Source organism: Poecilia reticulata, chromosome 16 (genome assembly GCF_904066995.2).
Source record: "Poecilia reticulata chromosome 16, P_reticulata-male-v2, whole genome shotgun sequence".
Classification (NCBI taxonomy): domain Eukaryota; kingdom Metazoa; phylum Chordata; class Actinopteri; order Cyprinodontiformes; family Poeciliidae; genus Poecilia; species Poecilia reticulata.
In genome coordinates this window covers 15,490,471-15,733,334 of record NC_088845.1, presented here as the reverse complement: position 1 = coordinate 15,733,334, position 242,864 = coordinate 15,490,471, and the positions used below count along the sequence as shown (strand labels likewise).

The 242,864-nt window shown below is 39.7% G+C and overlaps 10 protein-coding genes and 4 long non-coding RNA genes across 22 annotated transcripts; 4 read left to right on the top strand and 10 right to left on the bottom strand.

Annotated features, from left to right (window-relative positions):
* Positions 1-1,639: 1,639 nt before the first annotated feature.
* Positions 1,640-24,967, bottom strand: LOC103478185 (uncharacterized). Of its 4 annotated transcripts, XM_008431758.3 has the most exons (14): positions 24,406-24,952; positions 16,169-17,042; positions 10,410-14,430; positions 7,595-7,934; positions 7,257-7,430; positions 7,071-7,165; positions 6,914-6,987; positions 6,777-6,822; positions 5,697-5,737; positions 5,534-5,604; positions 5,278-5,450; positions 4,758-4,852; positions 4,481-4,639; positions 1,640-3,487 (listed from the first exon to the last, which is right to left on the bottom strand). In XM_008431758.3, the coding sequence occupies exons 2-13, from the start codon at positions 16,829-16,831 to the stop codon at positions 4,499-4,501; spliced, it is 5,934 nt and encodes a 1,977-aa protein (XP_008429980.1). In that variant the 5' UTR covers positions 16,832-17,042; positions 24,406-24,952; the 3' UTR covers positions 1,640-3,487; positions 4,481-4,498. The 4 variants fall into 4 exon arrangements, 3 of the variants coding, with proteins under 3 accessions (XP_008429980.1, XP_008429981.1, XP_008429983.1); XR_001777427.2 differs by lacking the exon at positions 1,640-3,487 and having other exon boundaries at positions 4,504-4,639; positions 5,283-5,450; positions 24,406-24,956; XM_008431759.3 differs by lacking the exons at positions 1,640-3,487; positions 4,481-4,639 and having other exon boundaries at positions 5,265-5,450; positions 24,406-24,956.
* Positions 24,968-27,049: 2,082 nt separating this feature from the next.
* dap3 (death associated protein 3) lies at positions 27,050-33,795 on the top strand. Of its 2 annotated transcripts, none has more exons than XM_008431763.3 (13): positions 27,050-27,257; positions 27,399-27,440; positions 27,563-27,676; positions 29,169-29,270; positions 29,347-29,455; positions 29,563-29,655; positions 29,739-29,869; positions 30,488-30,568; positions 31,223-31,387; positions 31,492-31,551; positions 31,630-31,719; positions 33,369-33,486; positions 33,577-33,795. In XM_008431763.3, exons 2-13 carry the CDS (start codon positions 27,402-27,404, stop codon positions 33,660-33,662), a joined length of 1,188 nt encoding a protein of 395 aa, XP_008429985.1. In that variant the 5' UTR covers positions 27,050-27,257; positions 27,399-27,401; the 3' UTR covers positions 33,663-33,795. The 2 variants fall into 2 exon arrangements, with proteins under 2 accessions (XP_008429985.1, XP_008429984.1); XM_008431762.3 differs by having other exon boundaries at positions 27,051-27,228.
* A 933-nt stretch (positions 33,796-34,728) lies between these two features.
* Positions 34,729-123,832, top strand: gba1 (glucosylceramidase beta 1). Its single transcript, XM_008431764.3, has 12 exons — positions 34,729-34,953; positions 35,080-35,157; positions 35,234-35,425; positions 35,494-35,640; positions 44,940-45,073; positions 45,154-45,326; positions 45,424-45,513; positions 45,603-45,750; positions 120,454-120,678; positions 121,909-122,072; positions 122,151-122,267; positions 122,359-123,832. Exons 2-12 carry the CDS (start codon positions 35,085-35,087, stop codon positions 122,462-122,464), a joined length of 1,569 nt encoding a protein of 522 aa, XP_008429986.2. The 5' UTR covers positions 34,729-34,953; positions 35,080-35,084; the 3' UTR covers positions 122,465-123,832.
* LOC145547596 (uncharacterized) lies at positions 41,865-43,786 on the bottom strand. The gene is made up of 2 exons (XR_014083887.1): positions 43,052-43,786; positions 41,865-42,072 (listed from the first exon to the last, which is right to left on the bottom strand). It is a non-coding gene; the product is annotated as an uncharacterized LOC145547596 (long non-coding RNA).
* Positions 56,571-57,347, bottom strand: LOC103461427 (uncharacterized). The gene is made up of 2 exons (XR_014084034.1): positions 57,165-57,347; positions 56,571-57,101 (listed from the first exon to the last, which is right to left on the bottom strand). It is a non-coding gene; the product is annotated as an uncharacterized LOC103461427 (long non-coding RNA).
* LOC145547710 (uncharacterized) lies at positions 73,792-76,173 on the bottom strand. Its single transcript, XR_014084010.1, has 3 exons — positions 75,852-76,173; positions 74,631-74,892; positions 73,792-74,485 (listed from the first exon to the last, which is right to left on the bottom strand). It is a non-coding gene; the product is annotated as an uncharacterized LOC145547710 (long non-coding RNA).
* On the bottom strand, positions 92,941-95,282 carry LOC145547734 (uncharacterized). Its single transcript, XR_014084038.1, has 3 exons — positions 94,955-95,282; positions 93,733-93,994; positions 92,941-93,587 (listed from the first exon to the last, which is right to left on the bottom strand). It is a non-coding gene; the product is annotated as an uncharacterized LOC145547734 (long non-coding RNA).
* Positions 123,831-133,258, bottom strand: rnf115a (ring finger protein 115a). The gene is made up of 9 exons (XM_008432752.3): positions 133,102-133,258; positions 129,414-129,472; positions 129,152-129,206; positions 128,711-128,994; positions 127,207-127,275; positions 127,047-127,119; positions 126,874-126,967; positions 125,824-125,939; positions 123,831-124,838 (listed from the first exon to the last, which is right to left on the bottom strand). The coding sequence occupies exons 1-9, from the start codon at positions 133,177-133,179 to the stop codon at positions 124,722-124,724; spliced, it is 945 nt and encodes a 314-aa protein (XP_008430974.1). The 5' UTR covers positions 133,180-133,258; the 3' UTR covers positions 123,831-124,721.
* Positions 133,259-134,077: 819 nt separating this feature from the next.
* polr3c (polymerase (RNA) III (DNA directed) polypeptide C) lies at positions 134,078-139,946 on the top strand. Its single transcript, XM_008432751.3, has 13 exons — positions 134,078-134,227; positions 135,019-135,165; positions 135,453-135,717; positions 136,579-136,865; positions 136,964-137,068; positions 137,869-138,042; positions 138,125-138,176; positions 138,277-138,337; positions 138,418-138,568; positions 139,162-139,263; positions 139,354-139,403; positions 139,485-139,634; positions 139,729-139,946. The coding sequence occupies exons 2-13, from the start codon at positions 135,019-135,021 to the stop codon at positions 139,805-139,807; spliced, it is 1,623 nt and encodes a 540-aa protein (XP_008430973.1). The 5' UTR covers positions 134,078-134,227; the 3' UTR covers positions 139,808-139,946.
* itga10 (integrin, alpha 10) lies at positions 139,944-174,129 on the bottom strand. 2 transcript variants are annotated; one of them, XM_008432750.3, is made up of 31 exons: positions 173,808-174,129; positions 173,344-173,698; positions 164,231-164,342; positions 164,036-164,145; positions 163,858-163,946; positions 161,997-162,111; positions 160,552-160,679; positions 159,814-159,962; positions 154,120-154,270; positions 150,857-151,022; positions 149,530-149,603; positions 149,299-149,443; positions 147,279-147,427; positions 147,025-147,168; positions 146,724-146,930; positions 146,026-146,156; positions 145,729-145,895; positions 145,056-145,198; positions 144,070-144,180; positions 143,914-143,999; positions 143,678-143,819; positions 143,497-143,589; positions 143,324-143,400; positions 143,147-143,236; positions 142,965-143,049; positions 142,210-142,323; positions 142,028-142,135; positions 141,844-141,951; positions 141,664-141,759; positions 140,444-140,557; positions 139,944-140,353 (listed from the first exon to the last, which is right to left on the bottom strand). In XM_008432750.3, exons 2-31 carry the CDS (start codon positions 173,393-173,395, stop codon positions 140,303-140,305), a joined length of 3,507 nt encoding a protein of 1,168 aa, XP_008430972.1. In that variant the 5' UTR covers positions 173,396-173,698; positions 173,808-174,129; the 3' UTR covers positions 139,944-140,302. The 2 variants fall into 2 exon arrangements, with proteins under 2 accessions (XP_008430972.1, XP_081453352.1); XM_081597226.1 differs by having other exon boundaries at positions 173,344-174,129.
* Positions 174,130-186,128: 11,999 nt separating this feature from the next.
* Positions 186,129-195,966, bottom strand: crabp2a (cellular retinoic acid binding protein 2, a). Its single transcript, XM_008432748.3, has 4 exons — positions 195,480-195,966; positions 190,857-191,035; positions 190,223-190,339; positions 186,129-187,139 (listed from the first exon to the last, which is right to left on the bottom strand). The coding sequence occupies exons 1-4, from the start codon at positions 195,559-195,561 to the stop codon at positions 187,089-187,091; spliced, it is 429 nt and encodes a 142-aa protein (XP_008430970.1). The 5' UTR covers positions 195,562-195,966; the 3' UTR covers positions 186,129-187,088.
* An 11,720-nt stretch (positions 195,967-207,686) lies between these two features.
* Positions 207,687-209,270, bottom strand: LOC103478735 (ribonuclease pancreatic-like). The gene is made up of 2 exons (XM_008432747.3): positions 209,118-209,270; positions 207,687-208,882 (listed from the first exon to the last, which is right to left on the bottom strand). The coding sequence occupies exon 2, from the start codon at positions 208,878-208,880 to the stop codon at positions 208,302-208,304; it is 579 nt and encodes a 192-aa protein (XP_008430969.1). The 5' UTR covers positions 208,881-208,882; positions 209,118-209,270; the 3' UTR covers positions 207,687-208,301.
* Positions 209,271-209,865: 595 nt separating this feature from the next.
* Positions 209,866-224,413, bottom strand: ca14 (carbonic anhydrase XIV). 4 transcript variants are annotated; one of them, XM_017309755.2, is made up of 14 exons: positions 224,308-224,412; positions 223,096-223,340; positions 222,815-222,838; positions 218,068-218,247; positions 217,702-217,847; positions 216,547-216,642; positions 216,372-216,438; positions 215,879-216,036; positions 214,863-214,989; positions 214,090-214,113; positions 213,900-213,984; positions 213,697-213,738; positions 211,648-211,701; positions 209,866-210,761 (listed from the first exon to the last, which is right to left on the bottom strand). In XM_017309755.2, the coding sequence occupies exons 2-14, from the start codon at positions 223,181-223,183 to the stop codon at positions 210,641-210,643; spliced, it is 1,212 nt and encodes a 403-aa protein (XP_017165244.1). In that variant the 5' UTR covers positions 223,184-223,340; positions 224,308-224,412; the 3' UTR covers positions 209,866-210,640. The 4 variants fall into 4 exon arrangements, with proteins under 4 accessions (XP_017165244.1, XP_017165245.1, XP_017165246.1 ...); XM_017309756.2 differs by lacking the exon at positions 213,697-213,738 and having other exon boundaries at positions 224,308-224,413; XM_017309758.2 differs by lacking the exon at positions 209,866-210,761 and having other exon boundaries at positions 213,705-213,738; positions 224,308-224,411.
* Positions 224,414-230,689: 6,276 nt separating this feature from the next.
* LOC103478733 (uncharacterized) lies at positions 230,690-240,638 on the top strand. The gene is made up of 6 exons (XM_008432742.3): positions 230,690-230,909; positions 232,851-233,185; positions 233,284-233,359; positions 233,638-233,716; positions 235,579-235,762; positions 235,875-240,638. Exons 1-6 carry the CDS (start codon positions 230,738-230,740, stop codon positions 236,478-236,480), a joined length of 1,452 nt encoding a protein of 483 aa, XP_008430964.2. The 5' UTR covers positions 230,690-230,737; the 3' UTR covers positions 236,481-240,638.
* Positions 240,639-242,864: the final 2,226 nt, after the last annotated feature.

Below are 242,864 nucleotides of genomic sequence, written 5' to 3'. Positions count from 1 at the left end.
GTCGTCTGGCCAGCAGAGATGTAAAGGCAACAATCTCCCTCTGGGTGGATCTGAGTGGAGTTGACTCAGCTGGGGTCCCAGAAGTAGCAGCCATGGAGCAGGACACTAAATATAATTCCATTGTGGGGAATTTTGCCTTAAAATAACCAGCCTAAAAATCATGAGGCTGTGGCTCAGGATTTTCTAAGATTTTTTTGCAAAAAGAAATGCATATTTTAAATTTCATTCTGCCACATTTTATTTATTTTATTCCTCATAGACTTATTTCTGAGTCTTTCTGAAATAAAAACATGAACGAATGTACCACTCCTCAGTCTGTGAGAGAACCTGTGCAACAAATGGTTCAAAAATATTGATGTAAAAATGCAAAGATTTCTGAAATTGTATCAGCCAAATTGTACTGATAACAGCCATGAATGAGGGACAGCTCAGGTTTATTTGAAGTGTGGTTCTGTTGGATTCATGAGCTGTCAATATCTTACCTGAAGTTGACAGTCTGGACTCAAAAGCTCTTAAAGTCAAACATTAGTTTTAATAAAAATATTTGAACTGCCCTGATGTTTGCATTGGACGCTTATTGACTCAGAAGTCTATGACCTCATACTAATCTCATCTTGCACAGGTGGCATCCAATCAAATTCACCCTGGAACTCACTAAGCTCCTGACAGAAAATTCTTTCACAAATGGCACTGGAGGCAGTCTGCATCCCTGGGTCCTGAATTTCATACGCCTGTACCCATTAACATTATTTGTACATATAAATTCAATGATTTGGGCCTTTAAGCAAATCCTTTTGGCAGTGTCGGGCATCTTTAAGCATATTTTAGTCGTTTGTGGCACTAAATGACTGATGGGCCTGGTGAGCGGTTATCAGGCGAGGGGCGATATACATCCTGATCAGGTCACCAGTCCATCACAAGACACACACACACACTCACTCACTCAGACCTAAAGGTAGTTTGTTTTTTTTTAGAGTATTCAATGAACTTAACAGTCATGTTTTTTGATTGTAGGAGGAAGCCAGAGTATCTGGAGGGAACCCATGCATGCACACGGGAAGAACATGCAAGAAAAACCTCAGCCCAGGTTTCGACCTTCTAGCTGCTAGGCAACAGTGCCACCAACTGCTTTACTGTGCAGCCAGTCTATTGAAATACAGTTAAAATTAATATCCTTTGAAAGAACAAAGAAAGTTTTCTTTGTTTCAACATGTAAATTAACAGGTTTGTTTAAAACAGGATTGTACCAGGCATTCTGCAAACATACACATTCTAGTCAGTAAAAATTCAAAATCCTATCCACTATTGTAATCCCCCTTTTTTTGGGGGGTTTCTGTTCTTCAGATTTAAATGACCTAAGTCTGCCCCAGCTAGCTTTAAAGGCTGGAAAGAGGAGAGCATAGGAGCACCTCCATGCGCTACACCCTCCCACCATCTTGTTATTGTGCTGCTTTGACAGCCCTGTTGTCCACTGTGGGTCATTACAGAGGACAACAGACTGTGAGACGTTCAATCTTACACCACTAGATAGCACTGTAAACTCACACTGATTAGCATCACTGCGGTACTTTCACTTAAAAACACAAACACAGCAGGAAGGAGGAGGGCCTTGAGGCTGAAGCATGACGAGTTCACAGGGTTTAGTACCAGGAGACATAAAATGCTTTTATTATTATGGATATAGAGGCAAAATGTTTGAGCTGACATTCTATGGCAATGAGTTATCACTTTTTTTTGTTGTTTTGTTTTGCTTATCAGATGCACACCGTCAGAGGCAACAGGCAAAGGTTACATGTCATGCAAACTATATAAATAACTCTTTATGTGTACCTTTGCTATAAAGTTAATCATCCACTGGCAATAATGTAGTGCCTTTAGGTAAAAAAAGTAAAGAGGGAGAAAAATATACATACAGTATGTAAACAGTCAAAGAAATTGCACTTTTTTGGCTCGCTATAAGAAGCCACACTACTGAAAGAGAGCACTGGAAAACAAACAAACAAAAAAGAAACTAGTTTACTGTCACAGATTGTCTGACCAAAGTACGCTCGGCTAAAAAAGGAGGCAAAATATGTAACTCTACAAAAAGAAGAGAGAGTAAAAATAATATACAACCATGTCAGTTCTAAGGATATACTGGTCAGCTGCTTATACTGTTAAAAATGCCTCGGCAAAATGAAAGATCTGACTGGTAGCGTTTATGCGTTATGCTAAATTTACACTCTACTGCGGCCAAAAGGAAAACCAAACTACGTACTGTACATTCACATAAAACTGAAAGGCTTGTTAATCCAATGATCCTAGGATGAGAACAATTTAATATGCTTTTTGTACAGAAAAAACAAATTATTCACAAATTAATTAAAAAACATAACTGGAGTACTTATATAGTCCTTATTAGAGGAGATATTGCTTTTTAAAGACCACATGAGCTCGCTTTTACACATAAGACGACATGGCACTTCTACAGAGCATTTTGGGGTAAATCACTTCTTGTATCCCTTTCCCCTCTGACACCCGCCTCCCCCCCACCATCGCCGAGGACATTCTGATTGTCAGTGCTCCGAAGAAAAGAGGGAAACCCTCTCAAAGGCAGTCGGGAGTAAACAAAACTATCTCCCCCTTTTCCTTGGAAGCAATACTGAAAATAGTTCAACAATAAACATTCCTGTCATGGATATATTCTGTCCATTTCTATAGCAGACAACACTTTTTGTTATTATTATTTTTTTTCTAAAAAATAAGCTCTTTCTCTAAACCTCATTAGAAATTCTCTTGCAGCAATGCCAAAATTCCTATTGCTAAGCTCTTCCCACCCTCCCTTTTCCCTATTCACTGGAACATGGCAGACACAGTCTTGTTAAAGCGAAGCAGAAAAAAAAACCTAACACTCTTTTTTTTCTCTCTAATTTTTTTTTTTTAGCTTTTAACTGGCTCGCTTCTCCTTGTGCCATTTCCCAAAGGTGCAATGTGACTTTGAAAGCTTAACAAGTAAATGAGGGTTCAATTTTGACCTACTTAAGGGGGGCCCGGGCTACATTTGCGTTTTCTCCTCCCCGGGCGGCTTATGAGCTCCTTGTCTCTTGGAAACTAGTGAGCCGAAAATGCCGAGTACCGCGCTGTACGTGTCCGCGTTCAACCTCCCGAGCAACACACGTCCTTTTTAGTTTTGTTTTTGCTTAAGGTGCCGCAGTGAGAGCATTCAAAGTGTATATATGTTTTTTTTTTTTTAAGTGTGTTCACTCAGAATACATACAGTCTTTAGTGTGCTTGTTCATCCAGCACTAGTGCAAATTCATTTCAGCTGGTCTTTCCTTTTCATTTTATTTTATTTTTTTTCCTTCATCCACGTCAGTTTGTCTCGTTCGTCTCATGGTCAAACGCTCCCCGTCTTCGTCTTTCTGTCGTTTTAGTAGGTGCAGTGACATCGGTTTCAGTCCACCTCTTCACTGCTGGGGCTGGTCCCTTTTTTTGGAGTAATTCCACTCTACATGAAGATAAAATAAAAATTACCAATGTGCTGCACGCAGTCCTGGATCAAACCAAACTGTTCAGTGGCAAACGCCGATAATTTATCTGGATTGTAAGAGAAGGTTTTGAAACACTATTACAAATAAAAATCTGAAAAGTGTGGCCGAAGTGTTTCCTTACTAATACTTTGCAGAATCGCATTTCACTGCAGATACGGCTGCAGGGCTTTTGGGATATGTACCGTATTTTCTAGTCGCATTTATTTGAAATTGTCAAGATAAACATCGTTAGCATGACCTCGTCCATGCTAATGATACGCTCTGGTGAAATGCTGTATTCAGAAAAATTGTCAACATTGGCTTGGAAGTCTGCTAAGATGCCAGGGACGGCTCCACTCCGCACGCGTACAGTAAATCCACAGTTTTAATCCGGGGCGATGGGGAAGTTGCGCTACATGAAGTGGGTGCCATGAAAACGGCACGACAACAAAGTTATTTATATCCATCTGGTTGGCAACAGCCAGGGAGTACCCATGTGACTGCACCGTTCACAAGCCTCTCCTGGCAGAACGTTCTTTATGGACCAAACCGTGGACTCCTTTCTCCTGCTCCCTTCATTTTACCGTCAATCCTATCAAACTTCCCCACATCATGATGCTGCCACCACTGTGTTTCAACTTTGGGAAATTTAGAACAGCTGGTTTTTGAAGCGAGATTAAAATGACATGTAATTGACTGACTTGTGAAGACAGCTGCTTGAACTTGACTAAAGGGGCAGAAACCCATTGCTCGCCACACACTTCCACTCCAGATTTTTATTTGAATAAGATCTGAAAAAAAAAAACACAATCTTCCTTCCACTATAAAGCGATATACTCTGCGTAGATCTATTTCATTGAATCCAAATTGATTTCAATGCAATCTGTGGTCGCTGTGTGGTCGAATTTGTAAAAAGTAACCGGGTGTGAGTACTTTTGCCAGCACTGTACACCAGCTGATGCTCCACTTACCTCTCTCTTTCTGTTCACTTATGAATGCTGCAGAGTCAAAAGTAAATCATTCAACCGTTTCCTCCTCTGTTCTCTGCTGCAGACCTTTCTTTCCCCTCGTTTTGTTTCCTCCTCTCCCTCCTCTTCCTCCTCCTCTTGTCTGCTCCGGCTATTGGTGGGCTGGAGAGACCAAAAACATACAACTGACTGCAAAAGCAGATTTGAAAAAAAAAAAAAATCTTCACTCTGTTAGAAGACTTTTTCCTCCATGTGGGTGGTGTGCGGTCGGCTAACTCACGCTGGGGCTGGCAGTGAGCGAGCTGGAGGTGTCCTGACTTTGGTGGTGGGGGTCATTGCTGCTGATAACCGTCACCTCCACCCCCACTGAGTGATCTGCAGGTCGAACGGCATTCGGCACGTTAGCGGAGGCTGGAACATCATCTTTTAAGGCTACATTTTAATTATATGTGTTCTTGTTTTCTCTTTGGTTTCTGTCTGCTGGATGAAAGTGTGTGGTTTCACTGCTAATGGAGAAAGTCGATGCCTGCTGAGTTCTTGGACACCAGCATTGGATGACAGAAACAAGGAAACATTTCTGCAGGCTGCATTCTGTGGTTGGAAAACCACTTAGTTTGGGCTGCTGAGTATGATACGGAAAGACAAGCCAAACATGAAGTCGGACGGAGCGCACACATACATGCACACATACGACACGGTCCACACAGATGTACGGCAACACAAAAAAAATGAAAGTGCGCAAGGTTCAACCACAAACACCTACAGAAACAAAAACTAACACACACACTTGCTTCATGGACCTGACTTGATGTGGCTGTCGTCCCCACTGGCGCCGTCGTAGGACGCGATCTGGGAGTCCTCTCCTTCCTCCTCGTCGCCGTCTCTCCCCCTTGCTATCCTCATTCGGATCTGTCGGTCTCTCACCAGCTCCCAGTTCCTGACGAGGAACACGTGGTGTTTCACCACAAAGCTCCTGGACCCGGCACATACGGTCACAGACGGTTACCCTACTGACGCTGAAATGAGTTTAACAGCAGTTTATTTTGAAATCCATACTTCTCGCTGCAGGTCAGAGGCTCCATGTCGAGGTGAGGGAACAGGCTGGTGATGTCTCCGGAGCTCTCCTCCTGTTCGGTAAAACGCAGACGTGAGGAAATGAATGGAGGGAAAACAGTGAGCTCTGTGCTGGAATAGAACAAACCAAAGCTACAAAACCCACCGCTATTTGCTGGGAAGACGGAGTCCTCTGCTTCAGGCGACCTGCGTAAATCAGACGCACAGTAAGAATCCGACGCATCAGATTTATTTGCTACCCTGGCACAGATGTGTAAAAAGTTGTGAAATCATTTCATTTTGCACGAAGCAGTGTAATCTAAAACCAGAAGATCTTCCAAAAATTCAACCTCTCATTCAAAAAAACTTGTCTTATTCTTTCGGGGGGTGGGGGGGATCTAAAGAATTAATAGTTATTTGTTTTCAAAGTTAGGAACTGCAAATAAATAACCTAGAATGTCCACTTTTTGTTAGGCATAAATGCATTAAACAGCAAAGATGGGTCAGAATGAGTATGCTGGAAAAGCGTTAAATTCCCATTAGGAGTAGTGATGCTGTGGGCCTGTTTTTGTCCAAAGGTCTGAGTGACCAGGTTTATATTGTCACTCTGCACAGGGAGGACGATGAGGCCTCACTATGATGTGATGCAGAAGGCCAGGTTTTTTTGTTTTTTTTTGCCAGTCATCAAAATGGGAAAGACAATGAAACATGGCATTTAGGTAAGACATATTTGTGGTGTTCTTTATGGTTGAAGTATTTACTCCAAATCGAAATAGCTACTTTTCTCAATTAAAAAATTCAAATTGTGACAATCAAGGCTGGACGAAGACCTACGTTTATTTTGGCACCAGCTACGGAAATACGGATTATGAAATATAAAAAAACCTCAAAAACACATTTAGAACTGCAGAAATAAGAGTAATCTTGGGTATTTGAGTATTATTATATTATTTGATTATATCTATATGCTAATTGGTTGTTTGGCAGTGAAGCCAGAAAATATAGTTTTTTGTCCTACCATCACAAACATAAACATGGAATTTGGAAGTGTGGGCTTTGATTAGGACAGATTGATCTCTTTGGCACTTTAAAAGAAAATCTTAAGATGTGAAAAAACACCACTTGTCCACTGATATGTAAAGCATGTATCCTACGATTACAACAGGGATGAGGATGGGGTTTGTACACATATTTACTTGAAGTCACAACAGTAGTAGTAGTAATATCAAATAAGAAATAAACTCACAGTAACGGCGTTTCCTTTTCAGGGGGACAGCAGGTTGACGCTGAAGCTGCACCCAAATTACATCAGAGTTACATCTGAGTTATAAAAAAAAAAAAGAATAAATCTGTTTGCTTGAATTCTTGTTTCTACCTAAATACCTGATTTTGCTGCCACTGCCACATCACATCATATGGCAGCTGGAAGTGAATTCGCTTCAGCCTCAAGTACTTTCCTAAAGAAGATTAAGATAGTTCGAAATGAGCGGCGACAGCCAGAACGAGCCAGAACAAAGTCGAGATGCTAATCTGCACTCACCAACATGTATGGGAGCAGGCAAAAGGCTGTACTCATGCTCCCCTGGTGTGTACTCTAAACTCTCACTGCAGTTCTTCTGGGCTTGGAAGGGAGGACTGAGATAAAGAGAAAGGAAAGATTCATGAAAAGGAAAAAGATAATTAGATATCCTATATATGAGGGAGTTTATGGGTTCACTTGGCTCACTCTGTAGTTTTATAATCGTCAGAGTAAAGGCCTGCTGTCAGGTAATTCTTCCTGGGGGAGCCATCACTGTTCTCTTCCCTGCGGGCAGCTACTGCTTGTGTCGGAGCCTCGTCGACATCTGATTGGCTGAGAAACTCAGAATGCGTGTCACATTCAGGGATGTCCTTGGCAAAACTAAAAGGAAAGTGCAAACAGAGAGGTAGAGTGATAGGGAGGGTAAAGGAGAAAGAGAGAGATAGAGGGCACTGGTTTAGCACACAGTGCTGAAAACGGTGGGTTAATATAACAGCAGCGAGTGGTTGTATTGAACAGTCAAGTCAACCAGCTCCGGTGTTCACCTCTGATGGCACGGAGAGTCACCGTGTTTTCTCTTCCGCCCCCTCTTCCTCCGGGCCTGCGACTCCAGATCCATGACCTGCTGCACCGTGTTGCCTCCACCTCCTCCTCCTCCTCCTCTTTTCTCTGGCACCGCTTCTTCTGCCCCTCCTCCGGCTTCTGGCACAAAGTCAGCCGGCGACATGGACGGCGTCGCATGAGATGAGCGCGTAGGGGAGGACACGACAGAGGGCAGCGGGTGCTTCCTGGGACGTCCTGGCCCCCTTTTGTTTTTCACCGCAGCACAGTCTGGAATTGGCACGCTCCTTCGCTGGCCACGGCTCCTCGAGTCACCTTGTAAACCTGCAGGAGAGGGAGAGGGGGAGAGGAGGCGAGGGGGACAGGGAGGAGGGGGAGCATGAGTGGCGGAGAGGAAATAAGACAGATGTGGATGAGAGATTGAGCCAGCAGAAGGTGTGAGGTGAGGCCAGTCTGGGCTGAGTCATGTGGACGAGCCGCAGATTAGGTGAGTCACAACATTTCCTCTGACCGGATCACTTCTGGGAAATGCATTAAAAGTGATTTACGAGCTGCACACACTCAGAAATAAATGATGCACACAAACACATGGAGGCACGCATACCTTTTATGCACATAACTTGTTTTTGCACACTAAGTTAAAGTGAAAAACAGTGCTGGAAAAGGAAACAGAGCAAAGTATGACCTAACGTTCTAATCCTGTTTTGTTTTGTTTCATCAGGGACAAAAAGAGATGTTTTTTCCTCACATACGCACTCTGTGTGCCCCCCTCCTGATCTCCCTCTGATCCCTTCATCAATCTCTCCTGAGGTCATCCATCTTTTTGTTCCATTTTCCTCAGCCACTGACAAGACTGACCACTCTTTCCTTATTGGATTTTTCCAAATCAAACAGGCTCGGCCGGCCCAGCGGGGAGGAATAGGACGAGCTTTAAATAGCTGATCTGGTGGTTAACTAATGACTGTGCTTCGCTGGACAGCCCTTGGCTGGTGCGGCGTGCGGTTCAGGAAGATTTTAAAGATGTTCCTGCAGATTCCCCACAAGATATGGAACCCAAAACTTGACAAGCACTCATCTTAGCCATGAATTTCACTTTTATTTAGCAACGCATTTGGACTTTTTGGTTTCAGGGTGGAAGGAGCATAAAACACATACATCTTTAATAGATTTTAAAAACGAGAATTTGGTGCAAAAGTTTGAATTTATTCAGGATTTTTTAACACAGGCTCAACTATAAACTTCAAATTGATCGTATTCCTGGGACTGACCTGACTTTAAGCATATTCCATACTCCAAGTTGAGGTTGAGTCTGTTCTGGAAGCTTAATGTCAGCCAAATTGATCAATTTTAAAGATGTCAGTTTGCCATCACTGTCCTGTTGAAGCGCCTAGTTGCTTGCTTTACCAATCTTCACATTGAAGACAAATGTCTAGGCCACTCAGTGGGACTTAACTGGCCTGTGGGATATTAAAATTGCTTTGCATTGCTTTTTTTACTGTTCAATGTATACAGTGCTGATTATGATTAACCCACATTTTCCTCACTATTCCCTTTCTTTTTCACCATGATAAAGGTGAAAAAGAGAGATTATGAAGCTCTCTTTGAGCTTCATAATCTTGGTTGTTCAAATATTTATCAGTTGTGGTCATCAAAGACATAGAAAGTCCATTCAAGATGCCAAATATGTTATTGGGAAGTGGAGTTTTAATCCAAAGCCAGACTTCACCAAAGCTCATATCTGTAAGGACAACAGCACCTTCTCTGTTCAGGTTACGTAAAAACATTGTCACCACAGACAGCATCGCTGGTGTTTCAAACAGCCTTTATTTCACAACGTGCTGGAGCTCTGGTGGCTCCTGGGTAATTCCTGAACATCCTAACCAACGTTCATCTGAGTGTGACATTTTGGGTCAGACTGTTAAAATCCAAACCAAACTAGTTGCTCCAACAGGGCATGATCCCAAAAGCATATCAAAACTAGTTTTGGTATGGATAACACTAAGTACTGAGTCTTGGGAGTAGCCTTGACCTTAGCTCTATTTAAAAGCTGCCCTAAAATCCAAGCAATTTCATGGAGCTATAACATTTTTGTAAGAGTGCTCAAATTTCCAGACGGAGGTGTGCCAGAAGCTTGTTCAAAGAGACAAGAAAATTGTATCCGGTCATTAACTAGTGATAAATGAACGTATATATAATAAATTCAAACTTCTTCACCAAATTCTTGTTTTGAAAATAAATGTTTCAGAGTTGGTTGGTGAATGAAGAGTTCTAATAAACCAAGTTAAAGTGAGAGTAATGCCTTTTTTGTGAGTGTTTGTAAGCTTCAGATCACTATTATAATTTCAAAACAAATTCTAAGAGGAGTGGCTGCAGAGTGGCTGTGTCAGTGCCCTTGCACAGGAAAGGGACTGAAGCTGGCTATAAAAAGAATGGAGTCTGATTTCTCCTCATGCACCCTCCGGGCTTTGATGTGTGGCTCAACAACACCTGAGAAAAAGCAGCTCTGTCACTATATTGGGCACACGGCTGCTGGTTGGTGGAGTTTCATCTCCGCACTGTGCAAATAGCAAAATCTGTCACACTGTGCGAGTGAAAAGAGGCTCTCTGCGTAAACCCATTTTCTCAGCTCGCTGTCATCATACGACTGCTATTGTTATATTTCAGTGGTGTTGGAGTCTCTGTTTTATCTGGATTGCTGTCAGCATTCAAAATAGATTCACATTTAGCGCCAGTGAAGCAACAACAGAAGACAGTTGTGGATTCAACAGTTGCCCATACAGATCATCAAAGCATTCTCACCTGCCTCCCTCCTCTCTGTCCACGCTGGCTCGTCCCTCCTCCATGACTTCTCTCCACTTCCAGGGATCCTGCTGCTCAATCCGCTCCTCAGGCCCCTCCCCGCTGCTGACATGGCTGCAGAAGTGAACAGGTTGGTGTGTTTTGGAGCGTACAGGCGTGAGTCGTCGACATCATCTTCGCCGTCCTCATCTTCTCCTTCCGAGGCAGCCAGTCTGCCCACGCGTTTGTCCCCGGAAAAGCCTCTCCAACTGGGGTTCAGGGTTCCAAATCCTGGGCTTCCTAGACTCCCAAATGTTGCCCAGTTGTGGCCCAAGCCGCCCCAGCCTCCTCCAAAGGAAGACAGGTGAGTGGAGCCAAGGCCCAAAGAAGTGAGAGATGTGTTTTTGTATCTCTCTGCTGAAGAACATGATGAAGAGGAAGTGGCAGCGGAGAAGGGAATGCTTCCATTTTGACGTAGCCAAGGCGAGTCTTTAGACAGCATGCTTCCCGGTCCTTTTCCCCCTTTCCTTCTTCCCTCTACTTGCCCAAAAGTGAACCCTGATTGTGTCTTTGAACCACTCAAGAGCTCCCTATCCATGCCGTCTTCCTCCTCCTCATCCTGTAACTCCTCTTCAGTTTCCATGTTTCGCTCACAGTGCCGGTGACGGTGCTTATGTTTATGTTCGCTCCTCCCCCAGCCACAAGAGAGGCCAGAAACGAACCCCGAGCTTGCTCCTCTGCTACTAGCCCCTAAATCTCCCTCCACCTCTCCTCCTAAAGCTCCCTCCCTGAGCAACCTGCTTCTGCGCCTGTGGAATCTGGCCGGGTTGAGGAGGAAGTGAGCGTGGTGGGACTGATGGGGGGCGTACTGGTGAGGGGGTGGAAGCGGGAAAGAACTGGGGAGGTGGTGGTAGAGCGACGGTGGTGCTGGTGGGTAGCTGCCGTAAAAGCCCATGTTTTCAATTGTTTCCTGGAACTTTGAGGGGCAGCCGCACTGCCGGCGGTCCAGTTTCCTGTTACAATGGCAAGGATAGAAGGGCTGAGGGGTGAAGGAAGGAGCCGCTGGGAAGGACGCAGGGTGTGGCGAGTAGAAGCCATTCAGATTGATCCGAAAGATGTTGGACCGGTGGGAATGAGAGGAGGAATGATGTCGCCTTCCTCCGTCAAAGCCCTGCCCAAATCCCGTCCTCGCCCAGCTCCGTCGTCCAATGTGAACCTCGTTGAACTGAGTGATCAGATCATCCAGTTCAGCTAGGAACTCTGGGTCTTGCATGTGCATCTGTTGGTGCTTCTTCTTATGCTTGTTCTTCTGTCTCTTCAGAGCACTATGTCCAAGGCAAGAGTAATAGTCGGAATGAGTGCACTTGTTGTGTCCAAGGCAGGTGCACACGCAGGCACAGGAAGCGGGACAGTCGTATTCCCTGCGCCTGTGTCGGTGCCGATCTCTGTGGCGCTCTGCGGCGTTTGAGCTGTTCATGGCGTTTGAGTGTCTGGCCACATGAGAGAGGGGCGATGAAACCGGAGAGGGGCGGTCCGCAAGAGATGGAGGGAGCCTTTGACCTCCCAGAATCACCCCTGACCCATGACCCATCCTCAGTATTCCTCGGGCTCCCCTCATCTCGCCTCGCTCAGAGACGCTGTTGTTATCTGTTCCTATCCCGCTGTCGCTGGGCAGCGTCTCGTCACTGTGTGATTCGCTCCTTGGTGAGGGGGTGGCCTCCTTCAGGTGACTCGGGGAACCCGGTACATGGTGCATTGAAGCAGTGGCAGCCGAGAGCTTACATGAAGACTGGTGAAAGGGAAACTGATGTCTCCCTTGACATGGACAGCTCTTTTTTACAAAGGGGGAGAGGGAAGAGGAGGAAGGAGGACGTGGGGACGTGCAAGAGGAGGATGGGGAAGGGAGGGAGAAGTGGTGGGAAAAGAGGAGGGAGGATGTTGGTTCTGTGAGGCTGCCTTCGCTGTAAGGACTCTGGGCTCCACTAGAGTGGGTAAGTGAAGGGGAAGGAAATGGGTGAGATGGGGGTGGCTGTGGCTGGCTAGATGAGAAAAGAGATGCTTCAGGGGGACTGGTAAACAAAGACGACTGCGTGGAGTTCTGAGAGCTAGAGTTTAGGTTTGCTGATTGGGACTTAGGCTTGCGTCCTCGCCTCTTGCCCATGTAAATGGTCCCTCTTTTGCTTACATTGATCTGAGGGCCCAGCTTGCTCCCAAATGAGGAGGACAGGGCCGTGAGGGTGTGAACTGTTGTGTCCTCAATCGATTTACACATTCTCAATGAGGTTTTACCATCCACTACCTCTCCTCCCTTGCCCTCCTTCCCCATATAACCAGACATAATTACTTTGTGAAGTCGCCTCTTCTTTCTTTTCTTCATTTCATTAATCAGTCTCCTGATCTTTAGCTGCCGGTTCCCCCGTTCAGGAGGATAAAAGTCTTCGCTCCTTTCCTTGCGATTGGGGGGATTCAGTGCACATTCGCCCTGGTCCTCTGGGAAGGGTCTTTTGGGGGGACGCCCTCGTTTCTTAGGGCTGGACTTAGACTGCAGTATCGGTACCAAGACCGGGGCTTTCTTAGATCTGTCACAGCCTACAATTGGTTCCTCAGAGGGAATATCATTTGGTGAAAGTCGAGGAGGAGGTTCATCCAAACTGGAGCTGTGGGATTTGGGACGGCCCCTCTTCCTGGCTGAATCTGACATGGGGTGAGTTTGTTTTGGGGCTGCTAAAGACACTGGGGGGGAGCAACTGGATAAGGAGCTCAAGGGCGCTGACTGTGACTCATCGCTCTGCTGAACAGCCGTTTTGGATGGAAACGATGTCTTAGTGATCTGGGGGAAACTTAGCGATGGATTATGCAGGGAATCCAAAGAAGCTTCCTGATTTTCCGCTCTGTGGGCGCGATGTACCAGCCTGGTCCAGCTGGGCCTTCTGGCTTTGCGCTTCTTGAGTGGTCGGCTGTCCTGCTCCCGGGGTGAAGAGGGGGGAGAAACAGGAATGTGAGAGGAAGACGGGGGCAAAGGGGGAGGAGCTGAGGACATGGAGAGAGGCGGAGGCACTACTGGGTATCTTGATACGTCTTGTTCTTTTGATTTATTGGAATCACCTGTTGAAGCGGGCTCACTTTGTTTAGCAAGCCTACAACTGTCTACTGTCTTTTCTTTCTCCTCTAGTCTGACTGGAGTCACTTTTTTAGAGCTCTTATCTAATTTAGTAGTACCAACTGTTTCACCGCATTTTGCATTATTATCTTGTGTCCTCAATCTTTCAGGGCTTAACCTATCTGCTTTTCCTGTCTCATTCTTTAGGTTATCCCTCCATAAATCGCCAGTTCTGTGTTTCTGATCCTTTTCTTTGTCATGTCTTGATCTCCCATCCTTGTCCTTCTTTTTCTTAACCTCATCCTTTTTTTTTTCACTTTTTTCTCTGTCTGCCTCTGGTCTATCTCTCCTTGATTTTTTATCTCTACGTCTCTCCTTCTTGGCTTTCTTCTCTTTCTCTCTCTTATTGGCTATCAGGAGTAGTGGAGAGGGATCACAACCCTCTGACTGGGTGGAGGAAGGATCCAAGGAGGGGGAAGACTGTGATTTGGGGGTAATTTGGTGACAGGGAGCAGAGTCTGGCTTAGTCTTACTGGAAAGCTCTTTATAGGAGCCAGAAGACACCAGAGGCCTCACTGTGGAATCTGTGGAAGAAGCAGAAGAGGAACCGCTGAGTTTTCCAGCTTTGTTTTTCGATGAGGACGAAGTGCCAAGGATATTTGAAGAACTCCTCCCATTCGATAGTTCCTTCTGTTTTGCTGTCTGAACCAAACCATTGTGTTTCTTGGAGCTGTTCCCTTCATTCCTGGTTTCTGAAGTGGAGACTGTCTGCTTGCTCGGTGTGGACGGAGTGGTAGAAGTTGTCTGATCTGTTGTGGGAGAGCAGGATTTAAGTCCTGCAGCGGCAGACTGTCCATTAACACTTGGAAGCTTGTCTTTCTTCACTTTCTCTGATGAGCCATTTGATTTATCGTCCGTCTTATCGGCCAGCTTGATGGGAACCTGGGGAATGCAAAAACACAATTTCTGTCACAGACTGCAATAACCTTGAGATTTATCAGTAACACGCACACACCCTTGTTTTAAAAAACGAGACACTGATTAATCATTCTTAAGTTGTGGCCATCTTTATTGTGGGTTCAATACATGCTATGAGGAAAAATAAGAGAAACAACCCAGCTTTACATCCTTTATCCCTAATCCTGCACTTGCTGAAACACAAATTGATTAAACTTCAGCATTCAGTCTTCTTCAGTTCACTCTTATCATAAATTAAGGTAAACCTGGCTAAGCTTAACCAGAAAGAAAAAGATAACCCCAAAGCATCATACTGCCATCACAATGTTTCACCATTGGCAGTGAAACAGACTTGTACCTGTAAACCTAAAAGAGGGTTGTGCATACACATTCTAGTAAATAAGCAATTTCTGAAACACTCACTTACCTTTTTGGTACCAACTACCAGACAATGTTCAAAGCCTTCTACAGGCACATCAAAGCTAAAATTTTCCAAAGCCTTGGGTGGAAATAGTCATAGTCTGTTGAACCAAAGTCTAAAATATATGTTTGGCCCAAAAATAATACCAGAAGACCGCCATACCAACAGTGAGACATGGTGATGGCAGTAAGATGTTTTGTGGTTATTTTTTTCTTTCCGGTCACTGAGTAAAATTATGAAGAGAACCAGTTCTTGCCAGTTTGGACCTTAAAACTCTGGATTTCTGCTAGAAAGTCAAAAATGAAAAACACCGAAACTGTGGAGCAAACAGAAGAGACGCGTAGACAAGACATGTTTTCACAATGTGAGAGTGTTGGAGAACGTTTGGAAGGTACTATCACTATCAGTGGCGAAGTATCAGTTCAAGGTTGTGTGCAATTATGCATCTGGGTTACTGCAACTACTTTGATGCATATTTCTACGTTGAACTTTTGAGGATATGTCAGATTAATGCTGTAACAGGGGTGGTTAACCAGAAAATATTTCTATTGCATAAAAAGAGAGTATAAGAATAAAATGGGTCAAACAGGTAGAGAAAATGAGGGCATACCAAGGAAAAGGAGAGAGCCAGGTGATGGAAACTGGAATGGGGGCAAAGAGAGGAGAAATGCAAAGGTGGAGAAAAAGAGAGGAGTCGAGTGGGACAGGGAAAGAGGGGGGAGTGAAAGATAAATGAGAGCGCATAGAGAAAAGAGGGGATGTAAAAATAGAAGAGAGCTACAGATATAGAGGGCCAGGCAGAGACTGAAAGAGAGAGAGAAAACATTGCTATTGGTAGCTATAAATTGCCACTAATACAGATGAGAAGGCTTGACATTTTATACTCGTTCTGTAATTTTGGTATGCTGCTGCTGCTGCTGCTGCTCGAGTGACGTTTCAGCAGCTATGGCTATAAGCTTCCCCTTGGGCGATCATCACAAGGACTGATGGACCGATGTCTGTAATAACTCCAACTGGCTACCGTCCTATCAGTCTAATTTTAGGTCTGTTAATTGTAATCTGCTGCTTAGGTTTCAGTTCTGAGACAATAGCTTATTTCACACTTATCTCTTTTCACCATTCCAGTGAATATGAGGATCTGCTTGTTAACTCTAAAAACTAACAGAGAAACTACAACATGTGGTTCTTTTTAATAATGGATGAAAACCCTCATTCACTGAAAGCCTTGGTTGTTGTCCTTCTATTTAAAGCTAACGTCAGCAGCAGATTTACTGCCAGCAGCTGGGAGGCTGAGTGTCCTACCTGTTTGCCAGTCTTGGTTCCTTGGCTTGATATGTTGGGGGCAGAAGCAGGAGCAGACTCTGAAGTTAATGTCGAGGATATCGACAAAGGCTGCGATGACGAGGACGATAATGGCTTTGCAAGCGGCGGTGAAGCAGCAGATGTAGTTTTTTTGGATGTGGCCTGGACGGTATCCAAGCCCGATCGCTGCTCCCTGTTTGCCTCGTCTGTGGCTGGGCTGTTTTTGATCTGCTGGACCGCTCTTCCCTCTCCATCTGCCCTCAGCAGAGCCCCCCTGCCTTGCCTCTGATACGTCCTGATGGTGGGCTTGCACACGTAGCTCTCCAAAATCTTGGGCGGCTTTTTGGTGCGCTTGGCCTGGAGTCCAATCCGGACCCTTACGTTCCCCTCGGGGCAGTTTGACTCCCTGCCAGAGAGCTGGAGCTCCTGCTGCCCTCCGCAGCGCCCCTCGATGAGCAGCTCCAGCACTGCTCCCTTGTCCCCTTCCCTTTTTCCTCCTGGTCCTCTCTTCTCCTCCTCTTTTTTCCCAACATTGCCACTCTCCCCCTCGGCTCTCCTCTTTTTCTCTGCCACTTGGTCCTGCTTACAGTCTTCAGGAGCAGAAGTGGAGTCCAGAGTGGAGGCGGTGGTTGGAGGGGTCCCCCCCTTCACTCTCTGGTCCATCAGAGAAGTCAGGGGGGAGAGGCAGTGTTCTGCGGAGTTCCCAGTATAACACCTTTAAATGAGCCCAGAGGGACTGTTGGGGTCAAAGACGAAGGGCAGACTGCAGGTGCAAACCAGAAAGGTTAGCAAAACAGATCCCTTAACTGTCCAAGTGCAGTTTATTGCCGTCAACCAGCGAGGGAAGGTCTCTCTCTTGTCCTTCAGACTTGAGCTGAGTAAATATGAATCCAAAAGAAAGAGGAGACGAAAAAACAGACACACACACACACAGAGAGAGAGAGAAAGAGAGAGAGAGATTAGTCATTTTAGTGAGCTCAGATGCTGAATCGCAGCGGCACAGGAATTGAGGGGGAAAGTCCCCTTCCTGCAGGCAGCTGCAGCGAGGTGCTAAAGTCTGTGTCCACAGAGATGATCTCATCATACAGAAAGCCCAGGAGGCCAATCAGATTCCCAGAATGTCAGCTCTAACTGGAAGACTTTACTCACAATCGCACCAAACAACTCTCACAGTGGTCTCTTCTGACGGTCTTCAGCTACGCTGCATAACAAAAGCGCTTCTGTAAGAACTCTTACATTTTCTGTTATGTTAGCTCGACACTAAAACATTTTGGGGGGATTTTATGCGACTGACCAACACAACGAAGTGCATAATTTTGAACTTGAAGAAAAATGTTACAAGGTTTTTAAAAGTTTTTTGTTTTGCAAATAAAATTCTCAAAAGCATGAAGTGAATTAGTAGTGTCCCTAAAACAAAATCTAGTGCCACTGCCGCTACCACATCTCACCGTATGGAAGTTGTTTTGCTGTGATGTAAAGTATTAGTTCTCTATCACAATTCGTCTTATCAGACCAAACATGGATGTCTGACACTCGTTTGGCTCTGTGGAAGCTGTTATCTGTAAGACTGGATACATCCAAAGGGGATTCTAAGAAATCCCTCTTCCTTCTCAGTAAGATCATATTTTAAAGCATTTCAAACGTGACGCTGCCATCACCTTGTTTCGCCGCTCGTTTTAGGGTGACAAATGTTTGGTAATGTTTTCTAGCAAACCTCAGAGGCCTTAACATAACATACATTTATACTGAGACTAAACTACACACACTAAAGGAAGTTGGTTGCACTGGATTTTAAAAGTTTCGGAGTTAGGAGGGATGAATATGAATGCACACTTTTCAAATTCTTACCTGTGAACATTAATATTTTCCTTCTAATTAACAACTAAGTGCAGCTTTGTTGATCTATCAAAAATTCAAATAAAATACACAAAATGTTTTGGCTGTGATCTAATGGAGAAGTTGTGCAGAGCACTGCCCCTATAGATCTGAACCACAGCCACCGTCCCCTGCACACTGTAGCTCAGTTACAACCCTTACTATTCCTCTCCCTAAATCAGCGAATCAATCAGTCGTCTCCTGACATATTCGAACACTTGATCCAGTCTCCTCCCCTCGTCTCCCCACTGTCTTTGCCTTCTGTTCTCAGCTACTCCCACAGCCACCTCCCCACCCACCCTTCCCTTCACTGTAGTCTCTTTTCTTTCAAAACCCCCCGCCCCCTTTCGTGTTTGGCTTTAACCTTTTTTTCATACATTTCCTATTAGTCCCATCCACTCTCATTCCCCCTCTGCAGACCACACAGTAAAACAGTCAACCCGAAAACTGTATCGTTGTTAATCAGAACCATATTTCTTCCCTCTGAGCAGTCCTTTCTGCTTTTCCCTCCTCTTCAGCCTAAATCCTTCCATTCACAGTGCAAACCATTCCCCTCCTCCCTCCCGCTTTTCAGTAGTGGTAACACAAATCCGTAGGAAAGGGTGAAACTTATTTTTGGAAAGGAGTGCAAATTCCTCCTCCTCCCATTGCTTCCTCTAAGTCAAGTAAAGCTTTTCATTGACCCCATTGTAAATGGACTTTTAATGTGACATTACACCAGAGAAACACGCCCTAAAAATAACAATCCGCTCACCAGAGAAAAACTTTCACTCTCACTCACCCTGCGTTCACAACTGTTTTTCTTCCAAACCGAAAAGCTTTGAAAAGGAAAGTGACATCCTTCGTCGAGCTCCTCTCATTAGTCTCCATCTCTCATCAAGGGACACGCTCGTCCATTTTCTAATAAAACACACCCTGCCAAAGCATTCTTGCGGCTCTTTCTTCTTGTCTCTCTGGAAGGCCACTTATGAAATAGCTCATCTGTCTCTCAACAACACGTTGAATTGCTGCCTTAAACCTACGAGAGCATCTCAGTTTAATGTTTTCATTAGGAGCTCAGTGGACCATCTTTCCTGCCTCTAGGTCCCTGAGTCCAAACACACACAGAAACTCTTTCCTTGAATCACACGAATCGACATCTGTTCCAGAAACTGCTCTTATGTAACAGTATTGGAAAGCATGTTTAAGGCCAGTACTGCTTACAATAAAATCAAACGAGTACAGCCGTGGACAGTAGCTTTCTTAAAGATGCAATCCAAGGATGCCAATTTATTCGGCTTGACAACCGTATACTGACAGTAAAACACAGCTGAGTGAAAAAGGACGTCACAAAATGCAAAGTTTAAACAATGCGCAGCAGAACAAAAAATTCTACTTACTGTTTCAAGCGTGAGATTGGGTTTATAACGTCACAAGAAGCGCAAGAATAAATCTGATCAGCCAGCATTGGAACATATTATGCCGGAAAAGCAACTCCTGACAAATTGAGACATAGACTCCAAAGCACTCATTTGAGTTGAAAAACGCTAACCATACACGTTTGAGCCAGAATTTGACTGATGTTCCCCAAGCCATGAAGGGCACTGAGAGGAGGCAAACGGTTATTCAGATCTCTAACTTGTACGAATGTGTTTATATTCCTGATTCAATTTTTCCGTCTGTTTGGTTTTTCGGCACATTTACATGCCAGACACCATTGGGAGCCCTACCCACGCAAGTTTTTTTTTTCTTTTGCACATACAAATGACAATAAATTTATAGCTTCATATTAATAAAGTATTTTTGGTTTTCTCCATATGAAAAAAAATCTTTGTCCTTGCCAAAAGAAGTTCTTTGTAAACACTCCAAATGTATTCACCCATAGAAAAAAAAATGCCCTAAGATATTGCATTTACTGTAGCATTATATTCTGTACTGTAACACAGTCACTAAAATACACTACAGAACAAAGAAGAAGGTATGAAGCATGTATTTAAAGACTGCTGCTGTTGATGTGCTTGGGGTCCTGCTGGAGCATTGATTATTTGTACCTCATTTCCACTGAGTGGTACGGCACGGGTCGGTGCGGTTTGGTTCGCTGAAAGTGCTTCCACCACCAGTTGGACTTTCACTGGGAAGCCAGGATGAAACCCAAAAGCCTATTGTGGTGTCAAACATGTTGCACTAGTCTGTCTTGTGATGGTCACAAGCAAAGACATTTTTCTGTCCCCCAGTCAACGGACTGTATAATGCCAGAAGCTCCACTCTAACTATGCTATACCAACTACAACTGCACACCACCTAGAGCCTATTTAGGATGGTGCAGTGTGGGTCTCTTATGTGGACCGCTTTTACAATGGGAGCTGACAAAACAGCATATCAAACCGCACCGACCCATGTCATGCCACTCATTTGAAACAAGGCATCGCATACTAATCCAACTAATTAAAGAACCTCGTGGATATTGCTTCCACTAATCTGTAAGCATAAGACATATTGCCCGAAAAACATCTATTTGTTAAAAATAACTCTTTTTATGTCTCCCCAAAAACTTGGAGCCCTGGGCTACTGCCCCAAGTGAATGTCTGTCATTTACTTGTACTGCCTCCAACATCTACTTAATTTTCCAGACTAGAGCCAGTCTGAACTCTCTTTAACTTCTCTCTTTCTGTCTACTGAACAATGGGAGTTTTTCTTACTTCCCCCCTGGAGTTGACTGGACTGTTGATGTTGCCAGCTGTATTACCTGTCCACACAGTGAGGCTAACCAACGAATCGGATCTTTGTACGAGTCAGAAGTAGCGAGGGATGCAGCAGTTCTGCAGGAAGTGTCGTTGGAACTTATCTTGACCTTTATTGTTACCAGATTTCTCAAATGTTTTGATGATGCTGCTCTGACTAGAGATAGACACATTGAAGTTAGGCAATGCTTGCTACTAGTATCAGGGTTTAACTACTAGTATCGCGCTTTAACATCTTTATAAAGAAATGTGCTTGGGGTCATGCCTGAGTATTGATTATCTATACCTCAGGTCTGGAGACCTGAGTAACTGTCCCTTCCCTCACCTATTGCTGTTTACTGCCGGTCTACTAGCTGAAAGAAATGGCTAAACAGTTTTTCCCTTGCTTACAGGCTGGACAAACTCAAATCTTATCAGTTATTAAGAAAGCACACAGTTATGACATGAAATAGGTATTAGGCAACACTATCAGTTAATATAGTCAGAGCCTCCCAAACAAGAATGCTGCTCTAAAAACAAAACTTATCCATTATTAATTGCAGTACCTCAGTACAATACCTACATAGTTCTATGAAAGAGTGAAACAGCTGGATTTATATTTCATATTTTCAAAAGTATTTCAAATTACTGATGGTCTCATGGATCCAACATTGGGACAACTATTTCATCTATGAAAAACTGTTGAAATGACTTCAAACAGTAAACATATGAAGCCTTTTTCTGTACGTTTTGAGTTATGCAGCCATCATTAACTAGAGTTTATCATTATCACAATAAATAACAGTATCACTTTTCCCCTGATAAGGACATCCAATGCTATAACTGCCCATACCTTGATGGGGAACGAAGGTTTCCCCGGGCTGCTATCATCATTCTGAATAACTGATTGCTGTTTAAAAACTGAAGTAGGTCAACTGTGAGCAGTATGTCTGTCAAGTAGCTAACTACACATTCTGCCAGAGCAGATAGCCCAACTTATTAACTCTCTAATATCAGCTAGTTATACTCTTGGTGTTATTCTGTAAATAACATAACTGCAGAAAGGTCTTATATTCTCTGCTAAAACAGTTACAAAATTTATTTTTTCTCTATTTTTTTAGATTTGTACCTAAATTTATGCAACATGTACATATAGTCATAGGAATCTCAGACTGATGGAGACGTTACAATAAAAACAAGATTGCAAATGTACACATTCAAAATAACTCTAATCAGTTACCTTTTGTGATGTCACTAAAGACATGTTGGTATGAAGAATGGATTTTATCTTGAGAAAATGACAAGTTATAATACAATACCAAAACAAATATTTTCTCCTCATTAAATGTTATTCAACAAATGACAAAGTAGAGCTAAAAACTTTACTCAAATGACTGGGTAACATCTTTAAATGCAGGCACTTTCTGAAACAGCTGTAGTGAAAAGCGACGGCAGACAGATAATGAGAGTGGCAGGTTTTCAAACCTAAAAGGGTAAGCCCATTCAAGATCAGTCAAAGAGCATACTAATAGCTCCTTATGCTCTCCAGAGCCATACCTCTCATACATAACTCTGAATTATTCTAAGATTAGAGCAGAAGCTATTCCCAGTGACAGAATGATGGGTGGACTTGACACCGTAAGTCACTGTGGTTCCTCTGGAGAGGGACGATTAAATCATGATAATGGTCCTCCGTCTTTCCAGCAGCATCATGATCACCATCCTGTGACAGTGTTATCATCGAGGACCACAACAGCTGCTAGCATCTGCCTGACAACAGCAGGAGCACAGCTGGAAACTGGGCTCCAGTGTTGGCATCTCAGGTTATTGAACCATGAAGCCTCGCAGTTAGTCACTCGGTTCTCACACCTCACCTTCACAGGGAAGGAGTAGCGCCCATAAGCGCCTTGCACAACTTGTGAGGTAGTGGCCAACCGTACGAATTTACTAGGCAATCGTAGATGAAAGTCTTTTTAAAATACATTTTTATTTTTTTGTTTTAGTCATTGGTTTGTCATGCCTGTGTCTTTCAGAGCGTACTTCTCATTCCTGTCCTTATACTCCTGATATTATGTTCTGGCTCCAGCTTTTACGGTGCTTGGAAAAGATGATCAGTGGCTCGCATCTGGTCACTCTTTTCTAGAGCTTTCGGAGGCGCCCCTATACGGAGAAGTAAAGTACCTTGCAATAGTATTCACCTTAAACAGTTATCCTTTTTGTCAGATTACAAGCGTTCACTTCAGTTTACTTTATTGGAATTTCATATGATCAACTAGCACAAAGTAATGGCTAATTATAAGCAGAAGAAAATGATTTTAATTGTGTTTCGCAAATAGAAATCTCTAAGGTGTGTTGTGTGTGGCAGAAACCAATTTTACTGCAACTACAGCTGCAAATCTTTTGGGGTTACGTCTCTGCCAGCTTTACAACTAGAGACTGAAATACTTTCTTGCAAAATAGCTCAGGCTCAGTCAGATTGATGGAGGTCTTCTGTGAAAATCAGTTTTCAAATGCTGGAACAAATAATTGCCATGTGGTTCATGGTTTTCTCCAACTTGAGCTCCAGATTTCTGCAGCTCCTCCAAAGCCACTGCTTGCCTGGTTAACGCCTTGCACAACTTGGCAGTTTAGGTGGATGACCATGGAAGCTTTGGATTTGAGTAATTCAGTTTCTCTCTAACACGTTAGTTGTTTCTTGGTCTTCGTGTTGCTTGTTCTCTAATTTCCAATAACAAACCTCAGATGCTTTCACAGACCAGCTGTACTGAGACTATGTTACACCTATTTGCTAATTATTTCAGAAGGCAATTGAATTGGTTGCACAGGTGTTGGCTTAGTGTAACCATGCCACACTTTTCTTATTTTTATTATTCATTTAAAACCATGCAGCCTTTCTTTCCACTACACATTTTTACTCTTCTTTTTTGCTTGTTTGTCACACAAAACTCCCGTAAAACACATTAAACTTCGCGGCTCCTGCGTGACAGAGCGTTGAAAAAGTTTGAGGGGTGTGAATACTTTGGCGATTGTTCTATTCCCCACCTCCTCACACGTACACACACTTCTCCCTCAGTTAGAAGTGTGTTGATTGAACATTATGTACTCGGGTCGCAGTTGTGTCGGCTGACTGATGTTGCCACTGTAGATATATTGAAGCTTTCTCTCCTCTAAAATGACTTTGCGCACCATCCTCTTGATGCTGGCGCACTTGCAAATGAAACACACGTGTTGTTGTTGCTCCTCTCTCCTCCGTTATTACATATGACGCGTGTTTGAGCGTCCTAATAAAACAAAAAAACAACAACAAACAAACACAGCCAACATGCACAGCAAGCGAGCTAAAAACTCAACATGGAAGTAAAAGAGGGAGCATGGCATCAAAACGCGCCTGCTGATGTGGATCAGTCCCGAGAGAGCCCCCCTCCCCTCCCCACCCCCTCTGTCCTCTGCCAGTCCCCCTGCTGGTGTCAGCAACATTGAAATAAGAAAAATATCACCGCGCAAGGAGAACAGAGGAAGGGGGGGGAAACACGCTCAGCAACAAGGGATAAAATTAGCGCAAAGCGGATGCACCGAATTTGAGCTCGGTCATGATGAAAAGGCCTGCGCACATTAATACGGACTGCCATGACAATCTGTAATAAGGCTACGTAGGCTACTTACCCAGAGAGCGCGTCCCAGAGCCAACTGCGTTCAAGGCAGAAGGAGCTGAAGGTGTTGCTGTACTGCTCTCCGCTCCTGTCGGTTCTAACTGCGAGCGATCCGCCGCTTCTGGTGCATTAGATTGTGGCTCCGGTTACATAACTAAGGCCGGCGGAGGTTAAAAACACCCCCGAAAAGGCGAGTTTGTTTCCCAGCAGAGCGCGGAGCCCTCCGTGCAACAACATCGGCGCGGGTGTTTTTCATAATCGGTACAGTCGACGGATCTCCGCCGTAGCGTCTCCGCAGCTAGGTGGCGTACTGGTTACACCCACTGGGTCTTATTTTGCCCACTTCTCTCTCAGGGAAAGTTGGATCGCTCCCGCCAGTTCTCATGGCTCACGGCGCTCTGATGTACGTGTGTGCGCACACAAGCAGGCAGGCAATGAGGAGGAGGAAGAGGAGGTGGAGGAGGGGGACGGGCTGAAGGCTGCAGCTCTCTAGTGCATATGTGCGTGTGCGGTTGGATGTGCGGGAATGCAACTGCGTGGCCATTTTCATGTGGCCAGAGGAGGAGATAAAACGGCGAAGTGAGCCCAGGATCTCGTTGCAGTTCATAACAGGTGATCAGAGGAAGGCTATTTAGTCTCTTAATAAAATGGCGACGACTTGGCAGAAGTGAGCTGCTGTCAGGGTGTTTTTCTCCTCTTCTGGTGGGGAGCAGCTCAGAAGTTGCAGAGTGCGTCATGTGAGATTGGGGGTTCAGCTCGTACACTGCTGGGAGAGGCAAACAGGATATGAGCATTTATTAAAAAGTTAAAGTGAGGACTGCTTATTATGCATTAGTTAAACAAAGAAACAAAAAGCAAGCGATCTCCCTCTATCACTCATCCATGGATAACATATTTTATTTCAAGCATAATGCATTTGACGATAATAGGAGTTATAATATACATTATATTGTTATCTTTGTTTTGTTGCCAATCAGAGGTTCAAAATCAGAACGGTTTAGGTCCACAGAGTGTGTGTCAAGTTCATTGATATGCCTCGTCAAATAAATGTGTCAAAATTGTCAAAATAATAAATTTTTATTGCAGTAGTGGAATATCAAGACTGCAATTTTCATTACATTTCTTGCTTTAATTTGAGATGATTTAATGAGAATAAAAACATAACACACACAGCAGCCAATTTCTCTCAGCCACCATATTCAAAATGGGAAAAACAAGATAGCATAATCTTGAGGCAGTGCATTTTGAACTTTGTAAGACAGAAAATAGTTAAATTCTGCCCTGAATTTACTCAGATCTGTAGTATAAAAGTTTAAAGCTACTGGGACTGAGACAAACAAGGCCTAATGGGGAGTAAGATTTTATCGTATTTGCACCCTTAAAGATTTCTTTTGTCTTAATCAGATAGAAAAAAATTTGAATGTTGGCTAAAGATATCTTTTTTTTAAAAATGCACAGCGTTTTCAAACTCTGATTTTATTGATTTAGAGAGTAAAATGACCAAAAACAACATGAGCCTATGAAGAAAATTAATAAGGACACCGTTGGTGGTAACATTCAACTTTGATGCCTGGCAATGTGTTTTTACGTCTCCATGGAGCAATTTTGTCCCACTCTTCTTTAAATGAAAATAAGCTGGCCATTTAAGATCATGTCACATCATCTCAATTGAATTTAAGTCCATAATTTGACCCGGCCACTTCAAATTTGATTATATAAAGTCTTCACAAAGTCTGTGTCATAAAATCCAAGTAAAACATCTTAGATTGTGGTTTCAAAACAAGAGAGACTGGGCAAAAATAGCATCCATAGGACACTTTCCAAGGAGGGAACCACTGGTGAGGGAAAAACTGGTCTCACTATTCCCAGCAGACATCTTGATGATCCCCAAAAGGTGAACTTTCAGTAATTACATTTAGTGTAAAACTAAAGCAGTATTTTATAATAAAGGACATCATATTCAGTCAAACATGGTAGCAGCAGTGTAATGGTCTGTTAAAAACCTGCTGCAAATGATTAACCAATTTATCCTTTAGTCAATGAATGGATTGTTCAAGACTTTATGCTCTTCAGAAGAAAATCTTGAACATAAACTATAAATCAGCTTGTGATCTTAGGTCAAGTACACATGTGCTATTCAAAAGCACAAAGATCTAAAGAACACTCAGGTGAAAGTGTTGGAATTAATGGCCTAGTCAAAGTCTGTATTAAAATCTGATAGAGATTTTGTGCATGACCTTAAACAGGTTAGTCGTGCTGGAACACCTTCCAATGTGAGTGCATTAAAGCAACTTTTTAAGTTGGGCCAAAATCCCCCCACAGAGTGGATAGAGAGGTTTGATAGTCATTTATCAGAAAGACTTAATTTCAATTGTTATCAAGTCATCAATGAACTTGGCAATGAACAAAACTACTGTCAACACATTCAATATAACCAAAGAAGATAAATAAGATGCACACAGAGAAGACACGCTGGTGCAAAGATATAAAATAAAGTAACTTGAAGTATATGAAAAACACGATATCTCAAAAAGGTTACTCTTTAAACTCGGTGCCAGACATGCGTAACAACGTTTAGAAACAAAATGTGCTAAAGTCCAAAAAACTACATTTCCCATCTTTGAGGAGAAAGCTTGTGTGATCTGATTGGCCAATGACTGTCCTACGTCACGTCCTGGAGTTCATGATGGCGTTGTCCGTGACAGATCTAGCACATTGACTTTTGCCGAGCTGTGTGGTGTTTTTCTTCCCTCGTCCTCGTCTCCGGCTCGTTTTGTTGGTAGATGAAGTCAGCAGATAAACTCCCAGCGTAAATATCTGTGGAAGTGAGCCGCCGGTGAGTAGCTTCAGAGGCCTCACAGCTCGGTTAGTGTTTGCCTTCACGGCGCTGCTGCTGCTAGCTGTTAGCTGTGTGTTTATGCAAAGGTTACATGACTCGACTGAAACCTTTAAATGTTTTAAAGCTTTAAAATACAAAAGTGGTAACTTTTCCTTGGCGTGTTTCAGATCATGTCCCTTCACAGACTGGCTTTCAGGCTGCGGCCAACGGTGAGAGTAATATTTATGGGTTAATAACTGATCTAACTCATTCTCCATGTTTTTAAAACCACATTTGAGGTGTTAAACTGAGAGGTAAAGATATTTTACTGTATTTCGCTGCTGTGTTGCAGGTGACGCATGTCAGGAGTCTTCATAGCAGTGGATATGTCCAGCAGCAGGAAGCTGTGGCTGTGGAGCCAGAACCAGAGTCTCTATCAGTCTTCAGAACACAGGAAAAAGACCCAGTAAGATTTTTTTATTTTTTTTTTTATGTAACGGGAATCAAGTGGTTCGGTTAAGAATCCAAATTTCCATTTATGTTTATTTTAAAAATAAGCATAAGGGCATATGTTCATGTTTCTTCTAAACAGATCCACTAGCTCCTTTATTTTTATATTTAAGGTTATTAGACTGTATATGTTTTTATGTTCTTCAGTGTTTGTAAACTGCTGCAAAGTGAAAGCATAAACTTCAATTTTTCAGTTTTCAAGTGTGCAAAAAGCACGCCACATGTTTAATTATCTGTACTTCTTAAGTAATTGGATGAAACCACCACTGAGTGTGCCTCTTAAAAAAAGCCGATGTATAAAATAGTTGAAACACTAGAATTTGAGATGATGTTTTTATTTCAGATAATCACTCATATTCACCAAAAAACTGTGATCTATTTATAGTCTGTTTTTAAGATTTCTCACAATCACTGTGCCTTTAAACATGAAGGCCTGTTGTTATGCAATACTTTGTGCATATATTCCTAAATATGTATATACAGTTAGATTTATGCGTAACTTTATTTACATTCAACCAAGAAGTTTGATTCTGACTGATAAGGAGGCAAGCATCTCTCAAAAGATAAAGCAATGTGAAAAAAGTGTCCGTTTTATTTACATTTGGCATGTCAGAAGGTTTTGCTATCCTTCTGAAGGATGATTGGAAACAAATTGTCATTAGACGTTACAGCAATCAAAAAGATTTTCTCCTTGCTGAGGAGCTTTTTGCATATTTCCTCTATTACTTTTATGCTTGGTGATAAGCCAAGTACTATTTATTTTATTTAATTTTTTTTAACAATTGGTGTATAAATAAATACATATAAAAAGTAGAAATTGTTAAAATGAGATGGTCTGAGGTTATTACAAACCCTGAAGTTGCTTTGAAGGTTTCCAATTGCATCTGTAATAAAATCATTTCAGAGAAAACATTTTAGTTACAACTAGTGTTCAAGCATAAAACATAAAACCAGTTTTTACTTTTTAATCGCCCTCTGTTACACTCGCCTCTATGAAAAGATAAATGCATATTATTTTTTCTGCCCTAATTTATTTTAGTTTCTTCTATAAGACTTGTGGCTTGAATTGACAAGTACATTTAGAAATTAGAAATCAAATTTAAAGTAAAGCTGTTTTGTGATCAGATTCATTTTGATTATAGGACTCTGTTCCTGTCCCAGTTTGTCAGTTTGTCCATCCGAAACCCCGTACCTTTACATGAGTGGCCTTGAGTTAATTTCCTTTTTTCAACTGTTCCTTGTATTGACAGATTCTACTTACTTACGTTGAAATACTTGTAATAAACTAATAACAGTTTGTCGTACCAGTGTAACAGAGTATTTTTTTTTCATCTGATATCGATGAGATTTTTAATGTGTACTTTTGAAGTTTTGCACTTTGTTGTGAAAGATGCCCAGATGCGATCAATCTGAGTGACCCATCTCCGTCCCTCTCTCTGACCCTCCAGGCTTGCCACTCAGACAAACATGTGGGACAGTTCTACACCCTGTCTTCTGCGCATGTCCGGCCTCTGTTTCCCGACAGCCTCCCTTGGCGCTATCAACAACAGGCAGGTTCTTCTCTGAAGCTTTAATCGACGTCCTGCACAGTCAACCTGGTTGTAAGCCGCGCTGTATCATTTCTAGATGAAGACGTTCAATGAGGCCTGCATCATGGTGCGGCAGCCGGCCCTGGAGGTCATCTCTTACCTTAAAAAAGCCGACTACAGCCAGCCTGCCCTGAGATATGTGCTCTGTATCCTTCAAAGCGCTAAGCCGCACCGACTGCAGAGGTAAACAAAAGTTCTTTTGCCTCTCGAGCCTGAATAAAACGTCTGTTGTCGTCCTTATCTGGGGGCTCAGACGGGCTGAAGGGGACTGGGAAAACAATGTCTCTTTGTCACACGCTCCACTTCTGCTACACACAGGGATGGCTGGTGCTTCACGTTCCTGATGGTAAGACGAACACAAATCCCACAAGTGTTTATCTGAATGCCAGAGAGAGTAAAACCCTCCTCCTCCTCCTCTTTCTCATACAGCCCACCTGTGGGTGAAGAACTGTAAGGAGCTGCTGCCGTCGTCCTATAAGTCGTCTCGCTTTGATCAGCCGCTACAAGCCACCACGTGGCTACGCAACTTCAAAATCACCAACGAACCTTTTCTTTCAAAGGTAACATTAAAACTTACTCATTCACCTCGATGGTAGAGTTATGAAAGGCTGGAATTAGATCCTATTTTTTCCCATTATTAGAATTTTTTTTGTGCTTGCAGCTGCTAAAGACACCCGCTGTGTAATATTTTAGTTTTAAAAAAGCCGTTCTACTTTTATTTATTCAGTGTTTTACTGAGATCTTGTACTGAAAACTGTGGTGGCGAACTGTATTCAGCTCCCTCTTTAATTCAGTGTTCCTAAATAAAGCCCATTACCATCAATTCCTCTCTGAGTGTATAATTTAACTTCAGTAAATGCAGATGTTCTGAGAAAGCCTCAGAGGTTTGTTAGAGGACATAAGTGACCAATGAGCATCATGGAACAAAGCAGTTATATTATTTGCTGCTGTGTGTTGGTCTATCAGTAAAATCCCCCCAAAAAATGTGTTAAGATTCCTGTTTGTGAAATGAAAATCTCATTAGTCCTAAGAGGTACCAATAGTTTTGAACTGGGCTTTTTTTTGAATGTGCTGCAGAGATTTCTGCAGAGGGTCTTTAGTCTTGATAAAGAGAGACACTTACATCTCAAAGTTGATGTACAAAAAAATTGTATGTTTGCAACTTTTTTTGTTCTCAGATAAAACTAAAGGAACGGTACGTGTGGACGAAGAGGGAGTCCACCGAGGCGGGAAGTTCACTCGGAGAGCTGGTGGATCAGGTCAGTCCTTTATCCTCCTCTAAGTCCAGTGTTTTTCATTAACAATGCGTCCTCTCTCTCTCTTTCTCTCTCTCTCTATTTCTATCTCTGTCTCTCTCTCTCTCATGATCTCTGCTTTATTTCCACTCGAGTTAACTCTCCTTCAGGAGTCTTTAAAGTTTCATCTCTCCACCTCCACCGGTGATCTCTAGCCAATGAGCCGAGCAGGGTGATAGATCAGCACAATGTTGTTGTACCTCCCGCATTGATGAGGACAGAAAGGAGCCGAGGATTTATGTGCAGCTGCAAAACCCTCACTTTTTGTCTGTCACATTTCAGCTTAGGGAGATTTATTGCATCCATCAGGGTCCGACTTGTCAGTGTTGGTGTTTTTGGAGGCTGCTGTGCAGGATGCTAACATGATTAGAGGAAATACTGATAAGCATCTCTCTGTTGCATTATTTGATTTGATTTTCTATTAATCTGTCAAATACTTCCTGTTTTTTTTTTCCCTTTATCTGATAAAAACTTGAGGCTTAAAATGGATTGCATTGTGTATAAACCCCCGCCGCCCCCTAAATCCATCTGCTCTTTACCATAATGTTTTGTTTTTAATATTTTTCTGCCTTTTCACAACATCGCATTTTTCATCTGAGCCTATTTGCTTTGCTGCAGGGCATATCGCGAATAAAGAGCAGCAGCGACGTGGTGGGAGCGGTGATGAAGGAGCTCAGGCTGCAAAGCGGCCAACCGAGAGCAGACTTCCGCCTGGCCGTGGCTGTGGACGGCGTGAACGCCCTGTGGGGAAGATCCACCATCAAGACGGGGGATAAGACCGCCGTAAGACAAAACTCATCCATCATGCTGTGTCCTCTGTTTTTTATTGTCTTTCTTTCTTTCTTTTTCCACAAACAGAAAATCTTATGTGTACTAATTTTCCTCAGGTGGATCCAGAGGAGCTCACTTTGGTTTATAACCTGAGAAAGCTGATGAAGAACGACTGGGTGAGGAGGGACACAACAGTTAAAGCCTCAAAATGCCGTTTCAGAAACCTGTTGTTGACATTTACCGTCTTGTCTCAGAGCGGCGGCGCCGTCATTACCACTCTGTCTCAGACGGGCTCTCTCTACAGTCCAAAATCCGCCCACTTGCCTCAAGATCTTCTCGGAGAGGTAAGAGAATATTCTGTTTCATCTTGATGTTTGATCAGCTGCTCCTCAGAGAGCCGGAGATGATTCAGCTCTGCTGCTCAGTTTAGGCTAATGTACATCAAAAAAAGACGTCTAAGTGGGTAAAGACGCAGCAACCGTAGCATCAAGGAAATCACTTCAATTAGTGACAAACCTCATCTATATGGGTTTTTTAAAAGATAAAAAGATTCTTAGGGTAGTCTCAGTTTTATATCTTGAGCCGTTTTAAAGACACCCAGAGTTGTTCAGTGCTTAGTTAAATTTACTGCCTTGCCGTAGTCACAACCCGTCACTCTTTCCATATTTTTAAAAAAAATGCTTTGAGTTTTCATGTGCTAGGCCAGCCAACGTAGAGCCTAACTGAAGTGTACCAAAAATGAGAAATTTTTTGCTTGCAGAAATTCGAAAAGTGTGCCATACATCCATTCCCTTTCAGCCAACGCCTTACACACAACCATCTTTTTCTACTGTTACAACTGCAAGTCGAGTGTACTGTGTTTATCTCAGCTTTCCACATCTAAACACTGACATCTTTGTCGATTCTTTGCAAAAAAAATAGTTTAAGTTCTGTTAGACTGGATGGAGAGCATCTTGGAGCTTCGGTTTTCAAGTCTTGACAGATTCTAGATCCGATTGAACTCTGAACGTTTTGAAACATGAATATGCTTTGAATCAAGGTTTGCCAGCGTAGCTCAGGCTGCATGTTTATGGTTGTTGCTCTCCTGAAATGGGAACATCTGCCTCAGTTTGCACTCTTCTGCAGCCTATAACTATAATTGCGTTGTGTGCATTTATCACATAAAACCTCCCAGGAGTACATTAAAGTTTGATGAGTTCCCCTGGTTGGGATGTAAAGATTTATGCTTATTAAAGATTGTCTCTAGACTGTTCTCAGTTTTAAACAACCCCTTATGCAGATATGTCTGCTACAATGTACTTCTCTTAATATTACATTTATCCTCAGAGGATCATATTCTGACTGTTTGGCAGGAAACTGCCCATTGAACTGTTTAAGTTGCTGTTTTTGCAAAGAAAATGGCTTTTTATTTTCTTGTAGTACAGCACAGAGGTGTTGTTTTTCCAGTGAAAAGGGAGAGTAAAGCAAATAATGACTCGCATTAGTCTTTTCGACACTGCAGCACTTTAGCATGTGACTTCATTAAGCCGTTTTGAACTAATTACTAGTATATTTGTTGCGCGACTGCACACCAGGAAATCAGTTCATCCGAGGACTGATAAATGCCTCTTCTTCCGCCGAGAGGCATAAATTACAAGATTTAAAGTGCGATCACGTAACCCACCTAATGAAAAACATTAGCATTATATGAATATAATATGTATTATTTACTTCACCCTTGACTGTGTGGGCTTGACTTTAGCTTTTTTATTTTTTGCCCCATCACATTAATGCATATTTGAATACATTTATCATTCACTTCGTTCCTCTTCTCTCCTGAAGTGCCTGAAGCAGTCGTCAGTTTCTGACTTTACTTTTTACATGTAAATTTATTGAAAAAATTGCACTGAATTGGTGCATACTTCAGGATATTAATTAAAACTACGGCTTTAAATGTGTAGACAACCGATTTCTCATTGGGTTCTTTAACAACCTGTCTGTGTTGTCCTCATAGAGAGGCTTTGACAGCATGGATCCGTTCATCCCCGTCTCGGTGCCCAACTACAGCGAGAAGGAGTTTGAGAGCTGTTACCTTTACTACATGGACCGGAACTGGCTGCAGCACCCACAGAGTGAGTTATGGTCCTGTCACTCTGCAGTTGTGTGATTTTTAAGAATGAAACGTAACCAAAGTTTTCTGACCATGTTTGCTTTCCCATCAGGCCGAACAGAAGAAGGGAAGAAAGAACTCATTTTTTTGTGTAACATGAATCCATCCATGTTCGAAAGACTCTGCGGCCACTTGTGAAGAAGTCACAGAAACATTTCGTGATAACAATGCCACTGCATCAGAAACATGCAAACGTATATCTCTGTGGTGTGTATCATGCTGTAAATTATACTACTTTGTTGCTTTCATAATAAAACATTAATAAGAAAAACTGTTTGTTTTTTTTATCTTTAAGAATATCATTATCCTAGCAAACACTTTTACAATTTGAAAATAGAGCAAGTGTGGAAGAACTTGGGTCATGGTCTTGTTTGACACAAAGTTATATCATCCATGTTTAACACTACTGGAAATTAAATACTCCTAAGCCTAATAGCTTGGCAGCAACAACTGTGGATAAACTTTGACCCACCCTTATTTTATGACTGTTTTATTCACATTGTAGGATTTTGAACATGAACCACCATCCTGAAACATTTAAGCAGGTTTAGGTCCAGCCTTTCACTGAAACCACTCTGAAAGCCTTCTTTTTATTGCGTAAGATGAAAGATGTGCTGTTGTGCTGCAAACCTAAGTCCTCCTGAACTCAAGCTGCAAACTGATGGCCAGATATTGTTTTTCAAGATGTTCGGCTAGAGAGCAGAGTTCATGATTCCATCAATGAAGTGAAGTCGTCCAGGTCCTGCAGCAGGAAAGCAGTCTCAGACAAACGTGTTTCCCAGACAGACCTTCTGCTCTGGGAACCCCTTGAAATCCCCCAGAATGAGCAGGACGGTGTCTCAGGCAAGAGGAATGTCTGGATTTCCCTCCCGCACATTTGCACTGCAACAATCTTCGATAAATATTCTTCAGTGGATGGATGAAATGTGGATATTCTATTTATTTGATTCTCATCTATTCACAAATATGCTCTTTTACCAGTTTTGTTCATTTTTATGAATTGTTGAATTGTGATTGCTTCTACCTCAGTCCATCTTACTCTGCCTAACCTGCTTTATTTGTTTTGTAGTGTTTTTGCCACTTTCAAAGTATTTTCTTCCCGATTCTACTTTTCTGAAATGGACTGCGTTCAATTTAAGGAATAATGGCAGATACATTTCATGCTATTCATCAGCTCTGAAAACAACACGTTCTCTGTTTTACTCCCTAAATCCCCGCTTTGACGGTAGAGCGCCCTCTGGCTGCAGGTACAAATTACTGCTACGCTGTTCACGTGATCGCTTTAAAATTCACGTGACCAGTGCCAAACGGTGATCACAAAACTGATCCGGAAGTTCCGTAATGAGACAACAACAGATTGACGGAGGAGTGTTGTCACCTGAGTTTCACCTACAGGACAGATCAGACTTTCTTCCAGCTTCTCCTTGAGGTGATTTGATCGTTTATAAATAGATCTGAACGACAGCACTGTGAGGTGTTTTTTTTTTTGTTGAGCTGAGTGAGCTCAAGTTATGTTGCTAAAGTTTCAGATCCTTATTATTTTATTCGCCTCCAGGTAAAATGGTGCTGCTGCTGCCATCAGTTCTTGTCGTAACTCTTGTTGTCTGCGCGGCAGATGTGACCCTTTGCGCAGGTAACACCCAAACCAAAAACACAAATATTCCCTCCTATTGTTTTTATGTGCAGCAGTGATGTTTGTCCTCTCGTAGGAATCAATAGATGTGTTGCCAGAAACTTCGGCCATGACTCTGTGGTGTGTGAGTGTAATTCCACCTACTGTGACGGTGTTGGCCCGGTCAGCCTGCCACCTCTGGGTCAGTACTCCACCTACCTGAGCAGCATGGCAGGCAGCAGGATGGAGCCAGGCCAGGGTCAAGTCCGGGTCAACAGCACTGGAGCAGGTAAAGAGGATGAGCTCTGGGATATTGGGACATCATTGCTTTTCCTTAATGAGCTTCCTTCTTCCCAGGTCTCAGGCTGACGATTGTTCCCTACCAGAAGTATCAGAGGATCAAGGGGTTCGGAGGAGCCATGACGGACGCAGCGGCTATTAACATACTTTCTCTCTCTGCTGGCGCACAGGAGCAGCTGCTGCGACAGTACTTCTCCAAAGAAGGTAAAGATTATAAACTTTGTAAAGATTATAAAGTGGCTGAGTTTATGTGGAACAGGCGACTTTAAGTCATAAAAGTGCATTAAAATGGTTGTTCTGGTTAGATGTTTCAAAACAACTTTTAATATCCTAGATGCAAACCAAGCTCGAGGAAAAAAACAATGCCTTGCCATGTTGTTTATCGTGGAAAAATTAATATTCTGTTTGTGTAAAAACAAAAGCACAGATTGCCCTGTGAAAGGGAGATGTTCCTTTCCGCTGTTGCCACTCACTTGTTTTGGAGGAGGGATTGGTCAGTGTGTGACTTGCATGGTTTTATTAGAGAATGCAATTTGCCTATAATCTGTTTAGATGGTGGACTGATTGTGTTATGTACAGATTTATGAGTATAAATTGGATCATCTGAAGCGTCTTGAGAAGACATTAGTTGGGAACTAGAGTATAAAATAAACCAAAATCAACTACATTGATGTTTTTTAACGTAACACACAGCAACCAAATCCAACACAGCAAGTGATTGTTTTAGATGAAGCACCTGTAAACTATTAAACATAAAAGTCAATGCACTTCATCCTGTAGTGCAAAACGAAAGACTTATTGTCTTGCTATATTTGACAGCAACAGGAACCAGACTTTCTTGTAATCTTGGTTTTCAAACAGTCTTCCAGTATTTTCCTTTTGATTTTTAGTGTTTTCATTCCAGTTTGTGACTGTTTTTTTTGTTTGTTTGTTTTTTTATATAAATCAGTACCTGTGTGTATTTGTGATCAATGTCCTGCTGGGACACCAAACTGGTCCAATCATCTATTTCAGTGGTGTAAAACGTTTTGCAACACGGTTTTGCAAATTGTTCACCTGAAAGAATTCGGTGCCGTAATTTGGATTTTTTTTTTTTAAGAACATAAATAATAATAATTCTAATAAATTCTTAAAGTTTGTAATTTTATAGTTATTATGAAATTACAATGAAAGCCAAACACGTTGTCAGTAATTACCAGAGTAGTCAAGTTGGACGTGCTAGTAGATTTTCTTTTCTTTTATCTGCAATGATTTATTTGCTGCAGATTTTTTTTAATTGCAGTCAGGGGCCGCAGAAAATCATCCCAAGAGCCACAAAATGGTCCCCATGCCACATTTTGAACATCCATGTGTTTTTTTTTTTTGTTTGTTTTGTTTTTTTTAGATTTGAAACAATAGTTGCAACTCTTCCAATGTGGTCAAACAGCTCCATCTTTGTGATGTTTGACTATTAAACATCTCCCCAGAAGACATTTGATCTGACGATACTCAAACTTCAGTCAAGATTTTAGGCATCAATACCGGAGCAGATCAATGAAACACATCAGTAAAAGTGATCCAAACCTCGCTTCAAAACTGGGCTTGGAATATAAAATAATAATGATGTCATGTGGCCACCCAGAAACATCTGGTCACTTTGAAGCTAAGTATATGGAGTGGTACTGAATGTGGACATAAAAGCCTAAAACTGTAACACACCACTGCATGACATAAACTTTCCTTCATCCAGGATTACATCTTTTCTGCCCCCCCGCCCCCCCTCAAAAAAAACATAAAATCTTTATAATGTAGATTTAGCAATTTTGGCATTTCATCGTGCTGCAAATCCTGTTGGGGTTTTTAGCAGATTCAGATCTGATGACCGTCCAGGTCACTTTAATTCTTTTACCACAGTAAGCTGGTCTAAAATGATTTAGAGTTTTGAGATGGTGGTTCAGATTGCTGAGTCTAGAAAAATAAATGAATAATGGGAAAATGCTATTTCTTTTTTTTTTATTCAGTTTAAATGCGGCCCCATTCCCTCCTCGGTTAGATTGTTCTCTGGTGTTCAAATGACGCCAACGAAAAACAGAAGCAGTGAAAGTGTTAAAGACACTGAGGCCCCGTTTACACGACAACGATTTCGGGGGAAAACAGAAGAGTTTTGTTGCGTTTGTAGTGCGCATTTACACGAAACCACCGAATGTTTTCTCTAACAACGGCACAGATTGAAAACGGGTTCCAGAGTGCAATGCTTCTGAAATGTACCGTTTTCCGTTGTCGTGTAAACCTGGAAAACGGATCTGTTCTTCAGTATGACGCAAAAACATAGCTGCTTCCTACAATCCACAGAAGAAGAAGGAACTATTCACGATGCCGGCGTTACTGTTTCCCCATCAGATACGGTTCCCTCAGCATCTCTTCACCGCCCAGGTGGCAAAATACACGGCTGCTTGTTCAGCGCTCTTATCTAGAGAACTACGGACCACCCCCGGCTCCAGACGAGCTTAACAGGGGGGGTATCAACTTATTTTGGGGGGACAAAATGAATCTACGTTGCTGAACATAGACAACATCAGTAGCCTACAGGCTACTTGTTAACAAGCTTAACGTGCTGTATTAGTACGGGTTCAATTTGTGTCATAAATAAGCAGTGGCGCAACTACACATTATTCAGGTGGATGCGAAAACATAGATCGGCGCCCCCCCACCCCTCCCCCCCGCCCCAGAAGGGGTTTTGGCGCCCCCTATGGTGCTGCGCCCCTATGCGTTGCATACCCTGCATACCCACTTTTTGCGCCACTGTAAATAAGTAGAAGCCATGTGTGTAGATGTCGTTGGTCCATGTTGCATGTAGATGATACATATGTAGATGTTCCATATGTCTATGTTGCATATGCGTTCGCTGTATGTGTTTGCTGCATTTGTGTTGCTGCATATGTCTATGTTGCATATGCGTTGGTTCGTGTTGCTATTGCCTGTTCTCTTCGCCATTAAAAATTCTTGAAGTAGGTCATTTCTGATTAATGTGTTTATTACAAAACTGTTGGTCTTTCAATATTAGTGCTTTCAATAAAAGTGGTTTCAAAATGCTTAGATTTTTACCTCGTATTTCCTTTAGGCATTAGTCAGGGCAGCAAGGTCGAGGGGTCCTAGCCCAGTGAAGGGGGCGCTATTTTCTATATTATCCCCTGCCTTCCGTTTTAAATTTATTTTTAAATCTGTGATATATCTTCATTTTTTTTAGAAGAATTTTCATTGATGGCATTTATTTGAACTTCTCTCTTTTATTTACTTCAGAGGAGCTCACATTTTTTAAATTCTGTAGTTTTCAGCGTACTTCTAAATCTGCTCCTTAGTCGCATCTTTATGGGCCTTCTACTGCCTCTATTGGCGTTTGGTGTTTATACAATTAATATAATTACGTTATTAAATCAGAATACCACAAAGTCTTTATTATCTATTTTTAATTCTGACATTACTGGGACAGTAAAAGATAAATTCCCCCACAAAAGAACATACCTTTTGATTTTCTTGAGGAAGTAGAGCTAATTAAATGACATAAGCAAGACCTGAAGTTAAAATGTTAAAAAGTAACATTCTAACTTTAATTTTAACTTTTTATCTCCTCAGCTTTTTTGGTCACATAAACTGCAAACAGAAAATCTTTTAAGAGTACTTTCAATGGCATGTATAACAGGAAGTAAATAGTGGTGAAACCAAAAACAACTCTGTTTCAACTGTTAGCTGAAAGTACATTAAAGACGGCAAGACATATTTTAGCAGGGAGCATCCATCCTCTGTTTATCAGTATGAACTTCAAGTAGTCATATATATAGGCATGGAGATGAATTGTTCGAGCATTTAAATATTTTTGTAAGTGACTTTTTAAAAACTCTTTAATGGTGTTCTGCTATCTTTTTTTCTTACTTAAGTAGGCTGTTAGACTCTTTAATATTTATTAATATTTATTTAATATTTCCTGCCCATTTAAATTTTGCTAGTATTTGCTTATGTCATACAATGTATAATTACAAAATAAAGTCTCCTTAATTTCAACGTTTTGTTTTTATTAACATACTGATCTAAGAATTTTCTATTTTAAAATTTATAATATGACATTTCATAACGGCTCTCTCAAGAGAAGAAGAAACTGCCGAAAATGCCAGATAACAGGGTATTACTTGTGCTTCTGACTCTTATAAATTTAACCGCAGCTCTTCAACATGGTAGTTATTTTATACCTCTGTACTTAAATCATCGAAGACGAATCTCATACAGCTCCTCTCCGTTAATTACCGGATGTTTGAGACAAAGAAACACGTCGAGGAGGCGCTACTGGACGCGTCCCAGAAGAACAAGTCAGTGGTGGGATAACTTTGTAAACAATGTAGTAGATGATTTAGAATGGAGGGAGAACTTTCGTCTCTCCAAGCAAAGCCTGGTCGCTTTGAGCGAGAAACTTCGCCCGTACATCCAAGGGGAACAGACAACCACGAGATCGCCGGTTGACGTCTTAAAAAAGGTGGCCTGTACACTTTATTACTTAAGTGACGAGGGAAGAATCCGAAAAACTGCCAACGCTTTCGGTTTGTCACGAGCCGCTGTGTCCGTTATAATAAGAGAAACCTGTTATGCCATCTCTATTAACCTTGGTCCAGAATACATCCTATTACCTTTCACCGAACCTGATGTCCAAGCACTGGTGACTGGATTTGAAAATGCCCACGGGATGCCTCAGTGTTTAGGAGCCATTGACGGGACACGCATAGAAATACAACAACCCTCAAGCAACTCCACTGACTTCCTAAATAGAAAAGGAAAATATTCCCTGAATGTACAAGCTGTGTGTGATTATAAGTACAGATTCATGGACGTTGTTGTGAAGTGGCCTGGAAGTGTTCATGATGCTCGCATCTTTGCTAATTCCACAATAAACACCTACCTCAAGAGTGGAAAAATCCCATCACTGCAGCGGCAAATTGTGGATGATGAGGATCCGATTCCAATTTTTCTTTTGGGGGACCCTGCCTATCCACTACTGCCTTATTTGATGAAGGAATATTCAAATGGTGGCGTAACTCCACAAGAACAATATTTCGGACTCTGTCTCTGCAAAGCGCGCATGGTAATTGAATGCGCATTTGGACGGCTAAAGGGTAGATTTGCCTGCCTGAGTCGACCCATGGACATAAACATTAAGGATCTGCCGTATGTCATATATGCTTGTTTTGTGCTTTACAATTACTGCGAATCTTGCAAAGAAGGTGTGGATGAGCACCATGTTAGTGGCGTCATACGGGATGACCGTCAAGACCAGCCTGCAACAGAGAGCAACAACTATCTAACAGACACTAATCAAAATGCTGGGAAACTAGTTCGAAGAGTTGTCACCAAATACCTGGATCCTTAAAGCTTACTTGATTAACATCTGTTTTAGATAACACTGTTGTACTCTAGGGTAAATATTACAGACTGCTAGTCACTGTCTGACATTTTCTTAAAACTTGTGTTTATTAGATTTGTGATATCAGTTTATTTTTGATTTAGATCATTTATAAATTTTCATGTATTTGTTACTGATTATTTCATAATTTCAATTTACATTTAATAGCTTGTTTTGACTTAACATTTTATAATATGTCACTAAAATTATTTATTTACAATTTCATTACTGTATAGGTTTAAGAAATATATCAGCTTATTTAATTATTGTTTAGATCATTTTAATTTTTTTTATAAATACATTAAATGCATCTTTGTAAATATTTGTTACTGATTATTTAATAATTTCAATTTACATTTAATAGCTTGTTTTGACTTAAAATTTTATAATATGTCTATTATTGTTTACTTGCAATTTCATTACTGTACAGGTTTAATATGCTTAAACATATGGAAGCCCGTTTCACTGCAGTGATGAAAAAACAAAATTGTATCTCATAATCATGTGATAATATCTCATTAGGAGGTACAATTAATTATAATCATAAGAGTGGGGGAAGTGTGGATCCACAGAATCATGACATATGCTGTTATAAAATTTAAAATGGAAATTTCTTACATCTTTGGACTTTGAGTGTGTCTGTTAATACAAACAAAATGATGGAATTAAGGAGACTTTATTTTGTAAATTACATATTGTATGAAATAAGCAAATAATTTAAATAGGCAGAAAATATTTATAAATATTAAAGAGTCCAACAGACTACTTAAGTAAGAAAAAAACATAGCAGAACACCAGTAAAGAGTTTTTAAAAAGTCACTTATAAAAATATTTCATAAATGCTCAAACAATTCATCTCCATGCACTGCATGTCTATATAAATGACTACTTGACGAAGCAGTGAAAGGGATCCTTTGGTTAGTATCAAAGTAGCCCGGCCCTTGAGGATCTCTGACAACTTGCCCAGGAGGTGCATATGATAGTTGCTGAGGCTGGGTCATCATTCTGGTAAGGAGACTGAAGCCATCTTTAATACAGTTTGTCATATTTTCCATAGTTTCTGTAAGCTTATCCAGTCTTTCTGTATTGCGCCGCTCTGACTCCTCCAGGAGGTCCACCATTCTTCTTTTTATTTGGAGGTCTTCTTGCAATACAGCTTCTGAGCTGAGCCTTTTCTTCAGCCTCTGTTGTCTGTGGGTTTGCAGCCTGGTCTGAAGAATTAAATAACGAGAAAATCTGTTAGAACAGAAAAGCATAGACAACAGTCCAACACCACCCAGGCCTAGCAAAAATGTATCAGTGGTTTGTGGCACATAATGAGAAAATTTATTTTTGCCCTGAAGTTAATAAATAATTTAAATGATGTTTTGTTGTTGTTTTAATGGAATTACAACAAAAATCACTGGTCCACTTGGATTTTGAAAAGCTTTATAGGGTTACTAATTACTTTATTCAGGTTTCTGGTTGTAAACTATAACCATTAATACTAGGTTTTTTTTTCCTGCTGATACCGATCACCCATGAGGGCCGATCACCGATACCGGTCACACAATTATTATTGTTATTATTGTAATGAATAATTATTATTATCCTGCACAGTAACAAATTCAGTAAGGAAGAAAACTGCCTTCCTGTGTCAGTGTCCACTGTTTGATGTTACTTTTCAGCAACGCAGAAAATTAACAAGTAAACAAAATAACTAGTTGAAAATGACAGATATGACAGTCAGTCATATCTGTCCACAATAAACACCTGTGACACATAATGAGAATATCTAAAAATCTTAAATGTTTAGATATTATGGTATTTAAACTAGAAAAAAAATAAAGACTATAGTGAAAATAAAGTGGAATCGCCCTTTTGCAGCGTCGCTGTTTCGGAAGATAAAATCAGAAGCTAACCTTAGCTTTGGCCAAAGTCCAGGAGTTACCCGGAAACTGATGTGGACAAGAAATACACAGTTCGCAAAAGAAAAATAAATAAATAAAAATAAAAAAGAGGTCTTCATATGTATTGCATCAGACGAAATTCATTATTGTTTTTAAGTGTCACATTGTTGCCCAGAAATGTTACATTGTAACACAAACAATTCCGTGTTAGTCTAGACTCTAGACAGTTGTCTGCATCAGTCCAGGCAATATAAGAAAATAATAAATGCCAAGTTAATATTAAACTATAATCTGTACTCACTTCAAGCATTTCCTTTCGGGACCTCGCCACTGTAGAGTCCTCATGCGACTCACACACTGAATGTGGTGTTGAACTGGATGTGTCAGAGAGGACGATTTCCTGGGTGCCCTGGTCAAAATCGGTTGTTTGAACGCCAAATTCCAGCGCGCTGGTAGCCGGTGATCCACCCCATATGTCTTCGCACAGTTCAAAGAAAATTAACACCACACTTCCTTGCCCGCTACGACGTCCAGAGTCCACAGCACGTCTGTATTTTCCCCGGACTGCTTTTAATTTGGACATCACCAGGGCTTTTGTTACGGCGTTGTTCTCGTGCGGGAAGTCTTTTCCATTTCCTTCTTTTCCATTAGCAGGATACTGCTCCAAGAAATCTTTAAATATGTCCGCGTACTTCGATTGGCATGACTCCCAGTCAATATTTTCTTGACATTTTATGGTCTTATAATTCAAAGTTACCTTAAGTAATAGCTCTACCTCGTCGTCAGTCCAAATAAATACTTTATTCGCTGCCATCTTAACGGTTTTAACAGCTTTCAGGTACAACTCCTTTTTTTACGCATGCGCACCTAAGTTTCAAAGAATCTAGCACCAACTAGTGGTGTGGCAGGACATTACACGTCTTCGATGTGTACCGTTACTGTGTAAACACAGATCGTAATTAGAACGTTATCGTGTAAACGATCCAACAAAAACGGAGCAAAAGTGCCGTTTTTGTTGGATCGTTGTCGTGTAAACGCCCCCTTAATTGTGTCTTTAGAAAAGTCTTAAGATTGCTGCAGACATGATCTGTTTTCTATTATTTAGAGACATTTTTTATTTTCAGCTGAAGGGAGAAAACAGTTTGACCTTCTCCATTAAATTTGTTAGTACTACAAGGCATGCTGTTTCGCTGAGAACTCCACAACTAAATGTGCGTCAATGTTTTTTTTCCTCTTTTTTTTGTTAGATTTTTTTTTTACAAACCATTCTTTGTGAATGTCAGTGAGGTTTTTATTTGCAAAACACCATGAGATCATCAGCTTTTACAGAAGTAGCTTATCGCAGCAGCAGCAGGCAGATCTTTATCGTTTCATCTTTGAAAATCGTATCTCATCATGTCACCAGCACACAGTACCAGAAAAGAGATAAAAGGACCACGAAGTACAATGCTCATAATCCTATTGAAGTTTTTATTCACAGTGCCGAGATGAAAGATTTCTAGTAAAGTGAGTCAGGCATGTCGATGGAACCTTAATTTATTCGGGGAGCAGCGGTGCCGTCACGGTTTGGAGGAGAGCATCATCAGATTCTTCACACCTGCAGATGTTTAAAGCTCTGTGACATCTGCACCAGCTGCGGGGCCCGCTCCAGCGCTCGAGGGCCACCTGGGCTGAATTAGAGCCCACTTTTCAGATAAGACCATGAGCCAGCAGCGTATGTTTTGTAATTTTTGTAGTACTCTAAATTGACTATTTTAAAGGCATCAGTTTTTGTGGTCCATTAAATAAAAAGTGCTGAAAATAAAGCAAAATAAAAAATAAATAAAAATTAAAAATTGTGCTAAAGCTCAGCCACAAAAAACTGAAATCATGTAGAACTTGATAACTGTGTAATGTATCAAAGAATATGTATTTTAGTTTTAATGTTATATTCTTTTAAATAAGATTTATTTTTTTATTTTACAACAAATTAAACAGTTGGGCAAATTTAAATTTAAACCTAGCATATTCTTGTCAAAATATGGTATGAACAACAAATGGCAAAGAAAGTTACTAAGTATTACGTGGCTCTTGAGGGCCCCCTGCTGGTCTGGAGTCCCTCGACGGTGGCTTGGTTAACTTGTGCTTTGGGCCGGCTCTGATCACTGAAGACTCTGGACCGTTTTCGTTTCTCTGTGTTGTTGTACCAGGTATCGGCTATAGCGTTGTGCGCGTCCCCATGGCCAGCTGTGACTTCTCCACTCGCCTGTACACCTACGCTGACGCACCCGGGGACTACAACCTGAAGAGCTTCACTTTGGCCCCCGAGGACGTGAAGATGAAGGTCTCCGTCTTTACACTGAAGCAGAAACGCGTCCATCTCCTGATGTGTCCTCATCAACCTCCTCTTGATCTTTGTTTCAGATCCCTCTGCTGCTGCGTGCCCAGGCCTTGTCCCCTCGCCCGCTTTCCCTGCTGGGCAGCGCCTGGAGCGCCCCCGCCTGGATGAAAACTAATGGTGCGCTCATAGGAAAGGGCTTCCTGAAGGGCAAGCCGGGGGGCAAGGAGCATAAAACATGGGCTCAGTACTACATCAGGTGACTTTTGGGTCTTTTACCTTGAATTATTATCGTACACCAGACAGGCCTGATACTGGAGAGATAAATTCTGATGTCTTTTAACTCTCCCTGGCAGGTTCCTTGAGGAATATGCTAAATATAACCTAACCTTCTGGGCGCTGACGACAGGAAACGAGCCCTCTGCAGGAGAAATGACAAACTACAGGTCCCTGATTTGATTTGGAACAATACGCAGCGTCCTTGTGGCTTAAAAAAATGCTAAAAGTCACATTTAGTGTCTTTGTGTGGTTGCAGTTTCCAGGCTCTGGGCTTCACTCCTGAGGAGCAGAGGGACTGGGTGGCTCTGGACTTGGGCCCGGCCCTGCAGTCCTCAGCACACCCACACACACACATCCTCATACTGGATGACAACCGCCTGCTGCTGCCCCACTGGGCCCGAGTGGTGAGTCCAAGGACAGACAGACAAATAGAGCAGTGGGGAAGGTCGCCTCTGACTTTGTTCAACCCACATGGTGGCAGATGAGATCAGAAACCACAGTTATATTTTAGGAAACCAGCAGTAGACCAAACATAAAAAAAAGAAAGTAAAGGCAGAAGGTAGTGCCATGTAAGGTGAATTCAAAATTAGCAATCTGCAGTAAAATGGCAGAAGTAATTAAATCATATTTCCACATGCAAGTCATCCTGAGTGCTGATGGAAATGTGTGACATTTATTCTACAATTCAGTTCATCTCAAAAGTCTACATATGGTGTGTCCCAGGTTTTGCTAAATATTTTTTTCCACAGGCAATCTGACATTCAGTACAATTAAGCCCCAAAATTTTTTTTTTAATTATGAAAGGAGTAGAGAAAGACTGTGAACAAAGTCTGGAAATACAATTTTTTTCATACTCTTATTTGCTTTCTCATACTTTTCCAGACTTTAATTCAAAATCCAGACTGTTTAGAAACTCTGAATGTGTTGCACTACTTTATTCTAGTTAATTTTTTTCTATGAATTTCTGATTCTTTAAACTGAAACTTTAGGATAGGGTCAATCAACTGGGGGCCCGCTTCTGGCGTCAGTCCAACCCACTTCATGAACAAAAGGAAAATATGGAAAAAAGATCAAGATTTCAAGCGACAAAAAAAAAATATGAATGGTGTAACTTTAAGTTGTACTTTGTTTTAAATTAGAAACCAACAAGAAAAATACTAACAGAATAAACTTCAAAATCTGAAAAAGTTTTCTTTCAGAGCCCAGTCTGTCATCTTCTAAAAGAAGATGAATGAAAAAAATATTTAAATGGTTTGGAAGGTCGGATGTCAGGAGAATACTTTGCTAAAATTGTAGGAATTACGAGTCTTTTATTTCATTTTTAACATTAGTAAATAATTTTAATGCAATTTTTAAAATGCAACTAGTTTGAATTTCACATTTGTGTTCTGCTTACTGCATTTATGTTTGACGCAGTAAAATAAGTGATAAATGAAAAACTGATCATTTAATTTAATTTCAAACTCGAATGGCAAACTCAAAACCCGAATCCCACGTCACAGATTGACGTCAATGAAAGCCTGAAACAGAGTCCTTGAATGTAGGTCTTCTGCCATCATTTGGTCACTAATCATTTTCTTTGTCTTGCAGGTAAATACTTTAAAAAACAAACAAACAATAAACAAAACAGAAGCCATTAAAGATAGGTTATCCTTTAATGGTCGAGCATCACAATGCAGGATGAAAAGAGAATTTTTAGTCCAGATCTTTATTTAAAGGCCTGCATAAAAAGGAGGATGTGTGCAGTATATATGATTATACTTATATAATGTATATTAATTTTAAACAATATATAAGTGTGCCGTTGCTGGTGCATGTCTGATGCAAAGGCTTTCTAACACCTTTCTCACGTCACGACTCTGAAGATCGAAGGATGTTCTCAGCAGGTTTAATGACAATTAAAAGGGTAAAACTGAAATCAAGACAAAAAATACAGTAAATATGTGATCATATGCAGCATAAAATACACTACATTCAATTTCATATAGATGTGATGTGATCATCACATCTATATGCGTACATCTAGGCTACCAATTGCGCACCTGATAACCTCGCTATAACCTCGCATCTAATTGACATAACAAACATACTCTACCTTAAAACAACACATTAGAGCGCTATCGCTAGACAGAATCAATGTTACAAAGTGACAAACTTAATACATACCGGCAATGCAACCATACATGAAAGATTTCAACAGTAATTTACACTAACGGACACCAACGGTGTCGATTTCTACCGTTTAATAAAGTTTTCTTTCGAATAACAAAAAACTTACTACGTTGTAGTACCTGAAAATAACATGAGAGGACAAGCTATCTGACTTTCTTCTTGTATACTTACAAAAAACAACATTTATAACTTCAAAACAGAACGATAAGTATTATTAACCACTTATATAGTGTATAATTTCATTGTATAATCTGTTAATGACTTATTTTAATTGAAATGCGTTATTCTGATCATAATTGTAAGAGCCATATGAATGAAATGAATGATTATTGAGGTGACGGGAGCGCAGGCTTTTGACACTTGGGTGGTGGGTGTGTCGAGGTGGGCGTGGCTGTCACTGAAGGTATGAATGGGAGCCATACTGGCGTGCTGGCTTTCTTATGTTTGAGGAAGTGGGTGCACCGGGTGGTCATAATTTCTGTTGACCGTGTTTAATGCCGTTTATTGTTGGCACTATTGGATGGTTTGGCCTGGTCAGTCAGTGTAAGATTTGAAATAAGACAAAGTGGAATAAATTGATGATTGTAACAACAAAGAAGCGGCCTGGACTTATTTGAAGCACGCGTCGGACAGTTTACAATTCCCCGAGTTATTCCAGTGCGGCCCTCATACATATTTAGCTTTGCCGCACAACTAATAATTAAACTTTAAGACTAAAAAATGAAATCCTACATTCAAATACTGTACGTAATAAGGTCTGTGCGTCACTTGGACCTGATTGGCTCAGCTGGTCTTTGGTGACGTGATCCTCGAATGGCAAACTCAAAACCCGAATCCCACGTCACAGACTGACGTCAATGACCGCCTGAAACAGAGTCCTTGAATGTAGGTCTTCTGCCATCATTTGGTCACTAATCATTTTCTTTGTCTTGCAGGTAAATACTTTAAAAAACAAACAAAAAAACAAAAAAAACCCAAAACAAAAGTCATTAAAGATAGGTTATCCTTTCTTAATGTTCAAGCATCACAATGCAGGATGAAAAGAGAATTTTACATTAACAAAATGAAATTGTACATTCAAATACTGTACGTAATAAGGTCTGTGCGTCACTTGGACCTGATTGGCTCAGCTGGTCTTTGGTGACGTGATCCTCGAATGGCAAACTCAAAACCCGAATCCCACGTCACAGATTGACGTCAATGACCGCCTGAAACAGAGTCCTTGAATGTAGGACTTCTGCCATCATTTGGTCACTAATCATTTTCTTTGTCTTGCAGGTAAATACTTTAAAAAACAAACAAACAAAAAACAAAACAGAAGCCATTAAAGATAGGTTATCCTTTAATGGTCGAGCATCACAATGCAGGATGAAAAGAGAATTTTTAGTCCAGATCTTTATTTAAAGGCCTGCATAAAAAGGAGGATGTGTGCAGTATATATGATTATACTTATATAATGTATATTAATTTTAAACAATATATAAGTGTGCCGTTGCTGGTGCATGTCTGATGCAAAGGCTTTCTAACACCTTTCTCACGTCACGACTCTGAAGATCGAAGGATGTTCTCAGCAAGTTTAATGACAATTAAAAGGGTAAAACTGAAATCAAGACAAAAAATACAGTAAATATGTGATCATATGCAGCATAAAATACACTACATTCAATTTCATATAGATGTGATGTGATCATCACATCTATATGCGTACATCTAGGCTACCAATTGCGCACCTGATAACCTCGCTATAACCTCGCATCTAATTAACATAACAAACATACTCTACCTTAAAACAACACATTAGAGCGCTATCGCTAGACAGAATCAATGTTACAAAGTTAATACATACCGGCAATGCAACCATACATGAAAGATTTCAACAGTAATTTACACTAACGGACACCAACGGTGTCTATTTCTACCGTTTAATAAAGTTTCGTTTCGAATAACAAAAAACTTACTACGTTGTAGTACCTGAAAATAACATGAGAGGACAAGCTATCTGACTTTCTTCTTGTATACTTACAAAAAACAACATTTATAACTTCAAAACAGAACGATAAGTATTATTAACCACTTATATAGTGTATAATTTCATTGTATAATCTGTTAATGACTTATTTTAATTGAAATGCGTTATTCTGATCATAATTGTAAGAGCCATATGAATGAAATGAATGATTATTGAGGTGACGGGAGCGCAGGCTTTTGACACTTGGGTGGTGGGTGTGTCGAGGTGGGCGTGGCTGTCACTGAAGGTATGAATGGGAGCCATACTGGCGTGCTGGCTTTCTTATGTTTGAGGAAGTGGGTGCACCGGGTGGTCATAATTTCTGTTGACCGTGTTTAATGCCGTTTATTGTTGGCACTATTGGATGGTTTGGCCTGGTCAGTCAGTGTAAGATTTGAAATAAGACAAAGTGGAATAAATTGATGATTGTAACAACAAAGAAGCGGCCTGGACTTATTTGAAGCACGCGTCGGACAGTTTACAATTCCCCGAGTTATTCCAGTGCGGCCCTCATACATATTTAGCTTTGCCGCACAACTAATTATTAAACTTTAAGACTAAAAAATGAAATCCTACATTCAAATACTGTACGTAATAAGGTCTGTGCGTCACTTGGACCTGATTGGCTCAGCTGGTCTTTGGTGACGTGATCCTCGAATGGCAAACTCAAAACCCGAATCCCACGTCACAGACTGACGTCAATGACCGCCTGAAACAGAGTCCTTGAATGTAGGTCTTCTGCCATCATTTGGTCACTAATCATTTTCTTTGTCTTGCAGGTAAATACTTTAAAAAACAAACAAAAAAACAAAAAAAAAAACAAAACAAAAGTCATTAAAGATAGGTTATCCTTTCTTAATGTTCAAGCATCACAATGCAGGATGTAAAGAGAATTTTACATTAAAAAAAATTAAATTGTACATTCAAATACTGTACGTAATAAGGCCTGTGCGTCACTTGGACCTGATTGGCTGAGCTAGTCATTGGTGACGTGATCCTCGAATGGCAAACTCAAAACCCGAATCCCACGTCACAGATTGACGTCAATGACCGCCTGAAACAGAGTCCTTGAATGTAGGACTTCTGCCATCATTTGGTCACTAATCATTTTCTTTGTCTTGCAGGTAAATGCTTTAAAAACAAACAAAAAACAAACAAAACCAAAACAAAAGCTATTAAAGATAGGTTATCCTTTCTTAATGGTCGAGCATCACAATGCAGGATGAAAAGAGAATTTTACATTAACAAAATGAAATTGTACATTCAAATACTGTACGTAATAAGGTCTGTGCGTCACTTGGACCTGATTGGCTCAGCTGGTCTTTGGTGACGTGATCCTCGAATGGCAAACTCAAAACCCGAATCCCACGTCACAGATTGACGTCAATGACCGCCTGAAACAGAGTCCTTGAATGTAGGACTTCTGCCATCATTTGGTCACTAATCATTTTCTTTGTCTTGCAGGTAAATACTTTAAAAAACAAACAAAAAAACAAAAAAAACCCAAAACAAAAGTCATTAAAGATAGGTTATCCTTTCTTAATGTTCAAGCATCACAATGCAGGATGTAAAGAGAATTTTACATTTAAAAAAAATTAAATTGTACATTCAAATACTGTACGTAATAAGGCCTGTGCGTCACTTGGACCTGATTGGCTCAGCTAGTCATTGGTGACGTGATCCTCGAATGGCAAACTCAAAACCCGAATCCCACGTCACAGATTGACGTCAATGACCGCCTGAAACAGAGTCCTTGAATGTAGGACTTCTGCCATCATTTGGTCACTAATCATTTTCTTTGTCTTGCAGGTAAATACTTTAAAAAACAAACAAACAATAAACAAAACAGAAGCCATTAAAGATAGGTTATCCTTTAATGGTCGAGCATCACAATGCAGGATGAAAAGAGAATTTTTAGTCCAGATCTTTATTTAAAGGCCTGCATAAAAAGGAGGATGTGTGCAGTATATATGATTATACTTATATAATGTATATTAATTTTAAACAATATATAAGTGTGCCGTTGCTGGTGCATGTCTGATGCAAAGGCTTTCTAACACCTTTCTCACGTCACGACTCTGAAGATCGAAGGATGTTCTCAGCAGGTTTAATGACAATTAAAAGGGTAAAACTGAAATCAAGACAAAAAATACAGTAAATATGTGATCATATGCAGCATAAAATACACTACATTCAATTTCATATAGATGTGATGTGATCATCACATCTATATGCGTACATCTAGGCTACCAATTGCACACCTGATAACCTCGCTATAACCTCGCATCTAATTAACATAACAAACATACTCTACCTTAAAACAACACATTAGAGCGCTATCGCTAGACAGAATCAATGTTACAAAGTTAATACATACCGGCAATGCAACCATACATGAAAGATTTCAACAGTAATTTACACTAACGGACACCAACGGTGTCTATTTCTACCGTTTAATAAAGTTTCGTTTCGAATAACAAAAAACTTACTACGTTGTAGTACCTGAAAATAACATGAGAGGACAAGCTATCTGACTTTCTTCTTGTATACTTACAAAAAACAACATTTATAACTTCAAAACAGAACGATAAGTATTATTAACCACTTATATAGTGTATAATTTCATTGTATAATCTGTTAATGACTTATTTTAATTGAAATGCGTTATTCTGATCATAATTGTAAGAGCCATATGAATGAAATGAATGATTATTGAGGTGACGGGAGCGCAGGCTTTTGACACTTGGGTGGTGGGTGTGTCGAGGTGGGCGTGGCTGTCACTGAAGGTATGAATGGGAGCCATACTGGCGTGCTGGCTTTCTTATGTTTGAGGAAGTGGGTGCACCGGGTGGTCATAATTTCTGTTGACCGTGTTTAATGCCGTTTATTGTTGGCACTATTGGATGGTTTGGCCTGGTCAGTCAGTGTAAGATTTGAAATAAGACAAAGTGGAATAAATTGATGATTGTAACAACAAAGAAGCGGCCTGGACTTATTTGAAGCACGCGTCGGACAGTTTACAATTCCCCGAGTTATTCCAGTGCGGCCCTCATACATATTTAGCTTTGCCGCACAACTAATAATTAAACTTTAAGACTAAAAAATGAAATCCTACATTCAAATACTGTACGTAATAAGGTCTGTGCGTCACTTGGACCTGATTGGCTCAGCTGGTCTTTGGTGACGTGATCCTCGAATGGCAAACTCAAAACCCGAATCCCACGTCACAGACTGACGTCAATGACCGCCTGAAACAGAGTCCTTGAATGTAGGTCTTCTGCCATCATTTGGTCACTAATCATTTTCTTTGTCTTGCAGGTAAATACTTTAAAAAACAAACAAAAAACAAAAAAAACCCAAAACAAAAGTCATTAAAGATAGGTTATCCTTTCTTAATGTTCAAGCATCACAATGCAGGATGAAAGAGAATTTTACATTAACAAAATGAAATTGTACATTCAAATACTGTACGTAATAAGGTCTGTGCGTCACTTGGACCTGATTGGCTCAGCTGGTCTTTGGTGACGTGATCCTCGAATGGCAAACTCAAAACCCGAATCCCACGTCACAGACTGACGTCAATGACCGCCTGAAACAGAGTCCTTGAATGTAGGACTTCTGCCATCATTTGGTCACTAATCATTTTCTTTGTCTTGCAGGTAACTACTTTAAAAAACAAACGAAAAACCAAAAAAAACAAAACAAAAGTCATTAAAGATAGGTTATCCTTTCTTAATGTTCAAGCATCACAATGCAGGATGTAAAGAGAATTTTACATTAACAAAATTAAATTGTACATTCAAATACTGTACGTAATAAGGTCTGTGCGTCACTTGGACCTGATTGGCTGAGCTAGTCATTGGTGACGTGATCCTCGAATGGCAAACTCAAAACCCGAATCCCACGTCACAGATTGACGTCAATGACCGCCTGAAACAGAGTCCTTGAATGTAGGTCTTCTGCCATCATTTGGTCACTAATCATTTTCTTTGTCTTGCAGGTAAATACTTTAAAAAACAAACAAAAAAACAAAAAAAACCCAAAACAAAAGTCATTAAAGATAGGTTATCCTTTCTTAATGGTCGAGCATCACAATGCAGGATGAAAAGAGAATTTTACATTAACAAAATGAAATTGTACATTCAAATACTGTACGTAAGAAGGTCTGTGCGTCACTTGGACCTGATTGGCTCAGCTGGTCTTTGGTGACGTGATCCTCGAATGGCAAACTCAAATCCCGAATCCCACGTCACAGATTGACGTCAATGACCGCCTGAAACAGAGTCCTTGAATGTAGGACTTCTGCCATCATTTGGTCACTAATCATTTTCTTTGTCTTGCAGGTAAATACTTTAAAAAACAAACAAAAAAACCAAAAAAAACCAAAACAAAAGTCATTAAAGATAGGTTATCCTTCCTTAATGTTCAAGCATCACAATGCAGGATGTAAAGAGAATTTTACATTTAAAAAAATTAAATTGTACATTCAAATACTGTACGTAATAAGGTCTGTGCGTCACTTGGACCTGATTGGCTCAGCTGTTCTTTGGTGACGTGATCCTCGGATTTCAACCTCAGACCTCGAATCACACGACACAGATTGACGTCAATGACCGCCTGATGCAGAGTCCTTGAATGTAGGACTTCTGTTATCATTTGGTCACTAATAATTTCTTGGATCGCAGGTAAATGCTCGTAAAACAAAAGCCATTAAGGATAGGTTATCCTTCCTTAATTTACGAGTATCACAATGCGGGATGAAAAGAGAATTTTTAGTCCGGGTCTTTGGACGTGTATGAAAAGGCGGATGTGTGGACTCTGAAAGGCTCAGAGTCCAATCAGAGGCTGGTTTTAAACGGGCTGGTCTCTATTTCGGCTCGTTCGCTGTTAACAAGCTCCTATCGTTTCTGCTCCCCTGGCGGGAAAAAGCAAGGAGGAGGCAGATGAATGCTTTAAGAACTTTATTCCTCTTTTGAACAAGTACAACGAACAGCTAACTTCCCTAAAACTAACACACTGCGCTCCCCACAACAACCGGACACTTTTCTCGCTCTTCTTCCTCCCAGCGCCTACATGTTGTTCTCTACTGCCCCCTAGGGAAGAGAGGGGGCAGCAGAGAAAGACTGGGCCTGTAAGAGCAGGCAAACTCAAAACCCGAAACCCACGTCACAGATTGACGTCAATGACCGCCTGAAACAGAGTCCTTGAATGTAGGACTTCTGCAATCATTTGGTCACTAATCATTTTCTTTGTCTTGCAGGTAAATACTTTAAAAAACAAACAAACAAAAAACAAAACAGAAGCCATTAAAGATAGGTTATCCTTTAATGGTCGAGCATCACAATGCAGGATGAAAAGAGATATTTTAATACAGATCTTTATTTAAAGGCCTGCATAAAAAGGAGGATGTGTGCAGTATATATGATTATACTTATATAATGTATATTAATTTTAAACAATATATAAGTGTGCCGTTGCTGGTGCATGTCTGATGCAAAGGCTTTCTAACACCTTTCTCACGTCACGACTCTGAAGATCGAAGGATGTTCTCAGCAGGTTTAATGACAATTAAAGGGTAAAACTGAAATCAAGACAAAAAATACAGTAAATATGTGATCATATGCAGCATAAAATACACTACATTCAATTTCATATAGATGTGATGTGATCATCACATCTATATGCGTACATCTAGGCTACCAATTGCGCACCTGATAACCTCGCTATAACCTCGCATCTAATTAACATAACAAACATACTCTACCTTAAAACAACACATTAGAGCGCTATCGCTAGACAGAATCAATGTTACAAAGTTAATACATACCGGCAATGCAACCATACATGAAAGATTTCTACAGTAATTTACACTAACGGACACCAACGGTGTCTATTTCTACCGTTTAATAAAGTTTCGTTTCGAATAACAAAAAACTTACTACGTTGTAGTACCTGAAAATAACATGAGAGGACAAGCTATCTGACTTTCTTCTTGTATACTTACAAAAAACAACATTTATAACTTCAAAACAGAACGATAAGTATTATTAACCACTTATATAGTGTATAATTTCATTGTATAATCTGTTAATGACTTATTTTAATTGAAATGCGTTATTCTGATCATAATTGTAAGAGCCATATGAATGAAATGAATGATTATTGAGGTGACGGGAGCGCAGGCTTTTGACACTTGGGTGGTGGGTGTGTCGAGGTGGGCGTGGCTGTCACTGAAGGTATGAATGGGAGCCATACTGGCGTGCTGGCTTTCTTATGTTTGAGGAAGTGGGTGCACCGGGTGGTCATAATTTCTGTTGACCGTGTTTAATGCCGTTTATTGTTGGCACTATTGGATGGTTTGGCCTGGTCAGTCAGTGTAAGATTTGAAATAAGACAAAGTGGAATAAATTGATGATTGTAACAACAAAGAAGCGGCCTGGACTTATTTGAAGCACGCGTCGGACAGTTTACAATTCCCCGAGTTATTCCAGTGCGGCCCTCATACATATTTAGCTTTGCCGCACAACTAATAATTAAACTTTAAGACTAAAAAATGAAATCCTACATTCAAATACTGTACGTAATAAGGTCTGTGCGTCACTTGGACCTGATTGGCTCAGCTGGTCTTTGGTGACGTGATCCTCGAATGGCAAACTCAAAACCCGAATCCCACGTCACAGATTGACGTCAATGACCGCCTGAAACAGAGTCCTTGAATGTAGGACTTCTGCCATCATTTGGTCACTAATCATTTTCTTTGTCTTGCAGGTAAATGCTTTAAAAACAAACAAAAAAACAAACAAAACCAAAACAAAAGCTATTAAAGATAGGTTATCCTTTCTTAATGGTCGAGCATCACAATGCAGGATGAAAAGAGAATTTTACATTAACAAAATGAAATTGTACATTCAAATACTGTACGTAATGTGGCATTCAGTGGTTTTGACCATATGATTAGTTTGTTGCCAACAACGCCACCTGGGGTTATCACCCAGGAATTAATAGAAGGACGCAGGTCCGGTTTTGCAATCAGCAGGAGACAGGTTTCAAGTCAATAATTTATTATCTCAAAGAATAAAAATACCTGTACAAAAAAAAAGAAAATGCGCAAAATAAATCCAACTAGGCTTACCGGTGGGTACAACCAGGTCCTGGATGGTAGGCTCCAAATCAAAGAAATCAAAACAAACACCGGTGAAGTCACTCACTCTTTGAAATGCCCTCCACCCATTTGTGTAAAGCACTGCACAATCACACCAAAAAGGGACGCCACCTCCAGGTCCGAGCGCACCACCGGCTATTCTCTAAGGAAAATAAAAATAAAACAAATTGTTAAAATACAGGCAGTAAAAGAAATATAAAAATATGTGCAAGTAAAAATAATAAAAGTCCTTGTGCTTGACAAGCACAGCAAAACAAGCGATCCAGCCTGAAACGGAGCGCGCAGCCGCTCCTTGTGCTGGCCTTCAGTGGGGGGGTGGGCGTGTCCCACACGCCGGTTTCTCTTGGCCGCTAAGTAAGCGGTTACTCAGTCCGGGCAAAGCAGCAGCGTTATGTGTGGCGATCAGTTGATTCCTAAATATAAAAACATTTTAAAACAACGAAATAAATATAAGATTTGTCACTGAATCCACCTACCGATCAGGCCAAGCTCTTCTCACTTGCACCCAAATGGGAACGCTCACAAATGTCGGCACTTGTTGCAGGAACCACTCCACTCACGATCAAACGTGGGGGTAAATACGCTCGTATGTTTCTGCTGGTAAAAGGCTCTATATAACTACAATGTACAAGCAGCTATAAATACGCAGGCAGCCAACCTCACCTGTACTCTGCATACAGACAGTTCAACACGGAAGCGCAGCGCGCGACGTGTCAACAGCAAACAACAAGTGTCAGTCCGCAGCTCACCTCAGCTTTTATACTGAACGCCCTCTGGCGCAATTGGCTCACTTGTAATCACCCTGCCAGCAGGTGCAGCCTCCACCTTCCTCCTGCCACATTCATAAGGCCTGTGCGTCACTTGGACCTGATTGGCTCAGCTAGTCATTGGTGACGTGATCCTCGAATGGCAAACTCAAAACCCGAATCCCACGTCACAGATTGACGTCAATGACCGCCTGAAACAGAGTCCTTGAATGTAGGACTTCTGCCATCATTTGGTCACTAATCATTTTCTTTGTCTTGCAGGTAAATACTTTAAAAAACAAACAAACAAAAAACAAAACAGAAGCCATTAAAGATAGGTTATCCTTTAATGGTCGAGCATCACAATGCAGGATGAAAAGAGAATTTTTAGTCCAGATCTTTATTTAAAGGCCTGCATAAAAAGGAGGATGTGTGCAGTATATATGATTATACTTATATAATGTATATTAATTTTAAACATTATATAAGTGTGCCGTTGCTGGTGCATGTCTGATGCAAAGGCTTTCTAACACCTTTCTCACGTCACGACTCTGAAGATCGAAGGATGTTCTCAGCAGGTTTAATGACAATTAAAAGGGTAAAACTGAAATCAAGACAAAAAATACAGTAAATATGTGATCATATGCAGCATAAAATACACTACATTCAATTTCATATAGATGTGATGTGATCATCACATCTATATGCGTACATCTAGGCTACCAATTGCGCACCTGATAACCTCGCTATAACCTCGCATCTAATTAACATAACAAACATACTCTACCTTAAAACAACACATTAGAGCGCTATCGCTAGACAGAATCAATGTTACAAAGTTAATACATACCGGCAATGCAACCATACATGAAAGATTTCAACAGTAATTTACACTAACGGACACCAACGGTGTCTATTTCTACCGTTTAATAAAGTTTCGTTTCGAATAACAAAAACTTACTACGTTGTAGTACCTGAAATAACATGAGAGGACAAGCTATCTGACTTTCTTCTTGTATACTTACAAAAAACAACATTTATAACTTCAAAACAGAACGATAAGTATTATTAACCACTTATATAGTGTATAATTTCATTGTATAATCTGTTAATGACTTATTTTAATTGAAATGCGTTATTCTGATCATAATTGTAAGAGCCATATGAATGAAATGAATGATTATTGAGGTGACGGGAGCGCAGGCTTTTGACACTTGGGTGGTGGGTGTGTCGAGGTGGGCGTGGCTGTCACTGAAGGTATGAATGGGAGCCATACTGGCGTGCTGGCTTTCTTATGTTTGAGGAAGTGGGTGCACCGGGTGGTCATAATTTCTGTTGACCGTGTTTAATGCCGTTTATTGTTGGCACTATTGGATGGTTTGGCCTGGTCAGTCAGTGTAAGATTTGAAATAAGACAAAGTGGAATAAATTGATGATTGTAACAACAAAGAAGCGGCCTGGACTTATTTGAAGCACGCGTCGGACAGTTTACAATTCCCCGAGTTATTCCAGTGCGGCCCTCATACATATTTAGCTTTGCCGCACAACTAATAATTAAACTTTAAGACTAAAAAATGAAATCCTACATTCAAATACTGTACGTAATAAGGTCTGTGCGTCACTTGGACCTGATTGGCTCAGCTGGTCTTTGGTGACGTGATCCTCGAATGGCAAAATCAAAACCCGAATCCCACGTCACAGACTGACGTCAATGACCGCCTGAAACAGAGTCCTTGAATGTAGGTCTTCTGCCATCATTTGGTCACTAATCATTTTCTTTGTCTTGCAGGTAAATACTTTAAAAAACAAAAAAAAAAATAAAAAGAACCCAAACAAAAGTCATTAAAGATAGGTTATCCTTTCTTAATGTTCAAGCATCACAATGCAGGATGTAAAGAGAATTTTACATTTAAAAAAAATGAAATTGTACATTCAAATACTGTACGTAATAAGGCCTGTGCGTCACTTGGACCTGATTGGCTGAGCTAGTCATTGGTGACGTGATCCTCGAATGGCAAACTCAAAACCTGAATCCCACGTCACAGATTGACGTCAATGACCGCCTGAAACAGAGTCCTTGAATGTAGGACTTCTGCCATCATTTGGTCACTAATCATTTTCTTTGTCTTGCAGGTAAATGCTTTAAAAACAAACAAAAACAAACAAAACCAAAACAAAAGCTATTAAAGATAGGTTATCCTTTCTTAATGTTCAAGCATCACAATGCAGGATGTAAAGAGAATTTTACATTTAAAAAAATTAAATTGTACATTAAAATACTGTACGTAATAAGGCCTGTGCGTCACTTGGACCTGATTGGCTCAGCTAGTCATTGGTGACGTGATCCTCGAATGGCAAACTCAAAACCCGAATCCCACGTCACAGATTGACGTCAATGACCGCCTGAAACAGAGTCCTTGAATGTAGGACTTCTGCCATCATTTGGTCACTAATCATTTTCTTTGTCTTGCAGGTAAATACTTTAAAAAACAAACAACAATAAACAAAACAGAAGCCATTAAAGATAGGTTATCCTTTAATGGTCGAGCATCACAATGCAGGATGAAAGAGAATTTTAGTCCAGATCTTTATTTAAAGGCCTGCATAAAAAGGAGGATGTGTGCAGTATATATGATTATACTTATATAATGTATATTAATTTTAAACAATATATAAGTGTGCCGTTGCTGGTGCATGTCTGATGCAAAGGCTTTCTAACACCTTTCTCACGTCACGACTCTGAAGATCGAAGGATGTTCTCAGCAGGTTTAATGACAATTAAAAGGGTAAAACTGAAATCAAGACAAAAAATACAGTAAATATGTGATCATATGCAGCATAAATACACTACATTCAATTTCATATAGATGTGATGTGATCATCACATCTATATGCGTACATCTAGGCTACCAATTGCGCACCTGATAACCTCGCTATAACCTCGCATCTAATTAACATAACAAACATACTCTACCTTAAAACAACACATTAGAGCGCTATCGCTAGACAGAATCAATGTTACAAAGTTAATACATACCGGCAATGCAACCATACATGAAAGATTTCAACAGTAATTTACACTAACGGACACCAACGGTGTCTATTTCTACCGTTTAATAAAGTTTCGTTTCGAATAACAAAAAACTTACTACGTTGTAGTACCTGAAAATAACATGAGAGGACAAGCTATCTGACTTTCTTCTTGTATACTTACAAAAACAACATTTATAACTTCAAAACAGAACGATAAGTATTATTAACCACTTATATAGTGTATAATTTCATTGTATAATCTGTTAATGACTTATTTTAATTGAAATGCGTTATTCTGATCATAATTGTAAGAGCCATATGAATGAAATGAATGATTATTGAGGTGACGGGAGCGCAGGCTTTTGACACTTGGGTGGTGGGTGTGTCGAGGTGGGCGTGGCTGTCACTGAAGGTATGAATGGGAGCCATACTGGCGTGCTGGCTTTATTATGTTTGAGGAAGTGGGTGCACCGGGTGGTCATAATTTCTGTTGACCGTGTTTAATGCCGTTTATTGTTGGCACTATTGGATGGTTTGGCCTGGTCAGTCAGTGTAAGATTTGAAATAAGACAAAGTGGAATAAATTGATGATTGTGACTAAACAAAGAAGCGGCCTGGAGTATATTGAAGCACGCGTCGAACAGTTGAGATTTCCGAGTTATCCCAGTGGGGCCCTCATACATATTTAGCTTTGCCGCACAACTAATAATTAAACTTTAAGACTAAAAATGAAATCCTACATTCAAATACTGTACGTAATAAGGTCTGTGCGTCACTTGGACCTGATTGGCTCAGCTGGTCTTTGGTGACGTGATCCTCGAATGGCAAACTCAAAACCCGAATCCCACGTCACAGACTGACGTCAATGACCGCCTGAAACAGAGTCCTTGAATGTAGGTCTTCTGCCATCATTTGGTCACTAATCATTTTCTTTGTCTTGCAGGTAAATACTTTAAAAAACAAACAAAAAAACAAAAAAAACCCAAACAAAAGTCATTAAAGATAGGTTATCCTTTCTTAATGTTCAAGCATCACAATGCAGGATGAAAAGAGAATTTTACATTAACAAAATGAAATTGTACATTCAAATACTGTACGTAATAAGGTCTGTGCGTCACTTGGACCTGATTGGCTCAGCTGGTCTTTGGTGACGTGATCCTCGAATGGCAAACTCAAAACCCGAATCCCACGTCACAGACTGACGTCAATGACCGCCTGAAACAGAGTCCTTGAATGTAGGACTTCTGCCATCATTTGGTCACTAATCATTTTCTTTGTCTTGCAGGTAAATACTTTAAAAAACAAACAAAAAAACAAAAAAAACCAAAACAAAAGTCATTAAAGATAGGTTATCCTTTCTTAATGTTCAAGCATCACAATGCAGGATGTAAAGAGAATTTTACATTAACAAAATTAAATTGTACATTCAAATACTGTACGTAATAAGGTCTGTGCGTCACTTGGACCTGATTGGCTGAGCTAGTCATTGGTGACGTGATCCTCGAATGGCAAACTCAAAACCCGAATCCCACGTCACAGATTGACGTCAATGACCGCCTGAAACAGAGTCCTTGAATGTAGGTCTTCTGCCATCATTTGGTCACTAATCATTTCTTTGTCTTGCAGGTAAATACTTTAAAAAACAAACAAAAAACAAAAAAAACCCAAACAAAAGTCATTAAAGATAGGTTATCCTTTCTTAATGTTCAAGCATCACAATGCAGGATGTAAAGAGAATTTTACATTAAAAAAAATTAAATTGTACATTCAAATACTGTACGTAATAAGGCCTGTGCGTCACTTGGACCTGATTGGCTGAGCTAGTCATTGGTGACGTGATCCTCGAATGGCAAACTCAAAACCCGAATCCCACGTCACAGATTGACGTCAATGACCGCCTGAAACAGAGTCCTTGAATGTAGGACTTCTGCCATCATTTGGTCACTAATCATTTTCTTTGTCTTGCAGGTAAATACTTTAAAAAACAAACAAAAAACAAAAAAAACCAAACAAAAGTCATTAAAGATAGGTTATCCTTTCTTAATGGTCGAGCATCACAATGCAGGATGAAAAGAGAATTTTACATTAACAAAATGAAATTGTACATTCAAATACTGTACGTAAGAAGGTCTGCGCGTCACTTGGACCTGATTGGCTCAGCTGGTCTTTGGTGACGTGATCCTCGAATGGCAACTCAAATCCCGAATCCCACGTCACAGATTGACGTCAATGACCGCCTGAAACAGAGTCCTTGAATGTAGGACTTCTGCCATCATTTGGTCACTAATCATTTTCTTTGTCTTGCAGGTAAATACTTTAAAAAACAAACAAAAAACAAAAAAAAACCAAAACAAAAGTCATTAAAGATAGGTTATCCTTCCTTAATGTTCAAGCATCACAATGCAGGATGTAAAGAGAATTTACATTTAAAAAATTAAATTGTACATTCAAATACTGTACGTAATAAGGTCTGTGCGTCACTTGGACCTGATTGGCTCAGCTGTTCTTTGGTGACGTGATCCTCGGATTTCAACCTCAGACCTCGAATCACACGACACAGATTGACGTCAATGACCGCCTGATGCAGAGTCCTTGAATGTAGGACTTCTGTTATCATTTGGTCACTAATAATTTTCTTGGATCGCAGGTAAATGCTCGTAAAAACAAAGCCATTAAGGATAGGTTATCCTTCCTTAATTTACGAGCATCACAATGCGGGATGAAAAGAGAATTTTAGTCCGGGTCTTTGGACGTGTATGAAAAGGCGGATGTGTGGACTCTGAAAGGCTCAGAGTCCAATCAGAGGCTGGTTTTAAACGGGCTGGTCTCCATTTCGGCTCGTTCGCTGTTAACAAGCTCCTATCGTTTCTGCTCCCCTGGCGGGAAAAGCAAGGAGGAGGCAGATGAATGCTTTAAGAACTTTATTCCTCTTTTGAACAAGTACAACGAACAGCTAACTTCCCTAAAACTAACACACTGCGCTCCCCACAACAACCGGACACTTTTCTCGCTCTTCTTCCTCCCAGCGCCTACATGTTGTTCTCTACTGCCCCCTAGGGAAGAGAGGGGGCAGCAGAGAAAGACTGGGCCTGTAAGAGCAGGCAAACTCAAAACCCGAATCCCACGTCACAGATTGACGTCAATGACCGCCTGAAACAGAGTCCTTGAATGTAGGACTTCTGCCATCATTGGTCACTAATCATTTTCTAGGTCTTGTAAGAAAATACTTTAAAATACAAACGAACAAAAAACTAATCAGACTCCATAAAAGATAGGTTATCCGTTAATGGACGAGTATCACAATGCAGGATGAAAAGAGAATTTTTAGTCCAGATCTTTATTTAAAGGCCTGCATAAAAGGAGGATGTGTGCAGTATATATGATTATACTTATATAATGTATATTAATTTTAACAATATATAAGTGTGCCGTTGCTGGTGCATGTCTGATGCAAAGGCTTTCTAACACCTTTCTCACGTCACGACTCTGAAGATCGAAGGATGTTCTCAGCAGGTTTAATGACAATTAAAAGGGTAAAACTGAAATCAAGACAAAATACAGTAAATATGTGATCATATGCAGCATAAATACACTACATTCAATTTCATATAGATGTGATGTGATATCACATCTATATGCGTACATCTAGGCTACCAATTGCGCACCTGATAACCTCGCTATAACCTCGCATCTAATTAACATAACAAACATACTCTACCTTAAAACAACACATTAGAGCGCTATCGCTAGACAGAATCAATGTTACAAGTTAATACATACCGGCAATGCAACCATACATGAAAGATTTCAACAGTAATTTACACTAACGGACACCAACGGTGTCTATTTCTACGTTTAATAAAAGTTTCGTTTCGAATAACAAAAAACTTACTACGTTGTAGTACCTGAAAATAACATGAGAGGACAAGCTATCTGACTTTCTTCTTGTATACTTACAAAAAAAACAACATTTATACTTCAAAACAGAACGATAAGTATTATTAACCACTTATATAGTGTATAATTTCATTGTATAATCTGTTAATGACTTATTTTAATTGAAATGCGTTATTCTGATCATAATTGTAAGAGCCATAAATGAAATGAATGATTATTGAGGTGACGGAGCGCAGGCTTTTGACACTTGGGTGGTGGGTGTGTCGAGGTGGGCGGCTGTCACTGAAGGTATGAATGGAGCCATACTGGCGTGCTGGCTTTCTTATGTTTGAGGAAGTGGGTGCACCGGGTGGTCATAATTCTGTTGACCGTGTTTAATGCCGTTTATTGTTGGCACTATTGGATGGTTGGCCTGGTCAGTCAGTGTAAGATTTGAAATAAGACAAAGTGGAATAAATTGATGATTGTAACAACAAAGAAGCGGCCTGGACTTATTTGAAGCACGCGTCGGACAGTTTACAATTCCCCGAGTTATTCCAGTGCGGCCCTCATACATATTTAGCTTTGCCGCACAACTAATAATTAAACTTTAAGACTAAAAAATGAAATCCTACATTCAAATACTGTACGTAATAAGGTCTGTGCGTCACTTGGACCTGATTGGCTCAGCTGGTCTTTGGTGACGTGATCCTCGAATGGCAACTCAAAACCCGAATCCCACGTCACAGACTGACGTCAATGACCGCCTGAACAGAGTCCTTGAATGTAGGTCTTCTGCCATCATTTGGTCACTAATCATTTTCTTTGTCTTGCAGGTAAATACTTTAAAAACAAACAAAAAACAAAAACAAACAAACAAAGTCATTAAGATAGTTATCCTTCTTAATGTTCAAGCATCACAATGCAGGATGTAAAGAGAATTTTACATTTAAAAAAATTAAATTGTACATTCAAATACTGTACGTAATAAGGCCTGTGCGTCACTTGGACCTGATTGGCTGAGCTAGTCATTGGTGACGTGATCCTCGAATGGCAAACTCAAAACCCGATCCCACGTCACAGATTGACGTCAATGACCGCCTGAAACAGAGTCCTTGAATGTAGGACTTCTGCCATCATTTGGTCACTAATCATTTTCTTTGTCTTGCAGGTAAATACTTTAAAAAACAAACAAAAAAACAAACAAAACCAAACAAAAGTCATTAAAGATAGGTTATCCTTTCTTAATGTTCAAGCATCACAATGCAGGATGTAAGAGAATTTTACATTTAAAAAAAATTAAATTGTACATTCAATACTGTACGTAATAAGGCCTGTGCGTCACTTGGACCTGATTGGCTCAGCTAGTCATTGGTGACGTGATCCTCGAATGGCAAACTCAAACCCGAATCCCACGTCACAGATTGACGTCAATGACCGCCTGAAACAGAGTCCTTGAATGTAGGACTTCTGCCATCATTTGGTCACTAATCATTTTCTTTGTCTTGCAGGTAATACTTTAAAAACAAACAAACAAAACAAACAGAAGCCATTAAAGATAGGTTATCCTTTAATGGTCGAGCATCACAATGCAGGATGAAAGAGAATTTTAGTCCAGATCTTTATTAAAGGCCTGCATAAAAGAGGATGTGTGCAGTATATATGATTATACTTATATAATGTATATTAATTTTAAACAATATATAAGTGTGCCGTTGCTGGTGCATGTCTGATGCAAAGGCTTTCTAACACCTTTCTCACGTCACGACTCTGAAGATCGAAGGATGTTCTCAGCAGGTTTAATGACAATTAAAAGGGTAAAACTGAAATCAAGACAAAAAATACAGTAAATATGTGATCATATGCAGCATAAAATACACTACATTCAATTTCATATAGATGTGATGTGATCATCACATCTATATGCGTACATCTAGGCTACCATTGCGCACCTGATAACCTCGCTATAACCTCGCATCTAATTAACATAACAAACATACTCTACCTTAAATCAACACATTAGAGCGCTATCGCTAGACAGAATCAATGTACAAAGTTAATACATACCGGCAATGCAACCATACATGAAAGATTTCAACAGTAATTTACACTAACGGACACCAACGGTGTCTATTTCTACCGTTTAATAAAGTTCGTTTCGAATAACAAAAAACTTACTACGTTGTAGTACCTGAAAATAACATGAGAGGACAAGCTATCTGACTTCTTCTTGTATACTTACAAAAACAACATTTATAACTTCAAACAGAACGATAAGTATTATTAACCACTTATATAGTGTATAATTTCATTGTATAATCTGTTAATGACTTATTTAATTGAAATGCGTTATTCTGATCATAATTGTAAGAGCCATATGAATGAAATGAATGATTATTGAGGTGACGGGAGCGCAGGCTTTGACACTTGGGTGGTGGGTGTGTCGAGGTGGGCGTGGCTGTCACTGAAGGTATGAATGGGAGCCATACTGGCGTGCTGGCTTTATTATGTTTGAGGAAGTGGGTGCACCGGTGGTCATAATTTCTGTTGACCGTGTTTAATGCCGTTATTGTTGGCACTATTGGATGGTTTGGCCTGGTCAGTCAGTGTAGATTTGAAATAAGACAAAGTGGAATAAATTGATGATTGTAACAACAAAGAAGCGGCCTGGACTTATTTGAAGCACGCGTCGGACAGTTTACAATTCCCCGAGTTATTCCAGTGCGGCCCTCATACATATTTAGCTTTGCCGCACAACTAATAATTAAACTTTAAGACTAAAAAATGAAATCCTACATTCAAATACTGTACGTAATAAGGTCTGTGCGTCACTTGGACCTGATTGGCTCAGCTGGTCTTGGTGACGTGATCCTCGAATGGCAAACTCAAACCCGAATCCCACGTCACAGACTGACGTCAATGACCGCCTGAAACAGAGTCCTTGAATGTAGGTCTTCTGCCATCATTGGTCACTAATCATTTTCTTTGTCTTGCAGGTAAATACTTTAAAAACAAACAAAAAACAAAAAACAAACAAAACAAAAGTCATTAAAGATAGGTTATCCTTTCTTAATGTTCAAGCATCACAATGCAGGATGTAAAGAGAATTTTACATTTAAAAAAAATTAAATTGTACATTCAAATACTGTACGTAATAAGGCCTGTGCGTCACTTGGACCTGATTGGCTGAGCTAGTCATTGGTGACGTGATCCTCGAATGGCAAACTCAAAACCCGAATCCCACGTCACAGATTGACGTCAATGACCGCCTGAAACAGAGTCCTTGAATTAGGTCTTCTGCCATCATTTGGTCACTAATCATTTCTTTGTCTGCAGGTAAATACTTTAAAAAACAAACAAAAAACAAACAAAACCAAAACAAAAGTCATTAAAGATAGGTTATCCTTTCTTAATGTTCAAGCATCACAATGCAGGATGTAAAGAGAATTTTACATTTAAAAAAATTAAATTGTACATTCAAATACTGTACGTAATAAGGCCTGTGCGTCACTTGGACCTGATTGGCTCAGCTAGTCATTGGTGACGTGATCCTCGAATGGCAAACTCAAAACCCGAATCCCACGTCACAGATTGACGTCAATGACCGCCTGAAACAGAGTCCTTGAATGTAGGACTTCTGCCATCATTTGGTCACTAATCATTTTCTTTGTCTGCAGGTAAATACTTTAAAAACAAACAAACAATAAACAAAACAGAAGCCATTAAAGATAGGTTATCCTTTAATGGTCGAGCATCACAATGCAGGATGAAAAGAGAATTTTAGTCCAGATCTTTATTTAAAGGCCTGCATAAAAAGGAGGATGTGTGCAGTATATATGATTATATTATATAAGTATATTAATTTTAAACAATATATAAGTGTGCCGTTGCTGGTGCATGTCTGATGCAAAGGCTTTCTAACACCTTTCTCACGTCACGACTCTGAAGATCGAAGGATGTTCTCAGCAGGTTAATGACAATTAAAAGGGTAAACTGAATCAAGACAAAAAATACAGTAAATATGTGATCATATGCAGCATAAAATACACTACATTCAATTTCATATAGATGTGATGTGATCATCACATCTATATGCGTACATCTAGGCTACCAATTGCGCACCTGATAACCTCGCTATAACCTCGCATCTAATTAACATAACAAACATACTCTACCTTAAAACAACACATTAGAGCGCTATCGCTAGACAGAATCAATGTTACAAGTTAATACATACCGGCAATGCAACCATACATGAAAGATTTCAACAGTAATTTACACTAACGGACACCAACGGTGTCTATTTCTACCGTTTAATAAAGTTTCGTTTCGAATAACAAAAAACTTACTACGTTGTAGTACCTGAAAATAACATGAGAGGACAAGCTATCTGACTTTCTTCTTGTATACTTACAAAAAACAACATTTATACTTCAAAACAGAACGATAAGTATTATTAACCACTTATATAGTGTATAATTCATTGTATAATCTGTTAATGACTTATTTTAATTGAAATGCGTTATTCTGATCATAATTGTAAGAGCCATATGAATGAAATGAATGATTATTGAGGTGACGGGAGCGCAGGCTTTTGACACTTGGGTGGTGGGTGTGTCGAGGTGGGCGTGGCTGTCACTGAAGGTATGAATGGGAGCCATACTGGCGTGCTGGCTTTATTATGTTTGAGGAAGTGGGTGCACCGGGTGGTCATAATTCTGTTGACCGTGTTTAATGCCGTTTATTGTTGGCACTATTGGATGGTTTGGCCTGGTCAGTCAGTGTAAGATTTGAAATAAGACAAAGTGGAATAATTGATGATTGTAACAACAAAGAAGCGGCCTGGACTTATTTGAAGCACGCGTCGGACAGTTTACAATTCCCCGAGTTATTCCAGTGCGGCCCTCATACATATTTAGCTTTGCCGCACAACTAATAATTAAACTTTAAGACTAAAAAATGAAATCCTACATTCAAATACTGTACGTAATAAGGTCTGTGCGTCACTTGGACCTGATTGGCTCAGCTGGTCTTTGGTGACGTGATCCTCGAATGGCAAACTCAAACCCGAATCCCACGTCACAGACTGACGTCAATGACCGCCTGAAACAGAGTCCTTGAATGTAGGTCTTCTGCCATCATTTGGTCACTAATCATTTCTTTGTCTTGCAGGTAAATACTTTAAAAAACAACAAAAAACAAAAAAAACCCAAAACAAAAGTCATTAAAGATAGGTTATCCTTTCTTAATGTTCAAGCATCACAATGCAGGATGAAAGAGAATTTTACATTAACAAAATGAAATTGTACATTCAAATACTGTACGTAATAAGGTCTGTGCGTCACTTGGACCTGATTGGCTCAGCTGGTCTTTGGTGACGTGATCCTCGAATGGCAAACTCAAAACCCGAATCCCACGTCACAGACTGACGTCAATGACCGCCTGAAACAGAGTCCTTGAATGTAGGACTTCTGCCATCATTTGGTCACTAATCATTTCTTTGTCTTGCAGGTAAATACTTTAAAAAACAAACAAAAAAACAAAAAAAAACCAAAACAAAAGTCATTAAGATAGGTTATCCTTTCTTAATGTTCAAGCATCACAATGCAGGATGTAAAGAGAATTTTACATTAACAAAATTAATTGTACATTCAAATACTGTACGTAATAAGGTCTGTGCGTCACTTGGACCTGATTGGCTGAGCTAGTCATTGGTGACGTGATCCTCGAATGGCAAACTCAAAACCCGAATCCCACGTCACAGATTGACGTCAATGACCGCCTGAAACAGAGTCCTTGAATGTAGGTCTTCTGCCATCATTTGGTCACTAATCATTTTCTTTGTCTTGCAGGTAAATACTTTAAAAACAAACAAAAAAACAAAAAAAACCCAAAACAAAAGTCATTAAAGATAGGTTATCCTTTCTTAATGTTCAAGCATCACAATGCAGGATGTAAAGAGAATTTTACATTTAAAAAAATTAAATTGTACATTCAAATACTGTACGTAATAAGGCCTGTGCGTCACTTGGACTGATTGGCTGAGCTAGTCATTGGTGACGTGATCCTCGAATGGCAAACTCAAAACCCGAATCCCACGTCACAGATTGACGTCAATGACCGCCTGAAACAGAGTCCTTGAATGTAGGACTTCTGCCATCATTTGGTCACTAATCATTTCTTTGTCTTGCAGGTAAATACTTTAAAAAACAAACAAAAAACAAAAAAAAACCAAAACAAAAGTCATTAAAGATAGGTATCCTTTCTTAATGGTCGAGCATCACAATGCAGGATGAAAAGAGAATTTTACATTAACAAAATGAAATTGTACATTCAAATACTGTACGTAAGAAGGTCTGCGCGTCACTTGGACCTGATTGGCTCAGCTGGTCTTTGGTGACGTGATCCTCGAATGGCAAACTCAAATCCCGAATCCCACGTCACAGATTGACGTCAATGACCGCCTGAAACAGAGTCCTTGAATGTAGGACTTCTGCCATCATTTGGTCACTAATCATTTTCTTTGTCTTGCAGGTAAATACTTTAAAAAACAAACAAAAAAACAAAAAAAAACCAAAACAAAAGTCATTAAAGATAGGTTATCCTTCCTTAATGTTCAAGCATCACAATGCAGGATGTAAAGAGAATTTTACATTTAAAAAATTAAATGTACATTCAAATACTGTACGTAATAAGGTCTGTGCGTCACTTGGACCTGATTGGCTCAGCTGTTCTTTGGTGACGTGATCCTCGGATTTCAACCTCAGACCTCGAATCACACGACACAGATTGACGTCAATGACCGCCTGATGCAGAGTCCTTGAATGTAGGACTTCTGTTATCATTTGGTCACTAATAATTTCTTGGATCGCAGGTAAATGCTCGTAAAAACAAAAGCCATTAAGGATAGGTTATCCTTCCTTAATTTACGAGCATCACAATGCGGGATGAAAAGAGAATTTTTAGTCCGGGTCTTTGGACGTGTATGAAAGGCGGATGTGTGGACTCTGAAAGGCTCAGAGTCCAATCAGAGGCTGGTTTAAACGGGCTGGTCTCCATTTCGGCTCGTTCGCTGTTAACAAGCTCCTATCGTTTCTGCTCCCCTGGCGGGAAAAAGCAAGGAGGAGGCAGATGAATGCTTTAAGAACTTTATTCCTCTTTTGAACAAGTACAACGAACAGCTAACTTCCCTAAAACTAACACACTGCGCTCCCCACAACAACCGGACACTTTTCTCGCTCTTCTTCCTCCCAGCGCCTACATGTTGTTCTCTACTGCCCCCTAGGAAGAGAGGGGGCAGCAGAGAAAGACTGGGCCTGTAAGAGCAGGCAAACTCAAAACCCGAATCCCACGTCACAGATTGACGTCAATGACCGCCTGAAACAGAGTCCTTGAATGTAGGACTTCTGCCATCATTTGGTCACTAATCATTTTCTTTGTCTTGCAGGTAAATACTTAAAAAACAAACAAACAAAAACAAAACAGAAGCCATTAAAGATAGGTTATCCTTTAATGGTCGAGCATCACAATGCAGGATGAAAGAGAATTTTTAGTCCAGATCTTTATTTAAAGGCCTGCATAAAAAGGAGGATGTGTGCAGTATATATGATTATACTTATATAATGTATATTAATTTTAAACAATATATAAGTGTGCCGTTGCTGGTGCATGTCTGATGCAAAGGCTTTCTAACACCTTTCTCACGTCACGACTCTGAAGATCGAAGGATGTTCTCAGCAGGTTTAATGACAATTAAAAGGGTAAAACTGAAATCAAGACAAAAAATACAGTAAATATGTGATCATATGCAGCATAAAATACACTACATTCAATTTCATATAGATGTGATGTGATTATCACATCTATATGCGTACATCTAGGCTACCAATTGCGCACCTGATAACCTCGCTATAACCTCGCATCTAATTAACATAACAAACATACTCTACCTTAAAACAACACATTAGAGCGCTATCGCTAGACAGAATCAATGTTACAAAGTTAATACATACCGGCAATGCAACCATACATGAAAGATTTCAACAGTAATTTACACTAACGGACACCAACGGTGTCTATTTCTACCGTTTAATAAAGTTTCGTTTCGAATAACAAAAAACTTACTACGTTGTAGTACCTGAAAATAACATGAGAGGACAAGCTATCTGACTTTCTTCTTGTATACTTACAAAAAACAACATTTATAACTTCAAAACAGAACGATAAGTATTATTAACCACTTATATAGTGTATAATTTCATTGTATAATCTGTTAATGACTTATTTTAATTGAAATGCGTTATTCTGATCATAATTGTAAGAGCCATATGAATGAAATGAATGATTATTGAGGTGACGGGAGCGCAGGCTTTTGACACTTGGGTGGTGGGTGTGTCGAGGTGGGCGTGGCTGTCACTGAAGGTATGAATGGGAGCCATACTGGCGTGCTGGCTTTCTTATGTTTGAGGAAGTGGGTGCACCGGGTGGTCATAATTTCTGTTGACCGTGTTTAATGCCGTTTATTGTTGGCACTATTGGATGGTTTGGCCTGGTCAGTCAGTGTAAGATTTGAAATAAGACAAAGTGGAATAAATTGATGATTGTAACAACAAAGAAGCGGCCTGGACTTATTTGAAGCACGCGTCGGACAGTTTACAATTCCCCGAGTTATTCCAGTGCGGCCCTCATACATATTTAGCTTTGCCGCACAACTAATAATTAAACTTTAAGACTAAAAAATGAAATCCTACATTCAAATACTGTACGTAATAAGGTCTGTGCGTCACTTGGACCTGATTGGCTCAGCTGGTCTTTGGTGACGTGATCCTCGAATGGCAAACTCAAAACCCGAATCCCACGTCACAGACTGACGTCAATGACCGCCTGAAACAGAGTCCTTGAATGTAGGTCTTCTGCCATCATTTGGTCACTAATCATTTTCTTTGTCTTGCAGGTAATACTTTAAAAAACAAACAAAAAACAAAAACAAACAAAACAAAGTCATTAAAGATAGGTTATCCTTTCTTAATGTTCAAGCATCACAATGCAGGATGTAAAGAGAATTTTACATTTAAAAAAAATTAAATTGTACATTCAAATACTGTACGTACACTGGAAAAAGTGTGGCCCAGCTTAAATTAAAAAAATTGATGTCCATTTGTTGCATCTAATATATTTGACTTCACAGAATCTAAATAAAGTGGTTTGGTACAACATGACTATTTAATATTGACTCAAATCATATTAATTTACTTGACCCAATATTAATTCTTCACCTTTATCCAAGTTAAATTATTTAAATTTTAGTTTTGGAACCAAACTAATATATTTAAATTGAACCCATCAAATATATATAGTGCATTAATTAATTCATTGGCACCATGAAATTCTTTTTTTAAATATTTCATAAACTTGGTTTCATAAACAATTTGCATCCCTCACATCACACTTAACACACTCCAGCAACAGTTTTTTTCTAAGCCATTTATTCCTCAAGTAAAAAAGGACAAAAAAAGTTGCATTTTCAGACAAACAAATATAAACATGTCATTGTTGCTCTACATCAGAGAAATGAAATAAAGACAATATGGCCTATCAAGCTAAATTAAATGGACAGAAAGCATTCACTGTTGTTGTACTGTTCAAACACATCTGAACTTGAAGGAATGTTGCATCTGTAAACATCATCAAAGAACTAAAATTCCAACAAAAGCACTCCATGAAAGTGACCCCGTGAGCCTGTATAACAAAGTGCTGTGAGGTGGTCTACCTCTTAAATAGATGCCAGTGGCAACTACATGCACACATTAAGCACACACAAATATACACTACTGTGCAGTTTTGAGTTCACCACTGAGTTTGCGAATCTTGGAAGTCATCTTGTTGGAACCAAGCTCCATCAGGATCTTCTGAAGGGCCTCAAAGGTGAACCTGAAACCCTGTGGATACTCCATGCTAAGAGCATAGCAAAGTCCAAAGAGCATTGCCACTCCAGCTGCAAGAGAAGGCAACTCATTGAGGACTTCCACACCATCAATGACAATCCCAACGTCTTGGGGCTGCTGTAGAAGGCTTGAATTCTCTCTGAAGACAAAGACTGCCATGATGGTCCTCTCCAGCTCGGCTTGATCTTTCTGGGAGACCTGAGGCAAAATATACGAAATATGCAACTGAACAACTGCAGTCTGGCACACCTCATTAATCACTATATACTGTATAATGGCATAGGTGGTCTCCCGTGATGAATAAAGTTGAATCATCATTGTGACAGAAAATATCTGGACATACCATGTATTCCTTTAGAAGGTCCTCAACACGTTCTCCCAGGTAGATGATGAGAGCTTTGAGGATTCACTCCCTTCGGAAATCTGCATCAGCACCCTTTAGGGACAATCAAAACGGCACCCTTGATAATTTCATCCTCTCAGCGCTTTCGTCACCCAACAAGATGAGGAGTCGGACGGGAGTCGCCATATTGCAAAGTTGGACCTCGAGTTGTTGATGTAGATGCCCTGACAGTCAGTGACGTTCAGGAAGCTGGAGTCAAAACCTGGGTGGCAGGAGAATAAAACGAAAGACAGAAGGAAAGAGAAATTATTAATTCACATTCACAACCACCTTGTGTCAACATACAGATGAGATGAAAGCTTTGAGTTGTAATAAGTAAGGTGCGTCAGTGCCCCTTTAAGTTAATCTAATATAAAACAATGCGTATGCACCCCTTTTCTATCAGTACAAGTGCCCCTGTCTGTTAGTCCATTGTCACAGTATGTCAGCCCCTCAAGGTTAGTCTATGTATTTGTTTGAAATCACACTTCATAAGATACCTGCCAGCATGCCATGACATATCTCTGAAAACACAATGCATTCGGAAAATGAAGTTCTTAACCTACAGTAAATGGGGCAGTGTCGTGAACAAAATGCATGAAAACCAGTTGTAGAGCCGAACAAAAGTTTAAGGCTTAACAAGGAGATTCGCTTACCGAGAGCATTTCCTGTGAAACCGTTTTAACAGTTGGACAAACCAGCATGGCGAACACTGGGAAACATCACCGACCATACCATACAAGTATAATGCATGCACAAAACACCATTCATTTTCAACGGGCCTCGCTACCATTAACAAACTGGGACTTTACAATCATAGTGGTATAAACACACTAGACTAACTAATTGCTAACATGGCTTTACATGGGTTAAGCTAGTCAAGTTCACCGTGTAGCCGAGCTAACCGTGGTGGAAGCTATTGATTGGTAACGAATTATGCCTACCTTGATTAATTCCAGCTACAACCGAACAATGTACACATAGTTATATTTCTCGTGAAATACGTGTAAGTTCAGAAATTACACCACATTTAACCCAGCGAAAAAGAAAGCGTTTACTGGGATACCCACATTTAGGCGGGACTTTCAGCTTGCTAACCAGGTGACATTAACTCAGTCTTTTGCATTAATACAATTGTAGGCTTGTTAAGACACGTTTACATCAGCTTAGTTTAGTACTTACCGCAGGTTTATTCTTTGACGACGTGCTCGGACGTTAATCATTCCTTCTTCCCCATGCCGAAACCGACGAAGCTCTCCAAGCACTTCTCCCCAACTTCTTCTCACGTGACTCAAAATATGACATCATTTCCTTTCAGCATGTTTTGAGAGGAACCAAAATATTTGCTTTCTTCCCTTGAGAAGTGTTATTAATTCAGTCTGAATCAAAATTGACACCTCAGAATGCAAAAAAATAGACTTTCACAACCAAGTCCATTATTTTACATTGTATTCAATGGTAGTTATTAGCTTGAATGAACAACTCTGTGCTACACTTTTTCCAGTGTAATAAGGCCTGTGCGTCACTTGGACCTGATTGGCTGAGCTAGTCATTGGTGACGTGATCCTCGAATGGCAAACTCAAAACCCGAATCCCACGTCACAGATTGACGTCAATGACCGCCTGAAACAGAGTCCTTGAATGTAGGACTTCTGCCATCATTTGGTCACTAATCATTTTCTTTGTCTTGCAGGTAAATACTTTAAAAAACAAACAAAAAAACAAACAAAACCAAAACAAAAGTCATTAAAGATAGGTTATCCTTTCTTAATGTTCAAGCATCACAATGCAGGATGTAAAGAGAATTTTACATTTAAAAAAAATTAAATTGTACATTCAAATACTGTACGTAATAAGGCCTGTGCGTCACTTGGACCTGATTGGCTCAGCTAGTCATTGGTGACGTGATCCTCGAATGGCAAACTCAAAACCCGAATCCCACGTCACAGATTGACGTCAATGACCGCCTGAAACAGAGTCCTTGAATGTAGGACTTCTGCCATCATTTGGTCACTAATCATTTTCTTTGTCTTGCAGGTAAATACTTTAAAAAACAAACAAACAATAAACAAAACAGAAGCCATTAAAGATAGGTTATCCTTTAATGGTCGAGCATCACAATGCAGGATGAAAAGAGAATTTTTAGTCCAGATCTTTATTTAAAGGCCTGCATAAAAAGGAGGATGTGTGCAGTATATATGATTATACTTATATAATGTATATTAATTTTAAACAATATATAAGTGTGCCGTTGCTGGTGCATGTCTGATGCAAAGGCTTTCTAACACCTTTCTCACGTCACGACTCTGAAGATCGAAGGATGTTCTCAGCAGGTTTAATGACAATTAAAAGGGTAAAACTGAAATCAAGACAAAAATACAGTAAATATGTGATCATATGCAGCATAAAATACACTACATTCAATTTCATATAGATGTGATGTGATCATCACATCTATATGCGTACATCTAGGCTACCAATTGCGCACCTGATAACCTCGCTATAACCTCGCATCTAATTAACATAACAAACATACTCTACCTTAAATCAACACATTAGAGCGCTATCGCTAGACAGAATCAATGTTACAAAGTTAATACATACCGGCAATGCAACCATACATGAAAGATTTCAACAGTAATTTACACTAACGGACACCAACGGTGTCTATTTCTACCGTTTAATAAAGTTTCGTTTCGAATAACAAAAAACTTACTACGTTGTAGTACCTGAAAATAACATGAGAGGACAAGCTATCTGACTTTCTTCTTGTATACTTACAAAAAACAACATTTATAACTTCAAAACAGAACGATAAGTATTATTAACCACTTATATAGTGTATAATTTCATTGTATAATCTGTTAATGACTTATTTTAATTGAAATGCGTTATTCTGATCATAATTGTAAGAGCCATATGAATGAAATGAATGATTATTGAGGTGACGGGAGCGCAGGCTTTTGACACTTGGGTGGTGGGTGTGTCGAGGTGGGCGTGGCTGTCACTGAAGGTATGAATGGGAGCCATACTGGCGTGCTGGCTTTCTTATGTTTGAGGAAGTGGGTGCACCGGGTGGTCATAATTTCTGTTGACCGTGTTTAATGCCGTTTATTGTTGGCACTATTGGATGGTTTGGCCTGGTCAGTCAGTGTAAGATTTGAAATAAGACAAAGTGGAATAAATTGATGATTGTAACAACAAAGAAGCGGCCTGGACTTATTTGAAGCACGCGTCGGACAGTTTACAATTCCCCGAGTTATTCCAGTGCGGCCCTCATACATATTTAGCTTTGCCGCACAACTAATAATTAAACTTTAAGACTAAAAAATGAAATCCTACATTCAAATACTGTACGTAATAAGGTCTGTGCGTCACTTGGACCTGATTGGCTCAGCTGGTCTTTGGTGACGTGATCCTCGAATGGCAAAATCAAAACCCGAATCCCACGTCACAGACTGACGTCAATGACCGCCTGAAACAGAGTCCTTGAATGTAGGTCTTCTGCCATCATTTGGTCACTAATCATTTTCTTTGTCTTGCAGGTAAATACTTTAAAAAACAAACAAAAAAACAAAAAAAAACCCAAAACAAAAGTCATTAAAGATAGGTTATCCTTTCTTAATGTTCAAGCATCACAATGCAGGATGTAAAGAGAATTTTACATTTAAAAAAAATTAAATTGTACATTCAAATACTGTACGTAATAAGGCCTGTGCGTCACTTGGACCTGATTGGCTGAGCTAGTCATTGGTGACGTGATCCTCGAATGGCAAACTCAAAACCTGAATCCCACGTCACAGATTGACGTCAATGACCGCCTGAAACAGAGTCCTTGAATGTAGGACTTCTGCCATCATTTGGTCACTAATCATTTTCTTTGTCTTGCAGGTAAATGCTTTAAAAACAAACAAAAAACAAACAAAACCAAAACAAAAGCTATTAAAGATAGGTTATCCTTTCTTAATGTTCAAGCATCACAATGCAGGATGTAAAGAGAATTTTACATTTAAAAAAAATTAAATTGTACATTCAAATACTGTACGTAATAAGGCCTGTGCGTCACTTGGACCTGATTGGCTCAGCTAGTCATTGGTGACGTGATCCTCGAATGGCAAACTCAAAACCCGAATCCCACGTCACAGATTGACGTCAATGACCGCCTGAAACAGAGTCCTTGAATGTAGGACTTCTGCCATCATTTGGTCACTAATCATTTTCTTTGTCTTGCAGGTAAATACTTTAAAAAACAAACAAACAATAAACAAAACAGAAGCCATTAAAGATAGGTTATCCTTTAATGGTCGAGCATCACAATGCAGGATGAAAAGAGAATTTTTAGTCCAGATCTTTATTTAAAGGCCTGCATAAAAAGGAGGATGTGTGCAGTATATATGATTATACTTATATAATGTATATTAATTTTAAACAATATATAAGTGTGCCGTTGCTGGTGCATGTCTGATGCAAAGGCTTTCTAACACCTTTCTCACGTCACGACTCTGAAGATCGAAGGATGTTCTCAGCAGGTTTAATGACAATTAAAAGGGTAAAACTGAAATCAAGACAAAAAATACAGTAAATATGTGATCATATGCAGCATAAAATACACTACATTCAATTTCATATAGATGTGATGTGATCATCACATCTATATGCGTACATCTAGGCTACCAATTGCGCACCTGATAACCTCGCTATAACCTCGCATCTAATTAACATAACAAACATACTCTACCTTAAAACAACACATTAGAGCGCTATCGCTAGACAGAATCAATGTTACAAAGTTAATACATACCGGCAATGCAACCATACATGAAAGATTTCAACAGTAATTTACACTAACGGACACCAACGGTGTCTATTTCTACCGTTTAATAAAGTTTCGTTTCGAATAACAAAAAACTTACTACGTTGTAGTACCTGAAAATAACATGAGAGGACAAGCTATCTGACTTTCTTCTTGTATACTTACAAAAAACAACATTTATAACTTCAAAACAGAACGATAAGTATTATTAACCACTTATATAGTGTATAATTTCATTGTATAATCTGTTAATGACTTATTTTAATTGAAATGCGTTATTCTGATCATAATTGTAAGAGCCATATGAATGAAATGAATGATTATTGAGGTGACGGGAGCGCAGGCTTTTGACACTTGGGTGGTGGGTGTGTCGAGGTGGGCGTGGCTGTCACTGAAGGTATGAATGGGAGCCATACTGGCGTGCTGGCTTTATTATGTTTGAGGAAGTGGGTGCACCGGGTGGTCATAATTTCTGTTGACCGTGTTTAATGCCGTTTATTGTTGGCACTATTGGATGGTTTGGCCTGGTCAGTCAGTGTAAGATTTGAAATAAGACAAAGTGGAATAAATTGATGATTGTAACAACAAAGAAGCGGCCTGGACTTATTTGAAGCACGCGTCGGACAGTTTACAATTCCCCGAGTTATTCCAGTGCGGCCCTCATACATATTTAGCTTTGCCGCACAACTAATAATTAAACTTTAAGACTAAAAAATGAAATCCTACATTCAAATACTGTACGTAATAAGGTCTGTGCGTCACTTGGACCTGATTGGCTCAGCTGGTCTTTGGTGACGTGATCCTCGAATGGCAAACTCAAAACCCGAATCCCACGTCACAGACTGACGTCAATGACCGCCTGAAACAGAGTCCTTGAATGTAGGTCTTCTGCCATCATTTGGTCACTAATCATTTTCTTTGTCTTGCAGGTAAATACTTTAAAAAACAAACAAAAAAACAAAAAAAACCCAAAACAAAAGTCATTAAAGATAGGTTATCCTTTCTTAATGTTCAAGCATCACAATGCAGGATGAAAAGAGAATTTTACATTAACAAAATGAAATTGTACATTCAAATACTGTACGTAATAAGGTCTGTGCGTCACTTGGACCTGATTGGCTCAGCTGGTCTTTGGTGACGTGATCCTCGAATGGCAAACTCAAAACCCGAATCCCACGTCACAGACTGACGTCAATGACCGCCTGAAACAGAGTCCTTGAATGTAGGACTTCTGCCATCATTTGGTCACTAATCATTTTCTTTGTCTTGCAGGTAAATACTTTAAAAAACAAACAAAAAAACAAAAAAAAACCAAAACAAAAGTCATTAAAGATAGGTTATCCTTTCTTAATGTTCAAGCATCACAATGCAGGATGTAAAGAGAATTTTACATTAACAAAATTAAATTGTACATTCAAATACTGTACGTAATAAGGTCTGTGCGTCACTTGGACCTGATTGGCTGAGCTAGTCATTGGTGACGTGATCCTCGAATGGCAAACTCAAAACCCGAATCCCACGTCACAGATTGACGTCAATGACCGCCTGAAACAGAGTCCTTGAATGTAGGTCTTCTGCCATCATTTGGTCACTAATCATTTTCTTTGTCTTGCAGGTAAATACTTTAAAAAACAAACAAAAAAACAAAAAAAACCCAAAACAAAAGTCATTAAAGATAGGTTATCCTTTCTTAATGTTCAAGCATCACAATGCAGGATGTAAAGAGAATTTTACATTTAAAAAAAATTAAATTGTACATTCAAATACTGTACGTAATAAGGCCTGTGCGTCACTTGGACCTGATTGGCTGAGCTAGTCATTGGTGACGTGATCCTCGAATGGCAAACTCAAAACCCGAATCCCACGTCACAGATTGACGTCAATGACCGCCTGAAACAGAGTCCTTGAATGTAGGACTTCTGCCATCATTTGGTCACTAATCATTTTCTTTGTCTTGCAGGTAAATACTTTAAAAAACAAACAAAAAAACAAAAAAAAACCAAAACAAAAGTCATTAAAGATAGGTTATCCTTTCTTAATGGTCGAGCATCACAATGCAGGATGAAAAGAGAATTTTACATTAACAAAATGAAATTGTACATTCAAATACTGTACGTAAGAAGGTCTGCGCGTCACTTGGACCTGATTGGCTCAGCTGGTCTTTGGTGACGTGATCCTCGAATGGCAAACTCAAATCCCGAATCCCACGTCACAGATTGACGTCAATGACCGCCTGAAACAGAGTCCTTGAATGTAGGACTTCTGCCATCATTTGGTCACTAATCATTTTCTTTGTCTTGCAGGTAAATACTTTAAAAAACAAACAAAAAAACAAAAAAAAACCAAAACAAAAGTCATTAAAGATAGGTTATCCTTCCTTAATGTTCAAGCATCACAATGCAGGATGTAAAGAGAATTTTACATTTAAAAAAATTAAATTGTACATTCAAATACTGTACGTAATAAGGTCTGTGCGTCACTTGGACCTGATTGGCTCAGCTGTTCTTTGGTGACGTGATCCTCGGATTTCAACCTCAGACCTCGAATCACACGACACAGATTGACGTCAATGACCGCCTGATGCAGAGTCCTTGAATGTAGGACTTCTGTTATCATTTGGTCACTAATAATTTTCTTGGATCGCAGGTAAATGCTCGTAAAAACAAAAGCCATTAAGGATAGGTTATCCTTCCTTAATTTACGAGCATCACAATGCGGGATGAAAAGAGAATTTTTAGTCCGGGTCTTTGGACGTGTATGAAAAGGCGGATGTGTGGACTCTGAAAGGCTCAGAGTCCAATCAGAGGCTGGTTTTAAACGGGCTGGTCTCCATTTCGGCTCGTTCGCTGTTAACAAGCTCCTATCGTTTCTGCTCCCCTGGCGGGAAAAAGCAAGGAGGAGGCAGATGAATGCTTTAAGAACTTTATTCCTCTTTTGAACAAGTACAACGAACAGCTAACTTCCCTAAAACTAACACACTGCGCTCCCCACAACAACCGGACACTTTTCTCGCTCTTCTTCCTCCCAGCGCCTACATGTTGTTCTCTACTGCCCCCTAGGGAAGAGAGGGGGCAGCAGAGAAAGACTGGGCCTGTAAGAGCAGGCAAACTCAAAACCCGAATCCCACGTCACAGATTGACGTCAATGACCGCCTGAAACAGAGTCCTTGAATGTAGGACTTCTGCCATCATTTGGTCACTAATCATTTTCTTTGTCTTGCAGGTAAATACTTTAAAAAACAAACAAACAAAAAACAAAACAGAAGCCATTAAAGATAGGTTATCCTTTAATGGTCGAGCATCACAATGCAGGATGAAAAGAGAATTTTTAGTCCAGATCTTTATTTAAAGGCCTGCATAAAAAGGAGGATGTGTGCAGTATATATGATTATACTTATATAATGTATATTAATTTTAAACAATATATAAGTGTGCCGTTGCTGGTGCATGTCTGATGCAAAGGCTTTCTAACACCTTTCTCACGTCACGACTCTGAAGATCGAAGGATGTTCTCAGCAGGTTTAATGACAATTAAAAGGGTAAAACTGAAATCAAGACAAAAAATACAGTAAATATGTGATCATATGCAGCATAAAATACACTACATTCAATTTCATATAGATGTGATGTGATCATCACATCTATATGCGTACATCTAGGCTACCAATTGCGCACCTGATAACCTCGCATCTAATTAACATAACAAACATACTCTACCTTAAAACAACACATTAGAGCGCTATCGCTAGACAGAATCAATGTTACAAAGTTAATACATACCGGCAATGCAACCATACATGAAAGATTTCAACAGTAATTTACACTAACGGACACCAACGGTGTCTATTTCTACCGTTTAATAAAGTTTCGTTTCGAATAACAAAAAACTTACTACGTTGTAGTACCTGAAAATAACATGAGAGGACAAGCTATCTGACTTTCTTCTTGTATACTTACAAAAAACAACATTTATAACTTCAAAACAGAACGATAAGTATTATTAACCACTTATATAGTGTATAATTTCATTGTATAATCTGTTAATGACTTATTTTAATTGAAATGCGTTATTCTGATCATAATTGTAAGAGCCATATGAATGAAATGAATGATTATTGAGGTGACGGGAGCGCAGGCTTTTGACACTTGGGTGGTGGGTGTGTCGAGGTGGGCGTGGCTGTCACTGAAGGTATGAATGGGAGCCATACTGGCGTGCTGGCTTTCTTATGTTTGAGGAAGTGGGTGCACCGGGTGGTCATAATTTCTGTTGACCGTGTTTAATGCCGTTTATTGTTGGCACTATTGGATGGTTTGGCCTGGTCAGTCAGTGTAAGATTTGAAATAAGACAAAGTGGAATAAATTGATGATTGTAACAACAAAGAAGCGGCCTGGACTTATTTGAAGCACGCGTCGGACAGTTTACAATTCCCCGAGTTATTCCAGTGCGGCCCTCATACATATTTAGCTTTGCCGCACAACTAATAATTAAACTTTAAGACTAAAAAATGAAATCCTACATTCAAATACTGTACGTAATAAGGTCTGTGCGTCACTTGGACCTGATTGGCTCAGCTGGTCTTTGGTGACGTGATCCTCGAATGGCAAACTCAAAACCCGAATCCCACGTCACAGACTGACGTCAATGACCGCCTGAAACAGAGTCCTTGAATGTAGGTCTTCTGCCATCATTTGGTCACTAATCATTTTCTTTGTCTTGCAGGTAAATACTTTAAAAAACAAACAAAAAAACAAAAAACAAACAAAACAAAAGTCATTAAAGATAGGTTATCCTTTCTTAATGTTCAAGCATCACAATGCAGGATGTAAAGAGAATTTTACATTTAAAAAAAATTAAATTGTACATTCAAATACTGTACGTAATAAGGCCTGTGCGTCACTTGGACCTGATTGGCTGAGCTAGTCATTGGTGACGTGATCCTCGAATGGCAAACTCAAAACCCGAATCCCACGTCACAGATTGACGTCAATGACCGCCTGAAACAGAGTCCTTGAATGTAGGACTTCTGCCATCATTTGGTCACTAATCATTTTCTTTGTCTTGCAGGTAAATACTTTAAAAAACAAACAAAAAAACAAACAAAACCAAAACAAAAGTCATTAAAGATAGGTTATCCTTTCTTAATGTTCAAGCATCACAATGCAGGATGTAAAGAGAATTTTACATTTAAAAAAAATTAAATTGTACATTCAAATACTGTACGTAATAAGGCCTGTGCGTCACTTGGACCTGATTGGCTCAGCTAGTCATTGGTGACGTGATCCTCGAATGGCAAACTCAAAACCCGAATCCCACGTCACAGATTGACGTCAATGACCGCCTGAAACAGAGTCCTTGAATGTAGGACTTCTGCCATCATTTGGTCACTAATCATTTTCTTTGTCTTGCAGGTAAATACTTTAAAAAACAAACAAACAATAAACAAAACAGAAGCCATTAAAGATAGGTTATCCTTTAATGGTCGAGCATCACAATGCAGGATGAAAAGAGAATTTTTAGTCCAGATCTTTATTTAAAGGCCTGCATAAAAAGGAGGATGTGTGCAGTATATATGATTATACTTATATAATGTATATTAATTTTAAACAATATATAAGTGTGCCGTTGCTGGTGCATGTCTGATGCAAAGGCTTTCTAACACCTTTCTCACGTCACGACTCTGAAGATCGAAGGATGTTCTCAGCAGGTTTAATGACAATTAAAAGGGTAAAACTGAAATCAAGACAAAAAATACAGTAAATATGTGATCATATGCAGCATAAAATACACTACATTCAATTTCATATAGATGTGATGTGATCATCACATCTATATGCGTACATCTAGGCTACCAATTGCGCACCTGATAACCTCGCTATAACCTCGCATCTAATTAACATAACAAACATACTCTACCTTAAATCAACACATTAGAGCGCTATCGCTAGACAGAATCAATGTTACAAAGTTAATACATACCGGCAATGCAACCATACATGAAAGATTTCAACAGTAATTTACACTAACGGACACCAACGGTGTCTATTTCTACCGTTTAATAAAGTTTCGTTTCGAATAACAAAAAACTTACTACGTTGTAGTACCTGAAAATAACATGAGAGGACAAGCTATCTGACTTTCTTCTTGTATACTTACAAAAAACAACATTTATAACTTCAAAACAGAACGATAAGTATTATTAACCACTTATATAGTGTATAATTTCATTGTATAATCTGTTAATGACTTATTTTAATTGAAATGCGTTATTCTGATCATAATTGTAAGAGCCATATGAATGAAATGAATGATTATTGAGGTGACGGGAGCGCAGGCTTTTGACACTTGGGTGGTGGGTGTGTCGAGGTGGGCGTGGCTGTCACTGAAGGTATGAATGGGAGCCATACTGGCGTGCTGGCTTTATTATGTTTGAGGAAGTGGGTGCACCGGGTGGTCATAATTTCTGTTGACCGTGTTTAATGCCGTTTATTGTTGGCACTATTGGATGGTTTGGCCTGGTCAGTCAGTGTAAGATTTGAAATAAGACAAAGTGGAATAAATTGATGATTGTAACAACAAAGAAGCGGCCTGGACTTATTTGAAGCACGCGTCGGACAGTTTACAATTCCCCGAGTTATTCCAGTGCGGCCCTCATACATATTTAGCTTTGCCGCACAACTAATAATTAAACTTTAAGACTAAAAAATGAAATCCTACATTCAAATACTGTACGTAATAAGGTCTGTGCGTCACTTGGACCTGATTGGCTCAGCTGGTCTTTGGTGACGTGATCCTCGAATGGCAAACTCAAAACCCGAATCCCACGTCACAGACTGACGTCAATGACCGCCTGAAACAGAGTCCTTGAATGTAGGTCTTCTGCCATCATTTGGTCACTAATCATTTTCTTTGTCTTGCAGGTAAATACTTTAAAAAACAAACAAAAAAACAAAAAACAAACAAAACAAAAGTCATTAAAGATAGGTTATCCTTTCTTAATGTTCAAGCATCACAATGCAGGATGTAAAGAGAATTTTACATTTAAAAAAAATTAAATTGTACATTCAAATACTGTACGTAATAAGGCCTGTGCGTCACTTGGACCTGATTGGCTGAGCTAGTCATTGGTGACGTGATCCTCGAATGGCAAACTCAAAACCCGAATCCCACGTCACAGATTGACGTCAATGACCGCCTGAAACAGAGTCCTTGAATGTAGGTCTTCTGCCATCATTTGGTCACTAATCATTTTCTTTGTCTTGCAGGTAAATACTTTAAAAAACAAACAAAAAAACAAACAAAACCAAAACAAAAGTCATTAAAGATAGGTTATCCTTTCTTAATGTTCAAGCATCACAATGCAGGATGTAAAGAGAATTTTACATTTAAAAAAAATTAAATTGTACATTCAAATACTGTACGTAATAAGGCCTGTGCGTCACTTGGACCTGATTGGCTCAGCTAGTCATTGGTGACGTGATCCTCGAATGGCAAACTCAAAACCCGAATCCCACGTCACAGATTGACGTCAATGACCGCCTGAAACAGAGTCCTTGAATGTAGGACTTCTGCCATCATTTGGTCACTAATCATTTTCTTTGTCTTGCAGGTAAATACTTTAAAAAACAAACAAACAATAAACAAAACAGAAGCCATTAAAGATAGGTTATCCTTTAATGGTCGAGCATCACAATGCAGGATGAAAAGAGAATTTTTAGTCCAGATCTTTATTTAAAGGCCTGCATAAAAAGGAGGATGTGTGCAGTATATATGATTATACTTATATAATGTATATTAATTTTAAACAATATATAAGTGTGCCGTTGCTGGTGCATGTCTGATGCAAAGGCTTTCTAACACCTTTCTCACGTCACGACTCTGAAGATCGAAGGATGTTCTCAGCAGGTTTAATGACAATTAAAAGGGTAAAACTGAAATCAAGACAAAAATACAGTAAATATGTGATCATATGCAGCATAAAATACACTACATTCAATTTCATATAGATGTGATGTGATCATCACATCTATATGCGTACATCTAGGCTACCAATTGCGCACCTGATAACCTCGCTATAACCTCGCATCTAATTAACATAACAAACATACTCTACCTTAAAACAACACATTAGAGCGCTATCGCTAGACAGAATCAATGTTACAAAGTTAATACATACCGGCAATGCAACCATACATGAAAGATTTCAACAGTAATTTACACTAACGGACACCAACGGTGTCTATTTCTACCGTTTAATAAAGTTTCGTTTCGAATAACAAAAAACTTACTACGTTGTAGTACCTGAAAATAACATGAGAGGACAAGCTATCTGACTTTCTTCTTGTATACTTACAAAAAACAACATTTATAACTTCAAAACAGAACGATAAGTATTATTAACCACTTATATAGTGTATAATTTCATTGTATAATCTGTTAATGACTTATTTTAATTGAAATGCGTTATTCTGATCATAATTGTAAGAGCCATATGAATGAAATGAATGATTATTGAGGTGACGGGAGCGCAGGCTTTTGACACTTGGGTGGTGGGTGTGTCGAGGTGGGCGTGGCTGTCACTGAAGGTATGAATGGGAGCCATACTGGCGTGCTGGCTTTATTATGTTTGAGGAAGTGGGTGCACCGGGTGGTCATAATTTCTGTTGACCGTGTTTAATGCCGTTTATTGTTGGCACTATTGGATGGTTTGGCCTGGTCAGTCAGTGTAAGATTTGAAATAAGACAAAGTGGAATAAATTGATGATTGTAACAACAAAGAAGCGGCCTGGACTTATTTGAAGCACGCGTCGGACAGTTTACAATTCCCCGAGTTATTCCAGTGCGGCCCTCATACATATTTAGCTTTGCCGCACAACTAATAATTAAACTTTAAGACTAAAAAATGAAATCCTACATTCAAATACTGTACGTAATAAGGTCTGTGCGTCACTTGGACCTGATTGGCTCAGCTGGTCTTTGGTGACGTGATCCTCGAATGGCAAACTCAAAACCCGAATCCCACGTCACAGACTGACGTCAATGACCGCCTGAAACAGAGTCCTTGAATGTAGGTCTTCTGCCATCATTTGGTCACTAATCATTTTCTTTGTCTTGCAGGTAAATACTTTAAAAAACAAACAAAAAAACAAAAAAAACCCAAAACAAAAGTCATTAAAGATAGGTTATCCTTTCTTAATGTTCAAGCATCACAATGCAGGATGAAAAGAGAATTTTACATTAACAAAATGAAATTGTACATTCAAATACTGTACGTAATAAGGTCTGTGCGTCACTTGGACCTGATTGGCTCAGCTGGTCTTTGGTGACGTGATCCTCGAATGGCAAACTCAAAACCCGAATCCCACGTCACAGACTGACGTCAATGACCGCCTGAAACAGAGTCCTTGAATGTAGGACTTCTGCCATCATTTGGTCACTAATCATTTTCTTTGTCTTGCAGGTAAATACTTTAAAAAACAAACAAAAAAACAAAAAAAAACCAAAACAAAAGTCATTAAAGATAGGTTATCCTTTCTTAATGTTCAAGCATCACAATGCAGGATGTAAAGAGAATTTTACATTAACAAAATTAAATTGTACATTCAAATACTGTACGTAATAAGGTCTGTGCGTCACTTGGACCTGATTGGCTGAGCTAGTCATTGGTGACGTGATCCTCGAATGGCAAACTCAAAACCCGAATCCCACGTCACAGATTGACGTCAATGACCGCCTGAAACAGAGTCCTTGAATGTAGGTCTTCTGCCATCATTTGGTCACTAATCATTTTCTTTGTCTTGCAGGTAAATACTTTAAAAAACAAACAAAAAAACAAAAAAAACCCAAAACAAAAGTCATTAAAGATAGGTTATCCTTTCTTAATGTTCAAGCATCACAATGCAGGATGTAAAGAGAATTTTACATTTAAAAAAAATTAAATTGTACATTCAAATACTGTACGTAATAAGGCCTGTGCGTCACTTGGACCTGATTGGCTGAGCTAGTCATTGGTGACGTGATCCTCGAATGGCAAACTCAAAACCCGAATCCCACGTCACAGATTGACGTCAATGACCGCCTGAAACAGAGTCCTTGAATGTAGGACTTCTGCCATCATTTGGTCACTAATCATTTTCTTTGTCTTGCAGGTAAATACTTTAAAAAACAAACAAAAAAACAAAAAAAAACCAAAACAAAAGTCATTAAAGATAGGTTATCCTTTCTTAATGGTCGAGCATCACAATGCAGGATGAAAAGAGAATTTTACATTAACAAAATGAAATTGTACATTCAAATACTGTACGTAAGAAGGTCTGCGCGTCACTTGGACCTGATTGGCTCAGCTGGTCTTTGGTGACGTGATCCTCGAATGGCAAACTCAAATCCCGAATCCCACGTCACAGATTGACGTCAATGACCGCCTGAAACAGAGTCCTTGAATGTAGGACTTCTGCCATCATTTGGTCACTAATCATTTTCTTTGTCTTGCAGGTAAATACTTTAAAAAACAAACAAAAAAACCAAAAAAAACCAAAACAAAAGTCATTAAAGATAGGTTATCCTTCCTTAATGTTCAAGCATCACAATGCAGGATGTAAAGAGAATTTTACATTTAAAAAAATTAAATTGTACATTCAAATACTGTACGTAATAAGGTCTGTGCGTCACTTGGACCTGATTGGCTCAGCTGTTCTTTGGTGACGTGATCCTCGGATTTCAACCTCAGACCTCGAATCACACGACACAGATTGACGTCAATGACCGCCTGATGCAGAGTCCTTGAATGTAGGACTTCTGTTATCATTTGGTCACTAATAATTTCTTGGATCGCAGGTAAATGCTCGTAAAAACAAAAGCCATTAAGGATAGGTTATCCTTCCTTAATTTACGAGCATCACAATGCGGGATGAAAGAGAATTTTTAGTCCGGGTCTTTGGACGTGTATGAAAAGGCGGATGTGTGGACTCTGAAAGGCTCAGAGTCCAATCAGAGGCTGGTTTTAAACGGGCTGGTCTCCATTTCGGCTCGTTCGCTGTTAACAAGCTCCTATCGTTTCTGCTCCCCTGGCGGGAAAAAGCAAGGAGGAGGCAGATGAATGCTTTAAGAACTTTATTCCTCTTTTGAACAAGTACAACGAACAGCTAACTTCCCTAAAACTAACACACTGCGCTCCCCACAACAACCGGACACTTTTCTCGCTCTTCTTCCTCCCAGCGCCTACATGTTGTTCTCTACTGCCCCTAGGAAGAGAGGGGGCAGCAGAGAAAGACTGGGCCTGTAAGAGCAGGCAAACTCAAAACCCGAATCCCACGTCACAGATTGACGTCAATGACCGCCTGAAACAGAGTCCTTGAATGTAGGACTTCTGCCATCATTTGGTCACTAATCATTTTCTTTGTCTTGCAGGTAAATACTTTAAAAAACAAACAAACAAAAAACAAAACAGAAGCCATTAAAGATAGGTTATCCTTTAATGGTCGAGCATCACAATGCAGGATGAAAAGAGAATTTTTAGTCCAGATCTTTATTTAAAGGCCTGCATAAAAAGGAGGATGTGTGCAGTATATATGATTATACTTATATAATGTATATTAATTTTAAACAATATATAAGTGTGCCGTTGCTGGTGCATGTCTGATGCAAAGGCTTTCTAACACCTTTCTCACGTCACGACTCTGAAGATCGAAGGATGTTCTCAGCAGGTTTAATGACAATTAAAAGGGTAAAACTGAAATCAAGACAAAAAATACAGTAAATATGTGATCATATGCAGCATAAAATACACTACATTCAATTTCATATAGATGTGATGTGATTATCACATCTATATGCGTACATCTAGGCTACCAATTGCGCACCTGATAACCTCGCTATAACCTCGCATCTAATTAACATAACAAACATACTCTACCTTAAAACAACACATTAGAGCGCTATCGCTAGACAGAATCAATGTTACAAAGTTAATACATACCGGCAATGCAACCATACATGAAAGATTTCAACAGTAATTTACACTAACGGACACCAACGGTGTCTATTTCTACCGTTTAATAAAGTTTCGTTTCGAATAACAAAAAACTTACTACGTTGTAGTACCTGAAAATAACATGAGAGGACAAGCTATCTGACTTTCTTCTTGTATACTTACAAAAAACAACATTTATAACTTCAAAACAGAACGATAAGTATTATTAACCACTTATATAGTGTATAATTTCATTGTATAATCTGTTAATGACTTATTTTAATTGAAATGCGTTATTCTGATCATAATTGTAAGAGCCATATGAATGAAATGAATGATTATTGAGGTGACGGGAGCGCAGGCTTTTGACACTTGGGTGGTGGGTGTGTCGAGGTGGGCGTGGCTGTCACTGAAGGTATGAATGGGAGCCATACTGGCGTGCTGGCTTTCTTATGTTTGAGGAAGTGGGTGCACCGGGTGGTCATAATTTCTGTTGACCGTGTTTAATGCCGTTTATTGTTGGCACTATTGGATGGTTTGGCCTGGTCAGTCAGTGTAAGATTTGAAATAAGACAAAGTGGAATAAATTGATGATTGTAACAACAAAGAAGCGGCCTGGACTTATTTGAAGCACGCGTCGGACAGTTTACAATTCCCCGAGTTATTCCAGTGCGGCCCTCATACATATTTAGCTTTGCCGCACAACTAATAATTAAACTTTAAGACTAAAAAATGAAATCCTACATTCAAATACTGTACGTAATAAGGTCTGTGCGTCACTTGGACCTGATTGGCTCAGCTGGTCTTTGGTGACGTGATCCTCGAATGGCAAACTCAAAACCCGAATCCCACGTCACAGACTGACGTCAATGACCGCCTGAAACAGAGTCCTTGAATGTAGGTCTTCTGCCATCATTTGGTCACTAATCATTTTCTTTGTCTTGCAGGTAAATACTTTAAAAAACAAACAAAAAAACAAAAAACAAACAAAACAAAAGTCATTAAAGATAGGTTATCCTTTCTTAATGTTCAAGCATCACAATGCAGGATGTAAAGAGAATTTTACATTTAAAAAAAATTAAATTGTACATTCAAATACTGTACGTACACTGGAAAAAGTGTGGCCCAGCTTAAATTAAAAAAATTGATGTCCATTTGTTGCATCTAATATATTTGACTTCACAGAATCTAAATAAAGTGGTTTGGTACAACATGACTATTTAATATTGACTCAAATCATATTAATTTACTTGACCCAATATTAATTCTTCACCTTTATCCAAGTTAAATTATTTAAATTTTAGTTTTGGAACCAAACTAATATATTTAAATTGAACCCATCAAATATATATAGTGCATTAATTAATTCATTGGCACCATGAAATTCTTTTTTTAAATATTTCATAAACTTGGTTTCATAAACAATTTGCATCCCTCACATCACACTTAACACACTCCAGCAACAGTTTTTTTCTAAGCCATTTATTCCTCAAGTAAAAAAGGACAAAAAAGTTGCATTTTCAGACAAACAAATATAAACATGTCATTGTTGCTCTACATCAGAGAAATGAAATAAAGACAATATGGCCTATCAAGCTAAATTAAATGGACAGAAAGCATTCACTGTTGTTGTACTGTTCAAACACATCTGAACTTGAAGGAATGTTGCATCTGTAAACATCATCAAAGAACTAAAATTCCAACAAAAGCACTCCATGAAAGTGACCCCGTGAGCCTGTATAACAAAGTGCTGTGAGGTGGTCTACCTCTTAAATAGATGCCAGTGGCAACTACATGCACACATTAAGCACACACAAATATACACTACTGTGCAGTTTTGAGTTCACCACTGAGTTTGCGAATCTTGGAAGTCATCTTGTTGGAACCAAGCTCCATCAGGATCTTCTGAAGGGCCTCAAAGGTGAACCTGAAACCCTGTGGATACTCCATGCTAAGAGCATAGCAAAGTCCAAAGAGCATTGCCACTCCAGCTGCAAGAGAAGGCAACTCATTGAGGACTTCCACACCATCAATGACAATCCCAACGTCTTGGGGCTGCTGTAGAAGGCTTGAATTCTCTCTGAAGACAAAGACTGCCATGATGGTCCTCTCCAGCTCGGCTTGATCTTTCTGGGAGACCTGAGGCAAAATATACGAAATATGCAACTGAACAACTGCAGTCTGGCACACCTCATTAATCACTATATACTGTATAATGGCATAGGTGGTCTCCCGTGATGAATAAAGTTGAATCATCATTGTGACAGAAAATATCTGGACATACCATGTATTCCTTTAGAAGGTCCTCAACACGTTCTCCCAGGTAGATGATGAGAGCTTTGAGGATTCACTCCCTTCGGAAATCTGCATCAGCACCCTTTAGGGACAATCAAAACGGCACCCTTGATAATTTCATCCTCTCAGCGCTTTCGTCACCCAACAAGATGAGGAGTCGGACGGGAGTCGCCATATTGCAAAGTTGGACCTCGAGTTGTTGATGTAGATGCCCTGACAGTCAGTGACGTTCAGGAAGCTGGAGTCAAAACCTGGGTGGCAGGAGAATAAAACGAAAGACAGAAGGAAAGAGAAATTATTAATTCACATTCACAACCACCTTGTGTCAACATACAGATGAGATGAAAGCTTTGAGTTGTAATAAGTAAGGTGCGTCAGTGCCCCTTTAAGTTAATCTAATATAAAACAATGCGTATGCACCCCTTTTCTATCAGTACAAGTGCCCCTGTCTGTTAGTCCATTGTCACAGTATGTCAGCCCCTCAAGGTTAGTCTATGTATTTGTTTGAAATCACACTTCATAAGATACCTGCCAGCATGCCATGACATATCTCTGAAAACACAATGCATTCGGAAAATGAAGTTCTTAACCTACAGTAAATGGGGCAGTGTCGTGAACAAAATGCATGAAAACCAGTTGTAGAGCCGAACAAAAAGTTTAAGGCTTAACAAGGAGATTCGCTTACCGAGAGCATTTCCTGTGAAACCGTTTTAACAGTTGGACAAACCAGCATGGCGAACACTGGGAAACATCACCGACCATACCATACAAGTATAATGCATGCACAAAACACCATTCATTTTCAACGGGCCTCGCTACCATTAACAAACTGGGACTTTACAATCATAGTGGTATAAACACACTAGACTAACTAATTGCTAACATGGCTTTACATGGGTTAAGCTAGTCAAGTTCACCGTGTAGCCGAGCTAACCGTGGTGGAAGCTATTGATTGGTAACGAATTATGCCTACCTTGATTAATTCCAGCTACAACCGAACAATGTACACATAGTTATATTTCTCGTGAAATACGTGTAAGTTCAGAAATTACACCACATTTAACCCAGCGAAAAAGAAAGCGTTTACTGGGATACCCACATTTAGGCGGGACTTTCAGCTTGCTAACCAGGTGACATTAACTCAGTCTTTTGCATTAATACAATTGTAGGCTTGTTAAGACACGTTTACATCAGCTTAGTTTAGTACTTACCGCAGGTTTATTCTTTGACGACGTGCTCGGACGTTAATCATTCCTTCTTCCCCATGCCGAAACCGACGAAGCTCTCCAAGCACTTCTCCCCAACTTCTTCTCACGTGACTCAGATTGAAAATATGACATCATTTCCTTTCAGCATGTTTTGAGAGGAACCAAAATATTTGCTTTCTTCCCTTCAGAAGTGTTATTAATTCAGTCTGAATCAAAATTGACACCTCAGAATGCAAAAAAATAGACTTTCACAACCAAGTCCATTATTTTACATTGTATTCAATGGTAGTTATTAGCTTGAATGAACAACTCTGTGCTACACTTTTTCCAGTGTAATAAGGCCTGTGCGTCACTTGGACCTGATTGGCTGAGCTAGTCATTGGTGACGTGATCCTCGAATGGCAAACTCAAAACCCGAATCCCACGTCACAGATTGACGTCAATGACCGCCTGAAACAGAGTCCTTGAATGTAGGACTTCTGCCATCATTTGGTCACTAATCATTTTCTTTGTCTTGCAGGTAAATACTTTAAAAAACAAACAAAAAACAAACAAAACCAAAACAAAAGTCATTAAAGATAGGTTATCCTTTCTTAATGTTCAAGCATCACAATGCAGGATGTAAAGAGAATTTTACATTTAAAAAAAATTAAATTGTACATTCAAATACTGTACGTAATAAGGCCTGTGCGTCACTTGGACCTGATTGGCTCAGCTAGTCATTGGTGACGTGATCCTCGAATGGCAAACTCAAAACCCGAATCCCACGTCACAGATTGACGTCAATGACCGCCTGAAACAGAGTCCTTGAATGTAGGACTTCTGCCATCATTTGGTCACTAATCATTTTCTTTGTCTTGCAGGTAAATACTTTAAAAAACAAACAAACAATAAACAAAACAGAAGCCATTAAAGATAGGTTATCCTTTAATGGTCGAGCATCACAATGCAGGATGAAAAGAGAATTTTTAGTCCAGATCTTTATTTAAAGGCCTGCATAAAAAGGAGGATGTGTGCAGTATATATGATTATACTTATATAATGTATATTAATTTTAAACAATATATAAGTGTGCCGTTGCTGGTGCATGTCTGATGCAAAGGCTTTCTAACACCTTTCTCACGTCACGACTCTGAAGATCGAAGGATGTTCTCAGCAGGTTTAATGACAATTAAAAGGGTAAAACTGAAATCAAGACAAAAAATACAGTAAATATGTGATCATATGCAGCATAAAATACACTACATTCAATTTCATATAGATGTGATGTGATCATCACATCTATATGCGTACATCTAGGCTACCAATTGCGCACCTGATAACCTCGCTATAACCTCGCATCTAATTAACATAACAAACATACTCTACCTTAAATCAACACATTAGAGCGCTATCGCTAGACAGAATCAATGTTACAAAGTTAATACATACCGGCAATGCAACCATACATGAAAGATTTCAACAGTAATTTACACTAACGGACACCAACGGTGTCTATTTCTACCGTTTAATAAAGTTTCGTTTCGAATAACAAAAAACTTACTACGTTGTAGTACCTGAAAATAACATGAGAGGACAAGCTATCTGACTTTCTTCTTGTATACTTACAAAAAACAACATTTATAACTTCAAAACAGAACGATAAGTATTATTAACCACTTATATAGTGTATAATTTCATTGTATAATCTGTTAATGACTTATTTTAATTGAAATGCGTTATTCTGATCATAATTGTAAGAGCCATATGAATGAAATGAATGATTATTGAGGTGACGGGAGCGCAGGCTTTTGACACTTGGGTGGTGGGTGTGTCGAGGTGGGCGTGGCTGTCACTGAAGGTATGAATGGGAGCCATACTGGCGTGCTGGCTTTCTTATGTTTGAGGAAGTGGGTGCACCGGGTGGTCATAATTTCTGTTGACCGTGTTTAATGCCGTTTATTGTTGGCACTATTGGATGGTTTGGCCTGGTCAGTCAGTGTAAGATTTGAAATAAGACAAAGTGGAATAAATTGATGATTGTAACAACAAAGAAGCGGCCTGGACTTATTTGAAGCACGCGTCGGACAGTTTACAATTCCCCGAGTTATTCCAGTGCGGCCCTCATACATATTTAGCTTTGCCGCACAACTAATAATTAAACTTTAAGACTAAAAAATGAAATCCTACATTCAAATACTGTACGTAATAAGGTCTGTGCGTCACTTGGACCTGATTGGCTCAGCTGGTCTTTGGTGACGTGATCCTCGAATGGCAAAATCAAAACCCGAATCCCACGTCACAGACTGACGTCAATGACCGCCTGAAACAGAGTCCTTGAATGTAGGTCTTCTGCCATCATTTGGTCACTAATCATTTTCTTTGTCTTGCAGGTAAATACTTTAAAAAACAAACAAAAAAACAAAAAAAAACCCAAAACAAAAGTCATTAAAGATAGGTTATCCTTTCTTAATGTTCAAGCATCACAATGCAGGATGTAAAGAGAATTTTACATTTAAAAAAAATTAAATTGTACATTCAAATACTGTACGTAATAAGGCCTGTGCGTCACTTGGACCTGATTGGCTGAGCTAGTCATTGGTGACGTGATCCTCGAATGGCAAACTCAAAACCTGAATCCCACGTCACAGATTGACGTCAATGACCGCCTGAAACAGAGTCCTTGAATGTAGGACTTCTGCCATCATTTGGTCACTAATCATTTCTTTGTCTTGCAGGTAAATGCTTTAAAAACAAACAAAAAACAAACAAACCAAAACAAAAGCTATTAAAGATAGGTTATCCTTTCTTAATGTTCAAGCATCACAATGCAGGATGTAAAGAGAATTTTACATTTAAAAAAAATTAAATTGTACATTCAAATACTGTACGTAATAAGGCCTGTGCGTCACTTGGACCTGATTGGCTCAGCTAGTCATTGGTGACGTGATCCTCGAATGGCAAACTCAAAACCCGAATCCCACGTCACAGATTGACGTCAATGACCGCCTGAAACAGAGTCCTTGAATGTAGGACTTCTGCCATCATTTGGTCACTAATCATTTTCTTTGTCTTGCAGGTAAATACTTTAAAAAACAAACAAACAATAAACAAAACAGAAGCCATTAAAGATAGGTTATCCTTTAATGGTCGAGCATCACAATGCAGGATGAAAAGAGAATTTTTAGTCCAGATCTTTATTTAAAGGCCTGCATAAAAGGAGGATGTGTGCAGTATATATGATTATACTTATATAATGTATATTAATTTTAACAATATATAAGTGTGCCGTTGCTGGTGCATGTCTGATGCAAAGGCTTTCTAACACCTTTCTCACGTCACGACTCTGAAGATCGAAGGATGTTCTCAGCAGGTTTAATGACAATTAAAAGGGTAAAACTGAAATCAAGACAAAAAATACAGTAAATATGTGATCATATGCAGCATAAAATACACTACATTCAATTTCATATAGATGTGATGTGATCATCACATCTATATGCGTACATCTAGGCTACCAATTGCGCACCTGATAACCTCGCTATAACCTCGCATCTAATTAACATAACAAACATACTCTACCTTAAAACAACACATTAGAGCGCTATCGCTAGACAGAATCAATGTTACAAAGTTAATACATACCGGCAATGCAACCATACATGAAAGATTTCAACAGTAATTTACACTAACGGACACCAACGGTGTCTATTTCTACCGTTTAATAAAGTTTCGTTTCGAATAACAAAAAAACTTACTACGTTGTAGTACCTGAAAATAACATGAGAGGACAAGCTATCTGACTTTCTTCTTGTATACTTACAAAAAACAACATTTATAACTTCAAACAGAACGATAAGTATTATTAACCACTTATATAGTGTATAATTTCATTGTATAATCTGTTAATGACTTATTTTAATTGAAATGCGTTATTCTGATCATAATTGTAAGAGCATATGAATGAATGAATGATTATTGAGGTGACGGGAGCGCAGGCTTTTGACACTTGGGTGGTGGGTGTGTCGAGGTGGGCGTGGCTGTCACTGAAGGTATGAATGGGAGCCATACTGGCGTGCTGGCTTTATTATGTTGAGGAAGTGGGTGCACCGGGTGGTCATAATTTCTGTTGACCGTGTTTAATGCCGTTTATTGTTGGCCACTATTGGATGGTTTGGCCTGGTCAGTCAGTGTAAGATTTGAATAAGACAAAGTGGAATAAATTGATGATTGTAACAACAAAGAAGCGGCCTGGACTTATTTGAAGCACGCGTCGGACAGTTTACAATTCCCGAGTTATTCCAGTGCGGCCCTCATACATATTTAGCTTTGCCGCACAACTAATAATTAAACTTTAAGACTAAAAATGAAATCCTACATTCAAATACTGTACGTAATAAGGTCTGTGCGTCACTTGGACCTGATTGGCTCAGCTGGTCTTTGGTGACGTGATCCTCGAATGCAAACTCAAAACCCGAATCCCACGTCACAGACTGACGTCAATGACCGCCTGAAACAGAGTCCTTGAATGTAGGTCTTCTGCCATCATTTGGTCACTAATCATTTTCTTTGTCTTGCAGGTAAATACTTTAAAAAACAAACAAAAAAACAAAAAAACCCAAAACAAAAGTCATTAAAGATAGGTTATCCTTTCTTAATGTTCAAGCATCACAATGCAGGATGAAAGAGAATTTTACATTAACAAATGAAATTGTACATTCAAATACTGTACGTAATAAGGTCTGTGCGTCACTTGGACCTGATTGGCTCAGCTGGTCTTTGGTGACGTGATCCTCGAATGGCAAACTCAAAACCCGAATCCCACGTCACAGACTGACGTCAATGACCGCCTGAAACAGAGTCCTTGAATGTAGGACTTCTGCCATCATTTGGTCACTAATCATTTTCTTTGTCTTGCAGGTAAATACTTTAAAAAAAACAAAAAAAAACAAAAAAACCAAAACAAAAGTCATTAAGATAGGTTATCCTTTCTTAATGTTCAAGCATCACAATGCAGGATGTAAAGGAATTTTACATTAACAAATTAAATTGTACATTCAATACTGTACGTAATAAGGTCTTGTGCGTCACTTGGACCTGATTGGCTGAGCTAGTCATTGGTGACGTGATCCTCGAATGGCAAACTCAAAACCCGAATCCACGTCACAGATTGACGTCAATGACCGCCTGAAACAGAGTCCTTGAATGTAGGTCTTCTGCCATCATTTGGTCACTAATCATTTTCTTGTCTTGCAGGTAAAATACTTTAAAACAAACAAAAAAACAAAAAACCCAAAACAAAAGTCATTAAAGATAGGTTATCCTTTCTTAATGTTCAAGCATCACAATGCAGGATGTAAAGAGAATTTTACATTTAAAAAAAAATTAAATTGTACATTCAAATACTGTACGTAATAAGGCCTGTGCGTCACTTGGACCTGATTGGCTGAGCTAGTCATTGGTGACGTGATCCTCGAATGGCAAACTCAAACCCGAATCCCACGTCACAGATGACGTCAATGACCGCCTGAAACGAGTCCTGATGTAGGACTTCTGCCATCATTTGGTCACTAATCATTTTCTTTGTCTTGCAGGTAATACTTTAAAAAACAAACAAAAAAAAAAAACAAAAAAAACCAAAACAAAGTCATTAAAGATAGGTTATCCTTTCTTAATGGTCGGCATCACAATGCAGGATGAAAAGAGAATTTACATTAACAAAATGAAATTGTACATTCAAATACTGTACGTAGAAGGTCTGCGCGTCACTTGGACCTGATTGGCCCAGCTGGTCTTTGGTGACGTGATCTCGAATGGCAAACTCAAATCCCGAATCCCACGTCACAGATTGACGTCAATGACCGCCTGAAACAGAGTCCTTGAATGTAGGACTTCTGCCATCATTTGGTCACTAATCATTTTCTTTGTCTTGCAGGTAAATACTTTAAAAAACAAACAAAAAAAAAAAACCAAAACAAAAGTCATTAAAGATAGGTTATCCTCCTTAATGTTCAAGCATTCACATGCAGGATGTAAGAAATTTTACATTTAAAAAAATTAAATTGTACATTCAAATACTGTACGTAATAAGGTCTGTGCGTCACTTGGACTGATTGGCTCAGCTGTTCTTTGGTGACGTGATCCTCGGATTTCAACCTCAGACCTCGAATCACACGACACAGATTGACGTCAATGACCGCCTGATGCAGAGTCCTTGAATGTAGGACTTCTGTTATCATTTGGTCACTAATAATTTCTTGGATCGCAGTAAATGCTCGTAAAAACAAAAGCCATTAAGGATAGGTTATCCTTCCTTAATTTACGAGCATCACAATGCGGGATGAAAAGAGAATTTTTAGTCCGGGTCTTTGGACGTGTATGAAAAGGCGGATGTGTGGACTCTGAAAGGCTCAGAGTCCAATCAGAGGCTGGTTTTAAACGGGCTGGTCTCCATTTCGGCTCTTCGCTGTTAACAAGCTCCTATCGTTTCTGCTCCCCTGGCGGGAAAAAGCAAGGAGGAGGCAGATGAATGCTTTAAGAACTTTATTCCTCTTTTGAACAAGTACAACGAACAGCTAACTTCCCTAAAACTAACACACTGCGCTCCCCACAACAACCGGACACTTTTTCTCGCTCTTCTTCCTCCCAGCGCCTACATGTTGTTCTCTACTGCCCCCTAGGAGAGAGGGGGCAGCAGAGAAAGACTGGGCCTGTAAGAGCAGGCAAACTCAAAACCCGAATCCCACGTCACAGATTGACGTCAATGACCGCCTGAAACAGAGTCCTTGAATGTAGACTTCTGCCATCATTTGGTCATAATCATTTTCTTTGTCTTGCAGGTAATACTTTAAAAAACAAACAAACAAAAAACAAACAGAAGCCATTAAAGATAGGTTATCCTTTAATGGTCGAGCATCACAATGCAGGATGAAAAGAGAATTTTTAGTCCAGATCTTTATTTAAAGGCCTGCATAAAAGGAGGATGTGTGCAGTATATATGATTATACTTATATAATGTATATTAATTTTAAACAATATATAAGTGTGCCGTTGCTGGTGCATGTCTGATGCAAAGGCTTTCTAACACCTTTCTCACGTCACGACTCTGAAGATCGAAGGATGTTCTCAGCAGGTTTAATGACAATTAAAGGGTAAAACTGAAATCAAGACAAAAATACAGTAAATATGTGATCATATGCAGCATAAAATACACTACATTCAATTTCATATAGATGTGATGTGATCATCACATCTATATGCGTACATCTAGGCTACCAATTGCGCACCTGATAACCTCGCATCTAATTAACATAACAAACATACTCTACCTTAAACAACACATTAGAGCGCTATCGCTAGACAGAATCAATGTTACAAGTTAATACATACCGGCAATGCACCATACATGAAAGATTTCAACAGTAATTTACACTAACGGACACCAACGGTGTCTATTTCTACCGTTTAATAAAGTTTCGTTTCGAATAACAAAAAACTTACTACGTTGTAGTACCTGAAAATAACATGAGAGGACAAGCTATCTGACTTTCTTCTTGTATACTTACAAAAAACAACATTTATAACTTCAAACAGAACGATAAGTATTATTAACCACTTATATAGTGTATAATTTCATTGTATAATCTGTTAATGACTTATTTTAATTGAAATGCGTTATTCTGATCATAATTGTAAGAGCCATATGAATGAAATGAATGATTATTGAGGTGACGGAGCGCAGGCTTTTGACACTTGGGTGGTGGGTGTGTCGAGGTGGGCGTGGCTGTCACTGAAGGTATGAATGGGAGCCATACTGGCGTGCTGGCTTTCTTATGTTTGAGGAAGTGGGTGCACCGGGTGGTCATAATTTCTGTTGACCGTGTTTAATGCCGTTTATTGTTGGCACTATTGGATGGTTTGGCCTGGTCAGTCAGTGTAAGATTTGAAATAAGACAAAGTGGAATAAATTGATGATTGTAACAACAAAGAAGCGGCCTGGACTTATTTGAAGTCCAGGCCGCGTCGGACAGTTTACAATTCCCCGAGTTATCCTAGTGTGGCCCTCAAACATCGTTAGCTTTGCCGCACAACTAATAATTAAACTTTAGACTAAAAAATGAAATCCTACATTCAAATACTGTACGTAATAAGGTCTGTGCGTCACTTGGACCTGATTGGCTCAGCTGGTCTTTGGTGACGTGATCCTCGATGGCAAACTCAAACCCGAATCCCACGTCACAGACTGACGTCAATGACCGCCTGAACAGAGTCCTTGAATGTAGGTCTTCTGCCATCATTTGGTCACTAATCATTTTCTTTGTCTTGCAGGTAAATACTTTAAAAAACAACAAAAAAACAAAAACAAACAAACAAAAGTCATTAAGATAGGTTATCCTTTCTTAATGTTCAAGCATCACAATGCAGGATGTAAAGAGAATTTTACATTTAAAAAAAATTAATTGTACATTCAAATACTGTACGTAATAAGGCCTGTGCGTCACTTGGACCTGATTGGCTGAGCTAGTCATTGGTGACGTGATCCTCGAATGGCAAACTCAAAACCCGAATCCCACGTCACAGATTGACGTCAATGACCGCCTGAAACAGAGTCCTTGAATGTAGGACTTCTGCCATCATTTGGTCACTAATCATTTTCTTTGTCTTGCAGGTAAATACTTTAAAAAACAAACAAAAAACAAACAAAACCAAAACAAAAGTCATTAAAGATAGGTTATCCTTCTTAATGTTCAAGCATCACAATGCAGGATGTAAAGAGAATTTTACATTTAAAAAAATTAAATTGTACATTCAAATACTGTACGTAATAAGGCCTGTGCGTCACTTGGACCTGATTGGCTCAGCTAGTCATTGGTGACGTGATCCTCGAATGGCAACTCAAAACCCGAATCCCACGTCACAGATTGACGTCAATGACCGCCTGAAACAGAGTCCTTGAATGTAGGACTTCTGCCATCATTTGGTCACTAATCATTTTCTTTGTCTTGCAGGTAAATACTTTAAAAACAAACAACAATAAACAAACAGAAGCCATTAAAGATAGGTTATCCTTAATGGTCGAGCATCACAATGCAGGATGAAAAGAGAATTTTTAGTCCAGATCTTTATTTAAAGGCCTGCATAAAAAGGAGGATGTGTGCAGTATATATGATTATACTTATATAATGTATATTAATTTTAAACAATATATAAGTGTGCCGTTGCTGGTGCATGTCTGATGCAAAGGCTTTCTAACACCTTTCTCACGTCACGACTCTGAAGATCGAAGGATGTTCTCAGCAGGTTTAATGACAATTAAAAGGGTAAAACTGAAATCAAGACAAAAATACAGTAAATATGTGATCATATGCAGCATAAATACACTACATTCAATTTCATATAGATGTGATGTGATCATCACATCTATATGCGTACATCTAGGCTACCAATTGCGCACCTGATAACCTCGCTATAACCTCGCATCTAATTAACATAACAAACATACTCTACCTTAATCAACACATTAGAGCGCTATCGCTAGACAGAATCAATGTTACAAAGTTAATACATACCGGCAATGCAACCATACATGAAAGATTTCAACAGTAATTTACACTAACGGACACCAACGGTGTCTATTTCTACCGTTTAATAAAGTTTCGTTTCGAATAACAAAAACTTACTACGTTGTAGTACCTGAAAATAACATGAGAGGACAGCTATCTGACTTTCTTCTTGTATACTTACAAAAACAACATTTATAACTTCAAAACAGAACGATAAGTATTATTAACCACTTATATAGTGTATAATTTCATTGTATAATCTGTTAATGACTTATTTTAATTGAAATGCGTTATTCTGATCATAATTGTAAGAGCCATATGAATGAAATGAATGATTATTGAGGTGACGGGAGCGCAGGCTTTTGACACTTGGGTGGTGGGTGTGTCGAGGTGGGCGTGGCTGTCACTGAAGGTATGAATGGGAGCCATACTGGCGTGCTGGCTTTATTATGTTTGAGGAAGTGGGTGCACCGGGTGGTCATAATTTCTGTTGACCGTGTTTAATGCCGTTTATTGTTGGCACTATTGGATGGTTTGGCCTGGTCAGTCAGTGTAAGATTTGAAATAAGACAAAGTGGAATAATTGATGATTGTACAACAAAGAAGCGGCCTGGACTTATTTGAAGCACGCGTCGGACAGTTTACAATTCCCGAGTTATTCCAGTGCGGCCCTCATACATATTTAGCTTTGCCGCACAACTAATAATTAAACTTTAAGACTAAAAAATGAATCCTACATTCAAATACTGTACGTAATAAGGTCTGTGCGTCACTTGGACCTGATTGGCTCAGCTGGTCTTTGGTGACGTGATCCTCGAATGGCAAACTCAAACCCGAATCCCACGTCACAGACTGACGTCAATGACCGCCTGAAACAGAGTCCTTGAATGTAGGTCTTCTGCCATCATTTGGTCACTAATCATTTTCTTTGTCTTGCAGGTAAATACTTTAAAAAACAAACAAAAAACAAAAAACAAACAAAACAAAAGTCATTAAAGATAGGTTATCCTTTCTTAATGTTCAAGCATCACAATGCAGGATGTAAAGAGAATTTTACATTTAAAAAAATTAATTGTACATTCAAATACTGTACGTAATAAGGCCTGTGCGTCACTTGGACCTGATTGGCTGAGCTAGTCATTGGTGACGTGATCCTCGAATGGCAAACTCAAAACCCGAATCCCACGTCACAGATTGACGTCAATGACCGCCTGAAACAGAGTCCTTGAATGTAGGTCTTCTGCCATCATTTGGTCACTAATCATTTCTTTGTCTTGCAGGTAAATACTTTAAAAACAAACAAAAAACAAACAAACCAAAACAAAGTCATTAAAGATAGGTTATCCTTTCTTAATGTTCAAGCATCACAATGCAGGATGTAAAGAGAATTTTACATTTAAAAAAATTAAATTGTACATTCAAATACTGTACGTAATAAGGCCTGTGCGTCACTTGGACCTGATTGGCTCAGCTAGTCATTGGTGACGTGATCCTCGAATGGCAAACTCAAAACCCGAATCCCACGTCACAGATGACGTCAATGACCGCCTGAAACAGAGTCCTTGAATGTAGGACTTCTGCCATCATTTGGTCACTAATCATTTTCTTTGTCTTGCAGGTAAATACTTTAAAAAACAAACAAACAATAAACAAAACAGAAGCCATTAAGATAGGTTATCCTTTAATGGTCGAGCATCACAATGCAGGATGAAAAGAGAATTTTTAGTCCAGATCTTTATTTAAAGGCCTGCATAAAAAGGAGGATGTGTGCAGTATATATGATTATACTTATATAATGTATATTAATTTTAAACAATATATAAGTGTGCCGTTGCTGGTGCATGTCTGATGCAAAGGCTTTCTAACACCTTTCTCACGTCACGACTCTGAAGATCGAAGGATGTTCTCAGCAGGTTTAATGACAATTAAAAGGGTAAAACTGAAATCAAGACAAAAAATACAGTAAATATGTGATCATATGCAGCATAAAATACACTACATTCAATTTCATATAGATGTGATGTGATCATCACATCTATATGCGTACATCTAGGCTACCAATTGCGCACCTGATAACCTCGCTATAACCTCGCATCTAATTAACATAACAAACATACTCTACCTTAAAACAACACATTAGAGCGCTATCGCTAGACAGAATCAATGTTACAAAGTTAATACATACCGGCAATGCAACCATACATGAAAGATTTCAACAGTAATTTACACTAACGGACACCAACGGTGTCTATTTCTACCGTTTAATAAAGTTTCGTTTCGAATAACAAAAAACTTACTACGTTGTAGTACCTGAAAATAACATGAGAGGACAAGCTATCTGACTTTCTTCTTGTATACTTACAAAAAACAACATTTATAACTTCAAAACAGAACGATAAGTATTATTAACCACTTATATAGTGTATAATTTCATTGTATAATCTGTTAATGACTTATTTTAATTGAAATGCGTTATTCTGATCATAATTGTAAGAGCCATATGAATGAAATGAATGATTATTGAGGTGACGGGAGCGCAGGCTTTTGACACTTGGGTGGTGGGTGTGTCGAGGTGGGCGTGGCTGTCACTGAAGGTATGAATGGGAGCCATACTGGCGTGCTGGCTTTATTATGTTTGAGGAAGTGGGTGCACCGGGTGGTCATAATTTCTGTTGACCGTGTTTAATGCCGTTTATTGTTGGCACTATTGGATGGTTTGGCCTGGTCAGTCAGTGTAAGATTTGAAATAAGACAAAGTGGAATAAATTGATGATTGTAACAACAAAGAAGCGGCCTGGACTTATTTGAAGCACGCGTCGGACAGTTTACAATTCCCCGAGTTATTCCAGTGCGGCCCTCATACATATTTAGCTTTGCCGCACAACTAATAATTAAACTTTAAGACTAAAAAATGAAATCCTACATTCAAATACTGTACGTAATAAGGTCTGTGCGTCACTTGGACCTGATTGGCTCAGCTGGTCTTTGGTGACGTGATCCTCGAATGGCAAACTCAAAACCCGAATCCCACGTCACAGACTGACGTCAATGACCGCCTGAAACAGAGTCCTTGAATGTAGGTCTTCTGCCATCATTTGGTCACTAATCATTTTCTTTGTCTTGCAGGTAAATACTTTAAAAAACAAACAAAAAACAAAAAAACCCAAAACAAAGTCATTAAAGATAGGTTATCCTTTCTTAATGTTCAAGCATCACAATGCAGGATGAAAGAGAATTTTACATTAACAAAATGAAATTGTACATTCAAATACTGTACGTAATAAGTGCTGTGCGTCACTTGGACCTGATTGGCTCAGCTGGTCTTTGGTGACGTGATCCTCGAATGGCAAACTCAAAACCCGAATCCCACGTCACAGACTGACGTCAATGACCGCCTGAAACAGAGTCCTTGAATGTAGGACTTCTGCCATCATTTGGTCACTAATCATTTTCTTTGTCTTGCAGGTAAATACTTTAAAAAACAAACAAAAAACAAAAAAAACCAAAACAAAAGTCATTAAAGATAGGTTATCCTTTCTTAATGTTCAAGCATCACAATGCAGGATGTAAAGAGAATTTTACATTAACAAAATTAAATTGTACATTCAAATACTGTACGTAATAAGGTCTGTGCGTCACTTGGACCTGATTGGCTGAGCTAGTCATTGGTGACGTGATCCTCGAATGGCAAACTCAAACCCGAATCCCACGTCACAGATTGACGTCAATGACCGCCTGAAACAGAGTCCTTGAATGTAGGTCTTCTGCCATCATTTGGTCACTAATCATTTTCTTTGTCTTGCAGGTAAATACTTTAAAAACAAACAAAAAACAAAAAAACCCAAAACAAAAGTCATTAAAGATAGGTTATCCTTTCTTAATGTTCAAGCATCACAATGCAGGATGTAAAGAGAATTTTACATTTAAAAAAAATTAAATTGTACATTCAAATACTGTACGTAATAAGGCCTGTGCGTCACTTGGACCTGATTGGCTGAGCTAGTCATTGGTGACGTGATCCTCGAATGGCAAACTCAAACCCGAATCCCACGTCACAGATTGACGTCAATGACCGCCTGAAACAGAGTCCTTGAATGTAGGACTTCTGCCATCATTTGGTCACTAATCATTTTCTTTGTCTTGCAGGTAAATACTTTAAAAAACAAACAAAAAACAAAAAAAACCAAAACAAAAGTCATTAAAGATAGGTTATCCTTTCTTAATGGTCGAGCATCACAATGCAGGATGAAAAGAGAATTTTACATTAACAAATGAAATTGTACATTCAAATACTGTACGTAAGAAGGTCTGCGCGTCACTTGGACCTGATTGGCTCAGCTGGTCTTTGGTGACGTGATCCTCGAATGGCAAACTCAAATCCCGAATCCCACGTCACAGATTGACGTCAATGACCGCCTGAAACAGAGTCCTTGAATGTAGGACTTCTGCCATCATTTGGTCACTAATCATTTTCTTTGTCTTGCAGTTAAATACTTTAAAAACAAAAGCAAAAAACAAAAAAAACCAAACAAAAGTCATTAAAGATAGGTTATCCTTCCTTAATGTTCAAGCATCACAATGCAGGATGTAAAGAGAATTTTACATTTAAAAAATTAAATTGTACATTCAAATACTGTACGTAATAGGGTCTGTGCGTCACTTGGACCTGATTGGCTCAGCTGTTCTTTGGTGACGTGATCCTCGGATTTCAACCTCAGACCTCGAATCACACGACACAGATTGACGTCAATGACCGCCTGATGCAGAGTCCTTGAATGTAGGACTTCTGTTATCATTTGGTCACTAATAATTTTCTTGGATCGCAGGTAAATGCTCGTAAAAACAAAAGCCATTAAGGATAGGTTATCCTTCCTTAATTTACGAGCATCACAATGCGGGATGAAAGAGAATTTTTAGTCCGGGTCTTTGGACGTGTATGAAAAGGCGGATGTGTGGACTCTGAAAGGCTCAGAGTCCAATCAGAGGCTGGTTTTAAACGGGCTGGTCTCCATTTCGGCTCGTTCGCTGTTAACAAGCTCCTATCGTTTCTGCTCCCCTGGCGGGAAAAGCAAGGAGGAGGCAGATGAATGCTTTAAGAACTTTATTCCTCTTTTGAACAAGTACAACGAACAGCTAACTTCCCTAAAACTAACACACTGCGCTCCCCACAACAACCGGACACTTTTCTCGCTCTTCTTCCTCCCAGCGCCTACATGTTGTTCTCTACTGCCCCTAGGGAAGAGAGGGGGCAGCAGAGAAAGACTGGGCCTGTAAGAGCAGGCAAACTCAAAACCCGAATCCCACGTCACAGATTGACGTCAATGACCGCCTGAAACAGAGTCCTTGAATGTAGGACTTCTGCCATCATTTGGTCACTAATCATTTTCTTTGTCTTGCAGGTAAATACTTTAAAAACAAACAAACAAAAACAAACAGAAGCCATTAAAGATAGGTTATCCTTTAATGGTCGAGCATCACAATGCAGGATGAAAAGAGAATTTTTAGTCCAGATCTTTATTTAAAGGCCTGCATAAAAAGGAGGATGTGTGCAGTATATATGATTATACTTATATAATGTATATTAATTTTAAACAATATATAAGTGTGCCGTTGCTGGTGCATGTCTGATGCAAAGGCTTTCTAACACCTTTCTCACGTCACGACTCTGAAGATCGAAGGATGTTCTCAGCAGGTTTAATGACAATTAAAAGGGTAAAACTGAAATCAAGACAAAAATACAGTAAATATGTGATCATATGCAGCATAAAATACACTACATTCAATTTCATATAGATGTGATGTGATCATCACATCTATATGCGTACATCTAGGCTACCAATTGCGCACCTGATAACCTCGCATCTAATTAACATAACAAACATACTCTACCTTAAAACAACACATTAGAGCGCTATCGCTAGACAGAATCAATGTTACAAAGTTAATACATACCGGCAATGCAACCATACATGAAAGATTTCAACAGTAATTTACACTAACGGACACCAACGGTGTCTATTTCTACCGTTTAATAAAGTTTCGTTTCGAATAACAAAAACTTACTACGTTGTAGTACCTGAAAATAACATGAGAGGACAAGCTATCTGACTTTCTTCTTGTATACTTACAAAAAACAACATTTATAACTTCAAAACAGAACGATAAGTATTATTAACCACTTATATAGTGTATAATTTCATTGTATAATCTGTTAATGACTTATTTTAATTGAAATGCGTTATTCTGATCATAATTGTAAGAGCCATATGAATGAAATGAATGATTATTGAGGTGACGGGAGCGCAGGCTTTTGACACTTGGGTGGTGGGTGTGTCGAGGTGGGCGTGGCTGTCACTGAAGGTATGAATGGGAGCCATACTGGCGTGCTGGCTTTCTTATGTTTGAGGAAGTGGGTGCACCGGGTGGTCATAATTTCTGTTGACCGTGTTTAATGCCGTTTATTGTTGGCACTATTGGATGGTTTGGCCTGGTCAGTCAGTGTAAGATTTGAAATAAGACAAAGTGGAATAAATTGATGATTGTAACAACAAAGAAGCGGCCTGGACTTATTTGAAGCACGCGTCGGACAGTTTACAATTCCCGAGTTATTCCAGTGCGGCCCTCATACATATTTAGCTTTGCCGCACAACTAATAATTAAACTTTAAGACTAAAAATGAAATCCTACATTCAAATACTGTACGTAATAAGGTCTGTGCGTCACTTGGACCTGATTGGCTCAGCTGGTCTTTGGTGACGTGATCCTCGAATGGCAAACTCAAAACCCGAATCCCACGTCACAGACTGACGTCAATGACCGCCTGAAACAGAGTCCTTGAATGTAGGTCTTCTGCCATCATTTGGTCACTAATCATTTTCTTTGTCTTGCAGGTAAATACTTTAAAAAACAAACAAAAAAACAAAAAACAAACAAAACAAAAGTCATTAAAGATAGGTTATCCTTTCTTAATGTTCAAGCATCACAATGCAGGATGTAAAGAGAATTTTACATTAAAAAAAATTAAATTGTACATTCAAATACTGTACATAATAAGGCCTGTGCGTCACTTGGACCTGATTGGCTGAGCTAGTCATTGGTGACGTGATCCTCGAATGGCAAACTCAAAACCCGAATCCCACGTCACAGATTGACGTCAATGACCGCCTGAAACAGAGTCCTTGAATGTAGGACTTCTGCCATCATTTGGTCACTAATCATTTTCTTTGTCTTGCAGGTAAATACTTTAAAAAACAAACAAAAACACAAAAAACAAACAAAACATTTTTTTTTCAATCTTTATTCCAGACCAAAAAGGTCCATAAAAAAAGGAAATAAGAGAAAAATAATAAAATAAAAATAAAATAAAATAAAAAATAAATAAAAAAACATGACATTCACTGAGTCACAAATAAATGATGACACCAATGTTTCCACAATCTTGAGAAAAATCTCACTGTACTAAAAACAGGATTTACTAAAATTTCAATTATATTATTGCATGACACAGAAAATCTACACATACATCTATACATGAGATTCCTGAGCACAGCTGCACATGTGGGAACATCATTATGTACAAACATATGGCTAGCACTGCTCCATCTAGGCACTCTGAGTAGGAGCCTCATGCCGTCATTGTAGGCCACATAAAGTTTCTGCAGGCTACTTTTGTCGTATCTTCGCCACAGATGGGCCGTGTAAAGTGAAGTGCAAAAAGCTTTAAAAAGAGCTATCTTCACAGCGGATGAACACATACTAAACTTTCTGACCAAAGTATTAGCTTGTGCATACATCATACAATACTGCCTACGAATGTCACGATCATCAGACAGGTCATCAGTTATGTAATGTCCCAAATATTTAATTTCATTGCATCTGTTGAGGACAATGCCAGATAAAGAGAAGTCAGGGGTTATCAGATGCTTATCTGCCCTACTTCTAACAATCATAACATTGCTTTTCTTAGCATTATACTTGATGTCAAAGTCACAACCGGGAACAGACCCTTAATAGTTGTTGAAGGCCAGCACTATATGGACTTAAGATTACCAAATCATCTGCATACATTATGTGATTGATTATGCGGTCACCAACTATACAGCCTGTTTTACAACAATTCAGGCGCGTTGATAGTTCATCCATGTAGATGTTAAAAAGGTAAGGGGACAGTAAGCTTCCCTGCCTTACTCCATTACCAACTTTAAACGAATCAGATATTGTGTTGGCCCATTTTACAAACATTGATTGATGACCATACCAGTAAACCAGAATTCTAATTAGATATTTGGGTACACCTCTGCTTTCTAACTTGCCGAACAGTTTTTGGTGATTCACACGATCAAATGCTTTAGAGGCATCAATAAAACACATAAATACTGTAGTGTTGTGCAAATTATACAAGTCTAAAATCTCCTGTAGTGCAAAAATACACGTCTGTGCCATGTTTGGGTTTAAACCGAATTGATTATCGGAGGTCAAGAGAAACTCTTCCAGCCTATTTAAAAGGACTCTTTCTAAAACTTTCGACAAACTACTAGCTAAAGCTATGGGTCGGTAATTCTCCAAAGAGCTAATCTTACCTGCTTTATCTTTAATAATTGGTACCAGAATGACAGATAACATTGAATTAGGTAACAGACCATGTACTAGACAGCCAGTGAAACACATAGAAAGTAATGCACAGAGTTTCTTACTTGCATTTTTCAAATGCTCAGAGGAAATGTTATCCATCCCACAGGCCTTGGTGTCTTTCAGTGTCACAATTGCATGATCTATTTCTTGTGGGGATACATTCACATTCTCATTACTGTGAATATTTGTCATTTCAAAAGTGTCACTTTTGACACAATTAAACAGTGCACTGTAGTGCTCCTTCCATAACTGAGTGATTTCTTTTACACCACTAACACCATCAATAGTAGCTGGAAGTGATGTTTTGCAGTTATTTACTTTCTTTATTTCTTTCCAGAAGTCCTTAACATTATTATTTCCTAACTTTTTAGCAAGAGAGTCAGACCTCATAGTATTTTCATTTCTCCTTATAAATCTTAAAACATATTTAAAATTTGCATTTGCTTATTTTTTGTATTCAAACAAGGGGCCATGTCTCTGTTTACCTGAATCAACCCATGCTTTAAGGGCCCTTCTGGCCTCTGCATGATGTTCTCTTACATAGTCGTTCCAGCCTGGCTTGGTGCTATATGAGCTGGTTTTATGCAGTGGCTTGCTTGAGGTAAGGAGGGACTTCACAACATTCTCATACAAGGTACATAACTCAATACCATGTTGGGGGTCTTTACAATTCATATCACGGCACGAGATTGCTCCCTTTGGTAAGTAAATATTGCTAAACATGTTGTTCGTTCGATAACAATAATCTGATAGATCTTTGTCAGTCAAGTTATCCCATGCTATTTTTCCTATGCTTGTATTATAGTCTGCAAGCAAAACAGAAGGTATGGAATTCATGGTTACACATAAGGAAAATGGTATATGATCACTGGTGGCAAATTCATAGTTGACACGAATGCCCTGAATGGAGTCATGAGCATCAGCTGTACAGATACAATGATCTAACCATGAGGTTGTATGCCATGCATCACTAATATAGGTATAACTGTCGTTAGGCAAGAGCACCTTACTAGAAAGGATTAAGCCATTGTTGAGACAGAATTGCATTAAATGCTTAGCAAATATAGAATGATTATCTGTGACATCTGCATTTAAATCCCCCACAATAAAAAAGCAAGTAGATGGATTATCTTGCATAAAAGACATAATAAAAGACAGTCTATTAAGAAATTCATCTTCGTTTTGAGGACATTCATAAGGTGTGTATATGTTCAGAACAATAAAGTTTTTATCTCCACAGGTGAGCTTAAGTCCAATGGCCCAATCCACATCCAATCTAATCACACTAACCAGCTGATCATATTTTTTGTGCCACAATATTGCAACACCACCGGCTATCCTTCCCCGAATTATTCTGGTGCTAAGGTCGGTAGTGGATTCACCAGCGCCATAAAAGTCTTTATGTATGCAGTTCAGCTTCTCCAGGTCCTGTTTAGCTAAGAATGTCTCCTGCACACACAGTACATCACAAGTCTCCAGTAATTTGTCCACCACAAAGCGACGCGCTCTGTCTGTTTCACTGTGTCCAAACAAAAGTCATTAAAGATAGGTTATCCTTTCTTAATGTTCAAGCATCACAATGCAGGATGAAAAGAGAATTTTACATTAACAAAATGAAATTGTACATTCAAATACTGTACGTAAGAAGGTCTGTGCGTCACTTGGACCTGATTGGCTCAGCTGGTCTTTGGTGACGTGATCCTCGAATGGCAAACTCAAAACCCGAATCCCACGTCACAGACTGACGTCAATGACCGCCTGAAACAGAGTCCTTGAATGTAGGTCTTCTGCCATCATTTGGTCACTAATCATTTTCTTTGTCTTGCAGGTAAATACTTTAAAAAACAAACAAAAAAACAAAAAACAAACAAAACAAAAGTCATTAAAGATAGGTTATCCTTTCTTAATGTTCAAGCATCACAATGCAGGATGTAAAGAGAATTTTACATTTAAAAAAAATTAAATTGTACATTCAAATACTGTACGTAATAAGGCCTGTGCGTCACTTGGACCTGATTGGCTGAGCTAGTCATTGGTGACGTGATCCTCGAATGGCAAACTCAAAACCCGAATCCCACGTCACAGATTGACGTCAATGACCGCCTGAAACAGAGTCCTTGAATGTAGGACTTCTGCCATCATTTGGTCACTAATCATTTTCTTTGTCTTGCAGGTAAATACTTTAAAAAACAAACAAAAAAACAAACAAAACCAAAACAAAAGCTATTAAAGATAGGTTATCCTTTCTTAATGGTCGAGCATCACAATGCAGGATGAAAAGAGAATTTTACATTAACAAAATGAAATTGTACATTCAAATACTGTACGTAAGAAGGTCTGTGCGTCACTTGGACCTGATTGGCTCAGCTGGTCTTTGGTGACGTGATCCTCGAATGGCAAACTCAAATCCCGAATCCCACGTCACAGATTGACGTCAATGACCGCCTGAAACAGAGTCCTTGAATGTAGGACTTCTGCCATCATTTGGTCACTAATCATTTTCTTTGTCTTGCAGGTAAATACTTTAAAAAACAAACAAAAAAACAAAAAAAAACAAAAACAAAAGTCATTAAAGATAGGTTATCCTTCCTTAATGTTCAAGCATCACAATGCAGGATGTAAAGAGAATTTTACATTTAAAAAAATTAAATTGTACATTCAAATACTGTACGTAATAAGGTCTGTGCGTCACTTGGACCTGATTGGCTCAGCTGTTCTTTGGTGACGTGATCCTCGGATTTCAACCTCAGACCTCGAATCACACGACACAGATTGACGTCAATGACCGCCTGATGCAGAGTCCTTGAATGTAGGACTTCTGTTATCATTTGGTCACTAATAATTTTCTTGGATCGCAGGTAAATGCTCGTAAAAACAAAAGCCATTAAGGATAGGTTATCCTTCCTTAATTTACGAGCATCACAATGCGGGATGAAAAGAGAATTTTTAGTCCGGGTCTTTGGACGTGTATTAAAAGGCGGATGTGTGGACTCTGAAAGGCTCAGAGTCCAATCAGAGGCTGGTTTTAAACGGGCTGGTCTCCATTTCGGCTCGTTCGCTGTTAACAAGCTCCTATCGTTTCTGCTCCCCTGGCGGGAAAAAGCAAGGAGGAGGCAGATGAATGCTTTAAGAACTTTATTCCTCTTTTGAACAAGTACAACGAACAGCTAACTTCCCTAAAACTAACACACTGCGCTCCCCACAACAACCGGACACTTTTCTCGCTCTTCTTCCTCCCAGCGCCTACATGTTGTTCTCTACTGCCCCCTAGGGAAGAGAGGGGGCAGCAGAGAAAGACTGGGCCTGTAAGAGCAGGCAAACTCAAAACCCGAATCCCACGTCACAGATTGACGTCAATGACCGCCTGAAACAGAGTCCTTGAATGTAGGACTTCTGCAATCATTTGGTCACTAATCATTTTCTTTGTCTTGCAGGTAAATACTTTAAAAAACAAACAAACAAAAAACAAAACAGAAGCCATTAAAGATAGGTTATCCTTTAATGGTCGAGCATCACAATGCAGGATGAAAAGAGAATTTTTAGTCCAGATCTTTATTTAAAGGCCTGCATAAAAAGGAGGATGTGTGCAGTATATATGATTATACTTATATAATGTATATTAATTTTAAACAATATATAAGTGTGCCGTTGCTGGTGCATGTCTGATGCAAAGGCTTTCTAACACCTTTCTCACGTCACGACTCTGAAGATCGAAGGATGTTCTCAGCAGGTTTAATGACAATTAAAAGGGTAAAACTGAAATCAAGACAAAAAATACAGTAAATATGTGATCATATGCAGCATAAAATACACTACATTCAATTTCATATAGATGTGATGTGATCATCACATCTATATGCGTACATCTAGGCTACCAATTGCGCACCTGATAACCTCGCTATAACCTCGCATCTAATTAACATAACAAACATACTCTACCTTAAAACAACACATTAGAGCGCTATCGCTAGACAGAATCAATGTTACAAAGTTAATACATACCGGCAATGCAACCATACATGAAAGATTTCAACAGTAATTTACACTAACGGACACCAACGGTGTCTATTTCTACCGTTTAATAAAGTTTCGTTTCGAATAACAAAAAACTTACTACGTTGTAGTACCTGAAAATAACATGAGAGGACAAGCTATCTGACTTTCTTCTTGTATACTTACAAAAAACAACATTTATAACTTCAAAACAGAACGATAAGTATTATTAACCACTTATATAGTGTATAATTTCATTGTATAATCTGTTAATGACTTATTTTAATTGAAATGCGTTATTCTGATCATAATTGTAAGAGCCATATGAATGAAATGAATGATTATTGAGGTGACGGGAGCGCAGGCTTTTGACACTTGGGTGGTGGGTGTGTCGAGGTGGGCGTGGCTGTCACTGAAGGTATGAATGGGAGCCATACTGGCGTGCTGGCTTTATTATGTTTGAGGAAGTGGGTGCACCGGGTGGTCATAATTTCTGTTGACCGTGTTTAATGCCGTTTATTGTTGGCACTATTGGATGGTTTGGCCTGGTCAGTCAGTGTAAGATTTGAAATAAGACAAAGTGGAATAAATTGATGATTGTAACAACAAAGAAGCGGCCTGGACTTATTTGAAGCACGCGTCGGACAGTTTACAATTCCCCGAGTTATTCCAGTGCGGCCCTCATACATATTTAGCTTTGCCGCACAACTAATAATTAAACTTTAAGACTAAAAAATGAAATCCTACATTCAAATACTGTACGTAATAAGGTCTGTGCGTCACTTGGACCTGATTGGCTCAGCTGGTCTTTGGTGACGTGATCCTCGAATGGCAAACTCAAAACCCGAATCCCACGTCACAGACTGACGTCAATGACCGCCTGAAACAGAGTCCTTGAATGTAGGTCTTCTGCCATCATTTGGTCACTAATCATTTTCTTTGTCTTGCAGGTAAATACTTTAAAAAACAAACAAAAAAACAAAAAACAAACAAAACAAAAGTCATTAAAGATAGGTTATCCTTCCTTAATGTTCAAGCATCACAATGCAGGATGTAAAGAGAATTTTACATTAAAAAAAATTAAATTGTACATTCAAATACTGTACGTAATAAGGCCTGTGCGTCACTTGGACCTGATTGGCTCAGCTGGTCTTTGGTGACGTGATCCTCGAATGGCAAACTCAAATCCCGAATCCCACGTCACAGATTGACGTCAATGACCGCCTGAAACAGAGTCCTTGAATGTAGGACTTCTGCCATCATTTGGTCACTAATCATTTTCTTTGTCTTGCAGGTAAATACTTTAAAAAACAAACAAAAAAACAAAAAAAAAACAAAACAAAAGTCATTAAAGATAGGTTATCCTTCCTTAATGTTCAAGCATCACAATGCAGGATGTAAAGAGAATTTTACATTTAAAAAAATTAAATTGTACATTCAAATACTGTACGTAATAAGGTCTGTGCGTCACTTGGACCTGATTGGCTGAGCTAGTCATTGGTGACGTGATCCTCGAATGGCAAACTCAAAACCCGAATCCCACGTCACAGATTGACGTCAATGACCGCCTGAAACAGAGTCCTTGAATGTAGGACTTCTGCCATCATTTGGTCACTAATCATTTTCTTTGTCTTGCAGGTAAATGCTTTAAAAACAAACAAAAAAACAAAAAAACCCAAAACAAAAGCTATTAAAGATAGGTTATCCTTTCTTAATGGTCGAGCATCACAATGCAGGACGAAAAGAGAATTTTACATTAACAAAATGAAATTGTACATTCAAATACTGTACGTAAGAAGGTCTGTGCGTCACTTGGACCTGATTGGCTCAGCTGGTCTTTGGTGACGTGATCCTCGAATGGCAAACTCAAATCCCGAATCCCACGTCACAGACTGACGTCAATGACCGCCTGAAACAGAGTCCTTGAATGTAGGACTTCTGCCATCATTTGGTCACTAATCATTTTCTTTGTCTTGCAGGTAAATACTTTAAAAAACAAACAAAAAAACAAAAAAAAACCAAAACAAAAGTCATTAAAGATAGGTTATCCTTCCTTAATGTTCAAGCATCACAATGCAGGATGTAAAGAGAATTTTACATTTTAAAAAATTAAATTGTACATTCAAATACTGTACGTAATAAGGTCTGTGCGTCACTTGGACCTGATTGGCTCAGCTGTTCTTTGGTGACGTGATCCTCGGATTTCAACCTCAGACCTCGAATCACACGACACAGATTGACGTCAATGACCGCCTGATGCAGAGTCCTTGAATGTAGGACTTCTGTTATCATTTGGTCACTAATAATTTTCTTGGATCGCAGGTAAATGCTCGTAAAAACAAAAGCCATTAAGGATAGGTTATCCTTCCTTAATTTACGAGCATCACAATGCGGGATGAAAAGAGAATTTTTAGTCCGGGTCTTTGGACGTGTATGAAAAGGCGGATGTGTGGACTCTGAAAGGCTCAGAGTCCAATCAGAGGCTGGTTTTAAACGGGCTGGTCTCCATTTCGGCTCGTTCGCTGTTAACAAGCTCCTATCGTTTCTGCTCCCCTGGCGGGAAAAAGCAAGGAGGAGGCAGATGAATGCTTTAAGAACTTTATTCCTCTTTTGAACAAGTACAACGAACAGCTAACTTCCCTAAAACTAACACACTGCGCTCCCCACAACAACCGGACACTTTTCTCGCTCTTCTTCCTCCCAGCGCCTACATGTTGTTCTCTACTGCCCCCTAGGGAAGAGAGGGGGCAGCAGAGAAAGACTGGGCCTGTAAGAGCAGGTCATTGTTTTTACTGACAGCAATCTGTCATGTGACTAAACCTTTAATAGTCATATGACATGTGAAATAGAAATATGATGTAGATATATAGCAATAGATATTTAAATCTTCATCACAGTATTTATATACCGTCTTTGAATGCAGGTCATCTGTGATAATTTAGCCACTTTGTCTTTTCGTTGCCTTGTCAATATTTGTAAAAACAAAAAAGAAAATATCCTACTAGTTTATAAAATGTATGACCATATACTCATATAATGCCTAAGTATATATGTTGCCTTTCAGTAAATGTGAGCAATTTAGTTGAATAGCAGTGCTGCAGGGAAAGAAACGTGCGTGAGAACATTAATTCACTCGTTTCGGTAACTAACAGTAACTAAAAGTCAGTTCAATATATGGAAACTGTCGAATGAACAGATTTCACTGAATCTCTCGAATTTATGCCACAATTGTCATCTCAATTGTGGCATAAATTAGACGGATTCATTACAGATTATTTGATCAGACTAATAAACTTCTAGTTGCAGTAATTATCTTCTTTTTTTTTTGCCCTCCAGGTTCTCAGTGATGTTCATGCAGCACGATACATCCACGGCGTGGCGGTGCACTGGTACCTGGACAGTCTCGTCCCTGCAGAGGCGAGCCTGGGAGCCACCCACCAGCTGTTCCCGGAGTACTATCTGTTTGGCACGGAGGCCTGTGCGGGCTGGAGCTCAGTGGACCGCGGGGTGAAGCTGGGCAGCTGGGACCACGCGGAGCAGTACGCACATGACATCCTAGAGGTGAGCTCATCTCAGGGTCGGTGCTTGTTCAGTCAGATCCGCTTGTTGCAGACGTCAGATTTGACATGCAGCGAGTCGTCCCGGAGAGGCGCGTCTCCCTTCCCTTCCACACTGCAGTGCAGGTTAAATGTTACACTCTGCTGCACACACGCACACACACGCACACGCACACACACACACACACACACACACACACGCACCCCCCCACACACACACACACACACACACACTACAGCAACTGCCTGCAGGGCTGCAGAGCAAGCTGGAACTGGTGTTCTGTGTCATCTTACTTCACTTTCGCAGGGGGAAACTGGAGTCCTTCCATTCATTTTGTGCTCATTCAGGTATTAGACGTAGCCTGAGTCAAGAAGAACTTGATCCTGGTCACACCTCTCTGTCGGTGTTACATGCTAAAACTTTAATGCGCTTTACTGGGGTTGTATGGGACGGATGAAAGGTAAAGCGTAAATGTGTAGTGGACGGCAAGTGATGCTTGGGTTTTCAAATAATTTTAGAAAGACAAATCTGAAAAGCATTGCACGTCTACGTACTCGATATCTGCAGCATCAGTTTTTACTGGAGGAACAGTCGGAAGTCCTTTGGGCATTTTTTTCACACAGCTAGAAATGGAAATGTTTGCCTGCTCTTCCTTCTATTCAGTCAGACTAGAAGGAGTAAATGTGTAAACGTCAGTTTTCAAGACTTGCCAAATATTCTCAGTTGAATTTTGGTCTGGACTTTGACTGAACCACTCATCTAGCTTTGGCTCCAACTTATCGTCTTCTGGATGCTGTTACATTAGATTTTATTTAGAAATGTCAGCGGGAAGAGGGGTACATACAAAATGCACATCGCACTATTGTAAAAACGTTTTAAAAACATGTTCATTCTTAATTTCAGTTAACCCTGCCAGCATGCCTAGGTGGGCTCCATGTGGGGGAAAGGAGGCCAGACCATATGGGTCCCATATGGGTTTGTCCGCGGGTTCCACGGTGGCCCCATATATCAGCCCTCCTTTCCCCCACATGGGGCCCACCTAGGCATGCTGGCAGGGTAAGGCGCATCCCGTACTTTGCGGTGGTCCATCATATTATATTCCAATCTCCGGTGTGTGTTTGTAGTAACAAGACACTGTAAATGCCTAGTTAGCAGATTCATTTCAGGAAGATACACTTCTCACTACTACAGTTTCAGAGGACATATGATACGAGTGTGTTTTCTCTGTTTCAGGACTTAAATCATTACGTTGTGGGTTGGACTGACTGGAACCTGGCACTGGATCAGACTGGTGGGCCAAACTGGGTGAAGAACTTTGTGGACAGCCCCGTCATAGTAGACGCCAAGCGGGACGTCTTTTACAAACAGCCAACTTTCTACAGCATGGCCCACTTTAGGTGACGTTTTTTTTTTCTTCCGCATTTTCCCTATAGATTTTTTACAGCGAGATCCTTATGTGTAGTCTTTGTAAACAGTGCATTCCTGTGGGAGGGGTCGCAGAGGGTGGGCGTGTCCGCTAGTGCAAAGACACAGCTAGAGTTCTCCGCCTTCGTCAGACCAGACGGCTCTGTGGTTCTCATCGTTCTCAACAGGTACTAATGAAGAAATAAGTTCTAATTAGTGCCGTTTAGTGGTAAATACTAACCTGCTTTGTGTGTGTGTGTGTGTGTTTGTGTGCTTCAGGTCATCATCAGCCATTCAGTTTGAGGTGTGGGATCCGGCTGTGGGTTACATTCCCTGCACCGCGCCGGCCCATTCGCTGCTCACGGCGGCTTGGAACGCACACTGAGATTTAACACTGACGCACTTTAAAGCTTCTCTGAGCACTGCGGACACAACAACCATTTATTAACCGCATCAAACTGTTGCGTCTTCATTAGGGTCTGCACCATTTACATGCCGGCACACTCAGAGGGGGTCCGCTCTTTACGTCAGCTAATATAATTTAAGACTATGCTGAATCTGTTTGTGACAAAATCTTCAGACATCGTGCACATTATGTGTACGCAAATGATTTGGTCTAGTTTTCATTTTTGAGTTATTTCCTAAAGAAATAGGAAAACTGCACTGGAAAAGATCGAACTTCATCACAACTTCATGTCGTCATATTTTCATTTGTTTATTCTCACAATCCTGCTTACTTGAGATGTCGCAACGTTATGAGTAGAGGCCGCTACTTACCCGCCCAGCCAGTGTTTACATGTGGAGATTAATTGCTTTTGAAGATTTGATACGGGGCCACTCAGGGTTTAAAACGGGAGCAGTTTGAGTTCTAGATGTATTGTACTGGATTTCTTTTTCCAGTCAAGACCTATATTTGAATCCTTTCGTCAGTTTTGCTGTGTTTTGTCAAGTGGATCTCATTCAGCAAGACTGTTTATCTTTCACCTTGGCTATTTGGTGAAGCAACCCAGGCAGTGAGGTGATTGGGGACGAGCCACGTGAAAGGTGTTGGTTTTAAACCCCGGCTAATAGGATATAAGCTTATCTTTAAATTTGACATCAGACTTATAAGCCCTAATAACTATTAATCTACAGATAACTGCAGTCTAGCAAAGACAGTTGAGGTTTGTTAAAAACTCCAATATGGGTTCACAAATCAAATGGCAAAGTTTGAACATCAAACAACTTGATTTCGACTTTTCTTGTCATAAATCGTTGCTAAGCTAATTGTCCACTTGAACAGTTCGTAGCCCAAATTCTGAGATGAATATCGATCTGCTACAAGCTGATTCATTGCCATCAGCAAATATGCTCATTTGTTTTGCACTACGAATGTGAATGTATTCAGCATCAACAGGTTCACGCAGGCATAATGTCCCTACTGGCTTTCCCTACATTTCACCAGTCGGCTGAAGGAGCAGACCCAGTGTCGGTTTTATTATGAACATATTTCTGTTTCGCACAATTACTGTCACTAGTTATTTAAATAACTCCAAAGAACCTCAGCACGTTTTAATTGAGTTTGTGAAGCAATTTTTTTAATAAGCAACAGCAATAAATGAAAGTGATTTATTCACAAGCACTGCTGGTGCCTTGTCCTGCTACTAATGATCTTTCTGATCAACAAAGCTGATAAATGCCTTCTTTTATTGTGTGTAAAGCACACTGTTCAAAATGTTTATCAATCAATATTAAACGCATTGTAAGCAAGCAACATTTTTTGTCAATTTATTGATACATCATAAACATTTTATATTTATAATATACAGTTTTCATAAACCATGTATTTCACATTTGTGTTGCCATTCTCAATGTCTTTTTCTTTGCAAACCTTAAGTCGAAGGACTAAAATTATTTACATCAAAATAAGTGATAAAAATGTGAATCAAAAGAAGACTGCCATAAACAGAGGACTAAAATGAGAGAGGGATGTCATTTGTATTTAATATATACACCAGGAGGAGTTTATGACATCTTAAGCATGAGATACGGGGGCGAAACACTGAAAAATGTCATTTCATGTACGGTTTCAGACAGAGAGGAGTTAGGAGGGCTTAAAAAAATGCTTCCTCTGATCTGACGTTACAGCTTCTATTTGTGGCTCTTTTACCCGGATTCCTATTAAATTTAAAAGATCAACATTTTCCTGGTAATCACTGTAAAATAACTGAGCAGAATTGCTGTTACGAATATTCCTCGTGCCTTCACAGGGGCTCAGCTACAGGATTCTGTGTCTTTGAAACGGCAAAGAAATAAAGTCTTTTTCCCTCCGTCAAGAGAATTTCAGCGACACGCCGAGAGAAACGAGTGGCAAAGTTTTGCTCGAGAAGTGGAAGCGGAAAAAGAACGGGGGCGAGATGAGGGTCAATCTAGGCTGCTCTATCCCGACAAAAATAGATTAAGCAAACGACAACAAATTAAGACGTCTTTAAGAGGATACATGATTGAAGAAGAAGGCATTAAAAATAGAAAATAAATATACAAAGTGACTGAAAATATGATGACAGGAACAGAGAGAAAACGGGGAAAATGAGAAGCGTTTTCTTTCTTTTTTTTCCTGGATGTATGTGACGGAAAGCTGAGGATGAGACAGCTGCGGTGTCTCAAAAAGACCATCTCTCCTGTGTGCGGGGGTCCGTGGAGAGCGAGGGGGACTCTGAGGGCTGGCTGCTGCTGTCTTCTCCGTTCAAACTCATCCGACACACTGGACACGTGTCGTGCTGCAGAACCACGGGAAAAGCAGGCAGACATCAGATCGCAGCAGTTCGGCCAAAATATGGTGTTACTACTGTCAAACTAAACAGTGCAGCATGTTCTCACCTACACATTAATTCAACTTACAAACTGAGCTTTAATCAAATCAAACTAATTTCAGTGGGCGTCAATGGAGATTAGTACACGACTATTTTTCAATTAGAAAAATCGAGTTAATATGAACACCAACTTTCAGCAAGTTAGCCTGCCGTTTTAACTTTTTCTGATTTATCATGTTAAACCTCCAACTTTAATGGATTTTAACACACATATGTAAAGCAGGAGGACAATGCTAAACATCCCATACGTATGTATTCATTCGTTCTGTCTCTGGAGTGAACACTTTATAGGAACCACTTTCTGTCTCACATTGCATATCTAGAGGGATGTTTTAATCTTTTTGCAAATTAGCTCTAGCTCAGCGAGACTGGATAGAGAACGTCTCTGAACAGCATTTTATCTGCTGAAAATCTGCTGAAACCCGGATTCTCAGCAGTATTCAGATCTGGACTTTGACTGGGCCATTCCACGACTATATTTCCTCATGGGGGTGATGTGTTCAGCTTTAGTTTTCTCTCTCATTTGACCAGAACGCCTTCCTTCACAGTTTTCCTCCACTGTAAATCAGTTTCCCACAAACTTAAACTTAGAAATGCACTAATATATGATTACGTGCTCATCTGTGTCTTTCCATCCAGTACATAAAATCCCAATGAAATTGGTAAAATATGAAAAGCTTTAAGGGTTAAGAATGGTCTTTAAAAGTACTGTACGATTGCAAACCTAATCATTCCTTTCTGATACTGATCTTGCACATGGAAATTTGTTATGATTATAAATTATTTTTGCTCTATCCTGGTTTGAATACGGTTTTACATCTGGATTCCCCTGGATCCCCCCGCCCAAGAACAGCAAATGAATCATATGCTTGCTGTCTGTATGGTGACTCACCATTTCCAGCCATGGTACTATACAGTCTGAGTGAAAGAAGTGGTTACAGGGTAGCTGTCTGACTGGTTCTCCCACTGCAAAGTCCTCTTTGCACACTGGGCATTCCATACAGCAATCTGCAGGAGAGAAGAGGAAAACATGCTTCAGTTTTCACTGATAGAACAAAAAAAAAACACTTCGCTTTTGTGATTTTTGTGTTGTTGTTTACTTATGAGCTTCTTATTCTTTATTTACAATTCAAAGATAAGGAGTTTAGTGCAAGTTAAACTCTAAAAAGACAAAGTTACAAAGGGTACCCTGCAATTAGTTAATGGGATAAACTGTTAATCTCTTTTAGGTTAATGAATATTTGACCCTAAACAGAGTTTAGGAGGTTTTTATTAGCCACAGTCTTTCCGTTTAAAAATCCCACAATTAACTGGATTTCTCAATCAATTGTTGACCCATTTTGAAATTTAAATACAATAATATACACTGATTTTTAGCCATGGAATATATTTGTACTGTTGTGAGACTTTAAATACAATAAATATTAAATTTGCTCGTGTTAAATGTAAAAAATCAGCTGAAGTCCTCATTTTGTTTCCTATTTCTATAATTAAGCAATGATGGCAATAGGAAACATTTTACTTCACTTTCATTTGAAATATCTGTCCAAACTTAAAATACTCCTAAGAATAAATAAAAAATGTTTCCCCAAAAATATGACTGTAGAAAGCTGACCAGAGTCATTTCATTCTGATTCTAAAAGATACATATAAACAAATACTAATTAAATATAGATTTTCTCAATAAAAGGAAAAAAGACCTCATAGTAATGCATTAAAGTGGTTCTGTGTATGTGAACAGCACTAAAACATATAGAGTAAAGCCTCTAGATTTAATAACTAGTTTAAAAACTTAGCAGCCATGTCCAAAAAATATTTAAAAAAAACAGCCCTAATAAAGTAACCGCTGTCCATGGAAAGGGATAAAACTGACAACTCAAGCACAGCTATGGTCAACTTTAAGGACAAAGTCAGAAACTAAAAGGCAGGAAATATGACAGACCTGCTTGTTCCTGAGTTATACTGACAGTCGGGAGGGAAGAAATCTTCTCTTTCTCCGCTGGAGGAGGGCCTGTGTTCTCCAGTTGACCTAGTAACTAACCACACACACACACACACACACAGGTAAACTCGAGGGTAAAAACAAGTGAAAGTGTGGTAAGAAAAGGAGTTCACCTGCGTTATGACAGCGTCTAACCCTCCCTGCCCCCAGGCATAATCGCCTGGGTTAGAGTGCAGCATCCCCGTCCTGTAAGAGACAGAGGAGCAGCCAAGCTGGAGATGAACAGTGTTAGAAAAGCAACGCTGAGGCTCCGGCGAAGCCGCTTAGGTTTACCATGACAGAGGAGGTGAGCCGGGAACTCCAGAGTTGGCAAAGAGTCCAGCTAGAAACTGCTGTACAATCCTGTAAGGAAAAAAACAAAAAAACACAACAACAAAAGTTAGAACCAAATGCAAGACTCATTATAGCTGGAAGACAACTGATTGATTTTCCTTTTAAATTAAACTACATGTCAGAAATTCCATTAATATTTCTGGAAACGAATCAAAGATTTTCTTTGGACTTTGGCTGCTTTTTCACTTTAATGCTCAAGCAGACATGGGATGCGCAATATAGTGCAAATTTATCCATCATTGCAATATCACTGTATATAATATGCATATTGTGAAGAACTGCCTAAACTGTAATAAGCAGTTCAATAAGCCGGTTTAAGAAGATAAAATCATTATGAAACTAAAACTAACTTGTTTGAGTAACAAAAACGGCGGATGTTGTCTGAAAGTAGCTTTTACAATTAAAACCTAAACAATGTTTAGTTGCTTATTTATTGCAAGTCATATTGTTACTGCAACATTTGTTAACGTTGTTGGAGGTTTGCCCAACACCACAGCCCAACATCCCTGACAGGCATGACTGTCTGGAGTCTGAATCATGTAAAAGACAATAAGATATCAGATAAGAGGAGGGGTCTGCAGTTCAAGAAGCATTTAAACATTCTCACTGAAACTGCTGAGCAAAGCAGACACTCCAAAAAGATTGTTTTGTTTGCTTTCACAAATATATCTTCTTTGTACGTTCTCTTCATTTACTCCAATCTTCTCAATATATTTTGTGTCTTGTTATTTTACTACATGTGTAAAGAAATCACCCTCCATGATCAATGAAGCATATATTTTGAGTACTGCCAACAGATATTGAGTAAAAGGGAAATTTTCTGCAACTCTTGATAAGAAGCATCGTCTCCATGACTATCTCCTAAAAGGATGAACTCGTCTTCGGAAAACACAACGTAGCAAAGAATCCATTTTAAATCGTATATTCAAGAACTTTGCTATGAGAAGACAAAGACACAATTGGCTCCAGTTATAATGCTAAATTCAGATTTTTTTTTGTTTCTTTAGTTGAGCAAAATAAGCAGCCAAAATCAATTAAAAAAATATAAATGATTGTATGAGGATCAAGATCAGTGTCTTTGGAGACAAACCAACCAAAAACATGTTTCATTTTTATTTCTGGTTAATTTCATTTGATCAGTTGATTTCTAGCCTTATGCAGCAAGTTATGTGTGATCTGGGACTCTGCATGTGGCTTTTTGCTGTGAAAGTCATCTCGTATTTAGCTACTGCACACACAGCACAGAGAACTGCAGGGCTGCCCTGAAACATCCGACAAGTTGCAGCAAATCATTCTGTACGTCAGCCGTGAGCGACTCCAGCGACCGCTCTGGAGCTGCAACATGTCTCGACCGCCGCCGTTTGTTGGAAACTAGGCTTATAGGAGCAAAACTAACGGGAGGCACGGAGGGAGAGGACCGAGCCGGGCGGTAGAAACTACTTACCCCTCAACCGCTGGTGAGCGATCTGGCCTGCTGCTGCCTCTGGATCTGTATCTCCTCTGGCTGCTTAAACGAGGCGGACGCCCTTGCCCCCAGGTGTCCCCGGATCCCAGCAGACCCCCCATGGATCCTCCCAGTCCTGTGGGGACAGATCCCCCAATCGATCCGCCTCCCAGCCCTCCCAGATCACCGAAGCCCGTCAGGCGGCCTCCAGGGAGCCGGTGCTCGGAGTCAGGACTGTCTCTGTCTGTTGTAAATGGCCGCTCCAGTAACAAAAGGTGCCATAGCTACAAAGATGTCAGCAACAGAGAAGGGTTAGTATGAGAAATTACACGTAGAAAACAATAAGGAGTAAGGGTCAAAAGAAGAGAAGACGACAAACTGAAACATCATGGATGTTAGTTTGTTTGTGTTCCTTCTACGACCCTCCCAAAAAACCTGTACCTCTGCAAATTGTGTGGCTGTGTCATCTAGCCCATTAGCGCCGCCCTCTAGGAGACTGAGGGAAGCAGCGCACAAAGGGACAAAAGACACATTATTATGAACGTACACCGAACCCCTCATTTATTTACAACTTTAAAGTCATCCTGGAACGAGACTACACGATGAGCAGTTTAAACGGAACTTCAGCCTAAAGTCCGATCACTTCGACATCAACACGATTACTTATATGGACAATTAAAGCAGCGGCAGAAAAGCCTCATACCTGGAGTCCTCTGTTACTTCCTCTATGAAACCCGAATCACATCTTGGACAGATGTATTCCTGGAAGGAGGCAAAACAAAGGCTGAGTCAGACATTTTCATACAGATCACCAGGAGCTGAAGATGTTTGTTTAGGCCACGGACGGCCAAGTCCAGTCCAGATACACTTCTTCTCCAATGCAGCTTAATCACATTAATGGGTCGTTATTACGGCTCTGCGGAGCTGATGAGGGAATTCAGTCAATTTAACTCAGGTGTGTTGGGGAGAAGATGCATCTAAAAGTCGCGAGATTGTAAATCTCATAAACTGGGCTTGAGTAATCCAGGTTTAGGTGTTATGATTGGGCTAAACGAGGGAAATAGGTCCTACAAAATAGGACAAAAAAAAGAGGAACAAATAAGGAGGCATTGTTTTAGGTGGAAGAAGATGGAACCAATAAATATTTGTTATTCTTACACTAGTGACATTCACGAGGTTCAGGAAAAAGTATGTGGCTGCGTATTTCCAAGTGAATTCATATTTATTTCAAAAAGATTCAAACTAAAATTGAGAGGGAAAAATGATTATGGGATACAGGAAAAAAAATATACACTTGTCTTTTTTATTTTGCAAAGTTGTGTCTTGGACAGCTGACATTTAATACCTAAAACTTCCAGAGCACTCAGTACCAGACTACTTAGCTAGCCTCCAAAATTGTACTTTAATTTGAAAGCAAATCGACACCACTCAGGTAACATGCATGCTATTTATATAAAATTAATTTAATAGAGCCGAAGGCAAAGCATGAAAATAAAAGACGTGTGAGAACGCAGATCAACACTGAGCAAAATGATCCTCATAAAAAAAAAAGCCTTTAAAATTTGTTGTTTCCAAATTCAGATATTATATTTTAAATTACATATTTTTCTAAATAAACATATTCTTTCAACTGGACAGTCAACGTGGAACAGCTCAAAACTTAAAAATAAAATAAAATGTACTGACATTTAATGAGACTAATTTATAAACGTGTAAATCCCAATCAGCCAATAATTTTTGGAAGAAAATAAACAGTAAAAGACTCGTATTACATACGTAGCAATTTGAAAACTTCACTACCTGGATCCACACATATGACTACAAAGTCTTAGATAATTTGGATTGTAAATGTTTTCTTTCTGGCTCCACTTAAGTTTGCTGACAAAACATACAGAAGCATATAAATAAACTTTGCTTTAAATGTAAGTTATTCTCAACGTTCCATGTCGTAATCCAATATCTTTGTATCATATACCTTTATAAACACAGCAAGAAAAACAAAAGTAAAAAGACACCAGTTCCACTTTTTGAGATGTTATCTGAAAACACTTTTACAGATTCCAGTGTAAAAACATCTCAACGTATTTTTACTTGATTAAATTAACAACAGGACATTGGCAGATGATATCAGACCCTTTTTTTTTTTTTTTTTTTTTGAATGACAGCCAGTGTTTTCTGAATGCAACCCAGGAGGTAGAGCTGGTCTGGCCGACCACGCCTTGAGTGTTAGTGAGACAGAACGAGGAAAACACCACCGTCGCTCAGATGTCCCTTTCCTAATGAAAGCCACGGCCTTCCAGCCATGAAAACTGGGCCGAGCCGAGATTCAGAACATGCAGACAACGAGGAGATGATCGGATCAATGCCGCCCGCATAAGAAACTGCATTTAAAGGTGTTCAGCTCATAACGGACTTTTATTTGGAAAAATGATATAAATTTCTCCATACATGCGTGACATTATTCCAGGAGTTACATCTCATTAGTCTGATTTGACAAACATTAGGATCTGAAAGTGCACAATTAGCAAAACCAGACTGTGCCAGTCGTGTGTCACTTGCCCAGTTTATCCTTTCTGTTTTATACATGCGCACATGATCCTAGATGAATGAAAAATGATACTTGGGAAGTACCGAGGTAGTGTGCCGCGATACTTGGGTGTTGTAGTCATCCGGCTGACTGACATGTTAGAAGCACTTAGTAACCTTTAAAGTAGCAAACCTATTTTGAGTGAGTGACGGGGTAGAAAGATGAATAACATGCAATAGATAAAAATAAAGATTCAAATGAAGCTCAGGATGTAAAACTCTAATAATAAGTGTTGTTAATAAACACAATACAAATGTGATTTTATGAAACAGTGATTAGCTTATCTGACTGATTATAGTCAAGTATTAGCTTATCCACATTTTTTATAAGCTTCACTTTGTTATAACTTATTGAAAAAATTAGTAAAATAAATAAATAAACAAACAGGGTAAGAAAAACAATTTCAACTACAGTTGGTCAGACAATCAGGGGAGTGTCGCCCTGAGATGAAATGTGTAACAACAAGAGAAAGGGCGATATGTGTATTTTAAAAATAAATATATCTGATTTCACCCCGCAGTTTTCATTCATGTCAGTGGGAACTGAATTTAAATTTAAAAAAAATGTTGACAACTGAAAATGATCTAGAGATGCACCAAAAAACAGGGACTTAAAAATATGACTGAAAAGCCGAGGTGCAACATCCAGTCATTTCATAGTGGGAGTGATTACTGATGCAGGAAGACTCAAAGTTGGCTGTTTTAATCAAGTCTGATGAAAATCAAAAGCGCAAGTAGGTACTTAAAAAGGAAACTACTTTGTACAGAGGTGTGTGAGCTACTCGTTCAGGCTGCTTCAACAGGAAGCGTCAACATCAGCTAACAGGAAGGCTCAACATTACAGCAAAGCTGCTCTGGTGGATGTTTTTGCACTTTAAACCTCTGGCTATCATGGAATATGTGAGATCTGGAAATGTTGGCAGCATTTTGAAATTCTCTGAGATAAGGCAGGAGTTTAAATATCTCAAGAAGATACTGGGGGAAACTTGGTATTTACAGAGATGCTGCTTAAAATAAAACATATGAAAACTATTAGTATTGATAATATAACTAATAACTCTGGGCGGCGAGGATAGAGAAAAATATTGAACGGTCTTATTCTACCATATTATTTTATAGTTCTCAAAGACTATATGGCAATATGGAACAGAGACTAGTGTGACCACGTTTCTTAGATTAAGCTTGGATTTACTCCAAGTCTTTCAAAAATACATGAGCCGAAATAAAACATATATTCTACGTATCGTAATGTTGACCGTAAATAGCTCACTTATTGTCAGTTCACTCCTACTTTTGATAACAAAACTGAAACTAAACACTTTTAAGTGTACACTCTGGAAAATTCCCCAACTCGTCCTGTCAATAATACATTTTTTAAATCAGAAACAGTAACTGTCGACTTTCTGTTAGCTAATTTTAAAAAAGTTATCTTTGATCAATTAGTTAACAGCTTTTCTCTCGGTTGTTGCTGTTGACTGGTAGAAATATCGCGAACAACATATCTAAAGCATCTTAAGCAAATCTTTAAGCAGAGTTTTGGCATAACCATGTTAGACGTTTAAACCTTTCAAAAGTAGACAGTGTTTGCTTTTAAAGTCTGTTTTTTTTACTAAAATAAAACCTTTACAGGAGTTTATTTTGCGAGTTTACAACAACAACAAACGGGGCTAACAAGCGCTACCAGGCTAGCAGGGTTTAGCTTTAGCAAGCAGGAGAAAGAATCAGACATTCTCCGGCAGGCAGCGCTGTCAGCCCAAGTACGCCACAAAATAACACGGCACATAAACTAAAGTCATCTGACCTACCGGGAGTTTGGGGTTTACCTCTCCCTTACAACAGTGACAGAAAAACCGATGCGGGGGAACAGCCGCAGCCTCCGCCATCTTCCCCAAAGAAGCACAAACACTGACGTCGGTCCTCCGCCAACCGAAGACAGCTGTCGGCCGTGTATGGCAGGTAGTTGTAGCATATAATCAAATCACATTCTCCTACTCCACTCTGTAGACTACAATAGCGTTGCTTATAAGATTTGAAATTAAAAATATCTAGAAATGTGTCCTGGACTATCCACACATTTAGTAGGTAAACAAATTTTATTGTTATTACTTTTTAAATTTTCATTCATGTGGAGGGTTTTTTTGTGTGGGTTTTATTGCACTTAAAAGTCAAGAATTTTGACTTTTAAGTGCAAAATTCCTGGTCAGAAAAATCAAACAGGACGTCTCCTGATGAAATCACATCACTGCTTTACAGAAAAGAGCTCAACCAACGAAAAGGGTGGGATGATACCCTTAGCTCTGGAACAAACTTCCAAAAATCTGAGTTGTACAGAAACTATTAGGACTTTATATTAGGACTACTCAAATAGCAAATGCTCAGAAAACTGCATGTTGGGTTATTTTTTAGGAAAATGCGATCCAACAATTTAGGTCAAGCGTTTTAGGAAGTGTGACACACCTACAACTGTAATTCTCAGATAACTTAATACATCTACCAACATTGAAACATTTTTGCTCTAATGGAAACGTTACTCGTGAAAACAACATTTAAAGTAAGAACATCAAGTACACCAAACGAATCCCAGCTAATTGGTAAAGGCGTGGAAAAGAACTGGGACATTGGATTATAAAAAAAAAAAATCCCAATACCGTTTGAGAAGCATTGCTCCAAAAATCTAAAGCCTGCAACTCAACTAACTTTAACACAGATGAACTTGGCTGCCTAATAATTGTATTATGTGATAATTTGGTCTACCATACTTCTCCAGGCCGACAAGCGGCGCTCCACCACAGCGAGACACCGACGAGCAAACCTGGGTAGCGGAAGTGCTCCTGTGTTGTCATCGACGAGTCGCATGTGTGCGAAGTCTACAGTGTTTGGGATGCATAGAGGCGAAGGTTTATCCTGTCCTGACAGATATCCGTGTGCAAGGTTAGTGCTAATAACACGCTCAAGTTGTTGTTGCTTGTAGCCTTACAGGCCACGTGCGACAATGTTCGTACATTCACTGACATCATAAGGAGCAAGTTTTAAGGCGGTGGTCTTTAGCCGTAGTTGACTAACAGACTTACGTTACAAGAGGCGTCAGTGTAACTTTGCAGTCTAGAGAGTTTGGACTTACTTGGATGTATTTATTTTATGCCTTAAATAACAATAATCTGTTGGCAATTCATCTTATTGTAACAGCTGCAGTTCTATACTCGTTCTACCTCGTTTTGCCGCATGCAAATCCAATGAATTGACATAAGAAATTGTTTACATTGCAGTTCCTTGCAAAAATGTTGATTTTTTTTTTCAATTTCTTTCACAAACCGTGTATTGTGCAACATCTTCTTTTGCCACAATTGCAGCTACAAATCTTTCGAGTTATGTTGCTAAACTTTTTTTTTTTTTGCTGCTGCTGCTGCTGCTGCTTTAAATTAGGGTCCCCCAAATATGCCACATATTCTCAATTGATTTTAGGTCTGGGGCTTTGACTGGATCATAATTTGGCTTTGATTAAAACCCTGTGCTTGTAGCTCTGGCTGTATGTTTACAGTCCTTGTCCTCCTGGAAGGTGAACCTCCTCCCCAGTCTCAAGACTTTTGCAGCTCTTCAAGAGTGGTGTATATATGTATTTAGCACTGCACATGGCACTCTGAATATTGGACTGAAAGTTCAATTTTTGTCTCTTCTCACTAAAGCACCTTCTTCTGTGTGTATTTATTCTTGCCTTTATGCAGATGACGGCCCAGGAGATCCGTCTGTGTGGCCTCCTGCTGCAGGAGCATTTCGGAGAGATGGTGGAGAAAGTGGGAACTCACCTGCTCCGAAGTGGAGCACAGAACTTGAGGACCATCGTCCAAGAAACCAACCTCTCGGTGGATTTGGTGCGGCTATCCAACATTTTCTGCCTATAATTATGATTATCATTTAAATTTTGCCACCAACGACTTGTGGTGATGTATTCAAGCTGTTTATTTTTTTTCTCAACTTATTAGCTACTATTATTACTTTTTAGTTTGTAAATTATGGCGGATAATATTCGACTTGAACAAAATAAACTCAAAACACTTAGATGTTACTGCGTTATTACATCATTATCAATGTTGTCTCTCAAAGTGTAGAAGAAACTCAGGGATGATGGGTGAGTTTTAATGTTTCTTTTTCATTAAAGGTAAAGAAGTGTCTGTGCGTGCTTGTGCAACATGGGGCTTGTTGTTTCACCTCTGGCCGTAAAGGACCGGGCAGCCCCACAGAGTACCAGGCCTGCTGCGATCGGATCCTGAGAGTTCTGCGCTACCCGCGTTACATCTACACGGCCAAAACGCTGTACGGCGACACGGGCGAGCTGATCATTGAGGAGCTGCTGCAGCGTGGCCACATGACGATGAGCAGCACGGTGAAGACAGTCGCAGACCGACTCACGCAGAACATGGAGGGTCGGTTTTTGTGTCCACCAGAATTCTTTAGCTGCAGTATTCTTGGTTCAAAAGCTTTTTGAATTTAATGTTAGGGCTATCGCAGTAGCACCTTTTACTTGATGACGAATTGTCCCTGAAATTATTGCGATAAATGTAGATCTTTAGACCATTTAATAATATTCTCAAAGATTAATAAAAGTGTAATTTCTAAAGAACTTACACTTCACACAACTGAAACAATATGGATTTGTAATGTGGATTGTCTATAAACAAATCCGCCCTTAAAAATTATGAATCATTGGTCTCAAACAGGAAAAACAAGCAAAACTGTCAGTGCAAATTAACAGCAAGAATACTCTGCATGAATAATCCAACTAGTAATTATCTGGCATGCTCCTCTTTTCAGTACTATTGTGATAACAATAAAAATGACAATTGGAGCAGTTTATTACTTCTTTTTTTTAAGTAAATGTACAGCTGTGACTGCATGGCCTCACAAACAGAAACACTGCTCTTCAGTGTTTGTGCTCTTCAGAAACATACCCATTTGTAATACTTTTCCTTAGGTCATGAGTCACTTAAAGAAATGCGATTTGTATCACCAAACTCCACACATTAACTGCATTTAATCACATGTTCAAATTCATTGGTATTTATTGATATTCTCTTTGAACAAACAGTTTAGAAAATAGTGAAAATAACAATATGGACATAAAACAGTACTGACAGTTTTAGGGGTTTTTAAGCATTGCAATCTGGAATTTATTGTGAAAACGACATTTCAAATTCTTATCATGATAAAAGTGTATTACAATAAATGATGAACAACAGGACAAATTCCCACTCCTAGTTGAAAGTGTGTGTGTATTTCCATTATAGAAGGCCACAGCATGGATTACAGCGAAGTGTCTTCCTCCTTCTCCAAACTGGTGGAGACCCATTTTCTCCAGCGCTGCCCTCCAGTGGGAGGAGCAGGAACTTCAGGAAGCACCGCTCCTGCTGCGGCTCCTGCAGCCACTGTCAGCGTTGCCCCGCCAACCCCAGAGAGCTTTCCTGAGTGCTACAGTGTACCACATGTTTCGCTCATTGGACGAGGCAAACGGCAGCTTGTCCCCGAGAACGGAGAGGACCAGAGGAATGCAAAAAGGGCTAAGATGGACACAGAGGTCAGTGACTACTTGGTTCTATCAATAAGCTCGAAAAGCACTTGCATACCTGTGTTTTTATAATGCTATGGATGTTTTTTTTTTGTTTGTTTTCTCAGACACACGGTGATGAGGGAATTTACTGGCAGGTGAATTTTGAGCGTTTCCATCAACACTTCAGAGACCAGGCGATCATCAGTGCTGTGGCCAATAAGCTGGATCAGGTCAGGTTTCCACCGAATTGCTCAAAATACAACTAAACTATTAAAGGGTGAACTTAAAATGAATAATTTCAGTAATTTAATTCACTTTTCCAACTCCAAAAGTATTGATACCCATGGAGTTTTTCCCCACACTTAGTCGTATTAAAAACTTTCAGCGGGATTTTATGTGATAGACCAACAATGCATTGTGCGTATTTGTGAACCGGACAGAAAACAATACTTTTGAAGTTTTGATTACTTTTCTTCAACAAGGTCAGAGTTGATGGGAAGATAGATGGAGCTGCATGCTGGGAAAAGATGCAGAGTCCTTGAGGCTGGTGTTGAGGTTTATCTTTAGACAAACACCCAGAGCTAAGAAGGCATGATTTGGATGAAGTCATGTTAATGTGTTAGTGCACCAGTCAAAATCCAGATTTTTCATTCTGTGGATGTGCGAAACTGAGAGAAAAGACTCAGACTTAAACACCATGTATCATTTTTTTTTCTTCCACGTATTTCCACAAATACATGAAAGATTGTGGCTCTACCTGAACAAAAAGTGAAAAAGTGCTAGTTGAGAATAGTACAGTGTTTATAAATTATAACCGACTTACTCTGCATTTAACAGCATAGTTATAGTTTTCTGACAGTTAAAATGCTTACTTTGGATTTTCGTGTGTATTCATTCCTTTAAACACCAATTAATCATTTATTATTAGATTTAGTAAAGAACACATTATTATATTATGAAATTAGATTTCAAAGGGAAAATGCATCATCCATCAAGTTATTTCAAGATTGTTCATATTCTAACGTTTCAGACCAGCAGTGAAATAGTGAGGACCATCCTGAGGATGAGTGAGGTGACCACTTCGGCCACCGCTGCCTGCACTAAGCCGCTCTCTGCCAATGAGATCTTCAGGTCCCTCCCAGCCAGCTACAACATCCCCAGGCACATTTTGGATCAGTATCTGACTCTGCTGGTGGACGACCCGGTACGCACTGTGCCTGCTGGGGCGATTCCACTTCCTATCCACATGAATCTCTTTCACCATCGACTGCTTCTTTATTTCCCAGATGGAGTTTGTTGGGAAGACTGGAGAAAGCGGAGGAGGAATGTTTGTTGTCAGTATCTTTTTGTGCAGTTAGAGCCAAAGCTGAAATACTGAATTATCCAGTCTGGTTTGTGAATCTGATAAATCGGCCGTATTCCTGAACTTGTCTCTCAGATCTGCACAGAGCTCTTGCAAACCTGGCTCGAAACACGGTCGAGTCCATCGTGCAGGAGAGGTGAGTCCGTTCGGGTTTTTACGTGTGACTTTCTTGGGAGCTGACTTATCAACCGGTTCTCATTTTCGTCTGCCGATCAGATTTGGGTCCCGGTCGGCTCGTATCTTCCGCCTGTTGCTGCGGAAGAGACACCTGGAGCAGAAGCAGGTGGAGGACTTTGCCATGATTCCAGCAAAGGAGGCGAAAGACATGCTGTACACGCTGCTGTCCCACAACCTGGTGCAGCTCCAGGTGAACCACAGCAGTTTAACTAATAAGATACTTTTAAAATTACCCTTTTGGGTTGTTTTATTTTGGATTTGTCCTTTGAACACAGTTATAAAAGTTAACAATTGTAATTTGATGTATTATGCAAAAGATGCCAAATCTTTGCTTTACAGAAACTTTACTTTTTGTACCTGTGCTGTGTTATTCCTACAAGAACTACTTTTAAGTTCATTTCACACTGGTTAAAATTGAATTAAATCATGTTTTTGGGTTCAACACCTAAAAAAAAAAGAAGCTAAATTCACAGTAGAGTGAGGCCATTGTCACATCGTTTATTTCTGAAAATAACACTAAGAAAAGAAATCACTATTTAATATCAACATGCCTAAAAGCTGAAGTGAAGATTTCGTTTAAAAAAATGCCAAAAAATTTAGAAAATTCAGGAAAACTGCATAAAAAACTTATAGGAACCTTTTGTGTCACTTTTACATAAACCTTGAATTAAGCAGATTTAATGATCCAGTATTATCACTTTTCATTCTGGTAAATTAAAAGACCACAATTTTATCTTGTTTGACAAAAATGTTTTCCAGTCTGACAAACTTCCTCTGCTTCAGGAAATCCCCAAAACCCCAGATTTTGCTCCGTCTCGCACTTTTTATCTTTACACTGTCAACCAGCTCCCAACCGCCAGGATGCTGCTGCAGAACTGCTACAAGGTAGGAGCTTAAGATCTGACTGGAAGTATCCTGGCGCATATTTTCCTTTTTTTTGCCTCTTCTGCCTTGTCTAACACATTTCTCCTGCAGACTGTGGCCAACCTCATAGAGCGACGCCTGTTTGAGACCAAAGAAAACAAGTGGGTCCTAGTCTAAAGATTTGGTTTGATGGTTTAAGTTCCCATCTCATCGTGGCCGATTGCTTTCACGTCGGTTTTCAGGCGCCTCTTGGAGAAATCTCAGCGAATCGAAGCCATCCTGGCGTCTCTGCAGGCCAGCGGGGCCGAGCCCGAGCAGCTGAGCGAAGTCGAGGAGATGATCTCTGCTCCCGAGAAGCAGCAGCTGGACGTCTTGAAGCTTCATGTCAACAAGTAAGAAGACAAAACTGAAACTGGGCTTTTTCAGTTTCCTTAACAGTCTCTTTATGTTTCTGTTTTTCTTGTTTTTTTTCTTGTCCTTTTCCAGGTTAGATTCAGCAGAGAACCAAGTAGATGAAACCGTCTTCATCTTAGAATCCTACGTCAGCTCCACGTCTACATCTTGAGTCATAAATTGTTAGAATTTATTCAGAATTTCATTTTTAAAAACGATTTCTTTAGTGTTTCTGTTAACTTTGGCTGAATATGTTGTTTTTCTTGTTTTTATTGTGTGGATCACAACTGAATAAATATCAAAACACCTTTTTTTTTCTCCCCACCTGTTTTTATTCCATTAGAAAACAAACAAAACACACACAACAAAAAAAACAACGAAACAAAACCTGTTCTGACCGTTTAAAATATGAAATTGTGGAAAAAGTCTGCAAGTTAAATAAAATAACTGTAGTTTGATACATTTTGCTTAAAAAAAAAAAAGATAATTTACATAATTGCCCCTACTGACCCTGAAAATCTCGGGCAGTGCATTTCTGTCGGACCCTTTTGACGCTGACTTTGGTCCTGGAGATTCACGTCGAACTCTTCAAGTTGAACTTCATCACGTTGCCCGTTCGAAGGCAGGTTCTGCTCATCTGGTGGTCGTCGTCTTTGTAAACTCTGTCTCAGTCCTCCTGGTTTTCATCCTCTCTGTGTTTCCGCGTGAAGAATCCAAGCTTTGAGAGCAACAGGACAGCTGAGATTAATACCTGGTCGGTAACAAACATGCATTTTCTGAACTTCCAGCAAGAGATTCATTAGGTTACCTTCCACAGTATGAATATAATGAGCGCTAGTAGCAGCAAGCCGCCTATGATGCTGCCGATCAAAATCCAGAGCGAGATGGGAATAGCTCGGCCCTTCAGCACCTCCAGGACAGTCTGGAAAGAGAAAACGGTCAGGAAATCACAGCGTTTTGCGGAAGTGTTCACAGCCAGCTTTTATCTTCTTACAACTGCAAGCCTCATTAGTGTTTTGTTCTACACGCAAACAGGAAGTGGTGCATTATTGTCACATTTTATTTTTCTAATAAAATCAGAAAAATGTGGTTTGTATATCGTCACCTTCCTAAAATAATGACTGAGGTCTTTTTTTTTCAAAAATTCTTTTGTTTTGGCCAAAATCACTTTTGCAAAAATGCCATAGGCGGTTATTTTAGGAAGGTGCTGATACAAGTTCCATCCCCCTTTACCATGGTACTCTTAAATAAATTTTAGTGCAACAAGTTTCCCTTATGTGTCAACCAGCTGTTGCTGCTTTTTTGACACATTTCTATATTTTATATCATAAAACAACGTTTCATTTCTGACAAAGATGACGTGAATAAATGCAAAAAAGTTTGTACAGCTTGCTTTTGCAGCCGCTGGCAAACATTTAAATTTCTGACCGACTTTTTTTTTTTGCAAGGTTTTCAAGCATAAATGGCCTGTTTAATGTTATCACGTCTCACAAATTTAATTTCAGACTTTACCTGGGCACAAATGTAATTTCAGACTTTACCTTTAACATGTTTGAAAGAAAACATGTTAAAGCCGACAAAAGACTTAAGACCAGGAAAAAAAGCTTCACCTTCCTGAAGGACAATGAATTTAAAGATACAACCTGACTAATAAAGGAACAGTTTAGATGAAAGCATGTTCATGCAAGAATGAACAAGTGAAAACTCTGAATTAAAGATAGCTGTTATCTATTAAAATACCTAAAAGTAACTGAGATTGAGTTATTTTTTTGCAAAGACCAACAATCTCTGGGTGCGCAAAGCTGGTAGGAACATACCACAAAAGACCTGCAGCTGTAACTATTTCCTGTCTATGTCACAGTTACCCACTACTTTGTGCTGTACTATCCCATAAAAATACAGTAAAATACTGTGAGTTTTGCAGCTGGAGCACAATGAAACGCTTAAAGCTTCAAATAGCCTGAATACTTATTAAAAGCACGTAAATATCTCCTCCCTTTGCTGGGTGGAAGCATTCTGCAGTCTTACCTCCCCCTGGACTGTTCCTGCTCCCAGAGTGATGAGGTTAGTCTCCTGAGCTGAGAGACTGTAGGCGCTAATTATCCTCACTGACTTATATTTGACCTACAAAGACGCACACAAAGGATGAGCAAACTTTACATCATTTGGAAAGACTCCAGCCTTCCACGTGACGCTCTGTTAACTCACTTTTCTGAAAAAGTCGTCATGAACTCTGCGGCTGATTCGTATCACCGCCTGCTGACCGAGCTGCTGCACCTCACAGACGACCTCCGTGCACCACGACCGGCTGCAGTTCTGGACATAAAAAGATGCCACGTTACAGCCTGTGAAATGACTTCTCGGTGTTTATTCGCGAATCAAAAAGCCTCACCAGTATTTCATCATGCATCATGTTCTCGGGATGAAGGGGACGAACGTCTTTCTGTCTGGGCTTCAGCTGGGTTACGTCACTCAGCACTCCGCACTTTATTCCTGTGGCCTGAGGGGAAGCTTAAAAATGTCACGTCGTTCAAATTTGATGCACGCAACAACAAATCGCGAAGGCCCGCTCACGTTGTACGTGAAGACATCCGTCACAGTCATGAAGGCTGCGTCTTCTGCTGCCACGGAGGGCAAAAGCACACGCAGCTCCAGATTACTCACAGAGTAACAGCCGACGTTCAGCAGCTACAAAAGCAGACAAAAAAGAAAAACAAATTTTACTTCAACTTAACAGCACGGTTCAAATTCACCCTAAATGCTTGTAGTTAAGATCAATGGGTCTCCAGTCTTTCTAAGGGCGAGTTTTAGTTCATTTCCATTTCAGTACCTGATCATTTTGAAACAAATGTCTCTTTAATCTGCCAAATCTGCTAATCTGAGCAGTGAAGTCACAGAGGTGCACAATTATTTTGTTTTCGGTGGTGTTGTTTGAAAGGATTGGTCTGCGCCGCTCTTGGAAAAGTATTCAAGCCCAGTGTTTTCCACTTTTTGTCACCTTACAGTCAAAACATTTGATGTATGTCATCAGGATTTATGTGACAGACCAACACAAAACTGTGGATAATTACAAAATGCAAGAATTATACATGGCTTTCAAAAAAGTCTTTTGCAGAAATCTAAAAAAATAAAAGTGTGCTTTTCACGTCTGCAGGTGAAAGCAATGTTCTCAGCTCAAGCTTCCTATTATTAAATGAGGTTATAAATGTTGCTACAGCTGACTTTAACACTGAAGCTTTGTCACTTTCAGTTCCTCTGCTGAACGTAACAGTTTCTTTACTAACCTTTCAGACAGATGGTTGAAGGAGAAAAAAAAAAGAGAAACTTACCCTGATGTATGTGTAGAACTCTGGACCCATTGCTTCTGATGCTGTCCGTGTGGGATGGACCTCGTAGCGGTTCAGGTTAGACTCACTAAACAAAAAGCAGCCAAACAAAAGAGCTCCACATCAATAATGACGACAAAAAAAGTAAATAAAGCTTGTAAATTAAGTTAATTCTATGCTCAAACCTGCTAATAAACAGATCTGGCTCATATTGCACGAAAGTCTGCAGCTGAACGCTGTTGTCCCCCAGAGTTTCCTCTCTCTCACTGCTGTCACTGTAAGACAGAAAAAGATGGATGTCACTAAAAATGTCGTCCTTTTCCGTTTGTTCTTTGGGATTTGAAACGTTTGCACAAGCTTACCTGGTAGCACTGAGCTTCATTTGTACCCGATTATGCAAAGAGGTACAGCTGAATTCAAACTCCAACATAAAATTCACCTGGAAACAAAGAGCAAACAGTGGCTGCTGGAGTGACGCATCCCACTTGAAGGACAGAGAGGCGTGAAGAGATCAGCTTCCTCAGCAGGAGGTTACCTTCGAATGAGAGCGAAACACTGGGTAGCTGACGTTACACGAGTGGCTGTTTGAGCCAAGAGCGGTACACTCGATCTTGAAGTTGGCATTCTCCTATGTCAAAATTAAAGGGAAAACAACGGCAGTTAAATATCGCGCTCAGACCACGCTGCATGTGTAGGAGCACAGAGGCAGAGTTTACTTTGATGCTGATGCTGGAGAAGTGGAGGTTGCGTGAGTAGTGCAGCTTCAGGCTAGTGTTGTAGGCATTTTCCAGCCTGTTCTCGAGCTGCACCTCCACCGCCAGACGCCTACGAGGGCTGCGAATCACATAAGGCTTCTGCCTGCGTGAGAAAACATGACTCACTCAGATCTAGCAGCCGGAAGACGGTTTTTCTTTGACTGGCTTCGGGAGAGGAAGCTAAAGCAGATCTGTACCTTGTGCCAGAGATGTCCAGGTGCGCCTGCAAGACCAGATCTGTTGTGCAAACGTCGTCTTCGCCGCAGTCTTTGAAAAACGGTATCTGGACAGAAGGGCGAGAAAGGTTATTCGTGAAAGTAAAAATGGAGCGGAGTTAGCTTTGTGCTGCTTACAGATTTCTTGACGCTTGTTGGCCAGCCTTCATCCAACACGGGACCCGTCTCTGTGTCGTTGATCTTAAACCGCAGTGAGAAGCTGATGGGGCGAATATAATCTGCTGTATCCTGTGTAGCAGATAGAGAGGCTTCAGCCACATTTGTTTATCAATTACTTTAAAAACAGCCAATTAGACTGGACAAACCAAATGCAATAGAAGTAAAAAAAAATTACTGAAATAAGCAACATAAACACTATATAAAGAATAAAGTCTAAATAAGACAAACACGAATATACAAAGGAATATATCTAAAATTAAGTGCAGCGAGGATAAAAAGAGAGTGATATGCAGCATTTTGCACAAGCTGAAAACCACAGCTGGTCAACACCAACATCCAACCAAGATACCAGTTGCAATGAAGGAATGAATTTATGTTTCTAAGTGGTGTAGTGACAAATTTGTCTAATAAGCTCATCTTAAAAAAATAAAAGTTTGACTGTCGGCTTTCTGTTTGAGAGAAAGGCAATTGTCTGGTATCTCAAAAGAAAGCTCAGGAACAGAAAATACCAGAAACTCAAGCATCACACCCTGTGGGACGCCATTTATAAATGAAGTACATTAAAACCTGGAATTATTTAGACCAGTGCAAACTTCGACCAGACGGGGCTTATCTGTGCCACACATGTCCCCACGATGCTACAGATGAAAATTTATGATCAACCGTGAGAGCTGTTGAATCTGAGAGAACAAGGACTGCATGACCTCATGAATGTGTAGCCAGGACAATGCTGAACCCCGCAACACCACAAATCCTGTAATATTCAGAGACCTCAAACCAGACTCATCAGCTTTAAGAACACTATTTCATCGGAAAAAAATTCAATTTGGCCCTACGCAGAAGGGAAACGTTGGGAACAATGCAAAACGTCGGAGACCACTTTGTGGTCCAGGCTAGATTTTTTTCATCAGTGGTGTCGACTACGTGGTTGCACAGATACTCACATATACATGGAAAGGCAGCTTGTAGCAGAGAGTTTTTCTTGTTTGCGCTCGCACTGGAAGCTGCATCTGTCTGTGGGAGCTTTCATCGAACAGAGCTCGCGCTGAAAACTTCCTGTCATCCAACATGGCTGACACCCAAAGATCTGAGGAAGAAGCATGAATCTGTGTTTCTGTTTTTAATTATGTAAAGCACTTTGAAATGCCTTGCTGCTGAAATGTGCCATACAAATAAAATTTGATCGATTGATTGATCAAAAAGATGTGAGCTGGAAAATAAACTTTATTTTTTTAGATTAATCTGGTTTGATTTAAAGTTGGTCACATTTGGTTTGTTTATGGACAAAACTATTCCCAGAAAGCATGCAGGCAGCAGAAAAATGTTCAGCTTTGAAATGATTGTTTTTATATTTAAACTTTAATTGCTTTTTTAAAACTTTTTCACATGAGTCACATTTTCCCTGACAGAGCAATTTCACTTTCAAGAACTGGCTCTTTAGCTCTTTTCACTATAATCTCATTTTCTCCGTACATGTGAGCAAATTAATTATTTTATGACCATTTCATGTTGTTGTGCTGCTTCATCTGACAAAAAAAACCCCAGATTTGTTCAGCATATTTTTAAGGTCTTTAAGTAAGATAAACAAATAAATAAATGAAAATAAAAAATAAATACCAAAAGCATTGCTGTGTGATCCAGGTGAGCGTGAAACGGCCGTGAAGCAGGCTGTGGCGTTGAGGCACGCCGACTCTCTGCCGCCCCTCTGACACGTCTTCTGAATGACGTTAATGGAGTGCGGCTGGAAGGAAAAACTCACATTGATCTGGACGATGCTTCTGGAACTGCAAGAGCAGGAATGAGAAACAATTATCTTATAAAAAGGCCCCAGCTGCTTGTAAAGTGTCTTTCTGTGTCACATTACAGGTACACCATGCAGTAAAATCTGCTGTGGCTGCGATTACGCCTGCTTACCTGAGCAGCACGGCTCTGCCCTGAGCTCCCACTGCCAAATCTATCAGCTCGTCACCGTCCAAGTCCAACCGTGCACTGACACTGCGGCCAAAATACTGCAGAGACGGGGAGATGGACGACCCTAATATATGCTGGGAGGAGGAAAGAAGCAGATATTAGTGACTTAATTCTGAGACACACTGGCGAAGTTGTAAAAAAAAGAAGAAAAAAAAACTTGTTTTCATAAAACAGAAATTCTGACCTTTTTTATATACAGATATTTTTTAATGGTTGTTAAGCAACTTAAATCTGTACTGTTAATCAGATATGAGACAACATTCTTTATTTCAGGTGATTTTTGTGTCCACAAATGCCACAAAAACGAAGGAAAGATCTTGTTTTATTTTATCACTAGCAGGCAGTCAAAAGGATATTATTTGTTCCTGTATCTGTGGTGGAATCTATGAAAAATACCAACGATAACACGGTTTAACACACAAAGTAGTTTCTTAGTATCTGCAAGTTAATTACCAAAGAGCTATTAACTCAATTCAGCTTATATGTGCTGCAGATGTACACATTTCTTCCTCATTCATCCACTCACAAAATATTTTCAAGTGCAAGGACTGAACATGAAGTGAAATAACAGCTAAAGACTTTTATAAATCCTGGGAAACTGCTGATCTGGTTTACTTTTGCAGCGTAGCTAACATAACTACCTGTTTGCAGTCGTGGATGATGTAAATATCATGTCCATGGTAGACATAGATGGCCCCTCTGTGCTCATCCTCCAGCGGAGCTCCAACCACCAGGTCAGTGAAGCCGTCATGGTTCAGATCTGGAGCAGCCGCCAGTGAATAGCCAAACCTGGCATCCTGAGACTTGTTGTCTGATTTCAGAGTCCCATTAGATATAAATTTTCCCTCCTGTAAAAAACAAAGAGACAAGGGAAAGAAGAATGATCACAAAGTTGTTCAAAATAGTTGTTGTTGCATGTTTAAGGAGCCCCTGCTTTGTTACCCCATTGAGAGTGTAGATGTAGACTTTTCCGGCTTCCTTGTTTCCTGAGCCGAGATACATGGGAGCGGCGACCAAAAGGACGTCAGTGATGCCGTCTTTGTCGATATCCAGCCCGCACAGTTCGCTGCCGTAGTAAGATCCAATCTGAACATAAAAGCATGTAAATTCATCTTAATCCCAGTAGATGGAGCCCTTGCCATGTCGTTTGCAGTAAATTGTTGACGTCGGGGGAACGTTCGGCAGCGGAAGTTCACCTGTTCTCCGTTCAAAGCCTGCACGATGTCAACATAGCCGTTTTCATGGAGTTCAAACAAAACCACTTTGCCTTTGTGTTTAAATCGAGGAGCCCCAGCCACGTACAGCCTCCTCCAGTCGCCAATGACCACAGATGACACGGTGTACCCTGCAAACACACACAAATGCAAATCAAACAGGGCAGCGGCTGCCTACAAATGACCTTCAACGGCGAAATAAAACTGAATGTTTTTCACTGAACACCAACAAAAGTGTTGATTTAAACCAATTGTGCCCTAATTTTGTGTTCTTGTTCAGTTTTGCTTTGTTTTTATGCAATAAAAAATGAGGTTTTACACAAAAAAGATATCCTGAGTGTTGTAAAGTGAAGTGCTTCTGCATCAGTACTTAGAACTGACCTTTAACCAGGGTACATGTTGCTACCATTTGTACGGAGGGTTTTAGTCACTTTAAGTGTGATAAAAGCTTTCAATAAATGTTCGGCTTCACCTTTCCCCTCTTAGTAAGCCTCAGACATCCTTATTCTGATTCTCACGAAACACAGCTGTCTAAATAAACAAAGATGACACAACTACAGATTTTTAAAGGCAGGGTGAAGACGGCATCGGCGATACCCCCAACAATTCTAAAACAGGAGCATTGGGATATTTTTGTGTTTATGAGGAGCAAAATTTAGATAATATAAAGGCCAGCTGCTGTTTCATAAAAAGTTAGTGGTGGATTAAATGGTTTTCATTCTCACTGCATCTCTTTGTCAAGTTCTCTTTCATCATTTAATTTAATGTCACTGCTTTCAGCTAAGTTTACTGTCTAGAACGAAGGACTTTTTAAAAAATTTGATTAATTTATAAAGCAGAGCTAAAACAACCCAGTGTATCTAATAAACCAGAGAATAAAGTTTGTCAAAAGACAAATGTTTGAGAAGCGTTAATAGCCCTGGGCAGATCAAACTTGAAATAAGAGACGGCTCCAGAGCGCTGTGGTTATGACTGAAAAGAGTCTGACTTTTTTGATTTCGCAAAAGGATTTGGTTTTGACAATCTTAAAACTCTGGGAAAATGTACAAATGCTCAAAATATCTCTAAAATATAGAGGAAACTATTGTAGCCCAAAACTCAATACAGAATTATAAAAGCAAATTTATAAAAATGGAAACTAGTACTAGGAAGCTAAACCTGGTAATACCATTTAGCTCCAATAAGGAGATTTGCTTGCAAAGAAGATTACTGTACAAAAACGTACAATAACCCAAGCATGCCACTTAAAAAAGTAGTGAAATACTTTCGTACTGTTGTTTCTTTTAATGACCCTTGCTGAAATAAACCAGTCCAAACAGCAGCAAATCTGAATTTTAAAGTGATTAATAAAAATAAAACTCAAGTTCCTGGCAAAAAAAAAAATTGAGAACTAACGATACTATCAAAGTCATACCAGAGCGGGACTGAGATTGCAACAACTTCTTTTTTTCTTATTTTTGTTTAACCTGAAAAAAAAATACTTCCATTCAAGATTGTATGTTTTTAAAACATTTCTCTAGTGAAATGAAGTCCAATTATTGGCTTAAATCCAGAAAATTTTTATTTTATTAGCAAAGCAGAGGAAGGAAATGCTGTATTTTCTGAACAGCGATTTAAGAGGAAGAGAACAAAATGAAAACGATGGGGCCTAAAATGAAATCTTGAGGTACACCACACCCAGGAATGTTTGCTTCTTTGTTGTCCAGGTGACAGTCATGGGGTTGTAATTGCTTTATAATTTTTGTTATGGAGGAAAGGCCTGCTATCTCAGATTGCGCAACAATCACAGGGCATTTAAAACATTCAGCAGGATCAGAAGTATTTATACAGAGAGAGAAGACCCTAAATCAAAGATCTGATTATTTAAAAATAAATAAAAAATAGAGATTTTTTTCACACGATGAAGAACAATGCTACACTCCAAAACATTTTAATCGCCTTTCATATGGAAGCAAATAAACCCAAAAAGGTTCAACAATGCTTGCTTGTGAAATCTTTGTACCTAAATAAGCAGCGTGATTTTTGAGCTCCAATGGAAATTCACTTTCGAAGGCTTCTCTGGGGGGGATAATTACTCCATTTGTCCCTTCCTTCAGCACCCCTCCGTCCCAGTCGTAGGCGCCCACGATCCCAAACAGAATGCCATCCTGGAGAAATTAGTTTGGATTAAATAACAGACAAGTCGGTTCGTATTTACCACATGGTTAAAAATGAAAAGACAAGTAGGACTCACATCCAGTGTGTGCGTTGAGAAACCGATCTGAGACATCTCCATGTGGAACGTGCTTTGGTTGTAGCCCAGGGTACCTAGAGGAGGACAGCATGTCAGCATCTCTTGTTTCTCTCCTTTCTTTGTTTGTACTCTCCTCCCTTCCCTTTCCTCGTTATGTCTCATAGGATCTGATCTTTAACGCCCTCAAATGCCGACGGTGACAGACATTTCCTTTCCTCCTGTCCCTTCCTCTTTGATTTTCCTGAACATTTAAAGGTGGCATCAATTTCAAAAGCTTTCCTCCCACTTTTCTGCAACTACTGTGATATCTGGCACCAGCTGAAGCTTTTTCTGTTTTTGTTTCTAGTTTTTTTTTTTTTTCTCAGTCACTTTGCAAATATTATGACTTATACATATAAACCAGTGGATAAATTCCCATGGTAAAAACTTGACATATGTTGTTATCTATAAAATAAAACTAAGACAGCTGAAGCTGAATCTGGAGTTATTTTTTGTCTTATTTTAGAGCCACTGTACATAGCAACCAGCTACAGGGAGTTAGAAAAGTTGTATTTTCAAAGGTTACAACAATACAATATAACAACTTTATGCAGTTATTGGACAGTTACTGTGTTGAGATGTTAATCACTACTTTATAATCAGTTTGAACATTACTGATGACGTTGTGTCCAGAGGCCATTGTCCTCCATGTTTTAGATGTTTTCCTTCTCCAGCAGAGCATGACTGAAACAATTAAGTCCAGTTCTGGAGGAGCCAACTAATGAGTAACTCACCTGAATTTAATTCAATAAATATGATTCAGGGAAACATGCAGGAAACCGGCCCATGAGGACTGGCTTTGGACATCTGCTGTCAACCAGGATAAAAAAAATCCCTCTGGCCATTAAGGAGGTGTTGCTAGTGTTACGATGTGGTGGAGTATGAAAATTAAAGCCATGTTTATTTGCTGATGATGAGCGTAAAACAAATTGATCAAGCTTAGTGTTATTTCCTGACTTAATCATAACAAAATCCTGTCACGGTCGCTTCTGTCCGGCGTGTCTCCTGCGATACAGCTGACAGGCAGTTGCCCAGGGTGGCATTAGAAAGGCGGGGCACAAGCACAAGATACATTTTTTTAAAACTTATCTCTCAGTTGTGCTCTGAACAATTGTTTTTATTGCTCTTATATAAGCAATTGTAGTCAGAAGGGAAGCGTAGAACAAGAAGGCTGGGCTACATATCCGATGATTTCCTGCACCCCACCCAAGGTGCCCAAGGTGCAGTTAGTGTAGTTCACATGTAGTTCACATGAACTACACTACCTCTTGATTGGTAACACCCTCACCTTCAAGAGTGAAAATCCGATCTCCGAGAGCGTCCACAATGTCATTCAGCGCAGCTTCATCGGTCACGTTGAAAAAGTACTTGTCGTCCGGGTCACTGGCGATGTATTTGATCTCATTAATGAAGGTCTCTGGATCCTGCTGTTTGCGGATGTAATACCCCAGAACCTGAATGGCAGTAAAGAAGATACATAAAGATGAGAATCCATGACAAACAAAATGGTAAATAACACAAAACCAACAACGGGATCGTAAAAAACAGACAAAATTGACTTCTCAAGGCAAATCATTCCTTGCATTTCAACGATTCTCCATGTTGAAGTAAAACAAAAAAACACAATTTGTGGATGTAATTAGGAGTTTTATCAATCCTCAAGTTTTCTCTCATGGAAACACATTAACTGTCAAACACAAAGCTGGAGGAAACTGAAAATAAAATCCCTTTCAAGAACATATAAAAAAATCCATAAGAGAAACCAATCCATGAATATTTCCTTGAAGCTTGGCTGCCAAGCAAAGGAAATCCTCTGTTTTTAAAGGGCAGAGGAGGGCGTAGTAGGGTATACTGTGTCATATAATACTAATAAATATGTACATTAAGATCCTATGGAAGAAAGAAAGAAAAAATCCTCAAGCTTCCATGTGGATTTTGAAAGTTTATAAGTGATATTAAAGAGAAAAATAGAAAAGAGGGAGCAGTATTTCCCAAATATGTATCATTTGGCAAGTATTTAAATAGAAAAGCATCCATGCAATGCGCTCCATAAACTGCTCAAGCAACATATGTCTTTGTAATATCTGCATGACACTGATGTAGAAAACAATCTGCTGCTCCTGCGTTGTACTTTGAAGAAGTCTGACCTCTACCACGAGATACTTTCCTGTGTGCTGTCAAAATGTGCATGCAGTGCAGAAAATACTAAATCATAACATACCTGCTGTTATAGGAAACAGTTAACTGTCATCGCTTGACTTTTTACCATCTGAGTCCAAAGCCCCTTTTTACATCAGCATAAGATGGACACACTATGCTTGGTGTTTATTTTTTGATGCTTTAGCATTGAGACCACCAATCTGCACGACCTCCCTGACCATCTGAATGTGGTTAAGGAGCAACAAATGTGGAAAATGAAACTCTACATAGAGGCAAGTCTGATCCTGCAGCCTGGTCCGACTCCCCAACTAGGTTTTCATTGGTTTTCCAGCACCAAACCATATGGGTTAAGATACTTAATTATATTTTGTGGAATTTCACTTCGTACAGAAAGTTTCTGCATGTCCAACACCAGTTTTGGCCTTGCTGTGGAGAGGCAAGCACCAGTAGTATTTTAGTCAGGACAAAAGTGAAGGGTTTTCTTATTACAAAGCAGCTAACACTCCAGACAGAGCATTTCTGATTACTAAGCTATACTCTGTGCAAATACATGAAGAGGGAATCAGTCACACAAAATACAAAATCTGTTTTATTATTGATTACCGTGAGAAAATAATAGCAAGACTCTAAACCCTGAAGTTGTATCAAATGTTTTGTAGTGATTGCAATACTTTATGCTAAAAGCTAATAGTTACTTGCTCAATTTCCTCCTTGACCTCACTGCCAACAGGTACTACAGAGTTAAATCAACACTGTGCCGAGTGCTTTTGGTCCTTATCAGAATTTGACTCTTTCAGAGTTATTTCACCAAGAGATTGAGTAATTTTAACATTTGAAATAGTTATAGCTACTCAAGCTCTTGAAGAAATTACTCTGTAAGAGTTAAACAGAAATCCATTTTGAAAAGGACTAAGTAGACTTGGCAGATCCAGTGGTGAGTAAACTGTGAAGAAGAAACCCGAAAAATTTTAAACTTTCGTCTGTTGGAGGTATGCCCAAACTCTGAATAAAGTGGTATAATCTTAAATAAAATCTTAAGCCTGTGGAAGAATTTACATTTCCATTTTGTGCTTTTTGATGGTAAGCATATTTTGTTGGAATCTTTCCTGCAAAAAGAAAAAAAAAACCTGAGGCAAGAAACTGAAAATAAATTACCATAGGCAAACTATTAAACCTATAGTCAAATACAAACAAAACTTTTAATAACTGATCAAAAGTATCAATAAACTACAAGCCTTAACTGGCTTTTATGTGATTTTCTGTAAGCTCTTCATTCAGCCATGATGACAACAGTCTTGCTGTCTTTGAAAGTAGCAGGACTGTTGAGCTATTTCCTTCAATCAAATAATGAAACTCCAGGTTCTACAGAAACTGCTCCTTGTTTTGTGATCCAGTTGCAGACGATGCCCTTCGTAAAGCCACCTCTACGTTTTTGTGAAGCAGATTTCACAAACACTCATGTCATGTGTGTCTGAGCAACTTTTTCAAGTGATCAACGGAAGAGATGAGGTCACTCAACACACTGCGCAGGTTACCTTCTTTGAGGTCAAACACCATTTTGAAGTAAATTGGACAATTTACTAAAACATTTTTACTTCTATTTTTATTGTCGCATTTTGAATGCAGCGTTTACTTTTGTTTTAATCTCCTCTGCTCCCCATCGCCTGAGCCTCGGCACAGCAGCTCCTGGACGTCTGGGAAGGTACCTGGTGTACCGGATCCTCATCAGCCGTGAATCAGGCCTAATTTTTTCCTGGTTGACTCAGTTTTCTTCTTTGTCTTCCAGCCAGCACACATGTCGGTCTGGCAAACTGATGAACACGAAACGGCATCGACTCAAATCCCTGCTCGACTCTTTATGATGATCCAGATTCTTTCCAGGATCTTGGGAAAAAATCCAAAGAAATGGCAAAACACTGAACTGGCTGTGCTATAAATAAGCTCTTTAACCTAAAATTGTTTGTTTAATTTGCTTTTCCTTGTCATGCGAGCTCATTTGTTCTTGTGCTTCTCCTGCTTGATGAGGACAGCCACTGGTCCCTGCCCGACCTGCGGACACTTTCGTCGGACCTTTGTGTGCAGAATGGAGGGGTCGGGTGGAGCCGGACAAGGAAGAGTGTTTTTGTTCCCAGCTGGATATTTCAGTGGGCCCAAAGGGTTCATTTGGTAATTAGGCAGTTATTTTGGGAGAGCTGTGGTGATGTTGTGCGGTTGCTTCTGGGTGTTTACAGAGGCTGTGCCACATTTGCACAATATGGGAGGAATGTCAGAGTTGCTCTGCACCCTCCGAAGGAGACTGCATATTAGTTGTTTGCTGTGCTTTTCACAATTACAGAGCTATAAAAGGTAAAAAAAAGTATCTGAAACCACTGAGCGTCAGATAGCACTCACAGCGATGGCGTATCTGGTGATGTTTCTGCTTTCGCATTCCTCCAGAGCGTCTGGCAGCTCGTCCCCGTCGTGCGACTCCCCGTCTGTGACCACAATCATCACCTTGGTGGCGCCCTCCCTGGCTCCGCGCTCAGCGCTGAACGCCTCTGTGCTAAAAAAAAAAAAAAAAGAGAGAGAGAGATAGAAAACAGCGCTGGTAAAGCTGCTGATCATGCCAAACTGAGCTGAATTTGAAACAGACTCAAAGAGGGAGAGAGAAAAAAATGCGGCTGTGAAACGTGCGAAAGGGAGGAAACCCAAAAGGTATCCAGTCACTTGGGTTCTTATAACGTCAAAATAAACTTCCTCCGTGTGATAATATACAGTATCAAGCGTTTCTCTGAGGAGAATATCCAGCTAATAAAACACTGAAACTCTGAATCTGAGTTCCCTCCCTGAATTAAGCGGCACAGGATTCATCTGGAGCCTTTCAGATGTTTCTTAACAACACTTGACACACATACCCCAGCTGCCAGTTAAATTGATCACTGCGTGCAGCTCGCATGTGTCACTACACACAGCGACCGCGTTTGTGAATTCCCTTGTAGCTTAGCCGTACGCCAGAAGGAGAAACCCAAATGACAAATGCACTGATGGTCTCATGCCGCACCCTGTTTGTCTGCAGGAAACCTGTTTTCTCTGGGACCTGGTTCAACGGTTGAATAGGGTTGGTAAGCCTCAGACCAGAACACACAAACATATGCACACACAAGTGCCTAGTCACCCCTGGTGATCTCCGTCATTTCCAAGTCTAACTGTAGCCCTCGCCTAAATATAACGTTGTGGTCAGCCACAAGAAACTTGGAGTTAAAAACAACCATTTCCCCTCAGCAGCCTGCAAATAACAGAGGATGAAAAGAAAGAGGAAAAACAGAAAAGAGAAGTGAAGCAAATACCTACGTAAAAGGTGCACAAAGTGACCGGAAAGCAACCTGATTTATGAGAAGAAAAACTCTAAGAATTAAAAAAAAAAAAAAAAAAAGATCACATATTAATCATGCTTACTAAGCAAATAAGTCAGAGTATAAAGACGCAACTTAATGTGAATGGAAATAAAAGGAAGGAATAAAAAAAAAGCAGATGAAAGCGTGGAGAAAGTAAGTAGAGCTAATTGGGAGCCTTGGCTGGATTTACAAGTCAGTTTATTGAGTCTGAGCAGAGTGGTAATGACACAGCAGAGCGGCACGCTTTTGTTTGTGGGTGACTGAGAGACGGGTGGAGCAACAGAGACGTCAAGCGGTTTATCCACTTGTAAGATGTTATTTCGTCTTTATGAAGCAATCAGCATTGATTTTATGCTCGGCACTAGACAGAATATGTGTAATAAACATGTAATAGAGAAAAAACAAGCTCAGCAATGAGTGAAGCAGAATCTGGATGCAGATATTTGAGATTTGGAAATATTTTTTTGCTGTTATCAACACGTACTTTGCTCTGTTATTTTTTTTTAAATATTTCAGTGTTGGGTTTTAAGGACATGGCACTTATAGCAAACCAGGAATGAAGGGATGTTGGTGTTACACACAACAGCTTCATTTGGAAGCGGCACATGTAAACTAACAAATTTAAGAACAAATAAATTATTACTTTATCTGAATAAAATCCCCCATATAGAGCTATTAATCATAATCAGGAACTTTCAGAAGAGACAACGGACAAGAAAGCAATTAAGGCATTTAATTGCTTTAATTTTTTTAATCTTTCTTGGCTTTTAGGTATTTTTCAGCCAACTATGCAAGTTAAATTCTGCCAGGAAATATGGCAGACATCTGTCAGAAGATCAAATAAAAAATTACATGTTTGACAGTGTATGGTGTTGCCTCTCTAAAAGTCTGTCAGAAGACAAAATGTCGGCTCTGTTAAAGTTTCCTACCAATAATAATAATGGTGGTCAAAATAAGGTTAAAGTTCAATAATTTAGTTACTTTGATTTCATGTTGCGTTTGTCTGAAGTAACATCCACCCCCACCACACACACACGCACACGCATACACACACACACACACACACACTTTTGTTCCAGGGCTTTATGTTAATCGTGTTTGTTATGTTCAGTTGTCCTCTGTATAAACTTATCTTTCTCTCACATCATTCTGGGGGAGTTTTGACCCACTACTTTTTACAATGTCCCTTCAGTTCATTGTTGTCTGTGTGCATTCTCCTCTGAACAGTTCTTTTAATGTTCCACCAGAATATTCAAGTCCAAAAGAAATCTGGATTTTGACTGAAATACAAAAATGTTAGTTTTTCATGCAGCACAGCACAATTTGACTTCAGATTTGATTCAACGGTGCAATACTTTAGAGTTCAGACAAGGTTGTGTTTGGCTTCCTTGCTATAATATCCTCTGTAGATGCAAAACAAGCCCAGATCATCACCCTTCCAACACCGTGCTCTCTAGCTGGTGATGGATGCTGCTATACTGCGTTTGGTTTATGACAAAACATCTCTGAGTCTGTATCTGTTCAAATGAGTTGTGGCACTTTGACACAACTTTAACTTCAACATTCAACAAAAGTCTGAAATGATACATTAAATAGTAGATTTGTTATTATTATTATGTGATATCCCCCAACACTACATAGTCTAACTATATAAAGGTAATGTCATTTTCACTTCAGATAAGTTTATTAAAGGTTTTAAGCATGAAAAGAATCTATTTTGATGCAGAATTATGCATTTTAATTGCTGCTCAACTTTCACTGCTTATTAGGATGCAGAAATTTTACAGAAATATTGACTTCCTTTATATACGTTCCCCTGATAACAACTCATTTCTGTAAGTCTAACAAGAATCTGATTATCAAAAGCCAAACACTTTTCCTGCCTGTCAGAATCTATTTTTGTTGTTTGGGTCATTGGTTAAGGTTGCAATAAGCACAAAGTCAGAGAAAAAGGTTAAAAGCCAAGCATGCAGCTTAAGAGGTTAAAGCTGAGGTTAGGAGGTCAGCGTATGAATCCTACAAATGCTTCTCGTTAAGAGAAGGTTTAATTGGTGACATTCTAAATTTGATTAAATTAGTTTTGCAACCCCAAAGTGAGAATGTGGCTGTCTGTAAATATTACTGAGTGTATTTTCGCAGCTGCAGGAGTGCTACTTGGCTGACCAGGCCGGGCCACACCCTCGGTGGTGCTGACCCAGCTGCCGGTCGGTTCGCCCAGCCCAGCTGCTTTTCGACCCCGTCATGCTTCTCCTCTGTGCCAACTATGCTATCTGTCCATCTGTGAGAAAGTATGTGTGATCAGGTGAGGAGGTTTTAATGTAAATCCAACCAAAGTGTGAGTTCTCTTACCTATTTAAACTCATATATTACCTTTTTACTGTTCATTGTTTTAATGGTTTAGTCTCACTGCTTTTCCAAAACGTTTCCCCCCTTTAAATTTAGCAGAAAACAGGAAGCCTCCAATTACCTGAGTGGTTGTGTGGCTGCGTATTTGGTGGCTCTGTGTGTGTGTGTGTGTGTGTGTGTGTGTGTGTGTGTGTGTGTGTGTGTGTGTGTGTGTGTGTGTGTGTGTGTGTGTGTGTGTGTGTGTACGTGCGGAAAGTGAACGTCGCTCCAAGACTCACATCCCAAAATGGTAGCTATGGCCACAGATCACGTCTGGGTGTGGTGCGCCGTGTGGGTTAAGCTAGTTGAAAGAAGCAGGAATTTTATTTTTGAAAGGAATTAGATACTTTAAGACTATTCACCAGCCTCTGAACTTCTAACGTGTAAAGAAACAGTCTGGTGACTGTGGAGGCCACTGCAATACAGTGAACTCATTGTCTGATTCAGAAAACCTGCTTGAGATTATTTGAACGTGGAGACATGGTGCATTATCCTGCTGGCAGATGGGTTCGCTGTGGTCATGAAGGATTGATGTGGTCAGCAACAATACTCAGGAGGGCTGTTGTCTTTAAATAATGGCTAGTTTGTACAATCAGTGTGCTATGACAATCACAACAACCAGTCTAAGCTAACACAAGGAAGACACACCGATGCTTTTAAACTGTTTACATCAAATTCTGGTCCCATCGTCCGAATATCACAGCCGACATCAAGACTCATCAATATTTTTTCAATCTGTCATTTTCCTTCTTGATCCTGTTCTTGTTTCTTTTATCCTTTTCTTATAATTGTGGCACTTCATGTGGTTATCATTAGGAGATGGCATTATGCAGACCTTGGACATAGTGAGAGGCTATTTGAGCCGCCTTTTCCTTTCTGTCATATTGAGTCATTCCACCCATTCTCCTCTGACCTTTGACATCAACAATACATTTTTGTCCACAACTTCTGCTCATTAGATATTTTCTGTAATCCAATCATCTCTCTGTAGATTGGATTACGTTTAAATTTGGAATCATGTTTAATTACAACTCTGGCAAAAAAGAGGAGACCACGTTAGTTTCTTTGATTTTCCTTTTTACATTTATATGTTTGAGTAAAATTAACTTTGTTATTTTATTCTATGAACTACTGACAACATGTCTCTGAAAATACAAGCAAGCATTTTGTTTTTATTTGCAGAAAATGAGAAATGGTGAAAATAACGAAAAAGATGCAGCGCTTTCAGACTTCAAATAATTTCAAGAAAACAAGTTCATGTTCATTTAGGAACAACAACACTAATGTTTTAACTCAGGAAGAGTTCAGATATCAATATTTGGTTGAATAACCACAAGGCTTTCAATGGGGTTCAGTGCAGTTGGCTCTTCAATTTTTTTTCCAGAGCTGTATCTTTAAAAACATAAAAATAAATCTATTTACAGTTAAAAATACTTTATCACCACAAAAATATGTATCATTTTTCACTTTAATTACATTTACTGCTGCATTGAGGACTATTAACTTGGATGCATTGCATTTAGCTCATATGATATATAAAGTAAGATTTGAATGACATGTCTCATGTTTTACAACTTTGTTACGGTAAAAATGACTGGCTTGAAATCTTATAGGAGATTTACAGTAAGTTACATCTCTTGTAGTGTAAAAACCATCACTGCAATTCTGAGTGTGTTCTGTAAGTGTTCTGTAAGAAACCAAATGACTGGCATTTTAATAGAGACAACATCACATCTGTGCCATGTTGGCTGATAACAGCTCTATAAAATTTACTCATAAATTTGGATCCTTGAGTCGTGCCTGCTTGCCCAGAGTTATTTTTCCACTTTGTTTCTTCTGTGCTCCAAATCAAACTAAATACAAAACCCCCATCAAAAAATCTGAGTTTTCCTTTCTCACACTCAACTTTTTTCTTTTCTTTTTTTTTTTTTAAACATTCAAAGTGTCTATTTGAATTTCAACAGAATTTGACCCTAGAGCCTAGACAGACTAATTTTACCTTTTAAAGGGTCACACTTTATGCTTACGTCTGATAACAGTCACTGTCTACATTCACTTTACAGATTCTAACAGGATGCAGTAAAGCAGGGCAAAACATTTCATGGTTTGATTATCGTTTAATCAGTAGCACCTTGGAGAACAAAGAGAGTAGGCAAACAGTTCTAGCAACTTAAATATTATTACAAGAACAAACTCCACGGCGTGTTATTTTTATAGAGAAACCTCAGAGAATGTTGCATCAAAATCCAAACAAGCCGACAGTTTCCTGCCAAATCTTTCCCCTGTTGTAGGAGAATCATCTATGGTCAGTAACTAACAGGCCTACCAGGCCATTTGGATGGCGTATGCAGTGCGTGTCTCTCGTCCCTCCTGTCGGCTGATGTTCTTGGCGGCCTCCACCACCTCCTGTGTGGTCTGGTAGTCCTTCAGAGACCACTCATGGACTGCTACTTCTGCGTACTGCAGTATACCAACCTGAATAAAATATGCAAACACACAAGCATTTCAGCAATGCCACATATCCGTAGCTGGGCTTGCACACAGTTGGTCGAAACATCGTGTAAAGCTCTTGTTTTCCGGAGTGAACTATCTCTTTAAGTACGAACCCTGTTCTTAAAGCAAACAGCACACTTGGGGAATTTTTGAATTCATTCAAAAACCAGAGGTATTTCCTCTTCACCTCATGCTGCCTGCTATCCAATACCCCCCCACCCTCCCTTTTCATAACTCAAGCCCCCTCTCGCTCTTCTTGTTATTCGTTTCAGAGTAACGTCCCCACACCCTCCACTCTGATTCCTGTTCTTCTAAAGAAACCTCCAAGGTTCTTTGTCTTGTGACGTTACTGCAGCAGTTCATTCTGGTCATATTTGCCAACCCTGCCCGTAATTCCACTTGGTGCATGTTTTCACTCAAGAGACGAGAATGTTCCCTCTCCTGGCAACAGCAAAGGGGTCCATGAGATGTGTTATTTGACGTAAACTCAAACCCACAAGTTTCCATTACAAGTGTGTGTGTAATAATTGCAGGCGGTTGCTGCTGGAACGTTGTGGAGAGCAGTTTGTACCTGCATCTGGTCCGAGCTGATGTGGAACTTGCTGAGAATGTTGCTGAGGAAGTTCTGGACTTCATACCAGGGATAGATGCTGTTCGAGCCGTCCACAACGATCACGATGTCCATGAAGGTCTGACACTCTGCCACACAAGAGAGTCTGCTGATTCACTTTGAACTTTTTCCCCTGTTCTGTCACATTGCAAAATTGTCCTCCCTCCACTGGGTGCCCATTTGTTTTAGAATAGGTTTTAAACTAAATCTTATTGCTTGGTTTTTAAGGCTCTTAGTGGTTTGGCCTCACCCCATGTTTCTGATTTATTGAGTTTCTGACTTTGTGGTAGATAATTTAGATCGTTGTCCAGTCCAAGCTCTTCTGGAGTCTATTTCATAAAGGTTTCTAACATAAGCCTGCCTCTGAGCTCCCTCTGCTCATTCGTGAATCACAACTGGAGATGGCCATGTCCCATGCAGCTGCTGACCTACAAATTTGTGTGTTCTTGTGTTTTCCTGGCAGAAATCTCAACTGCCTCCTGACTAAGGGAGTACTAGGCATAAAGCGTGGGACAATAAGAGTCGTTACGACTTTTTAACTATGCATAAAATTTATTTAAAGTCTCTCCATAAAACTCTAAACAAAGAAAATGTTGATGAGCTCAATGTAGAAAACCTGCTGTTGGCTGAACGAATGCTTCACATCTCACCTTCTTAATGGTCTTATTAATCCTGAAAGCTGTTGGCTGCATTTGCTTTCTCTTTCACTTTGAAATAATCTACTGCTTTCTGTCAATCGTTCACATATCATCATAGAAAAATACATTGAAGTTTGTTGTTGAAACATGACGAAATTAGATTAAGTTATAAAGTTGAAGATATCATTGCAAGGCACCATTTTAGGCCTTAATATCAGTGATGGGTCATAACCAAAAGCCTCGGCCCTGAGAGATAATTTTTTTTAGTGAATCAAAGAATCGCTGCTCAGCTCTCACTCTCAGTGGCTCTTGATTGGTAGCATGGAAGCCTTGCGGCCAATCATGTGTGAAGATATGGCACAGTAGCATCATTTAAAATCAGAAGAGCTTGTCACAAAAGACCAAAAATATCACTGACCTCCCTAAATGAAGCTGCATCTGGCTGCAGATTAGAGATAAATATAATATAATAAATTACTATTATAGTTCTGTTCGGTAGATTTGTTTGCAGTGTTTTGTTCATTTGATTTTTGTGTTAGATAAATATTAAGTTTGATTAAAATATTACCCAAAAGTATAAGAATGCCAGCTTTCATAACGTCAAAGTTTAAAATTAGAAAAGTATGATACCTTCATAAAAACACAGAGTGCAAAAAGATTTATTAACATACAAAACATTCATATTTAATTTACCAAGCTGAAAAACTTCCCAACCCTACTCAAGCATGAGTCCTTTCTGTTCCTGCGTTTCTACAGATGTGTGATTACTTTGCTCGGTTGGAGCGATGGTGCCTCTCGGTTCCAAGTCATTGCCAACAGAGGCGCAGATGCCGGTGCTGAACATCGACGTCCCACACTCCTGCGACCACAGAGGGGCACACGCCTGCCGAACAGAGGCACACACTTGGTCAGGGTCGTAAACAAACACATGAATCAACATGTGTAACACAGGGGAGGGGAATTCAGAGCCGCTGGCGGACAGTGCGAGGACCTCATGTCTTTATCTGCGTTCTGCTCAGAAGGAGATGCGGTCATTTCGTTGCCTTCAAAGAATTCAGACAAATAGGTCTGTGTCACACATTTAAAAATAACCAAGAAGAAAACAGTAGGAATAAAAGAAAACAAGCCATAAAGGGGAATAAGTCATGGAAAAAAAGTACAATGGTGTGGTTTTGAGGACAGAAAATGAGGCGGAGACAGAGGGAGGGAGACCATTGTTGACATGCTGGCAGTCACTGTTGTCATGAGCGGTTTAACAGAGCTGGAAACCAAGAGAAACACAGCAATTTGAAACTGATTGTGTTAAATGTGGGGCGGCTGAGAGGGGCGGGGGGCGTCCTATAAAAATATTTCTGTCTTCAAACGCCGTTTCGTTGGTTTTCATACTTGGAGGAAAGAATGAAGGAAGAACTTAAAAGGGAAAATCAGCTACAAAGAGACAAAAGGAGGGAGGGGTGAAAATGGGATAAAAAGGGGGTAGAACGAGAGAAAGAGAAACATCCTGGTTTTTCTTCCCCTGTCATTAAGAATGGGCTTCTCCTCAGGCGCACAGACAGGCAGCAGGGATGAGATGGAGAGAATCATGGGAGGAAACCACGGAGGGAGAGGATGGAGCGAAGCGAAAGAGGTGCTATGGCTTTTGGTAGGTCTGTCATTACAGAAGGGCCGGAGACGCATTCCAGTCCTGTTATAGACCTGACCACTGGGGTTAACATAAAAACTCTCACACACACACTCACACACACACTCACAGTTAAACATATGCTCGCATTAAAGCTGCCTGAGCTGGCAGTCGTTTGTGAACTGTACACGACTCCACACCCGGAGTAGAACAAGAATCCTGGCAGAAAACACGAGCACACACACGACTGCCTCCTGGTTAAGGGTGAAGTGTGTTTGACTGGAGAAATTAGGCCAAGAGAGCAACAATAAAATGTTATTATCGGAGCTGCAGAGCCAGGCCTAGAACGGAGAGAGACTTGTTTTTCAGAATAAACCCTGACTATCAGTGAATGTGATGGAAACTAAACAGTTGGTGATAATCTGCTCTTCAATCTGAGTGTTTATAACTAAAACTCAAACTATCTACTATCTAAACTATACTTTCTTGAACTTTTTCACGTTTGATGCCATTAAAATCACTTCTTCGATGTATTTTACTGGGATTTTATGTGTTAGATCAGACCAAAGTGGCACATACTTGGGAGTAAAAGTCTAATGATTGTTTACATTCATTTGCTGAAATTTCTGAAAAAATCATTCTCCTGCTGTAGACACTTTTAATGTACTTTTAATGCAACTTTCAGGGCACCTTTGCATTTAAAATGTCATTATTTACCAAAAGACACTTTGTCGTAAACACTTATGAAGAGTCATACATGTTCATGATGTGTGCTACGTCATGTTTATGACAGTCTCTTATGCACACCCCTTCAAATAAAGTGTCACCCTGCTGTTTCATACAGCAAATATGCCTAATAATGTCAAAAAATCCATCTATCCATACAAATATGTTGATATATTACTTACCTCAGCATTTGGATCTCTAATTTTGACCAATTCGTTTGATCTGAAGTGTCGTCAGTTTTCCATGAGTATACAAATTTTAAAAATTAGAGAACCAACGTACCAAAAATCCATCAGGTGAGTCCGGTGTGAGGGTCATTCCCAGGTGAGAGTTCCTCAGGTTTTTAGAAACATTACGAAGAGCAGTTTCACCTGAAGTACACAAATAAAAAGATCTACTTAATATCTGGACATACAGCTTTAGTACCGACATTCAACTTTAAATTTTTTTTGTCTCTCACCAAGGTTTACTTTGCTACAGTTTGAGTTTTTCTCCTCCCCCACCACACATTTATACACGTCTCCTTTCCTGTTGTTGGGCGGCCCATCCCACGGGGCTCCAACCAGCATCCTTCGGCAGAGCCACCCAAATGTTATCACACCATCACGTAAATAGTTCTTACTTCACATTCACCTCCGCCAACGCAGATACTTACGATTTCTCTCCTTCTGCTTCATGCTGTAGGACAGAGAAGCCAAACTGGGCGTCCTCCGGACCGGTGAAGACGCGAGGATGTTTCACATCTATGTTGAAACACTGACACAACCCTGGAAGAAACAACAGAGATGTTGAAGAATTAAAAGTTGCAGAAGTAAAGAGAAGGAAACGTGAAATGCTGTCACGGTGGAGAAGAGGCAGCATCCATTCATCCATCTATTTCAGTAGATTATTCATTAACTTTGCATGCTCTATAAATCTATGCAGTGATGTGCTTTTCTCTCTATTTCCAAATGCAGAAGAACTAATCGGGAACAAGAAGATGTTGACAAGATAATGATCTGCGGATCGCCGCACTCCTGAGTGTGTTTGCCAACATGTTCTTTGCTTTAAAATAAACCATAGAAATCAGTGGAGAATATGCAAAACCTGGTTGGGGATGTTGTGTAGCATGGAGTTATTTTTTTATTATTATTATTTTACAGTGGTTTCTCTGAAAAGAAGGAAAAGATCAAGGAAACAGGAGATCTTGCGATGAAAAGTGACAGAGGAAAGGGGGATAGGAGAGAGGAGGAGTGAGGCAAAGCAGGGAAGGGTGTGGGTTAGAAAAACCTTGAAGCATAGTAAGCTCCCTGTTTTGATACACAGGCCTGCCCTTCATAGTTGGTAGGAGAGCGGAGAAAGACACATGGAGGACAGAAAGCAGCAGGATGGGAGGCAGGTCACCGAGCTGCTGAGACGAAATTGAGGCGCACTCATTTAAGTTACACAAGTTCTTGGTTTTCACACGTTCAGAAGTTAATCAGGTGAATAGTAAAGGAAGGACTGATACCGAAAGCTTGAGACATTCTTTTTTCTTTTTTTCAAATTCCAATAACTCACCCTACCATGTGCTTCTACTAGTCAATTATGTATTTACCTTTTAAAGTAAGTACAACTGTGTGATCGCAGCAGCGGTTCTATCTTCAAGTTGTTAGCAGAAATTCCTCTGTAGACATTTATAACAGACTGATTAATATCATCAGTCGTTCTAATATTTGTCAGCCAGAGTTTTTCTGCAGTTTGCACCTGAATACATCAAGTAATGATTATATTTGGCTCCACCTATCTACTGTCTAACCCTGATCACAACTGAATACAATCAAGGAATGACTGGCCCAGTCAAAGTACAGGCATAAATCCATCTGAGAATTTGTGGCAAGTATCTCATAGTTAATGTTCACAGCTGCTCTGCAAATGAACTTCCTTGGTTTGAACAGTTTTCCAGAAGAATGAGCGGACGAAGGGAAGGAGAATGGGATTCCGAATACAACAAAATAGAACGCATTTTTCAGATTTCTTTTTGTAAAACACTTAAAAAGCATTCGAAATTTTCTTTCCACTTTACAATTGTGCATCACTTAGAAATTAATGCAAATAAATAAGATAATTACACAATACCTTAATGCAAAACAAGTACATTTTATTCAAAGAGTTACTCAAATAAATGTATCAGAGTCAACATAAATAGTTACTACCCACCTCTTCAAAAACCCCAGCAAATATTTCTGGCAGTAATGTGTAATGTGATAAAATAAGGAATGTGAATATTTTTAGCATGGTCCTATTAATATTTGAGCCATTTTTAACACAAAGCTGAGTGAAGCCGCTAACATTGATCAACCTGCTTAACTTTGTGTTTCCTCAACATCACTAAATCATTTAGATCAGTGGTTCTTAACCCCAAGGGTTCGATGAGTCGGTCTCAGGGGTTCGGCGGAGCCTCTGCCACCATCACTTGCTGCAGAGGATCAAGTTACATTGCTTAGCCAATCAGAGCTGCGGAGGAGCCCTGATTGAAGGAGCTCTTCTCAGCATGGATTTGAACTTTTGTCTTTAATTACTGTTTTCGGGGTTGCTACTGCCTCTAGTGGCGTGGGGGTGGTAACACAACTAATATAATTACATTCCTAAATCAGAATACCGCAAAGTCTTTATTTATTATTAATTTTTCATTCTCTTAACAATGTAGAGCTAATTAAAATAACCTAAACAAGACCTTAAAGAGGTTCCAGTTTCTCTCGATGGCCAACCTGTTGAAACTGTGGCAAATTTTAAATACCTTGGGTCATTCCAGGACAGTCAGCTCAACTTTGCTGAAAACACTGACTATATTTTGAAGAACTGTTCTCAGAGACTCTACCTTTTAAGAAGATTTAGTGATCACCCAACTAGAGTCTAGTTGGGTCACCCGTATGTCTTGAATTTGGGGGGGGGAAAAAATATTTTATTTATCACTACAGGAGGGTTCAGTGAATGCGCATATGAAACCTGTTGGGTTCGGTACCTCAAAAAAGGTTAAGAACCACTGATTTAGATATTAAGATATTTTCATGTGGTTTTATAATGAACATCATTTTCTGTCAAAAGTAGTGTCATATATAATTAGAAGGAGGCTGTGCAGGGAGTGCGTTTGAAACATCCTGTTCCAGGAAGCACACGTGCTCATCTTACTTGCATTTCATTGGACATTGCTGCATTTCTTCCTACACATTTTCTCCTAAATTAAAGTGTTTTGGAGAACATTATCTTTAGCTCAACCTGAAAATAAAACTCTCCTCCGGTCTTGACAGTTGACAATTAGCCAGTTAAAGCTGCGTTAATTGTAGCCCTGCGCGGTAGGACGTTAAATGTGTCGGAAAATAAAGAGGCTTTCTAAATACATTTGACCTTGTGTGCAATTTTGCAGCCTCCTGGTTCATCTGCAGAGGCTTCCTCAGTCTCACTCTGTTATTTGAACAGGACTGGATCATTGGATTATTGGACTGTGCCCCAGGTCCTCCTGCACTTTCCCACTAAAACACACATTTACCTCGTTCAGACCAATCAGAGGGGGATTCCACTTGGTTTAGGGGGGAAACTGGATACGTTCAGCGTTTCTCATCCATCTCTGTTCCTGCTTTTCTCACAGAATTCAGTTTCTTCCACCTACTTTGTACTTGCAGATTTACTTTCTGGTATCCTCATTGAGCGTGAAATTTTCTTCTCTGTCTTGTGTCCAGATTTGCTCACCAGGGGACTCATAGCTAGAAACATATGTATGTTCAGCTAAACAAAAAAAAAAAAAAACCACAGTTCAAGATGTGACAAAGTCTGTCTGTTGTTCAGCTCTAAACTTTAAGAAAAACAAAATCTGTGGGGATTTTGTTGCTTTAATGAAGGTAATTTGGATTTATGTTTTGAGTTTTTTGGGTAATTTGAGTGCAAAATGTGATCAGAGAAAAAAAAAGCACAAGTAAGCTTCAGCTTAGGGTAAGATTCTTGGAAATACTCAAGTTTTTAATAACTTTTTAGAATATTTTTGTTAATTTATATTAGTTTTTTGGTTGTCCTGGGGTTGCTTTTTGTGTCTTCTTGTTGCACTGCTGATGTAAAATTAAGATAAAGTCAGTATGAGATTCCTGTGTAGTCACAACACTACCTCAATAACTAAACAATAATTTAAAAAAAATAAGGATAGGATGATGAAATCGGTAAAGTAACTGCATTATTCTTACTGCAGCAAAAGAAATCTGAAATATTAATTAATAAAGTTATAATAATTTAGTATTATAACGTATTTAGTTAAGTGCTACTCGCTTTAAAATCCCCTCACATTAATTGGTCTTCATGCCCAGAGACTCCATCACTGTTTTTACTTTCTGTATAATCATATATTTTTAGGCTATGATGTTTATTGTACAAGGTCATATCACTACATGTATCCTACTCTTCATCAGCCTGAACATGCAATTGGAAAAACTTATCCATTCCTCTTCAACTTTACTGCCTGTTATTAACTCCAGCAGATTATTGCAGATTTCTGTAAACACAGTGTGGCCGGCTGTTTAACACACACGACACCTGATACCTGGAGCTCTGTCGGTTTTCACACTGATACCAAAAGTATTATGTCCTTGCAGAGCCGCTGTCAATCTCCAGCAAACTGTGAAACCATAAGCGTGTTCTTAGTGTGTTTTCTCTATCTAAAGGTTGCATTAAGTCATTTCTGAACATGTGTGTTTAACATTTGGCAGCATCTGTGACCAGTTCCCTTACTAGAGATGAATCCCCTTTAGCCTTTCCTCTGCTCCCTTTGCAGTCACGTGTCAACTGCAAGACATTCCGCATCAGATAAGATTTATGAATTGTCTGATTGCTCACACATGTCTTATTTATTGTATGTCCTTCCTTCCATGTGTTCTTTCTGAAAATCCAAGCTTCTTTGAAATTATTTGCTCGGCCGCCATGTGTACTTAACGCCAACATTGCTGTGAAACGCTTCTGGGTTTTATTACGTCGCACAAACCGCTGTTTTAAATTTGGTCTCCACTAACCGTTTTTGACGATTTCATCTTTTGCCTTTCGATTCATTCATTCGCCCATATAAGCTATAAAAAGCTGCTCTCAGTTTTCCACACACTTTTACAACAGGCGCATAAGGACATGCAAGCTTCCTGTGACGTTCTACCCTTGTTCTCGCAGAGCAGCACTGTCGTTTGTCTTGCTCTGTCCTTTCTTCTCTGCATCCATTTACACTGGCTTTATACATGACATCGTGCCAGAGGCAGCTTTTTGGCCACTAATTGTCATGACAACTGGTGGCAAACATACATCAACCAAAACCAAGTCCAGATTTCCTGAACCACAAACTCAGCTTTGGGTGCTACTGCTGCTGGATGTGAACAGTTGTCGCTGGAAAGAACGGGAACGAACTGAACCCGATGCCACAGTCTTCTTTATTCTACGGTACCGACACAAAGATGCCATTTAAACCACGCCAAACGTTGGTTCCCAAACGTTTTCAGACATCCTGAAGGACTTTCAAAGTTTTTCTTTAGCCTAAAGGATTGTTTGAACTCATTTTCAGTCCAGAATTAAGATGATTTTTTGTGTTTGTCTGTGTGTGCACACAAAACACAACCATTAATGTGTCTTTAGGGAGTTTGTTACAGGTTTCTTTTATTCTGCTAAATATTTGGGAGATATGAAAGATAGTGTAGGTAAAGCAGATGTAAAACTGTATTTAGTACCAACATGGGGATTTTCAAAGAAAGCAAAGCAGATGACCAACTGAAGGATGATGAATCTCTCTGGCCTTTTGCTAGATTTGATCCTATTTCACAAAGAAATGACTTCCAGATTCTTGGAGGAATACCTGGACCCAGATCAAGGTGTTGCTGGAGTTCCTGACTAAACTTGACTTCTCATACCTGTTTGTTTACTGTCTGCATCTTAATGTCAGTTGTAAATCCCTAGTGAGCTGTATGGACGTTTTTTTTTTGTTTTGTTTTTTAAACTAATATTTATGTGTATAAGCTTGCAAATCTGCATTATCTACTGGGTGCAGAATTCTACTAGTCAAAAAAAATCTTTGTTTGTTTAACAATCCCAGTGTTTTTAACCTTTTTATTGGGACATTCGCACAGAAAGACAAACTACTCAGCATGTAGCAGGTTTATGTCTGTCACAGAGCCTCCTCTGCACTTAGAAAGATAGTTATACAGAAAGCAGCTAGAACAGCAGTCATTCAATTGTACGATGCTCAAAGCAGAGAGGAAATTTATGCAACAGGACAACAATGTTTTGGCTGCTAACAAGTAACTGCAATATGTCATGCACCCAATTAGCGACGCATGACATAAAATCAGAGAATAAACATGCTAATGCGAGCTTAACTACGCAGCAAACTGCTCCAAACAAACAAAATCTCTAATCAGAGGAAGAAATTAGCTTAAATAAGACGGGAAAGTACGTCTTACAAAGCCTTCTCACAAAGTATTCTTAGGACAAAATATTTGTCGCTGCTGGGAAAGACTGAGGTTACAGCGCTGTGAAAGTCTTTGGGTGGGCTGAGATATCCAGATCAGGACAACCATACCAAAGCTGTTCTTGTGATGTCTGTCTCACACATTTGACATTTTCCTGTGTCTGCTTTTCATCTTGTGAATCATACTGTCATGATCAAGAACAAGAACTGGGCCAAAATTAGGTCAAAACAGTCAAAGTCCAAACAACAACTGTGAAAAACCTTCATAAATCCTGGAGAACAAAATGACCAAACCACTAAATAAGATTACAAGAAAACCTGGCCTGGCTCATTGCAGGAGGCACAGCTGGTTAAAACATTTGCATAATTCTGTACAAGACTCCCAGTCCCCGTTTTCCACTTCATTATCCTGCAACCCTAGTTTAGAAAACATCCCGCAGTGACGTGTCTTCGTGAACATCTCAGCTCTCTTCACCTGACTCATTATGTTTTCCCGTCCTCCACCTCTCTTCACCAGATTTTCTCTCCATTATGTCGATTATGTTTTATTCCCATCTCTGTCACATTCTCCTGGGGAGCCGTGGGTGGATGATGAGTGGGGAGCGGGAATGAAAGTCAGCAAAATAACAAGCAGATAGCAAGAGAAGCACACACACACACACACACACACACCTGTGTTTGACATCTCAGTAAAGCATAACAGACATGGGAGTCCTGCTGTCCACATCAGGGGCAACTCTGCTAAAACCATTAACATTACACACATACTCAGTCACCTACATGCTCCAGAATGACACAAAGAGGCAGGAACACCATCATTGCAGCTACACAAGCTACTGTAGAGGGCGATGCAAATGTTCAAAGCGAAGAAAGCACTTTGGCTTGTTCATGCTGGATTGAAACGGCTAATGTGGCTAAATGAGATAAGCTAAATTTGACTACTGGTGTTTTTCTTAAAATATGTACTTGTTTCTGCAATGTCTTTTGGGTATTTCTAGGCCCACAGCACGTAGCTATAATTACTCAACGGCTTCCTGCGAATGCCAACGTTTTAATCTTACAGGTTAACGTCACAAAACCCTCAGCACTTGCCGCATCGAGAGGATTAGCTCTTTGTAAAGTTAGCAAAAACAAAAGAAAAATCAGCCTGTTGATCTTACTCTGCTTCATGGAAGCGTGGCGCAATACAGCAGCTCACCCACCACTTATCAGAATCACAATCGCACACTTCTCGAGGCAGACAACAATGGGCTTTTTCTTCACGTTCTTTCTGCTGAGCAGGAACACTTCAATGAGGTGTGCTAGACTGCCCCGCTACAGCAGTCGCGAGCAGCGGAGGGCGGCTGACGTTCACGCTTCACGGTGAAAACGAACACGCCACAAGACCCTCATTACAGGAACTTCAGACTTCACGTCTCAGAGATGGGAGCTGCTGATATGACTGGAGAGGTCGTGTCTCGCGGCGGCTCGGGTCAGTCAGTTGTAAGAGGGGATGAAACTGCAACATTTTTGGACAAATGTAAATCCTTGCAGCTATAATGTCTTGAATATAGTCCTCCGGGGCCGGTGTCCTGCAACTTTTAGACGTTTCAACACACCTGAATCAAATAATCAGGTAATTAGCAGGACTGTGGAGAACCTGACTGCATCCTGAGAAGGTGATTCAGCTATTTGATTCAGTGTTGGACCAAGGACACGTCTCAAAGTTGCAGGGCGAAATAAATTATGTCCCAAAGATTAAACTCTGAACCAGAAACAATTCGATGGCTGGCGTTCACTTCCTTGCATGTTTGATCTATCGGACACATGGAGAGTGTCCAGGTGTTTTTCTGCACATGCCTGCTCTCCTCCATGAACAACCATGTGAGGAATGTCTGCTTGGTGGTTCACTGGCACAGAAAAGAAAGATCAGAGGATCTCTGGGAGGGATGTGTGACACTGATATTGGCACGGGTTGTCTATTAATGAGGTTAATGGCCATCAGTACGGTCAGCCTCTTATCTTCTCTTTACAAACTTCAGTTCCAGATGTTATGAAGCACTGAGCAGAAATTGATTTGGTGACCCAATTCAGCCATCGTAGCGCCACCAACAACTCTTTAAACGATTCACGATTGTTGCATTTTTCATTAAACATGAAGAATTTCGTTGCCATCAAGTAATTTGTGACTTTTGTTAACTAGCTGTTCTTCAAAAAGCAGCAATGTGTCTTAGAAAGTAACTGTTATTTCCCTGACTTGCTGGAGGCTGATGTTTAGGCTTTCAACACAGACACAGCAGAGTCACAAAAGAGGCTCCAAATTTTATTGTCTGTGACTGCAGACAACAATAGAGATTCCTAATGGAATCCACCAGAGATCAGAGGAAGTTCAGTTATAGCTGCTGCTGGGTGTTGATGTGTCAGACACTGAGTGGCACCGAGTGTCTGACACATCAACACCCAGCAGCAGCTATAGCTGAGCTTCCTCTGATCACATCAGCAGTCCAGGAGTTGTTTTCTTTCCACCAGCAACCAAGTACTTTTCAGTGACTTGGTTTTAAGTCAGTTTTCCATCATTATTTTTAACACACAATCCTTTGGTAAGCTAGTTGTAGCGTCGCACACTGAGCTCACGTCACGGCAGCTAAATGTTCATTTACATGCAGTACCCCGTGGACCACCAGTGGCCTGGGTACCACGGTTTGAGAAAGACTGAGCTAAAGGTTATGAAGCTGCTCTGACTTTGGACTTGAGTGGAAACTTCCTGCTGGACGTCCAGCAGCTCTGATTTTGTGCCTCTCCTCTCTTCCTCTAGAACTTGTTATATCCAGAATAGATCCAAATGTATTTACAGCTGAAAAGAGGTTATTTGGACCCCAGAGCAAACAACTGCTCTTTTTCCTCCTCAGTAAAACTCTTCTTGCATCAGCTCGGATTCAGGAGCGAAATTTAATTTATACCCCAAAAATATGTGCGGTAGTTTATAGAGTCTGACTCCCACTGCAGTCATAACATCCGTCCTAAAATTCTCAAAACGACTTTTTCCTTCCACTCAACTTTCAATTTATATTATTCTCTAATAGCACCTTCATCATTTACATTTTGTGGTTTACTCACCTGGAGGTTAATAAATATATCAGTCACAACACACGAATCTTTTTCGAATAATCACGTGTCATGATTTCTTGAATAAATTACTGAAATATTTAAATGATGATACCCTAGTTTACTAAAAGGCGCTGGCAGCTTCAATAAATCATCATTTAGTGGAACATCCTCAAGTAAATTCTTTAGAAATATTAAAATCGTAATTATGTCACAAAACCCCAGAGAGAAACTCTTACCTTTCAGAAGGAGAATAAACTCCAGGCACAACAGGTATTTGCGCAGCTCCATTTATAAGCCCGAATGAAAGCAGTCCCTTTAGTCCGGTTTTTTTTCTACTTCTTCCTCCTCTTTTTCCTCTTCTGTTTACAAAGCGGTCTCCCCGGAGCTGCTGCAGCGCTTCTGTATCCACCACATACTCAGCTTTCTCTTTCCACTGGAGATGCGTTAAATCCACTCACAATGCTCCGCATGTTAGCGCCAAATTTCGACTCAGGTTCATTTGCAGACTAATTATCGGGTTGTTAAAGGTAGATATATGAAGATATTCTTGTTTGTGATTTTTGCTTTTGTCTTAGTTGTAATATTTCAAGTCTGGAGGGAAAAAAAGGAAGAAGAAAAAAAAGAAAGAAAGATTGAGCGAGTGCACCTGTCCCGTCCGACTAAACTTCAGAGTCGCTGAGCCTTAACAAATGTGCAACACCTTCATCGATCAATCAGCGGCGGTGAGCGTCATCCCTCCGGACCCCGCAGCGCGTCTTTGAAGACCGAATAGTTCCAGCTCAAACTTGGAGCAGAACCGATGCGTCTGCTTCTCCCGATGGCTTCCTACCCATGATCCACTCTCGCTGTTCAGTCCCGCGGGGCCGGAGTCCGCATGAATGTGTGTCTTTCGGGTTTCCCTGCTGGAAATGAAAGAGCGCATTTATTCTCACGCCTCCCGTCGCTCCATCCGTCCACATACATCCACTCCTCTCTGAGCGCCTGGTTCTGGTTCTGGTTTCTACTGACAAACTTTCAGCCTACACACACACACACACAGACATCTCTCTCTCTCTCTCTCTCTCTCTCTCTCTCTCTCTCTCTCTCTTCCTCTCTCCTTCTTTCCCACTCGCTGTTTTCGAGAGCTCATCTTATTCCTCTGACTAATTGGTTCCGTTTGTTTTGGTTTTATTATTAAAGGCATGACATTTGTCCAAAATCAAGTTCCTGCCCATATAAAGTTTATAGAGGCTTGATAGTGAAAAACACATGATATTTTACCAACTCAAAGAAAGTTCTATTCCGTTCCGTGTTGTCTTAAAGAAATAAAAAGCGACAGAGTGGGAATGAATGCGGGAACTGTTTTTTTTTTTTATTATTCTGACTTGAAAGCAACATTTTATGATCAGCAGAAATATATGAATGTTGTTACCTCTAGCAGTCCGTTTCCTGCTGAAAAATGACAACAAACTAGATTCATGGACTTCTTGTCGCTTTTATAAAAAATAAATACAAACTGGACATGTGGCTTTGTGGCATATATAAAGGCTGTGAGCGATGACCACCACAGGAGCATGAGGCATACATTTAGGACATCCACTCCAATAGCCCGATATACATATTGTATGTTAGTGTATTTGCTTGGACTATAGAGTCAAATAAACGATTTCCTGAAAGATTTCAGTGTTAATGGTTTTATATGCAGTCATAATGAAATGAGCTATTTTGATTTCCGTCTGCCTTTAATACATGGTCTTATCTTATAGTTTAAGTCAGGAAAGGACGCTGGTCCTTCAGGTCTGAACTGTGACAACCATAGTCACCATAACATCTGGCCATTTGCTTTCTAAAACTCAAATTTTCTGCTTGCATAAGTTTGGCCATTTTCTTTTGCTTCTATCACTCCCTTGGTGGCAGCCTTTAACAGATAAGTCTGTTTTTATTGCATTTGTATTTTGGTTCCAGATTGATTCAAAGGATGAATCTGAGTGTTTCCTTGATCCTCGTGGCACTCTGTCCCGCATGTTCAGATGTTTTTTTTTCTTCTTTAACACACCTGATTCACATGATTGCATTTCAGCAGAAGCCTGTTAATTAGCTATGAATTAAAATCAGGTGTGCTGAAGGAGGGAAACACCTAAAACTTGCAGGCCAGCAGTGTGCCTCTGGGGACCAGGGTTGGGAAATGCTGCAGCCACAGTGCCAGAAGAGACATCTGGCCAAAGTTGACCTTTAGACAGCTTGGTAAAGTTTTCCCTCATCAGCTGAGCTGAGAGAGAAGAGTGAGAAAGAAGCTGAATGGTTCTGAGAAAGTGGTGAGACAACAGCGAGTTTCAGGCCACATAAGTCATCTTATGTTTCTGTGGCATTTTCCAAGATGACAGATCAAAGGTGGCTCACTTTGAGTTCATTCCTCCTTTTTCTTGGCAAACATTTCCCCTCAGAGCCACAGCTTAACTCGAGGTTCCATTTAAATCCAGATGTGTTTAAAAACTTCTAACACATGATGGGTATTTAATTATCAAGGAAATGATAAACATTTATTATAGGCTATTCATGTGACAAAGTGTCCTGACATTTCTGACGGCTCCCGTGAGTATTGTATCCAGTTGTTTTGCTGCTCCTGTAGAGCGTATCTCATCCTGTGTTACAGCGCCATCTGCAGGGTAAGAAAATGCATTGAATAGTAAAAAAAAAAAATACGTGAAAAGTTAAGATGTGCACACAACTTTAACACTTAATGGAATTGGGAAAACTATAAATGTATTTTCCCCTGAATATAAATTTTTTTACAGTATTGATTATTAAACTTGACGTTTAATGTTGATTAAAAAAAAATCAATGCATTATAAACTTTTCATGAAATTTAACTGTTATGGATTCATATACGAATGTAACTTCTTCAGTTTTCTCTTCAGAAATAAAAGAGAGCCTCCTTTAAATAAAATTACGGATTTTATGAAGCGTCTGCATCAGATATTTTAATCGCCTGACCATCCTGCCTAACATGGTTGAGTCTGCAAAAATAATTTTCCTTAAGAAGTCATGAATGATGGAACTGTAAGAGTCTTAAAAGTCTTTTCTAATGTAGTCCATGCAACTTGAAGTTTTGTCAGCGTGCACAAGACGTTTGAACAGCAGGGGGCAGTGTTGCGTCGTTTACAATCTGCTATTGAAAAGGTTTGAAGCAGTTTCTGTCCTTTATTACAGTGATATTGGTTTCCTTTGAATTTTCAAGTCTTTAGTATATATAAAGTATAAGTTCTGATTAGGTTTGTACAAACCACTGTCATGGTTTGTCAATAGGATGTGTTGCTGTGATGGAAACGTATATTGACACACTAAATCATCTAAAAACAAAATACAGTTGTGTTTTATTCATATTTCTTCAGATGTTCTTTGGTAATCAATTTGTTTTACATGTTGCCATCAGCTGAACGTGCTTACTACTTATTTTCTGCTGTGACACACACTTCTTTTGAATATTGATGACATAGTTAATTCATTTTAATTAAATACATTCAACTTTTACCTTGTAATTTCTCACAATATTGTTTTGTGTATATAATATTGTATATAATTGTTCTTTTAAAGGTGTTTTATAGTTGGATTCAAAATCCGAACAAAAACTCTGTGGTTGGGTGAGACATTTTTGGAAAAGTCCATTCAGTGCTTAAGGTTAAAAAAAAAAGGACTTTCTCAAAACGAAAAGATAAAAAGCGAATCTCCTCTACAAAACATTTCAGCTCATAACCACTTGATGGTGCTGTGTTGTAACTGATGTATCTAATAATCCAGGAGTAAGAAGCATGACTTCTTTACTAACCTGCTGGGATTGTTCACTTGTTGAAGATTTCACAGATCATCCAAAGCTAATTAATCTTCTGCATGTCGATGCAGCACTCATGATGATCAGCTGATCTTGGATTCATGAAATGTTGAATTTGTTCTTTCACATTCAGACAATTATTAATAAATGGGCTCTTTTCTTCTCTCCCCATCTTGCCGTTGAACCTCTCTTGGACTCGTGTGGATGGATGTCCGCCAGCAGCCAGGCGGAGAGTGCGACGGGGTCAGCAGAGCAGACTAGTGAAGTGACGGCAACATTTAATTTACGAGTCCAGTAGGAGAAAAGATGACGATTATTGGGAAACTGACCTCCGTCTCACCACCATCCCTCCAACGTTAAGTGTTTAATCCACATTGATCTCCATCAGCATCCCTGTCGGTTTTGCCTTTGTCTTCTTCTTGTGTCTACATCCTTGCTCTGCTCCTGCTCCTTTTCATAGTATTTAGTTTTTATTCCCCAAATAAAGACTTAAATCATCAGGTGGCACAAAAAGGGTTTTATTTTTTCAGGGACACACCTTTGCATTTTTGGCACAAGACGACTGTTGCTCTGCATGTTGAGGTGTTCACACGCAACCAAAGACACTCACTGTAAACACACATTCGTAGATCTCTGCAGCGAGATGCAACCCTGGTAAGAGTGCACACACACACACACACACACACACACACACACACACACACACACACACACACACACACTCTCTCTCTCTCTGTGTAACAGCACAACAAGGACCCCTTTGAGGTCCGGTATGAAATGAGCTTTTGCAGAGTTGCACTGATGTAATAAAACGGCTTGCATCAGTTCAGACTTGATAACCTTAACAGCATTTACAAACCATAACGAGGTTAAATATTAAGATGAAATTGGGTATTATGATTCTAGTCTGAAATGTCTGCTGAATGTACTTGTATTAGTTTGCATATGTGTAGTATATTTTACTGGTAAGATAATAAATCAACAGGAAGCATAAATTATATATTTGTAAATTTGTGGTGGGGATGTAGTAGAGGAGTGTGTCTTATTGTATCTGTTCGGTAGAGCAGCTGTGATGTGTGGGTATGTAAGAAGAAAAGCCTGTTTTCCTTTTTTCCATGAAGTGATCCTGAGCTGTCAGTCACACAGGAAAGTTTTTACAGGAACTATGCCAGCATTTTACACCTCTCGGTCTTATAATGAATATTTGTTTTTTCAACAGTGCGTTTAACCTGTTTTTCTTTTCCCATGAGGGTTTATGAACTTTCTTGAGAAAATACAAGCTCTTGTTTTTGCCAGTCTCTGTGCAGCAGCTTTGGTGGAAATTTGCATGTACTCGCATGCTTTACAGTCAGTTATGTGTGCAGTCATTTAGGTGTTGGCTCTGTGGGATTCTTCCTCCTCCTCTCATTCCCAAACCTCAGACCTCTGCAACCAGTCAAGTGACACCAAGACGCAGCATGGCTTGGTCTGTCAAAGGCAAAGTTCAGATTGTGTAAAGTGAGGATTTTCAGACTAAGTATGAGTTTTAATCGTCTTACCTGCATCAGACAGAATCGGGGATAAAGTTTCTTGGAGAAGTCAAGCAGATGGCGCATCTCTTATTTAAATACCATTTAATAAATAAAGACTCTATTTTGTAACTTTAATTTCCCTTTGGGATCCACTATTTGGATTTGAATTCCCCCAACGCTATATAATCAGTTTTTTCTTCCCAAACAAAGTGTTCCCGGACCTGTGGTTGGATCTGAGGGTTTTCTGCGTATGCGTTCTGTCACAGCAACTCGTACTGATTCTGCTGGAGGTTTCTTCCAGTTAAGAGGGAGTATTTCCTCTCCACTGTCACATGCTTAGTCAGGATGAGGGATTTCTATACGGCTCAGAGCAATCAGCTGTGCTTCCTTGGTTGGAAAATCTTTACTCTTTGGGGTTACATGGTTATTTAAATGTAATTGCATTGTTATTGGGAGTAAATGTGCAAGTAACTTAGTCTTCAAGATTTGGTTGAATGTGTATAAATCTGATTAATTTGATGCTATATTCCATAAAACAGGATACGAGTTGGACATGGCTTTTTTAACCTAAGCCACATTTGCCTCAGTTTAGCACACAGAAGACAGTTTATGGTGGAACAAGCTCCACTGACGTTTATGAAGTATTCCCAGTCTGCATAGCTTAAACCTTAAACTGAACAGACAAAACTGTTAAAACTGTTTTGTTCTTTTTCTTTTATTATATTAACATACAGAACAGGAATGCTAAGCTACATTTAAAAGTGGTGGCAGCTTGATGGGATTTTTTTTTTTGTTCATAAACTTTGTGCAGCCAGGTCTTTTAAGACTTTTTTAGTTTTTCAGTATTTCCTGTGGCAGTGTTTTCAGTGTTTTAAAAGCTGAATCTGAATCTTACTTTTAAGGGAAGATGGCGTAGACCAAAACCTCTGTGCATGCTTAACCAGCAATGAAATGCTTTATGTTTGAGTTGTCTTGCACACGGAAATTAGCTCTTAAATTGAGCCTCTTTGGAGTAACTGGGGCATTTCTTCTTTTTATTTTTCTAAATCACTCAAACTGATTTGCATGATACTGATCATCACACCCAAAGATGTACTTGGTGTACTAATTTAGAAATGTATTGAGCTGAATGAAAATATTAGGAATGTCATAATTAATTCATTTTTCCAAAACTGTGGTGGTGCAGGATTTATTTATTGCCTAAAAATGATGCAATGCAAGAAACAAGCGCATAAAATGTGGGTCTTCATCAAGATATCTAATCTGAATGACACTGAGGCTCAGTTTGTTTGCTATGGCTCTTTATTTTTAGTATAAAGGCTTCATGATGCAAACTGAATACTTTTAAAATTCCTGTGGCTCCATGAACCGTGTCCTAACAATCAGTTCCTTTGTTAGCAGCTAACTAGTCTTTATAAGAACCAATAATACTCTTAAAGTAAATGACTTTTTGGCAGAGTTCAGGTTTTGTGTTTAGGTTGCTCAAAGCACATTGTGTAATTCCTAAAAAGCCATTTATCAGCAATAGCTGGTATGGAGTTGAGATGTAGGGCATGTCAAAACTGATGCTCATTGAATTGATAATGAGTTAAAACAAAGCCTCTGTTTAAATGTAGAAAACCTTCAGGAAGACTCTTTACTCGCTGGAGTGGTCCTTCATGTCCTCAAATGAACAGGGAGCGCTTAAGAAAAAAGATTTTCAAGTTAAATTTCTGCTGTGAAGCACCACAGTGGATTCATCAAACATTGGGCTTTCATTTCATTGCACATGACATGAAGAGCATAATTATTAGCCCTCATTTGAAGCAACATTCCACGAATTTCACCTTAGCTGGCAGACAAATGGGCATAAAGACTCTTGGCTGCAATGAAAAGCTTCTATAATTTGCGATCCTTGCCACAGGGGAGCTAAAAGTGCTCACAAGCTGTTGCATGTCTTGCTTCAAATGCCGAATGATGGAAATTGAAGCAAGTGTCATTACCTAATAATCTTAAATAATACATTTATTTATTCACAGGTTGTTTTTTCTTCTTGACAACCGTTTTATCTCATTCAGCATCATAAAATTCCCAAATAAAACTGTGTCTTTTTTGGTTGCTTGTCAGTTTTGCCCTCTTTAGACTTTCAAACTTTTTAATTATTTACTGACTTCCTTTATCCAAAGTGTGGTTTTGTGGTTCATGACAGAGATTTTTTTGCACAAAGTCGTTTCCAAGACCAAGAAAATGAGACAGGTTTTACACATCTAACAAACAACAGAACCTCCTGAAACTCCACATCCAATCGATGGTACCCAATTTATAGACTGTGTAAATATATTTCACACCATTTTGCTCACTGTGAAGAAATTGTTGGTTAACCTTACTTTATGAATAGGCTAAATGTCAGATTTCTGTCAACGTCCCAGATTCTAGCGAGTAAATAATAAACAAGTTTGACCTTTTGACCTCATGGTCAGGCTGAAGGTGAGCTTGAAATCAACTAACAAACCAGTTTTTAGGAGACACTTTCCTCGGACAGTGGTGCAGGAAGAATCTGCATCAGTCAAAAAGACAACGATTTTCATCTGGGACAATCCTTCATCACGTGCATCCGAGTTTTGTCCTGCTGGACAAAAAGTTGATCAACAACAGATCAAGAAACCGTCCATGAATGGACAGCTGATCACTGTTATTGAAAAGAAGCCAGGCTAAGTTATTGACAAATTTTATTTTTTTTTTATGTCAGAAACTTTTATTAGAAACTTTGGAGTTGTTTACAATTCTTATTTGAAGAAATGAATATAAGAAAGTCGGATCAGAAAATGTGTTTCTCATTTAGTTGCATAGTAATTCTGCACAATGAATGGTGCCAAATAATTGTCCACATATATTCTGTTTAGAAAGCAAAAACCTCACTTTTACTTGCTCAATCAATCTAATTTGAGGTTAATTAAAATTTTGTATAAGTTGAGAGCATCGTATTTTGTGAGCAATAAAAATAATCCTTGTTCAATAGTTGTGCACAAATGTCGTTCTCGTGTTTCTTCTGACTGGAAGTAACATGAAAGTTTGGCTGCGGTCCAGCTGGAGTCCTGACCCGAGTCTGGCGGAGCGTCTGTGGAGGGAGCTAAAGTAACCAGCTCTTACCTTGGAGGGAAAGTGCTGAATCTAATCAAACGCCCAAGAAACAGTAATGTGCCAGATGCTCTTTGAAAGCAAAATATAAAGTTAATGGTAGTTTGACTATCTAAGCCTGATGAATTGCCCGTTCACTCTCCCTTTTCAGCTTCGCCCACGCTTTCTCTCTGTCTTTCCTTCAAACTCCATCCTCCAGCTCTGCTGCTATCCCCAGAGTTAAATGTTCAGAGTCTGTAATCAGATTTGTCATTACCTCTTCACTATTACAAAGAGCTCATTCAATCGGCTCGGCCTGTAAACTGAGGGTTGGCTATCTGCACAGCAGAAGAGGGAGATGTGTGCTTCTGCTGAACTGCTGATATCAGTTTGGAGATTCCCCTCAGAAGAGCTCACAAAGACGACATGTTTGAATGAAACTTAGCCTCCTCTGTGCCTGATTGAGAGATTTATCTTTCATTACAGACAGTAGACTTTAAAGGAAGCAATAACTCACCCCTCTTTTTGGGCTACAAATTAATCTCTCTTTTGCTCTCATCTCTGTTCCACTTTTATTTTACTTTCCACTTGTGAAACGTTACTTTGCGCAGATGTCAAAGCGATGGAACGGACTCGGGGAAACACGGTGCTCATTTCCAGATATCTTTTCAAGACCTTTTCTGCATGCCTTCCACACTCTCTCATGTCTTTCCTGTGGCCCATTAGACAGTAAAAAAATGGAAACTCTGAGAATACTGTGGCTCAAATAAAATATTAATTGTTGCATCTAAATGCAAGCTTGCAAGTTTCCGATGGACCAGAACAACATTAGTAATGGCTTTCCTGTCTTTGAAGTGTGAGTAACAGCACAGATTATTTAAATGTGTTGAACTTGTTGAACTTCTTCCCATTCTGTCACACTACAACCACAGCAGAAATGCATTTTACTGGGATTTTAAGAGACATTTTTAAAAACTCTGAATCAACAGACCCATGCAATGGATTCACTCAAATAAAAAAACACCAGAAAGGAAAAAAAAAAAAAGTTTATTTAGTTTTTTCCCCCATTGGTTTTAATGGAAGGCAGCCATGTTGGTTTAGAAGTTAGGGTTGGTTTTTAACAACCAATAGGTTGTGTGTATGTCGTGTGTATGTCCAACCTGTTACCTAAACTGGACCTAATTTATGAATAATTGAATGTATAGCCACAATAATAAAAGTTCAAAGTGTGTTTTACAAACAAAGATGGTATTACTTGAATTACTTGGGTGTTGCTTGTATTTAAAAAGAGTCATTTTTAGGTTTAGATTGACAAATATTGTTGTGTTAGTCAAAGCCCAGACTTTAATCTAATCACAAATATGTAAAAATAAACTTGAAACTGTTATTTTGTAAATAAAAAAGATGAGCAAAAACTCTACAGACACATACCCAAAAGAGCTTGTAACTACAGTGAAACATGATTCTTAAATCGGGGGGGTGTGAATACATATGCACTTCACTTTTTTAATTTTTTTATTTGTGGAAATAATTAGCTTTAATTTGTGTTTGTGCATCATGTCTGTAACGTGAGAAAGATATTCAAACAGAGTTTAATATTGTAATTATACTATTGCATGACACGTATAATCTGCACATGCCTTTATCAAGGCACTGTGTGATGTCGCCATCATCTTGTACAAACAGATGTTTTACAAGAAGCCAAAGGGTTTCCTGGGTGGTCTGATTGTCTTCGCCGTTGGAGACTGGAGTGCTTTCCGTCCGGCGGTGTTGCGTTTCCGTTCGAGCGGTTGTGTGCGTATTTGTGAATGAATCCCCTCCACGAGAGACAGTGCGCCGTTTGAAGGTTTGCCCAGCCTATAAAAGGCACGGCTGTGAGGACGTGGTGGGAATGCGCCGCCTCTCCATCCATCAATCTTTCTCCTCCTCCGAGGAGGAGGCCTCTCATTTCTTTACAATCCAAGCCAGAATTCACTTGACCCTTAACCCGATAGTCGCTTCAAACAGATTGCAAATCACTTGCCTGGACTTTTGTGACACACACTCAGGAAAAGTCAAGTATGCAGAAAGGCGCACACATCTCAGCCTCCTCTCCGCTCGTAAGTCATTGGACACAGAGCGGCGTGAGTCAGCCTGTGGCCCCTGGGCACCTAAACTAACCTGCTCTACCACAAACATCATTGCATTAGTGTTGGGTTCCTTAGATATCCTAAAGTTACCTTGTTAGACATGTTGAAACGGTGTTGAATTTCCACTTAACATTGAGGAATGAAGTGCGCCATTCATTTTTGGCTTTAGGGAAATCTAATATGAATCTTTCAAAGATGTTTTCTGCTTCTCATTACTTTTTTGGAATAAATCCTTGTGTCTTTGAGGTGTTTCTGCAGCTTTTTTTTTTTTTTTTGTTCTTGAGGCAGTTTGGCTGCATGCCTTTTGGGTGAGACACAATGAGCTGCGCGTACAGTGTAATTTTTTTTAAGCCGTTCATGTGAATGTGTGAGTTTTCTTTCACAGGGGCCTTGTTGAGGCTGGGCGTTTTGAAGTGGGCCAGACAGCTGTATTTTACTGCCCCAGGGGGTAATAAACAGCGAGGGAGGGGTAGTTATTTACCTCTTTTATTAGAGCAGGAGGTAGACTTTATTGGGGTCACACTGTAACACAAAGCTGCAGGGCAAGATGAGATACTCAGAAAAGGTTTTATCAACACCAAATTCCTCTCCCAGGAATTCATCTACATCCAGTTTTTATTTTCCACCTTTGTGAAAACCCGATGCCATCCGTCTTTTCTTCCCATCATTACTCCCTCATCGTTTCCAGGACCCTTCACGGCCTGCTACTTGTTAGGCACATCTGCTGTCAATCGGCCATACTTCGTAATCCAAGTGGCATTTCCTGCCACAGGAGACGTGCCCACTGACCTGCACCCTGACCGTTTAATGATCAGTCGGGAGGCTCGCAGTCCGACTCGCACGCTGACCCGTATTTGTCCTGTAATCCCCCCAAAAGTTGCCAAAACAACAGCTGCGCCGTAGGCAAGGATTTCCAGCGGGATTACGCTGAGCATGACAGGATCGATACCGCTCGTGTGTATGTCCAGCTATATGTACAGATGGGTGGCAAATTAAAAGGAGGAAGCTGAACCTTTGACCTCTTCCGAGTGATTGAGGGATTATCGAAGCGTTTGGTCCACAGCCGTTAGGAACGAGGGGTCACTGACAGGTCTGATGAGGTTAGAAATAGGAGAAATCAGACGGACACCGATAGTTGTTCTCCCCACAAAAAATAACCAAATTATGTCCTATTTTTGAAGAATGGAAACCTTTCTGTTCATATGTCAGACTTTTAAATGAATCAAGTCTTCAACTGTGTTTGAAGCATTGCTTGCCAAGTTTGTGCACACAAGCAAGGAATTTGATTTTAGTTCAAAAGTTTAAATACATGTAAAAACGGAAAAATAAAAAACTATTGTATCTGTTTTGAGAAAGACCAGATAGAATTTAGCAAATATTTATGGGATTCTGTCTGTTCTGCAAACAGTGCTCTGTAGTGCCGACCCAGAGGTAAAACTTAACTAAAAAGTTTGTGTCCAGGATGTGTGGGGTCTGCAAGGATTTTAATCACCCTGTTCCTAAACCTGTGTAAGGTCAGCCTTGATGATCCTTTCTGCAAATTGTATTCAGGGATTCACCTATTGTTGGTGGATTGTTCTGTAGAACATAACTCCAAATTAAATATGGAAAATTGACTATTTGCACATTGTTTTTGCAGAGTACATCCTATAAAAAGCAGCTTTGGAAGCTGAAATACTTTGGTGCAATGTTACTTGACATGCTGGCGTTAGCAGCAAATTCAGGAGCAACACTCATTTTCCTTTGTGCTAATTGGCTGTATGTCCACAGGAGAGAGCAAAAACAGAGTATTAGTTTCTGTGGTAGCGCCAAGATGATTTCCATTGTGCCTACTAATGTTTATTAAGGTATTGCTCTGAGTTTGAGCTATTAAAATAGGCAGTTATTAGATTTTTTTAGAGGGGGTTTAAAGTGTTTGTGGATTCTAGATATTCATTGGTTACTGTGGTGCCTAAACCCTGCAAATACACTCAAACTTTGACACAGTTTCACTTTACAATCACATCTTTCCATGTATTTTATGGAGCCTGCAGCTTTAAGCCTGCAGGCTCCACAGCCTCGTGACTCTTTGGGTTCCTTCTGTGGTTCTTATTAAAAAACTTTGGCCCAAAAAATGTACAGATGACCAATGTTTTTATAGGTCTTTAAAAAAGAATTAGCGTTGAAATTATCTCAATGTTTACATTTTATAGATCAAACGATAGATAGGGACAGACTATTTCCTTTTGGCTGCTAAAAACGCATTTTTAAATTTATGTCAACACAATGGCTCATCATTTAAGGAAAACTTCTGAAGTCTGAAGAGTCCATTGTTCAAAGTTAAGTACACTAGCAACATCTAATAACAAAGCTATCCTAAAATGCTAGGTTAGTGGGAGAAAAAATAGTGAAACAAAAAAAAAATCTTGGCAAATAAAACAGTAAAAGATTTTCTGGCTCTGTAGCAGCAAAACAATGAAACAAAGGACGGCTTTGGCTGAAAAAATGTCTTGTTAAACTTTATTAAGAACCGTAAAAAACAAACAATATACTTCCAACTGCCAAACAAAATGGAAACAAGACAAATACTACTGAACTGCAGCTGTGGGGGTGAAGGAAAGCTGCAGAATTAGCAGATCCAGGAACACTAAGCACGAAAAGTATAGACATGAGAGAGACGAGGGGAGAAGATGGACAGAGAATGTGAAGAAGGAGGTGACAGACAAGTTATTCTGGTTGCAGACAGCTGAGAGAAAGCCTAAAATAAGATGGAGCCATTTAATGTGCACACATTCTGCAGCTACACTCACAAACCATAAAACTTCGGGCACCGTTAAATGCCTTTACTGCTCCTTAATAGTTTTTTTTTCTGCACAGGAGAGCCAAAGAACTGACGTCAAGGTGGTTTATTTTTTTCCCCCTAGAAAGGGTCGTTTTCCTATTATTTCATACAAAAGAGATACAGTGTAAAAAGTTTTGTAGTAATAAATACAAAAAGCAAATTAGATGGGGCGACGGAGAGCGAGGCTACAGAAAGAGGAGAGGACAGACGTCAAAACTGACCTGATCAAGGAAGAGCTCATGGATTGGCTTACACATCTACAAATATAGTCTCACATCTCGCCTGCTGTTGCTGCACAACCCTCAATCACACACACACACACACTTGCGCACACAGACAAACAAATGCATGAGCTGCAATTTAGCGACTCGATGCGTCACCCAAAATGGAGCTGGTCAGGTCAGAAAACGCGTGAGGAAAACGAAGACGGAAGCTCAGATTTTAAATGTGACATGCTAAATACAATTACCACATTAATATCATATGTTGGAGCTAACAGATTAACTGGAAGAAATCTTCAGATTGGTGTCTCCCAGCACACAGAAAGGGGGAGTGGTGAAGAGGAGAGAGGAACTAGAAGGGCAAAAAAACAAAAAAAAGGGAGAAGTGCTGTTGTTCATTGTCGTTCATAGACTCTGGTGCAAATCACATCGTCCGCCCTCATGGTCTGGAACAACAAACAAAGGACAGAGTTACCACTCGCAGGACTGGACTCAGTTTAACCGTCAATAATTCATGCTGATCCAGTTTACCGCTTTGCAAAAGTGTTCATACACATTTTATGCTTGCCAGAGGTGAGGAAATGGTGGGGGGATTTTCAAAACATCCTCAACACGTCAAGCTTAAAAATGCAGCCTGAGCTACAATGGAATGAGTTGGATCAAAACACATTCATGTGTTTAGAATGGCATAGTCAAAGTCTAGAGATGAGTCCAATTGAGAATATGTGCAATTGCTTAAAAATGGCTGTACAGAAATCTGGCTAAGTTTGAGATATTTCAAATAAAGACTTAGAGCTGCAATTGGTTATGAAAGATGACTCTACAAAAGCAGGTCAGACTTTTCTGATTTATTCATGAAAATAGTTTGTCCTTCCTGCTCATATTATGTGCTGCTTTGCACTGATTTATCACATAAAGTCCTTGTAAAGTACATAAAGGTTTGTGTTTGTGACAAACTGGTTCAAAGTTCAATAGCAGTGCCTACTTTTGTAGGCCAGCGTAATGTGATTTATCCAGAAGCTAACAGGATTACAGAAACAGACATTCGATTCTGACGCAAACACGTCAACCGCTGCTGGCTGCTCCACAGCGGTTGTTGGTTCAGTACTTTAAAGCAAATTAAGAGTTTTAAATGCCAACCCTCCAGAAAGTATTTCCCCATAAATACCTTTCTGATTTACAAGTTGCCCAGCTGGAAAAAAAAAAGGATTTACTGCAGGAAGGAATACGATCTATTCTTCTCCTTGTCATCTCCGGGTTGTCATGTGGAACAGGATCAACAAATTGAGAAGTGCATAATTTTTATCATATTGCAAAACACAACTGTATAACCTTTCATAGAATAAAAATGAGAGACTCTTTTGTGTCTTTGAGCGTTCCTGTAACGATTGCTGTTTTGAAAGACTTGCGAGAATTCAGAGCATGTTGTCAAATCGTGGCCAGGCTGACCAGACTTGGATTGATTTGCAACATTCCCAGCAGAGAAAAGCAGCAGGAATGGTGAACATTTGCTTGTCTGACTGCTTTTCCTCTCCTAAAGCAGACCAACTGCGGTTCACTCATTTTAAAGACTTGTGAGTCGGATTTATCCTGTGGTTTTGGACTTTAGCCATTCCAGACGTGGCATGAAACACCCTACACGCTTTTTACATATCTTCTTCAACCCTGTTTAAGCCTTCAAATAACTTTGACTTTTAATTAGAGCTCATTTGTCCAGCGAGAAAAGAAAAAGTTTCTGTTAAGAAGTAGCATTTTTAATAGAAATCTAAATTAAGTAGAGATGATGAGATTATCAAAGAACTTGCTAAATTTGATAAGCTAATTTTTGCCACAAGTGATTTTGACAACAACAACAAATAACCCCCAATAATAATAATAATTATCTTTAGTTTTATCTAAAAATATTGATGATAAAACTGGAGTTTGACTGAGTCGGCCTCAGTTCTCATATGTTTTAATGCAGTTCTGTCAATGCTACCTTCTGGCACTGTCTAATTTAGCCAATATGGCTCACCGCCCAGGGCAACATAATTAATCAAAGTGAAATAGTTATCTCAGTTGCGCCCCAAGCAAGTTTTTTATTGTTTATTGGATGAGTAGTCACTGCAGAGGAAACATCCCCTGTTTTTGTTTTTTGTTTGTTTTTTGGGGATTTTTGCTAAATTAAAGGTCTACTTAGTTTTTTTTGTGAGGAATCTGGACTGAACTGCATTATCTGTAATTTAAGATCTAAGCGGCTCCAGTTGTTAAAACCTGGACTGGATTTTTTTTTTTGCACAGAGATTCATTTGGCATTAATGAAATCTTCATTCTTTTGTGAAAACGCAAAAAAGAGCAGAATGGGTTCGGAGGTGGGGGGTGGACTCGCCTCTGGCGCCAGTCAACCAGAACCGCCGGTGCAGCTAATCCATCTTCATAATGACTTAATAAAGCATTCCTTGATGCCCACTGGGAGGCAACACGAAGCCCCAGGAACAGAACAAAGGACGTTTCCCCAACAATATATGTTTCTTTTGTTTGGTTTCCAGAGTATTACATGGACAGTTTCCAATATTTTCTTTGGTGAAAGCTTAAAAGTCTGATTTAAGTTAAAACTCAAGTCAAGTTGATTTGTGATGTTTTTCTGACTCATTGCAAACTGTTTGTCCATAAATCACATGTTATGATTGTTTATAACATTTATAGTTGAACCCTGTGAATATTCAAGACTGACTTGAGCTTGTCCTTTTGATGAAAAGCTTTTATTAATATGAGCCTGGAAATGATTCATTTTGTTCTTACTTTATGTAAATATAGGCCTTAAATGCTAAAAGTTAAGATAGCGGAACATAAATTTAAATGTTATCTGTACAGCATAATTACGGTGTAAATATTCCAAAGTCTCAAGTAGGAGAGAATCTGTTAATAGGACAACTTTGGGAAAGAAAACCTGGCCTTAAATAAAAGAACGGTGGCAAGAATAAGCCAATTTTTTTAAAAGAAACCCACGAAGTCCAGTTTAAGGTTTGCCACAAGACATGGAGGAAACGCACCAATAATATGGAAAACGATAAACTGATAACGCAAGAAAAAAAAAGAACCTTTCTGATGTACATAGAAAAGATGATTATTATTTTTTATGAATAGGAATTATGTTTAATCAAAGTATACTTGTGGTAAAATGGCTCAGTCAAGCAAAAATCCAATTGAGAAACTGTGACCTGACTTGAAAACTGACGTTCACAGACACTTTTCATCCAGTCTGACTGAACTTCAGCTATTGTGCAGAGGAGGGGTCAACAATCTGTGCAAAACTAGTAGAGGCATATCCCGAAAGACATGCAGCTTTATTTGCACAGAAATGTGGTTCTACAAAGCAGTAATTCAGGAATATTAATGCACACCACAAAAAACTGCGCATCGTTTTCCATGAAATCCCAATAAGATACGGCAACGTTTTGAGTTTTAGAGTGACAATTAGTAAAAAAGTCAAAGTATTATGACTATTTTAGCAAAGTTTTTTGTTTTTTTGTCAGTTTGTGTGATTTACCAGGATCAGCTTGCCGTCACTGGTGATCTCTCGGGTCCAGGACGTCTTGGGGCCTTCTCCTTTCTGCAGAGTCTGCTCACAGCTGATTTTGCTGTCTGTTTCCCACCGTGGAAAACTCTAAATGCAAAACAAGATCATGAGAGGGGAAAAAATAAGACGATGTGTTTTATGACTGCCTGGATGCACAGACTGATTTACTGTCATTCACAAAGACAGGAGCCAATGAATGAGTGTCTATAGTGTAGGAACCGGAGAAATAACCCATTGCGGGCCGGCCACTTGGAAGTGATAAGCTGTGATGCAGTGAAGTCCTGGCTGGATGCATGTGTTTGCTTTGGAGACGGCCACACAGAGGCCACACAGGGGGAGCGGGGAGAATTAGGGAGGGGCAGAGGGCAAGAAAGGCCAAGAGGGGAGGATGGAGCGGGAAGACGTTGGGATGTTGAAAAGCAAAGCGAATCTTGATGGGCCCTCGGAAAATCAGGGAAGAGTGAAGCTGTGCTATTAGTTTTGTAGTGATGGAAAAGCATAATTAAACAAATTTATGGCATGTGGGCCGCTCCTTCTTTACACGCCCATTTCTGCCTCTGACACGAGTGTTTGCATTTAAAACAACAAATCTAGGCTTGCTTACCGTGCAGGGGCGGCCGTCCACAGTTGCCTCGTTGAACTCCTGGCCCACGGTGAAGTTGATGTGAGTGGTGCGGACTGTGGTGGACGTCTTGATGGACAGCGTCTCCCCGTTCTGCGAGATCTCCACCAGTGGCTTCGAGGCGGCTTTCACAGCAATCTTACGCAGCATCACATTCACCCCTGAAGATACGAAAGTCCGACAGATAAAGCCTGAGATAAAGCGAGTGAGAATCACTCTGACGCAGAGTTACGATCTGATTTACTGATTTTTCAACATTGTGTCCTGCTGATATTTATAGCATTCATCCCTCTTCAGCTTGTTCACATTTAGTCATACAAGTCCTCTGTGTAATTTATTGGGATTAAATACAAAGAGGTGCAAACCCGTGGAGTGAAAGGAGCGCTCCATGAAGCTGTTTGTTCACCAGCGCTCTCTAATGAATCTCTGACTCCTTCACTGAACAGTCGGATTTATGCTGGGATTGAATTACAGACTTTTCAGATTTTTGGTCTAACTCATTAAATCTCAATGAAACATAAACACGTTTATGTTGAAACGCGACAAAAAGCCACTGTACAGGTTCAAAGATATCCTGCTCTGCTGAGAGGGAAAAGTGCTTCACTTGCGTCCCATAAATCCTTCCAGCAATGATTGTGGGGAAATAATGAGGTCATGAAACAAAGCAAGTCTGCACATCTGCATTCTCCCCTGACAACATCATCTGTGAACACATGCAAACACGCACCCACAGATTAAATACACCCAGGCTCAACTGGGGATTTATACTTTCTGCATACTGTGGTATTATTCCCTTCTTTCCTCCTTCCATTAAGCACAGAGGGAGTTTCATTTATCAATTACTCCATATCTGAGAGGCTAAAATTAAAGTTACTAAATTACAAAAAAAAAAAAAAAAGAATTGATGCCAAATGTGTTAGCCAAACATGATAGATGTCAGAGAAAATGTAAAAGATAAGAGAGGGAATCTGATTTTGCAGTGTGGGAAACAGAGGGAATGGGATTCAGACGGCTGTGGAAGAAGAAGAAGGAGGAAGAAAAGGAAGAAGAGGCGGGAGTGGGGGGTTGTTCTGACTGCCGAGGGGCAGAAGGTCTGTGTGTTGTGTGTGAAGATCTCTGTCCAAGTGCGAGGGGAAGTGTGTATGCTCCGTCGAGTTGAGTTTCACACCTCTCACCTCACACACATTCCCACCTGTCACCGAGTGTAAATATACACATGGAGAAATGCACAGTCACCAAGCATGAACAGTGTGTCAAGCATCCACACCGTAGGCAGGGTACGCATGCTGCACAAGGGCAGAGGGTGCATTATCTGCATCTGGTCGAGGAGGAGAGGAATAAGATGCAGACTGCACTCCGTGATGCCGAGTTGGAAATTACTTGACTTGAAGGGAGACTTACAAAAGCTTTCAACACATTGCCAATATGTGCAGTCTTAGAAACTTGCATAGCAGATTTTATTCAAATTAAGATGCTAAATTCTGGAGTGCATAATGTTTCACGTGATCGTGTTTTAGATGAATTGGTACTTAGCATCATGTTTTAAAGGAACTTCTGCCCACAGACTTTGTTCTGTCATTTCACTGATAAGTAATAAGTCTGGTAATTCTTTCATTTCATTTCTTTATATTGTCCTGAAACTTGTAGCTTTATTTATATTGTAATTTTCATTGAATTTAATAAAACTTAAATAAAAAAAAAAAAAAAAAAAAAAAAAAAAAACAATAAATATTCTCTGTTTTACAAATAAATGTATCTGCAAGCTTCCTTAATAATGGATTTAACATCCAGATTCCACATTTTTTTTCTTATTTATTTGTACTTATTTGCAATAAAAGAAAAATAACATTAAAGATTAAAATTCCTCTTCAGATTTATCGGTCAGCAAACAGAGTTAATGTCCTGAAGTGTGAGACATTTGCTGAGGACAGAAGGAAGGCTTGGGTGCTTCTGCAAAATCCTCCGAGCTAAAGGTCACCTTCGACCCTTCCTGTCTGCAGACGTGGGACCAAAAGGCAGACCTCACCACAGAACACACACAGACACAGAGAGACAGTCAGGGTCAGAGGTCAAAGTGCATAGGAAGCATTTGGGACAGAGAGACGGAGAGGAGGAGTTCGTCAAGGAAGAGAGGACGGATAGATGGTGAGAGGAGCGTCGGTGGTGCTGATGGGCCTCGTCCAGCTGTGAAGTGTCTTCAGTGAAACCAGGAGCAACGTTCCTGAGAGTCTTGCATTCGTGCAAAAGTTTTATTTGTATTATTTGTGATTTTTTTTTGTTGTTGTTGTTGTCTTTAATGGCCTTTGAACAATGGGTCCCCAGAACTTTCTGAAAGATTTTTCTTCCACTTTCCCTCCAATCCAGGAATGTAGCCATGACAATTTATCATGCAGTGTGTGCTTAAAATTTAGAATTGTGAAAAACCAAAGGATGATTTTGGCCCCAAAAACCATCTAAAGTAGAAGAATTATTAATAAAAGTTATCTCACACTCAGTAAAGGCTTCCAGTTAATCGTCTCCTAAATGCCAGGTATGAAGCGTTAGTTCACTGGGGATCATTATGTTGGTGCTAAAATATCTCTTCATGTGTTAAAGTGCTTTATCTTCGATCAATTTCACACTCAAGAGATGTTGGTAACAGAGTGCAGGGAGATCCACATTAATACAGATAATTGCTAAGTTGCCTGTCATGCGTGGACACAGCGCCGGTTTATTTCTGGAGTTTTGAGTTGAACGATTTAACAGTCAATTTCTGGAAATGTTTGGGTTCAGGACAACAAATTAAACTTAAAAGAAACCTTGAAGAGCTGCTGATCAGAAAAGTTTGTCTCCTTATGAATAGAATGAAATCACACAATTAATGACTTCAGACTTTTGCACAGTATTGAAAAATCTTGACCCCTGATTATTGCGCACAGTGCAACCTAAACATATCGCCATCTTGTCCTTTGTTAGAGCCCCTTTCCTCTCTCCCCTCAAGCACACACACACACAAAGGGTGATGGAGTCAAACAGGCAGGATTATTGGAGCAAAACATGCTCGCTAATTGCTTCAACAGGAATTCTCTGCCATAATGAGTGTTGGCTCAGGGACAGTAGTGGCCTTTGACAGGTATTTCAGTGACCTCCATGTGCTTAGGATTAAAGCGAGTGAGTCTGAGAGAGAGAGCTGGATAAAGAGCGACCTTGTTTGCTGTGATGATATCTCTCTGAGTTGATGACGCAAATTCCAGGTGTGACCTGGAAAATCGTCTAATGAAAAATGATTAGAAAATGCCAGACAGACAGGATCCTCGTGAGTAATGATGGCTGCGACGTGCCGAAGCGAGCAGAAAAATCCCTGTGTGGACCAAGCACCGCCTTCGAGGATGAAGCTCCTCCTCCTCCTCAAAGCTTCCCAGCTTCTCCCTGACAGAGCAGACCTCTCCCACTCAGCTCCTTCAGACTAGCCAGCAACAATTAGCAAACATCTGGTGGAACTGCGCATCTGTTGAGCTGGTAAAACCAGCTGCTTCTCAATTCAACGTTGGTAAAAACGTTATCAAATGCTTAATAGAAGAATGCTGTAGTGAAGACATTCTGAGGTTTCAGAAAGATCAGGAGTTTTTGTAGAGACCGAGGCCCAATTTCAAGGCATTAAATTACAAAGTCAGATTCTTTAAAGTCATATTTGAAATGTACAACACTTTTATAACAACTGAGGGTAATATAATTTCTTGATTGTGCTATAAAATGGCACTATATGCTCCTTAGTCATCTAAAGAAGAGAGATAAGCACTTGAAGTATGTCACTCTGTGTGATGAATCTATATAACTTCACTTTTTGAATTGAATTCCCGAAATAAATAAACCTTTGTGGGATATTCTGCTTGTTTTAGTTAAATCTGTATGAGCAAGTCAAAGAAATATCTCATTCACTCGTGTTGCTCACTTGAACATACAGCAAAGTTTAAGTTCACAGAACTTTTCTACGCTCTTTAAATGGTCTTGCAGGCAGCTGTTGGTGGATAATTTTATTGGCTGGCAAATAGTATACTATCAATTATTTCACTTTTTAAATAATTATAATTTCAGATTGTTGTTGGCTTGTTAAGTGTAAAACCAATTGTGTTAAATGTGGAATTACAATCTTTTTAATAGAAAAAAGATCATGACATCAGGAGACGTTTAGTGGTGCTGTGGGTCTGAGGGGAAGCATGTCTTTATTCCTCTCCCTGACTGATACTTTACATAATGATGCTACTGTCTGCCCTACTGTATTGTGTCATAACGGCACCCACTCAGATAATTGGAGGTTGTTCACGGACAGATGTGCCGCCGTTTGTCTCCTTTGTGTTTGTAAGGACAGGCCAAAAGGATGGGAGATGGGAGAGAAAAAAGGGTGGGGGCCCAAGCTTTGAGTTTTTGGTTCTGCAGAATGACAAAGACCCCCCCGGCGGAGCCGAACAGGCTGATCCTGTGCAAGGAGGCACATGACAAAATCTGACCCTGTGTCCTGCAGAACGAGGTCTTTGTGATTAATGTCTCTGTAAAAATAATATATCTATATATTTAAAAAAAAAAAGAAGCGAGAAGCACATTTTAAGCATCACTCTCTTTGCTTACCCAGTGTTTTCAGAAGCTCTTCAAAGTTTTCCGAGCTTTTCATTTCCCAGGTACCAGAGAAATCGGGGATTTGGCGCTCCATCTTCGGCTGCAGGTAGTTCTAAATTAATTAAAGTACGTTGACAGGTCCAAGTTCTTCCGCGCGTAAAATATAAGTTCCAGTTATTCCGCCTGACCTGAAGCCCGGAGGATGCTTTGATTTAGCTCAGTCTGAGCGGCTGCGTCTGACAGCTCTTCTTATCTCTAACTGTGTGATGCTCGGTCAAAGCTGCTGCGCTTAAAATGAATGGCAAGCGAAGACACTTGCGTGGGGATGCGCACGCCCCCTCGGTTTCTTTTTTAATGTGGGCACGCCCCGGAGTCCTACTGCGTGATGAGGGGGAGAGAGGGGGGCTCGATTTGACCCCGCCTTTGCAGGCAACATGTGCATTTCACGGTTAACGCACGGAGCCAAGCCAGACCAGCATTTGGAGACGCTTAGCATCAACTTTAATGGCAGCCCCAGCAGCCAGGCGCGCAGCAAAAGTCTCGTTTTTTGCAACTTGTCATGCAGATTGCATTGATTGCTTCGTTGCCGTTTCAAAAGAGGGAGGATGTAGCCAAGCCAGTCTGTTGACAGAACATGTCGTCTTGGCAGGGCGGTGCGAAGGAAGAACCGGACAACTGGCAGACTGAGTGGATGGCAGCGGCAGTGTGTGTGTGTGTGTGTGTGTGTGTGTGTGTGTGTGTGTGTGTGTGTGTGTGGGTGTGTGTGTGTGTGTGTGTGTGTGTGTGTGTGTGTGTGTGGGTGTGTGTGTGTGTGTGTGTGTGTGTGTGTTTGTGAACAGAGAAGAGAAGAAAGTCAAGTTCACCCCCTCCGCAGTCTCCTGTGCGCTACTGCTCCGTGCCATAAAAATAAAAGTGCTGGTAATGGGATACAGCTCCTGGCTGCGACCTTTTGGGATATATCCATTTAGCTGCGGGTGCGTTAGAGGAAAATAAAACCCTCCTGTGGGAAGCGCACAGGAGCAGAGGGCGTGCGGGGATTAGTACGAAGAGGTGGGGTTGACGCACGTTGGAGCTTTTTGCCCCCCGCTGCTCGGGCGGAAGAAAGGGGCAAGAGGAGGAGATCTGGTAGACGGGGTAGGGTCAGGAGGCCGAGGGGGTGGGGGAGCGCAGAGTAGGAGGTATCCGCATAAAGAGCACGCGCACAGTCACGCACGCGGTGATGATGGATGGAAATTGGACAAAGCCGACGTTAACTATTGACTCTTGATGGATGATCCTGTCCGCTTCACTGAACGGCGAATTAACCGGTGACTCCAGCAAAGGATTGGTGGGCAATAATGAGGGTTTAGGTCCCTTATTGTATGTTGTGTGAAAGCTCCAACCCACTAAAACACAAACCTGTAACAGAGACATGTGACTAACAAAGGCATGACAGCGTCTGGAAACTTGATATGCACTTTTACGCAGAGAGCTGCGTCCAAATGCAGCAAACTGTATCTCACACTGCGGCTAGTTTGATGTGAACAAAGCTTGTTCATATTGTTCTCCTCCCCCCGACCCCTTCTCCCACGCACACACACACACACACACACACACACACACACACACACACACACACACACACACACACACACACACACACACGCACACACACACACACACGCACACACACATAGGCCACACACCATGACACAATCACAGCATGTTCTCACAAGACACCCATATCAGAAATCTGATTTCCACAGACTCGCTCCGTTTTCCTTCACTCATTCTCTCTTTTTCCTGCTTCCTTTTAATCTTTTTCAGAGTGTTTTTGTTTCTCCACCAAGAAACACAGAAATTCAGTTAAAAAGTTTTCGGTAATGCTTTATTTGAAGGGGTGTTTCTTAAAACTGACACAACACTGTCAAAAACATGATGTAACATCTGTCATGAACATAAAGAAGTCTTTATGAATGTTTATAACAGTTGTCATGAAGTGTCATTCGGTAAATAATCACACTTTTAATGCAAATTTGCTCTAAAAGTTGCATTAAAAGTAGATAAAAAATGCTAACTTTGCATTAAATTGTTATTATTTACAAAATCATGCAAAGTTGGCACTTTTAATGGATTTTTAATGCAACTTTTAGAGCAACATTGTATTAAAAGTGTCATTATTTACCAAATGACACTTTATGACAACTGTTATAAACATTCATAAAGACTCCTTCATGTTCATGACAGGTGTTATGTCATGTTTTTGACAGTGTCATGTCAGTCTTATGCACACCCCTTCAAATAAAGTGTTACCAAGTTTTCATACCCCTTGAACTTGTCCGCATTTTGTCACCTATCAGAATGAGTAACTTCAAGGTTGGGATTTGATGTGATAGACATTAAAAAAAAAAAAGAAAGTAATTTTCAAATGCGATGTGGTCTGGTGGGATGAAAATCTGAAAAATCTGGTGTTCATCGACATTTTACCAAACCTTTCTTTATTCTGCAACAACAGCTGCAAGTCCTTTGGGGCAAAGCACAACTAAAACATTTGGAAGCAAAAACAAAGTCATCCAAAGACAAGTCCATTAGTGAACTTTGGATGAAATCAACGTTTTTATTACATTATGAGTTTCATATCAGATTACATTTGTACTTTAATCATCAGGTATTTGAACTTCAGGCTTTGCTCTCTTCAGCATGGCATACAGGCAATGTGCAAACTGCACTTTGCATTTTCATTTGCACTGATTCTAGCAATATTTCTCAAACATCCATCTAAGCCCTGGTTTCCTTTCGTCAACATTTGTTCACTGGTAGTGTGTTAACATCTGCGTGTGCATAAAAGTTTTCTTGCATCAACTATCTCCTTAGTCAACAAACCTTTCACTGTTTTAAATTTTTTAAAAATTCGTACCAACCGTAATCATTGAGGCTGAAATTTTTATCCGTTCTTTGCAAAAATATCTCCAGCACATTCACACAGAAAGCGTCTCAAGTTTCCGCCATTATCTCTGTTTTGTAGCTGTATCTCCCTTCCCTCAGATGACTAGCTCACCTGTCTCTGCTACAGAAAATCATCACCTCAGCATGATACTGCCACCACCAGAAGTCATTGTAGAGGTGATGAGAGAAATTGTGTACCTTCTCAAGTCAGAGTAACGAGGCTAAATGCAAACGCAAGCCACACTTTTATAACTCCTTTTTTTGTTTTTTGCACATTGCTTTTACTTAGCAATCAGACGTCACTTTGTGTTGGCATTTAACTTTATTCTCTTTATTTGAATACATCGAATTATTTGGTTGTTGTTATGACGTGAGAACATTCAAAGTGCACGGATCCTTTTGCAAACAGAGTTAAGCTGATTGTGCGCGTCTCTGCGTCCGTTTGACAACATTCCGCCACTTCGCTTCTGCCGGTGGTCTGCTGAAAGTGTCATTTCTCTCCAAAATGAAGAATCAGTCACGTCCTCAAATTCAAAGTGACCAGTTCAAACACAAAAGAGCAGGCAAAGCATCTAGGGAATCCATCTTCGGCTTCGCTGCGGATCCTTTAACATATTACCATGACATAACAACAAAAAAGCATCAAAGGGTTTAGAAGCAGAGCAACGCAGTGACAGCCTCACCCATCTTGTGTGTGTGTATATGTGTGTGTGCCGTTTCAAAGCGGGGATTGATAAAGAGCTCTGAAATGTGTGTGATGCTGCATGTCAGCACGCCGTGACAAAGCACGGCTCAGCATTCAGGTGCACTCATCCGTGCTCTGCTCTTCTCGGCCTCACTCTCTCCACTCATTCCCCCCCGCCCCATTCCTGTCTCTTCTTCATTTCGGGCAACTTTCGCTCCCAATCGCCCCCTTCTCCTCCTCCTGCAGTCTGGCTTTTGTTCCTTTGTGCTGCTCGGACACATTCCTCAAGTCTGTCGAAGAGGAGGAGAGCATAATGGGAGAAGATGGATGGCAGAAGGAATAGTTAAGTTAGGGAGAAAGTTAGAAATTTGAGTGCAAGTGATTTAAAAAAAAAATAAAAAATCTTATTGTTGTGGAGAAAGTGAGTCGGTAAAGAGAGTCAGGGAAACCTTGGAGATCAAAAGCACAACCTGCAGTGTCAGATAGAGTTGAGACGGAGTGAACAAAGAGAGGCTCCTCTGTCTTTGAAGGTGTAAAAAGTATTGGATTGCTCCTCCGGTGCCAGCTTTAGCTGATTTGATCTTCATTTCCCCGTGTTTCCACTATTATTATCTCTCTGTGCTTCTTTGTCTGCTACAGTGTTCTTTCTCACACTGAGATTATCTTTTGCAACTGATATCATCACCTGTCATCGCTGAAACTGACAGGATGGCTTTGCCCCATGGAAATAAGACAAAGTCTACTGCTAATATCACCAACCAGGCACAGTCAAAGGCAGAAACACTTGCAGGGTTAGGAAAAATACCGAAGAAGCAGATATGTTGGCTAACATTAGAACTGGCTGATATTCAGCTTGGTGACAGGATCTGTCTGCGAATAAGACTTTAAGTGAAGGCAGTTACTGATCTGATGTTCGGCAGAGTTGCCACAAAACTGGATAGGCTTATTTTTAATCTGTTTAGAAAAGGTTCTGGGTTATGTGAGAAGTTGAAATGTATTGACTTGAAAAGGTTTCGGAGAAAGTCAGATTTTACTATGTGTTCCGTTCTGTTATCAAGTTAGATAATAAAAGTTTAGCTTTAGAAACTTATAAGTTTGTGGTTTTTAACCTTTTCAGAACAAAATAACGTAAACCCGTCTGGTTCTGTGTTCGGATACGATTTTACAATCCGTCTGATCTCTGGACTCCAGGAAATATCCACGGCCTTTTTGGTATTTCATAGATAAAAATACACTTGGTTTAAAAAGATGTCTTGCACCTATACACATTTTGTCACTTTATGACTACATACTTTGGTGCATATTAAATTTGTATGTGATAGCCAAAAAACAAAGAATTTTCAAGTGGGAGGAGCATTTTATATGTTGTGTCTATTTTTCATCTGGAACCATTCAGCAGTCCTTTTCTATGGAGGCTCAAACGTGGACAAATCCTAGTGATAGGTGGTACAAAGTAATGATTCAGGGGGTGTGCATGGTATGCTTTTCTGTTTTTAATTTGTAAAAATAAAAAAATTAAAAAGTTGCATTCTTTTCTTTCAACCTCACATTTATGTACACGTGTACAGGCCTTTCTGTCAGCCGGACACATAAAACGTTTTTGTGGACATCACAAAACCTGACAGATAATCTGTTCGTTAAAATGTGACAGATTCATTTTCAGATTTGAGTCTTGCCGGGATCTGGTCTTTCTCTTCCTCAGTGGATTTATGGATTTCTATTCAAATCAGCCTGAGCCTCATATCAACACTGTCACCAGAACGACCCGCTCCATATCTCTGCTCTCCCTTCCTGCTGTGCTGCTTATTGTTTCCTATTTCCTTCCCTCATTCAAATGACTCAGGTTTGAACTGTATCTGCAGGACGTCCAGGCTACTTATGGTGCCAAAGAGCTCTGATCTGGACCGTGAAGCAAACAAGGAACAGTCTGTGCCCTAATGATGGTGACCTCCTATGCTAGCTGAGGCCTTGTAAAATTTGTGTTTGAACTGTCCTTTCGGTAAAACGGGCAATACGTCTGCACAAGCTGCAGTTTGTCCGTGTGAACGTAGAAGTGCTTTGCCTGCTGTAAAGTCACACTTCAGTGTCATTCTCCACTTTATCGTCTAGCTGACCTCCGGTAGAAGTTCTCACCCCGGTATCGTGAGTGATCCCAGATGTGAACTTGACCCTGGCCTTCCAAAGCACCAACTCCTGACTGGAAGGGATTTTTACATGCAGTTTTTCCAATAAAGAAGCTACCAGACAGGAATTATAAATGCATGCTCGTAAAAGCCTTTATGAATTAACGAGGGTTTGTCGTTTGATTTACCTCAGTGTCAGACGAAGTGGAGGGGCTGGATGATCATTGAGAGACCCGAGTAGCTGACGAAACATTCATGATACTTTCTGAGATCTTTGCTTTTGATGGCACAAAAAAAAAATAAAACATGACAAGCGAACCTCCTCCCACCTCCAGAAATAACAGCCTCAGAAGCAGAAAAGCATTTTTTTTCGTTTTTCCTTTTCCAGGGGTGAAAAACCAAGACATCTGTGAACCACTGCTCTGTTTGACTTTCACAACAGTTGCACAACAAACAGTCTGGGTGACATACACATGCACACGCGCATTCATTTGCAGCCAAAAGTGTGTGCGCGCAGCACCGTTTCACTGCTGGCATGCCGACCCAGCAAACCACATGGATTTGATTAGGGTGCTAAGGATGGCAGCATTTAACTTGGAAATAGGAGGCAGAGAATGTGGAAGGTTAAAGAGCAGAGAAGAGGAGATAAGAGCTGAGAGAGAGAGAGAGAGAGAGAGAGAGAGAGAAAATGCAGCCTGGAAGTAAAATGTCTCCTGTCTATCTATGTCTTTTTTCTATGTGTGTCTGTGTGTGTGAGATGTACAAGTAAGCAAAGGTCAGTTTTGTCAACAAATCAATGCACCACATTCAGCACTTTACACTCTTATTGGTAAACATGTAATAAAAAGTATTTTATTGTATAACTAAAATGTTACTACATTCATTTTTTTTAAATCCACATTTTGGGGAGTTAATTTTTACGTAATCACCAGTGCCTCAATTATTAAAACTTTTAAAAAACATTTTTTAGATTTATGCTTTGCTTTCAAGTTTGACCACATTGTGGAGCAACTTTCTCCTTCGCTGGGTGTAAATATGATATGTAACACTCTAAGCTGCTCCTAGAAATGAAAACAGCAACTAAAATGTTACTTTTTACGAGACGGGACACATGGCTTCAAGTAAAACTTAAAAGTTCACTGTTTAAGATCTTTCTACATCTTAACCTGCAGAGTTAATAAATGTGGGGGAGGTAAATATTATTCATGCTGCTGGCGTATTGATTGATTAATTCTAAATATGTGTGTATATATATTTATGTAATGAGGTTTGTTTCTGAAAGGAAATGAGATGGACGATTTTCATAAGATAATAAAACAATGCAAAAGAAGTTCTCAGCTTTTAAGTGTTTTAGTTTACGTCTTGATAAACACGGCATACTGAACATTTCCATTTGATGATGACCTTTGAGGTTGGTAGGCCTCTGACCATCACCCTCATCTTTAGCTCCCTCCACTGAAACTGGAATCAGATTACAAAGTGTATAAAATAATACCATCCACAAATTGACGGAAAGGAGTTTGCAAGTGTTCAGAAACATTTGGAACTGGATTCATTTCACCTGAGATCATTAAACATGTCAAACATGGCAGCTAGATGTACTGAAGACAACTTGCTGAAGTTCAAACTCAGTCAGAAGGAAGAATAAAGAGTATTTAAGTGACTGTGAATGGTTGTCTCCTACGCTTCTGCGCTCGCCTACCAGATCAAGACCACACTTGTGTGAGCAATAACAAAATAATTTTCTATTTGGACAAAAAAAAAAAAATCCTAAAGGAAGTAGGAGGTTGAAAGAATGACCTAATAACCTGCCCACACACATCATAATGTCCTTAGAAGGATTTTTTCTTTTGCATCTAAAGCTGCAGTGAGTGAGTGTGTGTGTGTGTGTGTGTGTGTGTGTGTGTGTGTGTGTGTGTGTGTGTGTGTGTGTGTGTGTGTGTGTGTGTGTGTGTGTGTGTGTGTGACTCAAGCTGAGTCTCTGCGCGTTCATCAGACCAAAGTCCTAGATGCCTGTGCAGTTGCACCCAGACGTCTGTATTACTCACAGTCTATTCCTTTTGTCCAGCAGAGTCCTCACCCTCCCCTCCCGCCCTGCTCCTAAAATCCATCTTCCCCTCCCCCCTCGTGTCTTTGTGGCTCTAATTATCATGTTCTTTTCACATGAGCGGATCTCAACAACAGGACAGCCAACGTCGAATTTCATTTTGAAATGAGTGGAGGTAAAGTTGTGGGTTTTAATCTGGTAATCTTCAGTCTTGACCACTTCTTTTTAGCTATTTTTTTTTTCCCCCTCCTCAGTGCCACCTACAGACTTAATGAGTTCACGGGCCCCTTTTGAGGTGCTGCTTGACCGCAGCACTGTAAAACCGCACTGAATGGGCCTGAATGATGCTGAATTGCTGGACAGGAAGGCGAAGGACAACAGGACGGAGGAACTGAGGGGAGACAAAAGGAGGTCAGACAGTAAAGAGAGGAAGTGCCAGAGATAGGGGTGTTCGTGGGGAAGGTTGGGTGAAGTACAGTGAGGTGAAGTGGATGTTAACGTTGAGAAGGAAAACAAGAGCTGGTTCCCATACTTTTCACCCAGTTTTATGTTTTTGCTTTGCCCTACAAACCCCAACAAGTTCAATAAAGCGCAGCCGTTTCCAAGTTGTCCCCCCCCCCCGCACCCCTCACCCCTTCCTCGCCGCCCCCTCCGCCCTCATGCCGCCCCTCACTCGGCGCTCATTCTTTTATTCTCCGGCAGCCTTTCCTCCTCGACCCGAGTCAACGATTGTTGCGTGCTTTTGCTTTTTCCTCTGCTACAATTGTGTCAGCAGTCTGCTCGGTGCATGTGGGCATCACACTAAAAGGCATGGATACAGTATATGCATGGATGTGCATGCATGACCCCGTGGTGATGTCATTAATGAGGAAATACCAGAGTTGAAGGCCTGGACTAGCTGGAGGTCAGCCTCTGGTCATTGTTGCTAGATGTCGACCTGAAAGTCTCAAGTGTCACTTGGCAATTTGCTTTTGGAGATCTGAGTTGCATTTATTTCCTTTCTCCTTCCTCGTGTTGCACTTTTGCACCTCAAGGCTAAAACCGAAAGAAACAGCATTAAGTTTAAGTGATCCTGTGATTTCTACATGATCTTATGACTTCGCCTCTTTGGCCTCTTTGTGGTGAAACTGAAGTCCTAACAGATAATTTACAGCGTCTAGTAAGAAATGAAAAGAAATTCACCTTCCTTCCTCATTTCATTGTCGAGCAGGAAATTTTAAGCACATGGACCGAACTGGGGTCAGCGACTTTGACGCAATAAAGCCATTTTGCCCTCGATCCAGCGCGTTTCTGCATGACCCTGAACTTTTATACATATTCACAGGCATTTGTATTTGTATAAGAACCACCATTTTATTTGCATTTTTTGGAATTGAGTCAAGAAAAATATCTGATTTCTACAAAGACAAAAATAATACATGTTCTTTAATAGAATGATGAAAAAGCATGAAGTTTATGATCAAATTACATTTTAAAAAAGCCTTAGAGGAAAATTGTATTACTCTCTCTATTTCTCTGGATGGATGACAACACTTCTACAAATTTGTGTTCAGTTCTTCAGACTACATCTCAGGTTAATGCTGTAAAACTTAAAAGCTATATAGTAATCCTCTCACTTCCATTTGTTCTTAGTACAATTTAATTTACACAAATCACCGTCGTCACAAAAAACATCCCTAATATTTGTCGAGACAGCAAATTCAATGTTAGAACCTCATTTTGTTTCCTATAAAAGTGTAACAACAACTTTTAACATGTAAAAATTGTTAAATATGCATGTTTCCATTTTTTTCCACCGTATTTTGTTTTAAATGGCATCATTGTTAATTATTATCAATCAATCAATCAATCAAATTTTATTTGTATAGCACATTTCAGCAGCAAGGCATTTCAAATTATTATTATTATTATTATTCATTTCCCCACTGTCGGACAATAAAGGTTATTTCTATTCTATTCTATTCTATTCTATTCTATTCTATTCTATTCTATTCTATTCTATGTTCAGGTTTGCTTCTGGGATTTGTCAAATCCAAATTTCTCTCCTGCCACCTAGTGGTGATAAAAAGGTTTTGCCCCGTTTCCAGTGTCAGACGTGAACTTTTTGACCCCAATTAAAGGACATGTCCGGGCATGTAAGGTTTCATTTGCCCACTTTGACTATTAAAACTTTTGTTCTTTGGATGTATTGCTGCGTGGTGAACTCAAGCTGTGCGTGACTTGATGCCCACCCACATACCTGCAGGGACGGGTGAAGTCAGAACACCTGAAAGGTCGTTCAGGAGAAAATGTTTGTGTTTGTGTCTCCAAGAGAACCAGCTGTACAGAGAATCCATTCAAACAGTAAATCTTTCCCTTAATGGTAGAGGACTGGGAGTCAGCTTTCCCATTTTTACAGTTGCAAAGCTAATAATCATAGGACTTCAAATAAACCATGGTCCATATTACTATGTACGCCTTACAACACTTCAATTATTTCCTTTATATTTAAGATGCTAAATAAAACAACTTCCTCGTTCAGTCCTGGGTTCAGTCTTATTTTCCTCTGAGTTTTCTCAAAGCCATAGGAAGTCCACACAACTTTAATGTGAGGGGGGGAAATGTGAATTGGCTTTTTACAAGATACAAATATTTCAGGTAAAGAAGGATTTCATAAAGAGTCTGCAATTATGAGAAGGGGCTGTTTCTTGGATTCATGCGTCCATTTATAGACGCCTTAGATTTGGACAATTATTGTAACTATCTTCTAAATTACGTCCCACAAGTTTAAATTTAGCATCACCGTGTAGCTCTCAACAACAGTCGATTCACAGCGACACCAAGTGGTGACATGCTGAAAAAGGTTTTTCACCAAATATTTACACTACTGAAAAATTACAAAACGCACTTTTTTGGTTGAAAATGAGCGTTGTAATGTCTGTGGTCAATTTTCCAATAGAAATTAAAATGTTTTTACTTAAATATGCCAATCATTCTAGCATTGATTGGATGGGTTACAGGTGCTGAACAAATGTGTGTTGTTTCCCTTATAAACTCTTTTCTCCAACTTTATATCCAAAAACTATCGCTTGCTTGTTCTTTTGCTCTCTTGAGACTTCTCTACCTTAAATCATGTAGACTGAAAAAGAGACTTTCTTACTAGCTTCAGTCAAAATCTTTACCTGAGAAGCAGAACACATCACCTTATGATGGATGGACATTTTCTTACTATTTGTAGTAAGAAAATGTCTTACTACATTTTCTTACTACAAATAGATACAGTTTCCTGGATACACTTTCAGGAAACTGTATCCAAGAATAAACGGGATTAATTACCATGCTTAACTTTCCGAGCTTGAAATATAAAAATGCTCGATATCCTAAAAATGTTAAAGAAAATACTTTATTCTCGCAAACATCGCAGATTTGCAGGATGGTTTAAAAGAAGTCATTTTATTTCAAACATAATTTAGACATGGTAATTATTAACCAGTCGTAACGATGATTCTACGATGATTCATCGGTACAATAAGTACATACCACTTTGGTTTTACAAAAAAATTCATTGTGGTGTTTTTTTCAGAGTAAAATTTGCTCGTCTGATTAATTTGCATTTCGTAATATTAAGTCAGAAATTTTTAGATTAATCACATCATGTGTTAATGCGACAGCCCTGAAATGTGTCTTCATTTAACTAAACGTGAATCAGAAGCTTTTAAAGCCTCATCATCATTTTTCCCAAGTAAATTTGATCTTAGTCAATGCAAACATCTATTGTTTTTCTGTTTTGTTTTATTCTATTTTTAGGAAGTAACAATTTTCTTTGTTCCAACATTTAAGCAACTTAAAATAATTTCTAAAATTAATCTGAAACAGGAGCATTTTAGACTGAATTAATAGCAAGCAGCAGAAAAAGCTGTCATTTTAAACATTTAATGTAAATCTGGTTTTATTTGTATATCCAAAAATGAGTTGTTTTTTTTATCTGCTTTGAAATCACAGTCTACGTTTCCCTGATGCCTCTCTCTCGGAGATATTACCCAGAGCAGAAGTGCTTGTGTTTCATTTACAAAGAAATTTGAAGAACTGAAATAAAACCAGAACCAGAATGAACACGCCATGTTTTTCCACATCGAAAACAGAAAATTGGAAACTCTGATACTCTCATGACCAGTTTCACATCACTTTTAATTCAAGTACGATATTTTAAATTTCCACGCAACTTTATTTTTCATGTGTTGTAAATTTACCATATACTTATCCTTTTTTAAGTTACTTTGAATATGCATGCATCCAAAACATTTGGACAATAAAAGACATTCGTCTTCTATTTGGTGGCTTTTTAGACCGATTTATAGATTCATTTTTTTTGTCCACAAAACTCTAGTCAGGTTGTTTCTTGATCATTTCTTATTTTGAAGTAATATAGGTTTCATAGATGAAAAAAATATTTCACAGAGTCAATAAAACACTTTTATTAAACAGTCTGTGTGCATTTTTATAATGTCCTGAGGTCATTCCAATTTAAATCCACTTCATATCAAAACTGTATCTATTTTTACTCAAAAAGAACATAAATTGTGCAACACTTAAAGCCAACTGACTGAAAACACATGCAAACACGGCCTATAGTCTCAAATGAAATGTTAAAATTAAATAAGATTGAAATGTTTTGAAAATACATTTGACTGACATGATTCTGATATATTTTAAAATCCTGATATTGGTATAATAAACAGGTTTTGCACCCTGAAATTTATTGTTTCTTTTGCTTAAAAGAAAACAAGAAATTTTGGGCCCGCAAAAACTAAAATTAGCCTTTTATTACTGAAATAGCTGATATAACTTGGAACATCATGGCAATAAACGATTATAGAAAAACAAGCTCAAAACTGGACTGAAAACACATGCAGATACCTGAGGAAGCTATTGGTAAAATTGAAAGAAATATATTTGGCTTACGCGATTACGATGCAATACTGTTTCAAAATCAAAAACCACAACCGAAAGTAAAATTATCCTCTGATAAAAAATCTCAAGTCTTATCTAGTTCCTGAAAATGTCCTTCGAAAAAGTCAGAATGCATAGAAAATGAGCATAAAAGCAAACAACCAGAGAGGCGTCACTTTAAAGGTGGGAGCCTGGCCTCTGGTCTCAGGGTCCTGGCAGTCTCTGGCGTTGTTGCTGGGCTTTTGATCCCTGAAGTTTCCCTCAAAGTGAACTGGGACACACTGGTTCTCCAAAACCTCGCAGGCCAGGATCAGGTGTTTGTTTTCCTGCGTGACGCTCTTGATCCCACAGGTTCCCTGGATGCTCCTCACCGTCACAAAACTAAATGGCTGCTTACTGATGCACAGGTTATCTTTCAGCACCTTCCCTCCTCTGCTGGAGCACACAGATTTCACCTTCTCCAGCTCATCTGGGTGGAGGAACGACTGCGTGGGTCTGTCACAGCCTCCCAGAGACTTGATGAACTTCTCCCACTGGTTCTGGTCCAGAGAAGTCGGAGTCCCTTTGGGAAGATGGCGCTTGATGAAGGTTTGGGCGGCATTGTTCCACTTTCCGGGCAGACAGGGAGCATCGTTTTTGGCAGATGTTGGCTGAGTTAAAAGGAGACTGGCAGCAATACAGAGACACAATGTGTAGGCCGCCATTCCTGCGGGGAAGAATTCAGTTACGAGTTTAGGAAGAATGTGGAAGGGAAAAAAATAAAGTAGCTCTACGTTTGTTGTCTTTTTCTTTTGCTAAAAAAAAAAACAACCTCAGACTGCATGCATGACACGTAAACAGTGGGCAAAGTCTCGCAAAGCCGAAGCTCTGCGTCTTTGCTCCCTTTTTTAAACACGAAAGCAAAAGGCGGATGTGGGGAACAGCTGGGAGAACTTCCCTACCTGGTTCTGGCCTCAGAAAAATGCCCTCTGATCAAAATAAATCTAAATCTGCAGATGTTTGGACGTCCCTCTGTCATTCAGTTGCGCTTCCACATCTCACTTCCGGTGTGAAGCAGGAGGGGCCTGTGCACCACACACCTCTGACCACACGAGGCGCTGTTGGAGCAGAAATCCAAGCTTTGCGACTGGATTATTATTACCATTATGGTAGATCGCAAGCAACTTTAAGGTGCATACAGCCACCTACTGTACATGAGTCTGCAGCAACATTACTTTACGTATATTAAATTCAATTTTTTAATTTTGTATTCTGAAGATAAATAATGCTTTCCTTAATCTGTAAATAGCCACTATGTTTCCTTAATCTATTCATCTCGTTTGAATCTAAGGTGTGCTTAATATTACATCTTGCTGCAACTTTATAAAAACGACATATATTTTCTATTCACAGAACAATAAAGAGATAACTCTGGCGCCGTTAGGCATCTGAGAATTGTGCCCAAGGCTTTGAGGTCTTTTCATAAGAAGCCAAGGTAAAGCATCTTCAATAAAGATGAGACGTCCCATTACGTTCTGCTTGGCTTAGTATTGGAAAACTTGTGAATTTATCCATGAATCTTCTCTGAGTTCTTCCTCTTCTTCCTGGCAGTTCCATCTCCTTCCACTATCATTCCTCTGTACCGAATATTTTTCTCCAAACTCCTCCATCTCACAGTTCTGATATTTAAAAGAAATAATTGAAACCGCGTTCAGCATTCAAGTGTTTTAATGCAGTGCTCAGGCAGACAGGTTAGACACAACAATAAACAGATATGTGCAGATGACATGCAGCTTTTATATTTCTCTCTTCAACACAGTAAAGGCATGTACATAAATATAACTTCCATTTACAACAAAATGTGCAAAATTAAAATCCGATCTGAAATGTTTGTACAGCATCTGTATATACATGTCACCTGTCATGTTTTTACATCAGTCTGTTTTATCATTTATCTTTTAAATTTCCTCTGAAGAGTTTAGCTGTAAAAAGCTTACACAGTATTAGTGCAGAGTGCTTGAAATATTGTGACAGAAATGACATTAAAACTAAGAAAAAGAAAAAAACATTTTATGTGCATTCCTCATCTCAAGTATACACACGCATGAAACACACCTGAATATTAAACCAGCATCAGTTGCTTTACTTGGTTTTGGGTAGAATATAATTTCATAGCTGAAAACTGAGCGAAAAATGCCTTTATCACACAATCTCTCTCTCTCTCTCTCTCTCTCTCTCTCTCTCTCTCTCTCTCTCTCTCTCTCTCTCTCTCTCTCTCTCTCTCTCTCTCTCTCTCTCTCTCTCTCTCTCTCTCTCTCTCTCTCTCTCTCTCTCTCTCTCTCTCTCTCTCTCTCTCTCTCTCTCTCTCTCTCTCTCTCTGTGTGATCGATTCAGATAAAATATAGTTGCTTTTCCCTAGGACACAGATCCATAAAATCACCTCTGATGAGAAAAAAGACAGAACATACTGACGTGAGATGTAAAGCTATGGCTCGGTCTGAGGCGAAGGTGACAACTCTTCTTTCCTTTCATTCCTTTCAGCTTTTGAGGTTATCGTTAGAACCAGGTCTGTGTTTTTCTCCTGTGATTTCTCGGTCTCCTTTGTTCTGAAACAGTTGAGGAAAAAAAAGAAGTAGTAGTTATTAAAGTTATCCCACTTGCAGAAAACCTGTCTGGGGGTTTGTTTGTTTCGTTTGTTAGTGTAGTTCTTATATTGTCCATAAGAGGTCCATATTTACAAGCGGTGGAGGGGAGAACGGAGAGGGAATATTAGTAGTAAGACCAATATAAGTGGCTTTACAGACCAAGGGATGTCTTAACATAAATACACACTCAGTAATTGTGGTTTTCATTTTTAAAAATAGTGTAACAATTAGAACCGTTTATAAATAATATACTTTATTAGCATCTATATATAATGGGAAGTAATCACTGGCTTTGTTTCTATGTACAAGCGGATTGGTATAAACATATGGGTTGTTTTGCACTTTTTATAAATCAAATCCTTGAAGCAAAAGAAATCTCATATATCCGAGTCATTTTTGCAGCAGATTGAGGGTGGAAAAGTTGGGCTGTCGGTTGTTCGGACTAATATCAGAGTTGTATTTGTTATGGAAATGCTGTAATGACTCCACCTATTGTCTATACCCGCTTATTTTAGATTTAAAAAGTAGTGCGACTTTAACAGAATACTAAAAGTTTAGTTTATAATGTTCATTACAACATCAAATTACAAATGTTCCATCTGGGAGTTTTAAACTGCTGCATTTGTGTGGCTACCTGTAAGGAGTGCCGCAGCACTAATGTTAGCTGATATATACATCAGTTTGTTTATATGTAAACAAACGGAGGTTAGTTTGTGTGTGGAATTTCTTTAAGACAACATTAGGAGGCGTTTTGCTCTAAACTGTGAGGTTAAGTGACTGGGTAGGTGTGTACAACAAAGAAGTGCTCGGGACATTAGGTCATAGGTCACAAATCCTGAGAAATAACCTTGGCATTGGAGCAGGCCGGTTATTGTGCAGGACGTCCCAGCTAGAAGTAGAGCTGTCGCAAGATCAAAAGACAGAATCACAAGAAGAAAAAAAAAAAACAAAGAAGAAATCTTGGATTGAAGGTGTCAAAGAGACTGTGTTCAGATATTTTAAAACCTCACTCCTGCTCTCATTACTCATATGGGCAGGAGATTATGTTTTAAAACAAGTGCACACAGCTGACTGAGATTGTGAAAGTCAGCAGCCCTTTAAGCATGATGCCTGGCCTCGCCTAAGGGCTCCTGATGGCAATGCAACCAGAAAAATACATATGGTTTTACATGTTAAAGGATTGGCAGAGTGAATGCAGCGAGTTACATCAACAAATATTACAACAACAGATATGTGAAACGATGAAAATCATACATAAGTGTTTATGGGATGTTTTATGTTTCGCATCAGTACACTGATCAGCTGCAGCATTAAAACCTCCAGGGCAAAGGCCTAAGAAGTAACATGTGGGTGGCACAGTTCGTACATAAAGGCACTCTAGCTCAAACTCTTAAAGATCTAAAGTAGCAACAATAAGAGAAAAAACACTGGATTTTAGAAGTGCAATGCATTTGTCTGCAGTTTAATGCAACAATAAGAGCATTGCTGGCAGAACCGGGTTGATTGATAAAGAGGCATTTATACCAGAAGTGTAACTAGAGTCCAGGCCTCACTTTGATCCGATTCATGTTAATATGACTTTACTTTATAAAATCTTCCGTCTACATTCATTTTCCCAATTCATCCCCTGATGATGATGACCTCTGAAAGCAGAGTGCCAAAAAACTTCAAAGGCTTTTAATTTGTGTGTCTGCAAAACAAAACAGTTTAGTTTGACGATAAAAGTAAAATCCCATTTCACACCTCACTGAACATCTTTTCTCTTTTGCCACAGCACCAAAACTACTTCATATCTTTTGATGAAGCTGATCATTGCATGAAAACTGCTGATCAAAGCAACAGAAAGGCTCTAAATAAGCATCGGGTTAAAGAAGAGATTTTACATTTACGTCTAGTGTGTGCAAACAAGCAAGAACAGAGGAGTCAGGAACATGCATGATGTTAGGAGAGCAGATTATCCCCACACTGATGTCAAAATTGCTTTCAGATTTTCAGAGAAACAAAGAGGATTAAATACATTTTTGAGTTTCTTTAACAGACCTGACAACACTTTATATGGAAGCGTTTGGTGTAAATGTTTTCCTTAAGAGATCGGGGCCTGTTCAGCTATGTTGAAGTATTCAGATCACCAAGTCAGGTCGAAATGTTGAAATTAAAGTATCAGGATTGAACTAAACCAACACTGCCGCAAAGACTTGTGACAGCCATGCGTTGTTTAAATGAGATTCTAACTTTATACTTTAGAATAGGATTAAAGAACAAAGACTTTCTTTCTCTCAACATATAAACGACCTTTATGTTTTATGTAGGCTGGGGAAAAAAGCACAGCAGCGCAGGATTTTCTTCAGGATATTATTCACACTTTAATAAACCAAACTGTTTCTAAAACTTTATTTCCCTTTCTTTTATTTATATAATAAATGCCTTTATTGAATGCAGATGGAAACCAAAGTCACATTCTTTTTTGTGTGGACATAGTTGGTGAATAAAACCGTTTGTAATTTTGCAACTTTTTCCCTCAAAATTTTAACGTTATTTTGTGACAGAAAAAAAAAGAAAATTGGCCAAAAGCGTTTGCCTTTTTCCCCATTGTGTGGCCATACAATAGCCACACAATTTAATAAATAAAAAAAAAGCATTCTGGGTTTTTTATATTGGTATTTAACTGTCAGCAAAACATTTCATGAATGAAAACATATATTTTTCTTTGGGTTATTTCACTCCATTTGAGTTTTCAAATGAAAGAGGGTTTTTCTGTGGTAATGATCTTCTCCACTTTTATTTGATAATTTATGATAATTTATCCCTGAGCTGCGTTTAAGGACATCTGCATTCAACAAACAAATAACTAAAGTATCAGTGGTATCTGTGTCAGTGTTATAATCAGGTAAGCCACCTGTTTACCACGACTGTTTCAAGGTGAAGGAGTTTAAAAAATCTGTCAAGAGAAAGAGAGAGTGAATATACAAGCTGAACTCCTGCACACAGTATCACATCAAATCAACAGCAACACAGGCAACCGGCATCGGCAGCAGCTCTCTGAAGGACCGGATTGGAAAACAAGCTATTGGAAGAAGTAAAATGAGAAGGACAGTTTACCGTATCGTCTTCACGATGAAGCGAATGATCACCGCCACACCCACACAGCCACACATCACTCCTATCACGATGGCTGTGACCTCACCTGCAGAGGCAACGCAACAGAATCGTGAATCTCAAAAAAACAAAAATCTAATCTGCTTCTTTATCTTTTCCCAAATACATGCACTATAATAACTTGTGGTCTTACCAGATGAGAGCTCCCTCCCCGATTCTAAAGAACAAAGCACCTCATTAAAAAAATGTATGCATACTTAGGGTTAAACTTCGTCATGGTTGAACGTTTCATTTACTGTTGCAGAAACTGATGCTCAGGTGTCTGAAGATCTCAGGCTGCCTTTAGAAATCTGCACGGATCTCACAAGTCTTCCAGTTCAGTCACTCACCACAAAGAGCACTTTACATAAATTCATTCTGCTTTGTCTTTGTACACCACTCTGTCTCCACCTCTCTCTCCTTTTCCTCTCCCCTTTTGTCAGACTGCTGTGATAACAATGGAGTCACTGTTTGCTTCCTCCAAATCCTCGTTTTCAATCAGATCCTACACAAACGGATCTCTCATCACTTCTCCAGTCCTTCCGCAGCATTTCTTTCATTCTTCACATCCACATTACACTTATTGCTCTCAAAGTTACTGGTAATTAATAATTTTCCTGCATTCCCTCCCTGCTCCTGTGTTCACTTTTTGCACGCTTTACTAGTTGCAGTTTGGTCTAAATGCCTATTCACTGACTTATTATGTTGTTATGCATTAAGAATGGCTGGTGAGTGTGAATGAGGAGCAACTACTGAGGTTATGTCGAGTTGAAGGTGGACTTTTCCCTGCTAAAATTTTCTAAAATATACATATCAATTAGATTAAAGATCTCCAAGCACAAAGAAGTACTTCACATGCAAATAAATAGATTTCCTTTCTCCAATATAGATAATGTCTTGGTGTCATTGTTGTTTTTTCTGTCTAACCTGCAGAAAAGGAGGCGAAGATGACCCTGTGGTTGAGCGGCTGCGTTATCCGGAAGTTGTCCTGCAGCAGCATCCTGTCAACTTCCTGGATTTTACTGGAGTAAAGCATCATCTCCATCTTCAGGAGCTGGAGTGAAAAGAAGGAAAGATTGGAATTATATGGACTTATTTACATGCATAAATTCCCCTTAAAAAGAAAAGAAAGCCTACCCATTTGAGAAATGATGCAAACTTTCAATAGAGAAATGATGCGAAGAAACTTTAAAATCACTTCTAGAAAACTAGCTTAAATGTAACAATAAAAAGAGAAAACTCTCAATTATGTTTCAAACTAAAGAATACATTTGAGAAACAAATGAATCAGGCTAACAAAAAAAACTGTATAAAACACGAACATTTTGCAACCATGGGTATCAGATTCATCGTACCCTTTAACTCTCAGGTCTGCAATGAAACAATGCATAAGAAGCAACGTTAATGCTCAATTCACTATTCTGACAGTCTTGAAAAATGCCTCAGAGTGACTTTAGGCTGAAGTGAATCACTTTTTATTTCCACTAAAAATTATCCTTGATGTCTGCTTTCAGTCAGTTCTCCTCCTTATGATGGATTAAAAAACATACTGCCTTCAGAAGGAGTAAACAGCATGTGGACACTTTACCAAAAGAGGAGTCCAGCTGGACTTGTGTGAAAGGTGGTTCTACAAAGTCCTGACTTAAAACAGGTCAAGTATGCAAATACCTTTTTATTAGATTTTAAACTGTTTATAAAATATAAAAATCCTTTCCACTCACATTTATTTCTTATTCCATGTTGCTCCATCACATAAAATCAAAATAAAAAGGTTGTAGCAGAAGAAAATGTGGGAAAATTAAAAAGTAACTTTTTATTTACATTTTAAATAATGACAGTGAAGATAAATGCTTCACATCAGCAAAAATTAGATTTACTTTGCCCGGTTAAATATGGGAGTAAGAGACGCTTGCTGATTTTGTGTTTCTCATTGTCAGCCAGACCTGGGCTTTTGAGATCTGAACCCTTTCATGAAACACGGTCCAGATGACACTCTGGTAGCAGGGCGGGGTGGTCAGGGAGCCGTTGTATCGATAGTAGCGTCCCAGATCTTGGGGGAGTAAGGACTGGACGTCAAAGGCTGGGATGAACGCTCTCTGGTCTGACCGGAAATTAGAGACGACAATACACAAATGCAGATCTGTAAATGTTCAAATATGGTTTAGAGCATATTGTGGTCATTTAGTTCCACTCATTCATAACAACACTGACTTTGATGGATTATTTTAAGCTTGATTCGGGGATATATATATACACACACACACACACACACACACACACACACACACACACACACACACACACACACACACACACACACGCAAACACACACACACACACACGAGTGAAAAATACTAAATACTGAGATAATACAAAAAAATAGAAAAAATTCAACCCAAGTCATGATATAGCTTGAAATCCAACATGGAGACCTACCGGCATGTCTGATTCGGCTCATGTAGTTGAGGATGTTATTGAATCCTGGATTCGTCTCTTCACCTGTCTGGTAAACAAAAACTCAGACTCGAGATGCTCAAACACTCTGATGCTAGTGTGTATGACAATTATGGCGTTTCAAAGCTGGCAATGAAGTTATGTGTGGTTTCCATACCTCAATGAGAATTCCTAAAACAGCCAGGCCATCTCTCTGCGTCATGGCTGCGGACATGTTGGGGTAAAGTTCAGCGTTGTAGTGGACCACATGGAGCTGGAGAGAACAGGAACATGCTCAGTTTAAAAGAGAAAAATAAGAAACTGTCCTCTTGCTCTCTATATCTTTAAGAGGAAGATTTAATAGAGAGAAAGAGGAAGAAACTGAAAGAGAGTATTGAATCCAATCCAAAAAGACATGTTAAAGGGGCAGTACTATGTATTTTCTAGGCACATAGTGCCATTTTATAGCACAATCAAATGCTACCTTCAGTTTTTATAGAAATATATGTGACTTTGTAACTTAACACCTTGAAAATGTGCCTCTGTCTCTTTAAAAACTGCCTTCAGGAAGTCATCACAACATTGCTACTTTATTAATCCTTTAGCAACATTTTAGCAGATGCACAATTCTATCTGGGGTTTGCTAATTGCTGCTGGCTAGTCTGAAGGAGCCGAGTGGAGGAGTCAAAGGGGAGGGCTTCTTCTTTGAGGCAGAAGCTCAGACACCGCAGCTCTGAGGGGGAATCTTGGTCCTTGATCTCCCAGATGTGCTTTTTGCACAGCTGTATGGTTGCCATGGGAGATTTCATGAAAGAATTAAGGAAACAATCCAGGTATGCATTTGATGAGGGAATAGCATTATAACATTATGTAAAACTCAAAGAGGTCTATTTTACTCAATGCTCCTGCTTTAAAACAATTCATTTAGCAAATAAGGAAAATTTTAAATTAATTTTCCTTCATTTTTTTTTTCCATACTTCAGCTGCTTGAGCCCGTCGGCATTCTTACTGTTCCTGAACATCTCAACAAATTGACATTTTTCAGATGACCCAGTTTGTTTTTTTATACTGGGCAATAATCCTGATCATGCATTGTTAAAACTGGGTGCTTTAAAGTTCATTAAGGGTCTTCAAAAAGCCTTGGTGATCAGGTAACTGTTAATATACAAAAAATAAAATCTGTGACCGTCATTGTGATTGTGGATTGTAATTTTATGAAGTATTAGAATAAAGAAGCAACATGTTTAATGTAGTTTGTGCAACATAGGTTATTTTTCTATTGCAGTGCTATAACTTTCTCCAGCTAATACAGGATGACAATGTTTAAACTTACTTCTGCGTCTGAACTCCTCCCATTGATCGTGTGTTCACTGCCCCCTCGACCTGGGCCTCCATTCCCCCAGTGAAGGTGCAGCTGAACGGCTGTGAAGAACCACGGTAGCCCCCCAAGTCCCATCCACTCTGGCAGCTCAACAATCACTGCAGAGGAGAAAAATCTATTGAGCCAGCAAGGACTGGGATCACTTACAGATTTTGTTTTTCTAAAAGCAGACGTGGCATTTCTTGAAATGTTGCCCGATGTCTCAATTGGCAGTAAAACTGTGCTTCCAGGTTACGTCTGAGTGCAGGGTAAACAGAACAGCTGAAATGCACAACAGAAGCTCTTAATGGGACCAAATGAGCTTGCCGTCATAGTTACCCGTGTGTCCGTTATTGTGCATCGAAAAGGGCTGGTTGCCGTGCTGACTGTAGCCTAGCGGCGTCACCGGCACCAGACTGGTGTCATATTTAGTCTGGGTGGTTATCACATCCACAGGTGACTGGGAAGAACCGCCACAGTCGGGGAAATACTCTGACCACTCAGATTGACCAGCAATACCTTTAGCAGAGAAAAGACAGAAACGGTGATGTCACCCAATCACACAGTTCACTGGTGCTGAGCTACGCAGTGAAAAGCCTCCATTGATCGGCCTCCGGCCATGCAGGACAGTTATTCTACTATTTTCTATTTACATTCATGGCCTCATGGGAGTAAGCTGCATCCTTTTCAAAAGACATGCACACAGTCAAAGATGCAAGACACGTTTAAGTGCCACTTCAATTTAGTCAACTTAGTGTACCGTAATCATTGTGTCCACTCTTCTGACTTTGAGGGAAGAATTTAAAAAATGTATATATATTTTTTTTAAGTCTCTCATTCTAGAATTCAGTAGATAGAAATGCAAACTGAGCTGAAGAAGAAAAAAATTTAGTTAGAGTTGCTAGACTGAAAAAATGCTTTACTTCATTGTGCATATGCACGTGAGTCTTGATGCATTAATACAATTTTGACTATTGACAGCCTTGTTGCTCTACTAGTATTTAAGAAAAGTTTTTCTTTGCTTCAACACAGAAAGGTATGTTTGGCTCCTCTTTCCACAAATCTTTAACTGACAATAACAAAGCTGTGCCTGCTGATGTGAAAGGATCCCGTATTTTCTTATGTGACAATTTGTAAATCACAGGGCCAAAGTGCTGTAAGTAGATAAGTTCAAAACTAAATATGGAAATGCATAACGTACAAGTACAAGTCAGATGTAATCGCCCTAAAAATAAAACATGACAATTGTAAATCAACAAAAAACACCTAATATAAAAATGACCTGAAATGGCCAGCGTAAAGAGATTTAAAAGCAGACAGTTCTGTCTAATAGCTGAGATCAAATCATTCAACAACATGATCCAAGTTTACACTCAGTCCGAGGAACAGGGAGGAGCAGCTCATCAGCCGACGGTCAAGAACAGTAGATGCATAAGGCCGCAATAGCTCAGAGAGATGTGATAGGATTTTTAAAAAACAACTTCAAAATGAATCCTAAGAAACGTGCAGCCACTAAGGTAAAGCTGAAAAAGGGGGAATGTGTTCAAATCTGAGTGCCAGTTAAAAATTGAGCTGTGGCGTTTTGCAGCCTCTTGAAACAAATGATGGATGAAACACTGACCCTTACATAAAGTTGAACATATTTTGCATCAAAGTCAGATTTTTCTGCTTTTATCTATACATGTTGCACCTGGAAATATTTAATTTAGCTTATTTCCATTTTTTTTAAGTTATGAATAAAACACTAATTTACTTAAATTTTATTTAGCTATGCAATGTTATTGTTAAAACATTTTGGGTAGTTATTTTTGTTCAGGCGCAGAAGTTTAGAGAATCTGCTACTGAAATCTCTGTTATTAGCAGAAGTAGCGTAAAGAAGAAGCAGAAGCTCAGAAACGTGACTGTGGTCATCTGTACGGCTAAGCTGCTCCAGAGAGAACAATCACAAAACATACATGCAGCATGGGAGCAAATAAAGTTGCCATATATAGAAGACGTAGTCCTGTGTTTTATTAGTACAACATATACGACTAACAAGAAGGCATGTTGTTTTAAACGTCATTTATTCTTTTAAATTAACTGAAATTGTTTCTACATTTTCAAATGAAATTAACCTTCAGTATTCCCAATTTTATATATCTCCTCAAACCCCTTTTCTCTCATCATCCTTTGTTTTGATTTAATAGATTTTTTTAGCCTCAATTAATTATATCTCAGCTTCATTTGATGTTTAAATATTTAAGTTTTTTGCTTATTTAAAAATAAGGTTTTTTTTAGCTTGTATTGTATTTCACTTAAGGTTATTTCTATGCACTGAAGAAATGGGTTGACTTAATTAGATTTTACTTATGCCAAATGTCGTAGAGACACCTCATTCATTCAGTGAATAAAAACCACTTTTCAACAGAATGCTTTTGAGTTGAGCAACAGAAGTGGCAAGAAAACGAGAGGATGGTCTCACTGAGTTTAATCAGAGGAAAAGGACAGGCCTTCTTCTGAAGCGGCGCGAAGAAAGAAAGAAAGAGGATGTGACATGCGAGACGAAGAACCTGAATTCAATTTGCAAAGGGAGAAATGCTTTGGAAAACAAGGAATGCTACTCACATTTTTCATTCACATAAACCCAAAGGCAGTGTTTTGAAAAGAATATGTTTATGGCTTTGACTTAAAATTACAACCTTCAGTTTATTTTATTGGGATTTTATGTGAGAACAAGTGTATCATATTAAAGTGCAAGGGGAAAAAAATGATACGGCTTTCAAACTGCTTTACAAATAAAACTGTGAACAGTGTGCAGAGATTTGGATTCATAGAGTCAACTTTCACAGCTTCAAGTCCGTTTTTTGGGCACATCCGTAGACTGAACATTGTGTACGTTCTCCCCAACCTGTCTGATCTGATCTTTGGTCCTCGTGATGCCGTTTGTTCACCAATGTTCTCCAACAGAGGCTGTAACAAGTGTGTAAAGAGTGTGTGGTAAACACAAAATGACATTTTTTCCAGATCATTTTTAAAGATTTTGAAAATAATTTATAATTTCCTTCCACTCCTCAATGTTACGTTCCATCACATCAAATCCCCCAAAGTTCATAAAGGTTAATGTTTTAAATATATGAATGCCTTTGTTTTTATTCACATATATGCAGTTTTATTGTAAATGATGGGTTATGTTTGATTGGCTAAAGAAGGGGTGCTCAAAGGCTGACATGAAAACATAAAAATGCATTTATTCTTACTCCATCTTTACAAAACTTTTTTTTTGTTCAAATCTTATTTTGTTGGTCTGAATATTTCTTTTAGTCTATTCTCAATTTTAAGTAAACACTTTACGTATAAGTGTCCAAGTGTGTTTATTTTTGTTAAATGTATTTATTTAGGAGTAAATGGATATTTGTGGTCCTAAAAATGTAATAAAATTAAAAGAGAAAAAAAAAAATTAGCAAACTTGGCTGATAAAAGAAAAACTGTCAACTGTGGTAGTTGTGGTGTGGGCCCAAACGCAGAGAGGCAGAAGCAGCAACCGAGTTAGATTATTTAATGAATATCTCAAGTAACTGCAAAAGTCCAGCAGCACAGGTCAAACACTGGTAGCAACTGGAAAACTTGACAAGACGGCATGACGGATGACGGCAAAGACAAATATCCGATGGCGAAAAACAGATACAGGTGAGTTTAAATGAAAGAGGAGACAATCAGGGGAAGGAGAGACAGATGGGAACAATGAAGGGCAAGAGACTCAGAGACGAGACTAAATTAACCAAAAACTCACACAGAAATCCACATCCCAACAGAAACACTGTTGTGCCTAAGGTTTTATATTTTAATGCAAGCTAGATAACCCTTAAATACAAATAGTATCCACCTACAAAAACATTTTGCGCCATACTTGAATTGCAATTGGGGTCCGCACAAAATATTTTCAGGGGCCGAGGGCCTCCTGTCTGCACGTAGACGTGCTCAATGTGAGGAAGATGGGGATCTCACACACATCACATGTTCGCCCACATCCCTGAAACTCTGCCCCGCGTCGCTACTCATCTTCACCATAGTAACCACCAGAGGCCAGATATTCTGAAGCAATTACAGCCGTTTAACCATCTCACCAAGAACGCTGCTCCCGTCCTGAGCGCAGCCATGAAACCAACGCACACAAACGACGAAGCATGTAATTAATTTCTTGGTGTGACAACAGCAATGCATTTTGGGAGAATAATACAGACACAATTCTCTGTCTCTTATTCGGCTGCAGTGAATGGCTTGGATTACAGAAAGCTAATTAAGTAAATCACAAAACGTGTGTCTTTGCACATCCATGTATCCTTATAAAGTCTTTAACAGTCATGTGGAAATACAAAGCAGTCTCTGAAAAATTACTGCAAGAACGACGCGTTAGTGTTGCTCCCCTGAATACATGCAGAGGGTGGTCAGCTGTGCACCCCTTTCATTCCCACACTCTCATTGTGCGGCTCATAGGCAGCCAGTGTGCGTCGACAGCACAATAAACACACAGGTTATTGTGCGCTGCAACAATAAGCTGCACGATTCGGTATGCTTTTCTCTCAAACCCGTCCCATCTCAGTGCAACACGCTCATCCTCAAGCACCTGCCTTCTTCCCTCAGTCTTTCTTCCTGCTTTGCTCCTCTCCATCACCCTCCGGCCCCCTTTCCTACACCCTGTGTGATTGCTGTTCTCATGCCAGCCTGTTCAACTGTAACTAATACAGAGAGGGAAAGAGAGGAAAACGGAGGGAGTGAAACACGAGGGCAAAAGCACAAATTCAGCCAAAGTTATGAGAGCGTCCAGTAGTTGGGGAACATCGTTTTGTAATTTTTTGAACTTTTAAGCAAAAATAAAAACGTCTCTTTGCTCACTAGGTATAGGAAAACTGTTGTAAAAGTACTTTTTTTTTCAGGATTTGTCCAGCCACTAGCATGGAAATTAAAAGTTTGACTAATAATTATATCCACATACCAACCAACAATCTTGTTTGTTCTCATTTGGATCTATTGTGATTAAAAAAAAGAGCCTGCTATGCATTTGACTGACGTTTAGGTATTCAAAGAATATTATGAAGCATGAACTTACCAGAATAGCTCCAGCTGATTTCATCTAAAAGGAAAACAAGAAAGGCATCCTGTGAAAGACTTGAAAATCAAACTCAAATTTCACCTTTCACCCTGCAGTCCTAAAAGAAAAGTTGTTGACGCTCAAAGAGAGTGGTCAGCAGTTCTCAAAATCCGTACAAATTCACTCTGGAATGATTACTCCTCCGCTAAAGCTCACGCTCTGCCTGCCTAACCCCAAACACAGACAATAAATTATCACACAAGGCCTATTTTCATGTTAATGAACATCTAACATCTTACCAGCAGAAGAAGCAGCTGTCCAGTGGGAAAACGTAGGTATTAGCAGGACAAAAAGACCCAACGAGTCCATGTTCACCCTCCTGCCCATACGCAGAAATGAATAAGGGCTTACTGGGAGATGAGGAGCAAGAGAGGGAGAGATGGAGGTGGGGGGAGATGGGGGGACCGGGTCCAATAATACCACCTGCTACAGCTCTGTTTAACATGCTGAATCCGGTCCGGCATGCGTGGCTCCAGAGAAGGCCCTTAGTTTGACACGGATAGAGAGAAATGGTCAGAAGGAAAAGATGGCTGCTTGTTGGACATGGGTGCAAATCAGGGACAGACCAGATGAGAACCAGAGTATTTTTTTACAGCAATTTCACACATAAAGAAATATATAAAATATTTGAAGCATGATTGAAAAGAAAACTGAAAATTAAGAGGTGATGTTATTTTTAAAAAAGAAAGTACACATTTCTTTATATGGTTTAAGTACGATATGACCTGGTCTTCAAAAAGTGCTACATTAACTAAAACCTAAATTTATATGAGAATACGCTACATATTTCACCCTTTAATAAACTGAGATGAAGCTGGTTTAAAACCTTTAAACTTTAAGGTCTCATAAGATACCTGACCTGCAACTTTTCCATCCATCCCTGGTTCAACACACCTAAATCTAATTGCTTAATTACCTCCTCAACATGCAGGCTGGTTTTGCAGAGTCTTGCAAATAATTTAGTTAAAATTTCTTTAAGGTGATGGACTTCTGTAAATTTCTAAGCACCAGTCCATTTGGATGAACATGGAAAATCTCTGTTTTTAATAGTGTGTACTTTCTTTTCTTATATTTAAGTGTTTTGCTTACAGTTAAATCAGTCAATGAAAATTGTGTTGTGGATTTGGTACAATTTCAGCCATGTCACAGGCAATAATAGTGAATTGAAGAAGTTGAATTAATGGGCTGTTTTCTAAATCCATCACACTCTAATAGCTGCTGGGTTAAAAATAAACAAATATGGAGTATTTCCCCCCACCTATTCATTGGTGAACTAAAGACCAATCCAGTGGTGAAACATAATGCATAATGGATTGTTTTTAATCCAAATATTGCCAAAAATGCCTAACATTTAAGCTACCAAGGAGTTGGTCAGAGAGAGAGTAACCCATAACCTGGATCACTAAACAATATCTGGAATAAACAAATGATTTAGTACATAATATACATACATTGTAATGCCCTGTGCCGTATCCATGCAGTATCTGGGGTTTCACTTATTCTGCACTGATTATGCTCATTATCAGCAGCTGTGATTCAACTCTCCTGTCTCCTTTACAAACTAAAGGATCATCCATGTTCTTACCAGTTGCAGCATATCTACTAATCCAAGCTCCTCATTATTCTCGTTCTACAGTTTTCGACTCTTGCTTTGTTTTGTAACCTTGACCCCAACAGTCCCTTCAAACTTTCTGAATGCTATAGGTCTCCTATCCTTCTCTAAAAATGTGATCACTGCAGGAGTATTGACAACCTGTCAGGTAAAGCTAATTAAGATGGAAATTATTTACACCAGTGATTAAGTTTAAGATGACCTTCTAATTTTGCCAATTAATGTTTTGGAGTGGCTAAACCAGAGCCTTGACTTGAATCTGATAAAGAATCTGTGGAGATTAGGGTGATGGGAAGGAGGTTTTTCAAATATAGAGATTGAAAATCAAAAGACAAACTATCAAAATACCAGTGGAAGCATGCGAAAAGTTGATTACCAGTTATTAAAAAGTTTTTATTGCTGTAATACAAATAAAGATTTTTTTTCTTTCTGGTTATTGAGAAGGCAGGGGTTGATTGGTGAACACAGCAACATGAAGAGGTCAGGGTTGGGGGAAAGTTGTGACAAAGTTTACAGGGTTAGGTTATTAAACAAAACAGTATTATCAGTTAATTATCAAAAGAAAAAAAATATGGTTTAAAATAATATTAATGTGTTTGAATTGCCCTGGGGCTGCACAGTGGTGCAGTTGGTAGAGCTGCTGCCTTGCAGCAAGAAGGTTCTGGGTTCGATTCCCAGCCCCGATCTTTCTGCATGGAGTTTGCATGTTCTCCCTGTGCATGTGTGGGTTTTCTCCGGGTACTCCGGCTTCCTCCCACATTCCAAAAACATGACTGTCAGGTTAATTGGTCTGTCTAAATTGCCCCTAGGTGTGAGTGTGTGTGTGCATGGTTGTTTGTCCTGTGTGTCTCTGTGTTGCACTGCGACAGACTGGCGACCTGTCCAGGGTGACCCCGCCTCTCGCCCGGAACGTTAGCTGAAGATGGGCACCAGCATCCCTCCCGACCCCACTGAGGGACAAGGGTGTAAGAAAATGGATGGATGGATAAATTGCCCGGTTGGTGTTTACAGACGCTTTGCATCCACTCTAAGTTGATAACTATTCAAACCACTAGGTGGAGCTATAATGAAATCTAAACCCCAGCAACCGCCTGGTGCTGTCCGTCCTTCATCAGTACGAGAATCCCATTTTCAACACTGCATATATTTTGTTTGTTGGTATCATTCCTGAAAAGAAATCATTCTTTACATAATAAAAATTAGTAGCTTATTTTTTTTAATATTTATTTTATGTCTGATTTGTGATTGTCATATAACAACTGCTGCATATGAATTTGATTACAAACAATTTATCCAAGTGATTTTTTTATTTTTCTTTTTTTGCAAATTTGTGTTATAAAACCTTGCGAACATTAATGTACAAACAAATGGTACCAGGGGCCAGTGTGAAAAATAAAAATAAAAATAAATTGGGAGCTTGTAAAATAGTCAAAGATAAATTGAGCTTTAATTTCGTCAGAATTACATACAGTTGCATCACTCTGGGTGTTATTTTAGGGGGTGGCTGGGGTGGGTGTGGGGGGAGGGGTTCATAATCCTGCTTTGAGAATGTTTTTTTTTCTGTTATGCTTTAGATTCACACCGGGGTTTTTTTTCTTGAATTACTTAAAAATTTCAACCTTTTCTTCAAACTGCTTATTAAATATGAACACTAGGAGGAGCCCTTTACATGTGACAGAGAAATTGATGGGGGAAATATGTCCCAAAACTAATAATATAGTATATTGAGGTAATCCAATGTCCAAATCCTAGACCTTCAGCGCTTTACATAAATAATTTAACAACCCAGTTGTTCCACTGCAGGATGAATCAGAGTCTCCTAAACTGTCACTGACGTGTCCCATTAAATTGAATTAACTAATAATTTGGGGGGGTTTTTCGTCTTCTTTGTACGCCAAAGAAAAGAAGAAAAAAGATTAATAGAAAGTCTCTGGCTTGACTTTCTATTGACGCTGTGGAGCCATCCAGCCGAGTGTGTTCTGATGCGAATGACATCACTCCGTGGAGTCGAGCATAGATTCAATACAAATGCTGTAAAACAGTCACCGTGTGGAGGTTCTCCTAAACGTGATGCGCCTCAAACAAATTATGCAACAGCGGTAACCTTCCCCGGCTTCCCATTGGTTACCGAACGTTCCATCACCGCGCGTGGTTAAGACTAGTTCGCGTGCTGTTGGTTGTGTCTCCGCAGGGGGCGTGTCCTTTGGATCCATTCATAAATTCAGCAGCAGAGCATCTCCTCGTCATGTGAAAACCCCCGTTTCCCACTGCTGCACACATGTTTGTCTGCAGATGTATGTTTGTGGTTTTGGCAAAAAATAAAAAATAAAAAATGACTTGGAGTTTAGCTTTATTTCAACAAAGAATTCACTGGCATAAATCATGTTGTGACATGTTTTGGTCCAATATTGGACTTAAATGCAAGAGAGATAAGCCAAGCAAAACTCAAATGATGCTGTGTTTAATGGAAAGAAAAGTCCAGAGATTACAGAGAACAAAAAACACAGAGACAGAAGACATCATGGTTCTCCACACAGCAGAGGATCTACCAATCACAGAAGCAGACTGGCTTCTGTGATTGGTAGATCCCCAGTACATACGGCAATACCAGAACTGTAACTAAAACCTAAACAAACACCAATAAGCAAAGTAAAATATTTATTAAAAATAAAAGATTAGCATAAACACAGAGCACAGAACCTGGACCAAAGGAAACGCAAATGCAAAGATTGGACACAGCAGACATGTGGAAGAAAGCGCACTGATCAAAAGAAACAAAATTGAACTTGTTGGTCTTTGTGCAAGATGCTCCGTGTGGCAGAAAACACTTTAGACACACCATGTCCACCATGAAACATGAAAGAGGGAACATGGAGCTGTGGGGGAACTTTTCTTCAGCAGGGAAACTCATCAGAGTTGATTGAGATGTGGATTTCAAAACCTGTAAAAGGCTGTAAAACGCTTTAAACTGGCGCGCATGTTCATCTTCTAACAGACAACAACAAACATACAGTCAGAGCCTCAAAGGAATGGTTTGGATCAGCAGGACTTGAGATCAGCAGTTCTCAAGTCCTGCTGATTTGCGCCTTTTGGATGCATCCCTGCACCTAAAAACCTGAATCAAATGAATAGCTAATTGCCAGACTTTTGCAAAACTTGCTTCCATGCCAAGGAGATAATTTAACCTTTTGACTCAGGTGCGCTGGAGCAGGGATGCATCTAAAGGTTGCAGGACCGTGGCACTGGAGGAAAGGAGTTGCAGACCTCTGGTTTAAAGCAATTCTATGTTTTAGAATGGCTCAGTCGAAGTCTGGACCTGTATCCAGTTTAGAATCTGTGAAAAAAAACTTGAAGGTTGAGTTTCTGTTCATGTAGTCTGCCTGAGCTGGAGCTTTTGTGCAAAGAGGAATGTTCAGAAGAATGACAGCGTTCAGCCTCTCTGTACACGTTGTGGAATGGTGGCCATAAGCACTTTGTAGCTGTACATTTTTCAAGAGGCATGGAAATTTTTGCAAGAAACTGCAGATGGAGATACAAAACTATGAAAACCAAACTTTAATTTTTAAAAATCAACAAGAAGGTTATTTTTCATAGTATTTCTGAGTAATATTATTGACAGTATTGAATATTTATACAAAATCTCCTTAGATTTAAAGGAGGAAAGAAAAAAAAACTGGTCTGCAGGTGCAGACTGGGGAAAACAAAGCTGCACTGAGTGGGTTTTTTCCACGCTGCTTTCAAATGGGACGTGTTTGCCTCTGACTCAGAAAAAAAAGAGCGGTGAGGGTAAAGAGGGGGCCTCGTTTACAGTTTAGTCATTATGTTGTGCTTGCGTCTTCCCAGAGGGAGATAAGATTTCTGCTGTTGTCTGCTCTCAAACACTCGCACTTGTGCTTCTGACCTTCCACATTCCTTTGATACCTGATCTCTCAGTTCCTGTCAGTAGAAAGAAGGTGACATCTAGGTAACCGTCTTCCAGGTAAAGTTATTACAAAGATCATGTCAACATTAGTTAAGAGAAAACTTGACCGAACTAAGATGATTGGACTATTTGTTCAATTGAAACAGGTGCTTTTCAATTTGTTCATCAAATTGAGGTGGTTCTAATTCAAAAATGAACATCCAGAAAACTGTGACGTAATGTGCTTTACTTTGATCCAGCCTGCTGACAAATGCCTCATCCATAAGTTTAGGCTTGACACAATTGGATTTTCAAGATTGTCAATATCAAAGATTTTTTTTTTTTTTTTTAAGGAGAAAATGACAGAGAGAAATGGGGAAGCAGGTGGGGGATGGGAATTAGTTGGAAGGGAAGTGGAAGGATTGAAATGATGGGGGTGGTCTTCAGCAAGCATAAACTCAAAGTAGGTTCAGGCGGTTCATGTATTGCAGGGGAATTCTGACAGCGGGAGGGGGATGGTAAGCTCTCTGAACCCGGTGCCTCTTCCATACATTCAACTAAGATCCCTTTCTTTTGGCTTCTGCAGCCAAAGGTTAACCTGTGTTTTGCTTTCCTGATCACAGAAGGCAGTCTGGGCAGTCCATATAGCTGGGATAAGCGAAATGCATAGCAAAACAAACAAGGCGACGCCCTGCTATGCATGCAATGTATATGGCTGGAGAGAAGAGGGTGGGAGGGGGGCGGTCGGTGAGTTCATGTGTAAGTTGTATGTATAGAGGGGGAGGGGCGGACTCCTCATCCTCCTGCAACATGAGGAACAGCACGTAGGAAAATCCTGATAGAAGCATGCCAAACTACTGATGCATCATTTAAGCATTATGAAGTGAGAAACGACAAATGCATTAGATAATCTGAGGAGAGGACGTGTGTGGGTATAATGTGTGTGTAAACAGGCTATGCATGCAAGTGCGATGCCTGTATGAAGAGGTGGTCACAGAGTTCACCCTGTTGTGAGCTAAAAGCGAAGGGGGAGGACACACTATGGCTGCTCATGGGTAACCTTGAAGAGTGACTATACATGTGTGATCCTATATACATTAACAGCAACAACACAGAAAAGAAGATTGAGGTTAAAAAATGTTCAAAGAAAGTATCAGGTGTTAAATAATAAATAAAAAAAATTCTAAAGCGTTAGGAAAACTACTTGTGTAAAACAGTATTCATGATAAGTAGTTTGGAGATTATTTCTAATTGCAGTTATCAGAGATCAGAAAAGGTTGAAAATGTAACATTGTGGCCTGTTTTCAGAAAAATGTATCATAATACATGTAAAACCCATCAGAATCAAATGAACAGCTTAGAATTGTTTACAATGCTCTTCAAGAATATTTGAAGACTTGTCAGAGAGTGGGGTTTTGAGTGTGCACACACAAGACAGTGCAAATTGAATCCTGGGTGTTATTGAAGTTGCCTAGAGACGGACTGTGCTCTCTTCTTCTTGCCACATGACTATAATTGCTATGTTTAAGAGTTGACGTGAGGCTCAATCTGTAAAAGAAACCTGTGCCAGCTTCAGATGTTATTTTTAATGTCAAAATTGTTTACATTTTTTGAATTTTCAGTCCTCTTTTGGTTACTATCTAAAAATATAAATATATCACTGTTTTTATATAGCATGGATGGATGGATGGATGGATGGATGGATGGATGGATGGATGGATGGATGGATGGATGGATGGATGGATGGATGGATGGATGGATGGATGGATGGATGGAATCTTTACAATTTGGGAGTTTTGAAATACAAATATTTTTCCATTTCCATACACAGAGGTGAAAAATCCTTAATCAAGTTCCATGTTTCCAGGCAGCGTGGGTTCCTTGTTTTCTTTTTCCTCAGTGAAATCTGTCTTAAATAAGATCCAACAGATTGAAGAAGAAAAAAAACGTAATATATTCGTAAATTACACCGACGATTTACGAGCCTAGTTGCATAAGTCCTCTTATTTTTTCTATGTGTTTCTGTGTTTTTGCTGTAATGGGCGGAGTCCTTTTAGGCCACATTGCGCTCCTCTTGCTCCGGCGCTGCGTGTTTACAACCGTTTGCTGTAGTAGAGCAACAGCAGCAGCGCTCAGGCACCAAACACACCGGAGACACATGAGTGGGGCGTGTCCGTCATAAGGGTCAGAACCTCCGTCCAATCAACGCTCGGTAATCCTTTCACTGGCTGAACAGCTCAGCCAATGGCGCTGGCCTCCAATCGGTACGTGAGCCAATAGGAAGAGCGACTAGCTCAGGCACGTGGATCTACGCACACGTTGACGCTCGTAAACTGCCAAGAGAAGCAGCTAGTTGAGACAGAGATCGATGAGTAGACCGGGCGGTGTGCGTGCGTGCGTGTGTGTATGTGCAAAGGATGGACTCGCTGATGCTGTTCCAGCCACTAACCGTGTACTGACGGATCTACCGAACCCAAACCAGAGGCGATATTTTATGTGTTGTTCACCGAAGCTCTCATTATTATCTCACTTTACTGACGGTGAGTATTAAACCGCTTTTCATCATCTGTTGTTAGCGTTTCCTGAAGTTGGCAGACTAGCCTAACGGAATTTCCTGCCCAGCTTTATCCTGTTTGTGCTGTTAAAACAATGACTTTTCCCTTCCCCGACGCGACTCTTTCTCGCTAGTCTTGTATTATTTTTGAAAGCAATAGCAGCTTTTTTTGACAACTTTGTAATAAGATGTCCAGTTCGTGTTAGTATGTTGTAGTGGGCGTGATTACTCGCGCGCACACATATAGACTGGCAGCCATCACCTGTCTCTGTACCTGAGCCCGCATGCACCATCCCAGCCCATCTCCATCCATCCCGCACAGGCTTCGCCACAGAGCAAAATTATTTCTAGAACCCTTAGCAGAATCCTAATTCCACTTAAATTAATCACTAAAATAAATGAGTGACTACAGGTCGCAGTTTTAGTGTGCATAAAATATAACCGAGTCACAAAAAAAGCAAGAGAAATTAAGAAGCTGCGGTAATTTTAAATTCATGACTGCTAAACTAGCTATGAAGCTAGGAACAATTCAGTGTTTGCTTACTCTTATATCAGGACTTATAAATCATAAATAGCCAGTTGTTTAATATTTTAACATTTTATTGTGCTGTTCATAAACTAATTTGACTGTTAACATAACTACCGAACTGAATATTTACTCCCTTACTATTACAACTAATGCAACTACTTATTTTGCTGTATTTTTATTGCTTTGTCAATTCTTTAAATGTAAACATTTTGTGGAGTTTTATTTCAATTTACTATGAAATCACTATGATTGTTAATTAATCTGTAGGTTTACACTACTTTCATCAGTTGCTGTGGATCCCAAATTATTTGCATATTTTAAATTGTTTTTTCATTTTTCTATTGATGAATCAAGAGTGAATTTAAAAGTTCTGAGTAAAAATGTAAAGTTTTGGGATTGATTTTCTATGTGGAACGTAAGCTGCTCTTGGGGGCCCCTCTTGGCCTCGAGGGGCCCTAAGTAGCAGCTTACTTTGCCTTGGACTAACTCTGTCACAGTCAAGTGATGCATTATTTGGATAATTCTTTTTATTATTATCTTTTTTAGGCAAAACATTTTATATTGATCTAAAAATACCCAGTTGGTTGAAAATTCACGTTGTAACTGAAATAGACAAAACTGTGAGCGTTTCATTCCTCTCTTAGCCCTTGTGGGTGCAAAAATCTATCAGTCTCTCTGATAAGAGCTGGGGTGTTTATCTACCGAGTACATTCCTATTTCCCCACATACGCTGGTGGGATCAGAGACCAGAGGACGCTTGCAGATCGCTCAGACTGTGGGAGAAGGGCGCGTCAATAGCCAGAGAGAATGAAAAATGCGAGCGGAAATATAGAGGCTGTGTGCATAACGAATAGGATGGGATGAGAGCTGCACGGCATGCAGAAACACAGCCAGAGAGGAAAGAAGGTGGTTTGTGTGTCTCTAATCCTGCTGGGGAGGGGGGCTGGGTGTGTGTGGAGTAGAGAAAGCACGAGACTGAGGAGAGGAGGGGCTTCGGAGAGCAACCGGAGGCTGTGGTGGAGTGGGAGTGTGAATATTCTGATTTCACCACTCCACGAGCTCCCATCCCCCCCCTCACATTTCCTACTCTCCTCCAGTCTCCTCAATGGGAGCCAGACATGTACCACCATTGTGTGCCTCCTGCATATACCCCCAGCCCCACTCTGCACCATGTTAAACTAGGACACTGGTATACCCACCATTTTGAGTTGTGGGAGTTGTATATTTAGGAAGAGAGATGGGGAAAATGGAGCACTGCCAAAACAGAAAACATGTTTGTTCTATGAATTTACTCTGCATTCCACTAAGCGTGTTGTTTTGTTTTGTTTTGTTTTGCCTCTCCTAAAAGCTAAATCTGACTTGTAGTAATCCAAATCCTTTACTACTGTTTCCCCAAAGTGATGCAGTCTCAAGGAAGCACTTCCACCCAGCCCTCCTTCGATTCCCTGAGTTCCAGCGACAGCCTCGTGCTCAGCGACTCGGAACAGACGGAGGACGACACTGACGTCTTTTTGACGGACAGCTCTTCCTCCGTCACCGTCGGCGAAGTGGCATCTAAAAAGGAGCTGGGATCGAGGTGCCCCAGGTCGCAATGGGCGTACGGCGGCTTCTCGGCCGAGGAAGAGGCATGCAGGTCGCAGAATGATGGCAAGGGGGCAAACTTCGGCGTGCTCGATGCAGATGTGGCGAGCCAGAGACCCAAATCAGAGGGAGATCTGCTGTTTGCTCAGAAGGTAAAGGAGGAGAGGAGAGGCATGACATGGCAGTGTTTGTACAGAGGGGGGCCTCTTCTGAGACTGTAATCTATCTGCTCTGTCTTATTCTCTGCCAGTGTGCTGAGCTGCAGGGTTTTGTCAGGCCGCTTCTCGAGTTGCTGAATGGGCTGAAGAGCGGCCGATTCGATCACGGTAAGCATTCCTAAGTCACTGCCTCCTCCTGCAAGCCTGGTGTAGGTACATACAGGCTGTGAGGACTTCTCTACCTGAGACTGAGGAGTTTTCCTCTGGACTCGAGCGTGCGTTGATACGGCACAATGTGCACCTAGCACGACACGACAGCCTCGCTCCTTACATGTGACCTCTGTGGGTGTTTGAGTGAAAGTGGTGCCTGAGGTGGAGGCTGTGTGTGTTCTCATGTGTCCGCTCACTGTAAATCATGACAGGTGGATTATGTTTTTGATTGACAGGCTTGAGCAGTTTCCAGCAGAGCGTCGCCATGGATCGCATCCAGAGGATTGTCGGGGTTTTGCAGAGACCAGACTGTGGGTAAGGAGTCATCCACATTGTCTTCCTGTTCACACACGCTATTTATAGAGGGCTTTGCAAAAATACTCACATTTTGTCACTTTAAAACCACAAAGTTCGATGTATTTATAAGAACTTTGAGATAGATTAGCATGAATTGAGTCATTACTCTATAAAGTGGAAGGACAATTATGCTTAGTTTTTATTTATATTTGCCCCTGAAGTAAATCCACAGCATCAAAATGTCTTCATAAATAGTCTTGTAAGTAAATAGTCAATCTATGTGCAGGGGCGAAAGTAGTTCTAAATTCTTGGGGGTACTATGACAAAAAAAAAAATATATATATATATATATATATATATATATATATATATATACAGGGGTGAAAGTAGTTTTAAATTCTTGGGGGTACTATGAAAAAAAAAAAAATATATATATATAAAAGCTGGGTAGCTCTTTTATTGCTACAAAATGAAGCTAAAGCTGTATTTCTTTGGCCCACTGGCTGCAATGTTGACACCTTGAGATGCCAAAAGACCTAAATTCTGAACATCATGGCATGGAGTGCATCCCAGTTTTCCATGCCTGGCATAAAGCTATTAATTTTATCTTTTAAACTGGTTATATTGATCCTGTGTCCAGACAGAGTGATAATCAGTAGCTCAGCATCATGACCTGTTTGTTCTGAAGATCCTGCAGCTTCCACTTCTCTTCCTAACATGGCGCCTCCTCACCCTGACTCTCATACTGATAGGAGGAACCACAGAGCTCTGTTAGATTAAAAGCACATCTTCTGGAGTTGGGATATTTTTCCTCCAACAGGATCCAGAGGAATCGCCTCAAACCAGATGTTGGACTGAATTTTATTTCACTGTCATTTGTGAATGTTAGAGCTTCAACAGTGGAGCTATAAAGGTTGAAAAATGTTATTATTTTGAAGAAAGTCTCATCAACATCAATATTTCCACTAAATAAGAAGCAAAAAAGAATTGTTTGATAGAGGAAAAGCCTCTCAGACTCTGAGCCTGACAGCACCAAGCTAATTTTTTTATATTAGACGATTTAATTTCACACAGTTATCGCGGTAGAAGCCATTTGTTTGTTAAATACTTAATGAAACATATTTACCGTGTTTGATGTTTGTTATAAATGTTTTCACTTTGCCACACATTGTGAAGAAGACATAGCAAACTTGTTAAAAAAGATAATTTGGTCAGATGAGATGAGAACTGAACTTTCTATTGGGGCAACATGCAGCCAGAATCACAATGGAGCGGTTTAGATTAATCGGTTTCTTAGAATGGCCTAGTCAGACATAAATGGAGTTTATAATCTGTGGCAATTCTTGATAATTGCTGTCAAAGACGTGTTCTTTCCCATCTGGCTGGCCAGGAGCTGTTTTGCAAAGCAGAACTCACAAAACCTTTGGTATCTATCTGAGCAAACTGTGAGTCATCCAGAGAGGCCGAATACAGATGCATGCCAGATTTTTATTTGTAGCAAAATTCAGTAAACCATGTGTCCCTTTCCTGGAAATTTACAGTTATGCACTACTTTGTGTTGGTGCATGTCTTAAAGTCCTTGTGGAGTAAAGCATTGAAGCTTTTAGTTGTAATGTGATAAAATGTGTAAAAATTTAAGGGAGATTAATATTTTTTCTGTGCCTTTATCTAACATCTAGTTCCATAAATGTCAGGATTATTAAACGGTTCAGAAGCTCTCCGAGGTGGTTTTCAGTTTCAACTCTCTCTGCCTGCTGCATGTTTAACTGAGCATTCATAGAAGTAGATTCACAGCATCCATCAGGAGTACCTGGCAACACTAAATGCTTGGTGATGATTTTTCCAACGTTTTCTGACTTTTTTTTTTCTTTGTATTTTAGGGAGAAGTACCTGAACACTTTGCTCCAGGTGGAGGTGATGCTAAAGCTCTGGTTTCCCCACATCTCTGCTCAGCCTGTGTCTTCGTCCTCCAGCTTCTCCACTTCCCCCACTCACTCCCTCCAGGACACCTCCAGCTCCACTCCGCCGCACAAACATCGGGATCAGCTGCATATCCCCGTCAAGGTGAGAATGCGTGCATTTCATCAGCCTGCTTGCGCAAATAAGACCCTCCTTTCCGGCGGCCACGCCGCTCAGAGTTAATATTCATTTGCTTGCTCTCCTGCTCATTTTCCAGAAGCGCAGACTCAGCTGGACAGACACCGACTCCCCCACGCCCTCCCCTGTACCTACTAAGTGCCGTCGTACCGGTGGAGAGGAGAGGAGGAAGAAGCACACTCAAGACGAAAGAGATCAGTCTGCTCTGTCTCCACTGCTGGCTTCTGACGCAAACCCGAGTTTGCCAGATGTGGTCTGCAGCAGCCAGCTAACCAGCGGCGCAAAGGGAAATGACAGCGAGGGCGAGGAGCTGGACGAACGCTCCAAGTACAAGGCGGCCCAGAGCTCCGAGCCGAGGCTGACGTGGGTGCACGTCGCTCCCATCCCGTCCCCCCGAAAAACGTGCATCTCGCACGAGGCCATAAAGACGGAAGGTGTCGGCGAAATGGTTCTCACAGCAGGGAGCAAGGGCAGTCCAGCTATGCAAGACTGCTCCATCTCGTCCACCACTCCCTCCAAGAACCCCAAAAATCAGAAGAAACCAACACAGTGCCAAAGCCAGCCCGTTGCTGCCAGACAACAAGGTGAGACGGAAAGCACTGGGACATGTCAAGGTCAAAACCAGCCCGCGCTTGTCCCGCTGAAGCCTCTGGCTCGGGTATGCCCCTCCACCGTGGAGACCTGACACGCAGAGAGAGCAAAGAGCCAGCAGCCTCGCTCTCCTTGAACCACCTGAGGCATAAAGCTGCTGCAACTCAAAGAAAGGGATGAAAGCGTTGTTTATGAATGCGTCAGAGAGGAGGAGGAGGAGAATAGCAGTTAGTGGAGATGGATATAAGCGATAAATTGCCATGGCTAAATTTGAAGCGACGTGGAAATTTTTGAAGTGAAGTTCTGATCAAGCATCATAAGCACTACATATCTTATCTGGGTTTCGTTTAGTTTAAATCTAAATAGCTGGTCTAAAAGCAGACTCGTGCTGATGTCATAGTGGTTTATTGCAACACTACCTAATCAATATTTAAACTGTTTTGTGGTTATTTACCCAGAAAATTGTGATAATTTGCATAACAATTGGAACTTGGAGGCAGCGTGTCACACATGATCTTCCTCTGTGAAATGCATACTGACAACAGAACGTGTGAAGCAAGTGTCAAACTCGAGGCCTAGGGACCAAATGTGGCCCACCGTAGCTTTTTATGTGGCCCCCTAGACTCCAATTTACATCAATACGTCTCTCCAGTTTTTCAACAAATCTGCAAAACTCACTTAAAATTCACACAAAATACACAGATTTCCACATTTTACTCTGATTTTTACTGGGGGGTTTTTTTATTTTTAAATTGACCCAAAACTTTGGGTTTAACCTTCCTTGTTGACAAGATATGGTCAATACAGCAATTAATAAAAAGTCACATTTAACATCATACATTAGCACAAAAATGATAAAAATTCCTTGCATATATTTCTAAAATTAGCTCCACAAAATGAGTTTGATTGCAAAAAGAACACAGACATTCAAGAAATCATGGATGGACTGACCAGTGTGGAAAGATGTTCAACATTATGTAATTTTAAGAAACACTTACTGAATGTTGAAACAAACGGCTATTTATTGATATTTTAACGGTTGAGTTGGTTTTATCAATACATTCTGGCACAACCGGCCCTTTAAGAACATTCAGATTTTTGATGTGGCCCAAACATCAAAAATCTGGTGTAAAGTGTTCCTGATTGGAGCAACTATGTGTTATGAAAAAGGTTTCAGTGAATGGCAGTATATTTTTACGCCTATTTTAGTAGGAAAAATGCTTCCCTTGTTCAATTCCTACAGGGAGTTTCAGACAGGAAGATCATTGGCGGCGGAGCGCCTCCCGCCTCCATCGCCTCTATGAGTAATCATTAGATTTTGTGTAAATAACCAACAAATCCAAATGACAAAAGGCTCACAAAATAGCGTGTAAATACCACGCTGTGGTGTTTTTGAGACTGGACTTGTTTTACAACTGTAGAAGTTCAGGCCCAACTATCCCAGATTTATACTAGATCAAGATTTAATGAGTGTTATCCACTGATAGTAAGATAACCTTTAACAGAAGCTCACTTAAAAATTTCCAAACTATCCCTTTTAACTGTTTTTTTAAAATGTACAATATGGAATAAAATGTGTTTCAGATATATATGGGGGAAAAAAACTATAGATAAAGTAATATTCATAATTTCATATTAATCCAAACATGCACTAAAAGAGGTTATAATTAAAAAAACTAGAATACACCTAAAGATCAGGAATACAGGCGTGAAGACGGTCAATGGAGACTGGAACGAGTTTCAGGACGCAATTAAGAGAATAACTTCATAGCATGAAAGCAATCAATATATTCAGAGATGGCTGTTTTCGCACAACTTTAACTTAAACTTGAAACTTTACAAACTTTGGTGTCTGATGTCAGTATTTAAAATGAAACCCTAGAATGCTATGATTCCAATCAGAGCATTTAATAGAGTGAGCTAATATTTGTGTTATGACAGGAAGCCCTGTTTGATTTTTACAACTAATTGTAGATGGGACAGGAGAAAAATAAGTGTGAAGTGAGTAAAGCCAGGTCCTGTGGCTTTTACGGTGAAAAATACAGAACTGACTAATTAATATGCTGTATATGTGGTGTGTTGGAGTCGGCGAAGATGGCGGAAAACAAACGTCTAACATCCCACGAATGTATTCCAAAATGTTTGAACTCTGCACATCCAGAGGAGCGACGCCGTAGCAACGACCCGTCTCGCTGTGAATCAGGCGCCGCCGCCCAGAGTCTGTCTGCAAACCGACTGGCGATCAGGGTCAAGAAAGACTTTTCTTCTTCTTTTTTTTTTTTTTAATGACCAGCCTGAGAAAAACAAACAGGAAAAACAGCAGCCACTCAGACATAAGACTCTAGTTCCACTGTTTATTTATTCACATTTCAATCAGACACTGCAGGTATTTATTATTGTTTGTATTTATTTATTGGGCAGCTGATTATCGCCTGCTGTGCATTCGCACAGTTTGGCCCACAGTTTCCTTTTCGAGGATTTTCGATACTTTTGACATTTCATGTGTTTTTTACTACTATCACGAGGAGAAAAAAGGAGGCAGATGAAATATTTCGACTGGACTGATGGACTACTGTGCCTTTTTGCCAATGTGTTTGAAAAAGATCTCGGTGCTTTCAGTGCATTTTGATTGTTTGCATTTCACAAAACCAATAACACATTCAATCAAGGAAAGCCAACATGTAGTCTGTACTTTTTAAAAATGCACCAGTGCATCAAAACCAACAACAGACAACTAAACCAACAGCGTCCAGATCCGATATCCTGATATCTATTTGTCCTCACTGCCCACATCTCAAGCTGTTATGGTGTGTGGATGTGTTTAGGTAATTTGGTGAGAAACCAGTAGTGTAAAAACAAAAACAAGTGTTTATTTGATTTCTATTACTGTCTTCGAAAACAAAGGTATTTATAGTAAGGTACGCAATTCTGTGACTATCCATCTCCGTGACTGTAGGAGGCGCTGTCTAGGCTGTAGGCTAACATTTTTCACAAATGGCAATGAACAAAATATAGAAAATTAACACCTTTTTTATTATTTGGATGAAGATTTTTAAGAAATTATGTAATATTTCATTTTATGTTGAAAACTCTCATCCCTGCCATTTATGGGCAATAGTGTCACAAAGATCCTTGCTTTCACATATTGGTGTTTGGAAAACTTTTTAAATTTCTTTTTGCCATTGGTTTTGTTTTTATAAATAAAAAAGAATAGTTTCTGGCAAGGGTTCCACACACAAAAAAAGGACTTGTATTTCCGTTTTTTTAGTTTGTGTTTTATCTTGAAATCAGATAGCCACTTCTTTTTGTTGTATTTTATTACTAATTTGTGGTTGAAGAAATCTGGTTTTAAGGCTTCCACAGACCGAATATGCACACTGTCAGCAGTGGCTATAATTTTTGTTGTGTATGATTGAGCGTAATCTTTATTTAACACCGTTTTGGGACTCTCATTAGCAGCGGAGCTAATTGAACTGCTGGTGCTCTTAAAAAAATTTTAAATATATATATAAATTAGTTAGAAAAATCTTTATTTGTACTAGATGCTTCATAGGACCCCCTTATTTATTTTAAAAAAAAAAAGCTAACATTCATATAAATATTAAGCTATATCATTGTGATCAAATCAGCATATAAATATTGAAATTATTAGTAATTTTTTTTAAAGTAATTCACTAATTTTATACTGAGGGAGGTGACACCTCTAAAAACACCCACGTGTAAACACAGAGCTCCCCCCCCCCGCTCCCCCCGGCAGCCATCATGTTACTGCCCATGTTTTTGGAGCAACGAGCACACAAACCCTCCGTCACAGATCCAGACTCTGGATCAGAGCCTACAGGCGGGGGGGGTTGTCTTCCACCTCACTCTTGTTTACTGTTGAAGTATGACAGAAAAACCAATTGCACTTATTTGTTAACCTGCTTTTTTTTTTTTTTGGCTTTCTTGGGTGTATGTTTTTTTTTTTTACTTTTGCATCCACTGCTGATTGGTCAGGAATAACAATGTTTTGTTTATTTTAGCTGCCTTTCTCTCGTTATACGCTAACTGACTGTAAACGCGTCCCTTCCCCCATCCGGCTGCACTGCTCTGTCCTTGCCATCTCTGCTACATCCCCCTCAATCCTGTTAGTACCTTTCTCCCAAACGAACCTATTTCTTTCTTTCACTTCATCTTTTTCTGACTACTTTTTTTTTCCAGCAATGACACAAGACAGAAATCTTTTAATAAATGACACATTTTTGAAAGTGAAGATGCATTCTGGATTTTTTTTTCCCCTTGTGTTTTCTATGACAGAAAAAAAAGTTATATTTTCTTTCTATATTTGCTGTTTGGCTTCATTCATGACGATGCCGTGATATGAGTCAGACTTGAAAGGCAGCTCTCACTAAACAGATGTGACTCGGTGGGGTGCAGATTTAGAGACTGTACATTTTAAAGTGTGTGTGTGAGCTTGCGGGGTGGGGGGTTGAAGTGAAGAGAAGGAAGGAGGGTGTATGGTGTGAGACTACTGACTCTAATCTGACTGAAAGTAGTAGGGGGCTGGCTGATCCTCCAACCAGCTGCTACTGCAGAGCCCGAACATTACCGCCGTGTATTTGTGAGCACATTTAGGTTAGGGAATCCTAATTAGTAACAACCTCCTAGAAATAGAAGAAGAGACTGGCATGGGGGCGGGGGTCTCAAGTGCATCCTGGTGTCATGAATGAGGGGGGGGGAGTAAATTCACTTGATCTGAATGAATATTTAAAGGGTTGGGAGTCAAAAGTAGATCTGATATATTACAGTCATTGTCAAAATTTACACAAATTTTCTGAGTTTAAAAGATTTACTTTTCCACATTTTATCATGTATTCATGTGAAAATATATTACATGAGTTCACATTTCTTATTAATTGTTTTCGATCTGATTAACCTGAAAGGAAGTTCAGTTGTATTAAAAAGGGTTTTGTTGACTTTTGCTCATTTACATTATTTAGCTAAAGCCATAGTTCTCAAAAAGACTACGAAGAATTTTTTTTTTATAAAGTTAACAATAGAGGTAAAGCTGATTAGAAATTTCTTTAAAAATTAATGAAAATATGAGATGAAAACTGATCAGAGAGGCTGCTGAGATACTGAAATAATCTCTGAAGAAGCTGCAGAAACTTCTGGTTAGCACTGGAGCTGCTGAATGTGTTACTAAATCACTAAATAACACATCCGGTTTCGGCTTAAAGAAACGTCTATGGTCTGACGAATCCACCTTGAACTTTGGGACGCAACTCCCAAAAGACAAGTTTATCACAAATCCAACACATCAACAAAAGAACACTGAACCCAAAGAGAAATATGGTGGAAGCAGAAACATGGACAAGGATTCATTTTTTTAAATGGAGCCAGAGTTTCTGTAGAAGTGGGTGAAATCAGGATCCAAATACAGATCAGTTTGTAAGGTCTCAGCTATGAAGGACGATTAATTTTAGCTTCACGTCAAGGTAAATCATACACAACAATTGACTTAACATTTTATTCACCAAAAGAAATGAAATGTTACAAATGGTAAAATGAGAGTCTGACAGAAAGGTGTGACCTGACAGACTTGGAAAACTGCCACAGGCAGACAAATAAAAAGTAGCAGTGAACTTGAAATTTTCACAACGCCTTACATGTTCATTATTTCCATGATATTTAATTAACATTCGGTAAAATATGAAGAAACATTTGGAAAAATCAGGATTTATCTCAGAACAGCCATTAAAAAAAGAAAACAGTGAAACATTGTAATTTCCTCTTTATGCTGGAGTGTTGCATGGTTGATTTTAGGAGGTTTGGCTCTTTGGTCAAGCAGGATGAAACCAGCAGCAGGGCATACACAACATTCATGCACGTAAACATACGAGCACCACGCATCACACTCGGCTCAGGCGTGCACTGCTTCCTGACACAGTGACTGGCTAATTTCACGATGGGCCTGTCTCTGACACACTGACTGTGCTGCGCCTCCTCTCCCTCTCTCTCAGCCCCCCCTTGTATCCATGCAGTTTTTAGCAGAGGAGCAATTGCCCTGCTTCTCCCCAACACAGCAACACACCCCCTTTTTCTTCTCTGAAGCAGGGAAACCAGGGGGCAAGAAGACGGGGATGTGCTGGGGGTCAGTCAAGGACACTGACATTGCTGCAGCTTAATTAAAACAACAACAGCTTTTTGTTGTGTTTTTGAAGCTTAACATGAAAACTAACTCACCTTGAGCAAGCTACGTCGTATTAATTTTTCCAATTATTATTTTTTAATTCCTTTGTATGAGTAAGCAACAAGACTAAACAGGAACTGGTAAAACACCATTAATGCTCTTAGTAGTTTTCGCTTCTTTGAGTATCCAACAAGCATGTGTGGGATTATTTGAGCATGTGTGTTTGGGCATCAATAGGATTTCACATAATGAACTTACTGCATCTCTTATCCGCTGTTGAGGAGGTTTTATTTGTGGGTCTGCGTC

Bases quoted from the DNA above. Each gene is read 5' to 3' on its own strand.
- LOC103478185 (XM_008431758.3), bottom strand. From the start codon at position 16,831: ATGGACCAGAGAGTGAAGGGGGGGACCCCTCCAACCACCGCCTCCACT. The intron at 14,431-16,168 runs GTAGGACACTCA...TGCATTCCCCAG, and splicing joins GAACCAAGACTGGCAAACAG to GTTCCCATCAAGCTGGCCGA. The intron at 6,823-6,913 runs GTATTTAGGTAG...ATTTGGGTGCAG, and splicing joins GGCAGTGGCAGCAAAATCAG to CTTCAGCGTCAACCTGCTGT.
- dap3 (XM_008431763.3), top strand. From the start codon at position 27,402: ATGTCCCTTCACAGACTGGCTTTCAGGCTGCGGCCAACG. The intron at 29,456-29,562 runs GTATCCTTCAAA...CTGGGGGCTCAG, and splicing joins TGCCCTGAGATATGTGCTCT to ACGGGCTGAAGGGGACTGGG. The intron at 30,569-31,222 runs GTCAGTCCTTTA...GCTTTGCTGCAG, and splicing joins TCGGAGAGCTGGTGGATCAG to GGCATATCGCGAATAAAGAG.
- gba1 (XM_008431764.3), top strand. From the start codon at position 35,085: ATGGTGCTGCTGCTGCCATCAGTTCTTGTCGTAACTCTTGTTGTCTGC. The intron at 35,641-44,939 runs GTAAAGATTATA...TTGTTGTACCAG, and splicing joins ACAGTACTTCTCCAAAGAAG to GTATCGGCTATAGCGTTGTG. The intron at 120,679-121,908 runs GTGAGCTCATCT...TCTCTGTTTCAG, and splicing joins ACGCACATGACATCCTAGAG to GACTTAAATCATTACGTTGT.
- rnf115a (XM_008432752.3), bottom strand. From the start codon at position 133,179: ATGGCGGAGGCTGCGGCTGTTCCCCCGCATCGGTTTTTCTGTCACTGT. The intron at 125,940-126,873 runs GTCTGTCATATT...TCTCTCCTGCAG, and splicing joins TATAACTCAGGAACAAGCAG to ATTGCTGTATGGAATGCCCA. The intron at 124,839-125,823 runs GTGAGTCACCAT...GTGGTTCTGCAG, and splicing joins TAGTACCATGGCTGGAAATG to CACGACACGTGTCCAGTGTG.
- polr3c (XM_008432751.3), top strand. From the start codon at position 135,019: ATGACGGCCCAGGAGATCCGTCTGTGTGGCCTCCTGCTGCAGGAGCAT. The intron at 138,569-139,161 runs GTGAACCACAGC...CCTCTGCTTCAG, and splicing joins ACAACCTGGTGCAGCTCCAG to GAAATCCCCAAAACCCCAGA. The intron at 139,264-139,353 runs GTAGGAGCTTAA...TTTCTCCTGCAG, and splicing joins TGCTGCAGAACTGCTACAAG to ACTGTGGCCAACCTCATAGA.
- itga10 (XM_081597226.1), bottom strand. From the start codon at position 173,395: ATGGAGCTGCGCAAATACCTGTTGTGCCTGGAGTTTATTCTCCTTCTG. The intron at 146,931-147,024 runs GTAACAAAGCAG...TGTTTTTTACAG, and splicing joins ACATCTACACTCTCAATGGG to GAGGGAAAATTTATATCTAA. The intron at 145,896-146,025 runs GTAAGCAGGCGT...CTGCTCTTGCAG, and splicing joins GGCAGAGCCGTGCTGCTCAG to TTCCAGAAGCATCGTCCAGA.
- crabp2a (XM_008432748.3), bottom strand. From the start codon at position 195,561: ATGGAGCGCCAAATCCCCGATTTCTCTGGTACCTGGGAAATGAAAAGC. The intron at 190,340-190,856 runs GTAAGCAAGCCT...TTTTGCATTTAG, and splicing joins TGGACGGCCGCCCCTGCACG to AGTTTTCCACGGTGGGAAAC. The intron at 187,140-190,222 runs GTAAATCACACA...TTGTTGTTCCAG, and splicing joins GTGACGGCAAGCTGATCCTG to ACCATGAGGGCGGACGATGT.
- LOC103478735 (XM_008432747.3), bottom strand. From the start codon at position 208,880: ATGGCGGCCTACACATTGTGTCTCTGTATTGCTGCCAGTCTCCTTTTA.
- ca14 (XM_017309755.2), bottom strand. From the start codon at position 223,183: ATGGGCAGGAGGGTGAACATGGACTCGTTGGGTCTTTTTGTCCTGCTA. The intron at 214,114-214,862 runs GTTAGACAGAAA...TTTGTTCTTTAG, and splicing joins CTTCGCCTCCTTTTCTGCAG to AATCGGGGAGGGAGCTCTCA. The intron at 213,985-214,089 runs GTAAGACCACAA...TTGCCTCTGCAG, and splicing joins GGGGAGGGAGCTCTCATCTG to GTGAGGTCACAGCCATCGTG.
- LOC103478733 (XM_008432742.3), top strand. From the start codon at position 230,738: ATGAGTAGACCGGGCGGTGTGCGTGCGTGCGTGTGTGTATGTGCAAAG. The intron at 233,186-233,283 runs GTAAAGGAGGAG...ATTCTCTGCCAG, and splicing joins ATCTGCTGTTTGCTCAGAAG to TGTGCTGAGCTGCAGGGTTT. The intron at 233,717-235,578 runs GTAAGGAGTCAT...TTTGTATTTTAG, and splicing joins TTGCAGAGACCAGACTGTGG to GGAGAAGTACCTGAACACTT.